Source organism: Phalacrocorax carbo, chromosome 19 (assembly GCF_963921805.1).
Source record: "Phalacrocorax carbo chromosome 19, bPhaCar2.1, whole genome shotgun sequence".
In the NCBI taxonomy this organism is placed as follows: Eukaryota; Metazoa; Chordata; class Aves; order Suliformes; family Phalacrocoracidae; genus Phalacrocorax; species Phalacrocorax carbo.
In genome coordinates, this window is record NC_087531.1 from 9,447,746 (window position 1) to 9,695,778 (window position 248,033).

Consider the following 248,033-nt stretch of genomic DNA (forward strand, 5'->3'; position numbering starts at 1 on the left):
CGTACTCTTGTGTTTATTCTCACGCTTGAACAGACCTTACAAATCCAGAAGATAAAGCAGGGAGCACTCCTGGGGAAACACGTCCCAGGAATCCTATGAGCAGGCCAGTTGGAATGGCTTGGGGAAGTTGTTTGTTGATGGAAAAATATAAGCAGGAGCTAAAACTACTGGCTAGTTTGGAACAGTTTTCTTCTACGCTGCCTTCACCTTTGAATTGCCAATTATTTTTTTGAAGGCTTAAACACCATTTTATTAAAAACAAAACAAAAAAGTACACACAAAAAACCCATCCCCAAAAACCCTTAACAAAGTATGGTGTTTGCCTGAATCCGCATTTTCTTCTTTTTCACCATTTTGCTCAGAATATTGGAGATGTTGAACATTAGTACAAAGTTGGTCTCTAGTTTTCTGGCTGGGATGATGAGGATGAGCTGTGGAGGCGATTATTCCCTCCCCCCTCGTTGCACATGCTGGAGGATATAGATAAGCCACTGCTGTTTGGCAGTGGTATTTCTCTAAGGGTCTCTCTGCAATTGCCCGTTCCAGCCTGTGATGCATCTGTGTTTTCATACCCTATCAAGCAGCAAGGAGCAGCCGTGCTCTTGGGTCATCCTCCCCTAGTCTCACAGAAATCCGTGCTGAGATGGGGTTAGACTTCAGGATCCCTAGTCCCACCCCATCCTCTCCTGAGCCTCAGTCTCCCTGGAGGGCTGCTGCCACCATGGGCACGGCCTCCTCGGGTAGCTGCTCGGATCGTGGCAATCAAGGTGGTAACAACGATCTACTATGCAAATAGGGAGATCTGCTAATTTTCTGTGAGTGCTACACGGAGCTGCAGGATATAGGCTCTGATGATCTCCAGTTCATTTCTAGTGAGGGTGTTTACTTGTGCCCTCAAAGGGTAAAAGTTAAGTGTTGTTCAATAATGAGTCATCGGTGATTAATGTTTGTGCAGGCAGCAGGCACTAGGACCTCTGGGACGCTGCATCTGCAGCCCTTACCAGAAGAGAAATCAGGAAATAACACAGTACCTCTTTCTGGGAGCATGCCCTTCGAAATAAAGCTTTGCAGCTACATATGAAAGAGAATTTACTCTCCGGGAATTAACGAATCTGAGTCCAGGCTTAGCTGTGAGCTGCCCTGAGACATCATTGCCTGCAAGGCCCTCCATGGACGTTGCTGGGAGGTAAAAGTGCAAGGGTCTGTTAGAGTTGCTGAGAGCAGGTGACGCATTGCCATGTCTGCTCTGAGCGGAGAGGGATGGACATAGCGTTGTAGTGTGAGAGCGTTGTGGTCAGTGGGGAAAATGGCCAGGCGTCACCCGTTTTTCAGCAAGAGAGCTGTACTTGCTGTTTGTCCCAGTGACCCTTAGTGCAGGCAGGTGTTTGTAAAAAAAGTTCTCCAGCTTGTGTTTCAAAGGTGTGTGCACAATGCACCCGGCTCCAATTCCAGCGCAGAGGTGCAATCTGCCAACGCGTGGCTCCCCTCCGGCCGCTGTGCCATTGGGTCCTGGCAGCTCCTCAGCTGGGGTAACTGCACTGGAAACAAGCCTGAACCCTCCAGTTCAGGGTTGGGATGGCTCCACCAAACCCCACTGTGTTTCTGTACTTCTCATCCTCATTGCAAATACTCAGGTTAACCAATCGAAAAAAGTGTAGATAGCTCCAAAACAAAGAGGGAGGAAAATACCTCCTCCCAGGCTTTCTGCCCGTGCATCCTGCTTGTGGGAACATTCATTCCAGTGATGGGAACCACATGGACTAAACATCTCCAAGAACAAGGCATGTGAGTGAAGGTGATTCGCTGCCATTGCCCGCCAGCGGCTGGGTGGAGGCACTGGCTGGTCTCCAGGCTCTGCCATGGGCAGGTATCTGTGCGCAGGTGCATCTCCAGCACTCCAAGCCCTAGTGCCGTCTGGGCAGAAGAGAAGCCAGGCCCTTTGGTGTTCAGAGTGGAGGATCTGTCCCTTCCAAGCACCACCTGCTGTCTGCACCCGGGGCAGGACTGAGAAAACAGTTGCTTCTTTTCATCAGAAATTACTGTCCTGGAGCAGCAGAAAATGAAGCACCAACTGTCAGCCACGGTCATCCTTCCTGGCTCAGCCAGCATGTCCCTCCTTGTAGCAGGTTGTACCACAGTGAGGGGTGTGGAGCAGACCCTGTCCTTGAGCTCTGTGCCCACGAGGTCCTCACTCGTCCTGGAAGTGAGCTGAGCAGCATCCAGTCATGTCAGACTCCAGCTGGGCCTGCTGCGGAACAGGGATGGAGCAGCTGCCTTTGCATCTCTAAGTCCACCAAGTGTGGCGTGAATGGGCTGCAGGATGAGAGGGTGTCTGTGCTAGCTAACAACAGCTTCTAGAACAGATAAAACTGCTTCCTGCTAATGTTAACCTTGCAACAGCTGCAGTTGTCCATTTTTTTTTGCTCTGGATAGGGACTGGCACGGTAAGTCCTTGGATCCTTGCCATCATGGAGACAGGCTGGGGTTTACCGCTGGTGATACAGAGGAGTGACTCTGACTTACACTCCAAAAGAGGAATAGAGAAAAGACTGTCATCTCTGCTCCAAGTTGCCAACTGAGCTCCCACACCTCTCCCAGCCCAGCAGAGCTAGGCGGCATTGTCCTGCTAGAAGTTTCCAAGAGGCCAGCAGTGGGGTTTCCCGAGAGCGGTGCAGTCAGTGCTGGGTCCCAGACCTGCATTGCCCTGCCCAGGCTCTCGTGTTCACTGAGCACTAAGAAAACCAGTGCGTGAATGAAATCATCTCTCCTCCTCCTCAGATGTTTCTCTTCTCTGGAAGCCAATGCTTCCCTGGTTGTTTTGAGGTCTTGGAAACAGAGAGGAGCACTGAGCTGCTGGGATAGCTTTGCACTATCTAGTTCTCTGGTACGAAGGAGTAAGGTGGGCACGCAGCAGATTCATCCATGTGGGATGTGCATCTCATTGGATGGCGTCTTTAGCAAAGCTGAAGAGCTTGAGTGCCGAGAACTGAGAAATCCCACCTTCCTTTAGAAAAGGAAAGAAAGCATCTGCCATGCAGTGACAGACAGAAATTTCAACTGCAGAATGGATCTGGAGGAAGGGTGCTGAAATCGGAACAAAACGTACAGAAACCATGACTTGACTGCATGGTGGGTTTGGGGAGGATGCCATGGTGTGGGGACGCACAGCAGCCCAGGCAGTGCCACAGAGGACACAGGCTTGGTGTCAACACCCCAGCAGGTGGGCTGTCCCCCCTCCAGCCCCCTGTGCTGCTGAGGCAGCGGGGGGGGGGGGGGTGCCCACTGAGTCCCACCATCCACAATTTCAGGAATTAGTGGATGGAATCCTATGGGAAACTGCCCTCAGGAACAAAGGAGCTGAACAGAGCTGATAGCTCTTTAAGGACATTTTTCTTTTAGAGCACAAGAGCTCTCAATTCCCTTATGTTAAAAATATCAGGCAAAGAAGGCAGGAAATCAGCATGGCTCAGTAAGGACCTCCTGGTCAAGCCAAAGTGTAAGAAGGAGATGCACAGGCAGTGGAGCCAGAGACATGTGTCCTAGGAAGAATATAGGGATGCTGCTTGGATGTGTAGGGATGGGATCAGGAAAGCTAAGGCACAGCTGGAGTGGAATTTGGCAAGGGATGTGGAGAATAATAAGGGCCTCTACAAGTACATTGGGCAGAAAAAGATTAAAGAAAATGTATGTCCCCTTTAAATAAGATGGGAGAGCTGGTGACAACCAGCTGAGGTACTCAACTTTTTTTTTTTTTTGCCTCACTTTTCAATAGTAATCTCTCTTTCCACATCCCTCAAGCTCCTGAACCTCAAGGCAGGGACTGGGGGAACAAAGTCCCTCCCATTGTGGAAGATCAGGTTCAAGCCCACCTGAGGAACCTGAACACACCTAAGTCTACAGGATCCAACAAGATGCAGCCCAGGGTCCTAAGAGAATTGGCTGATGTAATTGCCAAGCCACTCTCCATGATATTTGAAAAAGTTATGGCAGTCAGGCAAAGTTCCCAGAGACTGGAAAAAAAGAAACAGCACACCCATTTTTCAAAGGGTAGAAAGGAGGACCATGGGAACTACTGACCAGTCAGCCTCACCTCACTGCGCAGTAAAAACATGGAGCAGATCCTCCTGGAAGATATATCAAAACTCATGGAAGATGGGGAGGTGATTAGAGACAGCCAAAGCAGCTTCACCAAGGGCAGACTGTGCCTTATGAATCTAGCAGCCTTCTACAATGGAGTGACTGCATCGGTGGACCAGTGTAGAGCTACGGATGTCATCTACCTGGACTTCTGTAAGGCCTTGATATGGTCCCCCAACACATTCTTACCTCTACATTGGAGAGATATGGGTTTGAAGGTGGACTGTTAGATGATAAAGAATTGGCTGGAAGGCCATGTCCAAAGAGTCACAGTCAATGGCTCAATGGCCAAGTGGGAGGCAGGAACAAGTTGTGTCTCTCAAGGGTCCATCCTGAGACCAATACTATTTAATATCTTCATCAGTAGCATGTATAGTGACATTGAGTGGACCCTCAGCAGGTCTGCAGGTGAGACCAAGCTGAGTGGTACAGTTGATTTACTTGGGGGAGGGGATGCCATCTAGAGGGACCTTGACAGGCTGGAGGGAACATCATGAAGCTCAACAAGGCCAAGTGCAAGGTTCTGCACCTGGGTCAGGGCAATCCCCGGTATCAGTAGGGACTGGGGTGGATGGATTGAGAGCAGTCCTGTGGAGAAGGACTTGGGGGTACTGGTGGTTGACAAACTGGACATGAACCAGCAATGTGCGCTCTCAGACCAGAAAGCCAATTGTATAAGCAGCATGGCCAACAGGTTGGGGGAGGTGATTCTACCCTTCTACTGCACTCTGGTGAGACCCTCTGGGAGCCCCACGTCCCGCTCAGGGGGCCCCAGCACAAGACAGACATGGACCTGGTAGAGCAGGTCCAGAGGAGGCCACAGAAATAGTCTGAGGGCTGGAATGTCTCTCCTATGCAGAAAGGCTGAGAGAGTTGGGCTTGTTCAGCCTGGAGAAGGGAAGGCTCCAGGGAGATCTTATTGCAGCCTTTCAATATATAAAGAGAGCTTACAAGAAAGACTTTTTACCAAGGCTTATAGTGACAGGACAAAGGGTGGTGGTTTTAAACAGAAAAAGCGTGGATTTAACTTGGACATAAGAAATGTTTTACAGTGAGAGCAGTGAGACACTGGAACAGGTTGCACAGAGAAGCTGTGGATGCCCCGCCCCCGGAAATGTTCAAGGCCCGGTTGGATGGAGCTTTGAGCAACCTGATCTAGTGGAAGATGTCCCTGCCCATGGCAGGAGGGTTGCAACTAGATGATCTTTAAAGGTCCCTTCCAACCCAAACCATTGTATGAGTCTGTGATCCTCCCATGGAGGTGACACTGGGGATGAAGGGCTCTAGGAGGCAAGGACCCACAATTTTGAATTGGAAAGTGGTCAAATGCATCCCAGCATGACAAGTTGGTGGCAGGGGGAGCACAGGGGGCTTGCGCAACCATCTGCAGCCAGCGGATGTGACAATCCCACCTCGGCCCAGCCTTGTCCATCAGCGTCACCCCTGTGGCCGGCAGCCCCTGCAGCAGCCCTGCTACGTCCTGCATCAGCAGGGCCCCGCAGCCCGTGCCTCTCATGGCCCTGATGACTTGGAGCTGCTGAAACAAGAAGTTAAACAAGTTCCTGGTAAAACTGCATTCCCCCCCCCCAGCCTTAGCGATGGGCTCCTGTCGTGCCAGCGGTACTGGTGGCAGGTGGAGTGCATCTTTGGACTCCAAGGCAGGGAGAAGGGGCAGGGGCCAGGACAGTTGGGTCCTGCTCCCACCTGGGTTTGGGACAGGAGTGCCCCCAGGGTACAGCCGGTGCAGGCAGGGTTTGCCATCTGCTCTAAGCCTTTTTCTCCCTCCTGCGGTGCAGGGCTGCTCCAGGTGACGGACAGGCTTGCAAGGAGGTGCACTGGCCACAGGAGCCTGTGGGGACAGCAGCGGTGGCCTGGGACGGCCAGCTCGGCCCCCTCTCTCCACAGCCCACTTTGGTTTCCTCTCCACAGGTGGCAGCAGGAAACAACAGGGAGTCCCTGATGCACTGATGGCCGACCATGTCCGGGGTGAGTGGGGCTGCCACAGGGATGCCAGCACTTCCCCTGCTGACCACACGTCCCCCCAGGACCACAGCGGGCTGGAGGGGGGCTCATGCCCAGTCCCCCTTGTTCCCAGCCAGCCTTCACGTGGTCCTTGGGGGCTGGCCCCTATGGCTGTGGGAGGCAGAGGGGACCCAGCTCTTGCAGCCCCTGCTGATGCTGCCTTCTCCCTTGCAGAAGCATTGGCCCTCTGGGACACAGTGCGTCACCAAGCATGACCACACCAAACCCAAGCCCCAGGAGCTGGCCTTCCGCAAGGGTGACGTGGTCACCATCATCGAGGCCGCAGAGGTGAGCCCAATGGGTCCTTGGGGGACATGCTGCTGTGAGAGGGCATGGAAGGGGGGGCCTGTAGGGGAATAGACAGGGATCGGCGACCGGAAGATTACGGGATGTGACGGAAAGATAGACTCCTCCCCATAGGAGTGGCAGGAACAGGAACCGCAAGAGCTATATAAGCGTGTGACGCAGCTAAATAGACGGACATTTTGTATCCATCATATTGGTGTCTGTGCATCACTGTCCCCAGGGTGGGTAGAGCCCTGTGTCCCGGAGGTATGCGGCCCAAGATAAGTTCTCCCGTAGAAGCGTACAGCTACAGGGGCCCTAGTGCCATCAGCTGAGCTGCTACGAGCCAGCTTCCCCCCTTCCCAGCCGGATCCCCCCTTTCCTTCCCTTGCTGTGAGACTCTCTTGCCCCCAGGGCAAAGGCTGGTACCATGCCAGGCACAACGAGACAGGGCAGGAGGGTCTGCTGTCAGCCAGCATGCTGTGGGAGCGCAGCACCATCCGTGTCCACCCCAAGCTCAAGCCTCATGCTGTGAGTACAGCAGGGGGGACCCAGGGGAGCCAGCAGCCCAGATCAGCCCCCGCCAGTTGTGGCAGCAGATGAGTCCAGCACGTTTTCCCCCCAGCCAGGTTTTGGGCGGGCAGCTGGGGGCAGAGCAGCCTGTAGACATGCTCTGGTAAGGGAGAGATTTGCTGGGGCCAGCGCCTGGCTTTAAAGGCCCCCAGTTGTGCCCACCCAGCTTGGATGGACCTTGCAGGGAGGGGGTTTATGCAATGGGCTCTGTGTACCTTTGGCAGGGGCTCTGCTCTCCCTGTCTCCCTGCTGGCAGTGGAGGAAGCCCGCTGGCATGGCCCCTCTCCCCAATACCCCTCTCCCCAGCTGGTTCCACGGGAAGATCTTGGGGGTGGAGGCAGTGCAGGACCTGCAGCCTGCTGAGGACGGGCTGTTCCTGGTACACGAGTCTATCCGGCACCCCGGCGACTATGTGCTCTGTGTGAGCTTCGGCAAGGAAGTGATCCACTACCATGTGGTGCACAAGGAGAACACGCTCAGCATTGACAGCCACCTGTACTTCTCCAACCTCATCGACATGATCGAGGTGAGACCCCCCCCACCCCGCCCCCAGGCAGGGAGCCCCGCCAGTGCCAGACCAAGGGCAAGAACCTTATGGGGTCACACAGAGCAGTGGCAGGTCCCTGTCACTTTCTCCTGCAGTTTTGATTGGGTTTCTTCGTCCCTGCCAAAGACGTGTGGCTCCCACTCAGTTTGGGGTGCAATGGACAGATCTGGGATGCCCTGGAGATGTCCTCTCCTGTGAACCAGCCACACCGGTAGCAGTCCCGGTCCCCTGCCCAGGGCCACATTCCCCCCCCATCCCGGCTCATTCGGTGCTTCACGCAGCAGTGGGGCTTAGGGCATTTTGGAAACATGCCTCTGCCACCCCTGGACGAAGTCTGAGCCCTGCCAAGGCTTTGAGACTTTTGCAGTGTTTCTGTCCCCTCCAAGCTGCCCGCTCGCCTGCTGACCCCGTGGGGCTGCTGCATTAGCTCTCACCCTTCCAGCGAGCTCTTCAAGGTCTATCTTTGCCCTGTCTTTTTGCCCTGTCTTTGCTGCTGCCCATCTCCTCTCCGGGGGGGTTGCACTCCCATATGTTTTCCTCATTTAGACACAACTTCTGCTTTCAGGTAGGTCCTTTCCCCTTTCAGCTGCCCTGGTCCTGCTCTGTAACTGCAACTGCCATCCTGCTGCTTCCGCTCTGTTCTGGTCGCCTCTGCAAACTGCTCTTGGCCACTGCAGCATACGCCGGGGGGGTTTAACCCCATCAGCTGCTGTGTGGCTCACCTGTAGCACCCTATATCACCCACGGTCCGTCACAGTGTTTCCCCGGCTGTGCCTGGAGGGGAGCAGGGCTGAGACAGGGGCTGCGGATTGCAGTGCTGGGGAGAAACACAGTGTTTTGCACTGCCCAAGCTGAAGGGGCTCCAAGCCCCTCGAGGGTGGCAATGGTGCTGGGGTCCTGTGGAGCATCCTGTGGCCATTTCCCAGCTCCACAGCCCAAGCCTGGGGGTGAGAGGCGGCATCACCACATCACCTCTGTCTGTCCATTCCTTGGCAGCACTACATGAAGGAGCAGGGAGCCATCTGCACCAAGCTGGTGAAGCCCAAACCGAAAACCGGGGTGAAGTCAGCCAAGGAGGAGTTGGCCAAAGGTAGGGGATGGTGGGGGAGGGTTGTGGTCCAGGTTTTGGGGACAAGGCAGCATGGCCCCCTGTGTCCCCTCACAGATGTCCTGCAGGGTGAGTATATGGGGCAGAAAGTGGCTGTGAAGAACATCAAGTGTGACGTGACCGCCCAGGCCTTCCTTGCTGAAACAGCTGCCATGACGTGAGTGCCCTGTGCAGGGGGTACAGCCCAACCCTGCCCTGTGTCCTGGGGATGAGCAGGTGCCCCCTTGACCCAGATCCCCTCCATTTCAGGAAGGTCCGGCACAAAAACCTAGTGTGTTTGCTCAGAGTGATACTGCACAACGGCCTCTACATTGTCATGGAGTTCATGAGCAAGGTGAGAGCACCTGGCTGGTCCTCGGCCACTGGGACCTGTCACTGCTCAGATTTGGGAACAAAATCCCTGTTTGGGGGGCTGAGTTGGATGGATACCAGCTGCTGCAGCCCCTGCGGGAGGCAAAGTCTCTGCATGGCTCCGTCCCATTGGTCTTCATGCATTTCTCCTCCCCTATCAGGGCAACCTGGTGAACTTGCGCACATGGGGCTGGGCACTTGTTCCGACAGAGCAGCTCCTCCTGTTCGCTCTGTAAGTCCATCTCCCTCCCTCCAGGCTGGGGACCGGTGCTCTGCGTCCCCCGGGGCACCCCCAGGGACACGCGGTGACACAACACTCTGCCTCACTTGGCCATGGCAGGGATGTGGCCCAGGGCATGGACTACCTGGAGTCCAAGAAGCTGGTGCACAGGGACCTGGCTGCCCGCAATATCCTAATCTCCAAGGAGAATGTGGCCAAAGTGAGCGATTTCGGCTTGGCCTGGGTCAATCCCAAGAGTGCAGATGCCACTTTGCTGGCCATGAAGTGGACGGCCCCGGAGGCCCTGAAACACAACATGAGCAATGGTGGGAAGGGCAGGGAGCCAGGGGGTCATCCCAAAACAGCTTGCCCTCTTGGGTCCCCCTTGCTCGTCCCCCCTCCCACCAACCCATTCCTGCCCCGTGGAGGCTTCTGGCACATTCAGCCCTGCATCTCCCGAACTTGAGGCTCTGTCTTGACCAGCCCTCACCCTGGTATGTAGCAGGGGTTGGGGCAGCTCTGGCAGGAAGCGGAGGGGTGGACCCAGGGCCATGCAGGTAATGGGAAGGGAGCGGGGGTCACACCCTGGAGAGTTGGGGGTGGCAGGGGGCAGGTGATGGGGGTCCAGCACAGCCCACAGCTGCCTTCAGCCTCCCCTCCTCCTGCCACCGCAGAAATTCTCCTCCAAGTTGGATGTGTGGAGTTACGGGATCCTCCTGTGGGAAACCTTCTCCTTCAGGTGAGCGCCCTACCCCAAGCTGGTGAGTGCTGTGACAGGGGGTGCCGCAGGTCACACCCCGCTGGCACCGATGGGACAGGGACATCCCACTGTCCCCTGGCCAGGGAGAGCCCCCAGCGGGGCAGGGAAGGGGGTCCCAGCTGGCTTCTCCATTCTGCCAGAGCCTGAAGGAGGTGACAGAGCTGCTGGAGCAGGGGTACTGCATGGAGCCCCCCGAGGGCTGCCCGCCCGCCGTCTATGCCCTGATGAAAGGCTGCTGGGAGCTGGAGCCAAGCAAGCAGCCATCCTTCAAGAAACTCATGGAGAAGCTGCAGAAGGAGCTGAAGCACCTGAGGGACATTTAACTCCTATCCCACTCCTGGGACCCATGGCCAGAAGCTCCCCTGGACCCGCTGGGCTTGGGAACAGCACAGAGAGGGGCAGTCGGGTAGTGGGGTGGCCCGCAGCACTGCTCTCTCTGGTGGAGATGGGGCAGCAGCTGGGGGGGTCCTCTCCTCCCCCAGGGTGCCTGAAGAGGAGGCAACAGCCTCCCTCCATCCCAGGACAGGTCCTTCTTCCCACCACCCAGCTCAGAGAAAGCTCCCATGGGATTGATCTCTCTCGACCTGCTGGGGTGGGGAGAGTAGCCCCCAAGGGGGGCTATACCCCACCCTGGATGACAGGTGCCCCACATGCAGTCCCTTCAAGCTGCCCCTCACAGTGACAAGGGACAGGATGGGACATCTTCACTCACTGGAAGATGAAACCCCGCACAGGGAGGCTGGGCACAGCCAGCTAAACCACCCAGATTTGGGCTTTTTGATTAAATCAAATAAATTAGTTCAACAACATCTTTAAGCCTCTGGGCTCAAATTAGGCCTATCTCTCACTTGCAGCCTGGCAAAGCACAGAGAAAGGCTTGGGGGGATAACAGGCGCTCTGGCCCCCAGAGCCCCCCGCACGCAGCCTGGCCCCTCTTCCCTTGGGGCTCTGTGCAGCCAGGGATTAGTCTTTTAATCAGAGTCTGTATGGGAATCACTTGCATATAGATTACGGGAGCGGGGCACATCCTCCGGCAGCAGGAAGCCCCCTGCCCCACTGTCTCCCAAGCAAACTCGAAGGCTCGGTGGAGCCGGGATTAACGGGGGCACGGGGCCACATGTGAGCCTATGTGTTTGTGCATGTGCACCCACCTGCCGCCTTGTCTTCCTTCCAGTCCTTTGACCTTGGATTGAGTTTTTTCAGCTAATCCTCTTGTGTCTCCTCTGCGCCGACTTCTTGCACCTCCAAGCCCCTTGTGCTGGTGTGGGTGGCTCTGGGTGCCCACAGCGCAGGGTTCCCCAGAGCAGGATCCAGCCCTGTGGGTGCTGCCCTCCATTGGGGCCCATGCAATGGGGGTCTTTGATCCAGGGTGCGCTGGGGCTCGGCGGCTCTTTCTGCCTCCCCATTACCCCAATGGGGCAGCACCTTGCTGTCCCCCTGGACCGAGGTTCCTCCCAAGCACCCTTGGGTGCAGCGAGAGGTGCAGGAAGGTCTTTGCACCCTGGTGGCTGTAGCTTCCCCTCCTAATGCCTTAATCCACCCCTGATCCGCAGTGCCCCTGGGACAGCTGGTCCCGCTGACCTTGCAGGCACCTGCCCTGGGCAGGGACCTGGCGGTGCTGGGTGCAGCAGGGCATGGGTTGCCACAGCCGCCCACCCATGGCCGCCTTCTTCATGGCCACCCTGAAGAGCTTTCAAGGGGGCGAGGAGGAGCCACCCAAAGGGGCCCCCAAGGATGGCAAGGCAGCCACGCTGCCCAACGGCATGGCCCACGAGGAGTTTGAGGAGTACCAGCGGCAGCTGCTGGAAAAGTAAGGCTTTGCCAGGGCTAGGGGGTCATTTGGGGTCCCCCATGCACCGAGACCAGCGTCCCACCCACTGTGGGCTGTCCCTGGGGTGGGACAGGGACAAGGAGGCAGCTGGGGCAAGGGACAGGGGCAGAGTGGAGGTCCCTGTGGGTGCTGGCACAGGGCTGGGACAGTGGCTCAGTGTACCATAGGTGACAAGGGGCACCCCTGCGTGTCAGTGCCCCAGAGCAGTGGGTGTCTGGTGCCAGCCCAGCACCCATGGAGCTGAGGGATGACAGGGACCAGCATAGGATTACATTAAGTTCCCACCTCCCTGGGTCCAGGTGCTGTGGGGACCCGGTGGCCCAGCATCTGGTAGCTGAGAGCCCACAGGAGGAGCAAGTCCCTCCAACAGGCACCATCACTGACCATCTCTGCCGGGTGCTGGGGTTGGAGGGGCAGGTTGTGGCCCCTGCCCCCAGATCCCCATTGCAACCCTCCTGCAGACCTTTGCATCCTCTTCTCCTGCAACCCTGGCCCAGGGCTGGCACAGCCACGCTGCTGCCAGAGGACCAGGGTGATGCCAGGGGTGTTTCTGGCAGGGGGCTCGGTGGGGGGGTGGGTGACAGTGTGGCACCGGCTGCTGCAGGATCGAGCAGGACAAGGTCTTTGCGCAGAGGAAGGCAGAACGGGCCACCGTGCGGATGCACCTGCAGGACAAGTAGTGCCTGGCCCAGGTAAGGATCAGCCCACCCACAGTGGGATCTCGGGGGTCTTCCCCCAGACCCCCCATCCTGCGGGACAGCCCCAGGCCGGGCAGCTGCCAGGCCTCCCCCAGGACGGGAGATGATTCCTGAAGAGGGCAGCAAACGGCTGCTGTGTCCGTCTGCACCATCCGCCTGCCTGTGCATCTGTCCAGCTGTCCAAATCTGGAACTGGGCAGTCCCGGTGTCCCCCCAGCATCCCCAATGCCCCCACAGCACCTGGCCGGCCCCGGGGGACCTGCTCTCCCCCACCCCGGGGCCGGTGGGCGCCCGGGTCTGCCCACACCCCCAATGCCCTCTCCCACCCACATGCAGGATGAGCGGGACGATGCTCAGCTGCACGTGGTTGGTGGCGCTGTAGCGCTGCCCCAGGAGCTGGCCGCCATGGTGCACAGCGAGGAGGAGGAGGAGGATGGCGGTGCCAGGACCTTCACCTTCCTGACAAAGCTGCGGGAGGTGGATCTGCCAGTGCTGCAGGACCATGCGCTGGGCAGCATGGACGAGGTGAAGCAGTGCACCCTGATGTAGCATCGCTGCCCACCCTGCTGACGGGTGACACCGGCAGCGTTAGGGCTCAGCCCCTGCCCCCCACCCCCCCACCCCAGGAGCGATGGGTGTTACAGGTGCTGTTATCGGGGGGGTGTGTCCTAATACATGCTCGGGGGGGGAGGGTGGGTTTTCCTCCCCAAAACCATTCCCTGTTGCTTCTCTGGGGTGCGCGGGGTGGGTGCAGGGTGTCTGGGTCCCCTCTAGCCATGCTGGCCAAGCCCCTCCCTGCAGTGCCCCTGGTGTGAGCACCCGGACAGGGTGGGTGGTGGTTCCTGATGCTCCATTACCCCCAGGAACCAGCCCCAGGGCCTCGTGCACCATTTGTCTCAATAAATGCAGCGTTTGCTGGCACCGGTCAGGTCTTCCTGCCTCTCCTTGTCTGCACAAACCCTGGGTGGGAGGGGAGGACACGATGACACTGATGCAGCAGGGCTGCTCCACATGTCCCCCAGCCAGCACTCACCCCATTGCACTCAGCTGCCAGATCCATTCCTGCCTTCTGCAGCAGCCCTGGGCATGGAGGCACCCCCACAGAGCACTGGAGCCAGCAGGACCCAGTGCTCCCCCAGGGTATTCCTTGGGGCAGCACCGGTAGGGGTGAGTGGCAAGCCTTTATCCCCACCTCGAGCATCCCCCTGCCAGCGCAGGCAGCGAGGGGGCTCCTTTGGCTGGGGACAGGATGCCCCGCTGCATCTTGCCCCTCCGGGGACTTGTTCCCTGCTCCCGGGTGTTTGGCGGTGGCACTGGCTTAAACACCGCCTTGCCGGAAGGCTGGGGGCTGCTGAGATCACTAATACCTGCCTATTTTAGTGAGGTCTAATCTGCCTGAGTCACTTGTCCCTGAGGACTAAGCTTGCTGAACCCTTGTAAAATGTACCGCCAGCGCTGGCCCCAACGGCACCTCCCTGCCAGAGCAGGAGCAGCCAGGGGAGTCACGCTGTGTTTCTGTGAAAGAAAGGATGCGCTGAGCCACCTCCGTCCTCCCCACGTCGGGGCCATCTGCTCTGGAAAGGCCTGTGGGGATGGCCCTGCACCAGGCTGCCCATGGCTGTGGTGGCAGGGCTGGGAATCCAGCGCAGGTGGGCTGGGAGTCGGGCGCTATCACAAGAGCCACAGGTCTCAGCTGCTCCAGCTGGAGCACCCGGAGCTGCAGGAGCTCCAGCAAGGAGGTCCCTGGATGCACAAGGTGCTGGGTTCCCCCACCCCGGGCACCCCCACCTCCAGGTACCAGCCAAGGGGCTGGTGACTGCTGGAGCATCCCAGGGAGCATGGGACAGGCACGTCAGGGCTTGACACCTGGGAGCCTCCTCATATTTGGTGGCCCTGCTGCCATCCCCACCGTCCCTGCCGTCACTACCATGCCCACTCCAGTCTTTCTTCAAAACTTGCACAATCTCCCAATCTGGCACAAAAATACACCTGCGTTGCATGGGATGGGGCCATACATGTCCCCAGCAGTCACCCAGCCAGGTCGCCGGTGGGGTGGCAGCAGCCGTGGCACCCTGCTCCCACCCCACGTCCCTGCTCTCCCCAGAGCTGGGGCTCCACGCCAAGTGCCAGCCACTGGGACACTGGCGCCGAGGTCCCCAACGTGCCCTGCCACGGCAGGCTCCTCCATCCCCGCTCCGCACCGAGGCCTTACCCGGCCCCAACAGGCAGCCCAGCTCCCAGTGGGGCTGCACAGGGGCTCCCAGTGCCAGCTGGGATTTGGGTCAGGACCCTCCACCAGGTCTCCTTGGCTAATCGTCCTGCCCCCCCGCCCTCCCCACGCTGCCACCTGCCTCCCACTCAGCACCCTTTTGGGTCACCCCTGCCACCTCCCCACCTGCCCAAGGCCTCTTAATGAACTAAAAAAGTGATAAATCCCCGGCCAAGCTGGTCACGTGAGGCTGGTGGCCCCCAGCCACCCCCTGCCTCTGGCCCCACTGCCCCGGTAAACTGACGCAGCATCTCTAAGCGTTAGCAGCTTTGCCCGCTAATAGGATTAGGGAGGTTTAAAACTGTCATTTGAGTGAACTAAACCCCCTGATACTCTGCATTGCACCTTCTTAACCAATTTGCCTTCAATTAGGGTAATTGGGAAACTAGCAAAGAAGTATAGCATTAATATTTTAAAGTGATGAAGCGATTATGGGCCTTGGACGAGGAAGCAAATCAATTTGCTATCTGCTCCTAAAAGGCAATTATAATCATTTGGCAAATAAGCCTGCTGGCCTTCCCCACTCCCCGTGCGAGCCAACACCTTAAGGCGGTCAGCGGGGCTGGCGCTGCACACACTGCCTGGCGGGCAATGCCAAAGCTAGGCAGACCCCGCTCCTAAAATCAGCCACAGGGACCATGGGTCCTGGCACAGCAGCACCTTCCTGCACCCACTGGGGCGGTGGGGGCACCCTGGGGGAAGTGGCCAAGGGCCACCTGGGCAGGTGACCCCGCTCCCACCCCCACCACAGTGTCCAGGATGGGCACGAGCACCAGCCCTGGGCGAGTGGGAGCAGCAGGTCCAGGTGCCCATTTGCATCCCCAGCCCCACGCATCGTCCCTGCACCCAGGGATGTCCCCAAAACCCCCCCGCACGCCCCTGCTGCAGGTGGGGCCGTGGCAGCGGGTATGGTGTGGGGGTGTCACCCCATCCCCAGGGGCTGCATGGCCCCCAGGGGCATATCACACCATCCCTGGTGCAGGGACAACCTGTCACCGGGGTGGTGGCACGCTGTCCCCAGGGTAGGGGCATGCCATCCCCAAAAGAGCATCACGCTGTCCTCAGAGCAGCGTCAGATGGGGCAGGCGAAGCCGCACAGCCCCGCCAGGAGGGACCCTGACCCGGCTGCAGGGTCCAAATTGAGGTGCAGAGGTGGCTGCGGGGTCCCCCTGGCAGCAGCTCTGGTGGGGAGGGCACAGATGTGCGTGGGGCCAGCAGCCATCAGGCGTGGGGGGGTGTCCAAAAACCCAAAACGGTGACATTTGGCATCAGAAAGGGGAACCATGGTGAGGAGAGGAAGGGAGTGGGAGGAAGCCAAGATGGCGCCGGGGGCAGCAGTGTTTGCAGGTGGCAGGAAGAAGCTTTTGGAGCAAAGTAAAAGTGAGCAAAGAAAGAAAAAGGCAAAACCTGCCCGGCGGGATGGGGGGGTCAGGGCAGCACTGAGCACCCCCTGCCTGGAGCACCCCAGGACCCCCATCATGATGCTCCCATTGTCCCCCAGGCTGGGGTCCCTGGGATGGCAGCTCAACGGGGTGAGGAGAGGGGCGGCATTTCAGCCCCCCAGCCTGGCTGCCTCTACCCCACACCCCCACAGTCATGGGCAGCCCCCAGGGATGGTCCCCATGGCTGGACTCCTGCAGCTGGTCCCCACAGGGTGTCCCCAGGCCCTGGTCCCTGTGCCCGGTCCCATGTCCATGGCCTGTTCCCCTGCCTGGTCCCACAGACTGTGCCCAATGCCTGCTGCCCCTGCCCAGTCCCCACGGCTGTTCCCCACACCAGATCCCGGAGGCTGTTCAGGGTGCCTGGTCCTTATGGTGGGTCCCTACACCCGGTCTTCACACCTGGTCCCCACACACAGACCCATAGCAGGTCCCCAGACCCAGTCCCCACACTTGGCCCTCACAGCTGGGCCCCGTGCCTGGCCCCGTGCCTGGCCCCATCCCTGTTCCCACCGCCCATGCTCATTGCTGGCCGTCGCCCCTCCCCGCGCAGGCAGGGCAGCCCGGGGGGGCACACACGCCGTCACCGGGGCCACCCCGAGGGCTCGCCGTCCCCATCCGGGGGTGACGGCATCCGCCACTGCAGCACCCCATCCCACCGAGGCTTGGGGTGCCTGCCCCGGACCCCATCCCCAAGGCAGAGCCTTCGCAGCCGAAGGAAATCCTCCCCCCTCCCCCTCATTGCCCCGGCCTTTCTTCTCCGCTCCCCCTGTTTCTAATTCTTTTTCCTCGTCCATAATGAGGGGATTACAAGGCAAACTCCAGCAGGACGCCTTTGTAGGGAGACAATCTGAGTGGGGAAGGCAGTTCGGGGCTTTGTCTGCCACCGCCCCCCCGGACCCGTGCTGGGGGGACATTTAGAGCAATTACTTGTCCAGAAAGTAACTGTCAATCATTCTTAAAGGGGAAGGCCTCCAATTAATAACCTCGTCTTAATCCTTTGGACTCATTTCCAATCTGCGGGGCCTTGGTGACATCTGCAACACTAAATAAAGATTCTCCCGAGCCTTAGCGCAGCGGTTCTGTGACAAATAAGAAGACTAGAGGCAACTTTGGCTGCCAAAGCTGTGAGATTGGTGAGGTTGAGCCGCTTGTTTGGTTCCCAGGAGGGACTGGCAAAGTTAAATACTCCTGGAAAAGCCGAGTTGGGCCCAGCAGGTAACACTGATTTATTCCGATTCGGGAGGAAGTGCTGGGGGAAGATGCTGAAAAAGGGAGTGGGCATTCCCAGGGTGCACCCGGGGCTGGGGCTGGGACCCTTCCCTGGGGGCTTGGGAACCTGTGCTGGGTGCCCGACAGCATTGCTCGTGCCAATTTACACCTGGGGCTGGTGGGCAGGAGCCACCCACACTCCCCACCGCCCGCTGCAGACAGCCCATCCCAGGCAGCTCGAGCCCAGAGGGCTGCATCCTGGCACCCAGACGAGCTTTGGAAGGCAAAAAAATGGGACCCAGCAAAAGCCGGGGCTGTCCCCAGGCTGTTCCCGCTGTGTCCCCTGCTGCCGGGCAAGGCTGATGCTCTGCTGCTTTCCAGCACCAGGGAAACGATATTTTTTTTTTTACCCACTTCAACCAGGGCTCGATGACATTTCTGTTTCCTTTTTGGGTGTCTTTAATAACAGGCTCGCCCTCCCCCCAGGCTAGCAGCCCCTGCGGGAAAACCATGGTTTGGGGCATTGAGTTGGGGGGCGGAACCTCCCAAAGCTTTTGGTCCTTGTGGTTCCCAGCACAGTTTTAAAGCTTAACGGCTTAAACCCAAAAATTGCTGCCAGGCTGATGGTGGCGGCAGGAAGATGTCTGGTGGGAGCAGGGAGGCGGCTCTCCCCACAGCACCCGCTTGGTGCTGCCTGCTCTGAGGCGGGAACCCCGAGATGCCGGCGGCGAATGCTGGGGGCTCCTGGGACCTGTCCCTGGAGGACGAGGACCACGGGGCGGCCAGTGCAGATGTCCCCCAGCCCAACCCCGCCGGCATCCTCCCTTCCACACCCAGGGACATCCATGACCCTGGCCAGGCCGAAGCAGAGCGGGGTGGGGGGCTTGGGAGGGAGCTTGGCCCTCACACACCATGTCCCACAGGGTCTGGTGCTGCCGCCCTGCTGCTGGGTCGCTCCTGATTGGTTATTTTGCTGTTCTTTGCTTCATTACTGCTCCCATGCCAGGGTTTGCTCTGCTTCCCAGGGGGTTTTGGCCTCCTTTGCTTTCAGATGGGATCAGGGTGGTGGGACAGTGGGGGCTACCCCCAGCCCTGGCCCTGACCTCCATCGCTGCACCTTGTCCCTGTCCCCACCATTGACCCACCTCTTCTCTCCTCTCGCTCCATCTCATCCCCAGCCCCCCCAGTGCCCATCTCACCTGTCCCCATTGCCCCAGCTCTCCCTAACTCTCCCCCACGCCCCAGCTCCCACCCGTTGCCCTGGGGGGTTGCAGGACAAGACTGAGTGGGCAGCCAGGGGGCCCCAATGGGGTGCTGGGTGCCCCGGCCGGGGGCTCTGGGTGCTCACCCCCTCTCCCCTCTCCTTGCAGGTGTGGAGCTGCACAAATGAGAAGCGGGTGAGCAAGAGCGGGATGGCAGCGGGGGACCCCATCCCCTCCCCATGTCCCTAGCCCCAGGACATACTATGACGCTCACACGGTGACAACAGGGCCCCTTCTCCCTGCCGCCCAGCACCCACTCACCCCTGCCTTGAGGCACCCCAGGGTGCAGAGCGTAGCATCCCTGCCCTGGCTCGCGGCCCCCCCCAGGGCCCCCCAAGACTGCAGCTCCCCCTGCAGCAACAGAGCCGGACCCGGAGCTGGCCAGAGCCCCAGGGCTACCAGACACCCCGGGAGGGGCCATGGGGCATCCTGGGGGACCAGCAGCTCCCAAAGTCACACATGCTGACGCCACGCACACACTGCATGCACAGCACTGCATACACAGAGCACATGTTGCACACAGCCCCTGTGCATGCACTGCACACCCTGTGCCTGCAACGTATGGCAAACACTGTGCACGGCACACACTGCACACACAGCCCCTGTGCATGCACTGCAGGTGTTATACCTGCTGCATCCACCATGCTGCACACACTGCACACCCAGGGTGCGTGCTCTGAGCACGCTGCAGAGGCACCAGGCACAGCACCGACAGACCCTGGGTGCACACTGCACATGCTGGATGTGCTGCACACGTAGACACTGCACATGCTTCACACTTGCACGCACAGTGTGCACTACACTGCACTGTGTGTGCTGTGTGCTCTGCAGGTGCCTCCACTGCATGCACTGTGTGCACTGCATCCCCACAGATAGCGTGCACAGATTCACACTGCGCCTGCACATTGTGCACTCTCTGCATGCATTGCATGTGCTACACTCTGTACATGCACACTGAGCTGGGCACACTGCACATGCACTGCACACGCTGCGCACATACACCACGCCCTGCACACTGCAGGTGCAGACGTTGCACTGTGCACACTGCACACACAGCGCATGGACACTATGTGCTCCACCTGCACTGCACACACTGCATGCAGTGGACATGCAGGGCTAACTGCCCTGCACAGGCGCACCCAGCCCCACACACACGTACCCACACTGCGTACACACTTCACACCCCCTGCTCAGGCTGCTGCATGCACGCCCTCCCGCTCCCCTGCGTGCACCCTGGGCCCCCCACGCCTGCCCGTGCCGGCGGGCCACACACCGCACACATCCCCACGCCCGTGCAGACACGCACCTGCTGCAGATGCACTGCTTGCACCCATGCCGCCCGCTGCACCTACAGGCACTCACTGTGCATGCCACACACAGACACCCCACACCTGCACAGCCTGAGCAACACCTGACACCCACCTGCTGCATGCTGCCGTCTCAGGACCCCCACTTATTGCCTCCCAGAATTAACTGATGGTCCCTCTCCCTCCCCACACCCATTTGGGCATCAGCCGAATTTTTGCCAGCAGGTCTGGGCGATGCAGTGCCTTCCTCTCTGCAGAAGTGCCCCAGGATTACAGCTTTCTGCCCCATTTCCATGTTTGCCTACATCCTCGTGGTGCAAAGGGACCCTTAATCCCCAGGAAACACTGCAGGAAGATTTCAGATGCTGGATAAAAAGCTTACAGCTGAACTGTTGCAAGGGTTGAAAATGCTTATAAGTGTGCAGAAAAAAGGTTATTAGCCAGGGGATGGCGCTGGATTGCTCCGGACACACTTGAGGACCAACATTGGGTCCTTCAGCAGTTCAGGGCCAGACTTGTAGCCCATGGTGAAGGGGCTGGAGGAGAGGAGCTGGGCTGGAAGGACAGAGCTGACCCAGGCTTGGTCCCCTCCATGCCAGGGTGGGGGGAGGTTGGGTTGGTTCTCAGTGACAGCACTGTCATAAAATCCTTGGCTTTAGGTAAAATTTGACTGTTAGTTTTGGGTGGGCAGGTTGGCCTGGTCACATCTCACCCACCATGCGTGGGTGCCCACAGCGCCATCGCTGGGACTCCGTGTGCGTCCCTGGGACACTGCAGCCATGGGATAACGTGGTGGCAGCAGAGAGAATTACACCTTTGTGTAATCTGTTCCTGGGCCGACCCTTACTCCCATCCGTCTGCTTGTCCACCTGTCCTGGCCTGGGGTCGCATGGGGAGATTGATGTCCCATGCCCCAGTTAACCCCTGCGGTCCCTTCGCAGGCACCGCCATGTACCTGAATAAGTGCGAGGGGGACCTGGGTGAGCTGCGGAAGCCAGGGGACGGCAAGGGCACCCTGCCAGCCACTGCCGAGGAGGAGCAGCCCAAGAAGAAGCACCGGAGGAACCGCACTACCTTCACCACCTACCAGCTGCATGAGCTGGAGCGCGCCTTTGAGAAGTCCCACTACCCTGACGTCTACAGCCGCGAGGAGCTGGCCATGAAGGTCAACCTGCCAGAAGTCCGCGTGCAGGTAGGGAGGACGCCCAGCAGCCCCCACACCCCAGACCTGTCCGCCAGGCGGTGGCAGAGGGACCACCCTGGCACTGGAGAGCTTTACTCTGCTCCCAGCTCTGCTGCCACCCCCTTGCTCGGTGCCTTGGTTTCCCCATTGCTCAAGGCGGGAATGGCACCTCCACAGAGTCACCTGCTCCTGCCTAAACCAGAGAGGGGATTTAATGGCTGAGCCTTGCTCCCCTGCGAAGTCCCAGTTCAGCCCATGTGCCAGAGGCTCCATTTGGGCAGGGAGATGGTTTTTAGAGAACCTTTTCCCCACTGCTCCCATCCCTCCCGCTCATCCCGTGGGAAAGAAAGCAGCTGAGCTGCAGGAGAAGGCTCTGCCTGGGGGAAGGTGCAACCTGGGGAAGAGCCTGGGGTCCCGCCAGTCTGCTTCCCCCTTCCCCTGGGACTGATGAAGCAGCAAACCCACTGTGAGGCAAGGCAGTAATCCCCTTATAAATGAACTGAGTTTCCCAGGCCTCAGCCCCAGTCCAAGACAATGCCTTTTTCTTAGGGGGGTATTCCAGACCATAGGAACACCTCTACTGAGTTCTCTGAGCCACAACCAGTTTCACAGAAGCATAGAATCATTTAGGTTAGAAAAGACCTTTAAGATCATCAAGTCCAACTGTTAACCTAACACTACAGACTCCACCAGTAAGCCATGCCCCTCAGCACCAAGTCTTTGTGTCTTTTAAATGCCCCCAGGGACGGTGACTCACACACTGCCCTGGGCAGCCTGTTCCAGTGCTTGATAACCCTTTTGGTGAAGAAATTTTTCCTAATACCCAACCTAAACCTCCCCTGGCACAACCTGAAGCTGTTTCCTCTCATCCTATCACTAGTGACTTGGGAGAAGAGACCAACCCCCACCTCACCACAGCCTCCTCTCAGGCAGTTGCAGAGAGCGAGAAGGGCTCCCCTCAGCTTCCTCTTCTCCAGGCTGAACCCCCCCAGCTCCCTCAGCCACTCCCCATCACACTTGTACTCCAGACCCTTCCCCAGCTCCGTTGCCCATCTCTGGACACTAAGTTTGCACCAGTAAAGCCCAGTGTCCACCAACAACTGTGACCAGCCCATGGGAGACATCCCCTTCCCAGCCCAGCTGTTCGCCCTCACTCCCACTGTGCATGGCACAGCAGATGGCCCATGTTCTGTGCTGCTGGGGCTCTGGGGATGCAGGGGCCGGCATTCCTGCGGGACATCACTGCTGGCCTTGGCTCCCCGGTCCCTCTCATTCCTGCTGGGTTTTAGTGCAACCATGACAGTTTGGCTTCTAAAAGCTTTTACTGAGGGGCTTTTGAAGGCCAGAAGACTTTATACCAAGAACTGTATGGGTGTTTGCAGGGCTGGGGTGCACATTCCCATGGAGCAGCGAGGGCAGGGGCTGCATGGCAACAATTCTCACCTTCCACACCTTGGAGGTGTCCTCAGTCCCTGGGGTTTGTGGGAGAGGTTTGGCAGAGGTTTGCAGTGTGCTGGGGATCGCTGGAGCCCTGTGGGACACCCCATGTGGGACCTAACACCCAGGGCACCCCACGTGGGATACAGCACAGGGCAGAGCATGTGGGGTGTGCTGTGAGGGACTGGCTGGGCACGGTGGGGCTCACCCCGACTCTCCCATCACAGGTCTGGTTCCAGAACCGACGAGCCAAGTGGAGGCGGCAGGAGAAGATGGAGGCCAGCTCCATGAAGCTCCATGACACCCCCATGCTCTCCTTCAACCGGCCCCCCATGATGCCCAACGTGGGGCCCATGAGCAACTCCCTCCCACTCGACCCATGGCTGACATCTCCTATCTCCAGCGCCACCACTGTCCACAGCATCCCCGGATTCATGGGAGCCCCCCAGGCCCTGCATCCCCCCTACGGCGGGCACTCCTTCCTCAACACCCCCCCGCCAATGGTACAGGGCATGCAGCCCATGGCCCCCACGCCCTACCAGTGCGGCACCACCTTTGTGGACAAGTACCCGCTGGAGGAGGTAGACCAGAGAAGCTCCAGCATCGCCTCGCTCCGCATGAAAGCCAAGGAGCACATTCAGACCATTGACAAGACCTGGCAGCCCATTTGATGAACGCTCCCCTCTGGCCTCGCTGGCCCCTGGCTCCTACCCCTGACATCGGCGTGGCCCCAGGGCGGGTGAGGGGGGTGACAGTGGGATGCTCAACAGGACCAAAGCCAGCACGGGGCAGGGATGCTGGGCTGCATCCCCCCCGCCAAGCTGGCACCGTCAGTGGGGAACCCCCCGCCAGCCACTGGTGGCCCCTCTGAGCTGCCGAGGCGGCCATGCCACTGGGCCACCCACCGCCCCTGGTTGGACACCTCCTTTCCCCACACTCCCATTCTTATTCCCTTCCCATTATTATTAATTTTTTTTAAATGCTGCAGATTTAAACAAAACTGAACAGAAAAGCTCTAGTTTCATAGAGAGCACTTGGGGGGAGTTTTTTAGCCTCGTTGAGGTGTGACGTCGGTTGTGCCAGTAGATGCACCATCACCAAGAGGACAGGTGTATTGTGAGTAAAGAGATAAGCTGAACAGTTGCCACGTGCTGGAGTTGGGTGCAGCTGGGTGCCCTGCCTGCCGTGCCGCTCATTAGCAGTGCCACTTGTTAGCACACCGGGGCTGCAGAGCCTCTGCTGGGAAGGCGTTTTCCGGGGCAATGCAGGAGCATCACCCCTGAGCACCCTCGTGCCCCGCTCCCTTGGGCTGTGCTGTGCAGGGCTGGGGCCGGATCCAGGTGTGGGTGACCCAACCCAGCCCCGGCTGCGGGCTGGGACCAGCTTTGTGCCATGCCACGTCCTCGCAGCCTGTCAAGGGGCACATGCTTGGCCATCCCTTGGGGGGCCACGCCTGCTGCCCACCTGCCCTAATTGCTCCCCACATGTTGGTGGCACAAAGCTGCTGTAATTGTGCCGCCGGGAGGGTGGGTGGCAGCAGGACCCCCACAGGCCCCGGACAGGACTGGCAAGAGGAGGAGGACTGGCCGGGAGCCCCGGGGTCCCTGTGGTGGGGGTCAGTGGGCTGCGCCAAGGCTGGTTCAGCCCTTGCCAGCAGTTCCTGCCAGAGTGGCAGTGGCAAGGTGCCACGTCTCCAGGGGTCCCCAGTGTGGCTCTGCAGCCCCAGGGGAACTCTGCCCGACTGCCCACCGGGGCTTGGGGCACAGCCAGCGTCACTGGCACTCTCATGGGGTTAGCAAGGGCCAGGTCACAGAATCACAGGTTGGAAGGGACCTCTGGGATCATCTAGTCCAACCTTTCTAGGAAGAGCACAGTCTAGACAAGACGGCCCAGCACCCTGTCCAGACGACTCTTGAAGGTGTCCAACGTGGCCAAGTCAACCACTTCCCTGGGGAGATTATTCCAATGGTTGACTCTCCTCAGTGTGAAAAATTTCCCTCTGGTGTCCAATCGGAATCTCCCCAAGAGCAATTTGTGTCCATTCCATGTGTCCTCTCCATGTGACTCCGTGTAAAAAGGGAGTCTCCATCTTCTTTGTAACTACCCCTTAAGTACTGGTACACGGTGATGAGATCCCCTCTGAGCCTCCTTTTCTCAAGGCTGAACAAACCCAGGTCCATCGGAGATGGCTGAGCCCATGGTGGCTTTGAGGTGCTGAAGCACAGCCAGGACAGTGAGAGTTGGGGGGTTGGCCCTGGGTGAGTGGGTGCCCCAGGTCCCTGGGGTGCCCTGGGTCCCTTGGGAAGTGAGGTGAGCGCTGACCTCCCCTCCACCAAAACGAGATATTTCCCAAAAAAATCTTCCCGCTTTGGACCCAATGACAGCCACAAACCTGGCCTTTGCTGGGCAAGTTCCATCCCCACCACATCCCCACGTCCCCACATGGGCCAGACCCTGCTCAGCACCAGGACCCGCAGCTGTAGCCCCCCCACACCGGGGGTCTCCCCCCAGTCCAACAGCCCCAGGGACAAACTCTGATGTCCCCACAGCTCTGGGGTCAGGCAGGACCAGCCAGGATGCCACCAGGCCAGGCAAGGCACTGACCCCGGCAAGACCCTTCTTGTCCCCTGTCCCCCAGCTGCTGCTGCTCATCTGCTTTGTTAGTGACAATTAAACCTTTAACAACCCATTAAATGCATAATCGATGCTCCCCCGGCCCCCCAGCCCAGCTAACGGGCCGAGGTGAAGCGGCCCTGGCAAAGGCATGCTCCGGCAGGGAGATAATGAAGCAACGGCCACAGAAGTAATGGGGTTTGATCCAGGGGAAGGGACATGCTCAATAGGGGCTATACTTTTCACATGACATAATTGCCAAGGCTGGCGCCAGCGTGGGGCGCCTCTCGGCCCCCCGAGCGCCAACAAAAGCTGGCTGGCGCGGAGAGCAGGAGGCTCGGCACCCCCGACCTGCTTGATCGGCACCTAATTGGGGTGAGGGTGCTCCCCCCCAGTCTTGCAACCATCACCCAAAAACGAGGGCGCAGAGAGGCCCCAGGATGAGGATGCGTCTCCCTGAGGTTGGAGGGCTATGCAAATTATTTAAATGAGCTAATTTGCATGGGGTGGCACTGATGTGCCCCAGGGCATCATGGTGTGAGGGTACCCTCACGGGAGGGGTCGGTTGCCCCTTCCCTCCCATGGGCACCCTGGTGCTGCACTGCCCTTAACAGAGAAACAGGCAATATTTCTAGCCAAAAAAATATTCTGTTTAAATGCAAGAAAGCCATAGGTCTGCCGGGTCACCTGCTCTTCCCTCTTTATTGGTGCTTTCCCCACTTGAGACCTGGTGGAGTGTACCCCACATCATCTGTGGCCCCCAGCATGTGGGGCCACATTTGGGAAAAATCCAAGCAAAAAGGCAATTTTTTCTCCCCTAGATCCCAATCCTGTCCTGAAATCACCCACTGCCCAGATGGGGCCGGCACAGCCCTGTGCCTGGGAGGACTGGGTGCTACTGGGAGCTCTGGGAGCACCAGGGGGGTTCTTCCAGTCCCTTGTGGCAGAGCAGGAGCCCTCCTGCTCCCACCCCCTCTAATCCCCTCCCACAGGATTTGCCCCCTAATCTGCTTATTTCTCTCAGGCCTGAACGAACCCAGCCATTCCCTAGCACAACACCTCGCGCCAGCTGAGCCGTGGGGTCTGGGCACTCTGTCCCCTGACCACCGGGCAGCGTCCTGGCACATGGGGCTGGCACAGACTGGGATATGGGCTGGCACTGCCACACCAGGACACATGGGGCTGGCCATGTCCTGGCACATGGCAGTGGCTCTGTCCCGGCGTACAGGGCTGGCACTGCCATGCCAGGGGATGTGGGGTTGGCACTGCCAGTACCCGCCGTGGCAGTACCGAGCGGCAGTCCCCTGCAGCAGGGGTCATAGCCGTGCCATGCAGCCAGCCCTGCATCCCCTGGCACAGGCCAGGATGGTGCTCAGCCCCTCCTGGCACCCACCTCTGCGCATGACCCCTCCAGTCCCCGGCCCCCCAGCAAGACAGACGTGGCCCCAGGGGGCTGCGGTGACAAGGGGGGACCATGCTGTCCCTCTACAGGGCATGGGAGCCGGGGACCTCGGGGCTCAGGTCCTCCTCGGGGTTGTTGACCCAGGAGCTCCCTGCCACCCCCCCAGCTCATGGGGGGGAGGCAGAGAGGGGGCTGCCAGGTGGCGAGGGGGAGGCCACCAGCCGCAGGTTGAGCTTGGCGATGAGTGGCTTCCCCACACTCACCCCTGGGGGCTGCCCTGTGCCCTTCTGCCCACCCATCGTGGCGTTTACCAGCTCAACTGGGGCAGTGATGCTTTGGGGCATCCAGACAAAGCCAACGGGTTTGGATGAGACCTGGGGATGCCCCACTCCGCTCCCCCGGCGAACCAGCACCCCCCAGGCACCCCCATGCCGGGACCTCCCAGCAGCTTGTCCCCAAGCCAGTGGCCAGGGCTGGGTCACTTCTTGCAGCACATGTCAAGCAGGAAGATGTTGAGGCCAGTGTGGCGCTGCTGCATGCTCCGCAGCACCCGCTGCACACACAGGCAGCGGGCCGACGTGTAGGAGCTGGGCACATCGATGGGCACCATGAAGTTGTTGCCAAAATTTTCATAGCTGTGCCTAGCATAGCAGAGCAAACCTGCCGGGAAGGGTGGAGAGTGGGTGACATCCCTTGACCTGCCAGTGCCTGCTTCTTGCCCAGCCACCACCCAAGGCCCCGCCAGCACAAAAAACACCCGGTTCCTCCCAGCTGGAGCAGTCCCAGCAGGTGCCACTGCACCGTAGATGCCCTTGTCAAGGAGGAGGAGGAACTCATTGACAGCCATCTGCATCTTGGCCTTGCACAGGTCTAGCAGCGAGACCACCTTGAAGTCAAGCTGGCGGAGGAGGGTGCTGAGGATGTGCATGTCCACCATGGGCGCCTTCAGCTGCTTATGGTGCAGGTAGTGCATGTTGCCAATCAGCAGGGCCACTTTGTCGGTGGCTGCGGGATGGGAGAGGGAGGGGCTGGGGATGGAGTGGGATGCTCCTGCTGTCCCCACTACCTTCATCCCACAGAGGTGACACCCAGTTGTGGCTGGTGTCACTGTCCCCAGGTACTGGGGTGCCCTGTGGTGTCCCTGCCTCGCTGCTCCACTCTCCTTGCTGTGCTGTACCCAAAGCTGAGCGGAGCCTCATGGGTGACACTGGGGATGCTCACAGCCCCACAGGGCCACCAACCCCTCCTGGGCAGGCTCTTACTGTACAGCTGGCCAGGGCTGCTGCACTCCGGGGAGCCTGGAAAGAGAGAAACACCATGCCAGGGCCCCACAGCGCCTGGGGAGTGCAGTGGCAGGGCAGCCAGGACCTGCCCACTCTGCCCCCACCTACCTCCATCCCCCTCCTGCCAGGGGCCACCAGAGGCAAAGAGCCGTGGGCCTGTGGCAAAGTGGGGAGTCAGGGAGCCCCATGCGTGGCAGCACCTGCTGGCACAGGCTGGAGATCCCCAGAACCGTGGGGCAGCCACGGGAGGGCTTTATGGGGGGGCAGAGCAGAGCCAGGACACTGCACGTGGGGTGGGGGGCTACAGAGGTTTGTCTGGGGCCCTCACCGATCTCCACGTCCACTTCCTGGCTCCACACCTCATGGAAGAGGTTGAACACATGGCAGGAGTAGCTTCCCCACTCAGCTGTCATCACCAGCTTCACCTGCCAGTGGGACAGAGCAGACAGCGTGCCATGCTGTGCCATACCGTGCCGCGCCACACCACATCAGGGGTCCCGCCATACCTGGAGCTGGGGCGCCTGTGCACCATCCATGGGGCACTGGTTCCTGAACCACTGGTACTGGGGTGGGGGGTTGCCAATGGCTCTGCACTCCAGCACCAGCGTGTCTCCCTCGGTCAGACAGCATGGCCATGGCTACCGCAGGATCTGCAGCCCCGCCATGGTTGGGTGGTAACCGCTGGCTGGGGAGGGGAGGGGAGGGGATGGGGCAGAAGACCCAGCACCTGGCCATGGCAGCGCTTCACCGAGCTGCCCCCAGGCCTCAGGTTCATCACCTGCAGGCGCTGGCACCCATGGGTGGCACAAGCCAGCAGGCACAAGGAGGGCACAGGGCATTTGGGTCCTCCATGGGCACCATCACCCCAGCAAGCCCAGGCACCCTCGCAACTAAGGCAAGGTGCAACATGGCATGCGATGCCCTACGGGAGCCACCCCGCTCCCAATGGGAGCAGTTGCCAGCCTGGGGATGCAGATCTCGGTGCCCACCTGAGCTGGGGCTGCTGCTCTTCTCCACCTGGACACGGGCCCACCTAGAGAAGGTGAAGGCAGCCCCGCAGTTCACCCGGCAGATGTACCACTCAGGCTGGCCCAGCAGGGCAGCCGTGTCGATCACCAGCTCTGGGGCCATGGCTCCAGGCACCTACAAGACAGGAGGGAGTCAAGGGGTCAGGGGCTCCTTCCCACCCGTCTGGATGCCCTTGCCATGGAAGGGGCCCAGGGGCCCTGCTCGACGTGTCGCAGCAGGACCTCACCTCCCGCTTCCCACAGAAGCACTGGTACATGAGCCCCGGTGGGCTAGTCGCCCAGCAGGTCAGGGACACCTGCGTCCCCTCCGTCACCACCTGCGACTGCGGCTGCACTGTGATGCAGATTATGTCCTGGACTGCAGGAGAGGAGAGACCAGCCTGGGCTGGCTGAGACCCCCATCCCACACCATCCCATCACATCCTGTCCTGTCCCACCCATGCCCACCACAGCCTGTCCTCTCCCCTTCCATCCCACCCCATCCTATCACACCATGTCCCATCCCACCCATCTCATCCTACCTCGTCCCATTCAGTGCTATCCCACCCACCCCACCCTATCTCACCCTGTTCCATCCTGTCCCACCCGACTCTGCTCCATCTTCACCCATCCCTTGTCCCATCCCAACCTGTCCAATCCTATCCCATCCCATCCTATCTGGTCCCATCGTAGCCTGTCCCACCCCATCCCGTTCCCACCCTACTGCATCCATCCCATCCCACCCCACCCAGCCCAGGGCCCCACTACCCAGAGCAAGACCACCAGCAGGAAGAGCTGATCCTCATCTCCCCCTGCTTTCCTTCTGCTGAGCCCCTGTCCCTGGTGCCCCCCCCCAGGCCTTGTGGGACTTGCTGTCCCTCCCTACCAGCACTGCTGAGGACCTGGCAGGCCTGCGTGTGCCCCATCCTCTCCAGGCAACCCAGCAGGTACTTGAGGGTATAGTCACGCTCAGCCAGGAGCTGCAGGAGGCACTGTGTGGGGCTGCCACGGGGCTCCAGCACCTTCAGCGAGCACATCTCCAACTCCTCCACACTGCAAGGCACTCACAGCACTCAGTGCCATAGCCCACCTCCCGCCCAGGGAGGGCGGGGACCCCCACTGGGGAACTTGGCAGTGCCCCCAGCCCAGACTGCAGCTATGATGGGGTGGCCAGAGGACCCACATGCCCCTCGTTCAGCCCATGGCAGGGCTGCGCCCACATGCGTTTTGTCACTCAGTGGGGTATGGACCCCCAGAGATCCCACCACCACCCCTACCTGCATTTGAAGCATTTCTCTGCCCCAGCCACCTCAGCCAGCTTGCGCCAGCCCCAGATGGCATTATCCAGGAGCTTGCAGAGCTGGGCCACCACCTCCTCACCCAGCAAGCTGATGGGCGTGCTCCAGCCCCATATCCTGTCCCAGCCCCACTGCCACCTGCCTGGGGACACGGAGGGGATGAGCTGTCAGCAGGTGATGGGGTGACAGGCACCCACACCCCGCTGGATACCACCGGGTGCTCCTCCAGCCAGGCACAGGGTGACTCAGGAGGGAAAGTACCAGCACGAGTTCACCAGTGTTGGGTCACCTCCTCGCAGGAGCCCAGGAGGATTTTGGCCTCCCTGGGGAGGTGTCAGGAGCTGGCCAGGCAGTGCTGCTGGATCTGGCTGCCAGCAGCCAGCCAGGAATGACACAAGTTCCCCCTCTGTGCCTGGAGGACAAGAGCCATGACAGTGGCATAGCAGACCCCGCTCACCCCCCGGCCTCGGGTGAGGACCCACGGCCACATTACCCCAGCCCCAGGACAGGGTCCAAGGAACTTGAAAGAGGGGATGTCCCATCACCTTCCCAGTCCCTTTGGGGGACACAGAGAACACACCCATCACGGAGGACTTAGCCCAGGCACCCCTCTCCTGGCAGAGACCTCAGTGGGCTGGCAGCAGCACCCTCACCATCCCTAGGCCTCTGGGTGGTGGCTCTGGACCCAGCATGAGCCCTGCCAGGCCACCATGAGGAGCCTGTGGAGGGGTTAGGGGAAGGAACATGGGGGTCCTAGGGCTTCGGCAGCAAGGGGAGCATGGCAGCAATCACCCTGGACAGGGGCAGCACCCAGGGATGGGCTCTCTCCTCCTCCCCCTGGGTCCCTCCCCACCGACCCACCCCAGGTGGGTGCCTGTCCCTGGGACCAAGCCGTCTGTGGCAGCTGGGTGACACTCGCTCAAGCAGGGGGGCTCTGAGATGGAGGAAAGGGACTTGGGTCCCCTCCCTGCTCACCTACTGCTGGATTTGGGGGGGCTGGGCAAGCTGCAGGACAGGCATGGCAGGGACAGGACACTCACCGCTGGACACGGCCCGGCCTGAGCCCCGTAGGCTCAGAGGATGTGCACTGAGCCTCACGCAGTGGAAATGAGGGTTCAACCCAAAAATCTCCCCCAGCCCCCCCACACCGTGACATGGCACTTCTGCTTTCCTCCACCGGTTCCTGTGCTGCAGTGCACGGGTGCTGCACCTGCCAACCCAGCTGCCCTGCAACCCCCCAGGGGAGCTGGGCACAGCCCCTGGCCCTGGCCCCTGCTGTGCCAGGCAGCAGCTCCATCGCCCCTTCCTTGCTGTGGGAGGACCTCGCGGGTGGCTGTTTTGTCCCCACAGCCCAACTCAAGCTGCAGGGCGGTGAGTCCAAAACAGAGATGAACCTCTCAGCCAGGGGAGTCCAATGCACGGGCAGGACCCAGGCCCAGGGGAAGCTGCTGGGCTCTGCCAGGATGGAGCCAGCCAAGGACACACAGGGACACAGCAGTGAAGCCCCTGTTGCTGTGGGGAAGACCCTACCTTCGCCACACAGCCCAGCCAAGCCGGAACCCTGGCATCCCAGCAGCTGCTGCTCCCCTGCTGCTGCTGAAGGAAGCAAGAGTGCAGTGCGGGGGTGGTGCTGTGAGGGGCCACTGTGTCCCCTCACCTCACCCACTGCCCCTGCAGCACTGCCAGAGCCTGGCCCCTGGGGAGCACAGGCTGCTCAGCTCCCAAAGCCCCCCACCAGGGGACAGTGACACCTGTGGAGTGGACAGTGACACCCGTGGAGTCATTGCCCACCCCAAACCCACTACACGCACACCCCTGTGGGGCCCTTAAGGCGAGCTGTTGAAGCACAGACTGTGACAGAGCAGGGAGCAGGATGCATTTGGTGGCATAGGCTCCCTCTATGAATAAAAAATTGAGCTTCTGTTTTAGCAAATATACCAAGAATTTGTGGCTTGTGTTGCCTCAGCCCCTCACCAGCCCCTGGCACGAGGAGGGACCCACACTGGGCCTGCCAAGGGCCTGGGTTTGCCACAACCTCTACCACAGCTATCAGCCTCGCTGGAGATTTATTACTAGCTTATAGCAAGAAGAGACCGAAAGTGGGAGCTGGTCCCAGCGCCAGCCGCACTGGCGCTCAGGGTGGCCCCCGTGCCTTGAGCTCTGCAATACCTACAGCTTCTTGCCCTTCTTCAACCTGTTGTGGTACCACGTGTTGTATTTCCGCAGGCGCCTCCAATACTCGATTGAGTCGGGGTCCAGCTCCTCCAGCTTCTTGGGGGGCCCGAGGTGGATCTTGAAGAGCCTGGGAGTGAATGCAGAGGATATGAGGCTGCAGCAGGGAGGGCAAAGGGACAAGCACGGGACAGAGCGATGGGAGTGTGCGACCAGGATGCACAGATCCCTCACCTTCCGCAGCGGAGCCTGCTCTCCTCCCCTGACCCTCGGGGAAGGTCCCCAGGCTGCAGAGCAGGAGTCTTCCTCCTCCCAGAGCAGTTCTCTGTCTCTCCTACGTTTGTCTGTGCCTCTAGGATGGCACCTCTGGGCACCCCAGGAGGGACCCCCGTTCTGCGCACAGCGAGGGCAGCTGGGCACCGCCTACCAGTATGGGTACTCGGAGTCCGGCTTCAGGGCCACCTCCGGGCCGTCCTTGAAGTAATTGACCCCCATGGCATAGGTGGCGAGCATGGCAGGGTCCGTGCACACCTCCTTCGCCACGTTCTTGCCTTTGGACTTCGTAGCTGCGGGGACCAGGACACAGTCAGGGGATGTGGCGGGGGGACAAAGGGACAGGCGGGAGAAAGGACGGGACTCAGGCAGGGCGAGGGGAGCGCGGCCGCGCCGTGGGGGGGGACGAGGGACGGGGCAGGGGGCGAGGGGTGGCGCAGGGGGTGAGGAGGGGACCGGGGGCCGCGGGGCCGGGAGGAGAGAACAAGGCTGCCGCTGGGGAGGAACCGGGGTGCGGAGCCGGCCCCAGGGCAGGGGGCACTGGCGGGGGCCGTGGGGCGAGGTTTACCCGCCTTCCTTGCGTAGCCGCGGGCTGGGGCGAGCAGCACCCGGGCAGCCATGCTGGGGCGCCGGGAAGGGGCGGGGCGGTGGCGCCCGGAAGCGGCAGCGGGACTGAGCCGAGCCGAGCGTTCCCCGGGCCGGCGCTGCCGGCAGCGAGCGAGGTCGCACAGCCTGGTTCCGGCCGCCAGTGGGGAGAGCTGCGCTGGCCCCGGCCCCCACCGCCCCCTTCTCCCGCCCCCCGCGCCGGGGCGAGGCCATGGAGGGCAACATGGATTTCCAGACGGCTGCGCTCGCCGCCCCCGAGCCCGGTAGTGGCGAGGCCCTGGAGCCGCCGGCCATGGACACGGAGGAAGGGCCCGCGATGTGGCCTGGCGCCCCTGAGCCCTGCGTGGGTGAGGGGCAGCCGGGGGGACCCCCCTTCGCCCCCCTGCTCCCTGGCTGCGGTTCCAGGCAGGACCTGCCCGCCCCTGAGGGTCAGCGGAGGTTCCTGGGGCCCAGCTCGGGGCCTGTTTCAGTCTCGGACCTCGAAGGAGGTGGGGGCAGCCAAACTGAGCTTTGCCGGGACTTGGGAAGAGTGATGGAAGAGGAGGCAGCGACCGCGGGGCCGCAGAGCTCTGCCGGCTGGAAGCCCAGCTCCAGGAGCACCCCCCGGGACACAGGACCCTCCCGGGATGCAGGACCCCCCCGAGCCCCCAGCAGCGGCGACCTGACGGGCATGGAGCTGGACGAGATCCCCGAGGCTGGCGCCCACTGGGGCAGAACCGAGTGGGCCGAGGATGTGGAGGATGAACCCTCAGAGATCCAGGGTCTGCTGGCCCAGCTCGAGACCCTCGACCCCAACCTCTGCGACCACTCGCCCACCTCAGAGCGGGGCCCACTGCCCTCCTCGAGCCCTGGCACAGCCTCTGTGGCAAGTGAGAAGGTCTGGCGGAGCTACCGGGAGTGCCGGGACAAGTGCCGGCCCTGCCAGCTGCACGTGGCCATGGGCCGGGGCTTGGAGACGCGGCCCTGCTGCGCCCAGCACTCGGCCTGCTCCCGGCCCTGCCACGGCCTGCTCTTTGCCGAGGCCGACCAGGAGGACTTGCTGAGCCTCCTCTGCTACGAGGGGGGGCTGCCTGAGGCCAGCACCGAGACGCCCTTGGCCTGCTCCGACGTCCTGGCCGGGACCAATCTGGAGGTGCTGCAGTCTCGGGAGGAACTGGCTGCTGTGGAGAAGCCTGAAGGGCTGGGGAGGCCAGAGGGTTCAGAGGAAGGACCTTCTGGCAGCTGGTATTACAGAGAGGGGCTCTGTGAGGTCGACTCCACCTGCGAGGGCAATCGGGATGGTTTCCTGGAGCCAGCTTGGGTGGCCCTGCCTCCTGCTCTGGCCCCAGAGGCAGAGCAGCCACCCCAAGGCAGCGTGAGTAGTGTGAGTGCATTGCAAATGGGCTGTGGTGGTGCGGCAGCAAGCCAGGACATGCCCCTTGGCTCTGCTTTCATGGGGTTTTGGGTGGGGGCAGAGGGGAGCTAGGGGTGTCTTTTTCTTAGGTCTTACAGGACCTCATGCTGCTGGGGTACCCAGACAAGACCCTTAGAACTGGCTTTGGCTCCCGCCACCCTGAATGCGGGGGGATACTTGCATGGCTGTCTGATCCATGCATGTCCTGGGGAAGAGGCTGGTGGTTCCAAACAGCCCCCAGGACCCTGTGTGTGTCCCACTCAGCCCCAGGACCCTGCACCCACACCCCCAGCCTCAGGGCGCTGTGCCCTTGCTGTCCTGGTGCTCTAGGGGCAGCCTGGCTGCAGGATGGGCAGGCAGAATCTATGGGATCCCATCCAGAGCCTCACCTGCTCTCTCATTGCTTTGCAGAACAGGGAACCCCCATCCTCCCGCCCAGCCTTCAAAGAGGGTGAGTTGCTTCTGTGCTTGAGCACCAAAAGCACTCAGGAGTTCTGACCCATCACCTCCTGCTTTGACCCTGAATGCGGGGTAGCCAGGGTCCCAGCAGGGAGCAAGTGCCCGCCGCACAGGGTGGGAACATGGCTGCAGACTCTGGGTGGCTCATCTGATCCCAGCGTGCCCTTTGCTGAGCAAATGGGGGTGCTTCAGGGATCGGGGATGGGAGATGCTCAGGCTTGGGAACGGAGAAAGAGGGATGCTAGGGTGTGCCCAAGGGAAGGGGAAAGTGAGCCTGGGGTCAGAGTCGGTCTCCTGGTGATGCCAGGAGCCTGAGCTGCTTTGCCATGTGTAGGAATGCAACTAAAGGGCAGTAGGAGTTGGTACCCCCAGTTTTAAGAGTCGGGGGGGACCAGCCCCTGCTTAGTCCCTCCTGATGCCTCAGTTCCAGGCCCTTGCGACCCGGAGGATCTGCTGGACGGTGTGATTTTTGGGGCAAAGTACCTGGGCTCCACACAGCTGGTGTCTGAGAGGAATCCCCCAACCAGCATCTGCATGGCACAGGCCCAGGAGGTGGTGGACAGGATCAAGGTGCAGGAGGGTAGGACATAACCGCTGCCAGCCTGGCCCCTCGTGGGTGTGGGGCAGTGCTCAGGACCTTCCCCGGGGGACCTCCCAGCTGTGGGGCAGGGACCTAGAGGAGTCCTGGCAGCAGTAGTGACCTCTCCTGGGCACTTGTTCTGCAGGCACCAGAGGGGGAGTCCCTGCCCATGACAGCAGTGGATCTGTTTGTCTCCACACAAAGGATCAAGGTGCTGACGGCCAACACGCAGGTGAGCAGGGAACAGGAGCACCTGCATGGCTTTGCAGCTGCTGAAACCATCCTGTTTGGCCTTGGGATCTCTGCTTTGCACCCATGCCAGTGGGGTCGTGCCCAAGGACAGCCTACGGGCAAGGACATACGTCTGGGAGGAGATGTGTCACTCCACAGCTGTCCCACGCAAGACACATGATGTCCCTCGGCTCTCTGCATGGCTGCACGAGGCTTCTCATGCAAACTGCACCTTGTGAGAGCTGCTGGGTTCCCAGACCAAGCTCCAGGAACTGAGGCTTGAAACTTCTGTAGCTCTCTGCTTCAGGATTAGCCTCTGCTTTATAGTAAGAGGGAAGAGCTGTCTTGTCCCTTGGCAGCACCCAGAGACATGGATGAGGCCTTCATCGAAGGAGTTGCTTGTACCTTTCAGCATAGGCATGGTTTCTGCCTAGTGCATGCCAGGCATTTGAGCTGCATCCCGGCACGATGGCATTTGAACCCAAACCCTTCCTGCTTGTGGTGGTGCCTGGCTGGCTTGCAGGCTGCCCACGGGGCCCATCGGGCTGGGAAAGGCTGAACGTCTGTGCCTGTGTTCCCCTTGCCAGGAGGCCATGATGGATCACTCCCTCCAGACCATCTCCTACATTGCCAACATTGGCTCCCTTGTGGTGCTCATGGTGCACCGGAAACCGCCTCGGCAGTCAGAGGCGGTGGAGGAAAAGCGGCTCTACAAGATGATTTGTCACGTCTTCCACTCAGCTGATGTGAGGCAACATGCGAGTCCCTTGGGAGGGCAGGGTGGCATTAGACCCCGACCTGCTGTAATGACCAGATACTCTGGCTCTCTGTGCTGGGGGCTCCCAACGAGCACATAGAGGGGGACGGAGCCCAGCCTGAGCACCCCTGCCACACAGAGGGGCCCAGCAAGAAAAGGAGGGATGACTGGCGCACTATAAAGGGGCCCATTCAGACAGGGAAGGAGCCAGGATGCCCTGGAGCTCCCTGAGCACAGTGCCTGTGCTGGCAGCTGTTGGCTCCAGTTTGGCCGTGAGCCACAGGCACAAAGAACCCCTCTCTTTCCGTAGGCCCAGATCATCGCTCAGGCTATCGGGCAGGCATTCAGTGTGGCCTACCAGCACTTCCTGGAGGCTAACTGCATCGACCCAAGCGAGCTGAGCCCTTGCCAGTACAGCCATGCCCTCGAGGACCAGGAGCAGTACAATGTGGAGCTGACCCACTTCTGGCAGGAGAACTGCAAGGACGTAAGAACTGTTTTGGAGGGGTGGGGACAGTGGGGGCTACCCACTGGCAACTCTGCATCATTCCCTCCATGGCTTTCTGAGCAGCTGAGGTGTTCCTTGCAAGACTGGGCCCCTGGGCCATGAGCCCAGGACACTTGTGCTGGGGCTGGGACATGTGCCCCATGCCTCTGGTGACTGTAATCTATCTGTGGCCCACCCCTGCCTAGGTCTGCATCTGGAAGCAGAAGGGAGAGATCCTGGGCATCGCCATCATGGAGTCGGGCTGGGGCTCCATCCTGCCTACAGTGGTCATTGCTAACTTGATGCACGGTGGCCCTGCGGAGAGGTCAGGCGAGCTGAGCATTGGGGACCACCTCACGTCTGTCAACGGGACAAGCCTGGTGGGGCTGCCCCTTGCCACCTGCCAGAGCATCATCCAGGTAAGCCAGGGCTGTGCCTGGAGTCACCTCCTTCCTCCGCCCTGGCAGGAGGGTGAGTGCTGGCAGAGACGGGGACCAGCCTGAATGCATCTGGGAGTGTTGGTAATGCCAGGGTCCCACCCAATGCTCCCAGCTTGGGGGCGGATGGGTGATGGGGCCCTGTGGGGGCAGGAATGTGGGGGGTCACACCTGTACTGTGGGCTGTGATGGTCCCTGCTTTGAGTGCTTGGGAGGAAGGGATGTGACAAGACAGGGATAAAGCTGGGGACTAAACTTGCTGCGGTAGGGTGCAGGCAGGGCCCTGCCCGAGGAAGAGGGCAGGTGAGAGGGCAGGCACCTCCCAGGCAGGAAGAAGCTGAAAGCAAGGACAGTGTGGCCTCAGGGGCAGAGTGGGATGTCTTGGACTGGATTTTTAAAGTTCTTCTCCCTGAATTTGAGCATGGCAATATCCCTATGTGTGCCTCAGTTTCCCCATTGAAAACAGGTCGTTAATCCTCAGCCCTCCTGTGAGCAATGTGGCTATGTCACCCCTCTCAACCACACTGAATAGCTCTCCAAAGTCTGACAAAGCCCCATCCCATCTTCCATGAGCTGAAGCACCAGACAGAGGTGATACTGAACATCGTGCACTGTCCCCCTGTCACCATGGCTGTCATCCGGAGCCCTGACTCCAGGTACCAGCTGGGCTTCTGTGTTGAGAACGGTGTGGTGAGTGCCTGTGGGGACAGGAGCAGAGCCAGGCCGGGGTCAGCCAAGGGCTCCAGCCACCTATCTGACAGAGGGACATGTGGTTCTGCGTGTGTCCTCATGGGAGCACTGGAACTGTGCGCTCGCCCTGTGCCTGCCAGGGCTAAGGTTTCATAGTGCTCTGCTGTGCAACAGCAAAAGGCTCTTCGTAGCTCTCCTGCAGCACCGGCAGTTAGATCCATCTCCCTAGTGTTCCTTAGCTGTTTGCTCTCAGGGTGGTCATTTCTTCCTGGCTTTCTTGTCATGACCTTGGTGACATTTGTTGCTGTCCCCAGTGCCCCAGCCACTCCCTGCTCTAGGCTCCACAGTGGCTGCATTGGAAAGGCAGAGAGCAGCATTTCCAGGACCAGCAGGAGTTGGGAGGGCAGTGGAGGGGGTGGCATAGCTGCATTGCGTGCTGACCGCTGCTCACAATAGCATCAGAGATGTGGTTACCCCACAGGCATGCAGGAGCTGCCACCCCAGGGAGAAGCTCTGGCTCTACAGCCCAGGCTTGACGGGAGCATGAGGGTTGGATGTGTGGAGCTGAACTCTCCATCAGCCATGGGGAAAAAAAGCCTGCGGGCTGCCCTTGCCCTACAGCTCAGCACACCACTCTGGTGGCAGCAATGCAAAGGGACATCCCTGCCCTTGCTGCATACCTATGGGCTGGAGGAGACAGCACCCAAGTCTAGAGTTCTTGGGGTGGTGGTTGCATGTGGCCCTGGGCTGTGGGCACAGCTCTAATCTTACTGGTGCTCCCTGCTCTGCAGATCTGCAGCCTGATGTGTGGGGGCATCACAGAGAGAGGTGGCATCTGTGTGGGGCACCGCATCATTGAGATCAATGGGCAGAGCGTGGTGGCAACACCCCACGAGAAGATCATCCAGATCCTCACGCAGGCAGTCAGTGAGGTGAGCCAGTCCTGGGCTGGGGGATGGCCAGGGCCCCCATGCTGTGGGGCAGCTGCACATGGAACAGCCTGGGCTCAGGGTTTTGCCCCAGCACCCTTCTTCAGCCTGGGGTTTGGCATCTCCCAGCTGATCTATGTGTCTCTGCCTAGGTCCACATCAAGACCATGCCAGCTTCCACGTACCGCTTACTGACTGGGCAGGAACAGCCTATCTTCCTCTGAGCTGCTGGCTGTGCCCGGCCATCACTGCATGTGCCTGGGGCAAGGCAGGAGTGAGCCCAGGGCCACGAGGGTGGGACAGGTGCTGCCTCCTGCCCCAGCGCACTCATTGGAGCCCTCTGATCCCCAGCAGGGCCTAATCCTGCACCTCTTTGGTTTTACTCAGGATGTAACGAGAGACTGGGGGGCCTGATACCCAGCTTGAGCAGTGTCAGGGCCTATGGTGCTGCGGTTTGGGCATCTCCTCCCCCTCCATTCACCCCTCCCTGCTTCACAGTGCCTGTCCCGCTGCTTCACAAGGTCCCTTGCCTTGGCCTGCTGCCAGCAGGAGGAGAGGGGACCCCATGTGAAAGGTCACCCCATCCAGTCACCACAGAGTGCTTATACACTCAACAACAGTGCCTTTCCCCATGTGGGGATGGTGCTGGAAGCACAGCTCCAGGTCATGCCCTAGCACAGCCCCAGAGCAGCGCTGACCCCGCACACCAGTGTGTAGGTGCATGCTGGTACTTGAGGGAGAGCCAGCAGGTCCCGGCCTCAGCCTTAAGGGCAATGGCACCCCTAGCACCCATTCCTTCTCCCTGACTTTTCCAGGGGCCTATCGGGGGTGCAAACAATGTCCCTCTTAGATCTGTTATACTGAGCTGGGAGACTACCTCTGTTTTTCCTTGGTGCTGCCTTTAACCGCTCTACATGCCCAGCCCAGCCTGCCAGGGCATGGGCTCACAGCCCTTGGGGCTGTCCCTTGGCACAGCGAAAGGGAACATGGCACTGCCCAATACCACATCCTAGGGAGCCTGGGGTCATCAGCCTCAAGGACCAGCCCCTGGTGATGTGTCTTTTCATGAGTGGGTCTCTGGGCCCCTATGGACAAGGCAGCACTGGCCCAGCTTTGCCTGTGTGCTTGCTTGGTTTATGTAAAAATAAAAGTTTTGGGGGAATGTGGGAGGCTGCAGCAGAGGAGGCTCACCTCTGGGGCACGCATGGATTCTGCTACAGTGCCAGATATTGGCACGCCCCAAGCCTGAGTCCTGCACTCATACCTCTTGGGGCAGGGAGGGTGTCCAGCCACAGAGGTGCCTGGGTCCCAGCAAGGCCACGCTGCTGCATGGGTTTCCCCTGCATGCTGCCAGCCAGCACATGCAGAACTAGCCCATCCTGATCAAAACATCCCTTTTATTCCAGTAGCAGAGGCTGTGGCAAAAGGAGGCACTTGGTGGTGCTGGGTGGTAAGGGGTACAGCAGGATTAGGCCCAACCCAGCGTGGCCGTGGGGTGCTGTGTGGCACTACCTGGCCTGTCATGTGGACCCAGTGGCATAGGGCTGTGGCAGGACTGGCCCGAGGGGCCTGGCTGCCCAGTGGGAGAGAGGCCAGTGGTGCTGTTACACAGCTGTAGCTGGGCCCCACTCATAGCCTTTGTCCTGGTCTGAGTCATCCCTGGCCTGTGTGAACCTCTTCCTCACAGCATCATGCTCATATCCCCCTGGGGGGTGAGAAGCTGTGGTAATGCCTCTGCCACCTGGTCAGCAGAGACAGTCCCCTGGCAGGCAGGCTCAGGCCAGGCAGAGCTGGCAGGGATGTGGAGCCCTTCCCCAGACTCAAGGCTGGCTGCTTTGACCCCCTGGCTAGCCCTGGTGTGCAGGATACCTGATGCTGTCATAGCGCTGCTGCTGCTGCTCAGTCACCTGTGAAAGACCAGAGATGGGGGGAGCAGGGTCAGAGATAGGGGCAGGATTTGTGCCCCAGCCTGAGGCTGGGCTGCATTCCCCCATGGGGAACTGTGCCACCCTTCATCTGCCCTACCAGCCCCTCATACCAGTGGGGGGAACACACCTGCTCGCTCATGCTGTGGCTTGGAGACACCTGCGCTGGCTCAGAGGAGTGGGCACGCCCAGACTGGTCATAGGCATCCTCTGCCTCGCCGTCAGTGTAGGCGCCCACCTCGCCATCTGTGTCATAGTTGCTATTGGCCTGACTATCACAGGTCAGGTAGCCTGAGGCTGCCGCACTCTGAGTTCAGCAGGTCCAGACTATCCTCTGGTGCCACATCTGCCTGTGGGGTGGGGATGGCAAGGACCTGGGACCCTGGGTGTGGGGGGAATGGGTGCATGGCCCCATCACCTGCCTGGCTGCACCCCATCAGGCTGAGCCTTGCTGCAGGGACCTCGTGCCCCGTACCTGCTCCACTGCTGTCCAAACAGGCTGGCTCTGTTGGGTCCTGATAATGTCTTTGATTGCCTCATACCAGGTGTTGCTACTGCTGCTGAGGCTGATGGTGGCGGTGAAGAGGTAGCTGCAGTACTTCTTCATCTTGCTGGCCTGGGCACAGAGGTGCTGGGAGCTCTTCCTGGAGTTGGGCGCCAGCATGGCCTTGATGCCCTGCCGGCTCTCAGGCTTGCAAAACACCACCACCAGGTAGTACTGCATGTAGTTGAGGCACTCCACAGCCAAGGGTGTGATGTCCAACAAGGCATGCTTGTCCTGGGGCAGGCCACAGTCATCAGCCCTGTGTGGGACAGGGATGGAGACCGTGAGCTCCCCCTGCGGCCCTGGCCCACCTGGCTCCAAGGACATGGGGAAGGTCTCTTACCTTTTCTGTGATCTGCCGCGCTGAGTCCAACTTGATGACCTTGGATGATGCCCCGTCTCGGGGCACGCTTGCTGCAGGACACAGAGACATGGTATGAGAGGGGCTGGGGAGATGTGGTATCTCCAGCAGCCCCAGGCTGGGTCTGGCTGTGCCTGGCCCCAGGGCTGGGTTCCTCAAGTGGGAGGCACGTCTGGGGCCTGACTGGTATGATGCAGGGGGACAGGGTGAATGAGTCCAGGGAAGGTGTTGGGGTGTCTCAGGGAGGGGGCAATGAGGCAGGAGGACAGAGCTGCAGGTAAAGAGCTCCCACAGGTGCTGGACACTGAGGGTCCAGCTGCTGAGTACAATTTCCCCCTGGCCTGGGGGGCACTTACAGGCAATCTCAAACAGCTCGGGCAGCTCCATGCTCAGCTTCTGCAGACATTACGTCTGCAATCGGGCCTAGGATCACCACCAGCTGCTTGAAGCTGGCTGTGGGGAGAAGACATACTGTCTCAGGGAGGCTAGGGGTGAGGGCAAAGCCTGTAGCACCCAGGCGTCCAGCCCTGCTCCTTGAGGTGCCCGTAGGTCTGGGACTCGCCCCGCTCCTCCCAGGAGACGAGCCCACTAGCACCTGCAGCGGGGCAGCCCTGGGGCCGATGTCCCCTGGGCGAGTCTGAGCAATGGGGGGACAGCCCTGGTGCCCACCTTTCTTCAAGGACCACCCTCTCATATGGTGGGTAGCGGCCTTGCTTTGCAAGGGCAGACAGGTCCTCCCGGCTCTTCCGCAGCACCTTCTTGGCTCCCCACAGGTCCCACAGCTTCCAAAACTCAGCCTGTGCCCCGGAGGGGTTGGCACCGGACATGGCTTTCAGCACTGACTCCAGGCTAGCGATCTGCTCGGCCCTGGAAGGGAAAAGGGCTCAGGACCTGGAGCCTCCAGATTTACCCCCCACTTTGTCTCTCCAGGCTCCAAGGAGTGGGGCAGGAAAAGGCAGCATCCCCACTCAGTGGCACAGCCAGATGAGGCTGTGGTAGCCTCATCCCTCCGGGACCTTGGACAACAAGAGCATCAGCCACTCCGTCACCCCTGAGAAGGGATTTTGCTGGCTCACACTTCCCACAGCTGCTCCACCAGCCCTTGCCCTGCCTTTTACTGGGCCCACCCACCACCCATGCCCCCATCTCACTGGGGAGCCATCCCTTGTCTGTGCTTGTCTTGGAGCTGTTCCTGGCTCCATCCCTACCTGCTCCGGTTGGGGATGATGTCCTGCTCCTGCAGGTCCTTGCCCATACGCACAGCCAGCCAGCTCCCCAGCCTGCCTCGATACATGGTGTCCAGCACATGGAAGACATCCCCACAGGCGAAGCTGAGCCCTGACAGTGTGTCCTTCTCAAAGTCAAAGTGCATCCATATGTAGAATGAGTCACCCACATTGGACGAGATCATCTTCCTGTAAACTGGAGCCCATGGTGAGAGGGACCATCGGGGAAGAGGTGGCTGAGGAGGAACATGCTGCAGAGGAAGGTACTGGAGGGGTCTGGAAAGGAGCTGGGCTGGCCAGGAGCCTCCACAGTAGCCCTGGCTGCTAAGGAGGGTGTTGGGACACCTTTTCCTCCCATGGCTCTCAGGCTGGGAACAGCAGGACCTGACCCCCCAGCACACACTGGCCTCTCCAGGCTGAGCCATGGTGCCAGAAAGCCCCCATGCTCCAGGATGCCAAGGCACAAACAGAGCCAGGATGGTCTGGTCCTGTCCCATCACCTCTCCGGAGGAGGAAGAGGGGTGTGCAGGGAAGAAGGACCACCCTGCAGGGGCAGAAAGGACCATGGCAAGTCCAGCAGTGACAGAGGACAGAGAGGCACAAGCCCAGTATGAGTCTGGTTGAGACTCACGAGATACTCCATAGCCTCCTCACAAGTCAGGTTCTGGAAGCTGGTGTCGTTCACCTGCCGCAGAAAAACACTTAGACACGGCCCTGCCGGCGGGAGAGAGGGTGCGGGTACCAGCAGGGGTCCCAGGGATGCCAGTTCCCAGGGCAGGGTGGGAGAGGTAACTGGTCCCTGTCACCCAAGCGCCTGCCACAACCCTTAGTAACCCTGGGGAGGGCCTCTGGGCCACCCGAGGTGGTGCCTGGACCCTGCTGGGTGTTAGCATGGTGCTGGAGACAGGACTGTCCCCTCAGGCAGTGCCCGCAGAGCCAGCCCAGTGCGTATGGGCCATGGGCACCAGCACTGACCCAGAACAATGCCCAGCAGGAGAAATCCAAACCCCAGGGGGTATCAGACCCAAGAGGGATGGGGCCAGTCTAGGTGCAAAAGCATTCAGAGCCGTTCCCAGACCCAGGATCTGGTCCCCTTCCCAGACACCCTGGCTGTTGGCTGGGCTCCCCTCCTGCATGCTTGACATGAAGATGCCAACGTTGTTCCCGCCAGCCAGCCGCAGCCCGACGCTCTTGGCCTTCACGAAGTGCACAACCCTGGGGTCAGCGCTGTACCTGCCATGGGGGAAGCCACAGTCAGCCCGGCAGTGACAGCACAGGGGGTCACCGGCCCCGTGACCCCAACCCTGTGCCGGAGTAGCTCCCCATCTCCCTCAGCCCTTCCCCACCGCCTCTCGCAGACGTACCCATCCTTGCAGGCAGCGGGGCTGGCGTGGGGGCCATGGCAGCCATCCCCCTCCACAGCTTCCAGCAGGTCTGCAGGGAAGGAAGGCTGGTCCAGGAGGCAGCAGTGGCTGCGCCGCTGCCAGGACAGCCAAGGCATGGGGAGACCTGACGTGGATCTGCCAGGGGGTTTCAGAGAGCAGAGACATGCAGGAGCCCAGAGCCCACTCAGTGCCCTTAGCTCCCCATGTCTGATCTGAGCTCACTCACCAGGGCCCTGAGCATTGTCCACAATCACATCGGCCGCAGGGTCACTGTTTGATTGTCTCCTCTCCCTGAAACAAAGTTGGGGCAGGATTTAAGCAGGTCATGGAAGCAGGCATTGGATGGGCACAGGCAGACAGTGCCCAGTGGGCAGCAGGGACAGTGGAGGAGGCTGGGGACTAAATGGCAGTCCCACTTCCAGGGTGAACTGGCTCTGGGATGGAGAAGAGCCAGCCCCTCCAGACAGGCAGAGAACACAGGGGGATCTGATGGAGGAAAGCAGGGCTCATGGGGACAGAGCAGGGCTTACGGCGGTGAATCCATCCTGGCAGCAGCTAGAGGTCACGGGGAGGTCTCAGGGGATGGCGGATGGAACAGTTCAGAGTCAATGCCAGAGATATCTGCAGCAACAGGAGGGAAGATGCATTAGTGACCATCCAGTCTCTGTGCTGTGTATTTAGCCCCCAGCCCCGTCACCGTGTCCCCTCACCATCCATCCAGGAGCTGTTGCTCTGGCTGTCTTCTATGTCAGGGTTGTTGACCAGGAACTGCCAGTGGTCCTGGAGGATGAGCAGGGTCAGGGTCCCCTCTGTCTGCTCAATGAGCTGTTGGGTGTCAGCCAGGGACATGTCCTCTCTGGCCACCCCGTTGATCTGGAGGGGGCAGAGCAGAGGCCTCAGGGCACTCGCTCCTGGGAAAGCTGCTCCCAGGAAAGCCCTGCTTGAATGGGACGCTCCTTCCCCATCCCTTCCCAGCCCCTCCAGCCTAGCCCCAGCTCCCGCTCCCGCTCCCATGGCTTCGGCTATCCTGGGCTGCATCCCTGTTCCTGCCTGCCTCCCAGTGGGGCCTCATCCTGCACAGGGGAAACAAATTAGTGAGGCTAATTAACTCCCACCTTTAGCTGCAGGGGGGCCCTGCATAGAGGCAGGAGCTGCAGAGACTGGTTCAGATGCTGCCTGAAGTTGTTTTACTTTGACCTCAGCCACTCACCAGACTGGTGCCAGGGAGTTAGGCCCCAAGCAGACCACGGGGCTGTGACCTCCCCAAGGTGCAGCAGCTTTTCCCACTGGATTGCTGCGATGAAATCCATCCTGTCTGCCCCAGAGTCTCTTTGGCCCCAGCCACAGCTCTGTCTGGCCCATGCATGCAAATGAAGCATCTCTCTCCCTCTATTTCCTCCTCCCCAAATACTTTAAGCATGGTTTCACCAGACATACCCTGAACACCTGAGCTCCTCAGGCCAACGGCTCCCCTGGAGGGGACACACTGTGGGGACAGTAGGGCAGACACAAACCCACTGTGGCAGTGGGACAAGCCACTGTCCCTGGTTGAATGCCACAGGGCTGCCTCAACCAGCCAGCCTCGGCATCACAGGGAGCCGGACCCCAGGAGCCCACACGAGGTCCCTGGTGATGGCTGGAGAGCTGGGGCAGGGTGCGGGCACCAGGCAGAGCTGCCTCCAGCAAAGTGCCATCCTTCGCAGGCAGTGGAGACAAGCATGCTCTTGACTTGTCCCCTGCAGTGGCACTAGCCAGGGACGAGCCACCCGAAGAGGGGGGAGACGAGATCCCCAGCAAGTGCTGTGTGCCCTGTGGGCCCCAGTACCTTCAGGATGAGGTCTCCCTCCTGCAAGTTGTTGTCCTTTGCTGCCAGCCCACTATGTGCTTGATAAAGAGCTGACTTCCCAGCTTCAGGCCATACTCTGCACCAGAGAGAGACCATGACAGTGCTGGAGCCAGGCAGATGCAGGAGCCCCTCGAGGCCCACCCTCAGCACCATCCCCACAAGCTCACCCTGGCTCCCCTCAGGGCACTATCAGGCCCCAAAGCTGAGCTCTGCAACCCCGGGCTGAGGCCAGGCGGGTTTGGTGCATCCAGCACAGCAGTGCCCCCTTGCCGCATGCCAGACCCTGGCACCAACCCTGCCATCGCCCTCTCCCCAGGGGGACATGTGGCCACAAATCTGGCAACAAGACCCAGGGACAGAGGGAACGGGAGGGCCTCACCTTCGTTCTGCTTCACCAGGACTGACGTGATGGGCTTCATCAGCACATCCTGGTATGGCAACCGCTTGAAGCCCGACACTAGGGCTAGCCCGTTGGTGTCCCATTCATGGCTGAAGCCATTGGCAGAGCAGTGCCGGCTGTTGCCCCTCTGATCTGAGCCACTGCTGGGGCTCTGCCTCCAGTGGCTGCCGTCCTGGCTTCGCCTCCGGCTCTGGGACACTGACTTGTGGAGGCGGTGGTCATCCTGGTGGCGGCCAGAGCTCCTCTTGCTGGATGAGTCCCCGTCATAGCCCTGGCTGTGGTCCAGGTCATCCCGCGAGCGGTGCAAGGCCGGATCCGCACCATGCGACCCACAGTCCTCATTTGAGACATAGCGCCAGGGCTTGGTGGAGTACATGGGCCTGCTCTTGCTCACGGGAAGGTGGACTTTCTTTGATCTTTTCAGTGTCTGCAGGTGGAAAACGAGGAGGAGAGGATAGTGGGTGCAGCCATCTCCACCGGGAGATGTTTCTACAGCAATTTCAAGCCCCAGACAGGAACCCTGGAGTGTGTGGGACAGGGGAGCCAGGATGGGGTCAGGCACGGTGCTGTCCTGTGCACAATGCTGGCCCCTGTCCCACCGCAGGGCACACTCACAATGTTGGCAATCTTGCCACACATTTTAAGTGTCTGGATGGCAAAGGAGGACGAGACGTTCTCCATGGAAAGGCCATTCACCATCACAATGTGATCCTTCCTCCTGAGACAGAAAATCCAGCTGTGGCTCTGCTCCAGGTGCAGCCCCCCACTGGGGGAGCTGGCAGGATGGCAAGGGCACCCGTTGCCCCAGAGGGACCCCATCCCAGCCAGGCAGGGTGGCAGCAGCGCTGGCCCTGTCGCAGCAGCAGCGATTCGCTGCCCTTCCCGTCCCTGCTGCCAGCGAGCACCCCCCATGTCCCCACATCCCCGCGCACTCACTGGAGCCGGCCCACTGCGGGTCCCCTGGACACCACATCCGAAACAACCACCACTGTGTCCCTGGTCATCATGTTGGGATGGTCCCGGCCTCTGGAGGCAGCGAAGCCAAAGCCCCATTGAGGGTCCTAGCAGGGATGGGCAGAGAGGGGTCAGGCAGAGCCGGCCCACAGACCCTGTCCTGTCCCACAGCCACCCCAAGCCACGCTCACATTGCTCAGTGTCACCATGTGCTGCTCCCAGATCACCATCTCCTCCATGGTGGCCACCTGCCAGCACAAGCAAGGGAGGGCAACGGTGGTGGCCGGCTGGTGCGGCAGCTCCTGCCCGGTGGCTGGGGGCACGGACTGGCTCCGGCTCCTCTTTGCAGTCCCTGTCCCCTTCCTCAATCCCACTTCGGGCTGTGTAGCTGTACGCTTCTACAGGAGAACTTATCTTGGGCCGCATACCTCCGGGACACAGGGCTCTACCCACCCTGGGGACAGTGATGCACAGACATCAATATGATGGATGCAAAATGTCCGTCTATTTAGCTGCGTCACACGCTTATATAGCTCTTGCGCTTCCTGTTCCTGCCACTCCTATGGGGAGGAGTCTATCTTTCCGTCACATCCCGTAATCTTCCGGTCGCCGATCCCTGTCTATTCCCCTACATCTCCCCCTCCCCATGCTACTAAAATTCTACAAAGCTACTTGCGTAAGCGGATACATATTGCGGTCAGGTCTATATTCATGTAACGCTCGCAGGCGCTCTTTGATTTGTCTTATAACACAGCATAACAATGGTAGCCCACAAGTAACCATGATTACTACACACAACAAGATCCCCCCAATTATTACTATCCAGTTCCAGTTCATATCTCTCTTTTGCCGCCCTCTCCCAGTGTCGCTCTCGTTGCAATATTGCTTGCGATCTTGTCAAGGAGCTCATTTCTTTTCCCAATGGTACGGCTAGCATGAGGATCCATGTCAGCAGACCCTGCAAAGAGACAACTCAGAAAGGGATTATTCATTGTACATCCTTGCACAGTTCTGCTTTCACACACTTTGCAGGCACCCATTCTATGCGCCCTTCATTCTCAACCACGGTGTAGCCCCTCCCCAGGCATCTCAGTTTCCATCCTCTCTCCCATTGCTCACTGCCTGGGAACCTTACTCGTACCTGCGGATAGCGCTCACCTGCTTGAGCTTTGCCAAAGTGCTTCTCCACTGCTGTAACTTGCTCCTGCCCGTGTATAAAATGATTAAGCGAATATAATGCACGCATTAAAATAGTTTGCTGAGCTGCTACGGGTATAGCTCCCTTATACCCCTCCCCCTCCCCAAGCTGTATTATTTTTGCTTTCAAGGTGCGATGAGCGCGTTCTACGATTGCCTGCCCTGTGCTATTGTAAGCAATGCCGTGTTTTAATACAATATTCCAAGCTTTACACCATTCTTGGGTACTTCGAGCCCCTTTTCTCTAATTTCTCGCCATAAAGTTCGCACTAGCTTGGCATCTATCGGCGTCCACTCCACCCCTCCTCCAGGAGCTATCCGGACAGGGAAGATCCCGGGCATCTCTATCCTTACTCCATCGAGGCTACAATCTCTGGCTATCAGCCGCCAGTTAGGTAACTCAACTGACTGTCGCTGGGGCGCCCCCTTCGTTAAGAGTCCTGTCTGCCGCCGAGTTACTTCCCCTAGTGCGCGCATAGCCTGCTGCAGCTGCCGCAGCACGTCCTCCGCGGACCCCTCCGGAGCTGCAGCGCCCCGGACCTCCCCTTTTGGCGGTCCCTCTCCTCCCTCCTTCTGACTGGTCCTCCGAGTCTCTGCTGTTTTGTGCCTCTTTTTTGCGCGCCGCAGGCAAGCTGCTCTCTCTTCCCACATGTGGGCATCGGTTTCTCCCCCAATTTCTGATTCGCTGCTACTCGAAGTTGTTCTATACTCCCCCTGTCCTCCCCTCCAGGCACCCCAATCCCCCTCCTCGTCCGACTCCCATCTCAAGGGTTGCCCCGGGAGCCAGTCTCGAGGGTCGGGCAGAGGGCGGTGCCGCTGCCGGCGCTGCTTCCGGCGCTGCTCATCTTTCTCCTTCCGCTCCGTCACTCCCGCTGCGTCCGCTGCCACGTCACTCTCCCCGCGCGCGGGCTCCCGAGCCTGTGCCAAATCATCCCAGGGGTATGCGGGGGGGGGACTCTCTAAAAGCCCTGCTGGCTCAACAGGGAACACCGCCGCTTCCCGATCCACCTCCTTGGGAGCCTCAGACTGAGTCGCTGGCCAGGCTACTCCGTCCGAACTCTCCCCTTCTTTCCCATCCCCCGCGATGCTTGCCCCTGTCTGCGTCCCCACTGCCCCCCCTGGGTCTATTTCCGGGCTACTGTCGCCTGTAGCACCGTGCAGGCACAGCCGCGCCTGCCGCCACGTCTCCTGATCATCCCGAGCTTTCAATAGTAATCGGTGTATCTTTCCCCAGAGCTGTATGTACTGGGGTTTTCCCATCATAGCCCTTTCGGCTAACTCCTCTTTAATCCTCACCCACTTATCCTTATTAAATATGTCTGCGGGACTCCGTATGAGCCCCTGCGTAATCATCCATCGGATGGCCTTTGAGGTAGGCGTCTTCGATATCGAAGTACCATATTCCTTCCCCAATCCCTTCAGTACCTTTATGACTGATTCCATGGCGCGCCCGCCGACCTGCGGCTCCCCGTCCCGCCCCTGCCTGCCCCAAGCTATCTTTTCCCCCCGGCGAACCTGCCAAGCCTCCCCGCCGATCACGTCGGGGTCACCACTTGTAGCTGTACGCTTCTACGGGAGAACTTATCTTGGGCCGCATACCTCCGGGACACAGGGCTCTACCCACCCTGGGGACAGTGATGCACAGACATCAATATGATGGATGCAAAACGTCCGTCTATTTGGCTGCGTCACACGCTTATATAGCTCTTGCGGTTCCTGTTCCTGCCACTCCTATGGGGAGGAGTCTATCTTTCCGTCACAGCCCGTGATCTTCCGGTCGCCGATCCCTGTCTATTCCCCTACAGGGCTGCAATGAAGGGCAGAAGCAAAGCTGAGCCGCAGGCACTGGGGACCACAAGGGTGCAGGGACAGAGCCTCCTGCAGTGCCTGGGCACCCACCAGGGATGCTGGGACTGGCAGTTGTGTCACACCCCAGCTAATCCCACGTGGGAGCAGGCTCCAAAACCCAGAGCTGCCTCTGTGCTGTTTGAAATCTCCTCCTTGGGAGGTTCATCTCTGTCTCCTTGGACACACGTCTATGTAAAGAAAGGTTTTACACAAGGCAAGCAGGTCAGTAGCCATCTCCATGGCTGGCACCACCTGCCCACACCATTCTTGTGGTCCTGCTCCGCTCCCTCCTCCCAGGAGCCAGCAGACCCCAGTGTGCTGCTTCAGACAGTGCTTCAGTGCCCTCCCACCTGCCTGCTCTGGGCTCCAGCACAATGGCAGAGCCAGCAGCTCTGCCAACTGCTTTGGGAGCACCAGTGCCCCAGCTTCACCCTTTGGTTTCCCTGGGTTTTCTACAAATCCAATATTTTCCACCTAGGACAGAGCCTGACTGAGAGCGTGATGTCCCACCCAGGCTGAAACGCCTGGGATGGGCCCAGGGATCCCCTCCACCGGCTCCTGGCTCCCCAGAGGAAACGTCAGCATGAACCCGGAGAGACATGGGATCCCTGCGTGGGGTGGGGGACAGTGGGCCCAGACCCTCCTGCAACTTCCCACACAGTGGGACAGGAAGGAGCCAGTTTGATCAGGGATTCAAAGGGTCCAGGTTTATCCATGCCACTGCACGTGCCAAGGAAACTCCCGTGAGATCATCAAGTCATTCTCCAGGGCAATGGGGACAGGAAAGCCAACAGCCCAGTGCAATGCCACCGCCACCGCCTGGTACTCACACCTCCGACCAGCGCAGGGGCCAGGGAGGACAGACCCACACCCATTGCTGGCCCACGCCAGCCCAGAACCCATGGCCGGAGAGAGACGAAGCCCCTGGACAGCCCGTCCCACTCCTGCCGCAGGCACGCCAGGGCTGCCAGCCCCATCCTGGTCCCACCCACAGCACGGCCCAGGCACGGCCCATCACAGGCACAGCAGGTCATAGCCACCCCGGCACTGCCAGGTCTGGTGTAGGGCACCCTTGTGCCACCAGCAAGGATTGGCAGCAGCTCGGCTGGGGAGATCTCCCCAGAGCTGATTGGCCGACAGCTGAGGCATGGGCACTGTCCCTGGGCACTGATTGGCTGGCAGCTCTACTGTGGCAGGATCCCAAGATCCAGCTGGCCAATGGCTTTGCTGCTGCGGGTCTCTCCGGGCACTGACTGCCCGGCTGCTCTGCCATAGTCGAACTCACTGGTCTCTGACTGGCCAATGGCTCTGCTGTAGCACATCTTTGGATTCTGATTGGCTGATATCTGTACTGTTACAAGTCTCTCTAGGATCTGATTGGCCAACGGCTCTGCCACGGCAGATCTCCGGGGTCTCTGATTGGGTTCTGACTGTGCTGGCACTGCTGCCCGAGCACCCTGTCCCATGGCACCCACACAGCCTCACGGTGCCCGAGGGCTTGGGGGCAGCCATGCTGGCTCCCCAGCGTGGCTCAGCCACCCTCAAGCCCAGCCGATGCCCCCCCACGTCAGTGCCATGGGAAGCTGGAAACCTCCACAGCCCTTTCGTGAATCGGGCACAGGGCAGCTTCAGCGGGACCAGGGCATATCAGAGACAAGCGTTGACGCCCTGTGGGCAACGCCATAGGCAATGCTGAGCCTTCCCATGGAGAAGCTGGGGCTGGTGGCAGCCCTGGGGCAAGCGTGGCGGCTCAAGCCCAGCATGGGGGCTTTCCGTGGCCAGCCCCCAGCCAAAGCTGCACTGAAGCAGCCAGCTGGGCCCCCAGAGTGAGATCCAGCTCACAGCAGCCCCAGGGACAGACAGTGTAATCATTCACCTGGGCCTCAGAAATAGCCCTGGCCCACCAGGCTGCAAGCCGGTGAGCGTGGACGGCAGAGTCCAGGTTTCCACTCTGCGTCATGAGCTGCCAAAACTAGCCCGAGCACCCACCCGCCACCCGCCAATGCTCAACATGCAGGGACACATGTGCCCAGGGGGTGGCTGGGGCTGTGCAGGACCCCGCTGTGGTGGCACCCGCAGTCCCATCCCAGTGCTCATGAGATCAGTAATAAAGAGGAGACCCCAGCATGGTGGTGGTGGGGTAGTCTCCTGCTGGATCTCAGCCATCACCAGCATCAGCCAGTCAGTGCTTACAGGCTCCCTGGATGCCTGTGAGAGACACGGTGTGAGTCACAGGTCCAAGGGACCCCAATCACGGGGCAGCCAGAGCATCCCCCTCCCCAGGGTGACAGCTCATCTGCTGTGCCAGAGCCAACCCCACTGCCACCTGACACAGCCCCTCACTGTCCCCAGTTTGCTCTCACTGCTGCCCCATCACAAGGGCACCACAAATCAGCCACACACCTATGTCCCACTGCCACCCGTTGCTCTCTGTGGGCAGTGGCAGTCTGGGGTGGGGGAGAGCATGGGGACGGCAGCGGCTCCCATCTCACCAGCTGGCACGGGCAGTGCCCATGGTGCTGCCAAGGCCCGGTCCTGTCCCCGGTCTCCCCTGGGGAGCTGACATCGGGCCTGCCCCGAGCCAAAGGCCAAGGCTGGCAGCCAGAGGAGCCGGCTCAGCCGGTTTCCAACAGAAACCGGCCAGCACTCGAAATGGCCCCGCCAGGAGAGGCAGTATCTCAGCTGAGCTGACCGCGGCCCAGCCCAACACACCGGCAGCACAGGGAGCCCCGCACGCCACACTCCGCCCCACACGTGCACCGTGGCCAGCATCTCCCAGGGTTTTTAATGTCAAAGCCCAGGCTGTGCCGGGGAAGCTTGTTGCACTCCAAGGTCCCTGATTTGGGGCTGTGCCCAGCCCCAGGTGACAACACCGGCAGCGCCCACCACAGGGACAGCAACGGAGTGAGGTTATTTATCAGAAAGCGACACACCCTGCCCACCCCAGCCTTGCCCCACAGCCATCCCCACTGCCCATAACCTGTTTCCCAACCCCCCTGCCAATGGGGGTCCTCAATCTGGGACCCCAAAGCCTTCCTAGGATCAATGGGGCCCCTGGTCTCAGCCAGGGCTGCAAAACCACAACACCCCTTGTCTGGTCCTGTCCGTGCAGGACCAGGGTCCCGGATCCCCCCAGAAACTCCTCTAACCCAACCCCACCCACATTGCAATGGGCTGATCCTGACCCCCCGCTCCGGGAAAAGGGTCTCTGGAAGGTCTGACCCAGCTGGGGTGTAAATCAGTAGAAGGCATGTCCTCCAGCCCTCAGGGTGTGGAGCTGTGATGGTGGGGTCCCCGAATCCCCCCCGGGGTATCTCCCTGCAGTCAGGGCAGACTCCAGGAGGGTCACCAGGTCCTGGAGCCACCCAGAAAGGGACAAAGCATGGCCGGTTCCCCAGGTGAAACCAGGGCTGGGTACCCATCCCCTGACGGGATGATCCTGGGGGGACAGGGTTAGGCACTTACCAAGCCTCCGAACCGACCAGGAAGGAGCCGAGCTCCTGGGCTGGTGGCAGTGGTATCACTCCAGGGTGCCTTGTGTAACCCTTTGTGGGCCAGACACTGCCTGCAGGAGGGAAGGAGAAGGAAGGGGGTCCTGGGGCAGCTTCCTGGGCACAGCAGGATTCACTGGGGGCTGTCTGTGTTGTCCTCTGTGATGCTGGTGGCTCAGCCACATCCACTCGCCCTCCCACCCAGCCCTGGGCGTGGACAGGCTTGCAGGATGCTGAGGGTGGTGGTGTTCAGGGACAGGGACCCTTCCCCACCAGCCTGGCCATCTCCAAGGAGGTGGTGGGGCTCTGTGCCAACCCACACTGCCCCAGACCCCCAAACCACCCTCCAGCAGCCCTGCTCAGAGTCCCTGGGGGGGCCAACTGGCTTCACCCAGTGCCCCAAGAGGGGACAGGGATGGTGGCCAAACTGGGGCTCCCAGTCCTGGGGGAGGTGTGGGGGAAAAGGTGACCCTGCTGACAGCTGCTGTCCCCTTTCCTCCCCTTCCCCTTTCCTCTGCCCCCCACCTGAGGACCAGCCCCATATCGTTCCTTTTTCCTGCAGTGACAGAAATAAGCTCCACACCTCGCCTCTCCGTCTAGGCTGCTGCCTCCAGCCTGGGTCAGTACAGATGCTGCAGGAGGTCACAGCCCTGTGGCAGGGCATCGCGGGGGGACCAGCTCCTCCTGAATACCCCGGCCACCAGCCGCCACCCCGAAGCTGGAGACATGGAGCCGCCGCTTTCGCCACTGCCCATCAGATCGGCATCAGGCGGCTCCTCCTCGCCGCAGCTCCACGACAACCCCGAGGGGGGGAACGGAGTCGCTCCCGTCCGGGCGGCCGCCGCTTCCCGGGCCCGGCCGCAGCGTCCCCGGGGCCACCGGCCGCCCTCCCGTGCAGCAGCCTCGTTACAGCCGCCGGCACCTTCCCCGCTGCACCGAGCCGGGCATCAGTGACGAGCTGTTTTCCCGTCTGGGGCTGACCCTGCCCGTGACACGTTTGTCCCCCGGGGCTGGGGCACGCTGGCGCGAAGGGACCGGCCGGGAGAACCGGCGGGGCCGACCCGGGCTGCCCCGCACCCCGGGGCCTCGCCGAGCCCCGGCCGGGCGGCGCGGTGCCACTAGATGGTACCACGGGCCGGGCTCGCCGCGGGGCCGGGCCCCGGACCGGGGTACGGAGGGGTGCGGGGGCGGCCCAGCCCCGGGGCCCCGCGGAGGGACCGCGCCCGGTGCCCGGTCAGGCCCGGCCCGGCGGCTCCCGGGGGACCCACCAAGGCGGGGGGCGGCGAGGCCCGGGAGAGCCCTGGTCCCGCGGGGGCCAGAGCAGGGGGCACCGGAGCCTCCGCTGCAGCGGGGCGCGGCACAGGGCCGCGCCGGGGACGATCGGGCCCGGTGTCCCGGGGCCCCGCACCGGAGCCCTAGGCCGGCCCCGCACCGCGCCGCCGGAGCCCCGCCCCCACTGCCATGGTGACCGGCAGACATTCCTCCCCCGCTTGCTCTGCAGCTCTATGGTGCCTTCCCCCCATAGAGAGAACGGGGGTGGTCTTTCTCTTCGTCGCTCTATTGTGCGCGAGGCCCCATCCCTCTCCCCACATCTTCGAGCCGGGAGCGGTCCCGGTCCCATAGCCCACGGACTATCACGATAGCCAGCCCCAGCGTCGCGATCAATTCCGGCGGAAGAGGACTGCTCTATTTCCGGTGCTGGGGCGTGTCTAGCCGCGGTGCCTCCCGCGCTTTATGGTCCCCGTCGTTTCCAGTCTCCTCAGCGGTGGTGGCTAGAGCCGGGTGGAACGCGGCGGTGGGTGCGGGCTTGTCCTGCCCGCGGCGGCTATGGAGCTGGAGGTGCCCGAAGAGGCGGAAGGCTTGGCTGTGGCGGGTGCTGGTGCCATCACCCCGGAGGCTGGCGGGGGAGGACTGGACGCGGCAGGAGGTAACGTGCTGCGAGCACCGGGCGGCCGGCAGCCTCGGCCGGGCTCCCCGGCGCGTCCCTCTGAGAGGCCGCTCTGGGCCGGCCCCCTGGGCTGCGTGTCCCCATCCTCTGGAGAGGCCCAGAGTGGTTCTGCTCAACTGCACTCCCCGGGGTGGTCTGGGTGGTATCTCCCGGCTGGGCCTGGCGTCCTCGGGGGGGGGTCCAGCCCAGCACTGCTAGGCCCGGTCCCATGGCCGCTCCCCCGCCTTAGCCCTGCGGAGCGGGGCCGCTCCCGGGGCCACCCCCTGCCCGCCCTGGGCCGGCGCTGCCTGGGGAGGGGCGGCTGCGACCCCCGGAGCAGCGTGTGAAGCACAGGCCGGCCTATCTGGTACGCCACCATCCCAGCTCCCCCCCCTTAGCCCCGGTACCGGTCTCCCACAGCCCCGGCATAGGCCTCGGGCGGTCCGGAGAGGGCTGCGGTGGGCGCTGCGGCACCCCGGCATCCCCGGGAGCGGGTTTCCCCTGCATCCCTGGCTGGCGAGTGGGACCCCGTGCCGCGTTCCCTCTTCCAGGGCCGGGCCTCGGACGTTCCCCTTCCCTCGGGGGGCCGGAGGGGGCTGTTAGTGCGGGGGGTTGGAGGGTCCCGCCTGGCTCTGGGGCTCTCGGCGTGCCCCGGCAGTGGGGGGCATCACACCCATGTCGGCTGCGGCGCGATGGGGACGGCCGTTTGTCAGGCGGGGAGTGAGCCTGAGCCCCACAGCACCGCTGGCAGCATTCACACAAGACTTTGGGTTCCTCGGTTGGCAGGCTCAGATACGTGGGGCTGTGCAAGCACACCTGCCATCACCTTTGCTGCCTAATAATTTATAGCTCGGTAACAACCTGAAAATTGCTAGCTTTAGTTTTGTGCATGATTACACAGCTCTCCTCTATTGTTGGGTTGACAAGTTCCTTTGTGGGCCTGATGTGAAGCTCCCAAGTGCCTGTCTGTGCCTGAAGTTTATTCGATGCCTGCTACGAGGTAGATGGGTTTTGGTTGTGTTATGGCAGCAATCTCCTTGCCTTCAGGCCTTTAAATGAGGATCATTAGGTCTTCTAAAACTAACAAATTACAGTAGATGTCATCTGCCACATTGGTGGGGCTGGATGTAATGTGTAATTTTTGATAAGGTGCTGAGATTTAGGTAAGTGACAAGCTGTCCCTGGCATTCCTGCTGCGCTTCCTCGGTGCTGCAAGGAAAATGGAGGGGCTGGCTGCATGCAGCCTGCCTTTCCCGAGGCTGCTCACGGTGCTCCCCACCTGCCCCTTGGACCTCTTCTTCGGGAGTGTTCTCCCAGCATGGTGTGGTGTGGTCAGTGGACTGACAGCTTGCGATGCTGAGGGAGTGAGAGAGAGAACCTCCTGCCAATGAACAGTTAAATGTTGTTTATCCTTCTGATTTCTCTGTCACCTTTCTGTTTTTTGGGGAGGGTAGAGGGTTGTTGCTTGGGACAAGACAAGGTGTCTATGGAGACTGTTGCTCAGGAGGGGTTTAAGCAGGGAGTGTGTGTTTTTCTTCCTTTTGCAAGTAAATCTGAATTTATGAACCTGTAGTCTGTCTTACCTTACACTGATAGCAAAAATGCAATGGAGCCAGTAATCTCACTGATGCTTTGATTCCCCCCCCCCCCCCCCAAGTCAAGTTGGGGGAAAAAGTGACCCCAAGTCACTTGGGTAGCATCCAAACTGTGTCACTTGGCCTCAGCTGTGCTTGCAACTGGAGCTCTCTGGAGGGCTGGGGACAATGTGCATGATGGCTAACGAGTATCTTCTGGAAGAGAACAAAACTTGGGGGGGCTGGAGGCGGCCCTTGGTGGGCCGTGCTGCAGGTCTCTGCTTGGGGCTGCTGGAGCATGTCAACATGCTCTGTGGCTCTTGTTGCAGCAGATGGGGAATAGCGTATGCCAGAGGGGTTTGTGCTGAACGCCGTCCGGTTTTGTTGACTGTTTCAAAGCTGATGGCGACAAACCCAATTTGGTGTGCACAGCGCTGATGCCTTCACCGCTATCTGGAGCAGCGATGGAGGTGGTGAAGTGCTTGTGACTGACCTATACAGGTGCTTCGTGCCACTCACCTTAATGCTCATGCCGTTGATTATGAATGACTGGCGTAGCCAAAATCTGCTCCTCGGCTCTTTGCTGGAGAGTGAGGACGGTTGTGTGCTATGCTCTTACTAAGTAAACGTGGCAGGGTTAATCCAGACCATGGCTCAGGTCAGCAAAGACCTTCCCCAGGCCGGTTAGTCTGGTACAGGAGTAAAACTGGATGGAGGAGAGGGGCTGAAAGTTAGGGAAACCTTGACAGTAGGTTGACTTAAGGCATGGAGAGTATTTTGAAGGGAGGTTTTGGAAGCCTTATAATATGCTTTGAGGGAGAAAGCCTCATTTAGTGCCAGTGGCTGGGCTCATACATGAACACACAGGCCTAATTGGTCTCTTTCTGAGAACCTGGCTTTGAGGGTTTCAAAAGTTTTGTAACCACTGTGAACCCCTGAAAAGGGAGTGTCAGAATCTGATGGGTGTAAATGGCTGCTGTGCCTCCTCCCTGAATCCGTGCCCCCTTACCCTGGGAAGGGGCTGCAGGGAGTGCAAGGGGCTGTTGCTCCATTCCAGTGCGGAGAGCAGAGCTGTTGGCAGGACTGGAGGCAGAATGTGGAGGTGCTGTGTGTGCGTGGGTGACAGGTGAGCGCCAGGATCGTTTGGCCTGGGGTGCCCCAACCCCAGAAACAGTTGGGTGAGGAGAGGGTGCATCACCGTCCCTTTACCAGGGTGCAGCCTGGAGATAGAGGGTCTGGAAACCCCCTTTTATCCAAGGGGGCTCAAGGTATTGGAGAGCTGTTGGTACAAAACTAATAGCAAAGCTGGTCTCTACCATCTTGTTGCAAAGGTGGAAATTATCAGCGTGATGAGGAAGTAAAGTCAACATCCAACTTATTTCCATTTCCCAAGCCTCCTGTTGTATGGGTTGCAGTCTGCCCATCGTTTAAGGCTTAGAGCTTGGGCAGAAGCCTCCAACATGTTCTTCAGGGTTGAATTCCTCTGCTTTAGGGAGCTGAAACAATTTAACAAGTATTTATGCTCTTGTTCAACAGTTGTCTCACGGTACCCAGAGCTGGGGACAGCAAAGTGGAGATCCCGGCCCTGGCCAGTGGTGCCGAGCGTGCTGGCTGCTGGCAGCACCCATAAGGCCATCTGCAGAAAGCGCTGGGAGAGCATTGATTGCAACAGACAAAGAACAGTATTGCAGCTCTTCCCTCTTTGCAATGATAACTTTGAAGTGACTTTTGGAGGGTTGCTGGAAGCAATTTTTTCAGTGAGCAGATTAGAGATAAGAGAAGAATTCCACCCCGTGGGGCACAAGCAGTTCAATCCATACCAATGTGATGGAGAGGGAAATTGGAGAGAGCTTATCAGCTTGAGGAAAAACCAAATGTAAACATCATCCCCAGCATGATTATGGTTCACAGCCTTGTTGGATGTCACATGCCTCTCTCCTGTGAAATGGTGCTAGCAAAGATGATAAGAGGGAGTCAGCTGGGCAAAAACAGAAAAACACCCTGTGCCTTGAACTTTTAAAGACCCTGCAGTTACTTCACAGTCAGTAAGTCACAGTTCAGCTGCGGGAAAGAAGGCAGGCAATGAAAATAGAATTCAGGCTGCTCTGGCAAATTAGTTGTCCTTTAAGATGTGAATCAGCTGGAAACAAATAGGAAAGCTGGAATTATGGGGCCTGGGAGCTGCAAAGGGCAATAGTTGTATGGTGGGGAGATCCGGGCACTGCCCTGAATGAGGCTGAGCCCCCCTCTATCGGTGTCAGGACATGCCAGAGAATGAATCCCTGAGAACCCAGGAAGAAGAATGATTGATTAATCTGATTTTCATTAACTAGTATTTGGCACTGACCATAATAGCTTGTTATGCCGCTGCTGGATCTGCGGCAGGCAAAGCTGCTGCCGCCACTGTGTCCCACTTGGGAAGCTTGCTGGGCCTCTCCAGAAGGGCTCCTCAGGGAATGACCTGAGTGGATTTAGTATGAGCAGTGCATAATTTGGGAACGATTATTGAAGTGATTCACTGATATGACCATTATGGGCTCTTGCCAGATGCACAATCTTCCCATATGTATATTTTCCCGTGTGTGTGTGTATATTTTCCTGTGTGTGTATTTTCCCGTGTGTGTGTGTGTGTTTTCCCGTGTGTGGGTGTGTGTGGGGGTGTGTGTTTTCCCGTGTGTGGGTGTGTGTGGGGGTGTGTGTTTTCCCGTGTGTGGGTGTGTGTGGGGGTGTGTGTTTTCCCGTGTGTGGGTGTGTGTGGGGGTGTGTGTTTTCCCGTGTGTGGGGGTGTGTTTTCCCGTGTGTGGGGGTGTGTTTTCCCGTGTGTGGGGGTGGGGGTGTGTTTTCCCGTGTGTGGGGGTGGGGGTGTGTTTTCCCGTGTGTGGGGGTGGGGGTGTGTTTTCCCGTGTGTGGGGGTGGGGGTGTGTTTTCCCGTGTGTGGGGGTGGGGGTGTGTTTTCCCGTGTGTGGGGGTGTGGGGGTGTGTTTTCCCGTGTGTGGGGGTGTGGGGGTGTGTTTTCCCGTGTGTGGGGGTGGGGGTGTGTGTGTGTGTTTTTCCGTGGGGGTGTGGGGGTGTGTTTTCCCGTGTGTGCGCGTGTGTGTTTTCCCGTGTGTGCGCGGGGGTGTGTGTGTGTTTTTCCGTGGGGGGGTGTGTGGGGGTGTGTGTGTGTTTTTTCCCGGGGGTGGGGGTGGGGGTGTGTGTGTGTGTTTTCCCGGGGGGTGGGGGGTGGGGGTGTGTGTGTGTGTTTTCCCGTGGTGGGGGGGTGTTTTCCCGTGGTGGGGTGTTTTCCCGTGGGTGGGTGTGTGTGGGTGTGTTTTCCCGTGTGTGTGGGTGTGTGCGTGTGTGTTTTCCCGTGTGTGTGGGTGTTTGTTTTCCCGTGTGGGGGTGTGTGTGTGTGTGTTCCCGTGTGGGGGTGTGTGTGTGTTCCCGTGTGGGGGTGTGTGTGTTTTCCCGTGTGGGGGTGTGTGTGTTTTCCCGTGTGTGTGTTTTCCCGTGTGTGTGTTTTCCCGTGTGTGTGTTTTCCCGTGTGTGTGTTTTCCCGCGCGCGCGGGTGGTTTTCCCGTGGGGGGGTGGGGGTGTGTGTGTGTGTTTTCCCGTGGGGGGGTGTTTTCCCGTGGGGGTGCGCGCGCTTTCCCGTGGGGGTGCGCGCGCTTTCCCGTGGGGGTGCGCGCGCTTTCCCGTGGGGGTGCGCGCGCTTTCCCGTGGGGGTGCGCGCGCTTTCCCGCGCGCGCGCGCGCGTGTGTCTTCGCGCGCGCGTGTGCAGTTTCCCGTGTGCGCGGGTGTGTGCAGTTTCCCGTGTGTGTGTATTTTGCCGTGTGTGGGTGTGTGTATTTTGCCGTGTGTGGGTGTGTGTATTTTGCCGTGTGCGTGCGTGCGTGTTTTCCCGCGTGCGTGTTTTCCCGCGTGCGTGTTTTCCCGCGTGCGTGTTTTCCCGCGTGCGTGTTTTCCCGCGTGCGTGTTTTCCCGCGCGCGAGTTTTCCCGCGCGCGAGTTTTCCCGCGCGCGAGTTTTCCCGCGCGCGAGTTTTCCCGTGTGTCTGTGTGCGCTATCCAGTGTCTGTGTGCGCTATCCAGTGCGCGCGCGTGTTTTCCCGCGCGCGTGTTTTCCCGCGCGCGTGTTTTCCCGCGCGCGTGTTTTCCCGTGTGTCTGTGTGCGCTATCCAGTGTGTGGGTGTGTTTTCCCGTGCGTGCGTGTGTTTTCCCGTGCGTGCGTGTGTTTTCCCGTGCGTGCGTGTGTTTTCCCGTGCGTGTTTCCCGCGCGGGCGCGTGTTTTCCCGCGCGCGCGGGCGCGTGTTTTCTCCCGTGTCTGTTTTCCCGTGTGTGTCTGTGTGTTTTCCCGTGTGTGTCTGTGTGTTTTCCCGTGTGTGTCTGTGTGTTTTCCCGTGTGTGTGTGTTTTCCCCTGTGTGTGTGTGTTTTCCCCTGTGTGTGTGTGTTTTCCCCTGTGTGTGTGCCTTTTCCCCTGTGTGTGTGCCTTTTCCCCTGTGTGTGTGCCTTTTCCCCTGTGTGTGTGCCTTTTCCCCTGTGTGTGTGCCTTTTCCCCTGTGTGTGTGCCTTTTCCCCTGTGTGTGTGCCTTTTCCCCTGTGTGTGTGCCTTTTCCCCTGTGTGTGTGCCTTTTCCCCTGTGTGTGTGCCTTTTCCCCTGTGTGTGTGCCTTTTCCCCTGTGTGTGTGCCTTTTCCCCTGTGTGTGTGCCTTTTCCCCTGTGTGTGTGCCTTTTCCCCTGTGTGTGTGCCTTTTCCCCTGTGTGTGTGCCTTTTCCCCTGTGTGTGTGCCTTTTCCCCTGTGTGTGTGCCTTTTCCCCTGTGTGTGTGCCTTTTCCCCTGTGTGTGTGCCTTTTCCCCTGTGTGTGTGCCTTTTCCCCTGTGTGTGTGCCTTTTCCCCTGTGTGTGTGCCTTTTCCCCTGTGTGTGTGCCTTTTCCCCTGTGTGTGTGCCTTTTCCCCTGTGTGTGTGCCTTTTCCCCTGTGTGTGTGCCTTTTCCCCTGTGTGTGTGCCTTTTCCCCTGTGTGTGTGCCTTTTCCCCTGTGTGTGTGCCTTTTCCCCTGTGTGTGTGGCGTTGTCCGGCGCGCGCGCGTTGTCCGGCGCGCGCGCGTTTTCCCGTGCGTGTGCGCGTTTTCCCGTGTGTGTGCGCGTTTTCCCGTGTGTGTCCGTGTGTGTGTGTTTTCCCGTGTGTGTCCGTGTGTGTGTGTTTTCCCGTGTGTGTCTGTGTGTTTTCCCGTGTGTGTGTGTGCGTGCGTGTGTGTTTTCCCGTGTGTGCGTGCGTGTGTGTTTTCCCGTGTGTGCGTGCGTGTGTGTTTTCCCGTGTCTCTGTGCGTGTGTGTTTTCCCGTGTCTCTGTGTGTGTGTGTTTTCCGTGTGTGTGTGTGTGTTTTCCGTGTGTGTGTGTGTGTTTTCCGTGTGTGTGTGTGTGTTTTCCGTGTGTGTGTGTGTTTTCCCGTGTGTGTGTGCGTGTGTTTTCCCGTGTGTGTGTGTGTGTTTTCCCCCGTGTGTCTGTGTGTGTCTGTGTTTTCGTGTGTGTGTGTGTTTTCCCATGTGTGTGTGTGTTTTCCCGTGTGTGTGTGTGTGTTTTCCCGTGTGTGTGTGTGTGTTTTCCCGTGTGTGTGTGTCTGTGTTTTCCCGTGTGTGTGTGTCTGTGTTTTCCCGTGTGTGTGTGTTTTCCCGTGTGTGTGTGTGTGTGTTTTCCCGTGTGTGTGTGTGCCTGTGTTTTCCCGTGTGTGTGTGTGTCTGTGTTTTCCCGTGTGTGTGTGTGTGTGTTTTCCCGTGTGTGTGTGTGTGTTTTCCCGTGTGTGTGTGTGTGTTTTCCCGTGTGTGTGTGTGTGTGTTTTCCCGTGTGTGTGTGTGTGTGTTTTCCCGTGTGTGTGTGTGTGTCTTTTCCCGTGTGTGTGTGTGTGTCTTTTCCCGTGTGTGTGTGTGTGTCTTTTCCCGTGTGTGTGTGTTTTTCCGTTTGTGTGTGTGTGTGTATTTTCGTGTGTGTGTGTGTGTGTTTTCCCCTGTGTGTGTGTCTTTTCGTGTCTGTGTGTGTGTATTTTCCCGTGTGTGTTTTTTTTCCCGTGTGTGTGTGTGTGTATTTTCGTGTGTGTGTGTTTTCCCGTGTGTGTGTGTGTGTCTTTTTGTGTGTGTGTGTGTGTATTTTGCCGTGTGTGTGTGTGTGTATTTTCCCGTGTGTGTGTGTCTGTATTTTCTCGCGGGTGTGTGTTTTTGCGCGCGTGTGTGTGTTTTTGCGCGCGTGTGTGTGTTTTTGCGCGCGTGTGTGTGTTTTTGCGCGCGTGTGTGTGTTTTTGCGCGCGTGTGTGTGTTTTTGCGCGCGTGTGTGTGTTTTTGCGCGCGTGTGTGTGTTTTTGCGCGCGTGTGTGTGTTTTTGCGCGCGTGTGTGTTTTTGCGCGCGTGTGTGTTTTTGCGCGCGTGTGTGTTTTTGCGCGCGTGTGTGTTTTTGCGCGCGTGTGTGTGTTTTTGCGCGCGTGTGTGTGTTTTTGCGCGCGTGTGTGTGTTTTTGCGCGCGTGTGTGTGTTTTTGCGCGCGTGTGTGTGTTTTTGCGCGCGTGTGTGTTTTCGCGCGTGTGTGTGTGCTTTTCCCGTGTGTGTGTTTTCCCGTGTGTGTTTTCGTGTGTGTGTGTTTTCCCGTGTGTGTGTTTTCCCGTGTGTGTTTTCCCGTGTGTGTGTGTGTTTTCCCGTGTGTGTTTTCCAGTGTGTGTGTTTTCGTGTGTGTGTGTGTGTTTATTTTCACATGTGTGTGTGTATTTTCCCGTGTGCGTGTGTGTGTATTTTGCCGTGTCTGTGTATTTTCCCGTGTATGCGTGTGTGTGTGTTTTCCCGTGTGTGTGTGTGTGTGTGTTTTCCCGTGTGTGTGTGTTTTCCCGTGTGTGTGTGTGTGTGTTTTCCCGTGTGTGTGTGTGTGTATTTTCCCGTGTGTGTATTTTTTCGTGTGTGTGTGTGTATTTTTTCCCGTGTGTGTGTGTGTTTTCCCGTGTGTGTGTGTGTTTTCCCGTGTGTGTGTGTGTTTTCCCGTGTGTGTGTGTGTTTTCCCCGTGTGTGCGTGTTTTTTCCCCGTCTGTGTGTGTTTTTTCCCCGTCTGTGTGTGTTTTTTCCCCGTCTGTGTGTGTTTTCCCGTGTGTGTGTGTTTTCCCGTGTGTGTGTGTGTTTTCCCGTGTGTGTGTGTGTTTTCCCGTGTGCGTGTGTTTTCCCGTGTGCGTGTGTTTTCCCGTGTGCGTGTGTTTTCCCGTGTGCGTGCGTGTGTTTTCCCGTGTGCGTGCGTGTGTTTTCCCGTGTGCGTGCGTGTGTTTTCCCGTGTGCGTGTGTGTGTTTTCCCGTGTGCGTGTTTTCCCGTGTGCGTGTTTTCCCGTGTGCGTGTTTTCCCGTGTGCGTGTTTTCCCGTGTGCGTGTTTTCCCGTGTGCGTGTTTTCCCGTGTGCGTGTTTTCCCGTGTGCGTGTTTTCCCGTGTGTGTGTGTTTTCCCGTGTGTGTGTGTTTTCCCCCGTGTGTGTGTGTTTTCCCCCGTGTGTGTGTGTTTTCCCCCGTGTGTGTGTGTTTTCCCCCGTGTGTGTGTGTTTTCCCGTGTGTGTGTGTTTTCCCGTGTGTTTTCCCGTGTGTGTGTGTATTTTCCCGCGTGTGTGTGTATTTTCTCGTGTGTGTGTTTTCCCGCGTGTGTGTGTATTTTCCCGCGTGTGTGTGTGTTTTCCCGCGTGCGTGTGTGTTTTCCCGTGTGTGTGTGCGCGTCTGTGTTTCCCCGTGTGTGTGTGTGTGTTTTCCCGTGTGTGTGTTTTCCCCCGTGTGTGTGTTTTCCCCCGTGTGTGTGTGTTTTCCCGTGTGTGTGTTTTCCCGTGTGTGTGTTTTCCCGTGTGTTTTCCCGTGTGTGTGTGTATTTTCCCGCGTGTGTGTGTATTTTCTCGTGTGTGTGTTTTCCCGCGTGTGTGTGTATTTTCCCGCGTGTGTGTGTGTTTTCCCGCGTGCGTGTGTTTTCCCGTGTGTGTGTGCGCGTCTGTGTTTCCCCGTGTGTGTGTGTGTGTTTTCCCGTGTGTGTGTGTGTTTTCCCGTGTGTGTGTTTTCCCATGAGTGTGTGTGTGTTTTCCCGTGTGTGTGTGTTTTCCCGTGTGTGTGTGTTTTCCCGTGTGTGTGTGTTTTCCCGTGTGTGCGTGTTTGTTTTCCCGTGTGTGTGTGCGTGTGTGTTTTCCCGTGTGTGTGTGTCTGTTTTCCCGTGTGTGTGTGCGTGTGTGTTTTCCCGTGTGTGTGTGTGTGTGTTTTCCCGTGTGTGTGTGTGTGTATTTTCCTGTGTGTGTGTGTTTTCCCGTGTGTGTGTGTGTATTTTCCCGTGTGTGTGCGTTTTCGTGTGTGTGTGTGTATTTTCGTGTGTGTGTGTGTATTTTCGGGGGGGTGTGTGTGTATTTTAGGGGGGGTGTGTTTGTATTTTCGGGTGTGTTTGTGTGTTTTCGTGTGTGTGTGTGTGTATTTTCCCTGTGTGTGTGTGTGTATTTTCCCCGTGTGTGTGTGTGTATTTTCCCGTGTGTGAATGTGTGTATTTTTTCGTGTGTGTGTGTTTTCCCGTGTGTGTGTGTGTGTTTTTGTGTGCGTGTGTATTTTCCCGTGTGTGTGGGTGTTTTCCCGTGTGTGTGTCCGTGTGTGTGTATTTTCCCGTGTGTGTCCATGTGTGTGTATTTTCCCGTGTGTGTCTGTGTGTTTTCCCGTGTGTGTGTGCGTGTGTGTGTTTTCCCGTGTGTGTGTGTTTTCCCGTGTGTGTGTGTTTTCCCGTGTGTGTGTGTATTTTCCTGTGTGTGTGTGTATTTTCCCGTTTGTGTGTGTGTTTGTATTTTCCTCTGTGTGTGTGTCTTTTCCCCGTGTGTGTTTGTGTGTATTTTCCTCTGTGTGTGTGTGTGCACGTGTGTGTGTTTTCCCATGTGTGTGTGTATTTTCCCGTGTGTGTGTGTGTTTTCCCGTGTGTGTATATTTTCCTATTTGTGTGTGTGTATTTTCCCGTGTGTGTGTGTGTTTTCTCATGTGTGTGTGTGTATTTTACCGTGTGTGTGTGTTTTCCCGTGTGCGTGTATGTGTTTTCCCGTATGTGGTTGGGGGGTGCGTGTGTGTATTTTCCCGGGGGGGGGGGTGGGGGGTGGGGGGGTGTGTGTGTATTCTCCCGAGGGGGGGTGGGGGTGTATTCTCCCGGGGGGGGGGTGAGTGGGTGTGGTTTTTCCCGGGGGGGTGTGGGGGGGTGTGTGGGTGTGGTTTTTCTCGGGGGTGGGTGGGGGGGTGTTGGTGTGTGTGTGTGGTTTTTCCCGGGGGGGGGGTGTGTGGGTGTGGGTGTGGTTTTTCCCGGGGGGGGGTGTGTGTGTGTGGGTGTGTGGGTGGTTTTTCCCGGGGGTGTGTGTATGTTTTTTCCGTGTGTGTGGGTTTTTTTCCCGTGGGTGGGTGTGTGTGGGGTTTTTTCCCGTGGGTGGGTGTGTGTGGGGTTTTTTTTCCCCGTGTGTGTGTGTGGGGGGGGGATTTTCCAGTGTGTGTGTGTGTGGGGGGGTGGTGTTTTCCCGTGGGTGTGTGGGTGTGTGTGGTTTTTTTTCCCGTGTGTGTGCGTGTGTGGGGGGGTTTTCCCGTGGGTGTGTGTGGGTTTTTTTCCCGTGTGTGGGTTTTTTTCCCGTGTGTGTGTGGGTTTTTTTCCCGTGTGTGTGTGTGGGGGGGGGGGTTTCCCGTGGGGGTGGGGCGGGGTGGGGGTGGGTTTTCCCGTGTGGGGGGGGGTTACCCGTGTGTGTGTAGGGGGGGGGGTTTCGTGTGTGTGTGTGGTTTTCCCGTGTGTGTGTGTGTGTGGGGGGTTTTCCCGTGTGTGTGTGTGGGGGGGGTTTTTTCGTGTGTGTGTGGGTTTCCCCCCTCCCCCCCCCCCGTGTGTGTGTGTTTTCCCGTGTGTGTGTGTGTCTGTGTTTTCCCATGTGTGTGTGTTTTCCCATGTGTGTGCGTGTGTTTTCCCGTGTGTGTGCGTGTGTTTTCCCGTGTGTGCGTGTGTTTTCCCGTGTGTGCGTGTGTTTTCCCGTGTGTGCGTGTGTTTTCCCGTGTGTGTGTATGTGTATTTTCCCGTTTGTGTGTCTGTGTATTTTCCCGTGTGTGTGTGTGTTTTTCCGTTTGTGTGTGTGTGTGTATTTTCGTGTGTGTGTGTGTGTGTTTTCCCCTGTGTGTGTGTCTTTTCGTGTGTGTGTGTGTGTATTTTCCCGTGTGTGTGTGTTTTCCCGTGTGTGTGTGTGTGCCTTTTTGTGTGTGTGTGTGTGTGTATTTTGCCGTGTGTGTGTGTGTGTGTATTTTCTCGTGGGTGTGTGTTTTTGCGTGTGTGTGTGTGTTTTCTCGTGTGTGTGTGTGTTTTTGCGTGTGTGTGTTTTTGCGTGTGTGTGTTTTTGCGTGTGTGTGTGTTTTTGCGTGTGTGTGTGTTTTTGCGTGTGTGTTTTCACGTGTGTGTGTGTGTTTTCACGTGTGTGTGTGTGTTTTCACGTGTGTGTGTGTTTTTCACGTGTGTGTGTGTGTTTTTCCCGTGTGTGTGTTTTCCCGTGTGTGTGTGTTTTCCCGTGTGTGCGTGTCTGTTTTCCCGTGTGTGTGCGTGTGTGTTTTCCCGTGTGTGTGCGTGTGTGTTTTCCCGTGTGTGTGTTTTCCCGTGTGTGTGTGTGTGTTTTTTCCCGTGTGTGTGTGTGTGTGTATTTTCCTGTGTGTGTGTGTTTTCCCGTGTGTGTGTGTGTGTATTTTCGTGTGTGTGTGTGTATTTTCGGGGGGGCGTGTGTGTATTTTCGGGGGGTGTGTGTGTATTTTCGGGTGTGTTTGTGTGTTTTCGTGTGTGTGTGTGTGTATTTTCCCCGTGTGTGTGTGTGTGTTTTCCCGTGTGTGTGTGTGTGTGTTTTTGTGTGCGTGGGTGTGTTTTCCCGTGTGTGTGGGTGTTTTCCCGTGTGTGTGTCCGTGTGTGTGTATTTTCCCGTGTGTGTCCGTGTGTGTGTATTTTCCCGTGTGTGTCTGTGTGTGTGTATTTTCCCGTGTGTGTCTGTGTGTTTTCCCGTGTGTGTGTGCGTGTGTGTTTTCCCGTGTGTGCGTGCGTGTGTGTTTTCGCGCGTGTGTGTTTTCGCGCGCGTGTGTTTTCGCGCGCGCGTGTGTTTTCGCGCGCGCGTGTGTTTTCGCGCGCGCGTGTGTTTTCGCGCGCGCGTGTGTTTTCGCGCGCGCGCGTGTGTTTTTCCGCGCGCGTGTGTTTTTCCGCGCGTGTGTTTTCCCGCGTGTGGGTGTGTGTTTTCCCGCGTGTGGGTGTGTGTTTTCCCGCGTGTGGGTGTGTGTTTTCCCGTGTGTGTGGGTGTGTGTTTTCCCGTGTGTGTGTGCGTGTTTTCCCCGTGTGTGTGTGCGTGTTTTCTCCCGTGTGTGTGTGCGTGTTTTCTCCCGTGTGTGTGTGCTTGTTTTCTCCCGTGTGTGTGTGTGTGTTTTCCCGTGTCTGTTTTCCCGTGTGTGTGGTTTTTCCCGTGTGTGTCTGTGTGTTTTCTCCTGTGTGTGTTTTCCCCTGTGTGTGTGTGTTTTCCCCTGTGTGTGTGTGTTTTCCCATGTGTCTTTTCCCGTGTGTGTGTGTGTTTTCCCCTGTGTGTGTGTGTTTTCCCCTGTGTGTGTGTGTTTTCCCGTGTGTGTTTTCCCGTGTGTGTTTTCCCGTGTGTGTTTTCCCGTGTGTGTGTGTTTTCATGTGTGTGTGTGTTTTCATGTGTGTGTGTGTTTTCGTGTGTGTGTGTTTTCGTGTGTGTGTTTTCCCGTGTGTGTGTGTGTTTTCCCGTGTGTGTGTGTGTGTATTTTCCCGTGTGTGTATTTTTTCGTGTGTGTGTGTGTTTTCCCGTGTGTGTGTGTATTTTCCCGTGTGTGTGTGTGTATTTTCCCGTGTGTGTGTGTGTTTTTTCGTGTGTGTGTATGTATTTTTTCCCGTGTGTGTGTGTATTTTTTCGTGTGTGTGTATTTTTTCATGTGTGTGTGTGTTTTCCCGTGTGTGTGTTTTCCCGTGTGTGTGTTTTCCCGCGTGCGTGTGTGTTTTCCCGTGTGTGTGTGCGTGTGTGTTTTCCCGTGTGTGTGTGTGCGTGTGTGTTTTCCCGTGTGTGTGTGTGCGTGTGTGTTTTCCCGTGTGTGTGTGTGCGTGTGTGTTTTCCCGTGTGTGTGTGTGCGTCTGTGTTTCCCCGTGTGTGTGTGTTGTGTGTGTGTGTGTTTTCCCATGTGTGTGTGTCTGTGTTTTCCCGTGTGTGTGTGTGCATGTGTGTTTCCCCTGTGCATGTGTGCATGTGTGTTTCCCCTGTGCGTGTGTGTGTTTTCCCATGTGCGTGTGTGCGTTTTCCCGTGTGTGTGTGTTTTCCCATCAGAGTGTGTGTGTGTTTTCCCATCAGAGTGTGTGTGTGTTTTCCCGTGTCTGTGTGTGTGTTTTCCCGTGTCTGTGTGTGTGTTTTCCCGTGTGTGTGTGTGTTTTCCCGTGTGTGTGTGCGTGTGTGTTTTCCCGTGTGTGTGTGTGTTTTCCCGTGTGTGTGTGTTTTTTCCCGTGTGTGTGTGTGTGTTTTTTCCCGTGTGTGTGTGTTTTCCCGTGTGTGTGTGTGTGTATTTTCCCGTGTGTGTATTTTCAGGTGTGTGTGTGTATTTTCAGGTGTGTGTGTGTGTGTTTTCGTGTGTGTGTGTGTGTGTGTCTTTTCCCGTGTGTGTGTATGTGTATTTTCCCGTGTGTGTGTGTGTATTTTCCCGTGTGTGTATGAGTGTGTTTTTGTGTGTGTGTGTGTGTGTGTTTTTGTGTGTGTGTGTGTTTTTGTGTGTGTGTGTGTATTTTCCCGTGTGTGTCCGTGTGTGTGTATTTTCCCGTGTGTGTCTGTGTGTTTTCCCGTGTGTGTGTGTGCGTGCGTGTGTGTTTTCCCGTGTGTGCGTGCGTGTGTGTTTTCCCGTGTCTCTGTGTGTGTGTGTTTTCCGTGTGTGTGTGTGTTTTCCGTGTGTGTGTGTGTTTTCCCGTGTGTGTGTGTATTTTCCCATGTGTGTGTGTTTTCGTGTGTGTGTGTGTGTGTGTATTTTCCCGTGTGTGTGTCTTTTCCTGTGTGTGTGTGTTTTCCCGTGTGTGTGCGTGTGTTTTCCCGTGTGTGTGTGTGTTTTCCCGTGTGTGTCTGTGTGTGTCTGTGTTTTCGTGTGTGTGTGTTTTCCCGTGTGTGTGTGTGTTTTCCCATGTGTGTGTGTCTGTGTTTTCCCGTGTGTGTGTGCCTGTGTTTTCCCGTGTGTGTGTGTCTGTGTTTTCCCGTGTGTGTGTTTTCCCGTGTGTGTGCGTGTGTTTTCCCGTGTGTGTGCGTGTGTTTTCCCGTGTGTGTGTGTGTTTTCCCGTGTGTGTGTGTTTTCCCGTGTGTGTGTATTTTCCCGTGTGTGTGTGTGTATTTTCCCGTGTGTGTGTATGTGTCTTTTCCTGTGTGTGTGTATGTGTATTTTCCCGTGTGTGTTTTTTTTCCCGTGTGTGTGTGTGTGTGTATTTTCGTGTGTGTGTGTGTTTTCCCCTGTGTGTGTGTCTTTTCGTGTGTGTGTGTGTGTGTTTTCCCATGTGTGTTTTTTTTCCCGTGTGTGTGTGTGTGTATTTTTGTGTGTGTGTGTGTTTTCCCGTGTGTGTGTGTGTGTGTCTTTTTGTGTGTGTGTGGGTGTGTGTATTTTGCCGTGTGTGTGTGTGTTTTCCCGTGTGTGTGTGTTTTCCCGTGTGTGTGCGTGTTTTCCCGTGTGTGTGTGTGTTTTCCCGTGTGTGTCTGTGTGTGTCTGTGTTTTCCCGTGTGTGTGTATTTTCCCATGTGCGTGTGTGTGTATTTTGCCGTGTCTGTGTATTTTCCCGTGTATGCGTGTGTGTGTGTTTTCCCGTGTGTGTGTTTTCCCGTGTGTGTGTGTGTGTGTGTTTTCCCATGTGTGTGTGTGTTTTCCCATGTGTGTGTGTGTGTGTATTTTCCTGTGTGTGTGTGTATTTTCCCGTGTGTGTATTTTTTCGTGTGTGTGTGTATTTTTTCCCGTGTGTGTGTGTGTTTTCGTGTGTGTGTGTGTTTTCCCGTGTGTGTGTTTTCCCGTGTGTGTCTGTGTTTTTTCCGTGTGTGCGTGTTTTTTCCCCGTGTGTGTGTGTTTTCCCGTGTGTGTGTGTTTTCCCGTGTGTGTGTGTTTTCCCATGTGTGTGTTTTCCCGTGTGTGTTTTCCCGTGTGTGTGTGTGTTTTCCCGTGTGTGTGTGTTTTCCCATGTGTGTTTTCCCGTGTGTGCGTGTGTTTTCCCGTGTGCGTGTTTTCCCGTGTGCGTGTGTGTGTTTTCCCGTGTGTGTGTGTGTGTTTTTGTGTGTGTGGTTTCCTGTGTGTTTTCCCGTGTGTGTGTTTTCCCGTGTGTGTGTTTTCCTCGTGTGTGTTTTCCCGTGTGTGTGTTTTCCCGTGTGTGTGTTTTCCCGTGTGTGTGTGTTTTCCCGTGTGTGTGTTTTCCCGTGTGTGTGTGTTTTCCCGTGTGTGTGTTTTCCCGTGTGTGTGTTTTCCCGTGTGTTTTCCCGTGTGTGTGTGTGTATTTTCCCGTGTGTGTGTGTGTATTTTCTCGTGTGTGTGTTTTCCCGCGTGTGTGTATTTTCCCGCGTGCGTGTGTGTTTTCCCGTGTGTGTGTGCGCGTCTGTGTTTCCCCGTGTGCGTGTGTGTGTTTTCCCGTGTGTGTGTGTTTTCCCGTGTGCGTGTTTTCCCGTGTGTGCGTGTCTGTTTTCCCGTGTGTGTGTGCGTGTGTGTTTTCCCGTGTGTGCGTGTCTGTTTTCCCGTCTGTGTGTGCGTGTGTGTTTTCCCATGTGTGCGTGTCTGTTTTCCCGTGTGTGTGTGCGTGTGTGTTTTCCCGTGTGTGTGTGTGTATTTTCCTGTGTGTGTGTGTTTTCCCGTGTGTGTGTGTGTGTGTATTTTCCTGTGTGTGTGCGTTTTCGTGTGTGTGTGTGTTTTTTCGTGTGTGTGTGTGTATTTTCGGGGGTGTGTGTGTGTATTTTAGGGGCGGTGTGTTTGTATTTTCGGGTGTGTTTGTGTGTTTTCGTGTGTGTGTGTGTGTATTTTCCCCGTGTGTGTGTGTGTATTTTCCTGTGTGTGTATGTGTGTATGTGTGTATTTTTTCGTGTGTGTGTGTTTTCCCGTGTGTGTGTGTGTGTGTTTTTGTGTGCGTGTGTGTGTTTTCCCGTGTGTGTGGGTGTTTTCCCGTGTGTGCGTGTCTGTTTTCCCGTGTGTGTGTGCGTGTGTGTTTTCCCGTGTGTGCGTGTCTGTTTTCCCGTCTGTGTGTGCGTGTGTGTTTTCCCATGTGTGCGTGTCTGTTTTCCCGTGTGTGTGTGCGTGTGTGTTTTCCCGTGTGTGTGTGTGTATTTTCCTGTGTGTGTGTGTTTTCCCGTGTGTGTGTGTGTGTGTATTTTCCTGTGTGTGTGCGTTTTCGTGTGTGTGTGTGTTTTTTCGTGTGTGTGTGTGTATTTTCGGGGGTGTGTGTGTGTATTTTAGGGGCGGTGTGTTTGTATTTTCGGGTGTGTTTGTGTGTTTTCGTGTGTGTGTGTGTGTATTTTCCCCGTGTGTGTGTGTGTATTTTCCTGTGTGTGTATGTGTGTATGTGTGTATTTTTTCGTGTGTGTGTGTTTTCCCGTGTGTGTGTGTGTGTGTTTTTGTGTGCGTGTGTGTGTTTTCCCGTGTGTGTGGGTGTTTTCCCGTGTGTGTGTCCGTGTGTGTGTATTTTCCCGTGTGTGTCCGTGTGTGTGTATTTTCCCATGTGTGTCTGTGTGTTTTCCCGTGTGTGTGTGTGCGTGTGTGTGTTTTCCCGTGTGTGTGTGTATTTTCCTGTGTGTGTGTGTGTGTATTTTCCCGTTTGTGTGTGTGTTTGTATTTTCCTCTGTGTGTGTGTCTTTTCCCCGTGTGTGTTTGTGTGTATTTTCCTCTGTGTGTGTGTGTGTGCACGTGTGTGTGTTTTCCCATGTGTGTGTGTATTTTCCCGTGTGTGTGTGTGTGTGTTTTCCCATGTGTGTATATTTTCCCGTTTGTGTGTGTGTATTTTCCCGTGTGTGTGTGTGTTTTCTTATGTGTGTGTGTGTATTTTACCGTGTGTGTGTGTGTGTTTTCCCGTGTGCGTGTATGTGTTTTCCCATATGTGGTTGGGGGGTGCGTGTGTGTATTTTCCCGGGGTGGGGGTGGGGGGTGGGGGGGTGTGTGTGTATTCTCCCGAGGGGGGGTGGGTGTGTATTCTCCCGGGGGGGGGGTGAGTGGGTGTGGTTTTTCCCGGGGGGGGGTGGGGGGGTGTGTGGGTGTGGTTTTTCTCGGGGGTGGGTGGGGGGGTGTTGGTGTGTGTGTGTGGTTTTTCCCGGGGGGGGTGTGTGTGGGTGTGGGTGTGGTTTTTCCCGGGGGGGGGGGGGGTGTGTGTGGGTGTGTGGGTGGTTTTTCCCGGGGGCGTGTGTATGTTTTTTCCGTGTGTGTGGGTTTTTTTCCCGTGGGTGGGTGTGTGTGGGGTTTTTTCCCGTGGGTGGGTGTGTGTGGGGTTTTTTTTCCCCGTGTGTGTGTGTGTGGGGGGGGTTTTCCGGTGTGTGTGTGTGGGGGGGGGTGGTGTTTTCCCGTGGGTGTGTGGGTGTGTGTGGTTTTTTTTCCCGTGTGTGTGCGTGTGGGGGGGGGTTTTCCCGTGGGTGTGTGTGGGTTTTTTTCCCGTGTGTGTGTGGGTTTTTTTCCCGTGTGTGTGTGGGTTTTTTCCCTGTGTGTGGGGGGGGGGGGGGTTTCCCGTGGGGGTGGGGCGGGGTGGGGGTGGGTTTTCCCGTGTGGGGGGGGGGTTTCCCGTGTGTGTGTGTGGGGGGGTTTTCGTGTGTGTGTGTGTCTGTGTTTTCCCGTGTGTGTGTGTGTTTTCCCGTGTGAGTGTTTTCCCGTGTGTGTGTGTTTTCCCGTGTGCGTGTGTGTGTTTTCCCGTGTGCGTGTGTGTGTTTTCCCGTGTGTGTGCGTGTGTTTTCGTGTGTGTGTTTTCCTGTGTGTTTTCCCGTGTGTGTGTTTTCCCGTGTGTGTGTGTTTTTGCGTGTGTGTGTGTTTTCCCGTGTGTGTGTTTTCCCGTGTGTGTGTTTTCCCGTGTGTTTTTCCGTGTGTGTGTGTGTATTTTCGTGTGTGTGTGTGTATTTTCTCGTGTGTGTGTGTTTTCCCGCGTGTGTGTATTTTCCCGCGTGCGTGTGTGTTTTCCCGTGTGTGTGTGTGCGTGTGTGTTTTCCCGTGTGTGTGTGCGCGTCTGTGTTTCCCCGTGTGCGTGTGTGTGTTTTCCCGTGTGTGTGTGTGTTTTCCCGTGTGTGTGTTTTCCCATGAGTGTGTGTGTGTTTTCCCGTGTGTGTGTGTTTTCCCGTGTGTGTCTGTTTTCCCGTGTGTGCGTGTCTGTTTTCCCGTGTGTGTGTGCGTGTGTTTTCCCGTGTGTGTGCGTGTGTGTTTTCCCGTGTGTGTGTGTGTTTTCCCGTGTGTGTGTGTGTGTTTTTTCCCGTGTGTGTGTGTGTGTGTATTTTCCTGTGTGCGTGTGTTTTCCCGTGTGTGTGTGTGTGTATTTTCCAGTGTGTTTGCGTTTTCGTGTGTGTGTGTGTATTTTCGTGTGTGTGTGTGTATTTTCGGGGGGGCGTGTGTGTATTTTCGGGTGTGTGTGTGTGTTTTCGTGTGTGTGTGTGTATTTTCCCCGTGTGTGTGTGTATTTTCCCGTGTGTGTGTGTGTGTTTTTGTGTGCGTGTGTGTGTTTTCCCGTGTGTGTGGGTGTTTTCCCGTGTGTGTGTCCGTGTGTGTGTATTTTCCCGTGTGTGTCCGTGTGTGTGTGTTTTCCCGTGTGTGTCTGTGTGTTTTCCCATGTGTGTGTGTGCGTGTGTGTGTTTTCCCGTGTGTGCGTGCGTGTGTGTTTTCCCGTGTGTGTGTGTGTTTTTCGTGTGGGTGTGTGTGTTTTCCCGTGTGTGTGTGTGTGTTTTCCCATGTGTGTGTATTTTCCCACGTGTGTGTGTGTGTGTATTTTCCTCTGTGTGTGTGTGTGTGTTTTCCCGTGTGTGTGTGTGTTTTCTGTGTGTTTTGTGTGTGTCTGTGTGTGTGTTTTCCCGTCTGTGTCTGTGTGTGTCTGTTTTTTCGTGTGTGTGTGTGTGCTTTCCCGTGTGTGTGTGTGTGTTTTCCCGTGTGTGTGTGTTTTGTGTGTGTGTGTTTTCCCGTGTGTGTGTCTGTGTTTTCCCGTGTGTGTGTGTGTCTGTGTTTTCCCGTGTGTGTGTGTGTGTTTTCCCGTGTGTGTGTTTTCGTGTGTGTGTGTGTGTTTTCCCGTGTGTGTGTGTTTTCCCGTGTGTTTGTGTGTTTTCCCATGTGTGTGTGTTTTCCCGTGTGTGTGTATTTTCCCGTGTGTGTGTATTTTCCGTGTGTGTGTGTATTTTCCTGTGTGTGTGTTTTCCCGTCTGTGTGTGTTTTCCCGTGTGTGTGTGTTTTCCCGTGTGTGTCTATGTGTATTTTCCTGTGTGTGTGTGTATTTTCCCGTGTGTGTGTGTGTATTTTCCTGTGTGTGTGTGTATTTTCCCATGTGTGTGTGTGTGTATTTTCGTGTGTGTGTGTGTGTTTTCCCGTGTGTGTGTCTTTTCGTGTGTGTGTGTGTATTTTCCCGTGTGTGTGTGTGTGTATTTTCGTGTCTGTGTGTGTTTTCCCGTGTGTGTGTGTCTTTTCGTGTGTGTGTGTGTATTTTGCCGTGTGTGTGTGTGTATTTTCCCGTGTGTGTGTGTATTTTTTCGTGTGTGTGTGTTTTCCCGTGTGTGTGTGTGTTTTCCCGTGTGTGTGTGTATTTTCTATGTGTGTGTATTTTCCGTGTGTGTGTGTGTTTTCCTGTGTGTATGTGTTTTCCCGTGTGTGTCTATGTGTATTTTCCCGTGTGTCTATGTGTATTTTCCCGTGTGTGTGTGTGTTTTCCCGTGTGTGTGTGTATTTTCGTGTGTGTGTGTGTGTTTTCCCGTGTGTGTGTGTCTTTTCGTGTGTGTGTGTGTGTATTTTCCCGTGTGTGTGTGTGTATTTTCCCATGTGTGCATGTGTGTTTTCGTGTCTGTGTGTGTTTTCCCGTGTGTGTGTCTTTTCTTATGTGTGTGTGTGTTTTGCTGTGTGTGTGTATTTTCACGTGTGTGTGTGTGTATTTTCCCCTGTGTGTGTGTTTTCCCGTGTGTGTGTGTCTTTTCTCCTGTGTGTGTGTGTCTTTTCTCCTGTGTGTGTGTGTGTTTTTGCGTGTGTGTGTGTGTTTTCCCATGTGTGTTTTCCCGTGTGTGTGTGTTTTCCCATGTGTGTTTTCCCGTGTGTGTGTGTGTTTTCCCGTGTGTGTGTGTGTTTTCCCGTGTGTGTGTGTGTGTTTTTTTGTGTGTGTGTGTGTATCTTCCCATTTGCGTGTGTGTGTGTATTTTGCCGTGTCTGTGTACTTTCCCGTGTATGCGTGTGTGTGTTTTCCCGTGTGTGTGTTTTCCCGTGTGTGTGTGTGTGTTTTCCCGTGTGTGTGTTTTCCCCTGTGTGTGTGTGTTTTCCCGTGTGTGTGTGTGTGTGTTTTCCCGTGTGTGTGTGTGTGTTTTCCCTTGTGTGTGTATTTTCCCGTGCGTGTGTGTGTGTTTTCCCGTGCGTGTGTATTGTCCCGTGTGTGTGTTTTTTCCGTGTGTGTGTGTGCATTTTCCCGTGTGCGTGTGTGTTTTCCTGTGTGTGTGTGTGTTTTTCCCCGTGTGTGTTTTCCCGTGTGTGTGTGTGTATTTTCCCGTGTGTGTGTATTTTCCCGTGTGTGTGCGTGCGTGTGTATTTTCCCGTGTGTGTGTGCGTGCGTGTGCGTTTTCGTGTGTGCGTGTGCATGTGTGTGTTTTCCCGTGTGTCTGCGTGTGTGTGTTTTCACGTGTTTGTGTGTGTGCTTTCCCGTGTGTGTGTGTGTTTTGTGTGTGTGTGTGTTTTCCCATGTGTGTGTGTGTTTTCCCGTGTGTGTGCGTGTGTGTGTTTTCCCGTGTGTGTGTTTTCCCGTGTGTGTGTGTTTTCCCGTGTGTGTGCGTGTGTGTGTTTTCCCGTGTGTGTGTGTTTTCGTGTGTGTGCGTGTGTGTGTTTTCCCGTGTGTGTGTGCGTGTGTGTTTTTCCGTGTGTGTGTGTGTGTTTTCCCGTGTGTTTGTGTGTTCCTGTGTGTGCGTGTTTTCCCGTGTGTGTGTGTTTTCCCGTGTGTGTTTTTCCGTGTGTGTGCGTTTTCCGTGTGTGCGTTTTCCCGTGTGCGTGTGTGTGTATTTTCCCGTGTGTGTATTTTCCTGTGTGTGTGTGTTTTCCCGTGTGCATGCGTGCGTGTGTGTGTTTTCCCGTGTGCGTGTGTGTTTTCCCCGTGTGTGTGTGTGTTTTCCCGTGTGTGTGTGTGTGTGTATTTTCCCGTGTGTGTGTATTTTCCCGTGTGTGTATTTTCGTGTGTGTGTGTGTTTTCCCCTGTGTGTGTGTTTTCCCGTTTGTGCGTGTGTGTGTTTTCCCGTGTGTGTGTGTGTGTATTTTCTCGTCTGTGTGTGTGTGTGTATTTTCTCGTCTGTGTGTGTGTTTGTGTTTTCCCGTGTGTGTGTGTATTTTCCTGTGTGTGTGTGTGTATTTTCCCGTTTGTGTGTGTGTTTGTATTTTCCTCTGTGTGTGTGTCTTTTCCCCGTGTGTGTTTGTGTGTATTTTCCTCTGTGTGTGTGTGTGTGCACGTGTGTGTGTTTTCCCGTGTGTGTGTATTTTCCCGTGTGTGTGTGTTTTCCCGTGTGTGTATATTTTCCCGTTTGTGTGTGTGTATTTTCCCGTGTGTGTGTGTGTGTTTTCTCGTGTGTGTGTGTATTTTACCGTGTGTGTGTGTGTTTTCCCGTGTGCGTGTATGTGTTTTCCCGTATGTGGTTGGGGGGTGCGTGTGTGTATTTTCCCGGGGGGGGGTGGGGGGTGGGGGGGTGTGTGTGTATTCTCCCGAGGGGGGGTGGGTGTGTATTCTCCCGGGGGGGGGGGGTGTGTGTGTGGGTGTGTGGGTGTTTTTTCCCGGGGGTGTGTGTATGTTTTTTCTGTGTGTGTGGGTTTTTTTCCCGTGGGTGGGTGTGTGTGGGGTTTTTTCCCGTGGGTGGGTGTGTGTGGGGTTTTTTTTTCCCGTGTGTGTGTGGGGGGGGGGGGTTTTCCGGTGTGTGTGTGTGTGGGGGGGTGGTGTTTTCCCGTGGGTGTGTGGGTGTGTGTGGTTTTTTTTCCCGTGTGTGTGCGTGTGGGGGTTTTCGTGTGTGTGTGCGTGTGTGGTTTTCCCGTGTGTGTGTGTGGTTTTCCCGTGTGTGTGTGTGTGTGTGGGGGTTTTCCCGTGTGTGTGTGTGTGTGGGGGTTTTTCGTGTGTGTGTGTGTGTGGGTTTCCCCCCTCCCCCCCCCCCCCCCGTGTGTGTGTGGGTTTCACCCCTCCCCCCCCCCGTGTGTGTTTGGGGGGGTTCCCCCCCCGTGCGCATGTTTGGGGGGTTTCCCCCCCCGTGCGCGTGTTTGGGGGGGTTTCCCCCCCGTGCGCGTGTGTGTTGGCGTGTGTCTTTTCCCCCGCGGGCATGTGTGTGTGCGTGTCTTTTCCCCCGCGGGCGCGGGTGGGGGTGGGTGTCTTTTCCCCCATGTGCGCGTGGGTGCGTCTTTTCCCCCATGTGCGCGTGGGTGCGTCTTTTCCCATGTATGTTTTTTTCCCGTGTGTGTGTGCGCGGTTTTTCCCGTGTGCGGGTTTTTCCCGTGTGCATGTGTGGTTTTTCCCCCCTCTGCGTGCGCGTGTGTGTGGGTTTTTCCCCCCTCTGTGTGCGCGTGTGTGTTTTTTCCTCAGGTAGGGGTGTGGGTGGGTGTGCTTTTTCCCGTGTGTGGGGGTGGGTGGGTGTGCTTTTTCCCCGCGCGCGTGTGTGGGTGCTTTTCCCCGCGCGCGTGTGTGTGCTTTTTCCCCGCGGGTGTGGGTGGGTGTGCTTTTTCCCGCGGGTGGGGGTGGGGGTGGGTGTGGGTGTGGGTGGGTGTGCTTTTTCCCGGGTGGGGGTGGGGGTGGGTGTATTTTTTTCCGTGTGTGTGTGTGTTTTTTCCCGTTTGTGTGTTTTTTCCGGTTCGTGTGGTTTTTCCCCGCGTGTGGGGGTGTGTTTTTTCCCCGGGGGTGGGGGTGGGTGTGTTTTTTCCCATGCGTGTGGGGGTGGGCGCGTGTGTTTTCCCCCGCGTGGGGGTGGGCGCGTGTGCTTTCCCCCGCGTGGGGGTGGGCGCGCGTGTTTTCCCCCGCGCGTCTTTTCCCCCGCGCGTCTTTTCCCCCGCGCGTCTTTTCCCCGCGTGCGCATGTGTGGTTTTCCCGCGTGCGCGTGTCTGTGCGTTTTCCCGCGTGCGCGTGTGGGTGCGTGCGCGTTTTTTCCCCCGTGGGTGTGGTTTTTCCCCGTGTGTGTGCGCGTGTTTTTTCCCCGTGTGTGCGCGTGTTTTTTCCCCGTGTGCGTGTCTGTGTGTGTTTTTTTTCCCGTGTGTGTGTGGTTTTTTCCCGTGTGTGTGTGGTTTTTTCCCGTGTGTGTGTGTGTGGTTTTTCCCGTGTGCGTGTGTGTGGTTTTTCCTGTGTGTGTGGCTTATTCCCGTGTGCGTGTGGCTTATTTCCGTGTGCGTGTGTGTGGTTTTTTCCCGTATGTGTGTGTGTTTTCCCCGCGTGTGAGTGTGTGTTTTTCCCCGCGTGTGAGTGTGTGTTTTTCCCCGCGTGTGAGTGTTTTTCCCCGCGTGTGTGTGTTTTTTCCCCCGTGTGTGTGTCTGTGTTTTTTTCCCCGCGTGTGTGTGTTTTTTCCCCGTGTGTGTGTGTGTTTTTTCCCCCCGTGTGTGTGTTTTTTTCCGTGTGTGTCTGTGTTTTTTTCCCCGTGTGTGTGTCTGTGTTTTTTTCCCCGTGTGTGTGTGTCTGTGTTTTTTTCCCCGTGTGCGTGTGTGTTTTTTCCCCCGTGCGTGTGTGTGTGTTTTTCCCCCGTGCGTGTGTGTGTGTGTATTTTTTCCCCGGGGGTGTGTGTGTGTATTTTTCCCCAGGTAGGGGTGTGGGTGGGTGTACTTTTTCCCGCGTGTGGGGGTGGGTGGGTGTGCTTTTTCCCCACGTGTGTGTGTGTGAGTGTGTGTTTTTCCCGCGTGTGAGTGTGTTTTTCCCCGCGTGCGTGTGTTTTTCTCCGTGTGTGTGTTTTTCCCCGTGTGTGTGTGTTTTTTCTCCTCTGTGTGTGTGTGTTTTTTCCCCCGTGTGTGTGTGTGTGTTTTTTCCCCCGTGCGTGTGTGTGTGTGTATTTTTTCCCCCGTGCGTGTGTGTGTATTTTTTCCCCGGGGGTGTGTGTGTGTATTTTTCCTCAGGTAGGGGGGTGGGTGTACTTTTTCCCGCGTGTGGGGGTGGGTGGGTGGGTGTGCTTTTTCCCCGCGTGTGTGTGTGGGTGGGGGTGTTTTTTCCCGCGCGTGTGTGTGCGTGGGTGTTTTTTCCCCGCGTGTGCGTGTTTTTTCCCGCGTGCGTGTGTGTTTTTTCCCGCGCGTGCGTGTGCTTTTTCCCGCGCGCGTGTGTGTGTTTTTTCCCTGCGTGTGGGGGTGGGTGTGGGTGGGTGTGCTTTTTCCCGCGTGTGGGGGTGGGTATGGGTGGGTGTGCTTTTTCCCGTGTTGGGGGTGGGGGTGGGGGTGCTTTTTTGTGTGTGTGTGTGTGTGTGTTTTTTCCCGTGTGTGTGTGTGCTTTTTCCCCGTGTGCGTGTGTGGTTTTTTCTCCGTGTGCGTGCGTGTGGCTTTTCCCCCGTGTGCGTGCATGTTTTTTTCCCCGTGTGTGTATTTTTTTCCCCGTGTGTGTCTTTTTTCCCCGTGTGTGTCTTTTTCCCCCGTGTGTGTCTTTTTCCCCCGTGTGTGTGTATGTGTTTTCCCCATGTGTGTGTGTGTGTTTTTTCCCGGGGGTGGGTGTGGGTGTGTTTTTTCCCCGCGTTTGGGGGTGGGTGTGTTTTTTCCCCGCGTGTGTGGGGGTGTGTGTGTTGTTTCCCGCGTGTGTGGGGGTGTGTTTTTTCCCCGCGTGTGTGGGCGTGTGTTTTTCCCCGCGTGTGTGGACGTGTGTTTTTTCCCCGCGTGTGTGGGGGTGTGTTTTTTCCCGCGTGGGTGTGTTTTTCCCCGCGTGGGTGTGTTTTTCCCCGCGTGGGTGTGTTTTTCCCCGCGTGGGTGTGTCTTTCCCCGCGTGGGTGTGTCTTCCCCCGTGGGGGTGTGTTTTCCCCCGCGTGTGTGTCTTCCCCCCCCGCGTGTGTCTTTTCCCCCCGCGCGCGCGCGTCTTTCCCCCCCCCTGTGTCTGTGTGTGTGTCTTCCCCTGCGTGTCTGTGTGTGTGTCTTCCCCTGCGTGTCTGTGTGTGTGTCTTCCCCTGCGTGTCTGTGTGTGTGTCTTTCCCTGCGTGTCTGTGTGTGTGTCTTTCCCTGCGTGTCTGTGTGTGTGTCTTTCCCTGCGTGTCTGTGTGTGTGTCTTTCCCTGCGTGTCTGTGTGTGTGTGTCTGTTTTCCCCCGTGTGTCTGTTTTCCCCCGTGTGTCTGTGTGTATGTATTTTTTCCCCGTGTGTGTGTGTGTATGTATTTTTTCCCCGGGTGGGTGTGGGTGTGCTTTGTCCCGCGTGTGGGGGTGCGTGTGGGTGTGCTTTTTCCCGTGTGTGGGGGTGGGTGTGCGTGGGTGTGCTTTTTCCCGTGTGCCTGTGTGGATGGGTGTGCTTTTTCGTGCGTGGGTGGGTGGGTGTGCTTTTTCCCCGCGTGCGTGGGTGGGTGGGTGTGCTTTTTCCCCGCGTGCGTGGGTGGGTGGGTGTGCTTTTTCCCCGCGTGCGTGTGTGGGTGGGGGTGCTTTTTCCCGCGTGTGTCTGTGGGTGCTCTTTCCCCGCGTGTATGTGGGTATTTTTTCTCACGTGTGTGTCCGTGTGTCTGTGTTTTTTCCCCGCGTGTGTGTGCGTGTTTTTTCCTGCGTGTGGGGGTGGGTGTGTTTTTTCCCGGGTGTGGGGGTGGGTGTGGGTGGGTGTGCTTTTTCCCGGGTGGGGGTGAGTGTGGATGTGTTTTTTTCTGTGTGTGTGTGTGTTTTTCCCCGGGGGTGGGTGTGTGTATTTTTCCAGGGGTGGGTGTGTGTGCTTTTCCCCGCGTTTGGGGATGGGTGTGTTTTTTCCCGCGTGTGTGTGTGTGTGGGTGTGTTTTTTCCCGTGTGGGTGGGTGTTTTTTCCGGGGGGTGTGTGTGTGTTTTTTCCCGTGTGTGTGTGTGTTTCCCCCGTGTGTGTGTGGTTTCCCGTGTGTGTGTGTGTGTGTGGTTTCCCGTGTGTGTGTGTGTATGTGTGGTTTCCCCCGTGTGTGTGTGTGTGGTTTCCCCCGTGTGTGTCTGTGTGGTTTCCCCCGTGTGTGTGTGTTGTTTTCCCCCGTGTGTGCGTGTTTTTTTCCCGTATGTGTGTTTTCTCCCGTGTGTGTGTGTGTGTTTTCCCCTGTGTGTGTGTGTTTTCCCCCGTGTGTGTGTGTGTGTGTGTTTCCCCCCCCGTGTGTGTGTTTTCCCCTGTGTGTGTGTGTGTGTGTGTGTTTTCCCCCGTGTGTGTGTTTTTTCCCCCGTGTGTGTGTTTTTTCCCCCGTGTGTGTGTGTGTGTGTGTTTTTTCCCCGCGTGTGTGTGTGTTTTTTCCCCCGTGTGTGTGTGTTTTTTCCTGTGTGTGTGTGTGTGTTTTCCCCGTGTGTGTATTTTTTTCCCCGTGTGTGTCTTTTTCCCCCGTGTGTGTGTATGTGTTTTCCCCATGTGTGTGTGTGTGTTTTTTCCCGGGGGTGGGTGTGGGTGTGTTTTTTCCCCGCGTTTGGGGGTGGGTGTGTTTTTCCCCACGTGTCTGGGGGTGTGTGTGTTTTTCCCCGCGTGTGTGTGGGCGTGTGTTTTTCCCCACGTGTGTGGGCGTGTGTTTTTCCCCGCGTGTGTGGGCGTGTGTTTTTTCCCACGTGTGTGGGGGTGTGTTTTTTCCCCGCGTGTGTGGGGGTGTGTTTTTCCCCGCGTGTGTGGGGGTGTGTTTTTCCCCGCGTGGGTGTGTTTTTCCCCGCGGGGGTGTGTTTTTCCCCGTGGGGGTGTGTTTTCCCCCGCGGGGGTGTGTCTTCCCCCGTGTGGGTGTGTCTTCCCCCGTGTGTGTGTGTCTTTTCCCCCCGCGCGCGTGTCTTTTCCCCCCCCCCGCGCGCGCGTGTCTTTCCCCCCCCGTGTGTGGGGGTGTGTGTCTTCCCCTGCGTGTCTGTGTGTGTGTCTTTCCCTCCGTGTCTGTGTGTGTGTCTTCCCCTGCGTGTCTGTGTGTGTGTCTTCCCCTGCGTGTCTGTGTGTGTGTGTCTGTTTTCCCCTGTGTGTCTGTTTTCCCCTGTGTGTCTGTGTGTATGTATTTTTTCCCCGTGTGTGTGTGTGTATGTATTTTTTCCCCGGGTGGGTGGGTGTGTTTTTTTCCCCGGGTGGGTGTGGGTGTGCTTTGTCCCGCGTGTGGGGGTGCGTGTGGGTGTGCTTTTTCCCGTGTGTGGGGGTGGGTGTGCGTGGGTGTGTTTTTTCCCGTGTGCCTGTGTGGATGGGTGTGCTTTTTCGTGCGTGGGTGGGTGGGTGTGCTTTTTCCCCGCGTGCGTGGGTGGGTGGGTGTGCTTTTTCCCCGCATGTGTGTGTGGGTGGGGGTGCTTTTTCCCCACGTACGTGGGTGGGTGGGTGTGCTTTTTCCCCGCGTGCGTGGGTGGGTGGGTGTGCTTTTTCCCCGCGTGCGTGGGTGGGTGGGTGTGCTTTTTCCCCGCGTGCGTGTGTGGGTGGGGGTGCTTTTTCCCGCGTGTGTCTGTGGGTGCTCTTTCCCCGCGTGTGTGTGGGTGTTTTTTCTCGCGTGTGTGTCCGTGTGTCTGTGTTTTTTCCCCGCGTGTGTGTGCGTGTTTTTTCCTGCGTGTGGGGGCGGGTGTGTTTTTTCCCAGGTGTGGGGGTGGGTGTGGGTGGGTGTGCTTTTTCCCGGGTGGGGGTGGGTGTGGATGTGTTTTTTTCTGTGTGTGTGTGTGTTTTTCCCCGGGGGTGGGTGGGTGTGTTTTTCCCCGCGTTTGGGGATGGGTGTGTTTTTTCCCGCGTGTGTGTGTGCGTGTGTGTGTGTTTTTTCCCATGTGGGTGGGTGTTTTTTCCGGGGGGTGTGTGTGTGTTTTTTCCTGTGTGTGTGTGTGTGTGTTTCCCCCGTGTGTGTGTGGTTTCCCGTGTGTGTGTGTGTGTGTGTGGTTTCCCGTGTGTGTGTGTGTGTGTGGTTTCCTGTGTGTGTGTGTGTGTGGTTTCCCCCGTGTGTGTCTGTGTGGTTTCCCCCGTGTGTGTGTGTTGTTTTCCCCCGTGTGTGCGTGTTTTTTTCCCGTGTGTGTGTTTTCCCCCGTGTGTGTGTGTGTGTGTTTTCCCCCGTGTGTGTGTGTGTGTGGTTTCCCCCGTGTGTGTGTTTGGTTTCCCCCGTGTGTGTCTGTGTGGTTTCCCCCGTGTGTGTGTGTTGTTTTCCCCCGTGTGTGCGTGTTTTTTCCCGTGTGTGTGTTTTCTCCCGTGTGTGTGTGTGTGTTTTCCCCCGTGTGTGTGTGTGTGTTTTTTCCCCTGTGTGTGTGTGTGTGTGTGTTTTCCCCCGTGTGTGTGTGTGTGTGTGTTTTCCCCGTGTGTGTGTGTGTGTGTTTTTTCCCCCGTGTGTGTGTTTTTTCCCCCGTGTGTGTGTGTGTGTGTTTTTTCCCCGCGTGTGTGTGTTTTTTCCCCCATGTGTGTGTGTGTTTTTTCCCCGTGTGTGTGTTTCCCCCGTGTGCGTGTGTGTGTTTCCCCCCGTGTCTGTGTGTGTGTTTCCCGCCGTGTGTGTGTGTGTTTGTGTTTTCCCCCGTGTGTGTGTGTGTGTGTTTTCTCCCGGGGGTGGGTGTGGGTGTGTTTTCTCCCTGCGTTTGGGGGTGGGTGTGTTTTTCCCCGCGTGTGTGTGTGTGTGTGTGTGTTTTCCCCCGTGTGTGTGTGTGTGTTTTTTCCCCTGTGTGTGTGTGCGTGTGTGTTTTCCCCCGTGTGTGTGTGTGTGTGTGTGTTTTCCCCGCGTGTGTGTGTGTGTTTTCCCCGTGTGTGTGTGTGTTTTTTCCCCCGTGTGTGTGTGTGTGTGTTTTTTCCCGTGTGTGTGTGTGTTTTTTCCCCGCGTGTGTGTGTGTGTTTTTTCCCCCGTGTGTGTGTGTGTTTTTTCCCCGTGTGTGTGTTTCCCCCGTGTGCGTGTGTGTGTTTCCCCCCGTGTCTGTGTGTGTGTTTCCCCCCGTGTGTGTGTGTGTTTGTGTTTTCCCCCGTGTGTGTGTGTGTGTGTTTTTTCCCAGGGGTGGGTGTGGGTGTGTTTTTTCCCCGCGTTTGGGGGTGGGTGTGTTTTTCCCCGCGTGTGTGGGGGTGTGTGTGTTTTTTCCCCCGTGTGTGTGTGTGTGTTTTCCCCGTGTGTGTGTTTTCCCCATGTGTGTGTGTGTGTTTCCCCTGTGTGTGTGTGTGTTTCCCCCGTGTCTGTGTGTGTGTTTCCCCCCGTGTGTGTGTGTGTGTTTCCCCCGCGTGTGTGTTTCCCCCGCGTGTGTTTCCCCCGCGTGTGTGTGTTTTCCCCCACGTGTGTGTGTATGTATGTTTCCCCTGTATGTGTGTGTTTTCCCCCGTGTGTGTGTGTGTTTTCCCCCATGTGTGTGTGTGTTTTCCCCCATGTGTGTGCGCATTTCCCCGTGTGTGTGCGCGTTTGCCCCGTGTGTGTGCGCGTTTGCCCCATGTGTGTGTGTGTTTTTTCCCATGTGGGTGGGTGTTTTTTCCGGGGTGTGTGTGTGTGTTTTTTCCCGTGTGTGTGTGTGTGTTTCCCCCGTGTGTGTGTGTGTTTCCCCCGTGTGTGTGTGGTTTTCCGTGTGTGTGTGTGTGTGTGTGGTTTCCCGTGTGTGTGTGTGTGTGTGGTTTCCCGTGTGTGTGTGTGTGTGGTTTCCCCCGTGTGTGTCTGTGTGGTTTCCCCCGTGTGTGTGTGTTGTTTTCCCCCGTGTGTGCGTGTTTTTTTCCCGTGTGTGTGTTTTCCCCCGTGTGTGTGTGTGTGTGTTTTCCCCCGTGTGTGTGTGTGTGTGGTTTCCCCCGTGTGTGTGTTTGGTTTCCCCCGTGTGTGTCTGTGTGGTTTCCCCCGTGTGTGTGTGTTGTTTTCCCCCGTGTGTGCGTGTTTTTTCCCGTGTGTGTGTTTTCTCCCGTGTGTGTGTGTGTTTTCCCCCGTGTGTGTGTGTGTGTTTTTTCCCCTGTGTGTGTGTGTGTGTGTGTGTGTTTTCCCCCGTGTGTGTGTGTGTGTGTGTTTTCCCCGTGTGTGTGTGTGTGTGTTTTCCCCCCTGTGTGTGTGTGTGTGTGTTTTTTCCCCCGTGTGTGTGTTTTTTCCCCCGTGTGTGTGTGTGTGTGTGTGTTTTTTCCCCGCGTGTGTGTTTTTTCCCCCGTGTGTGTGTGTGTTTTTTCCCCGTGTGTGTGTTTCCCCCGTGTGCGTGTGTGTGTTTCCCCCCGTGTCTGTGTGTGTGTTTCCCGCCGTGTGTGTGTGTGTTTGTGTTTTCCCCCGTGTGTGTGTGTGGGTGTGTTTTCTCCCAGGGGTGGGTGTGGGTGTGTTTTCTCCCTGCGTTTGGGGGTGGGTGTGTTTTTCCCCGCGCGTGTGTGTGTGTGTGTGTGTTTTCCCCCGTGTGTGTGTGTGTGTTTTTTCCCCTGTGTGTGTGTGCGTGTGTGTTTTCCCCCGTGTGTGTGTGTGTGTGTGTTTTCCCCGCGTGTGTGTGTGTGTTTTCCCCGCGTGTGTGTGTGTGTTTTTTCCCCCGTGTGTGTGTTTTTTCCCCCGTGTGTGTGTGTGTGTGTTTTTTCCCGTGTGTGTGTGTGTGTTTTTTCCCCGCGTGTGTGTGTGTGTGTTTTTTCCCCCGTGTGTGTGTGTGTTTTTTCCCCGTGTGTGTGTTTCCCCCGTGTGCGTGTGTGTGTTTCCCCCCGTGTCTGTGTGTGTGTTTCCCCCCGTGCGTGTGTGTGTTTGTGTTTTCCCCCCGTGTGTGTGTGTGTGTGTTTTTTCCCAGGGGTGGGTGTGGGTGTGTTTTTTCCCCGCGTTTGGGGGTGGGTGTGTTTTTCCCCGCGTGTGTGGGGGTGTGTGCTTTTTCCCCCGTGTGTGTGTGTGTGTTTTCCCCGTGTGTGTGTTTTCCCCGTGTGTGTGTGTGTTTCCCCCGTGTGTGTGTGTGTTTCCCCCCGTGTCTGTGTGTGTGTTTCCCCCCGTGTGTGTGTGTGTGTTTCCCCCGCGTGTGTGTTTCCCCCGCGTGTTTCCCCCGCGTGTGTGTGTTTTCCCCCACGTGTGTGTGTATGTATGTTTCCCCTGTATGTGTGTGTTTTCCCCCGTGTGTGTGTGTGTTTTCCCCCATGTGTGTGTGTGTTTTCCCCCATGTGTGTGCGCATTTCCCCGTGTGTGTGCGCGTTTGCCCCATGTGTGTGTGTGTTTTTTCCCGTGTGTGTGTGTGTGTTTTTTCCCGTGTGTGTGTGTGTGTTTTCCCCCGTGTGTGTGTGTGTTTTCCCCCGTGTGTGTGTGTTTTTTTTCCCGTGTGTGCGTGTGTTTTCCCTGTGTGTGTGTGTGTGTTTTCCCCCGTGTGTGTGTGTGTTTGTGTTTTCCCCCGCGTGTGTGTGTTTTTTCCCCCGCGTGCGTGTGTGTGTTTTTTCCCCCGTGTGTGTGTGTGTGTTTTTTCCCCGTATGTGTGTGTGTTTTCCCACGTGTGTGTGTGTGTGTGTTTTCCCACGTGTGTGTGTGTTTTCGTGTGTGTGTTTTCCTACGTGTGTGTGTTTTCCCCTTGTGTGTGTGTGTTTTCCCCGTGTGTGTGTGCGTGTGTGTGTTTTCCCCCGTGTGTGTGTGTTTTTTCCCGTGTGTGTGTGTATTTTCATGTGTGTGTTTTCCTGTGTGTGTGTGTCTTTTCCCGTGTGTGTGTATTTTCCCGTGTGTGTGTGTTTTCCCGTGTGTGTGTATGTTCGCCCGTGTATGTTTTCCCATGTGTGTGTATATTCTCACGTGTGTGTGTGTTTTTTCCCATGTCTGTGTGTATTTTCACGTGTCTGTGTATCTTTTCGTGTGTGTGTCTTTTCGTGTGTGTGTGTGTATATTTTCCCGTGTGTCTGTGTTTTTTTCTGTGTGTGTGTGTGTCTTTTCCCGTGTGCGTGTGTCTTTTCCCGTGAGCGTATGTGTGTGTGTGTTTTCCGGTGAGTATATGTGTGTGTGTTTTCCCGTGTGCGTGTGTCTTTTCCCATGTGTGTGTATTTTTGTGTGTGTGTGTGTTTTTTCCCGTGTGTGTGTGTTTTTTCCCGTGTGTGTGTTTTTTCCCCTCTGTGTGTGTATTTTCCCATATGTGTGTGTTTTCCCGTGTGTGTGTTTTTCCCGTGTGTGTGTGTATTTTCCCGTGTCTGTATTTTCCCGTGTGTGTGTGTGCGTTTTACTGCGTGTGTGTGTATTTTCCCGTGTGTGTGTTTTCCTGTGTGTGTGTGTACTTTCCCGTGTGTGTGTATGTACTTTCCCGTGTGTGTGTATTTTCACGTGTGTGTGTTTTCCCATGTGTGTGCGTGTGTGTTTTCGTGTGTGTGTGTTTTACTGCGTGTGTGTATATTCTCGCGCGTGTGTGTATTTTCCCATGTGTGTATTTTCCCACGTGTGTGTGTTCCCGTGTGTGTGTGTTTTTTCCCCATGTGTGTGTGTACTTTCCCATGTGTGTGTGTGTGCATTTTCCCATGTGTGTGTGTTTTCCCATGTGTGTTTGTGTGTGTATTTTCGTGTGTGTGTGTGTGTATTTTCCCATGTGTGTATGTGTTTGTGTGTATTTTCCCCGTGTGTGTGTGTGTATTTTCCCGTGTGCGTGTATTTTCCCGTGTGTGTGTGTGTATTTTCCCGTGTGTGTGTATTTTCCCGTGTGTGTGTTTTCCCGTGTGTGTGTGTGTATTTTCTTGTGTGTGTGTGTTTTCCTCTGTGTGTGTGTGTGTGTGTATTTTCCCATGTGTGCATGTGTGTTTTCGTGTGCGTGTGTGTATTTTCCTGTGTGTGTGTGTTTTCGCGTGTGTGTTTTCGTGTGTGTGTGTGCGTATTTTCCCGTGTGTGTGTATTTTCCCGTGTGTGTGTGTTTTCCCGTGTGTGTGTGTGTATTTTCCTGTGTGTGTGTGTCTTTTCCTGTGTGTGTTTTTGTGTGTGTGTGTGTGTGTGTGTTTTCCCATGTATGTGTGTGTGTATTTTCCCGTGTGTTTTTTCCCATGTGTGTGTCTTTTCGTGTGAGTGTTTGTGTGCATTTTCGTGTGTGTGTGTGTGTGTGTTTTTTTCCTGTGTGTGTGTGGTTTTTCCCGTGTGTGTGTACGTATTTTCCCGTGTGTGTGTGTGTGTGCATTTTCCCATGCGTGTGTGTATTTTTCTGTGAGTGTGTGTGTCTTTTCCCGTGTGTGTGTGTGTCTTTTCCCCTGTGTGTGTGTCTTTTCCCGTGAGTGTATGTGTGTGTGTGTGTTTTCCGGTGAGTATATGTGTGTGTGTTTTCCCGTGTGTGTGTGTGTCTTTTCCAGTGTGTGTGTTTTTTCCCGTGTGTGTGTATTTTCCCGCGTGTGTATTTTCCCATGTGTGTGTGTTTTCCCGTGTGTGTGTTTTTCTCGTGTGTGTTTATTTTCCCATGTGTATGTGTTTTCATGAGTGTGTGTGTATTTTCCCGTGTGTGTATTTTCCCGTGTGCGTGTGTGTGTTTTACTGTGTGTGTGTATTTTCCCATGTGTGTGTTTTCCTGTGTGTGTGTGTACTTTCCCATGTGTGTGTGTGTACTTTCCCGTGTGTGTGTGTGTTTTCCCATGTGTGTGTGTGTGTGTTTTCGTGTCTGTGTACTTTATTGTGTGTGTGTGTTTTCCCGTGTGTGTGTGTGTTTTCCCGTTTGTCTATGTGTGTGTGTATTTTCGTGTGTGTGTGTTTGTGTATTTTCCCGTGTGTGTGTATTTTCCCGTGTTTTCGTGTGTGTGCGTGCGTATTTTCCCGTGTCTGTGTATTTTCCCGCGTGTGTGTTTTTCCCGCGTGTGTGTTTTCCCCGCGTGTGTGTTTTCCCGTGTATGCGTGTGTGTATTTTCCCGTGTGTGTGTCTTTTCCCGTGTGTGTGTGTTTTCCCGTGTGTGTGTGTTTTCCCATGTATGTGTGTGTGTATTTTCCCGTGTGTTTTTTCCCGTGTGTGTGTGTGTCTTTTCGTGTGAGTGTTTGTGTGCATTTTCGTGTGTGTGTGTGTGTTTTTTTCCCGTGTGTGTGTGTATTTTCCTCTTTGTGTGTGTGTGTATGTTTTTTCCCGTGTGTGTGTATGTATTTTCCTGTGTGTGTGTGTGTGTGTATTTCCCCGTGTGTGTGTGTGTATTTCCCCGTTTGTGTGTGTGTATTTTCGTGTGTGTGTGTGTGTGTGTATTTTCCCGGGGGGGTGTGTGTGTGTATTTCCCCGTGTGTGTGTGTGTATTTCCCCGTCTGTGTGTGTGTGTTTTCCTGTGTGTGTGTGTGTGTCTTTTCCCGTGTGTGTGTTTGTGTATTTTCGTGCGTGTGTGTTTTTTCCCGTGTGTGTGTGTATTTTCCCGTGTGTGTGTGTGTGTTTTTTTTCTCGTGTGTGTGTGTGTGTTTTCCCATGTGTGTGTATATTCTCGTGTGTTTGTGTGTATTTTCCCGTGTGTGTGTGTGTGTATTTTCCCGTGTGTGTGTGTGTGTTTTCCCATTTGTCTGTGTGTGTGTGTGTATTTTCGTGTGTGTGTGTGTATTTTCCCGTGTGTGTGTGTGAGTTTTCCCGTTTGTCTGTGTGTGTGTGTGTATTTTAGTGTGTGTGTGTGTATTTTCCCGTGTGTGTGTGTGCATTTTCCCGTGTGTGTGTATTTTCCCGTGTATGTGTGTTTTCCCGTGTGTGTGTGTGTGTATTTTCCCGTGTGTGTGTGTATTTTCATGTGTTTGTGTGTGTTTTCTTGTGTTTGTGTGTGTTTTCCCATCTGTGTGTGTGTAATTTCCCGTGTGAGTGTGTGTGTATTTTCATGTGCGTATGTGTGTTTTTTCCCGTGTGTGTGTGTTTTCCCATGTGTGTATATTTTCCCGTGTGTGTGTGTGTTTTTTCCCCCGTGTGTGTGTGTGTTTTCGTGTGTGTGTGTGTGTGTGTTTTCCCGTCTGTGTGTGTGTAATTTCCCGTGTGAGTGCGTATTTTCGTGTGCGTATGTGTGTCTTTTCCCGTGTGTGTTTTCCCATGTGTGTATATTTTCGCGTGTGTGTGTGTGTGTTTTCCCCCGTGCGTGTGTGTGTATTTTCCCGTGTGTGTGTGTGTTTTCGTGTGTGTGTGTGTGTATTTTTGTGTGTGTGTGCGCGTATTTTCCCGTGTGTGTGTATTTTCCCGTGTGTGTTTTTTTCCTGTGTGTATGTGTTTTTTTCCATGTGTGTGTGTCTGTGTGTTTTCCCATGTGTGTGTGTTTTTTCCGTGTGTGTGTGTGTTTTTTCCTGTGTGTGTGTTTTTTCCCGTGTGTGTGTGTGTGTTTTTTTTCCCATATATGGCGGTTGCAGCCTGAAAAGCAGCAGCAGGAATTCCAGTGCTCACTTTCTTCATGAACACGTCTTTCAATGGCAGCCAGTCGTGTCCAGAAATAGGTTTGCCATGGCTGTGCAGTCATGGCAAAGGCTTGGAGTACTCTTCTCATAGCGTGCTGCTTACGTCTTCATCACATTTGATTATTCCCGTCCATCTTTTCAGGCTGCCAAGCATGTTCCTGTAGACCAGGATTAATCTATAGAGGCCTGGCAGGTGCCTTGCTCCTGACGTGGATGTGGTACCCATGTGCTCTCTGGGACCTTACCGGCACGAGATCAGTTCCTGTCTGTGCATTACGTGGGTACAATTAACTCATAACTCACCAGTCAGAAAACATTGCACCTTTTGTACCGTACCAGGGAATGTCAGAAGTGGAGTTGGAGGGGAGAACTTTTGTTAGCTCCCAGCGCAAGGAGGCTGCGTTTAGGTGGGAGTGACGTTCAGCAGGCTGGTTCGCACGCTCTGCTCTCGCCAGCAGTTCAGGGACAGAGATGCTGGTTGTGTTGCTCATGGGGGATGTTCCCTCTCACAGCATGGCTGCAGGAAAGCAGGAGCCAAAGCAGGTCCTGCCCTCCCTGATGGTCTGATCCCATGGGTGCACCCTCCCTGATCTCCCCTGGAGCCTGGCAGGAGCAGTGGATGTCGGAGCAGGCTGCCCATTTTGAGGCATGCTCTCTAGACCCTGGAAAGTTTAAAGTGGAGGCCTTGGCATCGCCTTTTCTCAAAGATGCATGTGTGGGGAGAAGAGTGGCTGTGTATGTTTGAACTCATAATAGTAGCAGAACGGTAGAAGAAGGCCTAGGTGGAATTTTTTTGTTTGTCTTTCTAGGTCTCTGACCAAAACTTCTGATAGTCCCCTTTAAATTGAATTTGTTTAATAACCCTGCTGATAGTGTTACTTTCCTTCAGCTATCTCCTGAGCTGTTGCCTTCTAGGCCTGCAAGCTGGGTTGCCTTGTGGATGTGTCCAAGAACAGAATTTCTTAGTCACATCGACTGGATGTCTCTGATCACATTTGTGGGGCTGGGCAGAAGCTATTTTTAAAGCATTATGCAGGTGCAAAGCCCTAGTTGTTTGGTGTGGGTTCTCAGTAAGTAGCTATTATTGAGCAATATCTGTGTGGTGTTTCACCATTTCCAAATCCATCTGTGGCTGGTGCGGACACTCAAAGGAGCAAAATAAGTCTTTGGTGAAGCAGAGTTCCTGGCACAAGCATCCTTTCCACGTTTGCTGCCTATTGATGGTGCACTGCTCTATGTTCGTCCAACAAACAAGTGCAGCCACTTGCATTTTCCTCTAACGGGAAGGATGCCGTAATGAAAATGTGTGTTGTGCTGAACCCTGCCTGCCCGGGGCTGCCTGTCTGTTCTGCTGCATGAGTGCACGCATGGCAATGAGATTACAGTGCAGCAGAAAAGTAAATCAAGGCACTGTGAGGCACAAAAGGCTGTTTAATGCTGAAATGAAACAACAAAAGCACAAGAAAGAGGGTCATGTAAAAAAAAAAGCCAAACTGGTGGCCTTGTGAAGTGAATTTTGTCTTGATCCTTATCAGCGCTGACCCTCTCAGCAGAGTAGCCTGGTGTTGCTCACTTACCTGCCTGGGGAGCTGAGAGCCAGAAGGAAAAGCATCTGCTGGCTTTCCCAGGCTCTGTAGCTCCTCTCTGGATAACTAGCAGCCTGAGTCCTTGGAAGGGGAGCCTGGCATGTCCAAGCAGCCCTAAAAGAGCCAATGATAATATTGGGGCTTTGCCTACTTTAGGCAGGTCTCAGAAATATTCTGTTCCTAAGCAGCCTGGCACTTGTTTGAGTTTTTCAGTGTTGCCAGTAGCTGAGTTAACCTCAGGACTTTCTGGTAAACGTTTTCTGTAATTAAAAAGCTAAAAGCGATCGGAGCAGCTCTTCTGTCGCTTCATCTCTTCTCACCCACATATTTAAGCAGAAAATGCTGTCAACCCCTAATTGTTGTTGTCTTCTATCATATGTTCTTGTGGCTTCCCCAGCTTACATGTGGGTTTTTGCACTGGCTTGCGGTGAATAACCCAGGCTGAGTCAGAGTACGTGCTGCAGCGGTGAGGAAATCTGGAGGCTTCGATGTGTTCGGTTGCCCCAGTGTTCACAGTCCCTCTGATGCTGCTGGCCACTGCTAACCACGGCTTGTTTCGTCATCTCGCAGCTCTGGGGAGAGGCTGTGAGTCTTTCGCTGTGTGAGCTAGCGCCTTTTGCTTTTCTTCCAGCTTTCTTTGAGTAGAGCAAAACCACCGCTCTTCCCTAATTCTGTTTAAAAAATACAAATGCATACAACTAGAGAGTCAGTGTATCGTGTGAAGGGTTCTCTTAAATATTTACTGTAACACAGAATCAGGCTGGAGTAATTGATATTTGAAGGATAGCAGCATTATTTTGTAGCACAGAGACTGTATAGTCTGTATGGTTGCATCTCTGGCAAATGACTGTTATTAGAGCTGCCCCCCTGGGTGACTGCAGGGCTTTGCAGCCATTAGATCTGGAGTTGCAGAAAATGAACCTCGCAATCATTGCGTGTATGGTTTGCCTTCAGTGTGAGGAGTGTAAAACGCTTTGCAGACTCATTGGGGGGGCACAGTCCTCATCTCCTCTGTAACTAGCAGAATCTGCACATTCTCTTTGCAGAAATTGCTATTGGAGAGGGTAGGAAAGACTTCCTGGGAGAAGAAAGAAGTTGAAAACCAGCTGTTTGCTTCTCTGGCATCTATGCCGTTGCAGACTTGCTTGTTGTGTGAGTAGCGTTTGGAAAGGAAGGGCCCACGTTCTGGTTGCACACCTGTAGCTGCTCCTGCTGCACAAGGCGCTCATTGATCTGGCAAAGGAAAATGGGTCACAGCCCTGGGTTTGTCACAAGACTGAGCTGGGCAGATACGCTGCTGCTGAAAGGGCCTGGAGATTAGCTGAGCATGGGAACACCACGTGCAACAAGCTTGTATTTTTCTTCTGTGTGAAACAGCTCAGTCTCCTGAACTTGGAGGAATTAATGAATTATAAGATAAGGGCAGCTTTGCCTTGTTTGCAGTTATTAAAATGTAGCAGCATGCTGCTGGCACGGCCCTGTTAGTGACATGGGCTGCTGGGGAGCTTGGTATGGTCAAACTCCAAGTAGCTTAAATGCCACTTTTCACTTTACTGCGTAACATTAAATCTCTCCCAGCCATGCAGGCAGCTGCTCAGCAGAAGGGAAGTGCTGGGCTGGGAGCCAGTCAGGTCCCTACTCCTTCACTGAATTTAGTAATTCAGAGTAATTCCACAGCTGTTTCATGTGTTTTCTGTAGGAGGCAAAGAGATCCGCTTTTGAGGGTGGGTAGCTGAGTTCACACAGTCGTTTGGCAGGGCTGGTGTTGGAAGCCTGTCGTCCTTAATGTAACTCAAACTCTGGACATGTTGGGATGCTGCCCTTCAAAATGAGTGTCTTGAATATGTCAGACCATGCTGGTGACAATGTTATGATTCTGCAAGAGTAGAATTAGTCAAGATTATTTTGCCCTTTCATTTGCTGCCTGGCAAGATGATGATTAAATTGCCAGTTATACTTTTCTTCCCCTTGGAGTTTGCCATTCTCAGTTGCTGCTTTATATTCTGTCACCCCAAGTGTAAGGTCCAGATCACCAGTGGCTGAGGTGGCCACTGAGACCAGTGCAGCACAACCTGATGGAATTGAGGACTGACACAAAAAATGCACATAATATCCGTTAAAAGAGCGTTGTTTGCAAAGTCAGCCTCTTGTGAGATCAGGTGTGATGCACAAACTTACTTTCTGCCTCCCCGGTTAAGGCTGGATGTGTGTGGGCTACCTGAGCAGACGGTGTCTTGCTCAACCCCATGGGGGCAGGAAGGATTGGGAGGACTGAGGTAGGTAGAATAAAAGTGATGCTACCTTATATTTAAAGCAGGAGTAATGTAGGTCATCTTAATGTGCTCTCCCTCCTCCACTTCCTGTGGGATGGGAGAGAGTCCCAGCCGCGTGTGCTGCAGGATGATGGTGAGGCGAGACAACCTTCACTTTGCTGCTTTCTACCTTTGGAGCATTTTGTGATCTTTGCAGGCTTTTCTACTAGTTTATTACATACCAAAAAAAAAGTCCTTCCAACAGTAGAGTGGAGTATTCATGTGCATGAAATGAATGGTTTCAAGGTGTTCCCAATTATATCTTAGGGTGGAATTCCTGATTTGTGGGTGGAACTGACTTTGTTTAAAGGGCAAGTTAACAGCATCCTCCTGAGCTGTTGGATATTTACTTGGTTTTTCTCCAGTTGAAATTGGACAGCAGTACAGTTAAAATACTGCTTCAGTTATTGTGTGAATACCTGTATGAACACTTTTCTAATGCTAGTCTTTTCAGCCCTCCAGTGATTAGAGTTTGGTTCAGAAGGGCTGCGTATGGATTTTCATTTTTCATTCAGGACTGTATGAGCTCAGGTAATTAAGGCCACTTTACAGCAATTTGAGAAACTTGAGTGTTGGGAACAATTTCGGTTGGCGTGTCGATACCGTTCACAAAGGGTTTGGTGCACTTGAGAAATACTTTTATGTAATTGGCAAGTTTTGAGAGATTTTCGTGAAAGCTTTCCAAAGCTCAAGGCGCACCTCCGAAGTACTATAAGGCTCACAGCAGGCTGCCGTACCTTAAAATGGACTATCTCATCAATGCGCACGTCAGTGATGGAAACACCAACAGCAGTATGTGTCACTTGCTGTGTCGACACAGTCGATAAGATCTTGGGGGTTACAACAGCTCAGATAAGATATGGCTGGTTTTCTGCTCTTGAAACCTGCTTGGTTTCATTACCACTTTGTCCGAAGCGGGTCAGCTTCTGGCAGCCCAACTTCAGCTAAGCGTTGTCTCTGTCTGTTGGTTTTACTCAAGGTCCTGAAGACTTCAGGGATTAAAGAAAAACCTTCAGGCTTGGCATGAGGCTTGGAAATGCAAGTTTCCATTTTCCAAAGTAAAATGAAGGCTGGAGTCTCCCATTGCCACTGGTCGGGTGGCCTGGTTCCTTCCTGCAGGATGCCCAGCTCTCGTCTACGCATGGAGCTGGGAGCTCAAGTTCATGCTGGCTTTGCAACACTGATGGTGTCTGCTGTGCTAGTTAATGCGTGGAGAGGGAAGACTCTATCACAAGGCCAGTGATGATACTTTGCTAACTGCTCTAAAAAGACAGGGAAAATCTGTCTGTCTTAATGCTTGCTTGTCATGTTCGGTGCTTTTCGTGACCTGGGCAGTAAGTGTAAGCAAAATATTACCAAAGCCTCTAGTGTGGGCAGGATGCAGCAGCTGATGACACAGATGCTGCAGTAGTTTTCTTTCTGTAGTCTCTGTGCAGATCTGATGGACCAAGTTTTGTGGATTTTTCAAGGCAAAATTGTCCATTACTGCATTTTTTTCAAAGGGAGGCAGCTGGCTAAAATCATGATCTAGCTGAGTGCTCCTTCCCTGAATGTGTGCCTGATGGCACTTCATACAGTCAGTCACTCCATTTAGATGCTGATGTGAAACTTGGTTTTCTCTCTGATTTCTTGATTTTTGTAGTTTCTGTCGGTGCAGCTGGTTCTGCAGCATGTGCATCCCCACACCAAGAGGAAGGGGTAATGTGATCAGAAGTCCTATGTGCTGCTGAGAGGGTAGATGTAATACCTGAAACAGCTTGTCTTCTCTTTAAATGTAACTTTTAAATGGGTGTTGTCTTTAGAATGATAGTTTTCCTTTCTGTATGTATTTGGTGCTGCTCTTGCCATCTGTCTGGATGCACGTTGATGGGGGCAGCATACAAAACGGCATAGAATTTGCTGGCAGAAATGCAAACTATAGAGATGTAAAACAGTCCCTAACTTCAAAGCTGGAACAAAGACAGCAGAAAATCATACTGTCTTGAAGCTGTACTTGTCAGCGTTAAATGACGTGCTCTTCAGTTACAGGGCAAACAGTTGCCTAGGTGGAATCCAGAAATAAGGCAGTCTTTCAGTTTGGCCTAACAGGTGGTGATTATTTGTGGATTTAAATAGCACGTGTTATGGGATAATTTTTCTCTTGGTAAGGACTGTTTGTTCAGTGATCAGAACTGAAATCTGGAAGGCTAACAATTGCCTTTGCTTAATTTACTACTTTTTTTTTTCCTCCTGTAAGGCTAACTTATGTTACAAGATAATTAAGGGTTTTTTTGGGGGGTGCGTATTGTGCTGCATTTTCTAGCTTATTATGTGTTGTCGTGGTTTAGCGGTAGCTCAGCCCCACACAGTCGCTCACTCACTCCCCACCGGTAGATGGGGGAGAGAATCAGAAGGGTAACGCTCGTGGGTTGGGATAAGAACAGTTTAATAATTAAAATTAAAAGAAACAACAGTAGAAATGCAATGTAAAGGAGAACAACGAGAGGCGCAAAGCCCCGCGGGAGGGGGAAGGGAGGGGAGAGGGGGAACGAACTGCCGAAACAAACTGCACGCGCCGCAGCCGATCGCCGCCCCCGCGCTGCCACTGCCCCCCCTCAATATATTGGTCGTGGTGTCACATGGTATGGAATGAACCTGCCATTGGCCAGTCGGGGTCAGCTGCCCCTAACAAGGCCCTGCCCCTCCCAACCTCCCCCGCCACGCGGCAGAGCGCGGGAAGCTGGAAAGGTAGCCGACCCCCACAGTGAGGAGAATTAACCCCTTCTCAGCCAAAACCAGCACATTCTCCACCCCTTATTCCATACCGTTTACACCATGCCCAGGTCCCATATGATGCAATACAACCATACCAACCACCACCCCTCCCCTTCCCATCCTTTAACATAATACACAGACATCATTCCCTTAGTTTATGGACCTTCCCTGTAAAATGTCCATTAAAATGTCCATTGAGTTCACCCAGTCCATGACTCTGGGCTCCATCTGTTGTATCAGTCTTTCCGGGTGGGAGAGATGGTGTGTGGCGTTGGGTTGCTGCATACCGAGTCAGTCATCGTTCCATCACTGCTGCACGGCTTGTTTCATAGTTGATCTTCCATGGGTTGGGAGGCTTGTACTCTGATATCATTGATACAACACAGAGGTGACACACACTATTATATAGCAGTTCACATTGTGCCATGCAGTTCATTGACTGTTTTCGCCCAAAATCAAATCCCCTTGAGGCACACATCGGACTTCTCCATCCTCCCGCATCACCCACCAAGTGCACCCAGGTCCTCGAGCAAAAGCAATCCCACAAATGGGTTTGCCTTTGCCGGAGGCAGGAAGAACCCAGACTGTTTTGCCCAGCATACTTTTTGTGTGCACTACAGGGACTCTATCCCCTTCCACAGTATGTAGGATTTCTGACTGAGCAGGGCCAGCTCGGTTGGCAGATCCCCTCGTGTTGACTAGCCACGTGGCTTTTGCTAAATGTGTATCCCAGTGCTTGAATGTTCCACCCCCCCATTGCTCTCAGTGTAGTTTTTACCAGTCCATTGTACCGTTCAATTTTCCCAGAGGCTGGTGCGTGATAGGGGATGTGATACACCCACTCAATGCCGTGCTCTTTGGCCCAGGTGTCTATGAGGCTATTTCGGAAATGAGTCCCATTGTCTGACTCAATCCTCTCTGGGGTGCCATGTCGCCACAGGACTTGTTTCTCAAGACTGAGGATAGCGTTCCGGGCAGTGGCGTGGGGGACAGGATATGTTTCCAGCCAGCCAGTCGTTGTTTCTACCATTGTAAGCACATGGCACTTGCCTTGGCGGGTCTGTGGGAGTGTGATATAGTCAATTTGCCAGGCCTCCCCATATTTATACTTCAGCCATCGTCCCCCATACCACAGAGGCTTTACCCGCTTCGCTTGCTTGATTGCAGCGCATGTGTCACATTCGTGGATAGGCTGCGCAATAATATCCATGGTCAAGTCCACCCCTCGATCACGAGCCCACCTGTATGTTGCATCTCTCCCTTGATGGCCTGAGGTGTCATGGGCCCACCAAGCTAGAAATAGTTCACCCTTATGTTGCCAGTCCAGATCCACCTCAGCCACTTCAATCTTGGCAGCCTGATCCACCTGCTGGTTGTTCCCATGTTCTTCGGTGGCCCGACTCTTGGGGACGTGAGCATCCACATGACGTACCTTTACAACCAGGTTCTCTACCTGGGCAGCAATAACTTGCCACAGTGCGGCAGCCCAGATGGGTTTGCCTCTGCGCTGCCAGTTGCTTTGCTTCCACTGTTGTAGCCAGCCCCACAGGGCATTTGCCACTGTCCAGGAGTCAGTATAGAGATAGAGCGCTGGCCACTTTTCCCGTTCAGCGATGTCTAAGGCCAGCTGGATGGTCTTTACCTCTGCACACTGGGTCGATTCACCTTCTCCTTCAGCAGTTTCTGCTACTTGTCGTGTAGGACTCCATACAGCAGCCTTCCATCTCCGGTGCTTTCCCACAAGGCAACAGGACCCATCAGTGAACAGGGCATACTGCTTCTCATCTTCTGGCAGTGTGTTATACAGTGGGGCTTCTTCAGCACGTGTCACCTCCTCCTCTGGTGATAATCCAAAGTCTTTGCCTTCTGGCCAGTCCATGATCACTTCCAAGATTCCTGGGCGACTGGGGTTTCCTACTCGAGCCCGCTGGGTGATCAGTGCAACCCATTTACTCCACGTAGCATCAGTTGCATGGTGTGTAGAGGGGATGTTTCCTTTGAACATCCAGCCCAGCACTGGTAGTCGGGGTGCCACGAGCAACTGTGCCTCAGTACCAACCACTTCTGAAGCAGCTCGAACCCCTTCATATGCTGCCAATATCTCTTTTTCAGTTGGAGTATAGCAGGCTTCGGACCCTCTGTATCCCCGACTCCAAAACCCTAGGGGTCGACCCCGGGTCTCCCCTGGTGCTTTCTGCCAGAGTTTCCAGGTAGGGCCATTCTCCCCGGCTGCCGTGTAGAGCACATTTTTTACATCTTGTCCTGCCCGGACTGGCCCAAGGGCTCCTGCATGGACTATTTCTCGTTTAATCTGTTCAAAGGCTTGTCGTTGCTCAGGGCCCCATTTGAAATCATTCTTTTTCCGGGTCACTTGATAGAGAGGGCTTACGATCAGACTGTAATTTGGAATATGCATTCTCCAAAAACCCACAACGCCCAAGAAAGCTTGTGTTTCCTTTTTGCTAGTTGGTGGAGACATGGCTGCTATTTTGTTGATCACATCCATGGGGATCTGACGACGACCATCTTGCCATTTCATTCCTAAGAACTGGATCTCTTGTGCAGGTCCCTTCACCTTACTTTGTTTTATGGCAAAACCAGCTTTCAGAAGGATTTGGACTATTTTCTCTCCTTTCTCAAAAACTTCTTCCGCTGTGTTGCCCCACACAATGATGTCATCAATGTACTGAAGGTGTTCTGGAGCTTCTCCCTGTTCCAGTACAGTCTGAATCAGTCCATGGCAAATGGTAGGACTGTGTTTCCACCCCTGGGGCAGTCGATTCCAGGTATACTGGACGTCCCTCCATGTGAAAGCAAACTGTGGCCTGCGCTCTGCTGCCAGAGGGATTGAGAAGAATGCATTAGCAATATCAGTTGTGGCATACCACTTGGCTGCCTTTGATTCCAGTTCGTATTGAAGTTCTAGCATGTCTGGCACAGCAGCACTCAACGGTGACTTCATTCAGGCCACGATAGTCTACTGTTAGTCTCCACTCTCCATTAGACTTCTGCACTGGCCATATGGGACTGTTAAAGGGTGAGTGGGCCTTACTGATGACTCCTTGGCTCCTCAGTTGGTGAATGAGTTTATGGATGGGGATCAGAGAGTCTCTGTTGGTGCGATATTGCCGCCGGTGCACTGTTGTGGTGGCGATTGGCACCTGTTGTTCTTTGACCTTCAGCAACCCCACCACAGAAGGGTCCTTCGAGAGGCCATGCAAGGTAGACAGCTGTTCAGTTTCCTCCGTCTCCAAGGCGGCTACACCAAAAGCCCACTTGTAACCTTTTGGGTCCTTGAAATACCCTCTCCTGAGGTAGTCTATGCCAAGGACGCTTATTCCTAACAGCTGAGACACTGCTCTGTCGAGGTGGGGAGTAGGACAGATCTTCTTTGAGTTGCTGGACCTCTTGGGATAGTTTCTCCACAGCAGAGACAAGCAAGGAAGAGATATTTGTGTCGTAATCCCGGAGTCTATCTATCACCTCTGCCACCGTTGGTGTCTCGTCATCTTTCCAGGACATCACTGCCAATGAGTTTGCATGCGAAGATGGTGCGCTCCGTACAAACTTCCGCCACATGGGTCGTGTGCACTCGGCTTCATCTGGATCTTTGGATGACCGTTGATCGTCCAGGTCACCATAAGTCACCTCAAACACAGCTAATTCCCTTAGATACTGGATGCCTTTCTCCATAGTTGTCCATTTTCCTGGATGATATGTAACATCTTCTTTAAAGGGATACCTTTCCTTCACTCCAGACAGGAGTCGCCTCCAGAGGCTGAGGGCTTGTGTTTTTTTTCCAATTGCTTTGTCAACGCCCCCTTCCCCAGAAAGGGATCCCAATTGTTTGGCTTCTTTCCCCTCTAGTTCCAGGCTACTAGCCCCATTATCCCAGCATCGGAGCAGCCAGGTGACAATGTGCTCACCTGAACGACGGCTATAATCTTTTCGCATATCTCGCAACTCGCTTAAGGACAGGGATCGGGTGGTCTCTATTTCATTTATTACTTCTTCCTCCTCTCCTCGTGATGGCCCTGGTTCTTCATCATCCCCTTCTAAACGAGTTGATGTCCGCTTCCAATATTTCGTCTTGTGTATGGGGGCAACTTATACTGGTACGGGTTTATTTTCTGAGCTAGCTCCGGTACTTGTTGTGGGGGTTTGAGTGGCTGCAGTGCCTGTCCTCAGGGCTGGATTGTCTACAGGGCCAGTCACTTTGCATTTCAATCCAGAGACATTCTCTTCCCCCTGGGGGCACTGACTACTGTTGAGCAGGGCTCGGTATGCATGGGCCAGACCCCAGCATGTTGCAGTTATCTGTGTCTCTCTGGAGTTCCCAGTGTAACAACATACTTTCTCCAAATATTCTACTAGTTTTTTAGGATTCTGCACTTGTTCGGGGGTGAAACTCCAAAACACTGGGGGTGCCCACTGCCCTAGGGATTTGCCCATGCTGTCCCACATGCCCTGCCACTCGTAACTATCAAGCCTCGGGGCAGATTTCTGGGTGATATTCTTAAGTTGCTTACTCAAAACCAAAACAACCTGTCCAAAAACTAACAATAAGTGCACCTTAACCACCCAAGGATGTTCAAGATACAAAGACGTTGTTGTAACAAAGGCACAGACATCATAGAACAAAGTTGCAAAGGTATTATTCTGTATTTCCTCCATATAAAATCTCTCCGAGGAGGAGGTATAATTGCTAATTGCCTCAACAAGGTGGTATCCGAAGTACAGTAAGGGTTTCAGCAAAAACCCCAAATACCAGGTAAAGCTGAAAACGAGTGTTTGTATAACAAATCTCGTAGGCAAAACATTACTAATCACAGCAGAACACAGCAGACTCAACAAACCAACACCGATTTTTAACAGCAACTGCAAAAAGGACAACATGGTGCTGTGACCAGCAGCTGTTGTTATCTCCAACCCTTGAGCCCCACGTTGGGCGCCAAAAAGACTGTCGTGGTTTAGCGGCAGCTCAGCCCCACACAGCCGCTCGCTCACTCCCCACCGGTAGATGGGGGAGAGAATCAGAAGGGTAACGCTCGTGGGGTGGGATAAGAACAGTTTAATAATGAAAATTAAAAGAAACAACAGTAGAAATGCAATGTAAAGGAGAACAACGAGAGGCGCAAAGCCCCGGGGGGGGGGGGGGGAAGGGAGGGGAGAGGGGGAACGAACCGCCGGAACAAACTGCCCGCGCCGCAGCCGCCCGCCGACCCGACGCCGCGCCGCCTCCGCGCTGCCGCTGCCCCCCCTCAACATACTGGTCATGGTGTCACATGGTATGGAATGAACCTGCCATTGGCCAGTCGGGGTCAGCCGCCCCCACCATGGCCCTGCCCCTCCCAGCCCCCCCCCCGCCATGCGGCAGAGCGCGGGAAGCTGGAAAGGTAGCCGACCCCCACAGTGAGGAGAATTAACCCCTTCTCAGCCAAAACCAGCACATGTGTATACTGGTTGGTTGGGTCTTTTTAATCCCAGGATACTGCCTCTCAAACCGGCATCTCTTCAGGCTTAAATTAATTTTGATGGAAAGAAATGATGACAGTGTTTCTCCACCGTAGTCTCAGAGGGTTGGATGTTTGTTTTCATTTCAATATTAAGCAGGAGTCACTGGTGGATTAACTATCTAGGATGCTTTTCTGAGAAAGAGGCTTCTAGGCTGGTAATACCAGAAAATGCTTATTAAAGAAAATGAGAAACTGAAGGAAGGTGAACATCCTAAAACTGCTAATTGCTTCTGCGGCTTCTTTGCAGACCAGCCCCATGCACTTCCCATGTATAATTGCAATCTTTGCTGCAGCTCCCTTGCAGAGAGCCTTCAAAGTCCTGATAAATGTGGGTCTGTCTTTAAAATGAAGCAAAAAGTACTTTGTCAGACAAGACAGTTATATTTCAGTTAAAGACAGCAATTGCCATATCTGTTTCACTTTGCTGTAATAGAGGGTTGCGCATTATATGCCAGATGCAGAGCAGGCCAATATAGGGTGGTATTAAATTGAAGACACTCCTGAGATGAAATGCTGGTCATGGACTGCGTGTCAGGACTTGGTCAGCTCTGAAGAACATGGTAATTTGGGAGAAACTTCATTTAATACATTCAAGCTTTGGTTTTATATTGGTAGGATGGCAATGCATGAGATTCCACGAGTTATTGAGATTTAAGGTTTAGAACTGATCTCAGAGAGATGCTATGGCTTCCAGGTTTTAAAACCAATCTTTGTGTTTTATTTTGAAATAAACTGAAAACTAGGAGTCCAAGAGGCTGGAAGTGACCAGCATGAAGAGCAAACCGTAACCTAGAAGAAGGAACAAGGTGGGGTTTTACTGTATCTGAAGAAATTAAATTTAAATACAAGTTTGCCAGTGAGGTGGGATGAAAAACAACTTAATCCAAGGCCTGCAGGAAGGAGGGATAAGATGTGCCTGAATGGCAGCTGTTCATCTAAAGGAAAAAGGAATATATTACAGGCAGAAGTGGCAAGTGCTGCCTGTTATTTCATTTTCTATTAGAGCTCCTGCTTTTGGTTGCTTTCACTTGCCAAGATAATGGTCTCTAAATGTCCTTTGCCTTACAGCTGGCCTTTAAGTTCTGGCAAAACCAGCATACCTGTTTTGGTGAAGAGGAATCCAAGAAGTATTGTCCCACCCTAAACTTCAGAGCTTGGTCAGGTCCATCCTTAAATGGCATTGCAGTATCTGGGGGATGGTTCTGCTTTATCAGATCTGCTTTTTTTTCTTCCTGTGGAAAGCCATCGGCACCTGACTGCTCTAAGCTCTCTAACTTCCATTTTCCTGTGCTTTATAAAGATAACTCACCTGTTAAAGTCTCCCTGCCCTCACCAGTGAGGCCAGAGGAGCCCCACTGCTTGGTGGGTACAGATCAATACACTTGAGCCATCTGGCCTAGATGATGATTACTGGGTTGGGAGCCAGGAAATGTAGAGTTTAAGCCATGGGACTTCCCATGTCAGCCCTGCGTATCTCTTATTACCTGTCGAGAGCTGTTAGCCAATGTTACCACACGCTTCTGTCTCTTCCTCCTACCCCGCAGTGCACGCCACCATCATTGAACAGAGAGCTGTCAGTTACCGGCTGAGTTGGAAGGGGGAACCTGAGTGAGAGGCTGGGTTGTCCTCCTGGAGATGCTTTTCAGAGTGAAGTATAATGTTTGCGTGTCTGGCGGTGGGTTCTGTTTCTCCCCAAACACAGGAGCAGATTGTACTGTCCCCCACTCCTTCACAAGTCAGTGGCAGTGTCTGGCTGATCCAGCCTTGTTATGTTACGGTTCAGGGGAACTACTTCATTTCTGGTTTTATTACAGTCTTAGCAAACAGTATTAAAGATCCTATGAGATTCTTCCATGTAGATCAGAAATGCTAGACTGAAGTTCACTCGATGCTGCTGTCCTGGATTATTTTATTTTATACCTGTTGATCATAGGGCATCCCCAGTTTTTCCTTGTATTGGGCAGGTGTTGAATAAAGCCCTGAGAAGGATGCAGGAGTTAAGTTGTTTGTGGGTCAGGACTCTGTTTTAGGACCTGTGTGACCAGAAGTTGTTCCCATTTGCCCCTTGAGCTTACACCATTACATCAATGCATGTGTATGAGCTGTGTGGCCAGCCAGACCGGGCTCTTCCTGAGATGGTCACTTGTCTTTGCAGCCCAGTGTTCTTCAGGTGTAGCTTTCTGTGCTTGATTGATGCCTTTCATTAAAGCAGGGTTGCTCTGAAACCCGCAGCCCAAGAGCTGGGGCTCTGGAAAGCTGGGGCGAGAGCTGACCCAGCTGGCTGTGGTTCAGCTCCACAGTATCTTGTTTTCTTTCCCCTAATAACAGTCTGCTGTCAAACACATCCTAGAAACCACAAAAATCACTTCAGAAAGACCTTGACCACTCCTACATCCCCTGCAAACTGTGTAAGTGCAGGATACAAAGGGTAAGTGCGACGCTTGCCTGGTGCGCGACTTGGCAATGACCATGGTCTCTGTTCTGAATCCCAACCAGTGCTGCTGCTTGCAGAGGGGCTTGTGGCTGAACTGGCTACGAATGTGGGTGGCAGCCTCTGGGAAAATAGTGCCAGAAGTCTGAAGTGTCCTCAGCATCCAGGTGCCTTTGGGAGCCTAAGTGCTCTTCTGGATTTTGCTCTTTGTTCTTTTGCATCTTTAGTTTGGACATGTATCTGTACAGAGTCTGCAGCAGAGCTTGTTCCCAAATGAATACATAAATGGATATGGCTGCACTTGGTTAAATGGAAGTAATAAATGCTTGGCTCAGACTCCAAGTGAAAATCCTTCAGGCTGGGCTGGAGGAGCTGCTTTACTGACCTAGCTTTTGAGCAAGCTGCAGATCTGTGCCAGAAAGAGCCTGTCCTTCAACTTGTGGTTACCTGTATTGGAGGAGGCTGCCCACGGTCATCAGTGTAATGCAACTGAAACACCCTTGTAGCCCAGCATAGGCACCAGTTATCTCTTCCTCCCACCTATGCGTGTCTCACCTGTTTGTGTTCCCTACTAAGAGTTCTAGAAGTGTTTTTAAAAATTTAATTATTATTTAAGGTAACTTATTTTCAGCTGATAGCTGAGTCACCAGCTGCCATGCTACAGCCAGGATCCCAGGGAGAGAAGAGACTGCTTGCTGAAACTGAGTCACGATTTTTGGCAGCACATTTCATCTTGGAGCTTGTTCTGCTGTGGCTCGTGATGTTCCATTGGTTCAGGTGCATTTGTTAGAGCAGAGCAGGAGCACCCAACCGTAACACTCAAGTCACAGAGAGCAGAAGTGGCCTTAACAAGGCTGGTGGGAAAAGAACATGGTGATGATCAATAATTTAAATTTATTCCTAACCTACAGCCCCCCACACCTTGTGGCAGTAGCTGTTGCCCTAGAGGTCCACCCTCAGCCTCACAACACTGGTATGTGGTCTGTCTAGAGCAGCTGCTGCTGCTGCTGCAGGGGACATTTGCTCTTAGAGCCCCAATGGAGGAGAAGAGGACTGGAGGCTTGGTACCAGTCCCCTCAGTCTGGGGCAGAGAGGAGGTGTTGGCATGTCCAGGGAGGAATAGGATCCATCTGGAGGAAAGGATTTGCAGTAGCTGGGGTGGATTAAGCAGAGTTTGCTCCTAAAGAGCTGGCTAGTCCTTGCTGTGGCCTGCTGTAGGGTTTGGATGGGTTGTGTGAGATCTGTTTTGCCTGAGCAGGAGGAGGGTGCAGGCGGCAGGGTGCTGTGGCAAGAGCAGATCACGTGCTGATGGGAAGCAGCAAAACACCAGTCAGACCTGGCCTTCTGCCACATGTGAGTTGGGGTAGTTAATTTGAATGAGGCCAAGAAATCTCTGATAGTGTGGTGCCTAATGAGCTCTGATGAGGCATGCATGCAGCTGGAGAGCTTGAGTTTCTAGCTGTTACAGCAGCAAAAACTTAGGCTTACATAGAAGTAGATCTCTCAAACAAATATGTATCACTGGTTTGCTTTTCCTGCCACGTCTTTCTAACTGCATGTTTTTAGTGGGACCTGGTCAACTTGAAAACTATGTCTGAATGGCATAGAGGGCATGTTCTTTGAGGGGCTGGATCGCAAACCCATGCTCTAAAAACAGGTCCAGAAATTCAACCTGATGCTTTTACCTTGACCTCTGTTTTTGAACCAGGTGGCAGTTACAGATGTCCCCCACCTCCTCTCCCAACCAGACCGTGTCCTCAGCGTTGTGGTGCAAATCCATGCGTATGTGTGTATATTGCAGTATTGTCAGCAGCACCCGTGGCAACCTGGAAGTGTGTTGCGAAGGAGAGTTTACTCAGCCTGATGCAAGCAGCCTAGCAAAAGGACCTTATATCTAGTGATGCATGTCGTACATGACCCTGTTCTGAAATCCCCTTTCAAGTCTTCAGTGTTTGAGCACCCCTGGAAAAATCTCTGTCAAGCGACATTAACAAGAGCGGAGTTAAATCTTAGAGGATTTAGCTGAGCTGCTTTGGCTACAGAGTAAATCAGGAAATACCCTGCTCATTAAAAACCTAGGTGCATCTTCAGGATGCTGTGTGAAGGGTGGCCTGCAGACAAAACAACTGTTTTCCCTTTGGAGTTTGCTGTTGGTTGGAATGCTGAGCTCCCACAGGCTTAAAGCTGTGCTTGCTGTGGTAACCTGTATATCCTGGTATTGTGGTAGGTGGTTATTGTGAAACTTCACGTAGATTTCTTTACCTGCTGTGACTGTAGTAACTGGACTTCAACACATCTTCTAGAAGGTCAGAAAATGGAACATTTGGGGAGGCAGATGTCTGTCTTGAATTGTATTCTTCTATTTTAATGTAATTTAATCTGAGAATTTTTGATGGGGAATGAGCAAAGGGAGTAAGATCACTGTCAAGTAACATCTATAGGAAGACATTTTTAAATGGTGGAAGCGATAAACAACCTGACCCATCCCTCCTGGATCAGAGGTGCTGACTTTGCTTAGCTGCAGAACACTCTGTGAGAAAGGGCTGAGAGATAAAATGGGGGATAGTGTGTCACTGTCTTGTATCCCTTGCAATCCGGCACTGTTTGTATCTGCTATGTTGCTCCAAGCAGCTTGAATGATTTCTTTGACTTGCCAGTGCTCTCCTGAGACAGGCTGAGATCCTTCAGAGGGATGCCCAGGGAAGCAGTATTGTAAAGGGAGCCAAGCTGAGGTTGTGCAAAGGCATCCTCCTGCTCTCTAGTTAAATGGGTTTTGCCTGCTCAGTAACAATATCCTGTGCTATTTATCAGCTTAAGAAGTTTTGGGATTGGCTACGGTGAAGTGGCTTTCTCCAACCACTGATTCCTTGTCCTGAGCCTGGTACCAGCCTTGCAGGTATCCTTGCGGAGACAGTGAGTTGCAAAGGGAGCTTGTGATGGTCAGATGGTGGAGAAGAGCCTCCAGCAGCACTAATCCCTACCTGGCTGGGAGGTGCTGAGGTCTGACGTTAAGCCTCCTGCAGCTAAAGCACTGAGCCGTGTCACACTGCAAACCCTGCATATTTGGGGCAGAATAACCGCTCTGGCTCTGGCAAGCGGTGTGTAACCTCAGATTAGTCAGCTCACACTTTTCCCCTTTCTCAGTGGCACTTGGAGAATAGCATAATGGAGGATGCAGCTGAACATCCTTTCCCTGCACAGAGGTGGGACACCACATGTGTTAGAAGTGCTGAATGCTACTTCTAGGCAGGAGCCTGCAAGCAGGAAGACAGCGATGCTGGGAAAACAAAGGAGGGAAGTGATTTCTGGACTCAGCCTTTGCAAAGCTGTCTTGTTCTTCTCTGAGCTGGGATTGGGAAACGGCTCTCCTGGGCCTTTTGGCAGCTGAAAAGTCCATCTGAATGCACAAAAAGAGTCCCCAGGGCTGCCTGGGGTCATGCGCTACATTCAGGCCCCTGATGTTCTTGCAACAGGAGTAGGAAGGTGACAGGAGGTTCTCTATCTTCTCACTGCTGAACTGTGGCCCTCCCAGCAGTGATGTTCCAGTGAGAAGTGTCGGTGGGTTGGGACCCCCTGGTCGGGTATGTGAAGCTTATCCTACCCCTGAGCAAAGGGAAGGTGGCAACTGGATGTTGCTGTAGCTCTTCTGGATGATTGTGAGGAATGTGACTTCAAAGTCCTTCAGCCTTTTATGGCTTCACTCTAAGTTGGCATCATGGTTTTAATGTGATGCCACCATGCCTGGATGTCATCACGGGTGCAGAGAACTGGCTCTGTTCTCGGGGAGGTTATGTTTTCTGCTGCAGCATTTGCTGTCTCTAATACTAATCAAGCTTTGCTGTGAATTCTGGTAAGCAGATTTGGACTCGTAGGTTGTAATAAAGAGAGAAGCCAGAGGGTAGGAAGAGGCTGGTGCCCCGAACACCACTGCTGGGGTCCCTGACCTTGGGAACATCTCACCTTCCTGCCTCTGCCTATGCGGGTGGTGGGGAGAGCACTCAGCTGCTCTGGATGTGCCAGGGAGTGTGTGTTGTTCCCCTCTGCAATCCTCCTGTGACTAGTGGCATGGAAGGGAGCAGGAACACTGTGTTCAGATAAGACTGCACCTTTCCCATCTAGCAGATGTTCCTCTGAACATCCTACTGGATTGCATAATTAAAGTTGAATGTGGAGCTGAACGGCTGCAGCCTTTTCAGCTACTGGGTGTCAGCAATTGTGTGCTGCTCTTGATGAGATTTTTGTTTTGCTTTGTCAGCTGTGTCACACGGTTCAGGCTAGGCGCTCTGAAACTGTCCTTTTGTTTTTTTCTTCTACACACAGCTGATCTGAGACAAGAAAACAAATCAGTTCTTTTTAAATTTCATTTCCCTGGTCTTGTCCTGCTTGTTCCCTGCTGTAATTGGACTTCCGTGCTGTAAGTGCTATTCTGGTGAGTTGTCAAGGAAACGTTTTGCATGGTGTGTCCTGGCTCAGCAGCGTGGCTCCTGAGGAGGGCTGTACCCAGGATGTGGTCCTGCACCTGCAGCCGAGGGAGGAACACGTTAACTCCCCACCTGCATCTTCAGCTTCTGCCCTGCCTCCTGAGTTGGGATTAACAGATTTATTTCTGAGGCAGAAAGAGTTTCTGCATAAAACCAAAAATAAAATAGGCTGGTAGATGCCTTTACTGCAGAATCATCCCTTTGTGGCAGTCCCTCGCAGTGGTGATGCTCCATAACCTGGATGTTTGCTTTGAGTGGCCCTAGCTGGGCTGTGTAATACAGGGCTTAAATTGCTTGATCCCTGGGGGAGCGGCAAGAGTGCTGCTGGGGTTTGGGCTTCAAAACCCTCAAGCAGAAACCTGGAGGAGGTGGCTGGGGCAGGCCTAGGTGTGGGGCTCACTTCTGGCTTGGGGCAGGCTGGGGGGGTCCTGGCCGCCCGCCCGTCCTGAGTTACTTGAAGACCTTGTAGGTAGAAACTGCCTGGGGTGGAAAGGAGAGAGTGAGCTGTGCCACTGCTATTGAGTGGGTATCACAGCAATGCCCGAGGCGCTGTCCTATCTAGCTGGTACACTAAGCTCTTTCCCTTAATTTGTACAAGGCATGCCATTCCTTTCCTTAATGAGTTTATGCTCAAATACACAAGATGAAGGGCATGGGAAAGAGTACAGCAGATCATGGTTTGCAAATGTCGTCCTCCCTCCACAAAGTGGAGGTGGTTCCTGCATGCTTGAAATAACAAAATGAGGCACCGAGCTGGTGTGGGTGGCAAGCAGGAGTTGAGGACGGGGAGGAGAGCAGGGCAGCCAAGGTAGGATTAAATGGGGTTACTTATCTCTGGCTGCTCCTGGTAGTCCAGTCTGAATCCTGCCTGGTGCTGGCAGCATTTCTGTCTGCAAATAACTGCTGGACTTTGGATGGTGACTAAACTGTCCTGAGGAATGTGGAGCTACCTGGGCTGCAGGTGCATTGGAGCAGGGTCCCTCCTCCCCTTCACCATGCTTGTCCAAAGGGATGGAGTGAGCCTGGCCTGAGCACTGGGCTGGGCAGGGCTGAGCAGTGGCGAAACAGGGAGAGTTTAGGCTGGTTTTGTTCAACAAGTGCGAGTATTGTGTGAGCCCAGAAATCAGTCAGTCAGCAAGTGCTCCAAGGAAATACAGATACATTTTGATATCAAAGCTATATGTAGATTCTATATAACAAGCAAACTTTATCTCGGATTGCTTTATTTCCTTGTTATTTCTACAAGCTCTCTAGTGGCAGAAGCAGCTGTCTGTGCCCAGGGTGCAGAGCAGTCAGCTGTAGCTCTTTCTGCTGAGAGATGCTGTGTTTAAGGGGGGGAAAAACTCAAACTTTCTATTGTAGCTTACTAGATGTTTCTCATCGTAATCAAATTGTGTTTTATGGGAAGAAGATGCGTTTAATCATCAGAAGGAGGTCATCCTGGGTGCCTGGAAGGGCAGGTTGTAAATAGCTGCCTTCTCCAGGAGGTTGCAAAGAGTCTGGCTTCTGCTCTGTGTTGTCTCCTCTCTTGTAGGGGAATAGACAGGGATCGGCGACCGGAAGATCACGGGCTGTGACGGAAAGATAGACTCCTCCCCATAGGAGTGGCAGGAACAGGAACCGCAAGAGCTATATAAGCGTGTGACGCAGCTAAATAGACGGACATTTTGCATCCATCATATTGATGTCTGTGCATCACTGTCCCCAGGGTGGGTAGAGCCCTGTGTCCCGGAGGTATGCGGCCCAAGATAAGTTCTCCCGTAGAAGCGTACAGCTACACTCTCTGACTGCCCGGCTGCTGCTCCCATGTGCCGCTTGCTGGGAGCTGAACCCGCACATTTTGAGCGCAAGAAGAAATTCAGAGGTTGCTTTCTGCCTTTCCCTTTTGATACGGCCTGAGGCTTGTGCCCAGCTCCTGGGGAAGCCCCAGCTGGCTGCCTGTGCTAGTTCAGATGCTTCTTCTCAGCTGAGATGTGTTTTCTGGCATCTTCTCTGAATTGTCCCCTGCCCAATTTGAATTTCATTTTATCAGCAGTCCCTTATGGGAAGTGACATCTGTCTCTTGATGGATGCATTTCATTTCCAGCCTTTCTCTCTATTTCAACTGCAACACATCTGCTACATGAGTATAGCCTTTAACACTCACAGCTCGTGCCTTGGCATTCTGTTTCCTAATGCTTTTGCACATAATGCATTGGCCAGACAGGGCTGTGTTTAGAGTGGTCTGATCGAACAGTAAATCATAGCACCCTGGTTCCATTCTTCACCACCTCTTATTGTATAAATGGGTTGCTCAGGTGTGTCACGTTGTCTTGTTCTCAATCGAATAAGTGTAAAATTAGATCCAGGCCTCCTTTGGGGTGTGTGAGACTTGTCAGGATTTCACAGCTTTCTAGCTGATTGCGCTGGGTTGGTATTAAATGTCAATTTTGTAAAGGCTGCTGTCAGCTCAGTAGTTTAAAAACAAAGAACAAATTGAAAACCCCAACAACAGAAGAGACAAACTGCTGGTTCAGTGCTTTTTGGAGAACTGTACTTTGAAAACTAGCTGTGTTTGATTACAATTGCTTCTGCCCCGACTGGGAGTGAGTGGCAAATTGCAAGTCTCCAGTGCATTGCATTTTTTGGAGGGGTCATGTCAGTACAGCCTCTAGCTGAAGAGCTTATGAGGTGTTTATATTCTAACATGTATTTAGTTGCAGTCACATTGTATAACTCCTGGTAAGCACTTCATTAAAGTGAAGCTTTTCTTAAAGATGGAGTGCCATCTCTGACTGGAGGAAGGAGTCCAGGTAAATATACTGGTTATTCAAATGTGCTTTGACTTCTCTAGAGCATTATAAAGCATCCAATACTTATGATTTATAAATATATATATGTGTGTGTGAGAGATGTATACACCACATCTGTCTTATAAAGCAGACTTCTGTATTAGGTCTTAAATGAGGCTTCTGCTGAATGTTTGTAAACTTTCTTAAATCCCTTTTCAGTGGATAGAAGCCTCCTGTGGCTCATCCCAGGTTTATAACGAAGGGGATTTGCTGGGCAACTTGCCTTGGCTGGTTTTGAGAGAGCCGAGTGACTTCCCCCCCCCCTTGATTAGACTTTAAAATTTATTCTCTGCATGTAAATGAAACTTGAAACCCATGTTTTTAACCTAAAATTCTAAGCTGTGGACAGCAAGGGCAATATTTTCTGGTTTTCATGAAGTTTGCTTTTAAGCCCAAAGATTTGATGATTACTTTTTTACCTTGAGTTCTGATATCGCTTGCATTTCCCTGATAACAGCATCTAGAGTGTTTGTGGGCTGGAGAAGCTGAGGGAGCTGCTCTGATCCCAACCCTGTGCCATTTTGTGAGTTCAGGTGCACCGATGAGGCCGGCTGACGAAGCTGGTGATGATAAGGGTTTCCTTTGAGCAGGAGCTCTCCAGACAGCTTGTGTTGAGCTTCGCTTACAGGGAGCGAGCGATCAAGCGTATGTAAATGGGGGGTGAGGGGCCTAAAAAGGTCTGAACACCGATTTGTTGGCGCAATATATTGCATAAGAGGAGAAATGGGTTATCTCATCCTGTGTAGGTTTACGCAGTAGAGCTAAAACTTGAGTCCGTTTCTGTGTCGGGCAGTAAAGGTGCAGAGGGTTTCTAGGAGTACGTTCATCCCTGTCCTGCAGGGTGTCAGCGTTGTGGCTGTGAATAGAGGGGCATGTGGAAAAAAAAGATGTTAAATCAGAGATGAGAATTGCTGAACGCTACAGCTGCAGCGTTCATTTTTGAGGTTCTGGAGGAGCTCAGGCGTTGGGATAGGGTCGGCTCAAAGCTGTGTGCAGATGAGAAGAGGAGCTGAAGGCAGCAGGTCAAGTGTGCATGAAGTGCACTACAAAATGCAGGCACAAGCTGGAGGCAGGGCAGAAAGCTGGGGTTTCATCCCAGGGTTCCCCTTCCAGAGCTGCTCATCATGTTTTTGAATACACCATCACTAAGCTGCACCAAATCCAAAAATAATAATTTCAATTAGCTTGTTAAGTGTTGATACTTCCTGCAGCAGAGCTCGTGTTCCCCACAAACCTGAGTGCTGTCTCTCATGGCTGTATAACCCTGAAGCTGGAGTTAAATCAGTTTTCAGAGGGCCATCTGTCAGCTTTTGAGATGAGCACAGCCGAGTGCCACGTGCTGAGTAGCCGGTGGAAGATTTTTTTCACTTTCTGCTTGGACAAGTTGATTTTATAAAGCCAATTTTTTTTTCATTATTTTTTGGGTGAGGGCGGAGGGAGGGAGGTTTTGCTGGCCATGTTCTTGTCCAGTGGCAGTATCGCTTCCCCGGAGATCTGCAGTTTCTCACCTCTGGTACCTTTCCTTCGCATGGGCGGTTGGTGTTGAGTCTACATTTGGTATGTGTACAGCAGCAGACGCTTAAAAGCTGGGAATGAAAGCAGCTTGTGGTAATTATCACAAAATTAAAGATAATCTGCTCTGGAATTGTGACAAAGTGCAGAAAAGAGATTAGTGCTGTAGGAGAGTGGTCTTGGCCGTGGCAGGGAGAGCGTAGTCTCCCTGGCCCGGGGCCCTCTTGGCTGCGTTGTGTTCCCAGCAATTTCCAGTGTTCAAACTGGAGCAGCATTTGCCCCCTTTGGGTTCCTCTGTGGTCTTGAGTTGCTGCTCTTGAGTCGGAGGATTTGCACACCGGCAGGCGGTTGCATAATCCACCCATTGCCCTCATGTGGGGAAAAGTTGAGGGCTTGGAAGAGCCTTTCTTCTTCGCAGCCAAAACTCTCAAGCTGCCCTCAATGATCTCTTGCGAAATTAAGCCGTTTCTAAGGAATTGTGGGTTGCTTAACAATCTGTGCTTGTAGGAACACTTCAGTCAGGAGCAGGGAGCAGCAGACTTGTACCTGGAAATGCATGGCCTTAAATCTATCCCTTGGGTTTGCGTTCTTTGCGTGCAGGCTTTTCTCCTAATGAGTGGGCTCTGCATGCAGAGGCAGTTGGGGCAGGCTGGGGAGCTGCCTTGTGGGGCACGTCATGCTGCCAGGATGGGGTGAGGAGCTCCTCTTCTTATGCAGCTCTTGATCCTTGTTCATGGTGGCTCTCCAGAGCCAGCTGGGCTGGAACTTGTGGTCCCATGTGTGAGGCTTTTGGCAGGTCAGTGAACACCTTCAGGGCTGGTAGCAGAGGAGCCTGTTCTCACTGTTGCCTGAAAATAAGGAGCTCCTTGCAGACTTGGGAAATGGAAAGATGGCCTCATGGTAGAGGAGGGTTTGGGCCTGTGTTTCCAACTCTGATTATATATCTAAAAGCTTTAGGCAAAATCCTAATTTTTCCCCATTGACTGTAATGGAGTAATGATGGCTTCTCCCAAAGGCAGTGGTAGAGATAAATTATGCATTCATTTTTGCGATATATTTGAGCATTGGATTCTATAAATAGATTCAACTATCAATATAGTTTGTCAAGTACCTTCTGAGTGCTGGAAAACAGCTTCCTAAGTGTCTCTGGGCTTCTGTATGTAACTGACTCTTCAGTGTAGTGTAGACCTATTACTTATGGTGCAGCAGGGATTTGCAAAAACTCTATCTACTGAAGCCTCTAAGAAACATTATTGCTAGGAAAAATTGCGCATCTTTGTGCTTCTGAATGTGAAATTGTTTGGGTGACCCCTATGACTTCAGACTCCTGCGCTAATGAAACTGAAAACTGAGCAAAACCAGCTGTTCTTAAAGGCTTTCCAGCTTGCTTGAAAGAGCAAAGCATTGGCCTGTTATCTTGGTGGTGTTTTGTTTGGGTTTGGGGGTGGTTTTGGGGTTGGTTTTTTGGTTGGTTGGGTTTTTTGTTGTTTTGCTTTTTGTTTTTTTAATGTGTCTACTCTTACTGATGCTCTTCTCTCCTCAGGTCTGGCACCAAAGAAAGCAGCCATCACTGAGGTGAGATGTGTAAAGCTGGCCTTGAAAATCCTGTGTTGAGAAATGAGAACACAGAACTCCAGAAAATACTTCTGCCTGACTTTTTATGAGCAAAGCTGGATTTCAGAATACATTTAAGATTACCGAAAATTTGATACCTGTTATTTCAGAGAAAGAAAATTAGTGGCAGGTCTTGTGTCCCTGTGCTGGCCTCGCTGCAGTCACAGAGGGGATGTGAACGGATTATGCCCACCACGTGGCCAACTTTAGCTGCATGATCTGTAAGCCTGTAGGTAGCTGATGGCACCTCTTCCACACCAGAACCTGAAGGTGATAAATGGTGAATCTGCGTATTGGGCATCTCCAGGGCTCTGTGCTGGGTCTCACCGGCTCCTGGGAGTGGGTCAAGGAGGCTGTAATTTGTGAAGCCGTAAAACAAGGGAACATCTTGAGGAACTGATCTTCTCTCTCACATAATCCAGGTCGCAGGTTGCTGAATCACTGTTACCTTCTGGAGCAAAACTCTTCCCAGTTGGCAGCAGGGAATCTAGTAAGAAGATCTGTGCCTGAAAGCTGTTCCCTGAATCCCACACTTTTGGTTTAGGGCACCATGTTCAAATGGTTTTTGTTTGACTTTCTGACATACTCCTTTACATTGCTCACCTGGGATGATGAGTATTTGTATACATGACTAGCAGAATCTTCCCATAAAACTGCCAGGAATGTGATACTTGATTCTTTTTGCCTCCCCAGAAATAAGCACAGTAGGAAGCTTATCTTCTGTGAAAGTTGGTTGCTGTGTTCAATGCACAAATAACCCCACTTTTTCTTGCCCTGGCAACATGGTCACAGGTAGAGCAAGGGACTGTGGAAGAGACTTCTGTTACTGCGTTGCATGTAATGGCAATCTCTTAACCAATGCCTGTGTCTGTTAATCACTTTGAGAGGATGACGATGAGCCACTGCTAATCATGACTGCTTGGAGAAGTAGTACTCGGAAGCAAGCTTGGCTGTGCTAAATGTTTAAAGCAGAGTAGGAAATAAGATTTTTGAAGGAGAAATCAGACTGCCCTTTAGTACCAGAAGTACAAGCGGTTTGACCAGAAATAGCTGCAAGCTCTTGATTAAAAGCTAAACCACAAAGAACTTCAGTAGTCTGAACAAAATTATACGTTGTCTGCTGTAGACATCAGTTCTGAGATGGGTCTGTGTGGCACTTGAGAGACACAGTGATATAATATTGTGACTTGGGAAGTGACCTTGGGTCTCTCTACACACTGCTTACAGGAACATCAAAAGCCTGGTTGTTCTTTAGTGTAACAAACCCCCAAATGTCACTGGTGGCTCACCAGCAGTTTTAGCTATCTGCTGGGCTCTGCAAACCACTGGGGTGGTGGGAGAGCTGGGGGTAGGTGATATGTTGCCCCGTGGCAGAGTGTAGAGGCCCTGTGCTTGGGGTTACAAAAGGAACTGTATCAAACTTCACAGAACAAGATTGTGTTAGCTTGTTAAAGGGTACAGCCACAATCTGCTCGCTCCTTGATCAGCAAAAAAAGACCCAGGCAGACTTGGAGGTAGAAGAGGAGGATAAATGGCATAGGAGTAGGTTTGTTCTCACTCTGAAGTGCTGGCAGTCATATAGTTTCTGTAAACTCTTTGCAAAACTTCAGGAAGAGCTGTTCCTGCAGCTCACCCTGTGTGGGCTCATCCTTTGAATTGTAAACAAATGAGATCTCGCTTAAACAGGTTATTTCCATGTGAACGCAGGAGTAGGGTGATGGTGTCCCTGTTATGAGTCTCTTACTTCTCCAGTGAAGTGCGAAGTATTGATACAACACCTGAGGGCATGGGGATTTTAAGAATAAACTTCTCCTGCTGTTTGATTTAATACATCACTATTTTAAATCAGTGAGAAACAGCAGTCAAGTGACTGCTGCAGAATCTTGGCAGCTGGGAAGCAAGCGGGTCTTTCCTGAGCTCAGCATTTTTGCTGAGGGCTCTGCCCAGTTAGTATTGAGGGTGTCAGATGGAGTGTTTGGATATTCTAACTTGTCTCATCTTGAGGGATGGGTGTATAATTCAAACAACCTTGTTTAAGGCTTGCCGGTGCTGGTTACATCTGTTTGCACTCTTCAGATTTTTCTCCAGTGGTAGAGTACAATCCCTTCTGTCCTTTACAGTCATGATGGTATGGTTGTGCCTGTGCTGCTCTGCGTGTTCTTGTCGGCCAGGTCAGCTTCTCTTCTGCACTTTAGCCATGCTCTTTCATTGCAGGGACCATCGCTACCAGGACAGCCTGGCCAAGGAAGGAAGATAGGTCATCGAGGCGTTGATGCTTCTGGTGAAACCACCTACAAAAAGGTTTGGTTTTGTGGAGGGTGGGGACTGGCAGCTCTGTGTAGGTGGCAGGCTGAGAAGAGAAGGTGGGGCCCAAGGTTAGCAATAGCACAACCGAGCTTTCTCGGTTCAGTTTAACAGCTGCTGATCTGATTTAGATCTTACGCAGCACCCTTGTACTGCATAGTCTTGGAAACAGAAAAGCTTCCAGAAGTCTTAATCCATCTGTCAGCAGCTGGTTGAACTTGTTTAGCAGTACATAGTGCCTGAGATGACCCCACAGAAGTCATAGACACAACTGTGTTGTAATACAGGGGGTGTTTCATGATAATTGGCTGTGAAATGCTCACTGACTATTCTTTTTCTTCTGCCAGACCACCTCATCCACTCTGAAGGGGGCTATCCAGCTAGGGATTGGATATACTGTCGGCAATCTGAGCTCCAAGCCAGAGAGAGATGTCCTGATGCAGGACTTCTATGTAGTGGAGAGCATTTTTTTCCCAAGGTAAAGGAGACAGGGGAAACAAAACAAACGGATGAGTTATTTCTTTTTCTCTCACTGATTTTTCCAAGAGAGCTTCCATCTGTCCTTAGATCAGAGTTGGATGCTCTGAATGTTTTAAATATGCATCCATATTCTGGTCAACATAACAGTGGGGAGTGTTAGATTCTGCAGTACACTGGCTTGCCATGTATGCTGCAGTACTGCAGTGTAAGATGCAGTACCATACGCTTGAGTTTCTTAGCCTTCCTACATGCTTTTCTTTCTACCTGTCCTTATTCTAGAATGTCTTCAATGAAATTATACCATGTTTGAGATGGAGGAAACTCATTCTGAGAGCTCTTTAACTCTATGAATAAACAAAGCTCCTAAAAGCTATATTCTCAGTGTAAATATATTCTGCTTGGAAATTGGTTCTTCCTTGCACTCCTTGGAAATAGATTTTGGCAGATAATTTAAAACCTGTTTTCCCATTGTCCCGCCACAGAAGAAAGACATTTTTTGTTGTTGTTCCCAAGATGTCTTTTTGCCAGGCTCAATTCATCTTACAGTAGCCCTGATGTGACCGTTTGTATCTGGTGAATGGTAATATAGGGGCCCTGCTCATGCAATGTCTCTCTTGTGCAGTGAAGGCAGTAATCTCACCCCGGCTCACCATTATGCTGACTTCAGGTTCAAGACCTATGCACCGGTGGCTTTTCGGTACTTCCGAGAACTCTTTGGGATTCGTCCAGACGATTATTTGGTATGGACATATTTTTGTATTTCTCCATTTTCTTCCTCCTTTATTTGAAATGGTCTGGAGTAACCCAAGAAATGTGCCCCTAAATCAAGGTTGTCAGCAATTCTTGCCTAAAAGGGACAGAAAAGACTTGAGGAATCATTCTGATCCCAACAAGGAGAGGGAACAGGCTGTGGATTTAGGGACTCTGTTCAGTTTTGGAGGAGATAGAGATGGTGCCAACAAGACCAGCACCACTCAGCCCAAGTCTTTGTTTGCTAAGAGGTAGCTGCTAGCTTATGCTGGAGGGAAAGGGAAGCAATCTGCATAAAGTGTGTGCTGTGCAAGCTATGTGATGGGGTTCCCTCTCTGTTGCTTGTGGTGACAATAACTTACTGTGTTTACAAGCAAAAGGGAGTTGTTCTGCTGGGTGCAACCCTGTAATGTCCCCTGGGGCCCTGAGGACAAAGATGGGAATTTTTCCTTGTGTACTCACTCGCGAGCTATGTAAGTATAGTTATTTTAATCATCTTACAAAGGCAGAACAAAACACAGCTTGTTCTTGTGTTCAGAAAGCTCCTCAGAGCTGGAAAGGCTGTTTTTAAAATACCTAGTAGTACAAGCTGTCGGGGCTTGGAGTACGCTGGGGTTGAATTTGGTCCTTTGCGTGTATGTGACATCCTGCTCTTTAGAAAAGGACGTTTGTTGAACTGGGGAAGGGAGCACATCCAAATGGGTGCACGCCCTCCCCCTTTTTTAATATCCTTTTTTTTCTGACTTCAGCTGTAGACAGGGATAATCGTAGCTGAACACCTACAAGTAGAAACAAATCTGTGCCATTGCATGGTTTGATGGTAACAGTGGTCCCCATCTGTGCCATCCAAGATAATGCTGCCTGATGTGACGCATGGCTCAAAACTTGGGTGAGGCAAAGAGCCTGCCTCAGTTGCAAAGGTCACAGCTCTAATTTGTTGCTTCTGCTTCCCCTGATTCTCTCTTGCCTGCCACAGCAGCAAATGCCTTTATTTATGCATGAGAGAATTAACTTGATCAAGTCTTGGATCACTAATCTGTGCAGTGCTGAAAGCTGTTTTCAGTACATAATGATGAGCATTTCATGTATTGCTCTGGTTATGTCCCTTATGTACCCTACCTTCCTCTCCCCATCTTACCTCTTGCTGTGGCAGCCCTGATGTGATGTTGCCCTGAACCCACACAACCTACACCTTACTGTGAGGTTGGTATGTAGCTGCAAAGTGCTCTTGTGCTTTCTTCTTCCTCCCCCCCCTGCTGCTGGGCATGTCCTCATTTGAGGACCTGCTAATTGCATCCTGATGTCTAGAAATGTCCTCCCAGTTCGATTCCCAATGCAGTATCCCTTGCTGTGCTTACACAGCACTGATCCCTCTCTTTCTGGTTTGTACACCTGGTCTAATACTTTTTCATGTGTTTCTAAGCAGGATTGAGGGGTAAGATGTGTCTGTAAAAATCCTCTGTGACAGGGGGAGTGTGAGGCCCGAGGAGACTGCTGAGAACAGCCAGTGCATTGCGTTCCCTCCAGCACAGTGATATGTGGTACCCTGAGCAGACTGTCATGTCTCTTAAAATCCTATCTTCCTCTCAGCACTTGTGGTAATGTGCTGAAAGAAGCCTAAATGTGATATGCGCACAATGGGAAAAGATGTTATTATGAAGCCTGGATGTTACTGAAAGCAGATTATTAGCTTGATTCTAAGCAGTTGAGATGCTCTGAACTGTAATTGTGATCTCTAATTAAAAATTGTCCATCAGCTTTGCTGCTTAGACCTAACCTATAATGAAAATAGTTCTCACTTAAGCTTTGCTACCCCCTAATCTCACAGGGAGATAGCATGCTGGGGAAAGCCCTCAAGAGCATAGAACTCAATGTGCAAGGAATGGGGGCTAAAAACATGGGTTTTTTTTCTCCCTAGTACTCGTTATGTAACGAGCCTCTGATAGAGCTGTCGAACCCTGGTGCCAGCGGCTCCCTCTTCTATGTCACCAGTGACGATGAATTCATCATAAAAACTGTGATGCACAAGGAAGCTGAATTCCTACAGAAGCTCCTTCCTGGCTACTACATGGTGTGTATCACCCAGCGCCTTGGACCCAACTTGGGTTTGTTTGTCACGGCAGCTTTTCTGTCCAAGGCATCACACAGGGCATGTCCTCCGCTTGGGCTTCTCGGTTTCCTGTGGCCTGCCCGCCCGGTGCCAGGGACAATGTTAGCAGTGTGTTACAAAGCCAGTCTCAGAAGCACAAATCCTGCCTATTATTTGCAAACTCTGTGCGTAAACTCGAGGCAGATAATTATGCCATAGCTTGTAGGTGTGTTCTGGCCTGGAAATGGCTTCCCAGATATGTTTCTGGGTGTCCTTTTCCCAGCGCTGGTTCGTTCTTCTTTGCTTGGCACCACACGTCTGCCTCAGCTTGGCTTTGAGGATGGCTGTTGATTGCAATAACACAATCACCTTGGTTTTGTGGGGAAACCACTGCTGTCCCTGGATATCTCCCATATCTGCTGTTTAACAGAGTTACTCTGAAGGCAGTTGCTTGTCCTGGCTCCCACTGGCTGCAGTACCAAGCTAAAGATTCCCACAGTACCAGCCAGCTTTGCACATCCAGTCTGCTGCAGCTAGTTGTTGTCTAAATCTCAGGGCTAGCAGGCAATATGTTGAGACCCAGAGGACTTGCATGTGGTGACAAGCAGTAAATCGGAACCAAACCCAGTGCTTTGGCATGTAAACCAGGAGCTGCCTCCCTGCATAACTGTGGTGAAGGGTCCAGCTCTGTAGATGAGGGCGCTGAAATACAGTTAGAACCACCCAAGGATTTGTTTGCTGTGGAGATGCTGAGGAGAAGGAGATGGCAAGTGATGTTAACGCTGTCCCATCTGTGTGCACGTTGCAGTGGACTTGATTCATGTGATCATATGCTGTTTTTATGAAAATACTTGCCTTGCTCAATATTTAGTGGGGAAACTTTGCCAAAGTGAGACAGGGTCTTGGGTGCCTGTTTATAGCTGACAACCAGTTGCTTGCTTTTGCAAGTGACAGCCAAGTACCTGGGCAGGATGAGCTTTCTTGGAAAGTGCTGCTTGTTGTCTAATGTATGTGGTAAATCCGGTGGAGGGTTTTGAATGGGAATGGAGTTGCGCTGTTGCCCCGAATTCTGCAGATGTCCTGGCTAGCAATGAGTGTAACGAATTAACCTGAACTTACCTGTCTGGTGCAGTGTCATGTGCTACTTGTTCTGGCACTTCAGTGTTTGGGGGTTACTGTGGCGCTAACACGTGATCTCTCTGCTGTTCTTGGGAAACCCGCCTGGTGTAAAAGCAGTCAGTGCAAAGAAAGCAGAGTGGTTTCATTCTGAGTTACTTAAAGCTGGGCAAGTGCTGTTTGTGTCGAGCCTTGCCTGCCTTTTTTGCTTTTAGCTCGCACCATGTTGAGCAGCATGCCCAGTCAGGTGAGGGGTGGGAGGGGCATGAAATTTTAGTACAGTCATGCTTCTGCCATCTGTCAGAATCTGTCAGATCTGTCCTTTCTTTTGTAGTGTGCAGAGATGTTCTGTTTCCTTCCCAAATTTTCCCAAAGCTGAGCAAGCAAATCACGCCTGTCGTGTCATTCCTAATAATATCACTGCCTTAAAAAAGGACTTGATAGCAGAGCAGGATATCCATGCTCTCTGGCCAACTGTGCTCTTTTTGCAGAGTTGCTTTATAAAACAGAAAATTGATGTTTTCTTTAAAAAATGCCATGTCCCTGGTTTATTTTGGCTCTTGTTTTCTGACACTTCTGAAGAGATTAAGATAGCTGTTATTTTTAAACTTGAAGTTCCCACTTTTATTGTCTTTGTTTCTTTTCCAGTTTGGTTTCCCTTTTTTAGCTGCTGTTGATGGGGAAAGTGGGGAATTTCCGGACTTGGTTATTTACCCAGAGGATGCTGTACATCTCATTCCCTGTGTTTAAGACATAGTGGTATTTTCAGGTCCTAAAGCCGCTGAGATGCAGGAGTTTGTCAAATGTGTACTATAAGCTCTCGTGTAAAGCTCAGAAAATCTCTAGGTGAAGAAACCCTAATCTGACTGCTCTGAGATCTGTTAATGTGCTTTGTGTTGAACACAGCAGGAGTCTTCTGCTGAAATGACCTTTCCCCATGCTTTTTTTTTTTCCAACCCTGCTGCAGAATCTGAACCAGAACCCACGGACACTGCTGCCAAAGTTTTATGGACTGTACTGTGTGCAATCAGGGGGCAAAAACATCCGCGTGGTTGTGATGAACAACATTCTGCCTCGCGTGGTGAAAATGCACCTGAAATTTGACCTGAAAGGCTCGACCTATAAACGCCGGGCATCCAAGAAGGAAAAAGAAAAGTCCAGCCCTACATACAAGGATCTAGACTTCATACAAGACATGCCTGAGGGCCTGATGTTGGATGCAGACACCTTCAGTGCATTGGTGAAAACCTTGCAACGAGACTGTCTGGTAAGGAGGGGGGCAGCTTGGGGAGCAGGTTAGTTAAGCTCTGTGGCTCTCATGCATGAGGAAGGGCAAATGATCAAAAACCTTGCTAATCTGCTAACCCCAAAGCATGATAAATCCCTTCTACTGCCTTTTTCCCTGAAAGCAAAGCAGTGGAGTTGGATCTCATGACAACCTCTGAGTAGTAAGGTGCCTTCATTTACCTGGTATATCAAGCTGTGGCAGTCGGCTCCACGTGTAGCTGGGCTGTTGGGACTAAATACACTTTTCCTGTACAGTGTGCAGCAGATAATGGTACAACAGTGTTACTTGCAAGCCTTCAGGCCTTTGGGTTGATTGTGGCATGGCAAAACTCTATGTGATCAAGTCCAGCCATGACTATTGGTTCAGAAACATTCAAGCTCTGGTGAAGGAGTTAGTGGGAATGTGACGGGCTGTTCCATGCTTTGGATCTGTGCTGCATTTGAGCTGCTGGCCTGATATTTTGTCTTTGTTCTTAAACTCAATACTAACCTGTAGGTGTTGGAAAGTTTTAAAATCATGGACTACAGCCTCCTGCTTGGGGTTCATAACATAGACCAGCAAGAACGGGAGCGACAGTCTGAGGGAGCCCACAGCACGTCGGATGAGAAGCGTCCTGTGGGGCAGAAGGCACTTTACTCCACGGCTATGGAGTCCATCCAGGGTGGGGCTGCCCGGGGGGAGTCCATAGACACAGACGACACGTAGGTGAAAACCTGGTTCTCTTGTGTGGCTGGGAAGTGTGGAGGCGGAGGCTGGAGTAGTAAATGTCTGAGGCCCATATGGACTGTTAGGGCGAGCATCGCTCCTGGGGATTATGGTACTGCTGCCAGTAAAGCAGCGTGGTGGGAAATACTTCTGTAAGACACTCCTGCCTCACAGCGATCTCTCTTCTTAGGCCAGTCTGTAGGTTATCAGCTGTGACAGCCTCTAAACATCCACTCCTGCTCTGGGGAGGAGAAACTAGATCAGTTCTCAGCATCCAGATACTGGAGTGGAAGGAGGGATCAACATGTCCCTAGGAGCTTGGAGTTTGTTCTCCATCACTCCATCTCTGGAATCCCTGACAGTGCCCTGAGGCCAGCCCAGTGCAGTTAGCAAACAGCAATGTAGCCAAGTGCTGGAGTGACTGGTGGAGCTGTGGGTTGGGGGGTTTGCCCAAAACCTGTCCTGTACCTGATCTATGGCTCTTGGGCTGCAGGTGGCTCTTGTGACTGTCTCTCTGGCTCTGTGGACCAAGCTTGCTAACAAATGGTGGAGTTTGCTGTTTGTTGCTCACCAAAACCAGCTGCTCCAGTTTGATGGAGGATCAGTCATGGTGGAGCTGGGATAATACTTTGGTGTTTCCACTCTTTCGAGTAGCATCATTAATTACCGTGCCCTGCCTGATACCTGTGTGCTTTTGTTGCGTGCTGGTGGTAGTGGCTGCTGCAGCTTTGGCAGGACTGATATTAGTGTGGATGGGACTGGAAACACCCTCATCCTTAAAGGTTTGCTGCCTTAATAAGGCAGACAGCTCACACTGACCTGACAAATAATCTGATCTGCAGAATAAAATGTCCTGTAGCTAAGAAAAAAACCAATGTGGTGCTTTCTGGCCCAGGCAGAGCTGTTGCCACACGACACAGGTCCTGTCCTGATAGTTGGTGTTTGGCAGTGCAGGCAGTAACCCCAAGGATGCCTTGTGTGAGGTGGCCTGGCTCAGCAAGTGACTTCCCATGGTTGTGGACAACGTGACTTTGCAGGTTTTGTGTTGTCTAACCACCACACCAGAGCCTGCTTTTCAGTGCTGCCACCTACCCTTCCACAGGTCTTGGGAGTATTACAGCTGCTCTTTTTGAGGCTCCGCTTGCTGAGGTTTGTTGTTGGTTCTGTGTTTTGTTTTTTATTTTTACCTGCAGGATGGGAGGAATCCCAGCAGTGAACGGCAAAGGAGAGCGTCTCCTGCTACATGTAGGAATAATAGATATCCTTCAATCATACAGGTAGGTAACTTTGCAGTTGTCTGTCCTTTGTGTGTTAATGTCTGTCTTTAATACTGAATGAAAGCAGGAAGATTTTCCTTTCCTGCAGAGTTCAATAATGAGTAGGCAGGCTGCCTAAAGCAGTCTTGTTGATGCGTGTCAGGGACTGTAGATTTTTATCCTGTCCTTAGAACAGCTGGTGACACAGAGCCATTTCTCTAAGATATGAGTTGCTCATAAAGAATTTTCCTGTCTCTGTGCCTAGAACGGGTAGCATATCTCTGGGGTTGGAAGGTGATTTTCTGCCTCTCTTCCAGCCCAGCTCCTCCTTCCCTGTAGGGTTCCCAGGCAGTCCTGACCTGACTGCAGAGATGCCAGTGTGCTCAGCCAACCTCTCGGCTGGAGGAAAGCTACACTCTGGAGGAAGGAGGAATCATGAGCAGCTTGTTAATCCCCTCTGTGCAGGGTGTGAAAAGTGGCTTAGATATAGAGTATGTGCCTGAATCTGTCTTTCTCTCTACTTCTCCCCTGAAATTAGGTTCATCAAGAAGCTAGAACATACCTGGAAGGCCCTTGTCCATGACGGGGTGAGTGCCTGTACAGAGGCAGGAATTGTCGTGCTTCAGCAGGATTACCTGCCTTGGCTTTGTTTATGCTAGTAGGTGCTGATGACCTCGCTATTTATAGTGCCTGAGCTGGCACAGCTGAAGCTGATGAAAGGAATAGTTCTTCTCTCTTATGCCTCCACAGTGCTGTAGTGCCAGTTATTCCCAGGGAGGTTTTCTTGGTCACTCCACCTCCTCACACGTTTAGCTGTCATGCTACTAGCTTTCCTCCTCTGCTCCCATCTGTCACTTTCCTCCTCCCCACGATGCCAGGAGCTGTATGCACGAGGCATGTGCATTCATGTATGTGTCAAGGAGCCCTGCCTTCGATCTCTGGTGATTGACCATGTTTCCACTTCAGTAAGCGCTCCCTTAATAAATCCCTTTCATTGTCTCCCTGCTGTCTCATCTCCTGCAGCAGCCGGGTGCATGTTTATGAAAGAGCAATCTTGGATGTGGAAACTATTTTTCTAGCTTCCCTTAAATAATAAGGCAAAGGAGATGTGTATATCCAAGTTGTAGTAGCACAGTAGAACATCAGAAGCAGGGGCAGCTTCAGTTTTTACTATTTTAAACAAAAAGTGCCATACATTTGAAATGCATGGAGACACTTGGCTGTTTTGGTGGCTGTGTCATCTGCAAAGGTATCCAGCTGTGCTTTGAATGTCAGCCAGCAAAGCCAGAAGAAATTTCATGTATGTAATGAAGCCAATATTTGAAAAATCCAGGAAGTCTCCAAAGGAATAAAATCACCAAAATCCATTATAAAATTACAGCAAGAATATAATCAAATGCAATCAAATCAAAAGTAATGCTTCAGGCTTATTTATAGCATTGATCAGATAATTTCAGTTAAGCCTTTCCATTTTAAGGCTCTGTCAGTGCTAAATGTTGGAGTAAAAAAAGACTGCAGTGGTTGTTACAGAAATTCTACCTTGAGGGATAGTTTTAAAATTACAGTTGCTCCTTGCCTTTGTAGGACACGGTGTCAGTACACAGACCGAGCTTTTATGCAGAGAGATTCTTCAAATTCATGACCAACACAGTGTTTCGAAAGAATTCCTGTAAGTACTTACTCTAAGAGCTGTTGTCCTTGTGGTGTGAGCAAGCCTTATCTGTCATGCTGCTTCAGTCCATGTGGAGAGTTTCTGAGCCGGAGTCTGAGCAGGCTTTTCCACCATAATACAGAGCAAAGCTCTGGGGAATTGCAAAGCCCTCAAGTTGTCACAGCTTGTTTTGGTCTGCTCAGACTCCCACCCAGGAGCTCTCCCTGCAACCTGAGCCAGGCTCAGTCCTTTGGAGATGGCACTTGCAGAGCATGTGTCTCTGTCAGAGGGCGGAGGCCTCCCCATGTGAAGGGGAATGTGCCTTTGGTGTGACAGTACTTGGTGGTGGTAGTTCCATCTTCTCTTTCACTCTTCATCCAGCTCTGAAGTCATCTCCCTCAAAGAAAGGGCGTAGTGCCTTGCTAGCTGTCAAGACGGCTGGTCCAACGGCTGCGTTTTCAGCTAGCCAGCTTCCCTCTGAAAAGGATGAAACACAGTGTGATCTTCGTGCAGCCAGGAGTTACCCCACACTTGATGATGAAGGTAATGGTCTCGTTAGGTGACTGGCGGCTGTGTGATTACCCTCTCTTTCCTAGCAGATCCTTAGGATCCTCCCCTGTTCTCATCAAGTTTCCCACTGCACACTGACTACATGTCTTCCTTGACGGATAGCTTTTCATTGCATGGCTTGCTGTGCTTCGCAGGTACTAAACTTAACTAGGACAGGGGAGAAGGTAAGAGTAAATTGTTTTGTCACAGCACCAGCAGTTACTTGTTTAGGGAAGCAACGCCTCTGCATCAGAGACAACCAAATCTCTTTGCACAACTCTGGTTCTGCGGTAAAATGGTTGCTTGTGTCACTCCTGCAAGGCAGCCGCTGCCAACTGGCACAAGCAGTCATAGCCCAAAAGCTATCAGAAAGGTGAATTTTCCAGCCTTTAAAAAAAAAAAAAGAGGGGGACACGACACTGGGAACCACAGGACTCTGACGACGGTGTTTGGACAGTTATAAGGGGCAAGATCTTGCCACTGGGGGGAAAAAAAAACCACCACACAAATGGCCTGGTTCAGTGCTGCCTTTTCATCACTTCCATCTGGGCTGGATTTACAGATGAGTGGTGAAGGCTCCTCGAGTGCATAGGTGTTAGACTTCTACCTGTGCAAAGCACTGAGCACTTGATTAATCTCTTAATTCACTTGGATATTTATCTCTGGCAATCCAAGCCTTTAATCCAGCTTTGGTTACCAGTGAGATGTCTTCATTGGCATTACGTTTCCTGTAGCATGCGTCTGTCATGCTGGAAATGGTGCTTACTGGCTCTCTCTAGAGGATGCCTTGGGAGAAGTTGTTGCATTCATGAACCTGGTTAAACTTCTTGACTGTTTGTGGTTTTAAGTGACATGTCACAGTGAGGGTGTGAAGGTTGAAGGTGGAACAGTCTCACACAGGGCTGGTGTAGGTAAGGTGTTGGTGTTTGACCCTACTTATCTTTTTTTTTTCCCTGCATCTCTCCTGCCCTCCGCTCTGGGCCAGCAGGCAGGCCAGACCTGCTACCCTGCACACCTCCTTCCTTTGAAGAAGGTACCACGGCCTCCATAGCCACAACACTATCTTCAACTTCTCTCTCTGTTCCTGAGCAATCCCCTTCGGAGATCTCTGAGCAGCCCAGGTACAGGTGAGGACAGCACTTGTCCCCTGCTCCCACTGGAGTCAAGTGGCTGTTGTTCTTCATGCTGCAGATCTCAGCAGGCTGCCCTATGCTCTGGAATGCTAATGACAGATTTTAATTAAATCTCTCCTGGGAGCAAGCAGACACAGCTTTGATGGGGATTAATTATTGCTGGGAGAAGTGTCAGCTGTTAAATAGAACATCTCCCTCATGGGGTGGGGAGTTAGATTTGAGGGCAGTGTAGAATTTCTGTGTTAAATTGTTCCTTAAACTCAACTCTTCTGGTTTCTTTCTGCAGGAGGCGCACACACTCCTCAGGGCAGGATGGCAGGTGAGAGAAGTGTCTCATCTCTTCTTGCGCTGGTTCACAGAGACCTCACGTTTGTCCCTATGCAAACGTCTCTTGGAGGGCTCAATATGAATCTTGGCAGCCCTGAGATTTTGGCATGGTCCTCTGCAGGATGATGAGCTGCTTCCTGCAATCAAATGATCCCCATCTCTTACACAGACTTTTCCTTCAAGCAGATCTCGGGGCTTTGCAAGGAACCTTAAATATTACCCCTGTTATCTGATGGGAAAGGAGACAACTGAGTTGTCCAAATTTACCCACCCAACCGGCGCCAGAATCAAGGAAGGTCATTTCTATCCCCCTCTGGGTGAGCAAGCCTTAACAGCAGGACCATTCCTCCTCTGTGCATCTGCCTGCTGCCTGGCTGTGTGGTGGCTGTGAATATGGGAAAGGGCTTTGAGTTTGTGAGGCACTGAGCACTCTTAGTCCCCAGAGAAGTACCTGCCAGTGTTTTCAGAAACTCGGGTAGTGGGGGTTTTTTTTTCCCCTCCTGTGGTGATCGGTGTCTCAGAGCCAAGGGCAAGGTATGACAAAAATCCCCTACTGCATTGGGATGTCTGGATTTAGAGGCTGATATCATATGAGTCATTTTTACTCATCCAAAAATATGGAAGAGGCTTATATGATATGTGGATATGAGCCTCTTGTGTATTTTTGCACCAGTAAAAATGACCCCGTTGCCTGTGTTAGTAGGATCTGCATGATGACCCTGCATTTGCTGCTCATTCTGCCCTAGGTTTCTGGGACATCTTCTAAGTGTTGTAGGTGCAGACTTTGAAATGTACATGAGAGGCTCAGTCCTGGGATATGCTGTAGCCAGAGGAGCTGCCGGACCGGCTGATGTCTTCTCTCTCTGCAGTCAGTGTTTGGTGCTTCAGAGGAAGGCAAGGGCTTTGGAAAATGAGGGTTAGCATCATCTTATAGACATCTCCCCTCATTCCTAGCTTTTAGTGATTTGCCGAGCTTCAGACCACACACTGAAAAAAATCCCTTTCTGTGGTATTTATTAATGAAAATATCTCTGGATGCTGCATGTTGCTGAATCTTGGTAAATTCCTGTCACTGGAGGGTGAGAACCTACTTGCTGTTGATTTGCAGCACCTGTTGTGTCAGGGACCTGCAAAGCACCTCACCTCCTGCAGAATCCATTGTCTGAAATTGCTGAAAGTTGGAGACTTAAACTTGGGCACCAGTGGCGGGATCCATTTGGCAAAACGTAGAGGTTTCACCCGAGTTACTCTGGACTCCCTTGGTACCTAATGGAGGGAGCTGCTGTAGGATGTGACTCCTCACCCAGAAATAGGTCAGGTGAATCAAAGTGACTGTCCCTGGACCATACAGGGAGCTTAGTGTCTTGGTCATAAGTAGGTCTGTCACAGGTTTGCCAGTTACAACCATCCCACACATTGTGGCCTTCTTTGCTATTTTCTGCCTGGTTTCTCCATTTCTGGCGCTGGTGTCTCAGCATGCCCTTTTGAGGGGAGCAGGGACCTGTGGATTTGTAGAGCACTCTGATTCCCTGGTGAAAGCCAGTGCAAGAACAAAGTTATTAAAGTGTGAATTTACATTCCTGAGCTGAAATGAAAAAGACCTTATCCAATTCACTCAAGAATGTGTCACACCTCTGATTATTCTAATCTGCTGGGGAATTCCCTGTGGGTTTCTGCAATCCACCCGAGAGGAAGAGAGGAGCACAGAGCTGGACAGGAGTGCCACCTGCTGGCTCTGGCTCCCAGCCAGGGACAACGCAGAGCAGGACAGTGCTGCCAATGAACCTAGGGCTCATCCTTTCCCTGAGACTGTGCTTGGGCTTGGCAAGCACCCGCTCCTCCTTCCTGTGAGGTCTATGGAGCCAGCCCCACTAACACAAGCAATTACTTTAATAGCATGAGGTATTAAATTGCAGACTCTTACAAACAGCTCCTGAGCATGCAGATAAATCTGATGTTAACCCTGGGGTGTGCTTGAGCAGCTTTGGTGTGCTGGGAGCCTCTGAAGATGTCAGAGGCTTTAGCCCTCATGCAGTTGATAGATAATGCCAGGCTAACTCTGGACACAGGTTTTCCCCAGCGGCCAATTCTCCTCTTTCCTCCTGTACTCCATTTGACAGTACCGGTCTTTTCTGCAGCACTGGCTAATTAATCCCTTTCCTCTTGTCCTCTTTTCCCACCTTGTTAGTCTTGAGCACTGCAATCTGACAGGACTGACTCTTCTGCCTGGGAGTTCTGGTTATCCAAATCCTCAATCCTGGGAGGTTTTACAGCTCAGTCTGGGCCAGGAGCTCAGTACCACAGGTGGCTGGCAGGAGGCAGCTGCATGCCAGGGCAGACCAGCACAGCTCGCCCCTGTGGGAGGTTGTGGTGCAGGAGGCTGGGCTGACTCACGACTGATTCAGCTGACCTGAATTTGAGGACTGTGTGTAACTAGTGCCTAACTGAGCCTTTGGACCTGTCTCTCTTTGGTTTCCAGGTCACATGAGGAGGTGCAGTTTGAGGAGCTTCAGCAGATCAGTGTTGAGCTGGAGCCCAAGTGTGATGTTGAAATCATAGCTCCCGAAGATGATGACAAAGAGTGAGTGTTTTGGAGCATTGGGCAGCTTTGCAGAGCTCTACCCGCTGTCGTTTGGTCTATGGCAACTTGTGCTGGAGGCTGATTTTGTAGGGCACCAGCTTTCCTGGAGAGAGAGGTGCTCCCCCAGACAGATCAGTGAAGCTGAGCGCTGTTACTTCTGACCTCACCTGATCTTTCTGGATGTGACAGCAGAGCATCTTTAGCTCCTCTGTGTAGTAAATGACAGTCTTGCTCCTTTTCTGATCAGTGACTAGGCTCTGTTATTTCTTCTCCCCTCCAGAGTGGCAGCTTCTTCAGCCTGTGCCATTGTAATGTCCACAGCTACAGTAGAGGTGGAGACAGCCAGCCAGGCCTCTGAATCAGCCAGCCAGGCCTCGGATGAAGATGATGTGCCAGTCACAGATATATACTTTGTAAGACACCTCCACCTGGCCCATTAAGGGTGTGATGGGAAAGGTTGGATGAGGCTCTAATGGTCTTGATTTCAGGCAGTCAGGTGCAGGGCAGTATCTGCCCCATGCTGTCTTCGGGTTGAGCACCTCGAGATCTTAAGGATGGATGGGTTTTTGAATGCAGGGAATGGGACTAACCCTTGGGCAGCTCAAAACAGCATCTAGTGGGGCTCAAATGGGTGGCACCACTGCTGTGAATGTAGCCGTACGTGTGCTGCTCTACTTCCAAGCACAAGCGCTGAAGGGCTTACCTAGGCCAGCATGTTCACTCCTGGGACAAGCCAAGGTGAATGTAGGTGCAACAGAGGTGTTCTTCCTTCCTCAGCCAGAGATCCCAGCTGCTTTCCTGAACACACCCATGCTGCAGTGGCCTAGAGCCAGAAGGGAGGTGGTTGCAGTGGGGCTGACCTCGGGCTCTGGTGAACTCTGGCTTTTCCTTTCCTTGCAGGCAGATGCATTAGGTGATGCAGTGAAAATCTAGTACTGAGACAGGGAGTAAGTGAGGTGGTTGCTGGTTGGCAGCAGAGTGCCGTGGAGCCTGGTGCCGTGTTCTTCAGTCAGCTCTCAATGTCTGAGCAGCTTCTGCAGACCAGAGAAGAGTTTTCTAGCAACGTGTACCTGCCCTGTGGATTCCCAGAGAAGAGCTGAGGGTCTGATCTGTGAGAGCTCTCCCCCATGCCTGGGCACTGGAACCTTTTCATTAAAAGAGGTGCCTAGCTTCTCCCTGCTCTGACTCATCGCTGTCAGTTGTATGGCAATGGAGATGAGCTGAGGCCGTGTGATAAGCTCCTTCAGGCTAACCTAAAAATGGCAACATTTGCCTTTCCCTGTGCTTGCGTGACTCTGCAGAGCTGCTTGCTCGTTGTCGAGTCATTCTGAGGCTTGTGGGAGCTGTGGAAGGAATCAGCTCCATTTTAAAAACTTGTCTGTTTGGGTTTTTATGCATGCTGTTCAAAATGCAAACAGCTCCAACACTGACTGCTCTTTCTTTGCCTGTGGATGGCAGCTGTGTGCAAGCTGCCTGCAGACACTGGTAAGGATCAGCTCCTCTTCCTTCCTGTCCCTGGGCATGTGGACACCCACACACACACCCCCAACCTGAGGGGCACCTCTCCATCCGGAGGGAGCCATCTGTGTGCAGTGTGTGCTCACAGAGTGTGACTGACTGCTCATCAGCATTTCATACTTCATCTAAGTCCTTGAGTTTTGCATTAAATGTGTGTCATGTGCTGTGGAGTGTTTGTCACTGCTCAGATGAAGGTAAAAGCTGATTTGTGTTCCCGTGGACGCTCTCCTTGAAAAACCACTTGAGCTGGAGGTCAAGTGAGACTGCACCAAAGTGCAGAAGGGCTTGGACCATAGCTGCTCTCTTGCAGGAGTGTTCCAGGGGTGATGGTTGGTGAAGGGATGCTGTGTGCAGAGGATGATTCGTCAAGTCCCAGGGGACTGTGATCTGATCTTTGCAAGTCTGTTCCTGAGAGCACTTTATCCTCCTGTTCTCCCATAGGGGAATAAAAGTGCAGAGATTGTGGCAGGGCATGGGTGCTGCTCTCCCCACGCATGGCTTTCCTGCCTGCTGATCCATTCAGGCCTGGAGTTGCCCAACCCCTTGTTTTTTGCTTTCTCTTTCATCCTCTCTTTCACATCATCCTCTTCTCCTGTTTCCTTTCTCACTTCATTTGCCCTGGGGCCATCCAGCTCACAGATGGGAGTTACTGGATTTACTCTCCCTGCCGGTGCAGACTCCAAACCACCTCGCTTTCCTCTGGGATTGTAAGTGAACGTGCTAGCATGTAGGGGGGAGCAGAGCCGCAGCTTTGAAACACTGGGGCCAGCAGTCCATTTCCCTTGGATGCTGTGGTTCTGTATTGCGTGGCTGTTAGGAACCAGCCCAGCAGAAACTGGGGATGCATATTGAAATCACACAAATGGATCTCTGTAGAATCTTGCAGAAACACATGCTCTGTTCTGCTTTTCTGCAGGCTGGTGGCACGGCTCCTGCCATGGGCTGGGCTGCAGTATCACCCAGCCCTTGGACAAATTGGCAGGCATCAGACCTGACCAGAGAGGCACCTGAGCCTTTGTAGGTAACGTTAGGATTGGTTCCCTTGGCCCAGGAAGCCAGACAGGGTTCCAAAGAGACCATTAAAATGTTTTGAAACTGCCAAAAATCCAGTTGCAAATAAACCTTTTAGGCTTGTGGCTGGGATGGTGAGCAGCTCATAAAGCCAAACAAGTTAGGAGTTGTTGCTGGGTTAGGAATGGTTTCTGCTCTCCAGCCCTTCTCAATGTCACTGATGTGCTCCCTCTTCACTGCAGGTTTTTGGTGAGGGGTGAGGGTTTTCCTTTCCAAAAGATGCAGGGAGGCAGTTGGGCATTTAGGAGCTGAATGTAGAGCTCCGGCTGCTCTGGGTTTTTTTGATTTCCCTTCTTGGGCTTTGGGAGTGCTGATGTCTTCAGAGGGTAATGGCAGCACTGTTGGAACCTTGGCACAAGCATGTGCGTGGCGTGGTCCTCCCAGCATCTGCCTTTTTGGTACCAGGCAGGGGAACAGTGGAGAGGCCATCAGGCAGTGTGCATGGGGGAAGCAGGGGCAGTAATGTGCTCCTGGCCTTGACTGATGGCATGAGGAAAGTGCTGCCCTTGAATCTGCTGGGGCTTCTCTGTGCTGTGTCGGCAGGCAAAGTGTGTTTTGTCATACCACTGCCCAGTGCTGAGATAACCGGCTCCCTTGACACATGTCCCCTTCCCCCCCCATTCTTTCCAAGATCCAGTTGTGTTTTGCCTCCTTTGTCGTACTTGTTCCCATCACCCCACTGTCTCAAAGACTCTCAGTGATAACTGTTTCCTTTCTGTGGCTACCATCTACCATGGTCTAACCCACCCATCTGCTGCCTTGCTTGGCCTGCAGGGAAGGGACAAGGCACAGCAAACCAGATCAGGTTTCACTGTAAAAGCCCTTCTGGACACTAGAGAAGCCAGCTTGTAGCATGCACAGGGCTCAGGAAATGGGAGTTGAGAGCTGGGAGTGGGTAGCTGGCACTGAGAGCTCTGTCACTGCCCTTAGGTAAGTCACGTCCCATGTGTCTCGGTTCATCTGGAGCCAGGGTGATGCTGTGGCAGGGAGCTGAGGTTTCCCTGGCATCTCAAAAGCTCTAAAAATCTGTCCCTGCAAGGGGAGAGGTTGTGCCGTTGCTACTGGAGCAGGGTCCAATGTCAGCTGCTGGTGGGCTGTCCCGTGTCCCATCTGGTAGGGAGCAGGTATGTACTGAGGATGAGGAAGGCTCCTCTGCTGAGAGCTGGCACTGAGCTCAGTTCTCTCCCTCTAGGTGGACAGCTGTTCTTACTGTATTGTTTCCTATTCTTTTTATTTTCTCCTTTTATTTTTTTCCTCTTCTCTCCTTTGCTCCCTGCTCTGCTGCTGTTCTCCTTGCATTCTCCCTGCCATCTCTGGCTACTCTGGCAGCTGACAGACGAGAGGAGTTGGGTTTACTCCCCGCTCCACTATAGCACTCAACTCCACCCTGTCTCTGATGAGGAGAGTGATACAGTAAGTGTACAAGAAATGTGTGCTGGGTGCCCGGTGGGTCGAGGTTGGAGCTTGTGCTCCCTCTGCAAGGTCAGCTTGCAGAGGAAGCCACTGTGGCCTCTGCACAGCATGGGGCTCTTGCATGGCTGCGGCAGAGCACTGCTGCATCTCGGATCAGCTCTGTGGCAGCAGGCGAGATCTCCTGTGCTAGCAGAGACGCAGTCTGATCAGCAAGGGTTGTGGCTTGTTTTGAATTGTTTGGTGCAGTGAGAGCTTTGGGGAGCTGATGTTCTCTAGTCGTGTTGTTACTGAAGGATGCAAAACAAACAGCCTTCTCTCTTCACGCTCGTTTTAATTCTGGGGAGTTGGCTGGGCTCAGACCTAACAGAATGCAGGGCGGATGCTTGGGTATTGACTCTCTCTTCTCTGCCTCTTCCAGTAACCTCTATGCAGACACAGAAGCCCCAGAGAGCAGCGATTTCCTCTGCAGGTCAATGTGTTCCCTTTTCGTTGATGCAGCCGTTCCAGTGGGATGGGGGAAAGCTTGCTGACACCAGTATTGCTGCACTGCAGGATCCCGGGCACTGCATTTCAGAATGGAGCAAAACTATAACCCTGTATTTCTACTTATCCCAGACATGGGCAGCAAAGAAACCACCCACTCACCCGTAGCTCCCAACGGAGACATCCAGCTGGGTGTAGAGAATCCTGGGTAGTAACAGTGTTTTCCAGACGTGCACTACCGTAGCTACCTATCCATGTGATACTGTGAACCTTCTTAATTTTTTAATCACGTATTTATTTCTTTTATCTTTGCACAGAGACAGCACAAATGTGCTTTTTTTAAAAAAAAAACATTTAGTTTACTGCACTTTTTTCTGGTCAGATATTTTGTGCATCAAAGGAGTGTGAGACCTCACTGGAGAGTTGGTAGGAGCATGTTGCTGGGGAGGGCAGGGACCGGAGTGGCTTGTTTGGGGCAGCAGCATGGTCTAACCAACTGATGGAGTCAGGAGGTTTAAGGCTATCCAGGCTCTGTCAACAGTTTTGCCGAGTGACCGAAGGCAAGTCACTTAACCACTCTGTGCCTCGGTTTTCCCCATGCGAATGTGTGTACAGTACCCACTTCCGTTAAGGCACTTAAACCCTGGGATGAAAGGTGCTATGTAAATGCAATGTATTAAAGGCCATTGAATAGAATTGCTCCCACATTACAGTGGTCCAAAGTAGCGACGCCAATTTACTTGGATTCAAAAAGTTGCTAGTGACTTCTCTTGACCTGTAGCCCTGTGCGGGGGAAGCAAAGGATTCCTGGCAACAGTGATGTGGTCACCTCAGCTCTCCTCTGGACATCGCGATGGGTTCTGTCTTCACCATGTGCCACACTGCTGCGTCACCCTGTCCCTCCGTGCTCGGAGTCCATGCTTTGTCTTACCGGCTGTCACACTGCCACCTGCTCCAGACACACAGGCATGGACAGATGAGAACTGTGCACCTCCAGGGACCAGCTCTGCTGGAGTGAAAGTTCCCTGCTCTGCCTGACCCCAGTCATGGCTTGTCCAGATGCTGCATCCTCCTGGAGCCACTTAGCACCTCGCATGTGCATGGGTGTATCTGACTGACCAGTACTTGGGGGTCATGAACACTGGGGTTCATGCGTATCCTCTGTACCTCAGGGCAGTCAGGGAGGGGTGTGCACGTTTGCAAATGCTGGAGGCAGAAACAGAAGCCTGGCCCTGCCACCTAATTGTGCCAGGCACTTTTGTGTTGGACAAAAAGCTGGGTGACTGGGATGTTGCCTGTGGTAACATCTGCTATTGGAAATCGCTGCTTCAGCTGTCTGAGACAGTTTGCTTTTCAAGGGTTGTAGGCTTTAGGTGAGAGGATTTTGGTGTCACTGGGTGGTGGTCAGACTAGGCTCATCCATCTGTCAGCAAGGCACACACCATAGCATTGTTGTGAATTCTAGCAATCCCATCCTCATCTCCCACAGAGAAGAAAGGAAATCCTTTAGAACCAGAGGGATCCAGGTCTTATTCATGTGCTTTATGAACCTTACTTGAGAAAGCAGGTCAAAACCTCTCTAGTCTCATTACAATCTTCAGACTGTCCTTGGGATTCCTGGCAAAGGAGTGGGGAAGCAGAACCCTTCTCCTGGGGCTCAGTCCCCCCAATCTGTCTTCACAGCAGCACTCATGATGGGTTAATTCAGGTCCCAGAAGGTAGCTGGGCTGGTAGAAAGCTCTTCCCCTCTGCAGTGTGCTGAACATGAAGATCTTCATGAATTGATATTTTCTTGCCTAGAAGTATGGGACTCAGACTCCCCCCCTGCCCCTTGCCTGCAGATGCTGAAGGCTGTAAGGTGTTCTCTCAAGGGCACAGGCTGGGGATCTTGCAAGCTGCTGCCATCAGATGTATTCATATATTTACCAAATCTATCAAAAGTCTTTCAAGAAACTCTCAGTTGCTACTCGACAGCTTGTTCATCTAGCACTATAGTGTTGCTCCATGACAGCCCTTGCAGCAGGCTGGGAAACTGCTCCTAACCCACCCCATCTGCTTGTGCCAGTCCCACCCGGGCCCCACAGGAGATAGGAGTGTGATACCTACAGACTAACCCACCTCTGGACTGAAAGCAAGAGACTTCAAAACACTAAAATTTCAGCCTTCCTCCAGATGCTTGATACCATGCGTAGAGAGGCCAGAGGGAGCCACATCCCTTCTGCATCTTCAGGATGCTGCTCTTGGGTACTGTGCTGCAGGAGCATAGCTCGGGGGGGGAATGCGGGATGTTGGGCTCAGGCTGCCTGACTCAAGGCCCAGCTGCCCTGGTACCACCTTGTTCATGGGCTGGTGGGTTTAGCCTCTTCAGGACCTTCCAGCCAACTGAAATGAAGCATCTTGTTTAAGATGGTTTAAGTGTCACTGATGGAGACTTTATTCCTTCTCCTCATTTCAGGGGTCTCTAAAGCTGCTTAGCCTCTGTGCAGGGAGCACCTGAGCCCCACCTTCACAGAATATTTCAGTGAATGAACTCTGCAAGCTGGAGCTGCACTTGGTCCAGCATGTTCATTCCAAGTATCATCTTTCCTTAAGTGTTCAGGCTTTTTGAGACAATCCTTGTGCAGTTCTGTAATGCTGATCCCTTTAGGAGTGAGCAGGTCTGGACACGGAGAGTTGGTCCTGTGAGAGGACATGCAAAGGGTGTAGAGCAACTTTGTCAATGTGAGGGGACAGGAGGAGCCCCCTTTTTGGGAGATGCTGCTCTGAAATGGAAGCTGTCACTCCAAGGCTCCCACACACTCCCTGCTGTGTGTCACCTACTGTCCGGTTAGCTCAGTGCTGCGTAACTGCTCAGCCTCTGCTTCCCATGGAGGCTAAAAGGACCTTGGTGTTTAAAGCTTGCTCTTAGCCCACCTCTGCACTGCGCTGCAGTGTGAGAGCATCGGGGAGCTCTTGAGCGTTTCCCAGGCACTGTCAAGGCTGCCTTTGCAGGACATGCAGGGTCAGAGGAGGGCAGGACTAGGTTTTGCCCACAGGAAGATGCATCGACCCTTTTTTGGGGAAGAGACCCACCGCCTGTCCTTGGTCTGAACGTCCCTCCAGTTGGACTTCCAGCCCATCTGGGATGTAAGTTGCCTGTACTTTGTGTCAGGGCTTTCTCTAGCGACCCAGCAGCTCACTTGCAGGTGCTGTCCCTGCTGTAACCCTCTGCCCTCTCTGTCGTTAAAAGGAGGCACTGTGGTTTTTTGCTCCGAGATTTGAGCAGAGCAGCCCTGCGAGACAGCCGGTTCCCATGTAGCTCTGTTTGCAACCACTCTCCTTCATCCCCACCATCCCAGCTGGGCCCCTCAACTGTGGGATGTGCCCTGGACGTTGCCTGGTGCTGAGGCTGCTGGTGAGCTTTCGGCTCTTGCCAAACTGCAGGTGGCGGCTGCCTGCCAGGTATGGATCTGGCAAGAGAAAACTGGTGTCTTCTGTGCTTGCATCAAGCTCCTGGAAAGGCTCAGCTCTTCACAGGCACATGTAGAGCAGAGGCATGGGGCAAACCAAGGAGCTAGTATAGAGAATCCTGAATGCTCACGCAAGGGATCCAGCTTTTGGCTGCTGTTGGCTCTGTGGTGAGCAGCTCTGCTGCATGTGCCAGAATCGCACTTTGGGAAGTTTTTTAGTAAAGCTGGAGCATTTGTGGGTCTTGGCACAGGGCTGGCACAGGCACAGCAGTGTTTGCATGGGCTCCCTCATCCTGGGTCCTTGCTGGGTGCCCAAAGCATGGCACAGCCCAGCGTTTCCCCTTCTTGTTTCCAGCCACTGTTGTGCTCCAGCTCTTTCTGAGAAGGACAAGGCGAAAGCCACGGCTCAGGTGTACCGGGATCGTGTCTGCTTTTTCTTTCTGTTGATGTCTACATTAGACCCAAGTATGTTCTATTGGCTGTTCATATTCCCACTCATTTTCTGTGTCTGCTCTCTGCGCGTGCCATGTAATGAATGTATGTAAATAGGGGGGCGTGGGGGGCTGACGGCTGAAATGTGATGCCAACCCGCGGGTATTGTCATGTTTCTTTGGGGGGCGTGTGTTAATTCACGAGCGCTTTTTTCCTTTTTTCTTGGTGGTTTTGCGGGTTTTTTCCCCCTCCCTCTTCGGGGAGACCTTTTTCCAGAGAACTGTAAGTTGATGCTATCTGTCCTCGGCTCTATGATAAAGACTGTGGTCTGTGCTGTGCTCACTCCGGGTGCCTCTGCCTCTTCTCTCCCGCGCTCGCCGCCGGGCCCGGCCTCCCTTTCTGGGGATAAAAAAAGGAAGGTAAAGGGACGGGAAGGGTGGGTGCGGGGTCGCCGCGCTCCTCCCCTGCCCGGCGCCGCCTCCCGCCGCAGAGCTGCGGGGCCGGGGGGCGCGCCGGGCGGCCCTGTGCACGCCGGGCGCTGCCAGAGGCCCCCGGGGTGGAGCCGCAGCCCATGAGCTCGGGGTCGCGCAGCCCGGCCCGGTGGCGGCGGTCCCGCTCGCCGTGGCGGGAGCGGGGCCGGGAGCGCTCCGGTAGCCGGGGGAAGCGCCGGAGCAGGAGCGGGGGGCGCCGCCGGGAGCCGAGCTCGGGGTGAGTGGGGACCGGGCCCTGAGGCGGCGGGGCCTCGTCTGAGGGGAGACTGGGCCTCGGTGTGCCGGGGGCTCGGGCGGGCCAAGCTAGGCCGCTCTCTTCGGTGCCCGGCTGGGGGAAGGCGCCGGGGGAGGCCCACGTACGCCCGGGCCGGTGAGCGGTTCGACGGGTGCTGTCCGTGACATAACACCTGCCCGCCTGGGGGGTGTCGGGGTGGGCAGGTACCGCCATGAAAGCGCCTTGGATCGTTCTCGCCCTGCTGGTGGCTCTGGCTGCGGCTGGGGTCGGTTCTTGCCGCATCCGCGGTAGGGAAATACATTCTGTGCTCTGGAGTACCCGTTGTCTGACATGGAGCCAGTAACCATCTCCCAGCTGAAACACGACTTTCCATTCCACCCCACCCCAGCTCCGACTCTGGCGATGAGAGACAGAAATGGAAGAAGAAGAAAAGCAAAAGCAGGGACCAGCACTATAAAAGCCAGAAGAAACATCACTTGCAGTCCCGGGGTTGCTCCTCCAGCTCGAGCTCAGAGCGTGAGCGAGACAAGAGGAGAGCCTGGAGCAGAGAGCGGTGGAGGAAGAGAGATGGCTCCAAGTCTTCTGTGTCCTCTGTCAGCCCCCCCTCCCCACCACACTCCCGGGGCAGGGAGGAGACAGGGCAGCAGCTGAGCCTTCAGGAGCGCTTGAGGCTGAAGGAGGAGAAGAAGCAGCAGGCTGCGCTCATGAAAGCCTTGGAGACGCCTGAGGAGAAGCGGGCTCGCCGGCTGGCCAAGAAGGAGGCCAAGGAGCGAAAGAAGCGGGAGAAGATGGGGTGGGGAGAGGAGTACATGGGTTACACCAACACTGACAACCCCTTTGGGGACAACAACCTGCTGGGCACCTTCATCTGGAGCAAGGTAAGCTCTCTTCTGTGCCCACGTATTGCAGGAGGCAGCTCAAAGGAGATCGTGCCCCTGCGGCTGCCACCGGGTGGGACAGAGGAGCAGTGGGGTGGCGGGGGGGGACCTTTGCTCAAGGTGGGAACCTCCGTAATACTGAAAGCAGCCACGTGAGAACAAAGCACACTTCTAGGGTAGTAGCTGGGTGTTTCTGACAAGCTCAGTGGGGCTTTACCCCCTTTCTCCTGAAGACCAAGGTCTGTAGCCAGGGGTGTGGGATGAGGGGGTGAGTCAGGATGCAGGAGAGGAATCCAGACCTGCTGGGAACTGCCCGCTGAGTGCTGGGTAGCGTTTACTGGTGTGTTAGTGCTCGCCGGGTTGGGTGGCCTCCCTGGGCTGAGCCTGGGTTTTGCTGAGGGGCTTCAGGAATAGGATTTGAGAGATTTGGGGACCTTCAACAGGATCAGAGCTCACTGGAGCAGCATAAGGGGGTGGATGTGGTGGCATTTGCTGGCTGGTGAGGGGCTGTAGAGGTCGTTGGGTTTCACGGCTTCATTTGGTGACTCTGTTTCAGGCGCTGGAAAAGAAAGGGATCAGCCACCTGGATGAGAAGGACCTGAAGGAGAGGAACAAGCGAATCCAGGAGGACAATCGCCTGGAGCTGCAGAAGGTGGGATCAGATGTCCCTTCCCTCCCACTGTCTGACAGAGAACCCTGTGGACAGCCCAGTTCTCCCAGTTGCTCACCTGGAAGTCCTTGTTCGTCTTACTGGGGGTACCCATAGGCTGTAGGATCAGGGGGTCGCAGTATACTGACTTCTGCTATTCCAGGGTGAGAAGTTTCTTCTCTTGAGGTTGAGTCCAGCTCAGGAGGTGCTGAGGAGGAGAAGCGCCAGGTCACAGCACTGAGGCACTTGGTTATGTCTGTGTCCAAAGGGCTGGCAGCGAGCAGCAAGCATCCCAACCTCCCTGGCCCACACTGGCTCGTCCTCTGCATGGCTCCTGACTCCCCAGGGTGCCTTGGGCTGATCGCAAGGGCCAAGGCAGCTCAGTGAGCAGGGTTACAGCTACATGGGTGCCCCATCCGCAGTGGCCTCACGTCTCCCTCCACCCTGGGCAGGTGAAGCAGTTGCGCCTGGAGCGGGAGCGGGAGAAGGCGATGCGCGAGCAGGAGCTGGAGATGCTGCAGCGGGAGAAAGAGGCAGAGCACTTTAAAACCTGGGAGGAGCAGGAAGACAACTTCCACCTGCAGCAGGCTAAGCTACGGTAGGTATGCAGGGATGGGCCTGCCAGGGAGCAGAGGATGGCAGGCACTGCTCACTGTTCCTCTCCTCTTGCCCAGGTCTAAGATCCGGATTCGGGATGGGAGAGCAAAACCCATTGATCTTCTGGCCAAGTACATCAGCGCAGAGGATGATGACCTGGCTGTGGAGATGCATGAGCCCTACACCTTCCTGAACGGTCTGACCATCTCTGACATGGAGGATCTGGTGGAGGACATCCAGGTGCCAGCTCCACCTCCTCTGTGCCAGGGCTGGCTGAGGGGCAGCAGCTCAAGACGTTTCCCCGTCTCAGCTCTGTTTCCCTGCCTGCGGTGCAGAGCAGGTCCTTGATGTCCTGCTTGTATCCTGCCTGCAGGTTTACATGGAGCTGGAGCAAGGGAAGAACGTGGACTTCTGGAGGGACATGACCATCATCACAGAGGATGAGATAGCCAAGCTCCGCAAACTGGAGGCCTCTGGGAAAGGAGGACCAGGTAAGTGGGAGGGCAGAACCCGGTGTGGGTGTCAAGGGTGGTGTGAGTGGTGGGTAAAGCATGGCATAGGATCTGCTGCGTGTGCTCAGGCTCAGAGGGGTTCTCTGGGATCTGCTGGATGGAGGCTGTGGATGTGGCAGCCATCCCGTGCCTGGGAGAAGGCCGGCCAAGTGCTCACAGGCTGACTGGCCACCCTATCCTGTCTGTTCAGGGGAGCGTCGGGATGGCGTCAATGCCTCTGTCAGCTCAGATGTGCAGTCCGTGTTCAAGGGGAAGACATACAACCAGCTGCAAGTGCTGTACCAGGGCATCGAGAGCAAGATCCGGGCAGGAGGACCCAACCTTGACATTGGCTACTGGGAGAGTCTGCTGCAGCAGCTGAAGGCTTACATGGCTCGGGCCAGGTGAGAGCAGGGACCGTCCCCTGGCCAGGCCTGTGGAAAGGGGCAGTGCAGACCCCGCCATGAGCAGAGTTGGGGTGGCACAAACCCAAAGTCAGTGATGAAGGGGTTTTATACCATTTCCAAGATGGTTGGTTCTCCCAAGGGGGGGGAAAGGCTGGACACTCAGTCCCTTCTCCAGTGATGATGTTTGCAGTGAGGTCTCCAAGGGGGAACCGAACTGGAGGTTTATTCAGCCCAAAACTGTACAAAACTGAGCAGATTTCTACCTGATGTGGTGGGTGTCACAGCTCTGGGCAGTGTGGGCATGAGGCGATTCTGCTGGATCGGACCTGACATCTCATCTCCTCTTCACAGGCTGCGGGAGCGGCACCAGGATGTGCTGCGCCAGAAGCTGTACAAGTTGAAGCAGGAGCAGGGCATGGAGAGTGAACCGCTCTTCCCCATCATCAAGCGGGAGCCAGCCTCCCCCAGTGACAGGTATGTAGCCCTTTCCTTGGGGAGTGTAGCTATCCAGGCCTCCCCGTGGGGTGCCCAGGACAAAAACTGCAGCCTCGCGCTCCTGTCCTTCCACAGACAGACCTCAGGTGAGCAGAGAACAAGGGTACCATCCCCATCCCAGTTCTCTCTTCTCTCTTCCTTGCAGGCTGGATCCAGAGGAGAGCATTGTGGTACAGCCAGGGCTGTCCTCAGAGCCAGAGGTCGAGCAGGATGCAGAGGCCAAAGGAGAGGCAGAGGGGGAAGCTGTGCTGATGGAGGAGGACCTGATCCAGCAGAGCCTGGATGACTACGACACCGGGAAGTACAGCCCCCGGCTGCTGGACACCAACGAGCTGCCCTTTGACGCCCATGTGCTGGAGGCAGAGGAGGATATGCATCGGCTGCTGCTTTTGCGTCAGCAGCTCCAGGTCACAGGTAGGAGCCCCACAGGCAGGCCCTGTGCCTGCCAGCCTTGCACGGAGGGCATGTGTGCTTCAGGATGCAGGGCTGCCCCCAGAAAAGAGTGGGTAAGAGCTGGGTCTGGAGCAAGCATCCAGAGCTGGCCTGACAGAGGGATGCCCCCAGGCAGCGAAGGGTGCTGTGCCTCAGACAAGAGCAGGGACATGGGGCTCAGACTGCTGGTGCTCTCTGTGGGTACCTGCATCAGGTCCTTCCCCGCCCCCAGCCACACCACCAAGCTGTTCAGGCTGTGGACAAGTGGGAAGGGTGTTTTGGATGAGTTTCCTAGTGCAGCTCAGCCCAGTGCCCGCCTGGAGTCCACCAGGCAGCGTGTACATCTCCGTGCCCAGCACCTGCTGCTCCTTCCCTCCGCACACTCAGCAGCAGTGTCCCCACAGCCTGGGCCTGGCTGGCGCTGCAGGACCGCGTGTCACTTCTCCTCCCTGCAGGTGATGCCACTGAGAGCACCGACGACATTTTCTTCCGTAAGGCCAAGGAGGGCATGGGTGCGGATGAGGCGCAGTTCAGCGTGGAGATGCCCCTCACAGGCAAGGCCTATCTCTGGGCTGACAAGTACCGGCCCCGCAAGCCCCGCTTCTTCAACCGGGTGCACACGGGCTTTGAGTGGAACAAGTACAACCAGACCCACTACGACTTCGACAACCCCCCACCCAAGATCGTGCAGGGCTACAAGTTCAACATCTTCTACCCTGACCTCATTGACAAGCGCTCGACCCCCGAGTACTTCCTGGAGGCCTGCCAGGACAACAAGGACTTTGCCATCCTGCGCTTCCACGCTGGGCCACCATATGAGGACATCGCCTTCAAGATTGTCAACCGGGAGTGGGAGTATTCCCACCGCCATGGCTTCCGCTGCCAGTTTGCCAACGGGATCTTCCAGCTCTGGTTCCACTTCAAGCGTTACCGTTACCGCAGATGAGGGGCTGCTTGCCTCCCCTCTGGACCCTGGGCACGGGGGGTGGGCAGGGGTGTCTCATCCCCTGTCACAGGCACTGTCACACGGATGTCCCCAAGGCCTGGCCCAGTGCAGGGCCTATTCCTGAGGGTTTTCCCTGTCCTTGCTTTTATCCCAAGGGACCCTGAGCCTTTGGTACAAATAAATAGGGGTTGTTTAAGCTGTGGCATCCTGTGCGTGGGCACCCCTGTCCTGCACATCATTGCCAGACAGTGCCCCACTGGGCCAGCACTGGGAGCTCCCCTGCTCTGGGGGCTGGGTAGTGTTGGGGGGCTGTCGTTGCCCCCATGTGTTGTCAGCCCTGCGTGCTCCCAGTGCCTGTTACAGCCCCATGCACACCCTGTACACACCCCCTGCCTGTGTTGGCCCCCTCCTGTGCGTTCCCAGCACCAGTGCTGGACCCGCTGGAGCTGTGGCACCCTTTGCTCCACCTGCCCCAGCAGCCCTGCTGCCACTGCCCTCCCTGGCCCCATTGCCCTCCCGGCCAGCCCCATTTCTGCCCCGGGATCCAGCTTCCCCAGCCTGGGAACGCTGCCACCTCCCATGACCCTGGCTGTGGAACAAAAGGGTTCAATGGCTTCAAGGCGTCTGCCTCTGGGGGGGAGGAACAGATGGGTGTTAGATGGGATATCTCCTTCCAGGGATGAATCTGATTTCCATGGCCTACAGTCCCTCCCACCCCATGCCTGAGTGGTTCTGCTGCCCTGGGCCAGGGGTGGCCACACTCCCCAGACCCCCATCACTGAGGCAGGGGTCCCCGAGGGCCATGAGTGACATGCAGCAGGTTTTGGGCACCTTGGGGAGCACTTCAGGGCTGAGCTGGGACTCACTGGTATTGGTCTTTCTGGGGCTGTGGGGCACAGCCACACTTGTCTGGGATCGCCCCACGTGGCCCCATCCCCACGAGCTCCTGAGCCCTCAGGGTGTCCCCACTCCATGCTGAAGCAGGCGGGGGGGATGTGGGTGAGAGTAATGCCTGGTAGCGCAGCCTCCAGGAAACCTCAGTCTTGGACATGAGCTATTGCAACAAGGTTGTTTCCTCCCCATGGGCCTCACTGCATCCTGCCCCCTGGTACAGCCCCACCGTGGAAGGGCTCAGGGCAGAGCCAGCCCTGCTGGGGGGGGCTCCCTGGCCTCGGGGGCTGCGCCGTAGCTGTTATTTTCCCCCATAGCTCAGGAGAGTGGTGCCGTCTTGCTGGTCTCAGCGCTGCTGGCAGGATCCAGCCCTACAAACACCATGGGAGCTCATGCTCAGGAGGCTCCCACGCCTGCCACGGCCACCACAGCTGCCTTGGCTGCCCGCGGGTGCTCCCTCCCTGTCCTGCCAGATGTTCCCCAGGCTGATGACTGCACCAGGGCACATCCCCTGGCCTCCCCTTCCTGTGCGTTATGTGCTTAGCATGGGGGGGATTTGGGGGCCTGAGCTCAGTGCAGGAACTGTGTGAAGGCCCAGCCAGGGCTGGCTTCAGAGGAAAGGGGGGGGGGAAAAAACCCAAACCCCCAAAGCCAGTGGTTGGGTGCCCTCCCTGCTTAACTGCCCGGCAGAGCCCCCTGCCCACAGCCCCTCTCCCTCCTGGGTTACGCACATGGGGGTGTCCTGGTTTCAGCTGGGATAGAGTTAAATTTCTTCGTAGTAGCTAGTATGGGGCTATGTTTTGGAGTTTTGCTGGAAACAGTGGTGATAATGCAGAGGTGTTTTAGCTGTTGCTAAGTAGCACTTACGCTGGTCAAGGACTTTTTCAGCTCCCCGTGCTCTGCCGGGTGCACAAGAAGCTGGGAGGGGGCACAGCCAGGACAGCTGACCCAAACTGACCAATGGGATATTCCATACCATATGATGTCATGCTCAGTATATAAAGCTGGGGGAAGAAGAAGGCAGGGGGGACATTGGGAGTGATGGCATTTGTCTTCCCAAGTAACCACTACGTGCGATGGAGCCCTGCTTTCCTGGAGATGGCTGAGCACCTGCCTGCCCGTGGGAAGTGGTGAATTAATTCCTTGTTTTGCTTTGCTTCTGTGCGCAGCTTTTGCTTTACCTATTAAACTGTCTTTATCTCAAACCATGAGTTGCCTCACTTTTACTCTTCCGATTCTCTCCCCTGTCCCACGAGGGGGGAGTGAGCGAGCGGCTGCGTGGTGCTTGGTTGCTGCCTGGGGCTAAACCACAACAGGGGCGATGACCCCCAAAAATGTCTCACTGTGTCCCCAGCCTGGACAGGGTCCACGTCCCTGCCCAGGCACTGCCTTTTCCCTGCGCCCCTGCTGTCGAGCCCTGGACAACTGACCAGGCAGAGTCTGAACCCCGGGAGTTGCCACAGCTGGGCCCCCCCCTGCAGCTGCTTCAGGGGCTGGATCCAGCTGAAGCCCAGGATGTTTTTTTCCAGCCCTGGCCGCTCTCAGTGCTTTTCTCTGCATCTCCCCTAATATTTCAGGGGAGGCTGTTTACATTCCTCTGCCTCATGGTTTGCTGCGGCCCAGCCCTGGGCTGGGTTTGGGAGGCACAGCTCTTTTCTGCTCTGGGACAGTGGCAGCGGCTCAGCAGGGTTCATGCCGGGTTGGTGGCAGTAGGCGTGGAGCCACCTTTGCCACCCCTGTGCCCACATCCTCTGCGAGTGCAGCTGTACCCCGACGGCAGGAGGGTCGGCATACCCAAGCAGCATCCGGGCATGGCTGCTGAGCTGGGTTCTGCTCATGGAGGGGCCCGCCACTGCTCCAGGCATGCTCCCCCCACCAGGCCAGCTCTGTTCCAGGTCCACAGGCTGGCCTCTGGCTCCAAGTGACTGTCGTCCTCCTTCTGGGCTTTTGCTGTGACACCAGGGATCAAGGAATGGGATCTACAGCCTGGCAGTGCCAAGGTGGTGGTAGGAAAACCTGCTTAGGCCTCTGAGCATCGCCTGACCTCACTGGTCTCGATGGGATGCTGGGTGCGTGGGACGCCCCTGTGTCACCCACAGGCTCAGAGGCTCCCAGCACTCCAGAGCAGGATGGAGATGCCGGTGCCAATGGTGGGCTCTGTCCTTCCCAGCATAGCACAAAGAGCAGCAGTGGCAGCTGCCGTGGCCCCTCCTGTGGCTCCCACGCCTCAGCAGAGCAGCTCCTGGGGTCGTGCCACCCGGGGAGCCTGGCTTTGGGTAGCGCAGTGACACGCCAAGCTCAGAGCGGTGGGGGCTGGGAAACCCCCAGCGTGCAAAAACCCTCTGGCCGCATCCGCTGGGGCAGGGACGGGCAGACTGCGGGGAGCGCGCAGGGCGCTGCCGGGGGCACCCACTCACACCCGTGTAGCACCTCAGCCCTCCTCTGCGCTCCTTCCACGAGCTGCCACCTCCCCATCCCCGGCTCTCGGGGACCACTGTGAGGGGCGGCGGGGATGTCCCTCTCCCAGGCTGGAGGACGAGGCCCCGCTGTGGTGCCAGCGGACGGAGCTGTGTCCGTGAGCATCCCGCTGGGACGGTGGCGGCAGCGGCAGGACTGACCCTCCACCCTCCGGACACAGGAATCCGGCTCGGGTAAACAAATGAGTAACCCGGATAAGAGCCCGGTCCCGCTAAATATAGCCGGGACGGACGGGAGAGGGTCGGGTGCCCGAGCGCCAGCCCGTTCTCATGGCCGAGCGGGGCAGGTGAGGCCGCGGATGCAGCCCCTCGTCCCACCCGCGGGCGCTGCCACCTTCGGGGCCGGCGGGGCTCCGGGGACCGGCGGGGGGGCTCCCAGCGCCGGGGGATGCTGCCGGGGGGTTGGGGTCCCAGCCCGGTGCGGCGGAGGTGGCCGATGGGGGCCGGAGAGGGAGGGGTCGGGGCGCCCCCTCGGAGCGGGGGACGGGAGGGGCGCGGGGCCGGATCCGGCCCTTGTTGCGGGAGGCGCGGGGCGGGGCCGGGCTGAGCCGAGCCGGGCTGGGCGCAGCCGCGCCGGGGGGTCCCGCCGACAGCGAGGTAGGGCCCGGGCGGCGGGAGGGGCTGTGGGGCGGCCGGGGGGGGGCACGGCCGGGGGCGGGGGGAGCGGCCGGAGGGGCTGAGAAGGACAAAGAGCCCACGAGGCTGGGATGGACGGACAGAGGGGGCTGGACAGACAGACCGCAGCGCTGGGATGGAAGGACAGAGAGACTGGGGCGGACGGATGGAGCGGCTGGGATGGATGGACGGACAAACTGCAGGGTTTGGACGGTGGGACGGCGGGGGCTGGCCCGGGACGATGAGCTGGCGGAGGGAGCGGTCACCCCAAGGGAGGTGGGCGGGGACGTGGTGCCCCCCCCCCCGGCTGTCTGTCCCCTGGGCCGGGTGCTCGCGGTGCCGCCGAGGCGCGGGGAGGGTCCTGGTTGCCGGTCCGCCCCGGGGAGCCGCCTCGGGGGCACAGCGCTGCGGAGCCCGGCTCTTGCACCCAAGGGTGCCTAAGGCGTTCCCCAAAGGCCAGCGCCCGCCTAGCGCCGGGCGCCCTGGGCACAGCTTGGGACGGGGTGAGACAGGGGCTGTGCCAACCTCCCCCAGCCAGCCCAGACCTCCGCCATGGCCACAGCCGGGACGGGCAAGGACAGCCACCATGCCTGCAGCGACCATCCCTGCTGGGGTATCGCTGCCTCCCACGGACGTCCCCTGTCTGGGATGTCCCTGCTCCAGACCAGGCCAGCTCCCCTTGCAGCATGTCCCTTTGACGGTTGTGGCTCCTGGGAGGGATGGGGGGCCCTGCCAGGTCCCCATCCCCATGATGTGACCATTGCCTTTCCCGTCCCAGCCGATGGCCTTGAGCTGTTCTGCTGCCCAGAGAGCCCCAGCCTCGGGGGCAGTTGGCGGTGGGACACATCCACCCCTGGCAGGGACAGCGTCCCATGGGACCACCTGTGCGAGGGACAGCAAGCTGGAGAGCCCAAAGGGATACTGTGGAGAAAGTCCAGGGACAGGACTGTCCCTGGAGAAGCCCAGCAAGCAAAAAGGAGGGACTAGACACATGAGGGACAAATACAAGTGCCCCGCAGCATGTTCTGCACAGCCACCCTGCGGCTGAGTGCCACACCCCAGGTGGCAGAGCCCAGGCCCAGGGGACACATGGATGTGGGGGGAGTCACTGCTGCCCAGTTTGGGGCTCCTCTGCAGGCATGTGGTGCCCCACTACCCAGAAAAACCTCCCCTCCCAGCCCCGCCAGCCTGATATCGCCAGCCCTGTGCCCAGACCTGCCTGAGGAAGCTTGGGGAAGCAATGGGCTGGGACGGGAGCTGCACTGATAAGGAGCAACTGCCTGTGCTCCCCATTAGCCTCTTGCCTTTCCCCCGCTAACCTCATATGTGGCCAGGGCAGGAAGCATTGCCTGGCAGAGGCAGGGCAGCCTGCGATGCATCTGCAGTGTAACACCAACCCACAGGCTCCACACAGTGCCAAGAACCCCATTAGTGCCTGTGCCAGCCCCTGCTGCTGCTGCCAGCACCTCTCAGCCTCAAGCAGCCCATTTCAAAGACCGCTCCTCTCTGCTGGGGTTTTACCCCAGCACCCTTTGCCTTTACTCACAGCCAAACCCTCTCTCCCTGTGAGAAGGTTTTGCTGGCTCAGGTAACCCCAAACCCATGTGCATGGGGTCAGCAGGGACAGGCACTGGGCTTAGGGTCCCCATGTGCTGCCTCCTCCAGTGGCCACCTGCGATGGAGGGAGACAGCACATGAGGAGCCCCTGGCCCCCACACGAACCCCTTCCCATAAGTGCCTCTGGTTTGCTCCGCTGCACACAGGGTTCAGCTTCTCCTGACCGTGCTGGAGCTAAATGGTCCCTCTTTAATATTTGAGTCCCTCTAAGTGCTGCACAGGCCCTGGCTGGCCAGCCGAGGCAGCTCTGCGCAGGGCGGCACCCAGCTGCTCAGCCCCCGAGCCCACCCCAGCATCGCAGCCGGTCCTGGGGCAGAGCCCCCTGTGTCCCCATCCCTGCCAGCAGTGGGTGAGGGTCTGGGTCATAGTTGTGCTGGGGCAGGAGGGGAGGGGATGTGGGTGATGGTGGGGTTTCAGGCATGCAGGGCAGAGCTGCCGGGGTTGGTGCATCCTTGCCTGGCCATGGTGGCACAGTGGGGAGATCCCCTGGACACTGTGGGGAGAGGAGTCAGAGCCTGCTACACCGAGCCCATTGGCAGCCAAGAGCATCCCATGGCTGTGAGTCCTCGCAGCATTGCCCCCATGGGCTCCTGATCCCCAGCCATGCTGGAGTGAGTGCAGGGAACACCCTGGGACGGGGCAGGGATGGACACATGCTGAAGGCAGTGCCCCGAGAGCAGGGCCAGGCAAGTGGCAAGGGACAGCCAGAGCAGGACCTCTGAGCCATGGCACCTGTGCGGCATCACTGTGGGGCGGGGGGGGGGGGCAATTTGCCACCTCCCAGAGGACATGGGAAAGGCTGGTGGTTCCCTGGGGACCTGGAACCATCACACCAAGGCCTGACCATATGTCTCAAGGGGACTATCACCTTGGAGGCTGCCGCAGCCATCCCTCAGAGACCGGAGAAAACAGTGGCAAGTTTTTGATCTTATCTCATGGAAAAAGCCGGGGCCATCCTCACGCTGTGGCAATGAATCACCGCCATCACCACCACACTCTGCCAGCTGCCTGTGCCAGGACAGGGACAGAGATGGGGATGTGTCCCTGCCACCACCCCCAGGGCCTTTCTCCACTCCCCAGCGGCTGTGGGGCCAACAGTGCAGCTGGCGATGGGGGTGGGCAAGGGTGCTGCCATGCTGGATGGGTGCTGGTAACCTCAGCCCTGCAGCCCACCTAGATGCAGCCCCAGCAGAGGATGTTGCAATGACTGGCCCCATCCCAGCCCCGGGACAGGCTGTGGGATCAGCATGCACTTGGGGTGTGTGTGCCGGCTCCTAGCCCTGCAGCTGCCCTCATGCCAGGGGCCGGAAAGGGGGTGGCAAGTGGTGGGGGGGTGCCAGGCTGCAGTATGTGGCACAGGGCTCACCTGGGTCATGAGGACTTGCTGCTGGGTTTGGCACCGATCGGGGTCAGCTTGAGGTTTGACTTGGGGATGGAGATGGAGGGCAGGTGGTAGTGCCACCCTGCACGAAGGGGAGGCAGGGGTGCTGGGACCCCTCCATGGCTGGGGAGCACAGCAGCAGGGTCTTTGCAGAAGCAGCAGGTAAGGATTCAGCCAGGCATGCCACAGGGGCCACTGAGCCAGTGTCAGCCACTGGTGTGGGGACAGGGCAGCAAAGCTATCCACAGCCTGGAGAGATTGGTCCCAGGAGGAGAGGCGGGGTCTGGTCCCTACTGTCACCAGGCCTCCATCCCTTCCTGCATCACCCCATTTGCAGCCTGGTTTAATTAGCACTAGAGGCAGCAGGCCTGGTGCTTCCCAGATGCCAGGTGTTTCCCAGCCCTGGGTCACTGCCCAGCAAGCCAGCGTAGCAGTGACTGGGCTGCTCATGACTGCAGCATCCTCGTGCCCCCTGCCACAGCCACTGGGCCAACATCCAGGTGACAAACCCTCGACCCCCAGCTGCAGTGGGGAGGGGGAGAACAGGGATGGCATATGTGCAAGGCAGCTGCCTGGCCCACAGCTGTTGAGTGGCCACAGCACCAGTGCCGGGGGGGGGTGTGTGTGGTGTGTGTAGCACATGGCTACAGTTTCCCCACCACACTGGGGGAACAGGGCCACAGGGCCTCTCCCCATGGAGTCAGGGGTGTGGAGGGGAAGGTGCTGGGCGAGGGGGTTGTGCTGCTGGCCCCTGTGCCTGCACACACCACCCTTCAGAGGAGGGCGGATGGCCACAGGGCTATCTAGCCATGTCCTCCCCAGGGCGGGAGGGAGCCCGTGCCATCAGAGCCAAGCTGTGGGTGCCTGCTTCTCCAAACACCCATTAGAGCCTGCTGGCAACAGCTCCATGCAGGTTGCAGCTGGGGATGGTTAATCCCAGCAGATGCTGTGGTCCTGGTGTGGGGTCCCCCACCACAGCCTGTGGGATGCCACGTTTCCAGGGTCACAGGGGATGATGGGTAGGCTTGGCCATGGGGGACTGGCCCTAAATCCCCATCCTTATCCCCACAGGGCAAGGTTGGATTAGTGCCAGCATCAGCAGGGGACACACACCCCATGGAGCTGAGCCAGGAGGGTGCCTGAAGCCACCAGAAGGAGCAAGATGGGGTGGGGGGCTATGGTGACCCCCAGCAGCATGGCTGGCCAGTCAGACATGTGCTTCAGTGTGTTCAACAGCAGTGGCAGCCACAACAATACGCAGACAAGCATCACCTCGCCCTGGTTCTCCACTGCCTTCAGCCTCATTGGTCTGTGCTCCAACCTCTTCGCGCTCTGCATCCTGCTCAGCTCCTCCCGCAAGTTGTCCAGCTGGGCCTGCTCCTCCTTCCTTGTCTTCCTCTGTGGGCTGGTGGTCACAGACTTCATGGGGCTGCTGGTGACAGCCTCTGTCATCATCCCCTATCACTTCATCAAGTTTGCCTGGGCCGAGGTGGACCCTGGCTGCCACCGCTGCAACTTCCTTGGCTTCTCCATGGTCTTGTTTGGGCAGTGCCCACTGCTGTTGGGCGCCACCATGGCTGATGAGCGGTTCTTTGGCATCAACCATCCCTTCTCACCAGCATCTCCAAGCACCGCGCCTGCTCCATCGTGGGGCTGGCGTGGGGCTTCTCCTGCCTGATGGGGCTGCTGCCAGTGCTGGGGCAGTACACGCTGCAGAACCCTGGCTCCTGGTGTTTCCTTACCCTCCTGCCCGACACCAGCAATGTCATCTTCTGCCTGCTCTTCACCCTGCTGGGCATCTTCTCTGTGCTGCTCTCCATCTTCAACACAGTCAGTGTTGTGACACTCTGACGTGTCTACTATAACCACAAGTCTGTGCAGCAGTGCCGGGACAGCGAGGTGGAGGTGATGGTGCAGCTCGTGGGTATCATGATCATTGCCACCATCTGCTGGATGCCCCTCCTGGTGAGGCCCTGGGTCTTGGTGTTCCCCCGCCACATCCCTCCTCCATCTTGGTGTTCCCCCCATGTTCTTCCTGGTGAGGTCCCAAGTCTTGCTGTGTTCCCCCTCCATGTCCCTCCTGGTGAGGCCCTGGGTCTTGGTGCCCCCCACCACCACCACTCTGCACTCTAGGTTGGCAGCTGGGTGACAGGCTCCGGGGCTCAGCACCGCTCACACGCAGAGTAGGTGCTCCCCAATAGCAGGTGCCCCAAACCAGCCCTGTACCCCTCTCCAACAGGCTCAATACCCAGCCTGGACCCTCATCATCTCCCCCACCCTGGGGCAGCTCAAGACCTCTACATGGCCCCCCCCACCCCGCTGACACCTTGCCCCCTTCCCCCCCACAGATCTTCATCATCCAGACAGTGCTGCAGCAGCTGCCAGCCAGCAGCCAGACACAGATGCTGCCCGTGGAGATGCAGATGTTGCTCATCTACATCCGCATGGTCACCTGGAACCAGATCCTGGACCCCTGGGTCTACATCCTCTTCTGACGGGGCCGTACTGCAGCGTGTCTATCCCAGCCTGCGCCCCCGGCCCTCCATCCTCTCCCTCTGCCCAGGCCTCAACCCCTCCCTGCGCCGCAAGCTCACCGCCAACTCCGTCCTGCAGTAGCAGTCCCCAGGGACAGTCACGGGGGGGGATAGGATGGGATAAGGCATCCCCCCCAGGTTAATTAATTGTCCCCATCACCTGCATCCATGGGCTCTCCACACTCCCCCAAGCCCAGTACCCGAGGGGGTGGCAGGGGGCACAGGGCTGTCCCCCCAGTCCCCATCCAAGTGACACACACAAGCACACACACACCCCCACCCCAATAAAACACAGCTTACGCATTGCTCTGTGCCTGCTGGGGGTGAACACCTGGGGGGGATCCTGGCAGGCCCCAGCCCCATTGCCAGCCAGAGCAACAGCCCTTCTCCTCCAGTCTCTGCTTTAATGAGCTGCGGTTACTTCCTACCACATTTTGGGAGTGTGCGAGAGGAGTTTTTGGAGGTGGGGGTGTGCAGGCTGGGTGCCCCACTGCCCCCCCCCCCAGGTGACACACCTAGGTGCAGCTCAGGAGGGTGTGGGGGGGGGGGCAGGATGGGGACCCCCACCAGCACTGCCAGCCACAGGTGGGGTGGGGATGCAGGTGAGGGGCCCTGCTGCCCCACCAGCTACTCCTGCCCCGCCTTGGGCTGGCAGACAGCTGCCCACACCTCAGCCACAAACTCCTGGGGGAAGGCAAACTCACCCAGCACCAAGTCCAAGCCATGGGCGAGCTGGGCCTCACCAGGGCTCTCCTTTGCTGCCTCCACCATCATTGAGGCTGGAGAGGAAGAGAGGCAGGGTCAGCTGCGGGTGGGGGCGGTGTCTGGGATGGGCACCCCCCTGCCCACTCACCCAGCTCACTGTCATGGAGGTCAACGTAGCTCTCCAGCAGGTCATCTACCCAGCAGGCAGCTTCTTCCTTGAAGAGGCTGGGCTGGGGGTGAGAGGCCCAGCGGGTGGGTGCCAGGGCATGGGGGCACAGTCCAGGGACCCCCTGATGCCCATGGAGCCACACACAGAGATGCTGCACACACAGGCACCCAGCAATACACCCAAGGAAGGCACAGTTCAGGAATCACACAGGGACATGAGGATGCTCATCCCCACCCTGGGCATGGCATGAGCAGCTATGGGTTCAGGGCAGGGGTCTCTTACCCCCTCTTCCAGCGTGGCTGGGCCCTGTGCCCACAGCCACAGTGTTTCCTTCCCACTGGCCACTCTGCTCTTGCCCAGGGACTTGCTGCTCCATGTCCGCTGCCCAATCATGTCTGCACACCAGGGTGAGGGCACAAGCAGTGCCTAGCACTCCCTGCCCTGGCCATCACTCAACACCAGCCCACACGTGTCCCAGCACCCCGGGGTGGGGGGCACTGCAGGGGGAGCAGCCGCTCACAGGCAGTGTGGGCATAAGGGGCACCCATGGGTGCAGGGTGGGGATGCGCACAGCAAAAGGTGCTCACAGGTACCCAGGACAATGCACACAGAGGACTGGGGGCGCCCACAGGGAGCACAAACAGCTGTAAGGACACCACACACATCCACCCCCGAGGACTGCCCACATGGGTGCCCAGGCAGGTGTGCTCCAGGGCTGCCGTGTACACACAGGGTGGGGGTGCAGGGCAGGGGTGGCAGACCCTGGGGGGGGGACCCAGTGTCTGGGGAGGGGGCTGAAGAGCAGGAGGACCACAGGGGATTGGCCTCCTCACACTCCCTGCAGGGATCCCCCAGTCCCCAGGGCAAGAGCAGGAAGACCCCTTTGACTCACCAAAGACCTTTTTGGGCTGCACGAGGCAGAGGGCTGAGCCTGGGGCAGCTCCTGCAGCATCTGGGTTACTTCATAGTGCCAGCAGCCCACGATGGTGTGGTTGTTGATAGCCTCAATGCTGTTGCCCACGCACACTGTCTGGATGTGGTTGATGATGCTCCCCTCCTTGATTCTCTGGGGACCGCAGAAGGGGATGGGGTACACACAACAAATGGCATCATGGGAAGGAAAGACATAGTCCCCAGCCCACCCTGGACGAAAGCACCTCCATGGTCCCGTGTCCTTTAGCAACTGGGTCAGGCAGTGGAGAGAAACCCCTTCCCCAAGGCCAGAGTGGACCCAGGGGAGGGGAGTCAGGGAAGGCGCACAGTCCCAGGGATGGAATGCCAGCGGGTATGTCATCCTGTGCAGCCACACACCCAGAGCTGCCCCCAACCCCAGTGTGGCCCCAGAATGGGGTGTGTGCTTCACCTTGATGAAAGCATAGCCAGCCCCATTGGCCATGATGGTGAGGCCAAATGCATCCTCTTAGTCACCTCCACCTCTTTCATCTCACCCCGGACATGGGCAAAAATGAAGTCCTCCAGACCAATCTGTCCCCCCAGCAGCTTCTGCATGTCCACTTTGTGTGTATTGAGTGTGCAAAAGAGGATCTGCCCCAGGGAACCCCATCATCAGGCACTGGGAATGCCACAGCAGGGTGCGTGTGGGCATCTGCAGCACTGGGGCAGAAGCTGGCTATGGGAGGATCAGGCCAGGTCTGGGCACTGCCAGAGCAGAGGGGTCCAGGGACACCCAGCCTGGCGGGGGACCTAGCCCTGCACCACCCTGTGCTCCATGCCAGGGAACAGGCAGCCCCAGCTCCGCACGCGTGTGTGTGTGTGTGTGTGTATTTTCCCATGTGTGTGTGTATTTTCCCATGTGTGTGTGTACACAAACTGCAGCACAGAGCCACCCACCCACTCCCCAGAAAAGACAAGACAGCCCTGAGAAAAAAAACTCTTTTCCAGGTCATTTTGGGGGCTGCATTTGCAAGCAGCTGGGGACCTACAGGAAGGCTGGCCATGGATGGTGTCACAGGGTCCACATCCCCCTGTCTGAGTGCAAAGCTCCCTCCCTGCACCCCAGCAGCCAGAGCCCCCTCACCTCAGTGGCCAAGATGCTGAAGACCTCAGCGATTTTGGCATAGAGCTCCTTGACGTTGGTGAAGCCCTCAATGTACCCTGTGGGGCTGCCATGGGCCAGCTGCATGTGAAACACCAACTGGGGGGCTGGGATGCTCTCGGCAGCAGGTAGCTCAGGGGTCCCCAGCTCCTGCCCCACACTGTTCTCCATGGGGCTGCCCTCCTGGGCCTGCTGGGCACACCTGCTGCTGCCAACGCTGCTGAATTATAGATGGGTGCTAGCTCCCAGCTTGGCTCTAAGGGGATCCCAGGCCTGGGAATCCAATCTGATGACACAGGTCACCCACCTGGGATCAGGTGAGCTCTGCCACATAGGAAGGGCCCCATGCAGGCTCAAGGAGGTGGGTGAGCAGCTGGTACAGAGCCACCTCCATTGCACCCACCCCAGCTAGGCTGCAGCAATGAGCTCAGGGCCATCACCCTTGCTCCACCCCCCAAAGCCCCCAGGATCAGAGCCAGGAGCAACTCTGAAGCTGCCTCTGAGCATGAACGCACAGAGCCTAGGCTGGTTGTTTCTCCCACATTTATTTGCTCCCATCTCAATCCCAAGCCAAGTGGCCACCAGGAGATGGCAACCAGGAAACTCATCTACAGAGCATGGACCTCACAAGCGAGAGAAAAGCAGTCACACACCAGCCCTGGGTTAAAGCCAGGGCCAGATCAATGTAGTGCTAGTAAGAAAATAAGATGCTCTCTAATTACACAGTCCAAGATTAGTGACAGGCAGCCCTGAGGCTGGCCAACCCGAGCACAGCACAGCCAGGACACAGCTGCCATCACAGTGCTTCCACAATGCAGGACAGGCTCAGGCAGGGAGGTAGGAGCCAAAAGCCTGTGCACTGACTGCCCCATGGGCTCCCTGCCACGGGGAAGAAGGGGTCAGTCCCAGCTCCTCCTCAAGCATGAAGAGTTCTTTTTGCCTTCACTGCTGCAGAGGGCAGGAGCTGCCCTGCCTGGTCCCAGAGGTATGGGGGAAGGAGAGGTAACAGGCAGGGTGACAGCAGCAGGGGGATGAAGGAACCCACAGGGGAGCAGAAAGGGGAAGATTAAAGAGGCACGGGGAAGGAAGCCTGCCACCTCACCCGCTGCAGGACAGGGGACCAAGAGGCTCCATGGGCTGATCTAGGGACCAGGAGGCAGTGCCAAGCCCCGGGGGCTCCCAGGGTACCCAGCTGCCTCCCTTTCATCACAGGCCTGTTAACAGCAGCACCTGGGTCACCCTGGAAGAGGCTGATTCACTCCAGGCCAAGTAACCTGCAGGCACCTCATATGCCACCAGACAGCCTTTGGGGAGCCTCTGGCTCAGCGAGGCAGAGCTGCAGGAGCTAGGGAGCTCACAGGAGAGCAGGGGGATGTGCTCACACCCACCACTGACCACCTCGCCCAGCACCGCACCAGCTGGGGTCTCTCAGCCCTGTCACTGCTTGGTCCCCAGAAGCTCAAGGTCCTCAGAGATGCTGTGGCCACAGGGCCAAGCTGCACTGAGGCTGGGGAGGGTCCCAGCCCACTTCTCCAGTGAGGTGCATGGGGTGGAGGGGGAAGCAGCCGGACCACCAGCAAAGACTGTACCTCACATGAGCTCCAAGGGACAGGGCTGTGGTCCAGCCAGCCCCAGGCTCCAGGACAGACTGGGCCTCTTCACAAGTGTTCGCTGAAGAGAGAGAAAAGCAAGGCTGAATTACAGGGCATTGGCTTCTCTCTCCCACAACTGCCTGGAGGGGCAACACACCCCTCTGCCCACACCTTCCCTGCTGGGCTCCCATCACCTACCCTGCCACAGGCTGGCCCAGTGGTGCCAGTGCTGGCCAGGGCAGGAGGGTCCTTGGGCACTGGCCCAGCCCTGCCCAGCTCACCTAGCTATCCGTGACAGGATCTCCTTGATGTGCACCACCAGCTTCTCATGCTGCAGCGGATTGCTCTCGATGGCGCTGTGCAGTTTGGCCATGTAGAAGTCCAGAGTGCTCAGTGTGGGGGTTTCCCCAGTGCCTATGAGGTAGCAGCCTAGTTAGCAGAGCCAGCAAGACCCCATCCAGCTGGTGACTGGGAAGGGACCCTGAGCACTAGGTGCACTGACACAAGCCCAGGAACAACAGGATTTGGGCTAATCTCTGCCTTGTGGGTGCAGCTGTGACTATGGCTCAAGAGGACAGTTCCCAGCCTGCCCTACACCATTATAGGAGAACTAACTGGCTGTCACATCCCTGGGCTCCCCAGAGAGCCCCACAAAGTACTCCAGGATCCCACCCCATCAGCAGACAGTCATTTTTCACCGCCCCATTGCCCCCACTTGTATGACATGCAGACCCCCAACAGTGCCCCTCCACGCAGTCACCAGGTCCCAGCAGCAGGCTGGTCCCCACAGCTGGCCCAAACTCACCAGGGATGGGGAGGGAGGCAAAGCTGGCAGTGAGGGCCTGCCGCACAGACTGGAGCTGCTGCTGCAAGACCAGGGTCTGCCTCTCCTCCTGGGCCAGCTCCTGCTCCAGCTTCTCCTTGGCACAGTTCATGCTCTCCGTGTGCTTCTGCAGGATGGCATTCTGCTCCTCAAACTCCCTGTTCATCTTCTGCAGGTGCCGCAGCTCAGCCTCCCGGGCTGCCAGGACCACACGGCATCAGCAGGGGCGGCCCCTCTGACTGTCCCCACCATCCCAAACTCAATCCCTTCCCCAGCCACAACTCTTCCAAGAGGCTCATCACCACCAACCCTGGGGCTCCAGCCAGGACCTGGTCCCCCTATCCAGCCTCACCAGGTTGGATAGCCTCACACAGCCTGGATCTCACGCCCAGCACCAGCTGTGAGCCTGTCCCACAGGATGCAGGCTGCTCCGGCAGCAGCATTGCTTGCTGCAGCTGTCCCCCAAGCAAGACACTGCAGCACCAGCAGCCCCACCCCACAGCACCAGCCCCTCACCTTTGTCTTGGTCCAAGAACTCCTCTGTGAAGATGGGCACATCAAAGGTGGAGAAGGCGTCACTGCACTCGCCAGCCTGGGGGACAGGAGTGGACAGATCGAGCAGGGCTGAGCCCAAAGGGGACCCCACCTCCTTGGGGCTGGGCAGAAAGGAGGCACAGGGACAGGGCAAGGGGTGACCCTGCCTGGGCACGCACAGAGGATGGGCAGAGGATGGCTGTGCTTTGCCTCCTGCCACTCCAGGCTCTACTTCAACAGGAAGTTGGTGCCTTGAAGCACAACCCACAAGTCTCCCTCTGCCCAAACCTGCAGCCAGCCTGGTTCCCACAAGACAAACCCAGCAGTGCCACATGCCTCAGTTTTCCCACACAGGTAGCCCTGCCAGGGCCTTACCTTGTGCGGGTACCCATTCAGCAGGATGTTCACTGCTGCAGAGCCTGTGTCCTCTGGAAAGAAGGGAGGAGGTTACCCCCAGGAGCCAGCCCAGCATCCCTCAAAGTGTTCTGGCAGCACTCAGCTGGATCCTGGCAGCAATGCTGGCAACTGCTGCTGCCACAACTCACCTTTTTTAATCTTTTTCTCCTGGATCTTCTCCGTGCACATCTTGTAGGCCTCTGACTGCTGGTATTCCCACAGCTCCTTCATGTACTGCTGCTTCTCCCGCTCTGCTTCATCCAGGTACCGCTAGAGTCAGAGAGGGTCCTCAGCCTGGTCCAGCCCTGGGCTCCCCAGGGGGCTGCTGACCCCTCCTCACTACTTGAGGCCCACCTTCTGCTCGCCAGCCTGCCAATACTGGGACAAGCTCCCTTTGTGGAGCTGCAACCAGGCAGCAAGCAAAGGGGTTTGGGATGCAGGCCCCAGAGTGTGCTGCCCAGCCCTGGGGGGGTCTCCCCTGGGGGCCGGTACCTGCTTCTCTGAAAGCTGCAGCTTGCTCCACTCAGCCCCCAGCATCTTGGTGATCTCCGGGAAGGGCAGGTCAGGATGCTGTGTGCGGATCTGCTCACGCCGCTCATTCAGGAACCGCACATAGCCTGTCACAGGGGCTTTGGGGCCGTTGGGAAGGATCATCTTCCTCTTCTTGCCCTTGGGCCAGCCCCTCTTCTTCACCGGCTGGCACCCAGCAAAGGGAAAGGGACAACCCGGCATGGATCAGAGCGCACGATCCATCACACCCACAGGACATGGGAGCAGCCTGCAGACCTGCCTGGGCCTCCCATCCCTTGAGGGAAGGTCTGGGCTGTGTGGGGAGGGGTGCAGGCACTGGAGCTCACCTCCTCCTCACCATGCAGCTTCTCACCACTCATCTGTGCCGACTCTCCCTTCTCCTGCTTGATGGTCACCAGGAAGTTTCCATGATGAGCTTTGCCTGTGGCATGTCTGCAGCCAGAGAGTACCCATCAGAAGGGGCTGGGAAACCTCCAGGACTGATGACAACCCATCCCCTGGCACCACGGCCTTGCACTCGCCAGATCCCCAAGCTCCCACCTGGCCAAACAGCCCCCAAACCTGCTGCCAGCCCTGGGGAGCCCCTGTTACCCTGTGAGGGGAGGCCACAGTTGAGCAATGGGGCTCAAGCAGAGGCCAGCACCAGGCAAGCAGAACAGTCCTGGGCACACAAAAGCTGCCCTAAGGTCCAGTGACAACCCGGGGACCTTTCAGTGACATTTGAAAGGGGGCCAGGGGCCACTGGTGCTGCTCTTGGGGGCAGGTAACAGCGATGTTCGCATCCCCACATGCCACCAGGGCTCAGGCGCACACCTCAGTGAGGAGTCCCAAGCAGCACGAACCAGTTGATCCTCCTCTGCGAGGGAGGAGGGGCTGCAGGGGTTTGGATCCTGGCTCCAGGGGCACCACCCACACCCTGGACAAGCACTGCTGGGGATAAGAAGAACCCTCAAGGCAGAGGACGAGGGCAGGGCACTGGTGCAGGCTTGACCCACTCCAGCCACAACCGCTCCATCAGGTTCCTGCTGCCTGCACCACCACCGAGCCACTGCCAAGACACACTGAGCAGCTCCAACACAGGGCTGGCAGCCCCAACTCCCTCTCCCCAACTTACTCCCTCATCTTCACAGATCAGCATCTGCCCTCAGCAGAGGGCATAGGTCCAGCAAAGCCCCCCCCCACCCCACCGCAGCATCCCCCTGGGGCTCCCTGAGCCCCCCGGCCCCTTCTCCAGCCAGCTCCATCCCACAGCAGAGCCCCTGCCCCGCTCGCACCCCTTGGTCCCCAGGGGCGCTCCAATGGAGCAGGGGCTGATCCACTGGCAGAGAGTAGCCGGGCCCCTCGCATTGGGGGAGCCACAAAGGGCTCAAGCGTTGCAGCAAGCAGCGCTCACTTGGGTTTCATCCAAGTCACGAGACACGGTAACTATCACCAGGCCAAGCACAAGACCCAGTAAAGAAAAACACCGCTGCGTACCAAAGGCCAAACCGACACTGACCTGCTCGTCACATCACACACCTGGTGCAAACCCAAATCCCCTCGGAGACCCCAACCTACCACTGCCAGGTTATCGCCCTGACGAGACACCCTTGCAGTTAATTTGGTGGGGCACTTTCCATACGCCCCTGGGGACGCCGCCTGTAACCGCACTAGGTGTTGCAATGGAGTGGGCACCCAGCACAAACTCTTCCCATCAGGATCTGAGCCTGACCAGCTGCCCTGCAGCCCTGCGTTCACACAAAAGCCTATGGGAAGGTGCAAGACCATCTCTTCTTCCATCTTCTAGGAAAAAAAAAACATCCCTGAGGCTCTGCACGAGCACAGCCAGCCTTGGGATTTATCAGCTCTAACAGAAACATTTGATGCCCATGCAGCATCACCACACTCAGCCACCACGGCTGGAAACGCACCAACACCCTCCACCACCACACGCCAGATCGCTGCCTCCCCCCTCCGTAATCCAGATTCCCCATGTGCCTAAGGATGCTTTAAAAAGTTATTTCAGGCAAGATTCCTCCTCTTATCTGAGCCTCCCGTGGCCAGTTCGCTCTGGCATCTGCCTCCCTCCACCTCAGAGGCGCTTCCCCCACCCGCCTGTCCCGGAGGTGCCGCAGCCTCCGCCCTCGCGCCTCTTTGCCGGGAGGGACTGCGGTCGACGCCAGCTCGGGACAGCACGCAGCTCACCCCACGTTAGCTAAGACCTCGCCGGTCTTAGTCTCATGAGACACTTCTTTGACACCAGGTCTCTGTTACCCAGTACCGATCGGCCTCGGGGGAAGCACAAGCTAACAGGTCAGGCGGGCGAGGGGAGACCGGCGCAGCCCGCCACAGGGCAGTAGGGTCCCCGAACCATGCACAAGACCACCCCTCCCACCCCCTCCAAGGCTTGCAAGGGAAGAGCGGCCACCCCTTAGTAAGCGACTAAAAGACAAAGAGCCAGGACCGGCAGGGGACACGGGACCACGGAGCAGTTCGTAGCCCGGGGGTAGGGGCGCGCGGGGGGGCAGCACTTACAGCATCCCAGCCGGCAGCTGCTTGGCGCTGTGGGCCATGGCGCCGGGGGCCGTGCCAGCGGTCAGCACCCTGCAGGACAGAGCCGAGCTGGCACCCACGCGGCCGGTGCTGCGGGAGCTCCACGGGGGCAGCTTAGCGGACACTCCCCACCAATGACCCCCTCGGAGAGGCGCTTCTTCCCCCCCCCGGCCGTGACATCGCGGACCACCCTCCAGTGACGCCCCCTCCCCAGCCAGCCCCCCTTTCGGTGTCTCTTCCCGCCCGGGCCCCCGGGTAAGCCCGCCCCCAGCTCTCGAGGTCTCCTCTCCCCTCCCCTCCCCGGCGCCCCTCAACCACTCTTCCTCATCTAACCATACCCCTCTACTATTATGTAAACTAGAAGCCCGTCTCGGCGCTTCCGATTGGCCGCTGGAGCCAAGCCGTGCAGAGAGCAGTCTAACGCGATTGGCTGGAACGGTTTACGTCAGAGGTGAGGGGGCGGGACGAGGAAGAGGCGGGGCCGGATGGCGCGGCGCGCGCGCGCACGCTAGGTTGAGGCTGCCCGCCAATCAGCAATCGGCGCGGGGCCGGGGACGTGTTGTGGGGAGGGCCCTTCCTTAAAGGGGCAACGGCATGGCAGGGGTGTCCACCGTAACCGACCCGCCGCGGTTCGGTGGCTCCAGTGTTCCCTCACTGCTCCCAGCGTCTTTTCCACTTAACCACTTGACTGTGGATTATATGGGGTATGTAGTTGCCAATCTATTCCTAAAAGTGTACTAACCTTTTGGACGACCTTTGCAATGAAGTGTGGCCCCCGATCTGATATGATTACCGTGGGAACTCCAAATCTCGGTATTATTTCTTGCAGTAATACCTTGGTTACCTCCTTAGCTTTATTAGTTTGGCAAGGGAATGCTTCTGACCACCCTGAAAAGGTGTCTGTCAAGACCAACAGGTATCAAAACCCCCCTTTTCTTGGGAGTTCTGAGAAATCAATTTGCCACTGTTGCCCTGGATAATTTCCTTTCCCTATCTGTCCGGGCTGAACTTTAGGGCCTATTTTAGGATTATTCTGCAAACAGACCTCACGCTGCCGTGTTATTTGTTTGATAGTGGTATACAGGTTTCGGGCAAATATAAGCTGGCTCAAGTATTTATACAAGGCCTCCGTTCCCCAATGGGATTTTCTATGCTCTGCCATGACTACGGCCCATAACGATACAAATGGTATTATTATTTTACCTTGTGGAGTCTTTGCCCATCTACCTTTTTCTATTTTCCCATCTAAATCCTCAGTTAGTTTCCAATCTTCTTTAGAATACCTGGGTTCACGATCAATTTGTTTTTTACCGTCTGGAACCAAAGACCGCACCCCTAAATCACTTTTCTCAGCCACTCTTTTGGCTTCGTGGTCCGCCATGGTGTTGCCCAATTCCTGAGCGGTGTTCCCTTTCTGATGAGCTTTACAGTGCATAATAGTCACCTTCTCAGGTAGCTGCACTGCCTCCAAGAGCTTAAGAATTTCTTCAGCATGTTTTATATGTTTCCCTTGGTAGATAAGAGTCCTCTTTCTTTCCATACAGCTCCATGAGCGTGGACTACCCCAAAGGAGTATTTAGAGTCTGTCCAGATGTTAATTTTCTTCTCTTTCGCTAGTTCCAATGCTCAAGTTAGAGCTATTATTTCCACTTTCTGTGCCGAGGTGTTTGGGACAAGGGCTTTAGACTCTATTACCTGTTCTGTAGTGGTTACCACATATCCTGCCTTGCGGATGCCTTGTTGAACAAAGCTGCTTCTGTCAGTGTACCAGGAATCTTCTGCATCTTCCAGTGGTTCTTCTTTTAGGTCGGATCGGCTAGAGTAGACGGCTTCAATCGTTTCCAAGCAGTCGTGTGATACTGGTTCTCCTGTAGCCCCGCTAAGAAAAGATGCTGGATTGACAATGTTAGTAACCACTATTTCCACATCATCCTGCTCCACCAGGACAGCTTGATATTTAAGAAACCTTTGTGGTGAGAGCCAGTGTCCTCCTTTCACCTCTAATACCACTGATACAGTATGAGATACCAGTACTGTAATATTTTGGCCTAGTGTAAACTTACATGCTTCTTGAATGTTCAGCACCACTGCTGCTACTGCCCTCAAGCAGCTAGGCCAACCTTTGCTTACTTCATCAAGCTGTTTAGAGAAGTATGCCACTGCTCTTCAGTATGGTCCCAAGTTTTGGGCTAGGACTCCTAGGGCTATTCCCTGCTTCTCATGAGAGAACAGCCAGAAAGGCTTAGTAGTATCTGGTAACCCTAAAGCAGGGGCATCCATTAGCCTTTTCTTTATCTGGTGGAATGTTCTTTCTGTTTCCTTACTCCAGATAAGGTTTTTTGATTAGATTTCAACAATTCATAAAGCGGTTTTACCATGAGTCCGTAGTTATATATCCATAGGCGACACCATCCCGTCATTCCTAGGAACATGTGGAGCTCTTTAGCTGTCTGCGGTCGAGGGGTCTGACAGATAGCCTCTTTTCTCGTTGTCCCCAGGGTCCGTTGGCCTGCAGTCATCTCATATCTGAGGTAAGTTACTTGCTGTTGAGCTACTTGGGCTTTCTGTGGAGAGACTCAATAACCATTAAGTCCAAGGAAATTTAGCAGACTAATTGTCCATACTATACACAGTTCTTTTGTCTCGGTGGCTATCAACAGATCATCTACATACTGTAATATTACCCCAGCTCCATGTGGCCGCTCCCATTGTTCCAAGTCTTTGGCTAATTGATTCCCAAAAAGAGTGGGGCTATTCTTAAAACCCTGTGGTAACACAGTCCATGTTAATTGTGTCTTTCTTCCAGAGTCTAGGTTTTCCCACTCAAATGCAAATAGCAACTGGCTTTCTGGGCTCAAAGGCAGGCAAAAGAAGGTGTCTTTCAGGTCCAATACGGTAAACCAAGCCAATTCGGGTACTAATTTAGTTAATAATGTGTATGGCTTTGCCACAACAGGGTGCAGATCTTCAACAATTTTATTAATAGCTCTGAGATCTTGTACTATTCCATAATTGCCATCTGACTTCTTGACCGGTAGAATGGGAGTGTTGTATTCCGATTCACACTCCGTTAATAGTCCATACCTGATAAACCGGTCAATTATTGGTCAGATTCCTTCCCTATCGTCCATTCTAAGGGGGTATTGTCTAATCCTTACAGGCCTCGCTCCCTGTCTGTGCGGCGAGCGAGGAAAGCAAGCAGCCAACTCAATGTGAGTGATAGAGCAAGCTTCAACTTTATTTTTAAGTCACTGCGCTTTTATATGCTCTTGTAAACAAGCTTCAATAACTGCTTAGTTAATGTCACGGGTTACGATTCTTCCTTAGCAAGCAGTCTAGTTCTGCATTTCATACCAAAGTTCCTTGTTCTTGTTTTATTGTTTGCTCTCAAAGTAGAAATGTCTTTCGCCTTTCTTCCTCCTCTTTAGTGACTTGCAGATTCTCTGTAATTTTCCATCAGCGGGTCTGTAGTCAAGCTAATTCCATCGCATACCCATAATCCTCCAGCCCGCTTTCTATCTCAAACAACTTATCATGAAACACACATACTGATTCAATCCTATAGTTCCCCACATGTCTGAGTTTGACTATTATTGGAGAAGCATTTTTTGCCTTTCCTGGTATCTCCGAGGTCCATACTCCTGGATACACTTGGTTCTGGACTTCCTCAGGTATTCCTGAGCTGACAGGAGTATTTATGAGGGCCAGACTCAAAATTTCAATTAGCTGATCATTTCCCACTCAAAGTTCCACTTTCCCTTTTTCAAATTTTATTTCTGCATTTAATTGTTCTAATAGATCTCGCCCTAGTAGAGGCCTGGGCGAATTAGGCATATATAAAAATTTGTGTATCCCCAATTGTTTCCTTAATTTGAATTTAAGAGGTTTTAGAAAGTATGCCTTTTCACTCTGGCCGGTAGCTCCCCTTACTGTTACAAAGTCATCATCTACAGGTGTCAGAGCTTGATTTAAAACCGAGAAAGTTGCCCCAGTGTCAACGAGAAATTCCATGCCCTGTTGTTTCCCTAGCTTTAATGTAACCAGTGGATCCTCCAGGGTAGATTCCCCAGGTCCCCATCAGTCCTCGACATGGGCCTGTATCCTTCCCTTCCCTCTCCATTTCTCTGGACACTCTTTTTTTCCAATGTCCCCTGTCTACACTACGTACATTGGTCCTTTCCCAAAAGCCTCTTAGGTCTACCACTTTTGAATCCTTTACTCTCTTGTAGTGCCACTACCAAAGCCTGCTTGTCTTTCCTTCGGTCCTCCTCTTCTCTATTGCCAAACACTCTCCATGCTTCATCTAATAAAATCTCCAAATTTCTACTTTCTGCTGGCCTCAATTTCTGCAACTTCCTCCAGATATCACTTACTGACTGTCCAATGAATAGAGGCACTAACTGCTGGATTCCTATCTCCGATCCTGGGTCTAGAGGAGTGTGTCGCCGTGTAGTGTCCTGTAACTTATCTAAAAATTCTGAGGGGATTTCCTTTGGGCCTTGCTGAATGGTATATAAGGCTAACCAATTGATTGTTTTAGGGATGGCCCGCTCCATTCCCTTTATGATCCAGTCCCTGTATTCATTCAATAACCTCATGTGGGTCCCTCTATTAGGGTTCCAATGTGGATCTTGTAAGGGAAAGTGTTCTTTTATGTCCCCTCCCGTACCCTTAAGATGATCATTAGCCAGATCTTGGGCCGTTTTTAAGATTAGCTGTTTTTCAGTTTCTGTCATATGGTCTAATAACAACTGAATATCACTCCAGTCAGGATTATGGTGTTTTACCAGGAACTGCAAATGCCTGGTTACCCCCACAGGGTCACTTCGGTAACTTTTCACCATATTTTTCCTTTTCCTTTATATTATATTATCATTATTATTTTATTCTAATTATTAAACTGTTCTTATCTCAACCCACAAGTTTTCTTTTTTGTTGCTTTTGCTCTTCCAATTCCATGGGGTAGGGGTGGGGGATGAGTGAGCAGCTGCATGGTGCCCAGTTGCTGACTGGGGCTGAACCACGACAGTCCTTTTGGCAAACAGCAATGATTACAAAGCGGACAGACACTAGTTCGTGCTCCGTTCAGAGAGCTTTTTATATTTTCCCTTTTCGCGCTTTCTACTGATTCTTTATATTTCCTAAATTCCCACAGATTGCCTGCTTAAGTTTACTTGAATGCTCGATCTTATCCCAGTCAGACCAGTTTACTTGACATTGGGTAAACAAAGATTGGATTATATGAGAAATCCCCAGGTCCGTGTATAGGACACCAAAAATTAACACTTGGTTCGAATGACACTGTTCCAAAATCTATCATATGCTTCGTTAGTCTCCGGCCGCTCTCCTCGCGGAGAACATGGAGCTGCGGATCAGAACTCCACACTTGCTCCGCAGCTGTGCTGCGTCTCTGTGCTGGTTTTGGCTGAGAAGGGGTTAATTCTCCTCACTGTGGGGGTCGGCTACCTTTCCAGCTTCCCGCGCTCTGCCGCGTGGCGGGGGGGGCTGGGAGGGGCAGGGCCATGGTGGGGGCGGCTGACCCCGACTGGCCAATGGCAGGTTCATTCCATACCATGTGACACCATGACCAGTATGTTGAGGGGGGGCAGTGGCAGCGCGGGGGCGGCGCGGCGTCGGGTCGGCGGGCGGCTGCGGCGCGGGCAGTTTGTTCCGGCGGTTCGTTCCCCCTCTCCCCTCCCTTCCCCCCCCTCCCCCGGGGCTTTGCGCCTCTCGTTGTTCTCCTTTACATTGCATTTCTATTGTTGTTTCTTTTAATTTTCATTATTAAACTGTTCTTATCCCAACCCACGAGCGTTACCCTTCTGATTCTCTCCCCCATCTACCGGTGGGGAGTGAGCGAGCGACTGTGTGGGGCTGAGCTGCCGCTAAACCACGACAGTCTTTTTGGCGCCCAACGTGGGGCTCAAGGGTTGGAGATAACAACAGCTGCTGGTCACAGCACCATGTTGTCCTTTTTGCAGTTGGTGTTAAAAATCGGTGTTGGTTTGTTGAGTCTGCTGTGTTCTGCTGTGATTAGTAATGTTTTGCCTACAAGGTTTGTTATACAAACACTCGTTTTCAGCTTTATCTGGTATTTGGGGTTTTTGCTGAAACCCTTACTGTACTTTGGATACCACCTTGTTGAGGCAATTAGCAATTATACCTCCTCCTCGGAGAGATTTTATATGGAGGAAATACAGAATAATACCTTTGCAACTTTGTTCTATGATGTCTGTGCCTTTGTTACAACAATGTCTTTGTATCTTGAACATCCTTGGGTGGTTAAGGTGCACTTATTGTTAGTTTTTGGACAGGTTGTTTTGGTTTTGAGTAAGCAACTTAAGAATATCACCCAGAAATCTGCCCCGAGGCTTGATAGTTACGAGTGGCAGGGCATGTGGGATAGCATGGGCAAATCCCTAGGGCAGTGGGCACCCCCAGTGTTTTGGAGTTTCACCCCCGAACAGGTGCAGAATCCTGAAAAACTAGTAGAATATTTGGAGAAAGTATGTTGTTACGCTGGGAACTCCAGAGAGACACAGATAACTGCAACATGCTGGGGTCTGGCCCATGCATACCGAGCCCTGCTCAACAGTATTCAGTGCCCCCAGGGGGAAGAGGATGTCTCTGGATTGAAATGCAAAGTGACTGGCCCTGTAGACAATCCCACAACAAGTACCAGAGCTAGCTCAGAAAATAAACCCGTACCAGTATCAGTTGCCCCCATACACAAGACGAAATCTTGGAAGTGGACATCAACTCGTTTAGAAGGGGATGATGAAGAACCAGGGCCATCGCGGGGAGAGGAGGGAGAAGTAATAAATGAAATAGAGACCACCCGATCCCTGTCCTTAAGCGAGTTGCGAGATATGTGAAAAGATTTCAGCCGTCGTTCAGGTGAGCACATTGTCACCTGGCTGCTCCGATGCTGGGATAATGGGGCCAGTAGCCTGGAACTAGAGGGAAAAGAAGCCAAACAATTGGGATCCCTTTCTGGGGAAGGGGGCGTTGACAAAGCAATTGGAAAAAAACCACAAGCCCTCAGCCTCTGGAGGCGATTCCTGTCTGGAGTGAAGGAAAGGTATCCCTTTAAAGAAGATGTTACATATCGCCCAGGAAAATGGACAACTATGGAGAAAGGCATCCAGTATCTAAGGGAATTAGCTGTGCTTGAGGTGATTTATGGTGACCTGGACGATCAACAGTCATCCTGACAGAAAACCAGCGGAAGACAGGCACCATCCGATGATGATCAGCAAGTCTCGTTTATTGGCAATCAGCAAACATCTTTTATACCGTTCGTTAATTAGCACATACATATTGCAAAAGCACAGCTCATCCTTGGCTGGGAGGTAAATGCCAACTCCTCCCATGCTTATCTCTTGTGTTCAGCCTTGCAATTAGCAGTTACTTGTTTCTCACATTCTTTTACCGATCAGCAACAGCTGGGCTCACACTCCTTTGTAAAACACCAGCTGGCCTCACATTCTTCTGTTGACCAACAGCTGGGCCCAAGGTCGCTTCCGACCTGGAGCCTGTTTTCCTACTTCAATGCCCTCTTTCTGCTAGCCATTCCCGGGCTAGAGTCTCCCACACATCCAAAGATCCAGATGAAGCCGAGTGCACACGACCCATGTGGCGGACGTTTGTACAGAGCGCACCATCTTCGCATGCAAACTCATTGGCAGTGATGTCCTGGAAAGATGACGAGACACCAACGGTGGCAGAGGTGATTGATAGACTCCAGGATTACGACACAAATCTCTCTTCCTTGCTTGTCTCTGCTGTGGAGAAACTATCCCAAGAGGTCCAGCAACTCAAAGAAGATCTGTCCTACTCCCCACCTCGACAGAGCAGTGTCTCAGCTGTTAGGAATAAGCGTCCTTTGGCTCAAAGGAGGGGATACACACCACGGGCCACCCTATGGTTCTACCTGCGTGACCACGGAGAGGACATGATGAGGTGGGATGGCAAGCCTACTTCGACCCTAAAGGCACGAGTACATGAACTGCAAGGAAGAACAGTCACTCAGGGAGGCTCTTCCAGGAAAGCTGCTGCTCCAGTTTCCAGCGAGCAAGTCCCCAGACAGAGGAGTAGAAGCGCAGATTTTATTTCTAAGTGTAATAGAGGGACTCCTGATTCACATTTGCAGGAAGTGAGTTGTGACTGCCATGATCAGGACTAGGGGGGCCCTGCCTCCAGCCGGGTGGAGGAAAGGGATAACCGGGCTTACTGGACTGTGTGGATCCGATGGCCTGGCATGTCTGACCCACAGGAGTATAAAGCTTTAGTGGACACCGGCGCACAGTGCACCTTAATGCCATCAAACTATATAGGGGCAGAACCCATCAGCATTGCTGGAGTGACAGGGGGATCCCAAGAGCTAACTGTATTGGAGGCTGAAGTGAGCCTAACCGGGAAGGAGTGGCAGAAGCACCCCATTGTGACTGGCCCAGAGGCTCCGTGCGTCCTTGGCATAGACTACCTCAGGAGAGGGTATTTCAAGGACCCAAAAGGGTACCAGTGGGCTTTTGGTGTAGTTGCCTTGGAGACGGAGGAAACTGAACAGCTGTCTACCTTGCATGGCCTCTCGAAGGACCCTTCTGTGGTGGGGTTGCTGAAGGTCGAAGAACAACAGGTGCCAATCGCCACCACAACAGTGCACCGGCGGCACTGTCGCACCAACAGAGACTCTCTGATCCCCATCCATAAACTCATTCACCAACTGAGGAGCCAAGGAGTCATCAGTAAGACCCACTCACCCTTTAACAGTCCCATATGGCCAGTGCGGAAGTCTAATGGAGAGTGGAGACTAACAGTAGACTATCGTGGCCTGAATGAAGTCACTCCACCGTTGAGTGCTGCTGTGCCAGACATGCTAGAACTTCAATACGAACTGGAGTCCAAGGCAGCCAAGTGGTATGCCACAACTGATATTGCTAATGCATTCTTCTCAATCCCTCTGGCAGCAGAGCGCAGGCCACAGTTTGCTTTCACATGGAGGGACGTCCAGTACACCTGGAATTGACTGCCCCAGGGGTGGAAACACAGTCCTACCATTTGCCATGGACTGATTCAGACTGTACTGGAACAGGGAGAAGCTCCAGAACACCTTCAATACATTGATGACATCATCATGTGGGGCAACACAGCGGAAGTAGTTTTTGAGAAAGGAGAGAAAATAGTCCAAATCCTTCTGAAAGCTGGTTTTGCCATAAAACAAAGTAAGGTGAAGGGACCTGCACAAGAGATCCAGTTCTTAGGAATGAAATGGCAAGATGGTCGTCGTCAGATCCCCATGGATGTGATCAACAAAATAGCAGCCATGTCTCCACCAACCAGCAAAAAGGAAACACAAGCTTTCTTGGGCGTTGTGGGTTTTTGGAGAATGCATATTCCAAATTACAGTCTGATCGTGCGCCCTCTCTATCAAGTGACCCGGAAAAAGAATGATTTCAAATGGGGCCCTGAGCAACGACAAGCCTTTGAACAGATTAAACGAGAAATAGTCCACGCAGTAGCTCTTGGGCCAGTCCGGGCAGGACAAGATGTAAAAAATGTGCTCTACACTGCAGCCGGGGAGAATGGCCCTACCTGGAGCCTCTGGCAGAAAGCACCAGGGGAGACCCGAGGTCGACCCCTAGGGTTTTGGAGTCGGGGATACAGAGGGTCCGAAGCCTGCTATACTCCAACTGAAAAAGAGATATTGGCAGCATATGAAGGGGTCCGAGCTGCTTCAGAAGTGGTTGGTACTGAAGCACAGTTGCTCCTGGCACCCTGACTGCCAGTGCTGGGCTGGATGTTCAAAGGAAACGTCCCCTCTACACACCATGCAACTGATGCTACGTGGAGTAAATGGGTTGCACTGATCACCCAGCGGGCTTGAGTAGGAAACCCCAGTCGCCCAGGAATCTTGGAAGTGATTATGGACTGGCCAGAAGGCAAAGATTTTGGATTATCACCAGAGGAGGAGGTGACACGTGCTGAAGAAGCCCCACTGTATAAAAAACTGCCAGAAGATGAGAAGCAATATGCCCTGTTCACTGATGGGTCCTGTCGCCTTGTGGGAAAGCACTGGAGATGGAAGGCTGCTGTATGGAGCCCTACACGACAAGTAGCAGAAACTGCTGAAGGAGAAGGTGAATCGAGCCAGTTTGCAGAGGTAAAGGCCATCCAGCTGGCCTTAGACATTGCTGAATGGGAAAAGTGGCCAGTGCTCTATCTCTATACTGACTCCTGGATGGTGGCAAATGCCCTGTGGGGCTGGCTGCAGCAATGGAAGCAAAGCAACTGGCAGCGCAGAGGCAAACCCATCTGGGCTGCCACATTGTGGCAAGATATTGCTGCCCGGGCAGAGAAACTGGTTGTAAAGGTACGTCATGTGGATGCTCATGTCCCCAAGAGTCGGGCCACTGAAGAACATCGGAACAACCAGCAGGTAGATCAGGCTGCCAAGATTGAAGTGGCTGAGGTGGATCTGGACTGGCAGCATAAGGGTGAACTATTTCTAGCTCGGTGGGCCCATGACACCTCAGGCCATCAAGGGAGAGATGCAACATACAGGTGGGCTCGTGATCGAGGGGTGGACTTGACCATGGATATTATTGCACAGGTTATCCACGAATGTGACACATGCGCTGCAATCAAGCAAGCGAAGCGGGTAAAGCCTCTGTGGTATGGGGGACGATGGCTGAAATATAAATATGGGGAGGCCTGGCAAACTGACTATATCACACTCCCACAGACCCGCCAAGGCAAGCGCCATGTGCTTACAATGGTAGAAACAACGACTGGCTGGCTGGAAACATATCCTGTCCCCCACGCCACTGCCCGGAACGCTATCCTGGGTCTTGAGAAACAAGTCCTGTGGCGACATGGCACCCCAGAGAGGACTGAGTCAGACAACGGGATTCATTTCCGAAATAGCCTCATAGACACCTGGGCCAAAGAGCACGGCATTGAGTGGGTGTATCACATCCCCTATCACGCACCAGCCTCTGGGAAAATTGAACGGTGCAATGGACTGTTAAAAACTAAATTGAGAGCAATGGGGGGGTGGAACATTCAAGCACTGGGATACACATTTAGCAAAAGCCACGTGGTTAGTCAACACGAGGGGATCTGCCAACCGAGCTGGCCCTGCCCAGTCAGAAATCCTACATACTGTGGAAGGGGATAGAGTCCCTGTAGTGCACACAAAAAGTATACTGGGCAAAACAGTCTGGGTTCTTCCTGCCTCCGGCAAAGGCAAAGCCATTCGTGGGATTGCTTTTGCTCGAGGACCTGGGTGCACTTGGTGGGTGATGCGGGAGGATGGAGAAGTCCGATGTGTGCCTCAAGGGGATTTGATTTTGGGTGAAAACAGTCAATGAACTGCATGGCACAATGTGAACTGCTATATAATAGTGTGTGTCACCTCTGTGTTGTATCAATGATATCAGAGTACAAGCCTCCCAACCCATGGAAGATCAACTATGAAACAAGCCGTGCAGCAGTGATGGAACGATGACTGACTCGGTATGCAGCAACCCAACGCCACACACCATCTCTCCCACCCGGAAAGACTGATACAACAGATGGAGCCCAGAGTCATGGACTGGATGAACTCAATGGACATTTTAATGGACATTTTACAGGGAAGGTCCATGAACTAAGGGAATGATGTCTGTGTATTATGTTAAAGGCTGGGAAGGGGAGGGGTGGTGGTTGGTATGGTTGTATTGCATCATATGGGACCTGGGCCTGGTGTAAATGGTATGGAATAAGGGGTGGAGAATGTGCTGGTTTTGGCTGAGAAGGGGTTAATTCTCCTCACTGTGGGGGTCGGCTACCTTTCCAGCTTCCCGCGCTCTGCCGCGTGGCGGGGGGGGCTGGGAGGGGCGGGGCCATGGTGGGGGCGGCTGACCCCGACTGGCCAATGGCAGGTTCATTCCATACCATGTGACACCATGACGAATATATTGAGGGGGGGCAGTGGCAGCGCGGGGGCGGCGCGGCGTTGGGTCGGCGAGCGGCTGCGGCGCGTGTGGTTTGTTCCGGTTCGTTCCCCCTCTCCCCTCCCTTCCCCCCCCTCCCCCGGGGCTTTGCGCCTCTCGTTTATCTCCTTTACATTGCATTTCTACTGTTGTTTCTTTTAATTTTAATTATTAAACTGTTCTTATCCCAACCCACGAGCGTTACCCTTCTGATTCTCTCCCCCATCTACCGGTGGGGAGTGAGCGAGCGACTGTGTGGGGCTGAGCTGCCGCTAAACCACGACAGTCTCACTCGTACAACACAGACACTCGGTCACACAAAAGGGCCCCTTACGCTTCTCACTCTCACCACACAATATATCAATTAGAACAATAGTCACACTCATGTGTAGCATAAATCGTAAACCATTAACCGTTTGCCACAGGTCCACACCTCTCAGCATAAATTAAATCATAATATGCGGTACCGGATTTATACAACTGATGACAATAATTATGGCAATACTGTATACCACTCCCGCCACCACGGCTAGGAGGACCCAGGACTGGACCTAGGATACCATTGGTCAGGGTACAGAACTTACCCTGCCACCACCTTATAGGGACTCAAACCCCAAACCCCAGCTTTCCAGGGGCGAGCACCAATGCTCTTTACCTCACGTAGGACGTCTCCTCATGACTTACAGGTATCCCCTTACTTAATTATAACATACCTGGTCTGCCAGTGATGGTCCTTGTCTGTCCCCATGGTGATCTGGGGGAGTGGGAGAGTCCTCCCGAGAAATCTCGGGGGCACCCAGAGGAGTCCCATCCTCAGCAGGTCCCGCAGCCGGACAGAGAAGGTCCCATCTGGGGTGCCAGATTGAGGCGCGGAAACAAACTCTACAACTCACAGAGAGTTATAAAGCAGGTATGTTTATTGCAGCGCTGGGCGCAAGGGGGATCGCTCCTCCTAACTTGCACACCGCAAGTCATGATGGACAAAGCTTATATTGCTCAGTTATATACATATGTCCTTGAGTGCATTCTTGCCTGAGGCCCCTTACAGCAGTGGCAGTCATGAGGCTGTTGCACGTTTGTCCTGGGTGCTTCTGAGTGGAACCTCAGGGATCATGGGGTGGTTTCCAGACAGGAGTTTGGTAGTTCTGCAGTGTCCTTATAACTTTGTTTAGGCACTTCTTGTCCTGAAGCCCCTCTGACTCCCCCAAAGCAACAAGTTTCAGTCATCATGCAGGCTGTTCCTGTTATCTTACAGCCCAAGGCTACCTCATTATCCTGGCTAAGTTTTGGCTCCGGGCCCCAACATTTGTTGAGCTACACTAGATTGCATTAGTAACGTTTAACTATTTATTCCCTGAATCAGCTGCTCCCAGTAGACCCCCTTGGGGTCCCAGTGGCCCTGACATACCCCACCACCACTGCTCCCACTAAAGCCAATACTAGTCCTAGTGACCCCAGGTACTACCCATACTGGTTCCAGTGAACCCAGTATGCACCTAATTGGGGGTCCCTATGATGCCAGTGGTCACCTCTGAGTCCCAGTCACCCAGTACCTACTCAAGAGGAGGTCCCAGTCACCCCAGTACCCCCCCACTGCTCCCAGTGACCCAAACACCCACCTAAGCAGGGGGTCCCTGTGATCCCAGTAGTCACCCCAGCGTCCCAGTGCCCACCACCAGGAGCCCCGGCGACCCCCACACCCCGAGGCACCCCAGCCCCGCCCCGGGGTCCCGGAGCCCCCCAGTGCTGCGGGGTGCGGCCCCCACGCGGGCTCGGCTCGGAGCATCCCCCCGCCCCCTCGGTGCGGGAGGCGGCGGCCCCGCGGGGGACAGAGCCGGCCGCGGAGGGGGAGCACCGGGATGGCGGGGCCGGGCAGCGCCGCAGCCGCAGCCCCGCCCCGCCCCGTCCCGTCCGGTCTCGGGCGCTGCGGGCCGGCGGCGCAGCATGGCGGAGCGCCCGGCGGTAGCAGCGGGAGCGGCGGGGCTGCCGCTGCGGGCGCGGCTCAGCTTCGCGGCCGGGCACTTCCTGAACGACCTGTGCGCCTCGCTGTGGTTCACCTACCTGCTGCTCTACCTGCACGCCGTGCTGGGCTACGGCCACCGCCTGGCCGGCGCCCTGCTGCTGGCCGGGCAGGCGGCCGACGGGCTCTGCACGCCCCTCGTCGGCCTCGAGGCCGACCGCGCCGCCGGCTGCGGCCGCTACGGGCGGAGGAAGTCCTGGCACCTCGCCGGTGGGTGCTGGGGGGGCGTGGGGGGGCTTGGCTGGGGTGCTCTGCGTCGGGGGTGAGCGCTGGGTGGATGCCCTGGGTGGAGAGTGACGGCCCCGGGGGAGCCTTTTGGGATGCCCTGGGTGACGATGGGTGGCCCCGGGGGAGCCTTCTGGGGTGCCCTGGGTGGACAGAGGTGTCCCCGGGGGAGGCTTTCAGGATCACTCTGAGTGGGGGGGGACACCAAGGGTGCCTTTCCAGGGTGCCCTGGGTGACAATGGGTGTTCCCGGGGAGCCTTTTGGGATGCCCTGGGTGGACAGAGATGGCCCTGGGGGAGCCTTTCAGGGGTACCCTGCCCTGAGTTGGGGGCACCAAGGGTGCCTTTCCAGGGTGCCTGGGGTGAAAATGGGTGACCCCGGGGGAGCCCTTCCGAGGTGGGGATCAGCCCCAGGGAAGCCTTCCTGGAGCCCCCTGCCTGGAGGGGGGGAACAGCCCCCGTGGCAGTGAGGTGGGGACTGGGTCCCCCCAGCTGGAAAGGGGCAGCCCCAGGGGTGAGCAGAATTGGGTGCCCTGGGGTGGAAGGGATCAGCCCCGCCATGGAAGGGGGCTGCCCCGGGAAGGCTTTCCTGGGCACCTCTGTGGGGGTCCTGGGGAGGGTGAACCAGTGCCAGGCAGTATCAGGGCTGGGGTGGCAGTGCCCTGGGTGCGGGGAGATGGGCCTGGGGTGCCCTGTGTGGAGGGGGCAGACCGGGAGGTGTCTTTCTGGGGTGCCCCATGTGGAGGGGACAGCAGGGTGCTCTGGGATGCCTTTGGCATGGATGGCTGAACCCAGATGGGGAAGGGGCACCACAGTGTCCCTGTCCTGCCTGGGCACTGTCCCGTGCCACGGTGGTGGGGGCTGCCCAGGTGCTCACAGCCCAGGGCTCCCTGCTGTCCCTGTGGGGCAGCAGGGGACTGCAGGGTGTCGCTACGCGGGGGTGGCATCGAGTCGGGGTGAGAGCTGTGTGCTTAGCTGGTTGATGCTACAGCAAAAACGAGACCAACAGCAAAATCTGGGCTTTCCCAGGAGCCCGGGGGTTTACCTGGGACTTGCCTGTGGCAGGCAGCTCTTGGTTGCCCCCATGGGTCACCCTGGGGCACGGGGCCCTTGACCATGCCAAGGCTGGGCACCCCACGTGCTGCGTTTGCGGCTGGTGCCTGGTGAGTAAGGGCCCTGTGGGGATGTGGAGGAGGCACCAGCTTGATGTGAATTATTAGCAGGTGCTTGTGTTGCATCATGCCCTGGGGTCAAAAAAGTGCAATGAAGTGCAGGAGCTGGTACAATGAAGTGCAGGCTCTGTCGGGGACAGCGTGACCTGGAGAAGGGTCCTTGGTGCTGTGACCTTCACAGGAGCCTGCCCCGTGAATGGGGCAGTTAGCATGAAGAAACATCCATTGACAGCCAGCGATAAAGACCCTCGATGCTTCCTCCCGGTAACGGCATGGTAACGCCCGAGTGCCAGCTTGCCTGGAGTGGACCCACTCGGAGAGAGGACGGTTGTAGTGTGGGTGCTCTTATCTTCATCCTGAATTTATGTCGGCCAACCACTTCATGCAACCAAACGACAGCCTGATAAGGTGCCTGATCTCCCCAGAGTTTTGCTTGGTGAGTCAGGGAGGGTTTGGTGGGGGCAGCTTCACCCCCTGCTGCGGTGTCAGCTAGATCTGTGCCCTAGATTTAGGGAAGTGGCTGGAGCTGTGCTTCACCCCCTCCCCGGGCAGGTCCGCTCCAGCTGGGTGCTGTGTAGCATGCACCAAAGGGTAAGTCCTCTTGCCACAGGGGCTGCAGCTGCCCCGGCCATGGGGAGCAGAGCACCCTGCCCGGCCCTCCCTGCTTCAGTAGCACAGGTGGAGGCTGGAGGCACAGATGGAGGCTGTTTTTCCCTGGCTGGAGCGTGGGTTATTCCTATAAGGTGGGGGCTACCCTGCTGACCCCCTGGCTGGCCATGGTGAGTCAGGCTGGCAAACCTGTTGGAGCTGGCTGTGCTGGTACCTCTCTCGGCTCACTCGGTCACGCTGTGGCAGAGATGCTTCACGTGGGAGCGGGATGGCTCCTCTGGTGGCAACTCGTGCTCAGATCAGAGGAAACGCAGTGAAACCGCAGCCTGGGGCGGCAGGGAGGAGAGATACCATGAGTTGCTATCGGTGGCATCTCCCCACTGCGGCACTGGGCTGCCAGTGCCGGCAGTCCTGGGTGGCTTGCCCGCACACCGGCCTGCCTGCTCGATGGCTTTTTTTAGGGGACAGCTTGCTTCTGCAACAGGGTGGGAAGGATGAGCAGCTGTTTGCTGCCTGTCTGAGCCAGTCTGGCAGCGCTGTACCAAACTCCCTGCCTGGAGCACCTGTGCCACGCAGCACATGATCCTACCCCACAGGGCCAGGTGAGAGCCTGGACCTCTGCTGCCTGCCTGGGGATGCTGCAGGGATGGGCAGGGTGGCCTTGGGGGGCTCCCACGGCCCTGCCTGGGAGAGCAGGTGGTCCCCAGGACCCCTGTGGCTCACAGGGAAGCCACGTTTGCTTGGGCAGACCCAGGGATATGCGGGTGTTGGGCTGCAGCTCACAGCCCTGTGCCAGAGGAGCATGGCTCCGTGGGGGTGGCCTTGGTGATGGGCACTGCCTGTCCCTGGGGGCCACGAGGAGGAGGGAGTGACAGGAGTCTCTTGCACATGTGATGGCAGCGATGGTTCATGGGTGGGTGCAGCTCCTGCCCCAGTGCTCCACTGGGGACGCGGGCAAGTCCCTCACAGCCCTTGGGGAACTGCAAAGCCTGACCCTGCAGGACCCTGGGCCTGGGCAGGGGGAAGAGCCTCCCTGATCCTCCAGACGGGGCTTGGTGAAAACCAACAGCCCCTGTAACAGGGAACAAAGGAGGTCTGGTCTGGTTTGAATCTTCTTGGACCCTTCCCATCCCGGTGGCTTGTCTGGGGCAGAGACACCATGGTGTGTCCAAGTCCCCTGTCCTCATGGGAGCTCCTGGAGCTCCAGAGCTGGCTGCGAGTTGGTGCAGGGCAGCACCCAGCACCCTGCCAGGGTCCTTGCTCAGGATGGATCTGAGCTGAGCTGGGCTGGGATTATTGCTGCCTGCCCTCTGTGCAGGGAGAACCGCTTTGCCCCAGCCCTGCAGCAGCTGGGGTGGCTGTGCCACACGGAAGTGATGGGGAGAAGTCGTTCATTAAGAGGATCTTGCAAAGTTCCCAGGAGAGAGGACCTTGGGGACCTGGCAAAGCAGCTGCGGGTCCCCCTCAACTATAGGGACAGGTTCCCATAGCTCTTGGGCAGCGCCTGGTGAAGCTGGGGACATACAGGACAGGGGACGTGGCTGTGTCCACATCAGCACCTGGGCCTCAGGAGCAGTGGAGCATCTCAGCACATTTGCTCCGTAACCTTGTGAGAGGGGGAGGAAGAAGCCAGCCTGTCCCTGCCTGCTCCACGCAGGCGTCCCCACGCTGTCATGCTGCAGCAGAGGGAGGAGCCTGGCTCTGCTGTCCCTGCCTCAGCCAGGACCTTCCCATGGCTCAGAGCCCAGTGTGTGGGGCAGATCTGCTCTTGTCCTCCCCCATCGCACTGGAGGTATCTCTGGCCATCGCTCTGCAGGTGACTTCTGCAAGCATGGAGGGAGTGCAGTTCCCTTTGCCAGCCCCACAGGAGAAGGGACAAGGGGACAGATGGGCTGGCCCTGCGCCCGCGGGACAGCCCGGAGCGCTCCTGGCCCTCAGGGTGCCTTATCATGCTTGGGCAGGTGGTAGGGCAGCATGTGTCCTTGGGGCTGGGTATCTGCAGGCTGGAGAAGGGATAGAAGCCCTTGGTGGCTGCGTGTCCTGACAGTGTGAGGGTCTGTCCTCTGGCGTTTTGAGGGGGACATAGTGGGTGTGAGATGGTGCTGCACTTTGTGGGGGGAACTTAACTGGGGAAAAGTCTGCTGACAAGTGTGTGTCCGTCTGTCTCACTGCTGGGTACAAGAGGGAAGGATGTGACCCTGTGCAGGACGGGGTGAGGGGGTGGTCTGGGGCTCCATGTGTCTCACCTGGCTGGGGGAAGGGGCCCACCTCCCTCCCCAGCCCTGTGGGGTAGGACCTGTCCTAGCAGAGGGCTGGTTTTGTCTGTCTGTCTGTGTTTGAGCTGGCTGGGACTGTTGGGGTCCCAGGGAAACAGGGCTTGCAGCCTCTCACCACTCCACTCTCTTCCCAGGCACCACCTGCGTCCTTGTGTCCTTTCCCTTCATCTTCAACCCCTGCCTGGGTTGCAAGGAGAACGTGCCACAGTGGGCAGCCTTCATCTACTACCTCCCCTTCATCATCATCTTCCAATTCGGCTGGGCAGCCACACAGATCTCCCACCTGTCCCTCATCCCCGAGCTGGTGACCAGCGACCATGAGAAGGTGGAGCTCACAGCTTTCAGGTGAGCACACCCAGACCTAGGTGTCCCCTGAATGTGGGGGCGCAGCCCTGCCTGTGCTGGGTCCCATCACCTGTAAGACAAGAGGTCCTCTGGGTGCCGTGGGCCTGATGTCCCATGTGCCATGGCACACTTGAGCCCTCAGTACAGCAGGACCTGGGCCGTGTGGGTGTCCTGCAGGATGTGTCCAAGTGACACTGGTCCTCTGGGTTGGTGGCCCAAACTCTTTGGTGCCAGGAGGGAACGTCCTGATGCCAGGGATGTTGGTGACACAGCCTGTGGGGCACTTTTCCTTCGGGACCAGATGGTGATGCTTACAGGGGAGGAACAGACCCCCCCCTGCCGGATGCCCCCAGGAGAGCAGGGCATGGCCCTGTGCGGCCATCCCATAGGTAGTGATGGCCCCGGGGCCAGGCTGGGCAGCGCGTGCAGCTCTGTGTGCAGAGCCTGACTCAGTGCCACTTATCTGGCAGGATCAGGCTGTGGGAAGGAGCGTTTATCAGATGGAGCAGGGCTTGGTTATCTGCCCCAGTGGGAGGAAGTTCCCCTTCTGGCAGGCGAGTGGGGACTGCAGTGTGGCCAGGCAGGGAGGGTGTGGGGCAGTGCTGGGGTAACCCTGGGGCCAAGGGGTCCAGCTCTGGAGGCACCAGGTTGGGCAGCTTGGGGCATCCTTGGGGCAGAGGTGAGCTGTGACTGGAGGGTGGACAGGCTGACCCAGAGGGATCTTGGCTTCCTCCCAGTTGTGCCCTGAGGCTTGGATTGAGCATGCTGGGAGGTACACGAGTAAGGCTGATGCCTGGCCAGATGCTGCGTGCTCTTGGAGGTGTCACCTCAGCCATGACCCTAGGGTGCAAAGTTGGCTGTAGCATGCCTGGCTTGGAGGGCAGCCTTGGGTTGAGGTGTCCTCACCAATCCTGGAGCTGTGCTTGTCTCTCTGCATCACCCTGTGGTGCTGTTTCCCCCTAGGTATGCCTTTACTGTCATGGCCAATATCACTGTGTATGGCCTGGCCTGGCTCCTGCTGAACTTCCAGGTGGACCAGCCTGACCGCACAGAGCACCTAGGCATCCAGGATGTCCCAATATTTCAGGTACGTGGCAGGGCTCAGTCTGGGGTCCTCTCTTCTCTGGGTGGGACATGGATGAGTGGGGGAGGTACTGGAGGGAGCAAAATAGCAGTGCCCTGAAATCTCACCTACAGCACTGGGCAGTGTCCCCACTGAGCTCTCCCTGGGTTTTTGGGAACTCCTCTTTATCCACCAGGCTGCTGGGGGGTTGATGATGGGCAGGCAAAGGGCACCCCCTGCTATGCTCACCCCCTCTGCCTCACCCAGAACCTGTCCCTCATTGTGGTGGGGCTGGGGGCTGTGTTCTCCCTCATCTTCCACCTGGGCACCAAAGAGAAGCCGTACCCGCCAGGCTCACTGCCTCAGCTGGAGGAGACCACACCCCTGCTGCAGAAGGAGCCTATGAGCCCCCCACACCCACTGCTGATCTGGAAAGACTGGCTGCTGGAGCCTGCCTTCTACCAGGTACGGCTGCAGGCAGAGCTTGCGGCACCTGTCCTGGGTTGCTGACCTGCCTGGGTGCTGTGGGCATCCTCTGGCAGTGGGATGTGCCCCTGGTGCGGGTGGAGAGATGGGCTGTACTGGGCACCCACCTACCACATCAGGGGAGCTGCCCCCTTCTCAGTGGGAATCTGTGCCATGACAGGGTTGGGCATGGAAGGTGCCGGCCTTCCCTACCTCCAGTTTGCACAGGTGGAGCAGTGCTGCCCTGTCTCTGTCCCCTCACAGGTTGCGGTGCTCTACATGTCCACCCGGCTCATCATCAACCTGTCCCAGACCTACATTGCCATGTACCTGACAAACTCACTGCTGCTGCCCAAGGTGAGTGCAGGGCAGGTCCCAGCCCACATGTCAAGGTCGTGTGGGTAGGGGTTCTGTGCTCTTGATCCAGAGCTCATCTCCCTGTCCTTGCCTCTTGCAGAAATACATCGCCACCATCCCCCTGGTGATGTACATCAGTGGATTCCTCTCCTCCTTCCTTATGAAGCCTGTGAATAAGTGGATAGGTCGAAATGTGAGTCCTGGGGGCCTGCTGAGGTTTGAGTTAGACCCAAGGAGAGGCCCAGGGGCCAGATCCTGACTGCACAAGTGAGCAGAGCAGTCAACACACCTGAGCCTGGCCGGAGAGCAGGGACCCCTCTTTCATCCTCTACAGACAACCCCCTGCTACAGTGTGGGCCCTGCTGGGACAGTGTGGGTGGTGGGCAGTGTGAGGGGGCATGGGCCTATCCTGCATATCTCTGAGGTTGGGGAAAGAGATGCTGGTCCAGAGTCAGCCTGTCCTGTCCAGCCCTGACTGGGCTGGGAGAGCCCCATGGTGCCCACAAGAGGCAGAAGGAGGGTTTGGCTGAGCCACCCTTGGCAGGCGTGGGGTGTGGGGGTCTGCAGTGCCAGCAGGAGGAGACTGCCCCTCCAGTGCCTCCCCCTCCGCACTGCAGCAAGCACCATTCCCCAGTAAGCCCCCACCTCTCCTACTAGTTGGGTGTCCCCATGCCCTACACAGGCACCCTGTCTACAGCTCTGCTGGGGGCTTGGCTCTTAGGCTGTGGCCAATGCTGTAGAACAGCCTGAACCACTGCAAGACTCTTGCTGTTTGGGGGATCCTTGTTTAAAATCAGCTGGGAGAGAGCCAGGGCTGCCCCCCATGCCCTCCCCACTCACCCCTGCCTTGCTGGGTGTCAGCCGAGCTGGGGTCTGAGCTCTCCCTTCTCCTTCTGTCCTCACGCTGGCCTGGAGCAGCTGACCTACTTTGTGGGCATCCTGATGATCTTGGCCTTTGCCTCCTGGGTGACCCTGGCTAGGCATATGGGAGCGGAGATCTATGGGGCGGCCGTGCTGCTTGGGGCTGGCTCTGCTACTATCCTGGTCACCTCCCTCTCCATGACAGCAGACCTCATCGGCACCAACACGGTATGTCTGCTCCTCCTGGCCAGGATGGACAGGGGTGTCACAGCGGGGCTTGGAGCCTGCAGGGTGGGGTGGTCGCTGGTGCATGATTGGGGGGATGATTGGATCAGGGGGACGGAGACTCCTGTGAGGGGCTCTGCTGTGAGGGTGCGGGGAGCCCTGTCCCCTGTGCCTGGGCTCTGCTGTAATATGGGCTCTGCCCATGAGAGGGCACAAGGCTCTCGCTGCTGGCACCCGCTGGGCTGCGTGGCGGGGCTGGCCTCAGCACAGCGGCCAATGAGGTTTCCTCTCCCCTTGCAGCACAGCGGGGCGTTCGTATACGGGGCCATGAGCTTCACAGACAAGATGGCCAACGGCCTGGCTGTGATGGCGATCCAGAACCTGCACCCGTGCCCGTAAGCATCCCTGCGGGGTGCAAACCCTCCCAGTGGTAGCTCCCACCACATCACCTGGGGGTCAGGCAGCAAATATCCCTGGTTTATAGTGAGAGACGGGTGAAAACCAGCTCTGATTTGTCTTAAATCCTTCCTCAACTTCTCTTCTGGCCCTAGACAAGGGCTGTATCTATGGGATGCATAAAGGGGCTGGGGATCTCAGTGTCCAGGGTGCTGCCCTCTGTCCTTGCCCTGCACCTTTCCCTTACATCCCAGTGTGAACCGGTCCTGACACTGAGGACATGGGACTGCTGTCAGCAGCCCTGGGACACTTGGGCAGCAATGGGCCGGGCTCCAGTCCTTGCCACAATAAGCCACATCCCTGGCCTTTCCCTGAAGGACTGAGCTCTGCTGCCCTGCCTGCATCAGCTTCTATCACTGGGTGATGGTGTTGGTCACCGGAGGCATTGCCATCGCTGCTATCGCCTCTCTGTGCTGCATCATGGTCTGGCCCATCCGTGTCCGCTACCGTGAGTGGGGCTGGGAGCACCAGGGAGGGGCAGGCATGTGGCCGGGGGCACTGGGAGCCCCATGTCCTGTGCCAGCCTGGGCTAAAGCAAAAGTGTCTTTCCAGATGGCCCCAGCTGCGGGGAGGCGGCGGGAGCCCTGTCCCAGCAAGAGGTGCCATGGCAGGGTGGGCTGCAGGGATGATCACAGGGATGCTTGCGGCTCTGTCCATGGGGGGGCCCTCATGGTAGGAACACAGGGCAGGGCCATTGTCCCGCTTCTGCTGCTCCTGGCCCTGGAACGGGGGGCTGCACCTGCTTGCTGTGCCCTCCTGGAGGGCAGGATCCACCCCTGCCTGGCCCTGCAGTGGCTGTGCTGACCCTGGCACCCCGTGGGTCACTGAGGGGTGGCAGAGGCTGCTTCACATGCTGGTAGCCAAATATGGGGGCAGGGGTTGGGGATGGGGTGCCCCTCGCCTGGCCGGGGACACAGGCACCCGTGCTCAGTGCCAACTCAACAGCTGCCTCTCTGCCCAGCTGGGTGCTTGCGTCTTGCTCTGGGGCGAGGACAGACCTCCCCACGCTGCCTTGGGGATGTGCTAGGGTCCCTCGTGCCAGTGGCAGGAGAGTCCGGAAGGTCCAGGCCAGCACATGGTAGGTCACCCCCGCAGCTGCAATGGCTCCTAACCTGTCCCTTCCCTCCCATCCCCACAGATGCTGTCTGCCTGCAGGGACTGAGCAGAGCAGGGACCCCCTACGGCGGGACGGAGAGCATGGAGGGAAGGATCCAGAGTGGCACAGTGAACTGAGCAGGGCCCGTGTCCTTGGCCACTGTGGCATCCACGCTGCTGAGCTCTGCCTGGAGGGACCCCCACGGCAGGGGATGGCACTGGGGCAGAGGCACTGGGCTCAGGGGGCTGTTGGCCCCTGCCCTGTCTCACTGTCACCTTGCACTGGACTCGTGTTTCCCACACACACCCCCGTGCCCTGCCCAGGCACTCATGAAGGATGTCACCCTGTGCTTGCACAAGTATAACACTAGAAGGTCCTGGGCTGGGCACCCAGCCCTGGGTTTTAACCTGCATTTGTAAGGTCAGTATGTACAAATGGCACTTTTTAAAGGAGGAGAAAAAGGAGAGAAAAAAAACCCCAAACCAATAAAGCACCTCTAACCGTGGATAAACGCCCTTGGTGTCTTGCCTGGGCCCTTCCCCACTTGGGCAGGGCCCTCAGGGCCTGGGCTCTGCTCCTGGCAGTTGGGGACCCCCGTGGCTGGGGGGGGGGCAGGAGCAGGGTAGGCGGTTTGGGGTGTGCACAGGGCTCTTAGGGTTTTGACCCAACGGTGCTCCTCCTTTATTCCTCCACGGAGAAGGAACGCTCCAACACGGCAGAAATGGCGGGGAGGCCCGCAAGATGGCCACCCTCAACAACGATGGCGGCTGCGCCCGCAAACAAAATGGCTGCCGCGCAGCAGCGCTGGAGCCTAATGATTGGTTCCTGTGCGGGTGTCCCGCCTCCTGGGGCAGAGCAACCAAGGGGGGGCTCTCCTTGCCTCAGCGGGGTCTGTTCCGCGGAACCCGTGGGCTCCCCGGCCTGGGCCTGCTCGGTGCCGCCGAGGGGCTGTGGGGCCAGGCCGCTCCCGGCCCCGGAGGCTCCGGCCGCTCCCCCCACCCCCCGCCCCCGCTGAAGTGAAACCGGGAGCCCTGGGCAAAGGCCAGGCTGCCGCAGCTGCGGGTGCGACCCCGGCCGCTGTCCTGGAGCCGTCCCAGCGCAGCGCGGGGTCTCCCGGTGCCTGCTCCCGAGGGGACGGGGCCGATGCCGCAGCCGCCTGGGTGCGCGTTATCACCCGTTTGCCATAAGCCCTTGGCTGAGGGGAAATGAGGAGCGAGGCGCCTTCCCCCTGCCCCTCCGGAGCAGGAGGGGTCTACACCCGGGTGACGGCCGGGGGACCCTGAGTGTCACCCGGAGACAAAGGGGCTGTGGGCCAGGACACCGGAGCCAGGTGGGTGCCACTGTGTGGCGGCACCTTCCTTAGCCCCTTGGGTGGGCCAGAGCTGAGAAACGAGGCCACCCCAACCTGGCAGGCTGGGGGGCGATGGGGACTGCGGAGGGCCCTGTGCAGCCCTGGGAGCGCTCTGCTTGCCTCGGGGCCCTGGCTGGTGCCCCCTGGGCCAGGCTGGGGATGGCGCTGGCACCCCAGGGTGCAGCCAGCCCCATGGAGCGGCATACCTCAGCTCTGCCTCGCCGGGGGGTTGTGGTGCCACCCTAAGCCCCCTGCCCTGCCTGCCCACCCGGCAGTGAGCTGGGGTCAGACTGAGGGGACCGAGGGAGGTGGGCTCTGTGTGTGTGTGTGTGTGTGTGTGTGTGCCCATGCATGGCATGTCTGCTCAGGCACAGGTGTGCACTGCAGGTGGGTAAGAGCTGCCACAGATGCGTGAGCATGGGCCTGCACGTGTGTGGGGTGTGGGTAGGGGGAGTGTATGTCCTGTGTGCTTGCACACGTGTGCACCCAGCATGGGCCTCTGTGTGCTGGGCACGTGGGCAGGGGGAGCGCAGACACAGGGCTGTGAGGGGCTGGATCCCCTGCTGGGTCCTGGGGGAACAGGACTGGGTCCTGGGGGGGCGGAGCTGGGGTGTGGGACTGCAGAGCCCCACGCTGTGCTGTCAGCCCGTGCTGGGCTGTACATGGGGCTTATGGCTGTTCCCATAAGCCAGCCGGGGCTGTGGAAGAGGTTTTAGCAGCCCCGGTCCAGGGAGCAAGGCCCGAGTCTGGGTGGGGGCCGGGGCTGGGGCCAGGTGGCCTTGGCACATGCCCCCACACCTCATGGGGAGGGTGGGGACCCCATCCCAATTGGCCACTTGGACCCTCGGCTCTTCTCAGCCCCCCCCAGCCTGGTCTTGCCCCCTCTCCATTTTTCTCAGCACTCTGCCCGTGCCCAGGGCTCAGCCTCTGGGGGCCACCTTCTGCCCCACAGCAGAGACCCCCGGTGGGGCCAGTGGCCAAGCCTGCCCAGCAGCACTGCCTGGGGAGGGGACTGGGCGCCGGGGAGCCCCTGCTTGTGGGGCTGGAGGTGGGGAGTGGGCGCTGGGCAGGTGCTGCTGTGGGGTGCCCATCGGATTGCAGGGAGCACTGTTCCTGCTGTCAGCTCTGCCTGGGAGGGGGATGCATTTGCAGATTGTTTGGGGGGGGGCAGCTGAACCACCCCCCGAGGTCTGTGGCCGCAGAGTTGCCTGCAGAGCAGCTCACTTTCACCCACTGGGTATTCATTGGGGTGCAGCACAGCCCCAGCTCAGGGCAGCGCAGGCAGGAGACCCTGGACAGGCAGCTCTGCTTGCCGCAGCCACACCCGGGGGTGTTTTCTAACCCCCTCCCCGGTCAGGGTCCTGCACCACGCTGCTCTAGAGGAGGCAGAGGGCCCTGGCCAGGGAACACCCCCCCAGGCTGGGCAGCTTTGGGGCAAGGATGCTTAGTGCCCCTTTCCACCTCTCAGGCTGCCCTATGGGGCTTCCTCCGCCGGGGACGCGTGGGCTGATCTGATGCTGGCGTCGTCCTGCCGCATCTCTGAGGGACCCCCCCGTGTGGAGCCCCCCCGGGGCCTGCGGGCCCAGCAAGATGGGCAGGTGGGCACGGTGGTGGTGTCACCGAAATCGGGAATGAACCTCGTAACACCAATGTAGTGTTAAAAGGCAGGCATTCTTTATTTGCGGCGCCGGATGCATGGGGGATTGCTCTTCCTAACGTGCATACCATCAGATCTCATTGTGCCGGTTAAGTACATGCTTCATATACATATTCATTAGCTTTCTGATAAAAGATATACATATTCATTATATGCAGACGTCATTTGCGCATGCCTGTTGGTGTCTCCGGGTGGTTGTCAGGGGTCTCTGGATGAAGGACATACTCTTCCTCCCTGTGTCCGCTAGTTAACCCTTGTTTTTGAGCAAACTCAGTTCTGAGACTACGTATGTACTGTCCTTGAGGGATAGTCTGTTCTTGGTTTAGTGTTTGCTCTGTAGTTCCTTATCTTTATGGCTCCTGTACATCTGCTTTTCTAAAGGCCAAATGTCATTGTGACTTTGATCAGGTACTTCGAATCTTGAGGCCTCTCTGACTCCCCTAAAGGCTGTTCTTGTTTCAGCTACCTCATTATCTTGGCTAAGTTTTTGTTACCAAAAAATGCAGTAAAATCAGAAGCAACTCTTTAGCACCAATTTAGTATTAAAGAGCAGGCATTCTTTATTCACAGCGCCGGATGCACAGGGGATCGCGCCTCCTAACGTGCATACCTTACACACCTTTCCCATACAATTTATAGATCAAAAATTTACATATTCATACATATTCATTATTGTCCTTTCTACTGATTGGTTCAAACTTGCTCGTTCCATATGTAAATTACTGCGCAGGCTCAGTTGTTCTCTTCCATTGTTCTCTTTTGAGTAGGTGGTATTACTTGGGTCACTGGTCCGATCTCCCCCTGCCGGAATTACCTTTTACCTTCTTGGCTCTTAATCTTGGCAGTCCTGGCTAGTTTTCTCAGTCCACCACACGAAACCACATTTTGTCATCTTTTTCTGACAGAAGCACATTGTCTATTGTTTCGTTCACATTAATGATTACTGAGGGACTAAAATACAGATCAACAGATACACTGATTTGTACACTCCATGTTCCCATAATATAACAACATCTCTGGTTGATTAATTTCATCACTTTGGTTACATTTCCCCCCTTTGGAAGTTTTGAAATAATCATTTTTTCAATACTTCCATCTTAGATCAATAATATTGCACTATATCAGTGTAGTGTTTGGTTCATCTTCTCAAATTTTTCATTTGATTGTGGTCTCCAGGGCGTATGCAGGTCCCATTTTATACCCCAAATTTTATTAATTTGTTGAACTACATCTGCAAAAAAATGTGGTCCTCTATCAGAGGACATTCCCGTTGGCACTCTAAATCTTGGTATTATTTCTTTCAGCAGTATTTTAACTGCTTCTCTAGCTTTGTTGGTGCAGCACGAGAAAGCTTCTGGCCATCTAAAAAATTTGTCAATCAACACTAACAAATACTGCTATATCTATTTTGTCTGGGTAACTCAGAGAACTTAATTTGCTAATAATCTCCGGGAGAAATTTTTGTTTTGTTACTCCTAAAGGTGGTTTCTTTTGGTTCAGGGGATTATTTCTAGGACAGATTGGACACTTAGCTACTATGGATTTAACTATTCTTGTCATGCCTACACACACTACAGATGTTTTTAAACTCAAAACCATAGCATCTACACCCCAAAGTGTTTGCTCATGCTTTTCTTTTGCAAGTTCTGTCATAACTTGTGGGGTTATTATTACTTGTTTTTCTGGCGTTACCCACCATCCTTCTGTATTTTGTGATGCTTCCAATTGTTCTGCTAATTGCTCATCCAATTTATTATATCTCGGTTTCAACTTTGGAATTTTTATCTGTTTTACTGGTACTAGTGCAAGGATACCCTGTTCTGCAGTCCTCTTTGCAGCTTTATATGTCAATCATTTACTTATGTTTACAGCCGTCTGACCGAATTGATGAGCATTGCAATGCTTTACCGCCACTTATTTTGGTTTCTGTACATCTTCCAGAAGTTGGAGAATTTCTTCTTTATGCTTTATTGATGATTCTTGGGCTGATAGCAGTCCTCTTTCCTTCCAAATAGCTCCATGAGCATGGATCACACCAAATGCATATTTGGAATCAGTCCAAATATTTGCCCTTTGTCCTTCTGCCATTTGCAGAGCCTGTTTCAATGCCACCAATACTGCTTTCTGTGCTGAGGTGTTTGCAGGCAGTGTCCCTGACTCCTTTCCCTCGGCGGTGATAACGACAGCATATCCGGCCATTTGCTTCCCTTCTTGCACAAAGCTTCTTCCATCTGTAAACAATTCCAGATCAGGATTTTCCAGAGGTTTATCTCTCAGGTCCAGTCTGCTGGAATAGACTTGTTCAATAGTTAGCAAGCGATCATGTTCTAAATTGTCCGTAAGATTTTCTGTTGTTAAAAACATAGTAGGATTCATTATAGCAGTAGTCTTCAATTCCACATCATCTTGTTCTAACAAAACAACTTGATATTTCAGCATTCTGCTAGGAGATAGCCAACGACCCCCCCTTTTGTTCTAAAACAGTCACCACCATGTGCGGGACATATACTGTAATCTTTTGTCCCATTGTTAACTTTGGGGCTTCCTGGATCGGCAGCGCTGTTGTTGCTACTGCCCGTAAACACCTAGGCCATCTTTTACTCACATTATCAAGTTGTTTGGAGAAGTAGTCTACAGGTCTCTTCCAGGTTCCCAGTCATTGTGTCAACACTCCAAGTGCTAAACCTTGTCTTTCATGGACAAACAACTCAAAAGGTTTAGTGAAATCAGGTAGGCCTAATGCAGGGGCCATCATCAAGGCTCTTAAGTTCTTTGAATGCTGTTTGGCATTCGGGTGTTGTGCTGGTTTTGGCTGAGAAGGGGTTAATTCTCCTCACTGTGGGGGTCGGTTACCTTTCCAGCTTCCCGCGCTCTGCCGCGTGGCGGGGGGGGTGGGGGCTGGGAGGGGCAGGGCCATGGTGGGGGCGGCTGACCCCGACTGGCCAATGGCAGGTTCATTCCATACCATGTGACACCATGACCAGTATGTTGAGGGGGGGCAGTGGCAGCGCGGGGGCGGCGCGGCGTCGGGTCGGCGGGCGGCTGCGGCACGTGCGGTTTGTTCCGGCGGTTCGTTCCCCCTCTCCCCTCCCTTCCCCCCCCTCCCCCGGGGCTTTGCGCCTCTCGTTGTTCTCCTTTACATTGCATTTCTACTGTTGTTTCTTTTAATTTTAATTACTAAACTGTTCTTATCCCAACCCACGAGCGTTACCCTTCTGATTCTCTCCCCCATCTACCGGTGGGGAGTGAGCGAGCGGCTGTGTGGGGCTGAGCTGCCGCTAAACCACGACAGGTGTCCAGGTTAAATATTTATCCTTTGATTCTTTCAATGCCTCATATAATGGTTTTACATACAGTCTATAGTTCAGAATCCAGAGCTGACACTATTTAATTATTTTCAGAAAAGCTCTCAGTTCCTTTGGGCTGCTAGGTTCGGGAATTTGACAAATAGTTTATTTCTTTTCATTTTCTAATTGTCTTTGTCTTTGAGATATTTCAAATCCTAAATAAATCACTGCTTCTTTTCCTATTTGGGTTTTGTTTCTGGAAACTCTGTATCTTCCTTGGCCCAGAAAATTTAAAAATTTCAAAACATTTTTCTTTACTTTCTGCCGCTATCAGAATGTCATCCACATACTGTAACAATATGCTTCTCCCTGGGTTCTGTTTTTTCTATATGTCTAATTATTTTTGCCAGCTGAGTCCCAAATATCGTAGGACTATTTTTAAATCTTTGTGGAAGTACAGTCCATGTTAGTTGTGTCTTTCATCCTGTGGTGGGGCTTTCCCATTCAAAAGCAAATATGCTTTGACTTTTTATGTCCAGAGGTATGCAAAAGAAGGCATCCTTCAAATCTAGTACAGTAAACCATTTATGCTCCTCTTTTAAAGAGGTCAGTAAAGTGTATGGATTAGCCACTACTGGATGTATATCTTGGACTATCTGATTTATAGCCCTTAAATCTTGAACTAGTTAATATTCTTTGCCTCTAGATTTCTTTACTGGCAATATAGGAGTATTACATTCTGAGTCATGTTCTACTAAAAGCTCATATTCTAAAAAATTTTATAATTAACTTCTCTAATCCTTTTCGAGCCTCCCACTTAATAGGGTATTGTTTTTGTCTTACCGGCTTGACTCCAGGTTTTAACGTTACTTTTACCGGCTCTGCCAATTTAGATCGCTCCGGAGCTCCGCTCGCTCAAACCAAAGGAATTACTGCATTTTCCACTTCTTCGGGAACCTGTTCCTCCCTGGAGGAATCCTGTAACATAAACACTCGCCTCTATGGCTTTTGATTCTGGTATTAGTAATTTAATCTCTCCATCTTTAAAAGTTACTTGTGCATCTAATTTACTTAATAGATCTCATCATAACAGAGGTAGTGGACATTCAGGCATATACAGAAACTGGTGAGTTACCCATTGTTTCTCCAATTTAAACTTTAATGGCTCTAAGAAAGGCTAATTTTTCTTTGCCCTGTCGCACTAACAACATCTACTGATTTATGATTAAATTTCTCTTTACGTGTATTCAATACCAAATAAGTGGCTCCCGTATCTACCAAAAATTCTATTTCTTCATTCCCTAGCTTCAGTGTAACCAGGTGTTCAGCTAGGGTTGATTCCCCTGGTCTCCTTCATGTCAAGCTACTTCAAGCATTTTACGCAGATCTCTGGATTCAGGTTCTTCTAGTTTCTGAAGTTTCTTTCCAATATCTGGGGCCGATTGTCTTATGAATATAGAGACCAACTGAATTGCTTTTTCTGGTTTTTCTGGGTTCAAATTAGTATATTTTCTGGAAGTCACCTTCAGTCTTTCCATAAAGGCTGAAGGGGACTCATTTAATTCTTGTCTCACTTCATAAATTTTGACCAATTTATTGCTTTTGGCATTGCTTGTCTTACTCCAAATAAAATCTCTCTCTGACATCTAGTCAACATTCCCCTGGTTCCTGGCTGATTAGGGTCCCACTCGGGATTTGTAGATGGAAAATTCTTATTCATTGTTCTCTGTAAATTCCCGTTAGCATGTGCTCCCTGCACCTGCCTTCTGGCTGTATTCAATACTATTTTCTTGTCAGTTTCATCAAGCAAAGTATCCAGTATCACAAGTAGAGCAACACTTTTTCAAGTTCTCACCACATGCTCCTCTTTTCAAAAACATTGCCGTAGAATCTTGTGGACATATCTCACGCTGTTTCTGCCGCTCTGGATGATTCCACAGTATAAAGAACAAATCAACATATGCCACTTCTTCCCATTTGCCTTCCCTTTTTACAAAACAACATTAATTGCAAGATGGTATGATATTGCAATGTCTCATTTTCTGGCCATTTCTCCCCACCTTCCAATTGATACGTTGGGCACCAATGATTGCAATATTCAATTAATGGTTTCCGAGTTAGTGGGTCACCACCCCCGATGTCTTTCCAATGCTTCAAGATACATCCCAAAGGTGTTCTTTGTGGGACAGGTTTCTTACTTGGAAATGTTCCCATCTCCCAATCGACCAGTAGTTGTGATTGTGCACTATCACAAATACTAATCAGAGGGACTCCAACCCCTGTTAGAGCTCCCTCTGGGATTCCACTCTCGCTGGAAATCCCCCACTGGGATCTCTAGCCCCCTGCTAGATATCCCTGGAGACTTCAACCCCCTGTTGAAGACTCCCTTACCCTTGGGCCCCGCTCCACAGGCTTTCGCCTAGCAGAGACTTACCAACTGAGGTACCTCTTGGCCCCAACCCTGCGTAGCTTTCGCCGTGCCTTACGGGCAGACCTGTGGGACTTTAACCCACTATCCTATCCTTGGTGGGACTCAAACCCACTATCCTATCCTATGTGGGAAGCTAACCCCACGTATTATTCTACCTAAGTTTCTTCTTAAAAGAACACCTTGTTTACCTCAATCCAGGGGATCTTGCTCAGAATTCTCCGGTCCGGGGATCGGAAGCTCTCCCCGAGAATTCCTCGGTGCCGGCTGGAGGTCCCACAATCCCGCGGATCTGTCGAGATTCAAAAGCAGGGTCCCATCTGGGGTGCCAAAACTGTTACCGAAAAATGCGGTAAAATCAGAAACAACTCTTTAACACCAATTTAGTATTAAAGAGCAGGCATTCTTTATTCACTGTGCCGGATGCACGGGGGATCACTCCTCCTAACGTGCATACCTTACACACCTTTCCCATACAATTTATAGATTGTAGGGGAATAGACAGGGATCGGCGACCGGAAGATTACGGGATGTGACGGAAAGATAGACTCCTCCCCATAGGAGTGGCAGGAACAGGAACCGCAAGAGCTATATAAGCGTGTGACGCAGCTAAATAGACGGACATTTTGTATCCATCATATTGATGTCTGTGCATCACTGTCCCCAGGGTGGGTAGAGCCCTGTGTCCCGGAGATATGCGGCCCAAGATAAGTTCTCCCATAGAAGCGTACAGCAACAATAGATCAAAAATTTACATATTCATACATATTCATTATTGTCCTTTCTACTGATTGGTTCAAACTTGCTCGTTCCATATGTAAATTACTGCGCAGGCTCAGTTGTTCTCTTCCATTGTTCTCTTTTGAGTAAGTGGTATTACTTGGGTCGGTGGTCAGTGATAGCGATCTCCCCCTGCCGGAATTACCTTTTACCTTCTTGGCTCTTAATCTTGGCAGTCCTGGCCAGTTTTCTCAGTCCACTACACGAAACCACATTTTGTCATCTTTTTCTGACAGAAGCACATTGTCTATTGTTTCGTTCACATTAATGATTACTGAGGGACTAAAATACAGATCAACAGATACACTGATTTGTACACTCCATGTTCCCATAATATAACAACATCTCTGGTTGATTAATTTCATCACTTTGGTTACATTTTGGCTCTGGGTCCCAGCACTAGTTGAGCTACACTAGATTGCATTAGTAACTCCCAACCATTTATACCCTGAATTATTGCTACCTAAAAGTGAGGCTTTAATTTAATCCTTAAAACAGAGGTTTGGCCCCTAAGCACTAGGAGTGAGGGTTTGGGATCTAAAAATTAGGCTTTGAGTCTGAAAGGAGAGGGGTTCTGACAGAAACACATTATCTATTGCATTAATGATTAACTAATGACTAAAATACAGATTAACAAATTCACTGATTGTCCCCAGACTTAATGTTCAGTTGGATGGTATAGCAGCATCCATGTTTAGTTAACTTCATCACCCTGGTTACAGTGGGATGGCTTCCCGCATCCCCTCGGGAGCTGGGGAGTGCAGCCCTGCCCTGTCCATGCTGGAGTGGTGGCGGTGATGCCCCTTCACCCCTTTGCTGCTCCCCCCCACCCCGGTGCCCTGGGCTCAGTGGCGTGGGCTCCCACCCAGCCAATCCAGTGCTGGTATTTGCTCTGATGCCTCCTGGCAAACCTGCTGCGGCTGGTCCCAGCCCTGCCTGCCTGTCACCAGCTGGAGGACGAGGAGGAGGCAGCTGCGGGCTGGGGATAGCTCTGGCAGGAGCAGGAATGGGAGCAGGACATGTGCAGGGCTGCGGCGCAGGCCGGACAGGCCTGGACAGGAGAGCTCAGCTGTGCCCACCACCAGGTACTGCATGGGGTGGGCAGGAACTGCCCCAGTGAGGGTGCTCTGCTGCCCACAGGTGGAACTGGCAGCAAAGCCGTCTTCCCATCCCCTCCAGAGCCTGCCTGACCACACACCCTCGCTCTGAGTGCAGGAGGGACCCAGGGGCCACCAGCCCCTGCCTGCAAGCGGGGCATGGAGCTGGCCCAGGCGCTCCTGGGGGGACCAGGTGTCCCCCTCGGCACCCATCGTCCCTCCTGCCAGGCAGGGTGCGGGCTGGCGGGACAGGGTCCAGGTGGCTCCTGGCGCTGGGTTTGGGGCCCATGCACCAGGGAGGTTGCGAGGACAGAGGTGTGGCTTTTCCCAGAGCTGGCAGGTGTAATGGCAATTGTGCTGCTCCCTCTGGGCTGCAGACAGGGACTAACTGCTGCCCCGCTGCCAGTGCTGCTGCCCATGGGCTGCTGGGCTCACCCCACAGACAGGCAGGGCTGTGCTGCTGGGGAAACTGAGTCACGGGGGCAGGCAGGGGTCTAGCAGAGCTGCGGTGCCTCCAGCCCGCTGCCTCTCCCTGTGGAGGTGCTGTGATGGGGGTGTGTGTGTCATGCACCTTACATGAGCCCCGAGAGCTGATGGGGGTCACCGGGGGGGCTGCTGAGCGGCCAGACAAGGCGACCCCCCCTGCACCCGCAGCTGTGGGGGACTGCAGCTGGCAGCGTGCTGCCATGGGGTGGGAGCAGTGCTTGTGCGACTGGGCTTTGCTCTCCTGGGTCCGGCAGGAACTGAGCCGTGTCCCCTCTAGGGAGGACAGACTGGCTGGTGACAGTGCCATGGGCACTGCTGTGCTGCAGGGACTGGCAGCATGAGGACCATACCCCCTTACCTGCCCCCTCTCCTCCAGCTGCGTGTCCCACTCATCCTTCATGCAGGGGAGGCTGAGGAGGAGCAGAAGGGGGGTGCTGGAGAAGCAGTGGCAGAGCTTAGAGGAGAGGGGCAGCGTGGGCACCTGGCTGGGGCACCCGGCTGGGGCACCCCACACTTGCCAGGTGGGTGCTGTGCCTTGCCAGGGCCATTTCCCCCTGCCAGCCCTCACCGCCCACCAGGCCGGCATGGCCATGCACCCTGCTTGCTCTCGCCTGGGCAAGAGGGCACGATGCCCATGCATGTGCACAGCCAGGTCTGCAGGTGGCCCTGCAGCTCACCCGTCTGCTGCCTCCTGCCAGGTCCTAAACCCGTGACCCCTCCTTTGGTGAGGAGATGGAGCAGGGTCCGGTGCCCACGGGTGGGCAGGGGCACCAGTCCCCGTCTGTGAGTCTTGGGGCACTGGGGCCTGGGAGGGGGGAATCCCAGCCACAGCACTGCAGTCCCAGCAGGATGTTCTCTGCAGGGCAGGGGCCGAGGGAGGGCCCATCCTGGTTTTGTGGCAAAGGTAGCAACAGAGCGGGGGGCTGCAGGTGGCCCATGGTGCCAGGGCTCTGCCCCATGCACCATGCCATGCCCTGGCCTCCCCCACAGCTGAGCAAGCATGCTGCCAGCTACTGCAAAGCCTTCGGGGAGCTTGCCGAGCGGGAAGTGCTGCTGGCCTGCTTCTGCGCCTGGCAGAGAGAGGTGCCCTACCACAGCTGCCTCTACAGCTTCTCCCACCATGTCTGCTTCCACTCCAGCCTCCTGCTCAAGGACATCAAGGTGAGCTGGGGAGGGGCGTGGGGCCAGCAGCTCGGGAGGGGGCACAGGCAGCAGCCAGGGACACGGTGACACTGCCTGCCCCCCAGTGCAGGTGGTGGTCCCCATCACCTCCATCTCGGCCCTCAAGAAGACCAACATGGTGCTACTGGTGCCCAACGCGCTCAGCATCCATGCGACTGAGGGGGAGAAGGTGAGAGTGGGGAAGGGACGGTGCTGGGGGGCAGCTCAGCCAGGGCTATGTGGGGTGTCGTGGTCCCTGCGGCCGACGGGCTCTGGGCTGTGAACGAGGAAGCAGCTCTGGCACAAAGCCTTTTCCTGCTCCCTGGTAGTTCCTCTTCGTGTTGCTGCACTGGCGGGAAGCCACATACCAGCTCCTGAAGTCAGTCTGCAAACACATGTAGGTATGTGCTGCGCCTGAAATGGGTGCCAGGTGCATGGAGGCTCTGCCCCCGCCACTGCAGGCCCGTGGGGGTGGCCAGCACCCCGCCGACACCCCCCCTGCAGTTTTGTCCAGAACAATGGCCGGAGGCCTCTGGCCTCTCTGAGCCGGGAAATGGTTGGCAGGAGGATTTTGGCAGGGGGAGGCGCAGCTCTGGCCCCCTGGGTTGGGACGGGGATGGATGTGGTGGCAGCAGCCCACACTGCATGGGTGCCTGCCCCAACCCCCGGGAAGGCTTTTGTGGGGAAATGTGTGGAGTTGAGAAGCCCCCGTCTGGGGTGGTGCAGACCCCAGGACCCTCAGAGCTCCCACCTTGGGGCTGGCATGAGTCCCATTGGGTCCCACCGGTGTCCCCATGGCCATGGGGCCAGTGCCTTGGGGCCATGCACCACAACTGGAACATGTCCTCTTTCAGACCTCAAGCCAGTCGGACCTGGAACAGAGCACCCCAGGGCCCGACAGCCTCCAGGAGCCGCTGGGTGAGTGGCTGCCGCACAGCCCTCACTCCCCTCGCATGCTTGCAGCCCTGCTTGTGCAAACGCACGTGTCCTCACCCACATTTCTGTTCCACTGAGAGCTCTTGGCCCTGCTCCCCCTCCCCAGCCAGCCCTCAGCCACCTCAACAGCAACTCCCGCAGCACCGAGGAGCACAGGATCTGCTCCTCCTGGCCCAGTGAGCCCTGGCTGGGTCCCCAGGACCTCCCAGTCCCCTCCCTGGTCCTGGGGCACTCACCAAATGTTTCCCGGTTGCACACAGATGGGCTGAGCCAGGCACCCAGAGGAGGAGGATGAAGAGGCAGCAGCGCTGGCTCTGAGCAGCGGTGAGCCCTTGGCAAAGTCATGCAGCCTCTGGGGTGGGTCAGGGGGCCCTGGTGAGGGCCATGCTGCTGGGACCTGACCCCCAGGGCTGGCCCCTGGCACCAGGCAGAGCCGACCACAGGGGCCAGGCTGAGGCTTTCAGAGCACCGACACTGCCTCATCCTGGCGGGGGACCCTCCACTGTGCTATGGGCCTGGACCTCTGCACAGCTGAGCCCTCTCGACACCATCATCCTCATCTACCTGCTGCTGTGAGTCCCTGGGATCTGCTCACACACCTCAGGGTGTTAGAACACCCCCTGGGTCCCCATCCCTGCTGCACCCCAAGCACAGCCAGGTTCTCCAGTGTGGCACTGGCAGCCCAGGGTTCCCCCACTCCCCCTTGGGCACCCACGCTGCCCTGGCCCCCTGCCTGGCTGTGACCCCTGTACCTGACACCAGCACGTCCCCCAGGATGATAGCCCTGCTGCTGTTCTTGGGGTACATTGGTCTGCGCATTGTGGAGTTGGAACAGCAGCTGGTGTCTGCAGGGGCTTGGCCAGACCTCAACCTGTCACACCAGTGATTGGCAGGGACTGGGGGCCCTCCCCCACTCTGCCTCCCCCCCAGGTACAAGAAGATATGAGGCCAGCAAGGACCCAGCCATCACCAGGGCACCAGCCTTGACCCCAGCTGGGGGCACAGGCTCAGGGGCTGCTCCAAGCCCTTCCTCCACCTCCTGGGAACAGCAGGGGGCTCCATCACCATGTGCCTTCCAGCCCCCCCAGTATGCCTGCAGAGCCCGCACAGGCTGTGGGGCTCCACCTCCCACCCGCCACGTCTCCCCACCCTGAGCAGCAACAGGAGGAGCCCAGGCAGCTCCAAGGGGGCTGAGAGAAGTGCAGAGGGGGCAGCTGGGGTCAGGCACCCACCCCTCCCCACCAAGGGCAGGGCAGGCAGAGGGGGGCCCTGGTGCTGGGCCAGGCAAGGTCAAGGGGATGGACTATTTTATTAATAAAGATGTGATCCCTCAGGGTGCTCTGGGCCCAGGTAGGCCCTGCCTCAAACCTTCCCTGAGGCCACACAGCAGCCTTATTCCTTGGGACAAGCAGACTGAAGCTGCAAAAAGCTGAAATGAGGAGGCTGTGAGCTCCCCAGCCCCAGGCAGGATGTGGGGGGCTGTAGTGGTCAGCACCCTGCCTGGCCAGCTGCCCCAGGACAAGCACCAACCTGTCCCCACACTCTGCACCCCCCAACCCCTCCTGCTCCCCAGGATGGCAGCAGGGCCAGTGACTTCTACTAGGGGGTGGAGGAATCTCTGGGCACTGGTGTCCTGGGGGGGGTGGAGTGGTAGCAGGAGAGCACAGGGACACACCCTGAGCTGCCCCCAGGGGCTTTGGGTGCAGGTGAGAACTGGGAAGCAGAGGGGAGGGGGCGGGGGTAGGGCAGTTGGGGCTCCCAGGCTCTGCAGTCAACCCAACACCCCAGCTCTTGCCATGCTCTTCCCCAGGAGGGGTCTCACCTGTGAGAGGAAGGGTCCCAGATGGGCAGCAGGGTCCCACCAGGCACCTCCCACAGGCACTGGGGAACAGAGCTGGGAGGGGCACAGGAGAGCCAGCAGCAGGGCCCCCTAAAGCCCTTGAGCTCAGCCCCATCCTGGGACTTCCCTCCCACCCCCCAAGGTGGGAAACTCAGGCACTAACAGCTCCTTACCCTGCTATTTTCTCCTCCCAGCTCAGCCCCATATGTGGGGCAGGGGATCCCACTCCCCCCAGAAGGTGCCGGCCCACTGCAGTGGGTGCTGCTGGAGGCAAGGGTATATCAGGGCTCCTCTGCCTTCCATCACTGCAGCTCAGGCCCACAGCCCAGCTCTGCCCCACAGGGTCTGCAGCAGCAGGGCCTGGCACAGCCCTCCCGGTGCCAAGTAGCAGTTGCTGGGGGCAGGAGGGAGCTGTCAGGGCTTCACACCCCCACCAGCAGCAGCCCAGGGCTCAAGCAGGGTGGGGGATATGCTTGGGGGGGCAGCAGGAAGTGATGAGGCTGGAGACCCTCCAGCTGGTGGGACTGAGGCAGAGAGGGCAGAAGAGCTGCTGTATCCCCCTACAGCTACACCCCTGCCAGCAGTGCCCCCCCCATCCTTCACCCCAGGGAAACTGAGGCACAGCCAGCCTCGCACGGCCACAGTCACAGCCAGGGCTCTGGCTCACAGAGCAGGGGTTTCTTCTCCCCTGGGCAAGGGTCCCACCCGCCCAGGGGCACCAGGATGGATCTCTGTCTCAGGGGTGCTCAGGGAGGGTGGGGCTGCACCTCCCCACTTGTCCAGCAGCAGGAAGGCATACGCAGGCAGGCAAGAGCAATACACCTGCAAGTTTACCAGGAGCTGGTACCTGCAGAGCCAGGGGCAGCTGCTGGGGGGACCCCAGGGCCTCTGAATGCAGGGGGCACAGCTCCAGAGGGCCCAGGGACCTGCTGCACCCCTCACCTCACCAGGAAAAACAAAGTGCATGCACCGAGCTAGAGAGACAAATTCACAACTTGTTTAATGCCAGTTAGATTGCTTTACATGGAAAAGTTACAATGCTCTCTTCCCTGCCCCCCCCCCCATATGATGCCTTACAGGCATCAGACATTATCACACAAACTGTGGGAAGACCCTTCACTCCACATGCCCACATGGTTCAGTGCTTACAGATCACACCCCAACACCACAAGCTTACATGACCTTCACCCTTTTTCCCATTTAACATGCTGCAGCACACTCCAGCCAGCTGATAGAGCCACACCACGCACAACTGGGACACATACCCACTGACACACACTCTCGCTGTGGAAGAACTGCAGAAAGCACTTCTGGGAACCCCGCTCCTGCCTTGGTGGCTGTGAGCGCAGGAGGAAAGGAGCCTGTGCCACACTGTAACAGCTAAGTCACTCTGAACAGCTCGTTCTCACTGTGCTCGTTGGCCAACATGCTCAGGCACAGGCCATGGCTTGGAAAGCGCTAGCCCTCCCTGCCATGGTGATGAGAGAAGTCACAATGAGCCAACCAGCTCCCAAGGTGTGCTGGTTTTGGCTGAGAAGGGGTTAATTCTCCTCACTGTGGGGGTCGGCTACCTTTCCAGCTTCCCGCGCTCTGCCGCATGGCGGGGGGGGGCTGGGAGGGGCAGGGCCATGGTGGGGGCGGCTGACCCCGACTGGCCAATGGCAGGTTCATTCCATACCGTGTGACACCATGACCAGTATGTTGAGGGGGGGCAGCGCCAGCGCGGGGGCGGCGCGGCGTCGGGTCGGCGGGCGGCTGCGGCGCGGGCAGTTTGTTCCGGCGGTTCGTTCCCCCTCTCCCCTCCCTTCCCCCCCCTCCCCCGGGGCTTTGCGCCTCTCGTTGTTCTCCTTTACATTGCATTTCTACTGTTGTTTCTTTTAATTTTCATTATTAAACTGTTCTTATCCCACCCCACGAGCGTTACCCTTCTGATTCTCTCCCCCATCTACCGGTGGGGAGTGAGCGAGCGACTGTGTGGGGCTGAGCTGCCGCTAAACCACAACAGTCTTTTTTGGCGCCCAACGTGGGGCTCAAGGGTTGGAGATAACAACAGCTGCTGGTCACAGCACCATGTTGTCCTTTTTGCAGTTGGTGTTAAAGATCGGTGTTGGTTTGTTGAGTCTGCTGTGTTCTGCTGTGATTAGTAATGTTTTGCCTACGAGATTTGTTATACAAACACTCATTTTCAGCTTTACCTGGTATTTGGGGTTTTTGCTGAAACCGTTACTGTACTTTGGATACCACCTTGCTGAGGCAATTAGCAATTATACCTCCTCCTCGGAGAGATTTTATATGGAGGAAATACAGAATAATACCTTTGCAACTTTGTTCTATGATGTCTGTGCCTTTGTTACAACAACCTTTTTGTATCTTGAACATCCTTGGGTGGTTAAGGTGCACTTATTGTTAGTTTTTGGGCATGTTGTTTTGGTTTTGAGTAAGCAACTTAAGAATATCACCCAGAAATCTGCCCCGAGGCTTGATAGTTACGAGTGGCAGGGCATGTGGGACAGCATGGGCAAATCCCTAGGGCAGTGGGCACCCCCAGTGTTTTGGAGTTTCACCCCCGAACAAGAGCAGAATCCTGAAAAACTAGTAGAATATTTGGAGAAAGTATGTTGTTACGCTGGGAACTCCAGAGAGACACAGATAACTGCAACATGCTGGGGCCTGGCCCATGCATACCGAGCCCTGCTCAACAGTATTCAGTGCCCCCAGGGGGAAGAAAATGTCTCTGGATTGAAATGCAAAGTGACTGGCACTGCAGACAATCCAGCCCTGACGACAGGCACTGCAGCCACTCAAACCCCCACAACAAGTACCGGAGCTGGCTCAGAAAATAAACCCGTACCAGTATCAGTTGCCCCCATACACAAGACGGAATATTGGAAGCGGACGTCAACTCGTTTAGAAGGGGATGATGAAGAACCAGGGCCATCGCGGGGAGAGGAGGAAGAAGTCATAAATGAAATAGAGACCACCCGATCCCTGTCCTTGAGCGAGTTGCGAGATATGCGAAAAGATTATAGCCGTCGTTCAGGTGAGCACATTGTCACCTGGCTGCTCCGATGCTGGGATAATGGGGCTAGTAGCCTGGAACTAGAGGGGAAAGAAGCCAAACAATTGGGATCCCTTTCTGGGGAAGGGGGCGTTGACAAAGCAATTGGGAAAAAACCACAAGCCCTCAGCCTCTGGAGGCGACTCCTGTCTGGAGTGAAGGAAAGGTATCCCTTTAAAGAAGATGTTACATATCGCCCAGGAAAATGGACAACTATGGAGAAAGGCATCCAGTATCTAAGGGAATTAGCTGTGTTTGAGGTGATTTATGGTGACCTGGATGATCAATGGTCATCCAAAGATCCAGATGAAGCCGAGTGCACACGACCCATGTGGCGGAAGTTTGTACGGAGCGCACCATCTTCGCATGCAAACTCATTGGCAGTGATGTCCTGGAAAGATGACAAGACACCAACGGTGGCAGAGGTGATAGATAGACTCCGGGATTACGACACAAATATCTCTTCCTTGATCGTCTCTGCTGTGGAGAAACTATCCCAAGAGGTCCAGCAACTCAAAGAAGATCTGTCCTACTCCCCACCTCGACAGAGCAGTGTCTCAGCTGTTAGGAATAAGCGTCCTTTGGCCCAAAGGAGGGGATACACACCACGGGCCACCCTATGGTTCTACCTGCGTGACCACGGAGAGGACATGATGAGGTGGGATGGCAAGCCTACCTCGACCCTACAGGCACGAGTGCATGAACTGCAAGGAAGAACAGTCACTCAGGGAGGCTCTTCCAGGAAAGCTGCTGCTCCAGTTTCCAGCGAGCAAGTCCCCAGACAGAGGAGTAGAAGCGCAGATTTTATTTCTAAGTGTAATAGAGGGACTCCTGATTCACATTTGCAGGAAGTGAGTTGTGACTGCCATGATCAGGACTAGAGGGGCCCTGCCTCCAGCCGGGTGGAGGAAAGGGATAACCGGGCTTACTGGACTGTGTGGATCCGATGGCCTGGCACGTCCGACCCACAGGAGTATAAAGCTTTAGTGGACACCGGCGCACAGTGCACCTTAATGCCATCAAACTATATAGGGGCAGAACCCATCAGCATTGCTGGAGTGACAGGGGGATCCCAAGAGCTAACTGTATTGGAGGCTGAAGTGAGCCTAACCGGGAAGGAGTGGCAGAAGCACCCCATTGTGACTGGCCCAGAGGCTCCGTGCATCCTTGGCATAGACTACCTCAGGAGAGGGTATTTTAAGGACCCAAAAGGGTACAGGTGGGCTTTTGGTGTAGCTGCCTTGGAGACGGAGGAAACTGAACAGCTGTCTACCTTGCCCGGTCTCTCAAAGGACCCTTCTGTGGTGGGGTTGCTGAAGGTCGAAGAACAACAGGTGCCAATCGCCACCACAACAGTGCACTGGCAGCAATATCGCACCAACAGAGACTCTCTGATCCCCATCCATGAACTCATTCACCAACTGAGGAGCCAAGGAGTCATCAGTAAGACCCACTCACCCTTTAACAGTCCCATATGGCCAGTGCGGAAGTCTAATGGAGAGTGGAGACTAACAGTAGACTATCGTGGCCTGAATGAAGTCACTCCACCGTTGAGTGCTGCTGTGCCAGACATGCTAGAACTTCAATACGAACTGGAGTCCAAGGCAGCCAAGTGGTGTGCCACAACTGATATTGCTAATGCATTCTTCTCAATCCCTCTGGCAGCAGAGTGCAGGCCACAGTTTGCTTTCACATGGAGAGGCGTCCAGTACACCTGGAATCGACTGCCCCAGGGGTGGAAACACAGTCCTACCATTTGCCATGGACTGATTCAGACTGTACTGGAACAGGGAGAAGCTCCAGAACATCTTCAATACATTGATGACATCATTGTGTGGGGCAACACAGCAGAAGTTGTTTTTGAGAAAGGAGAGAAAATAGTCCAAATCCTTCTGAAAGCTGGTTTTGCCATAAAACAAAGTAAGGTGAAGGGACCTGCACAAGAGATCCAGTTCTTAGGAATCAAATGGCAAGATGGTCGTCGTCAGATCCCCATGGATGTGATCAACAAAATAGCAGCCATGTCTCCACCAACCAGCAAAAAGGAAACACAAGCTTTCTTGGGCGTTGTGGGTTTTTGGAGAATGCATATTCCAAATTACAGTCTGATCGTGCGCCCTCTCTATCAAGTGACCCGGAAAAAGAATGATTTCAAATGGGGCCCTGAGCAACAACAAGCCTTTGAACAGATTAAACAGGAGATAGTTCATGCAGTAGCCCTTGGGCCAGTCCGGGCAGGACAAGATGCAAAGAATGTGCTCTACACTGCAGCCGGGGAGAATGGCCCTACCTGGAGCCTCTGGCAGAAAGCACCAGGGGAGACCCGAGGTCGACCCCTAGGGTTTTGGAGTCGGGGATACAGAGGGTCCGAAGCCTGCTATACTCCAACTGAAAAAGAGATATTGGCAGCATATGAAGGGGTTTGAGCTGCTTCAGAAGTGGTTGGTACTGAGGCACAGCTGCTCCTGGCACCCCGACTGCCAGTGCTGGGCTGGATGTTCAAAGGAAACATCCCCTCTACACACCATGCAACTGATGCTACGTGGAGTAAATGGGTTGCACTGATCACCCAGCGGGCTCGAGTAGGAAATCCCAGTCGCCCAGGAATCTTGGAAGTGATTATGGACTGGCCAGAAGGCAAAGATTTTGAATTATCACCAGAGGAGGAAGTGACACGTGCTGAAGAAGCCCCACTGTATAACACACTGCCAGAAGATGAGAAGCAATATGCCCCGTTCCCTGATGGGTCCTGTCGCCTTGTGGGAAAGCACCGGAGATGGAAGGCTGCTGTATGGAGTCCTACACGACAAGTAGCAGAAACTGCTGAAGGAGAAGGTGAATCGAGCCAGTTTGCAGAGGTAAAGGCCATCCAGCTGGCCTTAGACATCGCTGAACGGGAAAAGTGGCCAGTGCTCTATCTCTATACTGACTCCTGGATGGTGGCAAATGCCCTGTGGGGCTGGTTACAGCAGTGGAAGCAAAGCAATTGGCAGCGCAGAGGCAAACCCATCTGGGCTGCCACATTGTGGCAAGATATTGCTGCCCGGGCAGAGAAACTGGTTGTAAAGGTACGTCATGTGGATGCTCATGTCCCCAAGAGTCGGGCCACTGAAGAACATCGGAACAACCAGCAGGTGGATCAGGCTGCCAAGATTGAAGTGGCTGAGGTGGATCTGGACTGGCAGCATAAGGGTGAACTATTTCTAGCTCGGTGGGCCCATGACACCTCAGGCCATCAAGGGAGAGATGCAACATACAGGTGGGCTCGTGATCGAGGGGTGGACTTGACCATGGATATTATTGCACAGGTTATCCACGAATGTGACACATGCGCTGCAATCAAGCAAGCGAAGCGGGTAAAGCCTCTGTGGTATGGGGGACGATGGCTGAAATATAAATATGGGGAGGCCTGGCAAATTGACTATATCACACTCCCACAAACCCGCCAAGGCAAGCGCCATGTGCTTACAATGGTAGAAACAATGACTGGCTGGCTGGAAACATATCCTGTCCCCCACGCCACTGCCCGGAACGCTATCCTGGGTCTTGAGAAACAAGTCCTGTGGCGACATGGCACCCCAGAGAGGACTGAGTCAGACAACGGGACTCATTTCCGCAAGAACCTCATAGACACCTGGGCCAAAGAGCACGGCATTGAGTGGGTGTATCACATCCCCTATCACGCACCAGCCTCTGGGAAAGTTGAACAGTGCAATGGACTGTTAAAGACTACACTGAGAGCAATGGGGGGGTGGGACATTCAAGCACTGGGATACACATTTAGCAAAAGCCACGTGGTTAGTCAACACGAGGGGATCTGCCAACCGAGCTGGCCCTGCCCAGTCAGAAATCCTACATACTGTGGAAGGGGATAGAGTCCCTGTAGTGCACACAAAAAGTATACTGGGCAAAACAGTCTGGATTCTTCCTGCCTCCGGCAAAGGCAAAGCCATTTGTGGGATTGCTTTTGCTCAAGGACCTGGGTGCACTTGGTGGCTGATGCGGGAGGATGGAGAAGTCCGATGTGTGCCTCAAGGGGATTTGATTTTGGGTGAAAACAGTCAATGAACTGCATGGCACAATGTGAACTGCTATATAATACTGTGTGTCACCTCTGTGTTGTACCCATAATATCAGAGTACAAGCCTCCCAACCCATGGAAGATCAACTATGAAACAAGCCGTGCAGCAGTGATGGAACGATGACTGACTCGGTATGCAGCGACCCAACGCCACACACCATCTCTCCCACCCGGAAAGACTGATACAACAGATGGAGCCCAGAGTCGTGGACTGGGTGAACTCAATGAACATTTTAATGGACATTTTACAGGGAAGGTCCATGAACTAAGGGAATGATGTCTGTGTATTATGCTAAAGGCTGGGAAGGGGAGGGGTGGTGGTTGGTATGGTTGTATTGCATCATATGGGACCTGGGCATGGTGTAAATGGTATGGAATAAGGGGTGGAGAATGTGCTGGTTTTGGCTGAGAAGGGGTTAATTCTCCTCACTGTGGGGGTCGGCTACCTTTCCAGCTTCCCACGCTCTGCCACGTGGCAGGGGGGGCGCGGGGCTGGGAGGGGCGGGGCCGCAGTGGGGACAGCTGACCCCGACTGGCCAATGGCAGGTTCATTCCATACCATGTGACACCATGACCAATATATTGGGGGGGGGGGGGGCAGTTGCAGCGCCAGCGCAGTGGCGGCGCGGCGTCGGGCGGCTGCGGCACAGGCAGTTTGTTCCCCCTCCCTTCCCCCCCCTCCCCCGGGGCTTTGCGCCTCTCGTTTATCTCCTTTACATTGCATTTCTACTGTTGTTTCTTTTAATTTTCATTATTAAACTGTTCTTATCCCAACCCACGAGCGTTACCCTTCTGATTCTCTCCCCCATCTACCGGTGGGGAGTGAGCGAGCGGCTGTGTGGGGCTGAGCTGCCGCTAAACCACGACACAAGGCAGCTCCGGGGGGGGGAAGGAAGGTGAGAGATGTGGTTTGTGGAGGTCCCTGGCAAGAGAGGAGCCCACCGTGGGGACTGGGAACCATGGGGCTGCGGCCATCCTCAGCACCCCGGGATGCCGGTGGAGCAGGGAGCACGCAGCTGCAGACGTGGCCCAGGCCACACGCACCCGGACAATGCCGCGCTGCCCCAGCTGCTCCCAGGGCTCGGCCCCCACATGGTGGGGTGGGAGGAAGCACCACCCCCTACCCAGGGAACCCCAGCAGCCTGTTCACCCTGTGCTCCAGCTGGGCTGCCCGGCTCCCCCTCCTGCTTCAGGACAGGCACAAACCAGTGCAAAACCACCCATGGCTGAGACCCCAATGTGTGCCCCCCACCACCTACTTCTTCCCAGAGGAGCAAGCAGCATCTCCTAGGGGTCTGCATGTCAGGATTTAGGCAGGAGACAATCCACAACAGACAAGCAAACCCACAGCTACCAGCCACCTCCACCCCTGGTGCAAACACCCCCCACAGCTACCAGCCACCTCCACCCCTAGTGCAAACACCCCCCCTCCCCCAGGCTCTGCTCCATGCAGGGCGGACCCTTGGGACAGACTGCATCTTGCTGGTGGCCTTTCACTTCAAACCTGCTTGCCACCTTAATGATCTGACTTAACTCTTCATGTGGAAGGACCACCAGAAAGCACTGAGGTTTAACGGTGCCAGTGACTGTAACAAGCAATGAAAAGGGCTGGGGGGGCCATCAGGTAACTTTTTTTTTAAAACCAAGCCTGTGCTTCTGCAGCAAGAGCTACAATAAAGTAGCTGTGTTGAAACCACGCTCCAGAAATCACCTTGAAATTACATTTTGGAGGCAAGTGAGGCTCTAAGATGATTATGTGGCTGCCAATTTAGGCCTGGAGGCCCAGCGATGCCAGCTCCCAGCACGCAAGCTCCGCACAGGTCCCTCCAAGCACACACAATGCATAGAGGTAGCACCAAGAGCCCGATCCAGGCCCTGGTGGGACAGCACACGCTGCCAAGACCGTGGCGAGCGGAACAGCACCTCACTGCCCTTCTCTGTACCAGCCTTCCTACACCTCAGAAGCTCACCCCAAGGGTACACATGGCACTGGGCAGAGACAGCCATATGCCTCCTGCTACCCCCACAGTCTGGCCTCAGGGAAAGGAGAGGGGGGGGAAAGAAAAGAGAGAAAAGCATCACCTATGCAATCTACAGAGAACAGGTCAAGGTCTATACACACAGCCAGGAAACTCCAAACAAGAACAGGAAACAGCACTCACATCCCAGCACACCAGAGAGGGCATGGGGCTGGCAAGAGCCCAGTGCGTGGCAGGGAGGGCTTTGGCACACGTACAAAGACAGGAACAGGCTGCTGCAAGTGTAACAGCTTCTCTAAATTAAAAGCAACACATACACGCAAGTGCTTTGCATCGCATCCCACAGCTCTCATCGCATAGGCTCCAAATACACAAGCAGGCACTCTTCCCATACAACTTGAAAAACAACACCCTCCACAAAACAACCACAAACAAAAAAACACACCCACAAAACCCCCCCAACAACAGGTCCCTGGCTTTGACTTGGAGATAGAAAAGCAACACTTCTTCCTTGCTTTAGAAAAAGAACCCCCTCTCACCAGACATGGTGTTTCCCCCCTCCAGCCAGAAGAGGCCATGCTTTCTCCACACAGATCCATCCACAGGAGCTGTTTTGGTCCTCAAATACCTCTCAACTGCTTTTGTCCCCAGGAAGACTCCAGAGCAACCAGCCTGCCACAAGTAGCACTGTGGGAAGCTCCACATGCACCATGGTTGTCAGTTGGTTTGGGTTTTTTGTTTCTAAAAGCCATTGTTTTTCCTCTCTGGTAACTAAAAGGATCAGCCCAGAACATGCAATAGCAATTTCAGAACTTTCTGAATGTGCTCCCTCCAAGGTGGAGTCTCTTCAAGTCTCCTCCTAAGACTAGAGACCCAAGATGTATTTGAAGGCAGCTATTGAGCATGCCAAAACCCAAGCTGTCTTACAGGAATGATTGTATTAAGTACTACAGTACCTGGTTTTGGGGGTGGGGGGTTGAGGGGGAAGGAAAATAAGCAGTTCTCCAGTTTCTTGACATAAAGGGGATGCCAGGCTATAAACAGTGCCCTTAGATAATTGGAGAGGCTAACACTTGACCTGGAGTTTAGCCCCCTTGCACCAGTCGTATTGAACAAGTCGGGCTGGCTCCTACCTCCGAAGATGTCTGTCCAAGGACAGAGGGACCCAGAGCAGCAGGTTAAACCCGTTCCCACAGAGGCAAGGACACTCTTCTCTCCCAAGAGGGGACAATGCAGCAGCTGGGATGGCCTTGGTCCGGTCCCAACAGTCCAGGTCACACAGGTATTCTCCAGTAAACGTGAGGGTTGGAGGATGCTGGTTTCACATTTCTCTTGTACCTATTTCCCTTTGTGAAGGATGAATCCATAAACCTTAGGCAGTTCCCTCCCCTCCCCAGCCCCATCCCAAATACTGCCCAGCACGGTTCACAAGCACGTGTTTAACTAACACCTGTCAAGTCCATCCTCCAGTCCCACTGGCACTCCCTCCCCTTCTGGCTGATCGTTTGGGGTTCCATGCACACCAAGGTAGTGGTTGTATCCTGGTACGTCAGGCTGTCTCTCCTGGGTCGAAGGGTATGGGGTTTATCGTATCCTGGTGAAGAGGTTGAGAACAGATACAGACTCCTAACAATAGAAGACAAAGCAGGTGTTAAGGGCTCTGCCATGGTTGTACTGCAGAGTTACTCCATGTGCTTTTTTTTTTTTTTTAGTAAAAAAACCTGCTAATGTGGTGGGTGAGGTACCTTTAGCTCAGGGCACGATCAGAGCTCACCATTCAATACCATAAATATTCCCATGGGATTTTCCAGCTGATACCAGAGAGCACAGCAGGAACACATGCCACTCCCACAGCTTTGCAGGAAGCTGTGCCCTAGAGCCATCCAAAACCCAGCAGTGAGCAACACCAGCTCCTCACAGCTCACCCCATATGATCTCTCTGCCACTCTCCTCTGCTAGACACCCAGAAAAGCTCTCCAAGCACCTGGCACAACACACTTCTGGCAATGGCGAGTTGTCACTGGCAGTGGCCACAGTCCCATCTCCATCTGAGCCACCCTTTTGAGCAGTGTCATAAGGAGCTAGGGGCTGATCACCTCTGTCTGCCCCTACAACGCTAGCGGGGCAGATGGTAGGCTCAGGGTGAGCTCCCCAAAACGCTGTTACATTCCACAGCCCTGTAACATCCCGGAGAGGATGTTCTGCCACACTGCCTTGGGCACACAGGGGCAACCTTCTATTTCATCTGATGGCTACAAATCCCTGTATAGCTCAAAGTTTAACCCTTCACTGCCCCCAGCCCTCAGTCTGCAGGATATGGTGAAGAGACCAGAGGCAAGGCAGAACAGAGCAAACCTGGACTGAATTCACCCCAAAGGCTGAGCCTCCTGCAGGACACAGCCACACTGTCCATGCAACACATCTTTACCTTTGTTGAGCGAGTTTTACTGAAGACATTCCAGAAGCGCAAGGTTTCATCTCCAGCTCCTGTAACAATGGCCTCCCCATCAGGGGACATTGCCTGGGGCCAAGAGAGAGCAACCTTTAGCATCTGTTACATTTTTGAGGTTGAAAACAAATCTTCATTGGAATGCATGAGATTTAACTCTCCTTCCTACTTGGCCAGCAGTGAGAAACCAAACAACTACCTCTGCTTTCATGTGCCTTATTCAGTCTCTGTAGGTGCCAATTCGAGTGCTTGCATCTTTCTTACACAGCTATGGAACACATGGGTGGAATTACCATAGAAAGGATCCTTGTGTTAAGAAATCCAAGCCACTTGTAAATTGAGGCTATTCCTCCCCAGATTATAAATGTGTTAGGGCAGAAAGTGTGATATGACTGGTATTTGCCAGCTCTGTTAGTCACGCTGGAATCTACCTCACAAAACAGTATCAGCATATTTCTCATATCTGTCATGAATCTGCTGAAAGCCCTACATAACAGTAACAAAGCAGGTATGAGATCAGCGTGGATTAACTGCACCAAGCATTTTAATGACAAATTAGGAGGACTGAAAGCATCAAATTCTTCCCCTGCTGGCAGTCACCAGTGAAAAAGCGTACAAGTCCTAAGGGAACAAGAAGAGAGGCTTGTGCTTCCTCAGAAGAGCCTTGGTAGGCTTTGCTATTCATTAATAAAGCCTCACATTTCCATGGCAGCAAATCAAAGTATCCCTTGAAGGCAAGGAAACCAGATACAGAGCATTTTTCATTGCTTGTAGGGCAGCATTCATATCTCCACCTAGACTACAGGCAGCTTACAGTGCCACTGGCACTGTGGCTTTGGGTCTCATCTCAGCACATGCACATCCAAGGTAAGCAGCTACAGAAGTTTTTAGAGGTGTGGCCATCGCTTACCAGATATAAGACTCGGTAGGAGTGCCCTGTTAGCTTCGCTACTTGAGTTAACGAGGGGTATTTCCAGACAAGGATCTGGTTCTGCGAGTATCCGTGGGTACTCACCTGAAAGGGGAGAGGGAAATATGCATCAGGCTTCCTAACACAAGGGAGCTCAGCAGCAGGACCGCATGGGGAAGAACTTACTAGCTCGTTGGCATGTTTTGACCAGGCCAGATTGCACACTTGCGACCCAGTGTCGATGCACTGCAAAGGTTGCCCAGTGAGCGTATTCCAGAAGCGTATGCAGCGGTCAGCTGTCCCACCGCCGGAGGCAAGGAGGCCGTGCTGGTGCGGAGACCAGGCGATAGCTTTCACTGCTGCAAGATGCTCCGTGTATTGTTGGACAGGACTCAGGCTGGAGTGATTCCAGACAAGGAGCTGACAGCGAGGAGAGACATGATCAAACTTGTGCTGCAGTCATACATCTGCAACACCCACAAGCCACGACGATGCGCTGCAACTGATGAGGGCAGTTGGGCAACAAGCCGATTTCCCACAGCTCTGCCCAAGCACATGCATCTCCACTCTGCACTCACAGTCCTGAGGCCAGCCCTACCCCACCTCCACACTCAACTGAGGAGCTCCTCTACCACCAGGCCACATGGAAGCTAGCAGTCCTTAAGGTAAGCTCATGAAGCCAAAGACACAGCATCACTGAATGTGAACTCAAACCCTTCTTTTGTCTTTATGGCTGTATTATTCCAGAACTCATTTAGAAATATGCTTGAGTTTATTAGAAGTTATTCTGAGCAGGTAGAACTTAGTGCAACCACACTGTCACACAGACACTGGGCAGACTCACTATGTAGCAACCCACTCCAAAGGGCTCTGAACACCACTTCTCCAAAACAAATGCTTCTTCCATATGGTGCTCAGCGAACTACAAGCCTGCGTTACCATTATTAGAACTCGTATAGCCCTAAACTCAGTTTCCTCCTGCACACAAACATTATTACAACCGACTTTACTATATGCTGCCTAAATGAAGTCAGGAAGTACAGATTAGCAGTGGCTCTGTTGAACTCTAACACTTGAGTCAAGCTATAGATGTAATTAGCCAAATACAGAAGCAAAATTAAATTTGCCCTTTTAATTTTATTAAAGAGAGGAGACTGAGTAGAAGCTTACTATGATTTAGTTTGGACACAGTCCAACAACTGAAACAAAAGCCCCTTTCAGAGAGGCTGAATATCCTTAAAAAAAGGGCGTCTGACATTTCTTGGTGAAGATCTAGAGACACTGAGCCCCACATGACTCCTTGGAAGTACTATACCTTGTTATCATTTCCTCCAGAGGCCAGGAGCTGGTGGTCTGTAGACCATTTGAGACCACAGACCTCCTGTCTGTGGCCCTGGAGCCGCCGCTCAGACTGTAGGGGTGGGGTGCGGATGTCCCTCTGAAGGATCATCCTGTCTCGGCTCCCAGAAGACAGCTGGTCCGCATTCCAAGCCAAGGCACCTGTAACACAGACAGAGCACAAGAGCATGGTGGAGGACTGCTGCAGGAGCAGGTAGGCAGGACACAGCCACCACAGTGGCCAAGGTTTAAAAAAAAACCAAACAAACAAACCCCAAAACCCCAGTGCTTATGGACTTCCCTTATATCCACTGTCTGAAGTCCTGAAATAGTGTACAAAGAAAGACTGACCTGCAAAACCATACTGAAGGTATCACTAGTGCACTGTGAAATTGAATTAAAGCACAGAAGTAGAACTGAGAGTGCCTTAACTTCCCAAATCACACTCCAGAATTCAGATTCAAAACACCTCTGAGAAAAAAAATAAAAAGAAAAACACCCAAAAAACCCCCAGCACAGTCCCTGCAGAATAAGGGAACTAGAAATCTCAGTGTAAGGCAGCCTGCCTGCAGGGCTGAAACCAGAAGCCAGCAGCAGTGAAAAAAGATGTTGTAACCAAACTTAAAATGCCTCAGACATGGAAGAAACACCTGCTGCAATACTCAAACACCACCACACCCAAGATCAGAACACCACAATTACTGGATGATAATATTTTGAAGACTGCTTAAGACATCACAGGGAATAAATATAAATTCTGGTACTTTCGGAGTTCTGCTATTTCAAGCAGATCACTCAAGGAAAAAGTTCAATCACAAAGAAACAAAACGTGAAACCTGTGCCTCCCACCTCCTTACCGACTCTGGCTGTGTGCCCCTCTAGCATGGAGAGCTTTTTTCCTGCAGCTGCATCCCAGATCTGTACAAAGCCCTTGTGAGTGCCAACAGCTACCAGGTTCCCCTAGACAAACAGAAAGCCATGATCAGTGAAGCCAGTAAATAAAGACAGACATAAAACAAAAGCTGAGGAGCTGAGGAAGACTTGCAATAAATTCCACAAGATGGAAAGCTTCCAGAGGTCTTCCATCTTACATCTTTTACCACCATGAGGGCCAAGCAGCCTGGCTGGAATATATTTATTGTAACATTTTATTGTCAAGAGCTGGAGAAGCTAACTGGCTCTTTCTCCCTCCCACATCTCTTAGCAAATGCCTCAAGAACCCCAAGATACAGAGGTTGCTCTCTATCTCCTCTCATTCAGCAGAGGAAAAACAGTGTAGACAGGAAAACACATTTGATTTGTGACACGTACAGGGAGTTTGGAGGAATACAGGAAAATAACCCAAGAAGTTAGAACCTGTGAGGCTACAATGGTAGTGTCTAAGTTACAAGTGTTTCAGCTGTCTTTGCTGACAACGTTATACTGACCCGTTCTGACCAGCCCACGGATGTTACAGAATCTCCTTCCACAGAGAGATCACACAGTCTGGTTACCTTGAAAGTGTGACAGAATAGAATAAGAACACTTGTTATTGTCATACTACACTATCAGCTGTCTCACAAACTAGTACCTAGTTTGGGACCGAGCATTACAAGCGCTGAATCCCTCACACAGTGTGTCCCATAGCTCTGAAAGATGCTACGACTGGAAGAGACCTACAGCAACAGATACTTCACTCTCTGAACACTGGTGATAGTTTACCTGGCTAGTGCAAGCGCTCCATAGGTAAACACAAGTGCCAAGGCCAACGCTGAGGACGTTGAGAGAGGACCAGTCCACCAGGTTCAGGTAGAAGTCATCCTGCAGCTCTGGGGCATCCAGCACTTTGAAAGGAATCTTTGAGATTTTCCGAGTTGGTTTTCGAGGTGATCTTAGCAGCTTCTGACTGTTTACAAACACAGATGTAAAACCAACTACAGGATCTTACACATCACAGCAGATGGTAGACATAGATGTAGCCGCTCTTTAAAGCGCACCTGGATTTCTATAGAAATGCACAGACAAAGAAGCCGCAAAATTCTTTCCAGCAGGTAAGACTGGAAGGAATTAGGTTCAACATCTATAAAGGAGCTAGGGAGCAAAAAGGTGAACTGACTGCTGAAAGTCAGCCAAAACATATTAGGTATCTAGGCAGGTTCGGCACCTGCAAACATTCTTAGAACTTGACTGCCCCTACTGCTTAGCTCCCCAGATTTCCAAAACCAATTCACATCACAATTTTGGGTGCCTTAGAAAGAAGCCCACGAGAACCTCACCGAATCCTCTGTCCCAACCCTTCCCTTCTTGCAATCTGGGGAGGATCAGTGTCATGGTTTTAGCTGGGATAGAGTTAATTTTCTTCACCGCAGCTGGCATAGTGCTGTGCTTTGGACTTAGTATGAAAACAATGTTGAGATAACACACAGATGTTTAGGCTGTTGCTGGGTAGCGCTTATACTAGTCAAGGAATTTTCTAGCCTCCCATGCTCTGCCGGGTGCACAAGAAGCCGGGAGGGGAGGGGGCACAGCTAAGAGAGCTGATTCAAACTGGCCAAAGGGATATTCCATATCATGTAACGTCATGCCCAGTATGTTAACTGGGAGGGGCTGGCCGGGGGAGGGAGGCAGCAGTCATGGCTCGGGGACAGGCAGCGTTGGTTGGCGGGTGGTTGTATCATTTGCATTTCCGTTTTTCCCCTTTTTCCTTTTCCATTTTATATTATCATTATTGTTAGTTATCATAATAATTATAATTATTTTATTGTAATTATTAAACTGTTCTTATCTCAACCCACAAGTTGGGGTTTTTTTTGTGCTTTTGCTCTTCCGATTCTCTCCCCCATCCCATAGGGGTGGGGGGAGTGAGCAAGCAGCTGCATGGTGTTTAGTTGCTGTCTGAGGCTGAACCACAACAATCAGTATTACCTTTTGTTGCTGACAGGAGACAGGGAATATGGTGAGACCTCGTTGCCATCATCTGGACTGGAGCGTTTTGTGCTGAGCGAATACTGCATAAAGAATGTGCATCTGTTAAGAACCCCAGCATGCCCAAGACCCAGGGGATCACTCACAACACATACTGGTGCCTGATGCCTAGTTAACTCCAACACCCAGAGTCAGATTTTCCAGACTCTTCAGTTCCTCCCTTCCCCAGGTGCTCCAGAACCATACAAAACACCTCATCTCTAAAGTCCAACACCTTGGTTTGGTCATTTACCACACTGCTCAAAAAAGCTGGGTTCCATCTCAGCTTCCCTGCCAGCACAGAAACAGGAAGCATATAGCTTGCTGCAGATATTTATGTTCTCTTTACAGGCCACCAAATTTTGTTATCAACAGACTGTCTTGGTCAAGCCACAACATTAACTCACTCGCACTAGCAACTTGGCAGAACCGTGTACTTTGCACCTGTGATGCACATGTCCAACCTCCACTGGTTTTAATGCAAAGTAACCAACTTACAGTGAAGAGAGACTTCTTCTCCAGTGTGGACAGCTGCAGCCTCCTGTCTTCCGTCTGTGGGTCTTGCACTTTCTCGATCCCTGCTCCTAAGAGTTCATTCTTCAGCAAGGCAGAGTAAGCAAGGCCATCTGTGAACCCAAATGAGCACTTAGGCAGAGAACTCGCAAGCAGCAAACAGCTCTGCGGGGAGCGGCAGGATCACGTCTGGCTGACTTGTACATTCACAGGGCCTCTTAGCAAGCCTGAGGCCCCGGTTTGGAATCAAGATTAGCAGCAAACTTCCCTTCCTTCCATTCCATTAGGAAAGTGCTTCCACGGCACAATAAATAAAGGGATACAAATAGCCTCTTGCTTCCCAGATGCTTGTCAGAAGCCTATTGAGGTGACCTGCTATTCACTCTCAAGATGTGGGTATTTCTTAAAACACCAGCAGGAGTTTTTGCATAAGCACAAAAGTGCCAGCATTTCCTTAATTTCTAAACTCACCAACAGTTTGAAATAAAAACTACAGGCATGGCACAAGTGGTAGAGAGGTGGTCTCACCTTTGCCATTGTCCGATGTAGCATCCTTTGCTTTTCTGTTTTGACTTGGTGATTTTTCATTTTCCTGAAAGGGAGAAACATGCTATCACCATACAGAAACCTCATGATATATGGTGAAATAGCAAACAAAGAAGTCTCCTGGACCACAGGGGCAGCCTCTTCGAAGACCTACCCCAAAAGAGTTCCTCTGAATGCACAAGACGACCATGGTGCAGGACATAAGCAGAACAATTATGCCAGCCAAAACAAAATGCACCATTTCCTCAGTTCCAAGACTGAGCTATAGGAAAGCAGAGCAAAACTTACATTTATTCTGTGGAAGTTGATGCTCCAGTTGGCCCCAGCTCTGGAGGGAATGAATCTGTCACCATGCTTACTAGGAGAAGACATCGGAGAATTGGAAGGCGTCAGGGTTCTTCTCATCTCTGCTACCTGAATTAAAGAATTAAAAACACAGAACAAGTTGATCACAGCAGGGGTCTGAAAAACATCAGTGAGGCCTTGTCAAAGCTGAATATGCCTAAGTAGAAGAGCCAAGCATTAGTTTGTCCTCTCAACAGAACCAGTAAGCACATCAAGGTCCAACTGTCATGGGAACTTCTGTCAAGAGGAGCAATTAAACAGCCTCTTTCTCACTGCTCTTTCTCAAGCTGACACTGTCAAGGCAAACACGTGGAAGGCTGGAGTGGTGCAGACTGCTCACAGAGCGAGAAGTGGATTCCTCAACTGCAGTCACATTCTTTGTCATAGAGCAGTCTATGTTGGAAAGTACCCCAGCTCAGAACATGGCTAATTTCAAAGTTATATTGAAGGTCACAGCTTCATCCAGTTGAGTTTTTAGCATCTCCAAGGATAACGACCCCACAAGCTCCCTGTTGCAGTGTTTGGACATGATGTCCAAATATATGTGAACATATTTTCATAATATCTAACTGAAATTCCCCCGTCACAGCTTGCGTTCTTTGCCTCTAATCCTTCCACTGTGTGCCTCTGAAGAGAGTCTGACTCCATTTTCTCCATAACCACCCACCAGGTAGTTGAAAGCAACAATTTCACCCCTCCTGAGCCTCATCTTCTCCAGGCTGAGCAACACAGGTCTCAGCAACCACCCATCCAGCCCCCCAACCACCCTGGTAGTCTCCACTGGACTTGCTTTATCTTGTCAAGCCCTACAGTTGGTTGGTTGGTTTGTTAGCCCCCAACTTCTTATGTTCCACATGTGCTTACTGAGACTATTTAGTAAAAAGGCATTACTGAGCTACAGAAAAATATCTTAACTCCTCCTTCCAACCTAGACTGAGTTTATATATTCAAAAGCTTTGTTGAAGTTATTTGGTTATTCCTAGAACAGCTCAGGTACCCACACCTGCTCACAGCCCAACAGAAGACTAATGTTTGCTTCAGAGAGGTCCCATATCTTTTAAAAGCTCAAGTGAAAACAGTCACAAGCAAGACAGACAACAACTTCATAGTCAGATTAAGACCTTTAGCACAGCCCACTGGTACTTACGCAAGGCATTGTGTTTTCATTCTGTATGTTGATTTGGCGTAGGAGACGTCTCTCATAATCCTGGTCCATGGTGGAAAGCAGAGGGGCTGGGGAGTTCGGCAGGCTCAGGAATTTATGTTCATGAAGTCCAGTCAGTAATTATGCTGCTGCAACAGACAGGGGAAGAAAGCACCAAAATATTACACCCCTTCATATAGAAGCAGCCTCTTCAGAATCCCCTAAGCCTGATCTTTAAACTTGGGACCACTCTTCCTAGCCAGAGCATTGGTATCAAACTTGTGTGATACAGCACAACACAGGGCTGCCAATGAGAACATATTTCTACATGCAATATGTACATAATCTGTATCATTGCCCTCAGATGCTGATTCACATGAGCAGGCAACCAGCATTTTGTGTCTGACAGGACCTCTGCAGGCAGTCACCCCAACAGGAGCAGGGACTGCAGTACTTGACAGTGGCCTGTCCACGTGAACTGCAGCAGCACAGCTTAGCAAGCCTTCAGTACTTGGGCACTGAAAAACCAGACACCTACAGCCCACCTCACCACAGCCAGATTCACACCTCAGGCCAGAGGCACAACAGCAGCACACGCTGCTATGCTGAAGCTAGTTGGGTACTTTCAATCATGTTACAAGCATTGCAGACTTTTAGTACCATGCACTGCAGCACGCAGGGAGCTATAGACTAGGTAGCCCCCTGGGTTCAATGTCTGATGCTCACGCTGTCCCAAATATTCCTCTTGGCTAACATAAAGCTAGCTCACAGCTACACAGTCTATAAGCAATGTTAAGCATCTTTCAAGCATACGTTTTAGGATAGGCCTGCTTTATAGCCTAGGTTTGGCTGGCTAAATTATAACATGCATCAATAAAAAAAAATTAGCTAGCACTTCTGCAAGGGTATGTAGTCACAGCCCTTCTCCAAGCTCTGAAGGGCACAGGCCAGCATCATCAGTGCCCAACCTCCCCAACTCACACACCTCATGTTTTGTCCACAGCTCACATTAGCACAAAAATACCAACACCAGAAGAGACATGCCAAGTTGGGCTTTCAACCCAAGATAAACATCTCCAAAGGGAAAGGTGGAATCTAACACACAGGCCACACAAGAAAATCCCCACAACACACAGGCATCTGGAAGCTGTGCAGAATGTACAGATTTTCATACGCTGTTATTGTATAAACACATACAGCACCTGGCCTGAGTCCCAGCTACACAAATGGAGTTGCCTCAAGATACAAACTTGTGGCAACGTCTGGGAAGCTACTGCACCAAACAACTGTGCTGGGGGAAAGCTGTCCAGGGACAAGCTACACACTGCCATGCTCAGGGCCTGCCACAAACTGCCTTCAGCTTCCTTCGCCAGTGGGTAAGGTTTGCTGTGAAAAGGTTTACCTCCAAGAACAGAAAACTTACTCAGGGTTTACCATTAAAAATCAGAGGCAAGTTACCGAGCTAAGAGGGTGTGCTGGTTTTGGTTGAGAAGGGGTTAATTTTCTTCACTGTCATGGTCGGGGACCTTTCCAGCTTCCCACGCTCTGCCACATCTGTGGGAGGCTGGGAGGGGCAGGGCCACAGCCAGGGCAGCTGACCCCGACTGGCCAATAGCATGGTCATTCCATACCATGTGACACCATGACCAGTATATTGTTTTCCTTTCCATTGCATTTTTGTAGTTATTTATTTGTTTTAATTATTAAACTGTTCTTATCCCAACCCACGAGCGTTACCCTTCTGATTCTCTCCCCCATCCCACTGGTGGGGGAGTGAGCGAGCGACTGTGTGGGGCTGAGCTGCCGGCCAAACCACGACAGGGGTACAGCAGCATGTGCTGCAATCCAGCGAGATGTGACTAAGTGTCACAGTATGCTATCAAATTAGCTTGAAAGTGAGATAAAGCACACCCACTCTGGACTACAGCCACCTATCAGCTAGCAGAGCTACTTTCCTTTTATCTAAGCCATTTGCTAGCATTGAAACTTGGACTTACAAATGCTGAAATGCAGAGGCCTTTCCTCCTTGCCATTAAGCATGCCAACAGTTTTACAGAAATACCCCTGAAAGAGTGACAAGCTGCTTCTGAGCACACCTGCTTACTTCTGCCACCTCCACCAAGCGTTTTTCTTTTTTTGATACATTTCTCCCATATATTCTTTCAGAGGCAAAACTGGAGAAAGCTACCAAATTTAATAATCAGCTTCCACCAAGTGAAGCAAAGAGTCAGAGATAGCATTATTGTGAGTGAAAAGGTAGAAAAGTCTGTGATGTTATTAATGAAGGAGCTTAAAAAAACCACCCTAGCACATCCCATGTCAAACATTCTCCCTCATCCACTATCCTTATCTACCCATGATCTTCAAACCCACCTTAGAGGCTGGTTAACAGGACCTCTCTAACCAGGCATTTTAACAAAATACCCTCCCCACCCCCTTTTTTTTTTTTTTTTATGAACACCATGAATAAGAGAGATCAGCTTGCAGAACCCACACAGGGAGCACAATCAGCTGGGGAACGCCACACATTTGAAGTGTCCTCCCAAAATGTCTCAGCACAGTATTTGCGAGAGATCTAGATCCAGTTACATAGCAATGTGACACTTTTAATTCTGGATATATAACACATTAGCTTTTAGAGCTTCTCACTTGTCTTCCTGTCTGTACAAATTTTGACTGCAATTTCTAATCAGAAACATGGCGTACACAGAGTGAACAGAAGAGGCTGCATAGGCAGAACATGGCAATAATACTAATAAGTCCCAATGAACCTTTTTCAGGCTTCAGATGCTTCAAAAGAAAGCATCAACATAACACTAACTGTGTTTGATTTATCAAGATATCCCCCCTACCTCTTCAGCCCTGTCTAAATTTGGAAGTATATTCAGTTTTTACATTTAAAAGTTCTCCTGCCTTTGGTATTATCAGAGTCCCTCACACTCATCAACACCTCTCATGTTTAACACTTACCCACCCAATCACCCTCTAGCTTTAAGAAGGGCACAAACAATTTCTGGCACAAAAAAGGGTCAGGGATTGTCTAGCTCCTGCTCTGCTTAGGTCGGCCATGTCTTGAACCAACAGAACCAAACACAGCCTACATCTCTTACCCCAACTTCAACACTCACTGAAAAACCCCATTAGGTCCAGGCTGCCAAGGGCAGAGAAACAATTTTGCAAAATAACTGCATTCACTTCCTTGCCAACCCTGGCATTCTGCAGGCTGGCTTATTAAAAACAGATCCATACTGAGAAAAAGCCATTTAGGTATTCAAATACATTAAGGTTGGGTCAACAAAAAGAACAAGGCACACTTGTTCAGCACCATGTCTTTGCCTAGAAGTATTGCTCTGAAAGTAATGCGAACTGTGATAAAATCCAGCTAATTGCTGATTGCAGATCTTTTATTTCTTCAACTAAAAGAGAACTTACATTCCACATGCTCCCAGTCCTTATGGCAAAGCCTTTCATACTCACTTCAGGGGAAATGGAAAACCCACCCACTTCCCACAGACAAACTTAGAGTCAGTGAGAGCCAACCCAAAACCAGAGATGCTACTTTTGCTTTGGGCCTGTATTTAATGGCACGGGTTTTGAGGTAGAAATGTGTCATTATTCAGGTGCTGAATATTTACGAGCTCTCAGAAAGAACCCCATAGTTTACCAAGGGGAAAGGGATGGGGTAAACAAGCACTTAGTCCTCTAGGTCACAAGCAGCAGAATTTGAAGTCAAACCCAGATGCCCTGCTTCGCCAAAGTTTTCATCTTCCAATGATTTATCTCAGACCCATTACTAAGCAACACTTGCAAATCAACAAGCTGAAGACCTCGGCTGGCAACAGAAAGGGTAGTGCATCTGTTCCTGTAGCTCCTTTGTGCAGTTCCGGCCCTTGCCCCACTATGCCATGCACCGGTTTGGCCCACCAAGATGACAATAAGGACACACATTTTCCGCTGTTTTAGTGAGCAACACCTCCACCTCAGGAGCATGATAAGAGAAGAATTCATAACTGGAAATACAGCTTCTTCAAAAGTCTGGGAAATAGTAAGGAGAGGGAAACCTAAACCACAGCATTTTTGCTACGTAATAGTCAAATTACAAGTAAATTTACAAGTTCACAAGTCAAGCCTATTACAAATGCATCCCGAATGCTGAAGCCGGCTTCACAGCACTAAAGCAGACATCAACAAGCAGCAAGACACTCTGTGCTTGGCCAGCCTGAAGTTGGGCTCATCCACATTTAAGCCAGAGGAACAGAGTTTACGTACTACATCAAACAACCAACCCTGAAGTAACTAGCCTCCTTTCAAAAACAGCAGCAGTACAAAAAGCTAGAGCTTTCTATAAGTTTTCTCAATATTTACCTTTTTGAAGCTAAAAGTAAAAGTATGTGCCACCTTAGCCAGCAACTTACTAAGGCATCAGTGTGAAAAACAGTTATAAGATTAACCATTTAGAGAAGTAACCCCTACACAATGGGAGCAGGTAAAGCTTTATTTCAAAACTAAATATAAACTTTGTTGCCTTGCACTCGTCAAAAAGGATTGTTCACAACTAGGTATTGCACAGAGACCGCACTGCCAGCAACAACAAAATTACTTCAGGCTTATGGTGACAGACAAGATCTCTACCCTTAAGCCTCACTCTCGAAGGCCATAGAGAGATTCAATACTCCAACCATAAACCAAGACACTGTATTACTGCAAGAACCATCACATTGTGTCAGTGTACTTCAGAGCATAATATGGCAACTGAACACCACGCAGCCGCTCGCTCACTCCCACCCCCACCCCTGTGGGATGGGGAAGAGAATCGGAAGAGCAAAAGAACTTGTGGGTTGAGATAAGGACAGTTTAATAATTACAATAAAATAATAATGATTATGATAATAATGACAATAATGTTAATATAATAAAATGGAAAAGGAAGGGAAAGGAAAAAAGGAAAAAACCCACAGAAACATGAATACAACCACTCACCACCCGCCGACCGACGCTGTCCGTCCCCAAGCCGCGATTGCTTCCTCCCTCCCCCGGCCAGCCCCTCCCAGTTAACATACTGGGCATGACGTTACATGATATGGAATATCCCTTTGGTCAGTTTGAATCCGCTCTCTTAGCTGTGCCCCCTCCCGGCTTCTTGTGCACCCAGCAGAGCATGGGAAGCTAGACATGTCCTTGACTAGTACAAGCGCTACCCAGCAACAATTAAAACATCTGTGTGTTATCTCAACTTTTTTTTTCCATGCTAAGTCCAAAGCACAGCACTATGCCAGCTGCAGTGAAGAAAATTAACTCTATCCCAGCTAAAACCATGACACACATTCGCTGCCATCAGCTCTAGAATGCCCCTATTCCAAAAATGCCAACTTTTAGGTGACCAGCAATAGGTGCAAACTGAACTCAGGTTTGGTTTGAAAGGCCCAAAGTGGCTCAAAGGCAGAGCCAAGGCATTGTTTTTGTCTCCTGTCTGCACTCAGCCTCCCAGTTCGTAACAGTAGTACAGAAGCTCGAGATGCTGCAATTCCATACCAGGCTCAGGAGACAAGCTGTACGCACTTGTCTGTGCCTCCTTTCACCTCCGGTGTCAGAAGCATCCCCACTTCCGCACAGGCAAGGGTCCAACCTGAAATTCCGATGGAGGTGACTAATGGTTGACTCAGAGGTGACCTCCACCCACACTCATGGACACACTCCAAGACTCTGCACAGCCCTCCAAAGTCAGCCTCTGAAGCTCATTTCAGGCCTGGTGTCTACCTTTCCAAAGCAACGTACAGTCCTACCAAGATAACAGAGGAACCCAACCAGCAAACCGCAGGGCACCGGCGCAGATTTAGGATACTCAGGTTGCAGAGCGCAGCAGGGAACCTGCATGAGCCAAGGACAAAGTATTCACAACAAAGCTCTGTAAGTGGCATGGACTTTCACACACTAGCAGCAGCTCAGGGTTGTAACACCTTCAGGAAACGGCAAAACCTCTGTCTTCGGAAGAGCCTTTACTAAAAATAAACACCCTCCTCCACTAATAAATCTTCTCAATACACCATTACAAGCCCAGAAGTTTTTCACCAGGATTTTCACACACAAAATAGCTGTTCTTAGATGCAAGCCCTCATCTGAGGGGAACACTCCAGGAAGTCTACCAAGAACTTTACTATTGCTGCCTCTTTTAAGTGGATAATGCTCAGATATTACCATTGCCTTCAGCATAGATGTTTTTCCTAAATCCTCCTTCTCTCCGCAACCGAAAGAAAAGGCAACCAACAGAGTCAAGTCTGCCATGCTGCACTCAAAAGACAAGTATATTTTCAACTGTCCAACTCAAGCCCCAAACATAAGTGCGACAGTCAATCACATAGATCAGACTGTCGGAATCAGCAGCCCCCTCCCTCTACCATTGCACCCACACAGCAGCCAGGCCCCCCAGCTGAGGGGCTTCCAAGTTGCTTCAGCCAGCTTTTAATAAGTTAGGAGAATTGTAGTTTTGTTACTTTACCTTCCTAGGTGTTTTCATTCAATACACATCTCACTGCAGTGTGCAGTAGTCCATCAGGAGCGCGGGGTTTATCTAAGCAGACATGACAATCACATACTCGGCAGGGGATTTCTCAGAAAGTCACCACCATCAAAACCCTCTTTATTGCCTGCAGGTGGTGATTATTTAATCTTTTCACCATGCTGCTCCGTAAATGAGGGGGCCATGCCTGCTCCCAGGGAATCCAAAATAAAGTGCAAAGTCTTCAGCAGTGCGGGAAACTATATGCTGGGAAATACACAGAGCATGAACACAACACATGCTCAGCAAGGGGTCACCTCTCTGTCATCTCTTGCCCGTGGGTCAAAAGGCAATCTTTGCATCTAAGACTCAGAAGAGGTTAATCTATTATGAAAGCAAAACAAGTAAGACTCAGCAGAAAACACACTCTCCAGTTTTAGAGATGCAATAATTAGCAAAGGTACCTGGATTAAACAGTGCTGGAACACCTCTTCCTTTCTGGCTGTTGCAAAGGCTTGCCTGAAGCTTTGAAGGTAGAGTTAAAGATCAGGTTCAGCTCTGGCAGATCATGCTTGAGAAATACCAAGTGCTGAACAAGCTCTGCTACTCCCATTTGCTCCGCTGCTCCCGCGGGTGTAACAAAACAGGTTCCTGCTGCCTGAGCCTTTGCACTCAAGCAGAGCGCGCATGAAACATCCCTTTCTGCAGGTGCCAGAGGGCAAGACATACACTGAGGAAGGAGTTGGGCACAATTCCTCAAGTTACTACTTGAAAAAGAGGGGATACATGTTACCCTCGCCACATTCTGCTCCGAGGTTTTGCCTCCGCCCATGACATAACCCATGCCAAGCCGATAGGCCTGGATGCTGCTACCCTTCCCAGCTCATGAGGGAGAGGGAACGATCGATAAACCACACCTCACCACTGAATCTCCCCTTGGACATGAGGGCTGAGCTAACGGCAGTGGCTGGCCCCTACAGAGGCAGCTGGCCGAGGAGGCCATTGCCACTGATGGCAGTTTTCCCCACGTAAACACACATTTGGACAAGTCACTGGACGGACAGGAGAAGTTGAGCAGCTGAAAGCAGAGCCTCCTCGACCAGCATACAATGGCACTCATTTTGTTGATTACCTACAAGATATACACTCATTTGCTTATTCTGCATACCGCAAAGTATTTAATAAGAAGGAACTGGGGATGGATGAAGTGAAGTACTTGGGCCTTAGGGATACAGGGTCTTTATAAGGGTGGAGTTTTTCCATGTTAGGCGTTCTAGACTCAAAGGCGGCTGAGGAGTAGAGGGAAGTGCAAGAGAAAGGCTACTGCATGCACTTTGTAACACTTACAGAACCTTCAGGGCTTTTTTTAAGTTGTTTTTTTTTTGTTGTTTTTTTTTTGTTTTGTTTTGTTTTTTTTAAGTAGTTTATATGCTCTGTCCGAGCATGGCAATTCTCCATAAAGCTACTAACTCCAATAACATTCAGTTTCCCTTCAAAAAACCTAAAAAATTCACAGAATATGGTTGTCCAATTATCTTACATCTCAGACCAGATTACATGCAGCTAAGAGCACCAGCTCTAGCTAAAAGGTCTGATACGGCTTCCGATAAAGCAGAAGTCGGTGCACTAAAAGCCAAGGTTAAAAATTCACCATCAGCCTTGTCCGCGGAGCTTCCCTGAAAAGGCCAGGCAACTCAGAAGTCTACTTCATCATAACGTTTAAGCTACTGAAGGTGCAATGGTGCCACTGGTCAACCCACAAAAGAAAGTTCTAGAATTTAGAGAACGCAGCAGCTTCAATCAATAGACACAGGAAATTCTGCTTCTGTATTAAAAATAATAACAAAACAGAAATCAGCTTTTAACGCGAGATGCTGATGCCAACAGGGGAGCTGCTCTGTGAAGAGCCTTCGGCACAAAATACTAGGCTAGTGTCTTTAAACACACAAACTCAGTAAGAATCAGCACTTCACAAGAAAACTAGTATAACACCTTCAATAGCTACAAATCAAGGAAAAAGTGTCATCCACACAATAAAGCCTACAACACCTTTGACAGATGACTCCAGTGTGACCTCGTGGACCTCACTGTGCTTTAATGACTCCTCCAGCAGAACACCTGCCTGCTCACCATGTGTGGAAGATGCTCGGTTCAGACTTTTAAGACATCAAGCCTGTAACTTGCTGAACATGCACACTACTTCATTTGGAAAGCATCAACAACACATTAAAAACCCCTAACAAGAGGTACAGTGATATTTATCTCCCTCAGACCCCCAAAAGCCATTAGATGAACAACAGCACATCACCAACTCGCGTTGCGCGTAAACGAGGGACTCCTCATAAAAGTTTCTGTGGTGGCTTAGTAGTTCTCTTCCGTACTCGAGTCCACACCACAAAAATCTCAGCTACTGTTCACGTTATCAATTTAATCAGGAGACCAAGAACTGGTGCAGACAAAGCACCTGAACCAACCCCCGGATCTCACCGCACCTTCGCAAAGCAGGTCAGAGTACACCGACCAAATAAAGGGTCTACGGAAGGAGCTCTGGGTACGCACGGGCTGTGCGAGCCCCCGGGGGCACGGATGCGGACCGCCCGTTAACGAACGCGTCTGCCGCGGGAGAGCCTGAGGGCACGGCAGCTCCTCAGGGCGGCTGCAGCGCGGCTCCGGCTCCAGGACCAGGCCCCGTCCGGCGGCTCTAGCAAAGCTCCCCCAGCGAAGTAGGGGAAAGGTGGCCCCGAGAGCGCAGCCACCTGGGCGGCGCCCGCCAGCACCACTCGTTCAGCCCCGGGCGCGGGGGCAGCCCCAAGGCTGCCGCCCGCCGGGGTCCGGCCCAGCCCCCCGGCAGTGCCCGCGGCGTGAGGGCGCCCCGCAGCCGGACTCGGAGCCCCTCCGGGAGCCCAGTCCCGCCGCCCGGCCCGGCGGGGGCCCGCGGGAAAGGGCAGGGGCCGGCCGCAGCCCGCACCGCACCGCCACGACACCGGCTGCGGCCCCATCACCCTGCCCGGCCTTACCGGCACGGCACGGCACGGCACGGCACGGCACGGCACGGCACGGCACGGCACGGCACGGCACGGCACGGCACGGCACGGCACGGCACGGCACGGCACGGCACGGCACGGCACGGCACGGCACGGCACGGCACGGCACGGCACGGCACGGCACGGCCTCCTCCTATCAGTCTCCACCAGCCCCAGCGCTCCTCAATATGGCGCCCGCCCCCGCGCGCGGCACGACGGGAGCGCGCCCCGCCCTCCCATTCGAATCAATACAGGAAGCGGCAGCGCGCGGTACCATGGCAACGGCCGCGGCGCGCCCGGCTCCGCCCCCCCAGCGCATTGACGTCATGGGATCATAGAATGGGTCGGAAGGGACCTTTAGAGGTCATCTCCAACCCCCTGCCGTGAGCAGGGACATCCCCAACCAGACTAGGCTGCTCAGAGCCCATCCAGCCCCATCCAGCCCCGTCCAGCACATCTCCAGGGACGGGGCCTCCACAGCCTCTTGGGGCAGCCTGGGCCAGGGTTTCACCACCCTCAGCGTAAAAAATGTTTTCCTCATACCCAGCCTAAATCTACCCTCCTTTACATTAAAACCATCACCCCTTGTCCTGTCACGGATGTCATGGCGGTGAGGGGCTTCCCGAGGTGGAGGAATGAGCCCTCGCCTCCCTGCCCACGAAGGCCCCAGGCGAGGGGACATGGCGGCTGCCTGCCCCTGGCACCTTGCGGCTCCCTGCCTGGCACAGCCAGCCCCAGCTTGCTGGGTGGGCTCCAGCAGCTGCCGGGGTGCTGGCGAGCGGCCAGGGCGGCCCAACGGGCAGACGGAGCTGGGTCTGGCAGAGGCAGTGATCTGGAGAGTGGGTCTGGTGAGGCGTGGGGTCACGGTGCCTGGCTGCCTCCCACCCCTGGTGAGAGTTGGCACCCGAGCTTGGCCGATGGGCATGGCTTGGAGAGGGGAGCAAGTGCTGTGGCCCAAGGGGCTGCTCCCAGCCCCGGGCTGATGCTGGCCAGGAGGACTTGCTTCCCCCAAGCCATCCCCGACACCAGCACCTACACAAGAGCTAGCCTGAGCAGAGAACCCTTCCCGCTGTGCATGCCCTTCCCTCCCGCCAGGCTGGTTCTGGTGGGGCTTGGAGCCTTTATTGTGGGTCAAAGGAGGTGGAGGACTCCACCTCCACAGATCGTGTCTACCTGTAGCGCCCCAGCGCCACCATAAGCCCATGCCAGTGTCCCACCGACAGCCTGCCCTGCACCGATGGCTGTACTGCGGCGATGCGACAAGCTGCAGGCACGTGATCCCCCTGTTATTAGCGCAGCTTGGCCACCTGTAATTAACTGAGTATCTCTTTCAAGCTCCCTTGTATGTCATTTACAACACCAACAAGAAGCAGCCAGTAACTGGTAGGCTAAGAAGGACATGAATTGCTCCTGGAGTCCAGACACAAGGCACCCTGGCAGCCTCCTGAAGCAACACCCCGTCCCCTGTTGTCATGCGGGACCATGGGATGTGGAATATCCCCCACCATGGCACATCCCCAAAACCCAACAGGCTTTGGGGAACTCGGGCACTGCTCTCGGGGCTTGTTATTGTTGGGGGGTGGTGGTTTGTTTTTCTGGGGCCGCTTCTTGCTGTGGCGCAGCCCGGCCTGCCTTTTCCAGCCTTCCCGTAGACGACACGCATGTGCTGCGCGGATGGACGGCGCCGGGCTCCGTCCCGAGCCCGAGAGCCCCGGGGCCGCCCGGCCCACGGGAGACCCGCGGCCTCCGCCCGCGGGACGCGCCGGGCGGGAGAGCGGGGCCAGCCGGGGCGGCCGCGGGTGGAGGCGGCGGTGCCGTGACGCCCCGCCCCGCCCCCCGGCGCCGCCGTGACCCCGCGGCCGATCACTTCCAGGGCGGCCCCGGCTCCCGATTTGAAAATGCAGGAGTGGTTGCTGGTGCTGCTGTGCGCGCTGGCGCGGCGGCGGGCCATGGCCGGGGCTGGTGGCTGGGACGGGCCGCAGCGGCGCGCCTGGCTCCGGCACTACTACAGCCAGCGGCAGAAACGCCTCATGACGGTGACCGGGGGGGCGCCGCGGGTGGGGCGCGATCGGTGCGGGACGGGCGGGACACGGGGAGGGTGGGGGGCGGGAGGGACGCGGCGGGGTCACCGGGGCGCCACGAATGGGGGACACGGGGGACGTGTGGACAGGAAGGATACGGGACGCGAGGGGGATGCAGAGGTCACAAAGGATGGGGGACGTGAAGGAGGGGGGGACACGAAGGAGGGGGGGCTTGAAGGACGCGGGATGTGAACCCAGGCACGAAGGACAGGGGGGCGTGAAGGAGGGGGTGATACCAAGGGTGGAGGATAGGAAGGGCCTGGGGACACACGGCAGGAAGGACAAGCCGTTGGGGAACCCACTTCCCTGGGCAGCTGCCGAGGAAGGTGAAAAAAATCATCTCTTATGATTTAATAACAGAAAAACAATTCCCGTGGATGGGCCAGGAGTGTGGGTGCTTGCTCCCCCTTCCAAGTCATGACCGAGCCCGTACTTCGCTTGGTTGCAGGAAAGCAAGTAATACACATTAAAAAATAAAACCACGGAGTGGGTGGCTGCCCTGAAAGGGGACTTTTCCAGAAGGCTCCTTGTCTGTGGCACCTGGGCATCTTGTCCAGGGTCACAGCTATTGCCTGGTGGGTTTCCGATGGGGTTTCCAATGGGGTTTCCTAGGAATAGGAGAATTTGGCCCAGTGGTCACGCCAGTCGGGACCGCTGGCCAGGTGGCACTGGGCATCCTCCATGCCGTGAGCAGGTTGCTTCAGCTGGATGATCTTCAGAGGGGAGGTCCTAGCAAAGCGCTGGCGGGGGCTGCTGGTGGGGAAGTGCCATCTCATGTCTCTCTTGTCTCCCTGCCATGCTGCAGCTCCTGATTGCTCGCCGGAGGAGAACCAGCTGCTACTTCTACCCCCGCGCCTGGCCCAGCATCAGGAGTGCAGACTGGTGGGAACGGGTGGTCCTGAAGGAGTTTGGGCCCCAGGACTGGCTGGAGAAGTTTCGGATGTCCAAGGAGACTTTCTTCTATGTCTGCAACCAGCTGCGGCCCGGGCTGGCTCCGCACAGCGCCCGCTTCCACCCCCTCCTGCCCCTGGAGAAGAGGGTGGCTGTGGCCTTGTGGCACTTGGCCACCAACGTAGAGTACCAGACTCTCAGCCCGCTCTTTGGCGTGGGGCCTTCTACAGTGCAGATGTGTGTCCAGGAGGTGAGCTATGCCATTGTCTTGCTGCTGAAACCCCTCTACCTCCGGCTGCCCAACGAGAAGGAGCTGGAGAACATGGTACGCATCTTCCGTACCCGCTGGGGCTTCCCGCACTGCATTGGCGCCCTGGACAGCCTTCACATCCCCATCCACCCACCCCTGCGCCTCAGCGCTGACTACTGCAACGGCCAGGGCTGGCACTCCATCCTGATGCAGGCCACCGTGGATGGGTTGGGCCAGTTCTGGGATGTCTCCACCACCTTCCCTGGCAGCATGGAGAACAGTGCGGTCCTGGAGAGCTCCAGCCTGTGGGTGCTGGCCAAGGAGGGCCGGCTGTGCCCCAATCCTCCAAAGCATTTCATGGGGAAGGCGCAGAAGTACGTGCTGCTGGGTGATGCCACCTACCCCTTGCAAGACTGGATCCTCAAGCCCTACCAGGAGGACGAGAACCTCACCCAGCAGCAGCTGCAGTTCAACTACCGCCTGAAGCGGGCGCACAGTGTGATCGAGAACGCCTTCCTGCGTCTGAAGGCACGCTGGCAGATCCTCCTGAAGTGTGACGACTGCAGCCTGGAGCTGCTGCCCACCCTTGTCCTTGCCTGCTGCATCCTGCACAACGTCTGTGAAGCCCACGACAACCCCTTCAACGAGGAGTGGCTGGAGGGCACTGAGCCGACTGAGCTGCCCAAGCCCTGCCAGCCCGCGCCCGCTGCCATGGAGGATGGCCGGGCCGAGCAAGTGCGTGAGCTGATGTGCCAGTACTTCGAGAGCTGCGGGGAGGGCTGATGGGGCTGGGGGGAGAAACAGCCCTGCGCATCCTTGCTCACAGACTTCACTCAGGCTCCGGCAAACGTTGGCCCAGCGGTACCGGGCTGTTTGACAAAGGACCGCACCCTCTCACCTCTGCTGAAAGCAGCCTGCAGAGTGAGGAAAGCTGCCGGCTGCACCAGCCATTCCCAGGAAAAGGAGGGGGGTGGCTGCATCACACTCGTGCTGGTTTTGCTGCGGTGGTTTCAGGCAGTGGAATGTATTTTGAGCCCTTGCTCTCTCCCAGGATTTGAGTGGTCTGGTGCTGTGTTGTGTGCCGCGTGAGTAAAGCGGGGTTTGGGGCTGGGCAAGGGAGAGGGCTACCTGGGTCTCCCTTTCCTGGGAGCATGTCTCTGCCCTGAGGCCCCTCTGTCAGGCTGAAACCAGCAGGAGGCTTGAAATAAGAAGGCAAAACCCCTTTGAAGGCACGAAACTTGCTGCATAAACACATTTGGGAGGAGAAGGGAAGGAAGGGGCAGAGCAGTGATTTGCTGGGGGCTGGCACCAGCCCAGAATGAAATTGCATCCACTAACTCCTGCTCTGCTGCTGCTCAGGCAGCACACGCTGCCCTTGGGGGGTAGTGGGCTGAGCCGCCGCAGCCTGGCGTCACTCCTTACCCCTCTCCAGAGGGGTTTGCTGTGAGGGGATGTGGTTCAGCCCCTGGGGTCCCTCCCTGTCCCACTGGCCAGCTCTTTCTGCTGGTGTGTCTGATCTCTGTTCCTGGCCTGGCTGCAGCATGAGCAGCCACACGCAGGTCTGCCCCCCATATCATCTGAGAAATTGAGCAGCTGTGGTTTGTTCCCCCACCGTCCTCCTGCTACAGGCTGGAGCCTGGTGGCACATGGCCTCTGCCATGCCAGGGCAGGGCCGGCTGCCGGAGTGCAAAGGTACCTTCATCAGCACTTTGCTGGTAGGTGGGAGGAGCGGCACAGACATGTCCCCCTGTGCCACCCTTCCTACGGGGCTGGGATCCACTGCCCACGGGGCTGGGCTGTCCCAGCTGGAGTGCTGGCAGAGCCCTGGCGGGTATGAATGAGGCTCCAAGCACTGGGAGGGTGGCTGCTGGCTCCCACCTGCTGCACCAGTGCCCATGAAGGCAGCAGGTGGCTGGGGTAACTGCAGGGACCGTGCTGCGGGCACAGGGGCAGCAAAGCTGTGTGGTGAAAAGGCTCCCCACGGTGGAGTGGGGCCTCCTGCCCCTCCCACGCTGGCTTGGGTGGCCCTGGGGCAAGGGGCAGCACTGGGGGCCATGAGGGCGGGCCTAGGAGGCCATAGGGGGCAGACATGAGGGGGCTGTGGAGGAGGGATGGGGGGCCGTGGGGCATCCGCGCTCCGCCGCCACCGCGCATGCGCCGCCGCTGACCCAGTTTCCCCGGCCGCTCCCATTCGGCGGGAGCGGAGGGGGAAGGCAGCACACCCCCCCGCACACAGACACGCGTGGACGGGCTCGGGGTGGCCCCGCCCTCCCCCACCCGGAAGTGTGGTGGTAGGAGCTGCCGGCGCGGTTACGCGACTGCGGCCTGTCTTCCCTGCCCGTCTCGGCGCCGCGGAGGCGGAGGCTATCGGGTGGATGCGGCCCAGCCTCTGCCCGCCCGGTTCCGGGCCCTCTTCACCCTACGCAACCTGGGCGGGCGTGCGGCCGTGGACTGGGTCAGCCGGGCCTTCGGCGATGGTTCCGCGCTGCTGAAGCACGAGTGGTCTACTGTCTGGGCCAGATGCAGGACGAGGCAGCCATCCCTGTGCTCATCCGGGTGCTGGAGGATGTTGCCCAGAAGCCCATGGTCAGGCACGAGGCGGGTACGATGGCGGTTCCTGCGGCTGTGGGGGCAGGGAACTTGTGGGTCCTTCCACCTGTACCGAACAGCTCATGATGGCCTGATCCAGCTTGGGTGTCGTGGCTCAGAAAACCCTGAGGCTTGTAACTGCCTCACCACATCCCCTGGCTGGACTGGTTGGCCAAGCGTGCCCCCCCCTCCTGCTGGCGAGGCTGGTTCCTGCCGTGTTTATTTGCCTGGCTGTCTCATTTAAGACTGGTCAGAGTCAGACCTGTGTCCCCACTTTGGAGCAGGCTGAGGTTTTGCCAGAGGACGCAGCAGGCCCTTTCTCCTGTTGACGCCTTGATAATGTCCTGACGTGTCCTTCTTTCAGGTGAAGCCCTGGGTGCCATTGGGAATCCTGATGTGCTGGATATCCTGAAACGCTCTTCAGAGGATCCCGTGATTGAGATGAGGCTCTTGGCAGGGGTCATTTCCCCTGGGGTGCAGCACTGCTGGTCCAGGAGGGTGAGGCAGGTCTCCCCGGGGCAGCCCTTGGCCTGGGACAGGGACACCACAAGTGGCATCCTGCCATGTGCTGGCGCCCAGCTGCTGTTGGGAAGCGCTAGGTGCCCTCCCAACACCGTATGGTGCCATCCCACAACCAGGGCTGTCACCCCATCCCCACAGGTGGCGGAGACATGTCAGCTGGCAGTGAGGAGGCTGGAGTGGCTGCAGGAGCACAAGCAGGAGCCAGACACCAGCCCTCTCTGTGGATCCTGCTCCCCCTGCTGAGGAGATGGATGTTGCCAAACTCCACAAAACCCTCCTGGATGAGTCATGCACGCTGTTTGACCGCTACAGGGCCATGTTCGCCCTGTGAAACCTGGGAGGCCAGGCTGCTGTGTTGGCGCTGGTGGATGGTAAGGGCCAGTGTGAGGCTACTTGTGGTCTCCTCCTAAATCTGTACAGGTTAATCTGGGATTAGCCCTTTCCAAATCCAGGGCTGCCAGAGCTGTGGGGCTCCTCTTAAGCTCTTCATGTGTTTGTTTCTACAGCTGCTGTCCCCCTGCTTGCTTGCAAGAGCTGCATCGCAAAGTGCTCGGTGCTCTCTGGTATTTCACAGCCCCCTTGCTGTCTTCCAGGCCCCCTTTCTCTATGGTCCAGGGGGGAGAGGGCACAGTCTGTAATGTTGGCTTGGGACCAACCAGTCTGACGTGGTGGGACCCGTCTGGAAAGTCAGGGGCTGCCAACCTCATTGTGGGGTTTGGGAATAGCTCTGGAGAGGGGAGTGAGTGTCTCCTGGGTGAGAAGGGGCAGACCACAGCCCAGGAACTGTTTAGACCCACACCCCAGCCCAAGGGAAGCAGACGAGGCTCTTCAGCTGTCTGGGATGAGCCGAGGGCATCTCTGCACTGTGAGACGAGCCGTGCAGGGGTCCACAAGCTCCTGCTGCGGCTGTTCAGTCCCACAGCATGGGAGGGCTTGAGGCTGTGGCTGTGCTGCCAGTCCACCCCAGGCACATTGCGCTGGTGGGGCAGGACCTGTGGGCAGGTGAGGGTGCCGGCGCCTCTGCCGGGAGTGTGGCTGCTGCTGTCACGAGAGGGCGTCCCTATGCCACCAGGGCATAGGGCATGGGTGCGCGTGTGTGGTGCCGGTGCTGCCACAGCTGTGTGGGGTCAGGGAGCAGGGTGGGACAGCCCTTCCCATTGGTATTTTGTCCCCTTCCCCAAAAGCCCTCACAGGTCTGGGGTGGCAACTGCCGGGTCTAACCCCCAGGCCAGCCTGCCCCATGGCTTCCCCCAGCTTCTGGGTTGGGGGCTTCAGCCAAGCATCCCAGCGCACTTTGGGGGCAGTGGTGGCTCACTCTCACCACCTCCTTGCAGGACTGTGCTCTGGCAGCGCCCTCTTCCACCACGAGATCGGCTATGTGCTGGGCCAGATGCAGGATGAGGCCTGCATCCCGCAGCTGACGGCTGCACTGCGCAGCCACACCGAGAGCCCCATGGTGCGCCACGAGTGCGCCGAGGCCCTGGGTTCCATCGCCTGCCCCTCCTGCCTGGAGACCCTGTGTGCCTTTGCCTGTGATGAGGAACGGGTCGTGCGGGAGAGCTGTGAGGTGGTGCTGGACATGTACGAGTATGAGAATGGTGCCCAGTTCCAGTATGCTGACGGGCTCTGCAAGCTGCAGACCTCTGCCTGAGCCCCAGCTGGAGGGGTGTGGGCTGGGCATGCTGCCTCCCACCCCCCTCTGGCTGCACTTTCATGGCTGCCTCCATCAACATGGATCCATGCCTTGCTGCAGCAGAGGTGGAGGAGAAACTGGATTTGCTCTCTGGCACAATTACAGCCACCTTCTCCCTTCAAATCCAGGCTAGGCTGCTACTTGCCCCCCCCGCCCCACCACTCCCCATTTCCTGGATCTGCCCCTCTTTCCCTGCCAGGATCAGCACTGCCTGCCCACAGGGCTTGGACCGAGTGGGCTCTGCTCTGCACGTCAGAGCCTGTCATGGCTGTGCAGGGGCCACGGCTGCTCTGGGCTTGTGCTGCCATGGCGGCTTGGTGTGAAACAGCTCCGCTTTCCCTGCCTGAGCTTTGCTGGGGGGCCAGGGCTGGCTTTGGGCACTTGCTCTCATAGGTTGTTGCAATGTGATGCCTCGAAGGTGCTGAGCTGGGTCCCTCCTTGCCTCTGTGGTGAAGGAGCTGCTGTGGGTTTGGCCTCTCCTGTCGGGGCAGGCCGGGACTGTGCTTGTGGCAGCCTTTGCTGTGGGATGGGGGTTGTTTCATGGCAAAGTTTGGAATATTTGGCTGCGCTTTTTCTTTCTGCAGGGAATGGCACTGCCATTAGGGCTTACAGGGTGAGGCAGAGCCTGCCCAGACTTCCCTCTGTGTTTAACCAGACCTGGGAGGGCTGGGGCTGGTGTCTGCTGCCATCACCCAGCACCCAAACCCCTTGGGCAGGCCCGTGTGGGCACAGGAGGGGCTGGCAGGGACTAAAGCGCTGGCGGGGGAAACTCCCATGTGAGTTGAGCTGTGATTTAGCCCTTGCTCGGATGCAGGGTGCACCCAGTGCTGAAGGGTTGGGCCCTGATGGAGAGCCCTGGAGCTGCCATGATGGAATCATAGAAGAGAATCATTTAGGTTGGAAAAGACCTTTAAGATCGAGTGCAACCGTAATGGGAGGAGACAGCATTGAGTGGAGTCCCTGATGGTATGGGGTAAAACTGTGTTTCCCCCCCAGCAGGCCCAGGGAGGAGGGCAGACATTGCCCGTGGGGTACCCCAGGAGTCCCCACGGTCCTGCCCAGTGGAGGGGCTTGCACCCCATAGCACCCACCTGCTGCGCCGTGGGGACTGGTGTCCCGCTGATGGGGCTTTTCCCCTTTGAAGTCTGCCTCTGAGTCAATCCTGGCCTCAATCGTCTTAGTCCCTAAAGCTACTGCTGCGGTCAGCTTGGCATCCCTGGGGCTCTGGTACTTGGGGACAGCTAGAGCAGGGAGCCCCAGCCATGGCCCAGTCTGGCCCAGTTCAGGACTCCATGGGAGAGGGTTTTACTGGAGACATGACCAGTTTTGGTCACCCATACACACTTACTGGAAGTCAGACCTGCGTGCCCAAGTGCTGTGGATGGGGTCACTCGCATGTGATGGTGGAGGATGAGGGCCCCAAACCTCTATTCCTTGGCATTGGAGATGACCTGATGTTTTCACACCATTTGGAGTCAGCAGATGCCATGCGGCTTCTTGCCCCCTTTCCCTCATCCTCCATAGCCCCTGGGTGATGGGCAGGACCCAGCTGGCACCACCAAGTTCTGGGGGCCTCTATGCTCATCTCCATCCCCCATGGGCAGTGGCATGTGCCATTTCCCCCTTGCCATGTTACTGGTGTAGGGTGGCTGCCAGCTCCACACCGGGACGTTACCAGCATGGGGGCTGTGGCACGCTGCCCGTGTGTTTGTCTCCACTCCGGCTGCTCAACCCTTGCTCTCCGGTGTTCCTGCAGGTGACTTGCTCAGACCATGCAAGGCTGTTTCAAAATTTCTCTGCGCCAGTGTTTGCCTTAGCTCCCCCCAAACACCTTTTAAACCCAAATTGGAACGAAACTGGCATTTTTGTGGCCAGAATCTGGCCAGGGGTGACCTGGGTGCAGCAGAGCTGGGACATGTGCTGGGGTGGAGGAGGGTCTGGGCGTTGAGCCCTGACTTGGCACTGAACCCCACAGGCACCTTCATTTCTCCCTGGCCAACCCACCTGGGGAAGGGTTTGGGTTTACTTTTTCAAGGCTGCTGCTGGTCCAGGCCAAAGCCTGCACCCTTCTGGTGCAGAGAGTAGCACTTTCAGGTGGTGCCCGGCCTCTGCACCCCACTGGAGGAGCGACACTGGGCACTGGGGTGTCGTGTGGTGGCCAACGTGAAGCTCTGTGAGGGTGACAGCCCCTCACCGTGGGCTGCTTTGCTGTGGCTGGACTGCGTGCAGCAAAGGGCTCCCTGCAGGCATCCCCCCGGCATGGGGCTGTGGCGCTCGTCGCCTCCTGGCTTGGAGGGTGCCATGTCCTCTGGGGCAGGGTGTTGCTGCCGGGATTTCACGCCATCTGCTTGGGGGATACAGGGAGGGATTTAACCAAGTTCGGGGGAGGAGGGGGGGAGGCCTTGGGGCATCCTTCCCCGTCCCTGCCTTTGGGGGTTCTCCAGCTGCAGATAATTCCCCTTACCCAGAGGGATGGAGGTACCTGTGGTGCTGCTGGAGGGGCAGATTCTGGGGAGCCTGAGCTATGTCGGAGCCTGCTAGTTGCACCCCAGGCTGAGCCTGCTGGGGCTGTGCCAGGTTAGCAGGCACTAAGCTCCTTCCCATGTGGATGTGGTGTCCTTTGCGGCAGTGGGCAAGTAGCTCCCCATCACATGGTGCCACTGAGCGAGCATGGGGACCCTGCTGTCCTTGTGAGCCACTGGCACCAAGGAGCCTCCTGGACCCTGATGCCACTTCTCCCCTGGGGCCCCCTGTGCGGCAGAGACTTTGGTGGCTCGGGGCTGGGGCGCAGGGGGAGCTGGCAATGGCCTTGGTGGGGGGCACCCCACCTGCTAGCACCAGGGGGGCATGGGGGCTGCAGCACTTGCTGCAGTCTCTCCCTGAGGAGGATGGGGTGCTGTACATGGACTACAAGCCCCCGGCCCTGGACAGCATCTGCCTGCCCCGTTATGTCCTTTACCTGATGATGGCTGCCACCCTGGTGCTGGTGGTGGCATATGCCATCGTGGGGCACCTCATCAAGGACCTGGTGCACAACTTTGCCCGTGAGTGCTGCCCAGAGCAGGATTGAGCTTTGGGGCTTCTTATGGGGCTCAGTGGGGGGCAAGGGGGGCCCCCAAACCCAGAGCCTTTGCTATGGCAGGGATGTGCTGTTTACAACTCCCTCTCCCACAGACTGGGCGTTCGGGCCCAAGCTGGAGGAGGAGAAGGCAGTGATGGCCGAGGGGACTGTGCCAGAGGTGAAGTGGCTGGAGGAGGATGGGGCATTGGGACAGGGGAAGCTGGAGAGTGAAGGCGCTGGTGTCCTCCCTGGCATGGACATCCCGCTGGGGCTGCTTGCTGCCACCCGGCACAGTTCCATCTCCTTCATCAACTCCCATAAGAAGAGGATTTTTTAGAGCCAGGGACTGCCACCCCCGGGACCCTGCAGCTGTGCCCACCCAGCTGTTGGGTCACAGCACGGCCCTGGCCCCAGGCTGGGGCACAGGGGTGACACTGCCCGGTGCTGGCATGTGGCTTCACCAGCCTTGGCACAGCCCCACACACTTATCTCGGGGCTGCTGTCACTGCCCCCCAATAAAGCAGCCTGCCCCAGGCCCACCTGCTCGCCCCTCAGCCAGCCATGGGCGTGGGAGGTGGCGGGGCTGGGACACCCCAACCTTCACCTGGGTGCAGCCGCGTCCCTTGGCAGAGCTGTGCCACCCATGGGCATGGGTGCATGGGGAGAGACGCATGGGGACGTAAAGGTCAGTGCTGAGGGGTGCAAGCCCCTGGCACGGGGGCACACCCTGGGCATGGGTGCAGACACGCGGGGGGGCGCAGACACAGACGTGCACGCACATGCACATGCGCACGGGCAGGCCCACGTCGGCACAACCCTGCACAGATGCGCAGAGAGGGACAGACAGATGGACAGCTGTACACTGAGGCTGGATTTGCCCCCACTGGCCCCCTTGGTGCCCTGACACTGTCAGGCTGCGCCCCTTCCCAATGGGGCAGAGCGTGGTGGCACCCACATGTGCCCCAAAGCCAGTCTTGGGGGGGCAAAGCACTCACAAGCCCCACTTGGGCTTTGGGGGTTTGTACCCCAGTAGATGGTGGCTGCGTCGTACAGACCTCTCATCCCTCCCTTAAACCCAGGCTGGGGCTGCCCGACCCATCACATCTCTCTGGGGGGGATGGTGTCCCCATGTCCCCAGGCTCCTCCTTCCCCCCTGGGGAATTGCCAGGCGCAGGGTGGCCCTGCCAAAGCCCAAGGTCTGTCCCTGGGGTGCTGCCAGCCATCCCATGCCTCAGTTTCCCCCATGTCTCTGTGGGTGTGGGGGCTGCGAGGCAGAGCAGAAGAGCTCTCCCTGCTGCAGTCTCGCTGATAACACTGTTAATATTTAGCTCTTTGTGGTACCTGGGTACTCCCTGGGCACACAATGGGGTCCCACCAGCACCAGTTGTTGCTCTGGGGCCCAGCTGGTGGGGGCCTGGCACTGCCCCACCCCCCCCCGCCCTGTCCCCACAGCATGGCAGGGGCTGGGGCTCTGGCCTGGATCTGCCCCAGCCCTGCTGGTGGGGACAGGGGTGTGGTGCCCCACGGGCAGAGGGGAGAGACTGGGGTGGGGCAGCAGGCAGGGTGGGCACTCCTCTGCACATCTGCCCATCTGTCCGTCCATCCACCTACCCACCCCTCTGTCTGTCCATCCCTCCCTCCTTCCCTCCACCCACCCATCCATCCCTTTGTCCATCCACTCACCTGCCCGTCCATCTGTCCCTCCATCCACTCACCCACCCTGGGGAGGGGGACCCCTCCCGTTGGTGGCCGCTGGGGGCCGCAGGTGCCAGTGGCTGAGCTGGGGGAGAGGTGCCACCTCCCAAGGGTTACAGGAGCCACGTGGCTGTGGCACTTGGTGGCACTTGTCCGCTTGAGCCCAATAAAAGCTGCCCTTTGGCCAGTGGCCCTGGGTGCAGAGGGTGGCACCTGCGCTTGGCCCCAGCAGCAGTGCGGGAGAGGACCCCACCTCGGGGAGCAGGATCCAACTGTGCCCCAGCCTCTGCCTGAAATGCTGAGGGCCTCGCAGCCCCTCTTGCTCCTCATCCTTCTTGTCCTCACCACCACCGCCCGGGGACAGGTCGGTAGGTGCCCCCGTGGCCCCCTCGTACTCCTGCGCCCTGGGGTGCCCTGAGGGGGGTGGCCGTACCTGCCCTGGGGCATTGGATCAGCTCCTGGGAGACCTTCCCAGTAGGACCAGTCCATCCCAGTGCTCTGGCAGCAACCATTTTGGGGGCAGAGCAGAAAGATTTGGGGGCACCTGCCTGCTGTCCCCAGTGCTCCCCACCATGCTAGGTACCCCGTGCTCTCCTGGGGATGGGTTGGCTGTGCCAGGGTGGCTTCCTCGGCACCCAAGGAACGGTGGGGCAGGGGTGGTGCCTGCCAATGTCCCCTGGTGTCCCCAGTGTCCCCCGGTGCCAGGCTCAGCATGGCCAAGACCCTGTGCTGTGGGATGAGGGTTCCCATTCCCTGCAGGATGGGATCCCCCTGAGGCCATCCCTATCCCTCTCCCTGTCCCCATCTCCCTACCAGGTCTGGGGGGCTGCGGTGCTGGCATCGAGCCCCCCCTGCCTGGGCCTCACTAGGCCCTGGGGATGGCCACATGCTGGTGGTGCCGTGCATGGCCCGACGTGTCCTGGGCATGGCCGAAGGCAGCAGTGGCACCCCAGGGGAGCAGGCCAGGGGTGCCCCGTTGCGAGTGGCCATGCCTCCCTGACGCCTCATTCCCAGCAGGATGGAGCACGTTGGCTGCGCCAACCCAGCGGCCGAGGACAGCAGCGAGGAGAACGATGGCAAGGAGCAGAGCAAGGCCACGTTATTCTGAGGTGGTGGCCGTCCCCTGCCCCCCCGGTGCCCGGCCCTGGGGACCCACCGCCGGGCACCGCGCCCTCAGCCCTGTCCGCGGGGCGCGGATCCGCGCCGGGTTTTGCAGGGCCGCCGCGAAGACCCGGCGCGGATCGCCTGCCCGCCGGAGTGGATCGGGAAGGGTGGCGGCCTGGGGCAGGAGCAGGCGGGGGGTCCCGCCGTGGGGGGCGGTGGGTGCCCTCGGCTGTACCCCAGCAAAGGTCCCGAGCCTGCTCCGGCGCAAGCATCTGGTGTCACCGTGCCGGGGATGGGGCTGTCCTGTGGCTGCCATGGGGCTCTGCACCCCCAGGATGGGGCCCGTGGTGCTGCCCCCGAGGGTGCTGGGGCACCCCTGGGTGTCACCGGGGCAAGGGACAGCGAAGGGTTCTTGGCATGCAATGAGCTGCCCGGCCTCAGCGACCTCAGCACGGCTGAGAGCTGGTGTTGGGCCACACCACTGCCCCGACGCCCCCGAGCTGGCCGTCCTGCCCCACGTCCCAGGTTGCTGGGACCCATGACCCATGGGTGTCCTGGGGGCGTCTGCCTGCGGCACCCCCGGCTGGCCCGAACAGCTCTTCGGGACAGGGACTGCGGGGGTGACGCACAGCTTTGGCCAGTGACGTCATACGGGTGAGGGCGACGATG

General features: G+C 55.0%; 15 protein-coding genes, 1 long non-coding RNA gene and 1 pseudogene across 32 annotated transcripts; 10 read left to right on the forward strand and 7 right to left on the reverse strand.

The window, feature by feature from the left end:
* The first annotated feature begins 954 nt into the window (after positions 1-954).
* Positions 955-10,807, forward strand: MATK (megakaryocyte-associated tyrosine kinase). Its single transcript, XM_064469511.1, is given in 11 exon segments — positions 955-1,186; positions 6,067-6,123; positions 6,334-6,447; positions 6,859-6,964; positions 7,314-7,543; positions 8,561-8,829; positions 8,922-9,006; positions 9,185-9,255; positions 9,364-9,559; positions 9,918-10,004; positions 10,144-10,807. Coding segments are annotated over 10 exon segments (1,350 nt in total). The 5' UTR covers positions 955-1,186; positions 6,067-6,114; the 3' UTR covers positions 10,327-10,807.
* A 609-nt stretch (positions 10,808-11,416) lies between these two features.
* On the forward strand, positions 11,417-13,110 carry LOC135316333 (complexin-3-like; annotated as a pseudogene).
* Positions 13,111-20,970: 7,860 nt separating this feature from the next.
* RAX2 (retina and anterior neural fold homeobox 2) lies at positions 20,971-23,312 on the forward strand. Its single transcript, XM_064469594.1, has 2 exons — positions 20,971-21,213; positions 22,869-23,312. Exons 1-2 carry the CDS (start codon positions 20,971-20,973, stop codon positions 23,310-23,312), a joined length of 687 nt encoding a protein of 228 aa, XP_064325664.1.
* A 2,597-nt stretch (positions 23,313-25,909) lies between these two features.
* Positions 25,910-30,734, reverse strand: LOC135316508 (mucosa-associated lymphoid tissue lymphoma translocation protein 1-like). Its single transcript, XM_064469969.1, is given in 11 exon segments — positions 25,910-27,316; positions 27,458-27,661; positions 27,919-27,954; positions 28,048-28,095; positions 28,268-28,364; positions 28,446-28,636; positions 28,929-29,082; positions 29,195-29,325; positions 29,833-29,999; positions 30,224-30,408; positions 30,702-30,734. Coding segments are annotated over 11 exon segments (1,428 nt in total). The 3' UTR covers positions 25,910-27,134.
* Positions 30,735-32,293: 1,559 nt separating this feature from the next.
* MRPL54 (mitochondrial ribosomal protein L54) lies at positions 32,294-33,365 on the reverse strand. The gene is made up of 3 exons (XM_064469488.1): positions 33,258-33,365; positions 32,844-32,982; positions 32,294-32,546 (listed from the first exon to the last, which is right to left on the reverse strand). Exons 1-3 carry the CDS (start codon positions 33,307-33,309, stop codon positions 32,414-32,416), a joined length of 324 nt encoding a protein of 107 aa, XP_064325558.1. The 5' UTR covers positions 33,310-33,365; the 3' UTR covers positions 32,294-32,413.
* A 95-nt stretch (positions 33,366-33,460) lies between these two features.
* On the forward strand, positions 33,461-40,422 carry APBA3 (amyloid beta precursor protein binding family A member 3). 2 transcript variants are annotated; one of them, XM_064469481.1, is made up of 10 exons: positions 33,461-34,658; positions 35,100-35,139; positions 35,572-35,717; positions 35,873-35,959; positions 36,546-36,704; positions 37,026-37,202; positions 37,409-37,621; positions 38,210-38,329; positions 39,121-39,261; positions 39,411-40,422. In XM_064469481.1, exons 1-10 carry the CDS (start codon positions 33,507-33,509, stop codon positions 39,480-39,482), a joined length of 2,307 nt encoding a protein of 768 aa, XP_064325551.1. In that variant the 5' UTR covers positions 33,461-33,506; the 3' UTR covers positions 39,483-40,422. The 2 variants fall into 2 exon arrangements, with proteins under 2 accessions (XP_064325551.1, XP_064325549.1); XM_064469479.1 differs by lacking the exons at positions 35,100-35,139; positions 35,572-35,717 and having other exon boundaries at positions 33,461-34,662; positions 35,880-35,959.
* A 213-nt stretch (positions 40,423-40,635) lies between these two features.
* TJP3 (tight junction protein 3) lies at positions 40,636-55,599 on the reverse strand. The gene is given in 24 exon segments (XM_064469970.1): positions 40,636-41,002; positions 41,111-41,165; positions 41,314-41,494; positions 41,496-41,533; positions 41,659-41,961; positions 42,071-42,141; positions 42,445-42,493; positions 42,495-42,537; positions 42,758-42,955; positions 43,297-43,565; positions 43,946-44,028; positions 44,393-44,547; positions 44,679-44,748; positions 44,926-44,990; positions 45,230-45,320; positions 45,410-45,572; positions 46,525-46,580; positions 46,583-46,621; positions 46,925-47,372; positions 47,561-47,663; positions 47,882-48,006; positions 48,091-48,279; positions 54,410-54,509; positions 54,961-55,599. Coding segments are annotated over 24 exon segments (3,264 nt in total). The 5' UTR covers positions 55,191-55,599; the 3' UTR covers positions 40,636-40,862.
* A 527-nt stretch (positions 55,600-56,126) lies between these two features.
* PIP5K1C (phosphatidylinositol-4-phosphate 5-kinase type 1 gamma) lies at positions 56,127-142,354 on the forward strand. Of its 6 annotated transcripts, XM_064469482.1 has the most exons (18): positions 56,128-56,362; positions 117,347-117,378; positions 119,632-119,718; positions 120,069-120,199; positions 120,824-120,941; positions 122,870-123,022; positions 125,124-125,423; positions 125,940-126,145; positions 127,343-127,426; positions 127,944-127,992; positions 128,990-129,074; positions 129,438-129,599; positions 130,591-130,732; positions 131,025-131,057; positions 133,545-133,646; positions 133,927-134,059; positions 137,565-137,648; positions 138,067-142,354. In XM_064469482.1, exons 1-18 carry the CDS (start codon positions 56,263-56,265, stop codon positions 138,067-138,069), a joined length of 2,004 nt encoding a protein of 667 aa, XP_064325552.1. In that variant the 5' UTR covers positions 56,128-56,262; the 3' UTR covers positions 138,070-142,354. The 6 variants fall into 6 exon arrangements, with proteins under 6 accessions (XP_064325555.1, XP_064325552.1, XP_064325554.1 ...); XM_064469485.1 differs by lacking the exons at positions 137,565-137,648; positions 138,067-142,354 and adding an exon at positions 131,812-131,981 and having other exon boundaries at positions 56,127-56,362; positions 130,591-130,726; XM_064469484.1 differs by lacking the exons at positions 137,565-137,648; positions 138,067-142,354 and adding an exon at positions 131,812-131,981.
* A 163-nt stretch (positions 142,355-142,517) lies between these two features.
* Positions 142,518-147,838, forward strand: CACTIN (cactin, spliceosome C complex subunit). The gene is made up of 10 exons (XM_064469478.1): positions 142,518-142,720; positions 143,127-143,616; positions 144,173-144,268; positions 144,718-144,863; positions 144,940-145,102; positions 145,236-145,353; positions 145,565-145,757; positions 146,112-146,234; positions 146,401-146,669; positions 147,143-147,838. Exons 1-10 carry the CDS (start codon positions 142,584-142,586, stop codon positions 147,631-147,633), a joined length of 2,226 nt encoding a protein of 741 aa, XP_064325548.1. The 5' UTR covers positions 142,518-142,583; the 3' UTR covers positions 147,634-147,838.
* A 7,847-nt stretch (positions 147,839-155,685) lies between these two features.
* On the forward strand, positions 155,686-157,451 carry TBXA2R (thromboxane A2 receptor). Its single transcript, XM_064469546.1, is given in 4 exon segments — positions 155,686-156,233; positions 156,236-156,579; positions 156,963-157,112; positions 157,114-157,451. Coding segments are annotated over 4 exon segments (1,068 nt in total). The 5' UTR covers positions 155,686-155,776; the 3' UTR covers positions 157,231-157,451.
* A 168-nt stretch (positions 157,452-157,619) lies between these two features.
* On the reverse strand, positions 157,620-160,411 carry GIPC3 (GIPC PDZ domain containing family member 3). The gene is given in 9 exon segments (XM_064469971.1): positions 157,620-157,927; positions 158,002-158,083; positions 158,305-158,417; positions 158,915-158,941; positions 158,944-159,088; positions 159,386-159,444; positions 159,447-159,567; positions 160,061-160,298; positions 160,386-160,411. Coding segments are annotated over 9 exon segments (963 nt in total). The 3' UTR covers positions 157,620-157,775.
* A 193-nt stretch (positions 160,412-160,604) lies between these two features.
* On the reverse strand, positions 160,605-166,650 carry HMG20B (high mobility group 20B). Its single transcript, XM_064469278.1, has 9 exons — positions 166,469-166,650; positions 164,281-164,386; positions 163,916-164,119; positions 163,573-163,693; positions 163,403-163,455; positions 163,010-163,085; positions 162,476-162,691; positions 161,952-162,084; positions 160,605-161,749 (listed from the first exon to the last, which is right to left on the reverse strand). Exons 1-9 carry the CDS (start codon positions 166,504-166,506, stop codon positions 161,737-161,739), a joined length of 960 nt encoding a protein of 319 aa, XP_064325348.1. The 5' UTR covers positions 166,507-166,650; the 3' UTR covers positions 160,605-161,736.
* Positions 166,651-180,318: 13,668 nt separating this feature from the next.
* Positions 180,319-190,135, forward strand: MFSD12 (major facilitator superfamily domain containing 12). 5 transcript variants are annotated; one of them, XM_064469274.1, is made up of 10 exons: positions 180,331-180,691; positions 184,897-185,107; positions 186,071-186,194; positions 186,438-186,635; positions 186,900-186,992; positions 187,093-187,185; positions 187,911-188,081; positions 188,379-188,473; positions 188,852-188,982; positions 189,673-189,897. In XM_064469274.1, exons 1-10 carry the CDS (start codon positions 180,406-180,408, stop codon positions 189,765-189,767), a joined length of 1,497 nt encoding a protein of 498 aa, XP_064325344.1. In that variant the 5' UTR covers positions 180,331-180,405; the 3' UTR covers positions 189,768-189,897. The 5 variants fall into 5 exon arrangements, with proteins under 5 accessions (XP_064325345.1, XP_064325343.1, XP_064325347.1 ...); XM_064469273.1 differs by lacking the exon at positions 188,852-188,982 and having other exon boundaries at positions 180,324-180,691; positions 189,673-190,135; XM_064469276.1 differs by lacking the exon at positions 187,911-188,081 and having other exon boundaries at positions 180,326-180,691.
* A 2,498-nt stretch (positions 190,136-192,633) lies between these two features.
* Positions 192,634-198,921, reverse strand: LOC135316320 (uncharacterized). Of its 5 annotated transcripts, none has more exons than XR_010375715.1 (4): positions 198,811-198,901; positions 198,545-198,687; positions 196,769-196,903; positions 192,634-195,328 (listed from the first exon to the last, which is right to left on the reverse strand). It is a non-coding gene; the product is annotated as an uncharacterized LOC135316320 (long non-coding RNA). The 5 variants fall into 5 exon arrangements; XR_010375713.1 differs by having other exon boundaries at positions 192,634-195,450; XR_010375714.1 differs by having other exon boundaries at positions 192,634-196,903; positions 198,820-198,921.
* A 15,604-nt stretch (positions 198,922-214,525) lies between these two features.
* FZR1 (fizzy and cell division cycle 20 related 1) lies at positions 214,526-233,652 on the reverse strand. Of its 3 annotated transcripts, XM_064469980.1 has the most exons (15): positions 230,920-231,510; positions 230,456-230,527; positions 223,963-224,108; positions 222,759-222,884; positions 222,453-222,516; positions 221,910-222,037; positions 221,373-221,455; positions 220,170-220,353; positions 219,896-219,961; positions 219,326-219,428; positions 218,446-218,630; positions 217,317-217,550; positions 217,131-217,235; positions 216,200-216,292; positions 214,526-215,397 (listed from the first exon to the last, which is right to left on the reverse strand). In XM_064469980.1, exons 3-15 carry the CDS (start codon positions 224,029-224,031, stop codon positions 215,356-215,358), a joined length of 1,482 nt encoding a protein of 493 aa, XP_064326050.1. In that variant the 5' UTR covers positions 224,032-224,108; positions 230,456-230,527; positions 230,920-231,510; the 3' UTR covers positions 214,526-215,355. The 3 variants fall into 3 exon arrangements, with proteins under 3 accessions (XP_064326050.1, XP_064326052.1, XP_064326051.1); XM_064469982.1 differs by lacking the exons at positions 230,456-230,527; positions 230,920-231,510 and adding an exon at positions 233,473-233,652; XM_064469981.1 differs by lacking the exon at positions 230,920-231,510 and having other exon boundaries at positions 223,963-224,105; positions 230,456-230,708.
* Positions 233,653-235,304: 1,652 nt separating this feature from the next.
* LOC104053135 (uncharacterized) lies at positions 235,305-237,753 on the forward strand. The gene is made up of 2 exons (XM_064469975.1): positions 235,305-235,514; positions 236,365-237,753. The coding sequence occupies exons 1-2, from the start codon at positions 235,377-235,379 to the stop codon at positions 237,481-237,483; spliced, it is 1,257 nt and encodes a 418-aa protein (XP_064326045.1). The 5' UTR covers positions 235,305-235,376; the 3' UTR covers positions 237,484-237,753.
* Positions 237,754-238,346: 593 nt separating this feature from the next.
* DOHH (deoxyhypusine hydroxylase) lies at positions 238,347-243,297 on the forward strand. Its single transcript, XM_064469972.1, is given in 7 exon segments — positions 238,347-238,392; positions 238,902-239,198; positions 239,201-239,302; positions 239,654-239,728; positions 239,948-240,026; positions 240,028-240,182; positions 241,146-243,297. Coding segments are annotated over 7 exon segments (1,071 nt in total). The 3' UTR covers positions 241,463-243,297.
* The last annotated feature ends 4,736 nt before the right edge of the window (positions 243,298-248,033 follow it).

Coding starts and splice junctions, on each gene's coding strand:
- HMG20B (XM_064469278.1), bottom strand. CDS start 166,506: ATGGCCCACAGCGCCAAGCAGCTGCCGGCTGGGATGCT. Junction 164,120..164,280: donor AGCTGCATGGTGAGGAGGAG/GTGAGCTCCAGT, acceptor GCTGGGTGCCAG/CCGGTGAAGAAGAGGGGCTG. Junction 162,085..162,475: donor TGCCTCCCTCCCCATCCCTG/GTGAGTTTGGGC, acceptor GCTACCTCATAG/GCACTGGGGAAACCCCCACA.
- CACTIN (XM_064469478.1), top strand. CDS start 142,584: ATGAGCTCGGGGTCGCGCAGCCCGGCCCGGTGGCGGCGGTCCCGCTCG. Junction 144,864..144,939: donor CTGCAGCAGGCTAAGCTACG/GTAGGTATGCAG, acceptor CCTCTTGCCCAG/GTCTAAGATCCGGATTCGGG. Junction 145,354..145,564: donor CTCTGGGAAAGGAGGACCAG/GTAAGTGGGAGG, acceptor CTGTCTGTTCAG/GGGAGCGTCGGGATGGCGTC.
- RAX2 (XM_064469594.1), top strand. CDS start 20,971: ATGTACCTGAATAAGTGCGAGGGGGACCTGGGTGAGCTGCGGAAGCCA. Junction 21,214..22,868: donor TGCCAGAAGTCCGCGTGCAG/GTAGGGAGGACG, acceptor CTCCCATCACAG/GTCTGGTTCCAGAACCGACG.
- PIP5K1C (XM_064469482.1), top strand. CDS start 56,263: ATGGAGCTGGAGGTGCCCGAAGAGGCGGAAGGCTTGGCTGTGGCGGGT. Junction 129,600..130,590: donor CCCCACACTTGATGATGAAG/GTAATGGTCTCG, acceptor GCTCTGGGCCAG/CAGGCAGGCCAGACCTGCTA. Junction 131,058..133,544: donor TCCTCAGGGCAGGATGGCAG/GTGAGAGAAGTG, acceptor TTTGGTTTCCAG/GTCACATGAGGAGGTGCAGT.
- MRPL54 (XM_064469488.1), bottom strand. CDS start 33,309: ATGGCTGCCCGGGTGCTGCTCGCCCCAGCCCGCGGCTACGCAAGGAAG. Junction 32,983..33,257: donor CGGCTACGCAAGGAAGGCGG/GTAAACCTCGCC, acceptor TGGTCCCCGCAG/CTACGAAGTCCAAAGGCAAG. Junction 32,547..32,843: donor GACTCCGAGTACCCATACTG/GTAGGCGGTGCC, acceptor ATTCACTCCCAG/GCTCTTCAAGATCCACCTCG.
- LOC104053135 (XM_064469975.1), top strand. CDS start 235,377: ATGCAGGAGTGGTTGCTGGTGCTGCTGTGCGCGCTGGCGCGGCGGCGG. Junction 235,515..236,364: donor GGCAGAAACGCCTCATGACG/GTGACCGGGGGG, acceptor GCCATGCTGCAG/CTCCTGATTGCTCGCCGGAG.
- FZR1 (XM_064469982.1), bottom strand. CDS start 224,031: ATGGACCAGGATTATGAGAGACGTCTCCTACGCCAAATCAACATACAG. Junction 222,038..222,452: donor TACATCGGACAATGGCAAAG/GTGAGACCACCT, acceptor TTGGGTTCACAG/ATGGCCTTGCTTACTCTGCC. Junction 221,456..221,909: donor AGAAGAAGTCTCTCTTCACT/GTAAGTTGGTTA, acceptor TTCTTTATGCAG/TATTCGCTCAGCACAAAACG.
- MFSD12 (XM_064469273.1), top strand. CDS start 180,406: ATGGCGGAGCGCCCGGCGGTAGCAGCGGGAGCGGCGGGGCTGCCGCTG. Junction 185,108..186,070: donor GTGGAGCTCACAGCTTTCAG/GTGAGCACACCC, acceptor GTTTCCCCCTAG/GTATGCCTTTACTGTCATGG. Junction 186,195..186,437: donor AGGATGTCCCAATATTTCAG/GTACGTGGCAGG, acceptor TGCCTCACCCAG/AACCTGTCCCTCATTGTGGT.
- APBA3 (XM_064469481.1), top strand. CDS start 33,507: ATGGAGGGCAACATGGATTTCCAGACGGCTGCGCTCGCCGCCCCCGAG. Junction 36,705..37,025: donor ACGTCTTCCACTCAGCTGAT/GTGAGGCAACAT, acceptor CTCTTTCCGTAG/GCCCAGATCATCGCTCAGGC. Junction 39,262..39,410: donor TCACGCAGGCAGTCAGTGAG/GTGAGCCAGTCC, acceptor GTCTCTGCCTAG/GTCCACATCAAGACCATGCC.